This window comes from Macrobrachium rosenbergii, chromosome 1 (assembly GCF_040412425.1).
Source record: "Macrobrachium rosenbergii isolate ZJJX-2024 chromosome 1, ASM4041242v1, whole genome shotgun sequence".
Taxonomy (NCBI): Eukaryota; Metazoa; Arthropoda; class Malacostraca; order Decapoda; family Palaemonidae; genus Macrobrachium; species Macrobrachium rosenbergii.
This window is the reverse complement of record NC_089741.1, coordinates 58,761,764-59,050,121: the sequence shown is the minus strand read 5'-3', so window position 1 is coordinate 59,050,121 and position 288,358 is coordinate 58,761,764. Positions and strand designations below refer to the sequence as shown.

General features: G+C 42.0%; 4 protein-coding genes across 9 annotated transcripts in view; 3 read left to right on the top strand and 1 right to left on the bottom strand.

The window, feature by feature from the left end:
* Positions 1-19,348, top strand: part of LOC136838813 (EF-hand calcium-binding domain-containing protein 4B-like) — a 101,070-nt gene extending 81,722 nt beyond the window's left edge. For all 5 annotated transcript variants that reach the window (XM_067104466.1, XM_067104429.1, XM_067104456.1 and 2 more), the window contains exons 9-19: positions 249-376; positions 8,261-8,413; positions 10,518-10,578; positions 12,115-12,253; positions 13,255-13,705; positions 14,120-14,436; positions 14,755-15,055; positions 15,666-15,818; positions 16,774-16,858; positions 17,485-17,586; positions 19,108-19,348. In XM_067104466.1, the coding sequence (XP_066960567.1) occupies positions 249-376; positions 8,261-8,413; positions 10,518-10,578; positions 12,115-12,253; positions 13,255-13,705; positions 14,120-14,436; positions 14,755-15,055; positions 15,666-15,818; positions 16,774-16,858; positions 17,485-17,586; positions 19,108-19,284 (2,067 nt within the window). In that variant the 3' untranslated portion in view covers positions 19,285-19,348. The remainder of the gene's footprint in view (positions 1-248; positions 377-8,260; positions 8,414-10,517; positions 10,579-12,114; positions 12,254-13,254; positions 13,706-14,119; positions 14,437-14,754; positions 15,056-15,665; positions 15,819-16,773; positions 16,859-17,484; positions 17,587-19,107) is intronic.
* Positions 19,349-79,515: 60,167 nt separating this feature from the next.
* LOC136840497 (tigger transposable element-derived protein 1-like) lies at positions 79,516-80,076 on the top strand. Its single transcript, XM_067107161.1, has one exon. The coding sequence runs from the start codon at positions 79,516-79,518 to the stop codon at positions 80,074-80,076; it is 561 nt and encodes a 186-aa protein (XP_066963262.1).
* Positions 80,077-147,144: 67,068 nt separating this feature from the next.
* Positions 147,145-265,156, bottom strand: sfl (N-deacetylase and N-sulfotransferase sfl). Its single transcript, XM_067104418.1, is given in 18 exon segments — positions 147,145-147,382; positions 148,841-148,961; positions 149,089-149,417; positions 158,892-159,007; positions 204,307-204,544; positions 204,931-205,113; positions 214,914-215,042; positions 216,944-217,104; positions 218,787-218,920; positions 222,632-222,636; positions 231,937-232,016; positions 232,019-232,039; positions 235,446-235,460; positions 239,462-239,669; positions 259,533-259,718; positions 262,908-263,160; positions 263,344-263,559; positions 264,749-265,156. Coding segments are annotated over 18 exon segments (2,754 nt in total). The 5' UTR covers positions 265,015-265,156; the 3' UTR covers positions 147,145-147,289.
* Positions 265,157-278,324: 13,168 nt separating this feature from the next.
* Nf-YB (nuclear factor Y-box B) overlaps positions 278,325-288,358 on the top strand; it is a 41,973-nt gene continuing 31,939 nt past the window's right edge. For both annotated transcript variants that reach the window (XM_067104370.1, XM_067104303.1), the window contains exon 1: positions 278,325-278,459. The gene's annotated coding sequence lies outside the window, so the exon portion shown is untranslated. The remainder of the gene's footprint in view (positions 278,460-288,358) is intronic.

Genomic DNA, 288,358 nt, shown 5'->3' with positions numbered 1-288,358 from the left:
GTCGAAATGAAACGACCTATTTCTTGGATGTCAGGTGACTGATGTAAGTGACCCGTTATCGAGAAAGCTCATTTTTTTTTATCTTACGAATATGATAAACAGAAAACTGCATATTTCCCCCGTTCCAGATGATCCCAAAAAATTAAAGTATAATCTCAAACCTCAAAAATTAAAAGTCCCACGTTTTACATCACATTTTTTCTTCCTTTTGGAAATCGTCAACTAATCTGAATTGTATCTTTGACAAGGTCAGCGAAGGCATCGCCCTGGAAAGGGAGAGTCTGGTGACCCAACTTGACCTCCTCAGGACCATAAACACTGAGCTAAGAGATGAACATGACCAATCTGGGTCATCCACAACAAATGAACAAAGCAAGTACGTGTACTGGGGTCATCGTTCTTTTCATTCTTGATACTATATGTATATATGTTGCAGTAAGATTGTGGAACCAGGGGTTTTACGAAATCCCTGTAATTTTCAGGGAATTCGTGAAATCACCGATTCAGTTTGGTACATTTGATCCCCGAGGGGCTAGTGCTAAACACGGCTAAACAGTAATTCATCTACAATGTTTCGCCGTGTTTAGTACTAGCCCCTCAGTGATCAAATGTGATCAGATGCACTTAGGGACATTTGATCCCCGAGAGGCTAGTACTAAACACGGCAAAACAGTATGGATGAATCACTGTTTCGCCATTTTAGTACTAGCCCCTCGGGATCAAATGTCCCCAAGTGAATTGGTGATTTCACGAATTCCCCGAAAATTTCTGAAATCCCTGGTTTCACAGTCTTACTGTAACATATACAATATATATATATATATATATATATATATATATATACACACACACATATATATATATATATATATATATATATATATATATATATATATATATATATATATATATATATATATATATATATACATATACAGATATATATGTGTGTGTGACTGTGAAATATTTTCTGTTAAAACAGAATTCCATCTAATTAAAGAAGCCCATAAAAATGCCAAAAGGAAAAAAGTCAGTGCTATATATTTCGGAGAACAACTGTCTCCCTCTACAGACAGGTAATGAATGAAGCAAGAGTTACAGAAAAGCGGCATTTATACCCAGAGATCCAGAGGTCAGCCGTTACGTCACTCCAGTTGACATTTTCTCCTTAATCTTCTTAATCGCTGGTCGGAGGAAGATTTTATCTATAATATCTGAGTCCCAAGCTCCTTTTCAGAGGTTTATCGTATTTCTTTGTTTAATCAATGCTGATTTTACCATCTGGCTTTTGAACCGACAATTGCTGCTATAAATTATACGTGACAAATTCCAGTTTATTCTGTGATTATGGTTATTTATGTGGTTAAAAATAGCTAGGCTCTGTTGGCCATACCTTACTGAACGCTTCTTTTGATTTAATCTGTGGGGGAGTGATTTACCTGTAAAACCGATGTAGGATTGGTTACAGTCGAGGCAAGGGATTTCTTATACGCTTGTGTCTTTGGGGACTGGCTTTTGTTGGACATTAAGGTGAGATTTGGCTGAGGTATTTGGGTAGGTAAAACCAAAAGGGTTAAAATTTCCAAATGTCTGTGTCAATGTCTTAATCCTGTCCAGGTATGGGATTTTGATTTTATTGTTGGCGTCTCTCTAGTCTTGCTTTGAAGGGGACAGTAGAAGATTATGGTGGCTTTATGGATTGCCTTCTCAGTTATATGGTCAGGGTACTTTAAAGATTTCCTGGAAAAGGAAACTGAACTAATCCGTAAGCAGCTGTCATCTTTAAAGTACCCTGACCATATAACTGAGAAAGCGATCCATAAAGCTAACATAATCTTCTACCGTCCCCCTCAAAACAAGACTAGAGAGACCCCCAGTACTAAAATCAAATCCCACACCTGGATAGGATTAAGACGTTGACACAGACACTTGGAAACTCTAACTCTTTTGCTTTTACCTACCTAAATACCTTAGCCAAATTCCTGCTTAATGTCCAACAAAAGCCAGTCCCCAAAGACGCAGGAGTATATGAAAACCCTTGCCTCGACTGTGACCAATCCTGCATCGGTTTTCAGGTAAATCACTCCCCCAGAGATTAATACAACATAAACATTCAGTAAGTGTTACGACTCCATGAATCGTTGCAGAGTCTTTCAAACTCTAAACAATAAGGATTCAACACCAGCAACTGAAATATGGGAATAAATATAAAAAGAATCTCTCACAACACTACAACACATTTATTCACAAACCTATTTAGGAAGAAAACGGAATGTTACTACCCCTTTTGCTTTCATTCAATGTGACACTACAAAATAAATCAAAGCAGTTATAGATAGAGGGAACAGGTTGGAAGGCGGAGCAATTATATAATACTTAAATGGCGAGTTATCCTTTGTGGCTGGGGGTTCAGCTGAAGAGACGATGCTGGCGCGGTGGCTTTAGGCTTGAAGACGTCACAGAAGGACGACTGGAGCTTCAGCTGAAGAGATGAAGCAGGCACGGTGACCACAACACCAAAGACGTCACAAAAGGGAGGTCTTCAGGATGGGGCAGCAAATGTTGTTTCTCCAAGAATCCGGAGATTGTGCAATTGGAGGGCAGGCAGGGTTGGCGACTCCTCCTCGCTACAGGCAGGAAGGGCTTGGTGACTTCTCCTTCGCACAGGCAGGAAGTGCTGACTACTTCTCCTTGTCACAGACAGGAAGGGCTGACTACTCTTCGTCACTGGTATGTAGGGCTCGTTGCTTCACCTTGTCTCAGACATGGAAGGCATAGAGGCTTCTCATCACAAGCAGGAAGGGCTGCCTGCTTCTCTTTGTTTCTGGTAAGTAGGGTTTGCAACTTCACCTTGTTCCAGGCAGGGAGGGCTGGCTGCTTCTCTTTGTCTCGGGCAAGACAAGATTTTTATGGAGATAAGAATAAAAGTCATCTGAGGGGGATACTCCCGTCGGAACCTTGCTGTGTCAGACCTCTGATTGCCCTCTCTGTCTCTGTCTGCCTCTATCTGTCTTGGGCAGTCTCTTCTGGAAGCTTATATACCACTGTATGGGCGGAGCTAATGACGACAGACAATCGTCATTCCCATATAAGGAGCTTTTTATTTTCTGCATACTGATTGGTTCCTTAATAACGCCCATTTCGATCAAGCTATAGAAGTTTCTAGGACAAATTTTCTGATGCAATGTGGACTGAATATTGCACCATGCTACAAAGGCATGGAACCATGTGATTTCGTTTCCACAGGAAGGAGTTATCATTGAATCGCTAATTGTCCATGAAGCATTGACAACAGTAACTGATAGGTGATGACATCTTCGAGCAAACAGGAAGCAGTCATGTCTTGGAAAAGAGCTCAGCTATTTTTAACCACATAAATAACCATAACCACAGAGTAAACTGGAATTTGTCACATTTTCTTTATAGCAGCAATTGTTGGTTCAAAAGTCAGATGGTAGAATCAGCACTGATTAAACAAAGAAACACGATGAACCTCTCAAAAGGAGCTTGGGACTTAGATATTATGGATAAAATCTTCCTCTAACCAGCGATTAAGAAGACTGAGGGGAAATTGTCAACTAGAGTGACGTAATGGCTGACCTCTGGATCTCTGGATATAAATACTGCTTTTCTGTAACTCTTATTTCATTCATTACCTGCCTGTAGAGGGAGACAGCTGCTCTCTGAAATATACAGCATTAACTTTCTGCCTTTTGGCATTTTTATGGGATCCTTTTCATTATATATATATATATATATATATATATATATATATATATATATATATATATATATATATATATATATATATGGCAGCATGGAGGAACATGTGCTTGAGAATATCACGTTGGAAGGTGAGTGAAAACCGGGACTTTGAACAAGTACTTTCGTAGTTTATTGTACATCTTCAAGTTCACACTGAATACAAAAGAAGCTGACAGATTTACATACAAAAACAGAAGGTGGGGGCTGGGTTACTGTTTGTTTAATCTGGGCAGCATGTTCTTTAAACAAAAAAGACAGGGACAAAGAATCAAGGGATAATCCAGGGTGGAGATTAACATCCCTGGTGGAAGTAGCTTCAATGAACACAGTCTCTAGCAGATTTCTTTTCCGATGGTCGTTGACCTTGTAGATAATCGTTGCCTTATTCCAGTTCTTCGTATGGCCTCTCTTAAGCCAATGATCCACAATGCCATTATTTGATCTTAGAATTTGTAGTCCTGAATTTTTGGAAGAGGAGTTTAAGATTATTGATAAAATAGGATATTCATTATGCTACCCCCCCCAATATTTTTTAGAACTTTGTAAAAATAAGGCAAAAAAGACATATTAAAACCCAACCAGTGTTAACAAAGAACTTAAGAATGATCTCTGTTTACCATTTCATCCTGATTTAATTCCTGCAGTGCCCATTTTAAAAACTATTGATATTAACTTAGTATTTGAATATATAATAATATTTTGAGAAATAAACTAGTTAAGAATAGCCTACCCAATTCAAACAACATTGTATATAGTATTCCTTGCAAAGAATGTAATAAGATTTATATTGGTCAAACATCAAAAGGACTAAAAGTAAGAAGCTCCCAACACAAATGTGCCATTTCAAGAGGCTTATCAAATAATGGCATTGTGGATCATTGGTTTAAGACAGGCCATACGATGAACTGGGATAAGTCAACGGTTATCTGCAAGGTTAACAACCATCAGAAAAGAAATCTGCTAGAGACTGTGTTCATTGAAGCTACTTCCACCAGGAATGTTAATCTCCACCCTGGATTATCCCTTGATCCTTTGTCCCTGTCTTTCTTGTTTAAAGAACATGCTGCCCAGACTAACAAACTGTAACCCAGCCCCCACCTTCTGTTTTTGTATGTAAATCTGTCAACTTCTTTTGTATTCAGTGTGAACTTGAAAATGTAGAAAGTAATTGTTCAAAGTACCGGTTTTCACTCACCTTCCGACGTGGACTTAGTGATATATATATATATATGTGCGTGTGTGTGTGTATGTATACATATATATATATATATATATATATATATATATATATATATATATATATATATATATATATATATATATATATATAATGTGTGTATCTGGAAGGCTCTATACAAATATTTCAAACCGGCAGACGTTGTGCCAAGATGCTGGGGATGGGTCTAAGCATCTTTAGTTCAATACTTCTCTAAATATTTCTGGGATAATGTTAATGTAAGGGTTCTTTCCTTATCTGCGATCGTCTGCTTGACTGGTTTTCGTGATATATCACACAACATTCCGCTTAAATCTGACAGGAATGATTTCTTTGCGTCCAGATGGAGAACACAACTGACCCTTTTACTCCTGTTGCAGAGGCCATTAACACCCCGTACCATAAAGAGAGATAAGTCCAGCTTAGCTTATGCGTACACGTATCTGTCGAACTATGATGCTAGAAACATAAAGAGAATTAATGAGCTCTAACTCTAATTGCTATGTATAATATTTTCAGTATAAAGGTCGTGTTATAGCAGAAATTCCCACTGCATAATCAAGCAGAGGCCACAAAGAAAGGGAAAAAGTGTGGCTCCTTTTAAGATGAAAAACGTCAAGTAATTCGGGTTGGCGGGGAAACGAATGTAGTGATAGTATACCAAACCTTCGCAAAAATGGAAGAAATAGTCGCTGAACTTGGCAGTTCGAGGATTCCTTGTTCAACAAAGAGTTCGAGGACTCTTAATCTCTACGAAGAGGTGTGAGAGTTGCCACTCTGCCTCGAGCAGACGTAGATAGGACGTTCTGAGTGGACGTATAACGATTATTTTGAACACATGTATGGTTGGCTCATTCCCTTTCAATTCTCCTTTTAAAAACTGAAGCAAAAGAAATAGCAATATAGGAGTATCTGATAATATATATAGCCCAAATATTGCTCGGCCACTGAAAGAAACAAGAAGAAAAAGAATAAGAGTGACAAAGATGTTGAAGTATTTCAGTGAACACCCTTCTTGGTGCAGGACAAGAGCAGGGAAAATACAGAAAAGGAGAGGGATATGAAAATGTTTGAGGAGAAGGTGAGGAAGAACTCATCAGACTGATTTTTTTAAGCACAGAAGACGAAGAACTGGTGGAAATAAGGAGAAAAAAAAAGAATGAAGTCAAGCAAAAATAAAACTTGTTAAAAAATATTGCTTTTAGTATCCCCACATCAGATTCAATCCTGAAAAGCTTGCAATATACTCCAGAAGTCTTGTGTGAACAGCTATGGGGCACAACGAGGCCTGAGAAGCGGGCGGAGTGAGATTCTTCCACTCATGGAAGCCTCTGGCATCCATCCTTTTAGTGTCCTAAACTCTATGTCAGTCACAAGAAGATCCTTGTCAGAAAGAGAGACAACCTTTATATTTATTTAAATTCCTGTTTCATTTTTCTTTATAAGCAAAGGTCGATGGTAGCTTCTAAACAAGGACTTATGCACCATGGCAAAGAGAGAGAGGGGGAGGGGAGAAAGTATTTCTGTCAAGAACATATTAGCAATATTCCACATACGAAACTGGAAGAGTGATGAAAGTAGCCTTTCCTCATCGATATTCCCAGGCTGAAGGAAACTGGATTGCCCTTTATAACCCCAGAATCAAAGTACCGGTGGTTTCTCGCCAGAATAAACGGGAATTTCCTGGAAGAAATTTCCTTACCTAATCCACAAGTCTATTTTTTAAGGTCTGGTTAAACAAATCATTTATAACTAACTAACTTTCTTGCTGTGTTCTGTTTTTCTCGTCTTTCTGTCCACTTTCTTTTTATAACTGAGTAAAAAGGTCGTTTGAATAACAATGCATAATGCTACATTTCACATTGATTTTTTAGATTTTTTTTTTTTTTTTTGAAGAGTTAATTTTTATAAAAGAAAAAGGGGATGATGAAAAGAGAGTCCTTATAGATATTCCAAGATTGCTTAGTAATCCTGAGAACTAAAGCGTCAGTTGTTTTGTTGGTTTAGACAGAGCGTCTTTACGCCAGCTCGATCTCTTGCAAAATAGCGACTCGTAAGTGATGGTAAGATCTTGAAGTAACCTAAAGTCCTTGTGTGGACCTTTGGGTCATCCAACCAACTGAGACGAAAGATGGTTGGATGGTTTTTCGGATTAGATTTAGCCTGCCTTCAGTCACTACGGGGTCTACCCAAAACATAGGCTGTAAGTGTGCTAAGGTGATCAAGGTAATTAGAGGTCTGGAGTGGACCTTTGTGCCGGGCTAACCACCCGAGATAAAGTTAAGTATACCTTAGTTTAATCAGACCACTGAGCTGATTAACAGCTCTCCTAGGGCTAGCCCGAAGGATTAGACTTATTTTACATGGCTAAGAACCAATTGGTTACCTAGCAACGGGCCCTACAGCTTATTGTGGAATCCGAACCACATTATACCGAGAAATGAATTTCTATCACCAGAAATAAATTCCTCTCATTCTTCATTGGCCGGTCGGAGACTCGAACTCGGGCCTAGCAGAGCGCTAGCCGAGAACTCTACCAACTCGTCCAACGAGGAAAGTCGCATCCTAGATGATAGACCTGTCATCTATTCTAGGAAAGGTGCAAAAGAAAGCCAGGAGATGAGCCTTACTTGCGTGAAAATAACCGTTGGCACAAGTACGACTACGCACGCATTCATTTTCCGGATTTTTCTTTCTATTTATGATATAAATAACCATACGGCATCACAACAGTGTTTCCAAACAACGTGTCGCCTTTGACATTTTGCTTATTTTCCGAAGAATCACGGGAATGACATTGTCGTCCTGTTTAGGTGTAGAAAGTGTTCCGTTTCCTGTTTGCTGTAACTCTCGTTGTTTTCCTAGTCGTAACTTTCCCAAAGATTGACAAAAAAAAAAAAAAAACTGGCAAGACGTTGGAAATGGTTTACCTGTGGAAATGCAGTCCAGCTCTCTGTTACTTAATCCCTCATACTGACAGGTGCTTTATTCCTCTACGTTGACTTTTCATCATAATTGGTACAATGAATGTGTGTACGTGTTAGAGAGAGATGGAGGAAAAAGCTAGAATAGAGGACTCATCCTCTCCGTCTCAATCGCGTTTTCTCCTCTTTAGCAAAGCAAAGGATAGATAGGTAGAGTGATACATACATACATACAGACATACATACATACATACATACATACATACATACATACAAAGAAGGCTTAAAGGTGGATAAGGTTTACTGCTACGAAGTAAAACTCCGAACCTCAGAGACATTTTCTGCATGCTTTCAGATCGAAGTCCCTTTACCAGGAGCAGCTTACAGCCAGCGCCCCAATCCTCCCCAAAAGAAATACAGTAACCTTTGAATCCACGGCTGACATTGCAACGGAGAAACCAATCCCTCCGAAAACTCTTCCGTTGCCTGTTTACGAGGGAAAAGAAAGGTAAGGTATATACGAAACTTCAGCAATTCCCCACATCTCCTGATTCATAGTCTGTCGTGGAAATATTTTGCTTAATCATACGATAACATTCATTAACACAATCTAAGCTAAGATCAGTTACGGATAATATTTGTTTTATAACAGAAGCAATACCAATGAGCATTTAAAACTGTGAAGTATTTGTTGAGATTTTAAAAGTTATTAACCGCAATATACCTCTGATAATCTATTGTTTTTCAAAGGCATAAGAACTCAAGTGTGTAATCGTCTTTGACATTTCATATTTTGATATCGTGGGAGTTTTCAAATACACTTCAAGAAAAACTGTAAAAAAAAAAAAGCCTGATAGCTTGGCCCAGAATTTACCTTTATGAAAAGAAAAATACATAATTATTGGACTACACATTACCATAACCTTTATTAAGTAGACATTTCATCGTATGAAACCGGCTCATAATAGTGGATTTCTAATTTTTTACACAAGTTATGGCTTTGCATATCTAGCTTTTCTACCCATCTCCTTGCCTCCACACAAGAAGGATAACCGCCCATGTCTTTCTTGGTACCTTCCTTTACAATATGATAACGGCAAACTCGAGGACACAATTGTGGCTTGGACTGCCAAGGTCACAAAAATGCCCATGGGTTAGAATTATCTTAATTTTTTGCCACATTCCATAGGAAGAAGGGTCATGTTTTGTACTTATTATTATTATTATTATTATTATTATTATTATTATTATTATTATTATTATTATTATTTCATTGAACGTATTGAACAGAATGGCCACCTGAATGCCGTTGAGTTTGCCTTGTAGTTTCTCAGTCTCTCAAATCAATGAAGTTTGTTTGAGAGAGAGCCTTCTTCCGAGATATTATTATTATTATTATTATTATTATTATTATTATTATTATTATTTATTATTTCCTTTCTTTTCCTTCTCATCACCTAGTGGAAAAGCAGTGACCCCTGACTAACACCATTTAACACCCGTACAAGAGAAACTGAGTTGCTTTTCAAGGTCAAACACCTTTTTCTGCCAACAAGCAGTACCTATATCCTAACATCAAAAGAAAAACCTTCTGTAATTAGGATTTTGCCTTATTTATTCATAAAAATTAAACATCAATGTTAAAATGGGTTGTTAAAATTTACTTATCTTTTGCAGCAAAAGATAAGTAATTTTAACAGCCCATTTTAATACTAGTGTTGAATTTTCAAGAATAAATGAGGTAAACTCCTAATTATAGAAGAATTTCTATTGTGTCATGGGCAAAAAATTGTGTGTGTATTTTATAAAACAAACTACTACCCACAAGGCTCAAGCAAGTTAATTACCATTCTGTAGTAATTGGGTCAGATTTGCAAGTAATGATTTGGAGAGATCTCGGTCTTCGATTTCTACACTTTAACTAATGTTTTTTTGTTAAGTAATTTAGATATATTTTTCGCTTTAAATATCTGACTTGAGGCTGTGAAATGATACGGGAAACTAATCAAAGAAATAGGCAAAGAATAAATAGAAAGTTTACCTGTAATCTGGTTTAAGGATTTACTTAATATACATTATGTGTTGTTAGAAAGATCTTAAGAAAATTAGTTATAATAACAATCATGGATATTTTATCTTGCAGTTAAACTGGAGTGTATTTTATAACATCAATGTCCTTTTCCAAAAACAAGATTACGGTAATATGCACAGTTTTCGTTTCAAATAATGACTCACTGCATTTCAAAATGGATGGTACTCTTCCAAACTGTGTGTGACGTTCTTTGATTTCAGACCCCGAGACTTGAGATTTGATAGGGTTTCCAAGGTTCAGTGTATATTCAGATATTGCATGCAGCTACTGAAAGTGATTAAAATATCGGTTTTAGCATAGATAGAACTTATTTTACGCTAATCCCAAGTTTGACCTATATATAACATCAGGTCATTACTGAATACCTTAACGATTAATGACCGAAGTTGCTTTACATAATTACCCGAGTTCTGTGTATTATTATTATTATTATTATTATTATTATTATTATTATTATTATTATTATTATTATTATTATTATTATTATTATTTTATGTTCATTTATTTTTTATTTTTCCAGGACACTCCCGGACGAGCCTCAGTCCCCGACTGACTTCGAGTATGATGAAACTTATTTTGAGGTAAATAATTCGTTTCTTTTTCATTCCGAGTTTACTGGATGCGTAAATAGTCCATTCCTGGAAATAAACGAGGGAGATGAAGCGACAGACCTTTGACTTCATATAGGACGCGGATCTAATTTGAGAAATGAAACATTTTTACTAGAAAAAGGGCGGAAATTATACTACTGCTAAGATTATTTGTAGCGAGAGCAATAGTAATTGTCGATAGATTAGTTACAGAAGTAAAAACAAAAGCAGTAGTGATTAATTATATTCTGTAAAGAGACAAGGAAACCAACCTACGAAGACATTTCTCTTATCCTTCTAGATGTGAAGCGTGTATGTTGAATACGATTGAAGGAAAAGTTTGAAGAAATTCAGATGAAATGTTTGTGTAGCTGAAGTGAATTAAGAATATTTGAAAGAGTAAGAAATGCGTAGATACGTAGTATTTCAGTATACCTTAGTTTAACCAGACAACTGAGCTGATTAACAGCTCTCCTAGGGCTGGCCCAAAGGATTAGACTTATTTTACGTGGCTAAGAATCAATTGGTTACCTAGCAAAGGGACCTACAGCTTATTATGGAGTCCGAACCACACTATACGGAGAAATGAATTTCTATCACCAGAAATAAATTCCTCTCATTCTTCATTGGCCGGCCGGAGAATCGAACTCGGGCCTAGCACAATGCTAGCCGAGAACTCTACCGACTCGTCCAACGAAGAACTAGATACGCAGTAGTGAAAATGTTTGTGTTATAGCACAGATGAGAAGATGAATCAGTGTTTCGAGATTTTGCGATCCTATTGAAAGAGTGAATCGGAAGGATTAGGAGAGAGGGGGGGCTTCTTAGATGGCGGGAAAAGACTTACTGGAAAGGAAAGGTCATACTATCCAGGAAGCGCCAGAGTGCGCACCAGGGAAAGGCGTGGGAGTGGTGTCATGTGCATGAGAGTTCGATGCGCTGCTGATGAGTTTTCTGTAACAGTCGTGGAGGTTTTAAGCCTAAAGACGCTCATATATATATATATATATATATATATATATATATATATATATATATATATATATATATATATATATATATATTTATGTATGTATAATTTGTATATATCATATATATGTATATATACAGTATATATATACACACACACACACACGCACACACACACACACACAATCAATGGCTTTCATAGTCGTTTAGGAGCCAACAATCCATTAGGGGAACCATTAGTTCCTCATTGGATTGGTCGATATCGTACTCGGCTAGTACTCTCCTAGGCCCGCGTTCGATTCTCAGATCGGACAGTGAAAAATTAGAGGAATTTATTTCTGGTGATAGAAATTCATTTCTCGGTATAATGTGGTTCGGATTCCACAATAAGCTGTAGGTCCTGTTGCTAAGTAACTAATTGGTTCTTAGCCACGTAAAATAAGTCTAATCCTTTGGGCCAGCCCTAGGAGAGCTGTTAATCAGCTCAGTGGTCTGGTTAAACTAAGGTATGCTTAACTTTAGAGCAACCAGTCAGACGTATACTTTATTTTCCATCAGAATTCGCCCGTGACCGCAAAGGACAGTCATCTGTTCCCTTTGATGACACCTCCTCCTACAGAACCTAGTATCCTGCAGGAACTGCTGCAACATCCTTGCCTGTGCATGTCCTCAGAAAAGAACGACTGCGATTCTTCAGGTGAGAACCAACCTATCGATTATTATTATTATTATTATTATTATTATTATTATTATTATTATTATTATTATTATTATTATTATTATTATTATATAAACAGTGTATGTGTACAGATGGAGATTACTATTGACAACTATAAGAAGGCATTATTATTATCATTATATCAACAGTGTATGTGTACAGATGGAGATTACTATTTACAACTATGGAAAGGCATTATTATTATTATTATTATTATTATTATTATTATTATTATTATTATTATTATTATTATATCAACAGTGTATGTGTACCGATGGAGACAACTTAGGACAACTATTGGAGGGCATTATTATTATTATTATTATTATTATTATTATTATTATTATTATTATTATTATTATTATTATTATTATTATTATCCTCCAACACCGCATGACTCAAAAAAAAAAAAACTATGAAATTCTGCCATTCATGTCTTTCACGTGTTTTACCTTTTTGAAATTCCCACTCCTCCCCCAGCCTCCCTTCACATAATTCTCATTCAAATAGGTAGGGGTCTTCCAACTCTTCTGGTGGCCGCAGGAGCCCAGTTGACACTCTCACCTGGTATTCTCCCGGGGAATGAGCATGTGATGCACATGTCCAAACCATCGCTATCGCCCTTATATCATTAGCTCATCTTATGGATCTTTTGTAGTTTCCCCTGTATAACAGTTTCTAACTCTCCAAGCTTTTGTCATCTCCCTTTTAATATTAGCTCTTCTATGTATGGATCTTCCGTAATTTCCCTTATCGTTTGATTTTTGTCTCTACCCTGCTCTCCGACTCACTTTCTTCTTAAAGTTTTGGTCTCAAATCAACAAACTCTTTTAGATGTTTCACTGTCATTCCATGATTCATGTCTGTATAGCAATACAGTTGCACCAGAGTTGGTATAACTTTTCTTTCGTATATAACTTCGGTCTAATTAATTATTATCAATATTACATTCGGAAATTATACAAGCTGTATATTCACAGAGAGTGGCAACAATGCAGAACCAAGGGTGCCACTTCGAAGGACAGACTCCATCACACAAACTTCACCGACGCTTTCCCTCACTAAAGAGCAGCAGTTGGATGAATTCTCCTGCAAAGCAAGCATGGACGCCTCTCGCTCAAATGGCTCTCCTGGCATTATCATGCCAGCTGAAGAATCAGATGAGATTAGCTTGCAACAGCAAGACTATTCCTCGACAAAACACAATGACCACCTTACGGACGAACGTAACGATCAACCAGCAAATGAGGATTCTACCATTCCCACGAGGGAAACCAGGGAACGTCCTTCAAAGGGCAACAACGAGGAACCTGGGGAACATCCAAGAGAGGCCAACAACGACTATTTGACAAAGGGACAAAATGGCAAGCCTAAAAGCTGCCTCAAAAAACCTAAGACACCCGACATCATGAGGGTTTGCAACTGCCAGAGGTAAATTATGTTATACTGTAGCTGTTGCAAATTGCGCTTAAAAATGAATAACATGTGTGACAATATCAGATGCCTAAAGAAATGTACGTTTTCCTATTCTTATAGAATTGCTAAATTAGGATTACTATGAGGTAAGTAAGTCTTGTTTCCGGACAAATGTGATTTTTGCATGTAGGCTATTTACCTTTTTAGATAGTTTCTAAGTGGGACGACTCGCTTCTTTTTTATACTGTCATGTGTATTTAACTTAAGATTCATGAATTTGGTTTTTAAATCTAACAACTTGTGGTGCCCAAACTTAATTAACCAGACAAAATTTCGTTGGGTTCTGTAAACAGACAAGTGTCAGTCTTCTGTTTATAAAGACACAGAAGAGAAAAAGTATTTATATTAATTTGTTCTGATATGTTTCAGGGAACAGCCTCTGCACCCTTCCAACTTTCTCCATTCTACTACCATAATTCATCATCCAGAATTGTCAGTTCTGCAACCTGATCTGCTTCCTCAAACATACATCAATCAAGCGTTTGTCTTTTCGCAACATACATATCATTCGCACGCTTATTTACCAGTAATACAAATGCATTCACAGTCCACAGCCACAAGTTCTGAAGATTTCCCAATTGAAGTTTCTGAACAAGCCATCGATGAATGCTACCAAGCGGAGAAACTTGTAAACGCAAACTCTGGCAATAATGAGAGTAAGAATGAAGAGATCAAACCTTTGGCAAGTATTTTTATAAGCATATTATCTGTCTATTTAACTCTCTTACACCATATTCTTTTGTAAATATTCTTATTATGTCAAGTCCTTTATCATTTTTCTAACAGGATTTTAACTTTGATTCACAGGTTAACATGAAATCAGGAGATGCTGATGTTTGTATAAAATCCCAAGACCTATCAGAAGATTGTTAATTAATGGCATTTTAGCTTTGCTTATTTATTTGGCCAATGAAACTTTCATTTTTTCGTTCTATTTGTATGTGATAAGATATAAATGTGCTATATTAAAGAAAGGAAAATATTACACTCCGAAATTTAGGCAGAGGAAAAGGATGTGAAGAACGCCTCCGACGATGCTGGCCAAAGTGACTCTGGCAGTCACGTAGCCAAGATGAACAACAAAAACCGAAAGCTTCGCCAAACTAGTGGCTCCTCTCGAATTGGGAAGGCTGACACAGGCAACATGGAAGACACCAAGGATGACCTTGACACCCGAGCAAACTACGAGCCTCCGGAATCATCAGGAGTTCGAATCATCCCGCTCTCTGCAGTGACCACGACGAGGATGTTCAAGATCGTATTTATAGGAGATTCAGCTGTGGGCAAGACTACGTTCATTCACAGGTGTTTCAGTGTTTAGAGCCGTTTCGAAGGCGTGTTCCTTCTGCTCTTATTTCTTGTGCATTTTCCATCTTATTTTGTTATTATATATGTATAACAGATACGCTTTTGCGTGTATTGTATATTGACATCCTAGTATTTAGTGCATGTATTTTAGTCTTGTAAGTTATATGAAAAGTAGAATTTTTGTCTACATATATTCATACAGGAATGTATTTTCATGGACGAGAACATACTTTGCACTGAATTATTCTTTAATGGAAATGTCGTATTTGCTATTTTTTCTGTATTTTTATCACCATCTAAAATATCCTTAGGGCTTAAAGTTTTAGGTGTAAATGATATGTGTATGACTTATCCTTATATAAGATTGTTTTCACTTCATTGCAAACCGTTTACTTCTAATCCATTTTTATGTATTATGTTTTCTTGAATTTATGTTTCACATTTGTAGTTTTCCTCTTTTTTTACACAAAGTTTTTTTTTTTTTTTTACGGTAACTTGCATAGGTACTAAATTATCCTTTTGGGATTTTCCGTATGAGTGCATGAACATATTGAATTTTCATAATGAAAGTAGTAGTGACACCAAGTTTTGTCCATTTTCCTTTCAGGGCGGCCGTGGGAGAATTTCGCAATTTCTCGACTACTGTCGGCGTCGATTATCGTTTGATGCACATATGCGTTGGAGGAACAAATGCTTTATTGCAACTGTGGGACACTGCCGGCCAGGAAAGATACAGGGCAATAACTAGGCAGTATTACAGGTAAGTGAAAAGCAGCAGCCAGGTTGTGTTTGGCAACAAGAAAACTCCTCTTCTGTCAGGCGGCATCTGGCAACTACAGGAACTGCCAATGTCAGGAATTGTTTTGCAATAATATGGTTACTATCTCCCTCCATGAGGCTACGCCTTGCAATTACAGGAAATGTCTACGTTAGATTGTGTTTGGTAACTACAGGAAATGTTGCCTACCTTCAGAGTGCATCTGGCTGTGAACAATTTTATGTTATGTTTGTCAACTGTGGGAATTGTCAAAAGGCGGAGTTTGGCAAATGCAAGGAATGGCCTTCTCTATTAGGCTGCATCTGACAGACAAGAAAATTATAATCATCTGGATGCGCTTTGGCAGTAGGTTTTTTCAATTAGAACGATTTGGCAAATGAGGGGAATTTCTCCCTCCATCAGTTGCGTCTTGTAGCTAGAAAAAATGTCAGCATCATGTGTTTTGCAATCTTGGTTAATGTCAACTTCCATCAGACTCCATCTGGCAATTACAGGAAATGTTTCCGTAAGGTTGTGTTTGATAATAACAGAAAATGTCTCCCTCGATAAGGTTGCCTCTGATAACCGTGGGTCAGAATGTCTTTGTCTGGCTACTTTCTGACAAATGATGGAAATGTCTACTTCTGGTTGCACATGGGAAATGAAGGAAATGTCTCCCTGATCAGGCTGTGTTGGACAACCGCAGGATATGTCAAACCCAAGTAGTGTTTGGCAATTGAGAGAAATGTCTTCATATTTTTACCATTAATGGTGTTTTGGAACATTTCTGAACTGATATATTTGTATGTATTTGTTACTAACATACAGTACTTACTTCAATTAATTGCTAGTTTCAACATTTATATATATATATATATATATATATATATATATATATATATATATATATATATATATATATATATTTCCATATAATTTTACACTGTTTCTTCTACAGAAAAGCTGACTGTGTGGTTGTGATGTACGATATCACTTGTGAAAGATCCTTCCTCCACGTCACAGACTGGATCTCCTCTGTCCGGGTAAGATTCTGACCATTATGATAAAAAGTAAAATGAAAATATCTTCATCGTGCTCCAGGTAAGCACGTTAACGGATATCAGCTTTGATAATTGAAACAAGGCGGTGAATAGTCTACGCCACATGATCAGGCATTCACCGGAGCCATTAATTTGTTTTTGGACCGCATTGTGGCCCATTGCCTCACCCACCAGGCTCCTAAAATCTGTTTCAATTATAGCTACCACGCCATTCAGTTCGCACAAAACTGTTAGAGTTCGACCCGATTCTTGACATCAGCTTGCGGACTCATTCGGCGCTTGTTCGTGATATTTTTACGTATTAAATATTTCACAAGGGCAAAGATAGATCTAAATTTCTGCATGATTAACTTTCGTCGAAAACAGAGACCAGGTCGTAATAAAACTTATTTTAGCAGAGAGATTGAGACGAATGAAATGAAATAAAGTTAATAATAAAAAATAAAGTTAATAATAAAAAACATCCACATCATTAACGATAGACAAAATGGCCTGGAATTTGCACGAAGACTGATTAGAATAATAGTCAAAATGTAACATGATAGCATTACAACAATCATTCATTATAGATCATTAACCCGCGTGCATTTTTTGTCTCGCCTCTTCAGGAATATGGTGACCCAAACCTTGTTCTTGCAATTATTGGCAATAAGAAAGACCTGCAGAAATCCAGGAGAGTCACCGTAGATAATGCTTACACCTTAGCAAAGGTAAGGCACATTCCAAACCAACCTTCGAACCAATGTATTTTCGAATTCCACCTGGAAGGAGATTTACTTTATTCATTTCCTCTCGGATTTTGAGGTATTCACTGGAGGCGCTTCCAAAATATTAGGAAACAGAGGAGTTGAGAGGTCACTGTGCCTCCCACAATCCACTGAACTGGTGAATGTAACTAGCATGCTCACTATACGTCAGTACATTAATGCAATCGCCGTTTCTCCCAGAAGTGAATGCCGTACGTCGTTTTGAGGCGTGGGGTTGCAACCCTCCCGCACCTGCACCATTACCTTTCCATTTCATGATGATTAATATCCATTTGAGCATTCCCAATTATTTATGTGAATCTAATTACGTAGGAGGCACAGTTTAGGGTGTGCTTCCCTTGGATCACTGTAGACAGTGCTAGAGGTTCCGAGGTGTATTGTTTTCAGCCTTTAACTTTTTGTCCGACCCCTTGAGATTCCTTCAAACTAGCTATCCAACTTCTTTTACTTTACCTTGCTACAGTTTTAGGCACTTTAGGGGATTGATGCCCAGGTTAAGACAGACAAGGTCCTGGGGATCCGAGGTAACATACGTTGTTGCCATCTTGAGGACGTTGTACGGAATGTCCTTTCACTTTATAAGAAAAAAATCCAGAAATCAATTCACAATACAAGTCTTTGATGGCTTTTATAATATTCTCTCTAATAACTAAAATCTGTAAGTATCAAAACGTCTGCAGAGTTATTAGGAAGTAAAACTTCGTGAATCCTTATATCTTTTGCCGTCAAAATTTCTTAAGAAAGCCAAAATGGCTTCTAAATTTCAGAGAGACAACATTGATCATACAGATAGGATAGCTTTTGAACTCCGCCTTATCTTTTTCTTAATTTCCACATGATAATAACAACTTCGAGGTAAAATTTACTGTGTAACAGTCATCACTTACGCCTTTTTCAATGTTTAGTAGTAATGATGCCATTCAAAACATATTTTTGTTTACAGCAACCCTGCAAATACTTAAGTATTTTCACACAGACTTCATCCTTAAGTACTGTAATTTTCACTCGGAATTATGTCCTTTAAATTCAGAGGACTGGGATCACTGTGCAACATGAAATCGTTGCAGGACCCCATCCACAAGTTTGGTATTAGGAAATCGGTAAAGAGCGTTTTATGGCTTAAAATTATCAGATTGATTTGTCGTTTTCCATTTTACTTGTAGATTAGCTTTCATCGTTATTTTGGTTAAAAGCACCTCAAACGTGTCTCTAGAAGTTATAAGCATTGTGTTGCTGTAATCTCTAGAAGTTACCTCTGGACTGTCACTGTGCATCTGTTATCCAACTTCTTTGTACTATGTTATTGCGCATCTGTTGTTATAAGTTATTTCTGCCCGACATCACTGTGCATCTCTTATCGCTTTAGAAATCGTCTGCAATCGTGCATTCACTATTTGTATTTACGTTAGAAGTTATAAACCTTAACAATGTCCTCGTGCATCAGTTATCTTATTATTCCTCCAGGCAAACGACGCACTGCTATACGAAGTCAGCGCAGCCAAGGGCTTTGGGATCATGGAAGTGATGAAGCACCTGGCGGGTATTCTCACGACTGACCAGGAGCACAGCATCGACACCAGTTCTACACTGACTCTTCACCAAACTCCTAATCTTAGACTGAATGGCAAATGTTGTCAATGACTTTGTCTTCCAGACTAACATCAATTAAATGTTATTTTTTTGTGAATAAATATTATCTTACGTTTTGGTTTCTTCATTGCTGACTTTAAAAAAGTTTAAGAATCACCTTGGATAGGTTACATATTGCAATACACTTGGAAATTTTTCTGCAAAAATAAAATTAGTTTTAGAGAAAGGTCTGGAATTCTCTGCTTGTTCGGGTTTTTTTATGCTTGCTGTTTCGGTTATTTAATCATCTAGATTTTACTGTTGATTTCATCACAACATTGCACCCACTTTTCTTAGATGAGAGTCTTCAATAGTGTGATGATAGAATTCAAGTAGCCTACCATTAACCAAGCAGAGTCAGTGGTATAATAATTTGTGAGTTAATGTCGTCGTCAGAAACAATGCCATTACATTTTTCTACCGTAGTTTCACAATCTAAAAGGAATGAATCGGCTTCACTTTCAGTGAGCTGGGTCACGACACCATTATTTATTCCTTGGTCGTGGCCCCACAGTTTGGCAGACGAAAGAAGTCTCACCTCCAAAATCATCGTACTCCCGTAGTCGGGGCAGACCAATTAGTGCAACTGAAGTGGTACTCCGTAGGGATCGCTTAGGGTGTTGGCAGCGTCCCTCCGTCCCCTAGCTGCATCCACTTTCTAGCCTCTTAGAGGGCCCATAGACATCAGTGCACCTCACGCGGTACAGTGTGGGCATTGCTTAAGGGTCTTTGCAGCGTCCCTTCGGCCCCTAGCTGCAACTGCTTTCATTTCTTTTTCTGTATCTCCTTTCATATTCTTTCTCCCACCTTACTGTCCACCCTCTCCTAACAATTGATTCATAGTGCAACTGCGAGGTTTTCCTCCTGTTACACCTTTCAAACTTTTACTGTCAATTTCCGTTTCAGCGCTGAATGGCCTTAGTTGCCTCAGTGCTCGGCAAGTATGCCAAAATTCTATAGCAAACAACCATAGACGTTACGGCCGGCGGATCAGGTTCCGTTCTAACTCCAGTATCCGCGTTGCCCATAGACATTCCGATTCACTTCAGTTTGCCGAAACCTGGTAGGATGAAGACATGTCAGCTCCGCTCAGTGATGACGCTATAGACTGTGCTCTTGCAGCAGAAACTAAAAAAAAAAAAACAGCGAAAAGGGAGAACCTGTATTAAACTATGGTTGCAGAAAAGACATGAATTATCTCATGATTGTTTATTAATGAATTGAAACTTTACTCTGGTGACTGGTTTAATTATCCGAGAATGGACGATCAGACCGACATGGAATTATTATATATGGTCTCCCCTCTTCTAGAAATAAAAAGCACACTTGTACGAGACAACCAATATCACTGTGAGAGAGGTTGCTGGCCGCACTTTGCTTCCGCGCCACTAGTCGTTCCTTGGGGCATATAATCCCAGAGACATGTCAAGCAGTTATTCAAGTTATGCAACACGAGTTTGTCAAGTCCCCACTCAACGTGTTCTCTGTGGAGAACATCCCGTTTTCTGTGGTGCCTTTCCACGACCTAAGGTCGAGCGGAATATATATTTATCATCATAACTGTAAACTGTGTATATGATGTCTTTCTAAGCAAACAGGTATTATGTACATGTAATAAGTTATCTATTTCATATGTCAGACATTGTTTATCACTATGTTCTCTGTATGAACATGTCCTGTTTTTTAAGGAACTAGTTTGGCCTCAGGTCACCTGTAAATCTTTGCACCAGCGGTCTCTGTGAACTATGCAGACGTCCCCATCCCGCTTTATAAGCAGCTAGCTTTCATCAATGAATCAGCAGTACTTGTCTTCCTGCTCATTATTTCGCACCTCTCTCACAGTGGTGACCCCGGAGTGGTTCCCGGAAGCCATTAACAAACCCAAACGGCGACTAAGTCTTGGCCCAATGAACTTAATCCATGCCCCTAACGGACTAACTACAGTGCTCTAACAAGGAGTTCAGGCATTAACCGACCCTCGTCGGCAGGTTGCCAGCGTCATTAGCATACCCACATGGCACGCTCCCCCAGCATGTATTGGTGTGACTGTTCCCACACACTCTAAGTGAGAGCGCAAAGAAAGCATGGACGGAGACATTCCCAACCACGTACAAATTACCGCGAACCTCTCATAGGCAGACACCTCTCTCTCGCAACCCCCTGCCACGCACACCTCCACACCAGTACTGCCGCCCCACGCGTTGGCCCCCCTGGCGGACCAACCAAAGATGGCCCTTGATGTAAGGCTGCTGCCATTCACCATGGAGAACGCAGCGTCTTGGTTCTACAGGGTTGAGGGGCAATTCAGAGTAGCAGGCCTGACTGACGAGGTGTTGAAGGCGGACATCGCTATTAACGCCCTCCTGGAGGAGATTTATAAGAAGATCGCCCCTTGGTTGATGACGACGTCGGTCCCCGCCACCTTCCAAGAACTGAGATCCACTCTCGTCAAGACCTGCTCCCTGCCAGTCTCCGAGAGAGCTGCCCGTGCCCTCGACCTTGCCCTCAACCCCCGGCAAGAGGGAAACCTCTTGGAAGTGTGGCACACCCTCTAGGACCTCCTCCTCCTCCCTGAGACTGACAGACGCAAGGAAATCAGTCTGTCGAGGGAGATCTTCCTACGGCAGCTACTGCCAGAGGTCTGCGGCCAGATCACGGACACGTACACCCTGCCGGTTGAGGACCTAATCAGGTTGGCGGAGCAGCTGACGGACTCCACAAAGGCAGACAAGAGGGCGACCACACCTGCACACTCCACCAACTGCCTCCTGCCAGAGGACCCCGCCACAGAGCCCATCAACTCCATTGAGCAGAAAAGGTCGTCCCACCAGCAGAAGAGGAATGGGCCGGGGCTATGCTACTTCCACTGGGGGTTTGGGAGAGCCGCCTGGAGGTGCGAAGCCCCCTGCCCTTTCTTCCCTTCAAAAAAACGGAGGAGGCGGCGGCCAACCCCACGGGCTGCTGTGGCAGCAACAACAAAAATACCAAGGGGCCCCTTACCAGTACGGTTCTACATTCGCGATGCGATCTCCGGCAGAATGATGTTGGTCGACACTGGAGCCATGCTTTCAATGTTTCCATCTTCAGGAAAGGACCACAGACAACCGCCAGACTGGACTACCCGCCTGACTGCCACAAACGGGTCCCCCATCCTCTCCTATGGCACCAAGCTCCTGTCGTTCTCCATCCTCGGCTGGAGGTACAGCTGGGAGTTGATCTTCGTGGACGTCTGGACTCCACTCCTGGGGGCGGATTTCCTTGCCCACTTCAGTCTGGCAGTCGACGTCGGCCGCAAACGCCTGCTGGACACCCAGTCCTGCCACTCCCTACCCTTGTCGGCAGGCCCCAGGGAGCCCGCCATCTATTCCATCGCTCCCCACCAGTATGGTTCCCTCCTGAAGGAGTTCCCAGAAGTCTGCCAACCGAGCTCCATCAGATGCCCGGGACTCTTGCCAAACACGGGATATACCACCATATCAAGACGAAGGGGCCCCCGACGCACGCAAAGTTCCGCTGGCTTCCCCCGCAGCGCCTTCAGGAGGCCAAAAAGGCCTTCGCAGAGATGGAAAGGATGGGCATATGCAAAAAGGCTCCCAGCCTGTGGGCTTCCCCTCTTCACATGGTGCAGAAAGAAGACAGCACCTGGAGGCCCTGCGGCGACTACAGGCGGCTGAACCTGGCAACAGAACCGGACCACTACCCCCTGCCCAACATGCAGGACCTGATGGCCTCTTTCCATGGAGCCAGGATATTCTCCAAAATGGACCTACTAAAATCTTATTTTCGGGCCCCAGTAGCTCCAGAGGACATCCCCAAAACCACCATCATCACGCCCTTCGGGTCCTATGTCTTCGCCTCCTCCACCTTTGGCCTGAGGAACGTAGGCGCGACCTTCCAGAGGTTGATGGACAGCATCTTGGGGGAGCTGGACTTCTGCGTTTGCTACGTCGACAATATCCTAATCTTTTCCAGATCACGGGAGGAACACCTGCGACACATCAGTCATCGACTGCTCCACCAAGTGGCCTGAAGCTATGCCCATGGAAGAAGCCACCTCCAGTGCATGCGCGGAAGCCCTCCTCTCCAGCTGGATCAGCCGGTTTGGTGTCTCAGATGACATAACAACAGACAGCGGACCTGCTTTCCTGTCAGAGCTGTGGACCCCCCTGGCAAGTCTAATGGAGACCACACACAACAGCACCACCACCTACAACCCTGCAGCCAACGGAATGATGGAAAGGTTCCACAGGTCTCTGAAGGCGTCCCTCATGGCTCGTTGCTCCTCTAAAAACTGGAAGTACCAGCTGCCCTGGGGCCTCCTCAGGTTGAAGACCTCCCCCAGAGCCAGTGGCGACCCCTCCTCAGCAGAAAAAGTCTACAGGGAGACTCTGGTAGTCCCAGGGGAACTTGTCGCAGAGAACAGGGACGACATAATAATGCAGAGGCTCTGAGACAGAGTTGGAAAGTTGGCCCCCTGCCAAAAGACATTCACCGACGGGATGTCCCCCTTCATACCCCCCGGGCTGTCCTCCTCCACCCACGTCTTCGTCAGGGATGACGCCGTATGCCCACCCTTGACTAGGCCCTACAGGGGACCTTTCCTTGTACTGGAAAGGAACAAGAAGGCATTCCGTATATCCATCCATGGGCGGGAAGACTGGGTGTCAATAGATTGTCCCAAACCAACATTCCAGGAAGGAGGCAATGAAGGCGGACCCCAAGATCTCCTGCAGGATACGGCAGCCCCTCAAACAACCCCAGTCTCAGGAAGAAGGCGAAGGCATCCCTGGAAAACCCAGAAACCTGACGGAAAGGCCCCCAACAAACCACTGTAGAGGACATCGGGGAAGGCGACCACCCTCTCCAGTTGACATCAAGAAAGAGAGGGCCCCTTCGTCACCCCAGCAGATACCTGGTTTAATCAGATGTTACCTCCGTCTTGGGGGCAGGGGGAGGGAGTATTGTAAAGTCCCTGCTCAATGCGTTCTCTGTGGAGAACATCCCATTTTCTACGGTGCCTTTCCACGACCTAAGGTCGATCAGAATATATATTTATCACCATAATTGTAAACTGTGTATATGTTGTCTTTCTGAGCAATCAGGTATTATGTACAAGTAACAAGTTATTTATTTCGTATGTCATACATTGTTTATCACTATGTTCTCTGTATGAACCTGTCCTGTTTTTTAAGGAACTAGTTTGACCTCAGGTCACCTGTAAATCTTTGTATCAGCGGTCTCTGCGAACTACGCAGACGTCCGCATCCCGCTTTATAAGCAGCTAGTTTTCATCAATGAATCAGCAGTACTTGTCTTCCTGCTCATTATTTTGCACCTCTCTCACAAGTTTACAAAGGTAAAAAGTAACTACGTTGCGTACACAGCATCCCGCATAGTCTAGTGGTAAATAGTCCAGTATACAGTAGGTCTATGATCCGTTAGAGCAGAATAGGCCCTTGAACCTACGTTTCTGTAGCCAAGTAAGAGTAAAATTTTCAACTTTTTTGTCCAAGAAATCTTTAATTTATACAATGAAAATTGAAATATTATTGAAAATATTATCATGAACATTTATTTTATGTACGGAAAATAACAATGTAATTTAAACAATAGCATTATTGCACACACACACACACACACACACACATATATATATATATATATATATATATATATATATATATATATATATATATATATATGTGTGTGTGTGTGTGTGTGTGTGTGTGATATATATATATATATATATATATATATATATATATATATATATATATATATATATATATATATATATATATATATATATATATATATATATATATATATATATATGTGTGTGTGTGTGTGTGTGTGTGTGTATGTATGCATGTATGTATGTATTAGTACTATTGTTTAAATAACGTTGTTATTTTCCGTACATAAAATAAAAATTTATGACAATAATATTTTCAATAATATTTCAATTTTCCTTGCATAAATTAAAAATTTTTTGTACAAAAAAGTTGAAGATTTTACCCTCACTTGGCTACAGAAACGAAGGTTAGGGCCTATTCGGCTTTAACGGATCATAGACCTACTGTATACTAGACTATATACCGCTAGACTATGCAGGATGCTGTGCATGCAACATAGTTACTTTTTATCTTTTAAACTCGGGTTGCATATCTTGAATAATTGCAGTCTTTTGTACAGTGATATTGGTTATTCCGTACAAGTGTGTGCATTTTATTTCTAGAAGAGGGGAGACCATATATAATAATTCCATGTCGGTCTGCTCGTCCATTCTCGGATAATTAAACCAGTCACCAGAGTAAAGTTTCAATTCATTAAATAAATAAGCGTGAGATCATTCATTTCTCTTCTCCAATCATACATACACACACACTGACACATACACACACACACATAGCTTTGTATATATACCCTTGTAACATTTCGTCTGTCCATATTTTACCAGTGAACAGGGGCACAGAAGGAAGTGCCTGAAATATATGGTTGCAAATGTTCAAATAGTGTTTTATGGGCCTTTTTATCTTCATATTATACTGTAGTATTACAGTAAAGATATTATATATATATATATATATATATATATATATATATATATATATATATATATATATATATATATATATATATATAAATTGCATCCTCCTGTAGTTTTCAAATGTAATTCATCGTAAGCCTATTTCGCGTTCTTACGACTTTCAATAAACTCATCCAGAACTCATCTGCCGGCGTAGCTGCCGTGTTACCCATTCACTTCAGCGTCTAGTTGAAACTGAAGTAAATCTAGAGTTTGAGATCACTCCATAGACATGAAGGCTTCCGGCCACCTGAACTAAAACAGAAGCCACGAACCTGGCAACGGCAGGTTACGAGCTGGTCGGAGAGGCCGACGGACTCCGCCCACTTTTGGTCGGAGGAGAACAATGACTATACCTTCAGTATATAGTCTTTGGAGGAGAACACCGTACACCATTGAGTTAGGCTTACTTCCGGTTCAGACGACCTGATCCGGCGATCGTAACGAGTATGGGCCCTTTATACTTTAGCTCCCACAGTCCTACCCAAGTCCCAAACACCCGGTGGACCCGGCTCCGGCAAAATAGCCTCCTATAGGGCTATTTTGCCGGCTCCGGCAAAATAGCGATTCATATGGCATTTAGCTATTTTGCCGGTTCTAACTACGATTTTTCATTATTTTGGTTTAGTTCATAAACTAGATAAATAATTATAGAATTTATTAGAAATACATACAGATAAAACATAAAAGCTACTAAAAATCATGGTCAGTTATTAAAATAACTTTTAAGACTGAAAAACATTAAAGCGTACTTGTCATGAAATTATTAATATTATCAAAATAAAATTACCATTAAAAGTGATTTAAAGAAACAAAACAAACAAGTTCAACCCAATTTACAAGTGTTACAAACCAGTACTTTTGCTTTTTTTGGTGAAGTTTTTAAGTCAGCACACGATAGATGCAACCACTGCAGACACGAACTGCACATAATGCTCTGTGATTGATTGCCATCTTCATCACTATTAGAGATGTCTGCATCACCGTTACAAATAAAGCACCCGGACTGTCGGCAAAAATCGAATGAACTTGTTCTAATGGACCTTTTGTACTATCTTTGTCTTTTCTCTTTATCTCTGATCCTATGTTGTGCAAATCTTTTAATAGAACTTTCTTTCCTGTTTTCTGCATAACATAGTTTTGCAACATTTTTTTGTTAGCATTTACTTTCAGCATGTTTTCTACATCTCGCTATTCTTCTAAAGACAAGTGTCTCTGTTTTGGTAGGTAGTTAAAAATTTTTTCGTTTATTTCATGATTATGTTCATTGTTTATCTTTGATATAAAAAGTTGTTGGCCATCAGGAGTTGTGCATAGTTGAATTGAAAAAGGACAGTTCTGCTTGAATGTTGCCTGGTTAGGACGTTGGCCTGCAAAAGAAAAGCCAGTGCTAGACATGCGTTTGAAGCCTACAATAAGGAGCTATTAGCGTTATTTGCGTGTTTGTAAAGGATAAGTGTTTTTGAGTCATGGAAAATCAGATACAAGTATGTTCAACATATGGATCAATGGAGCAGCTTGACTTACCAGTGGATGAAGACTTGATATCTTTGCCACCATGGACACAACAGAACTTAATTGCACCATACATTAGATTTTCGTTGAAGTTTTTGTTTGGCGCTCTTGTTTTCATACATTTTATAGTCCTTGAGTCTCGTTTCCACAATTGCACAAAGTGTTCCTTTTGAAACTGTTCTACAGCCTGTTACAACTCTTTATATGAGTTGAACTTCGCGTTTAATTCAAGTTTGTTTGTTGTGAAACTTTGTTCCTCCATTTTTGGAACAATGTTCATCCAGGTTCGTAGGTTCCCGGTGTAAGTTTAACTGCGACGACCAACCATGGCCAAAGGCAAAGATTACATAGGTACGTGTATAAAGGTTCAGTCGAAGTTTCAGCTTGTACAAATCAGTAAACAATTGTTTTGAACCCCTTGTTAAAAATTGCTTGAAATTTAACTATATTAATATATTCATCTGTATAAGTATTTTTTATTACATGTATATCATTTATCTAGTTACACCCAAATTATGAAAACTCGTAATTAGAACCGGCAAAATAGCTAAATGCCATATGAATCGCTATTTTGCCGGAGCCGGCAAATAGTTTAGGAGGCTATTTTGCCGAGCCGGCAAAATAGCCCTTAGAGGCTATTTTGCCGGAGCCGGCAAAATAGCCACGTCCTTTCAAGTAAGTTCTCTCCAGAATGCGCTGAGCCGCTATGTTGACGTATTGTTGGGAGCAGTTCGGTACTCAGGTTATTCTCAAACAATTGCCTTTCAGTGAGTCGTTTATCTGCAACTATTTCTCATCTATAAAGAGTTATTTCAGCTGTCCTGTCTTCACCATAGTTTATGTTTCTAATAAACTGGCGAATTGTGTACTTATAAGGTATTTCTGTCGCCATGTCGTCTGTTGTTGTAGCTACGAAGACTTACCTTTAACCTGTCATCACCATCCTTGTTAGTTTGTGGCCTAGAACTTCCGTTTTGGGCTTCTATTGGCCCATCTGAATGCCTTCATTCGTTAGTCGTAACACTTGATAATTTTATTTAATAACTTGGTCTTCTGTACTGTTGTTTTTAATTAGATATGTTTGGAGTAATCCTATGATATTTAATAATTCCAAGCAACACCATTTAGGCTAGAGTTTTGGCAATGGTCAAACGATGGTCTTATTGTTGTTTGATAAATTTTTACTTTTAGTCATAATTGTACTCTGGAATTCAAGCTATTTTTTATCATGTTACCACGTGTGTAGAACTATAGTACAACTCCGCAGGGGGTATTAGCCTACCTTGGAAATTGACTTTTCCTACAGTATTTTGTTGCTTATCAAGAATGTTCCGTTATTTTTTGTCGTCGGCTGTAATTAACCTGGGAACTGGTATTTTTTTATGCTGGCTATCCTGAAATGCTATAACACATGCGCAGTGTTATAGGGGAACTTTTGGTAAAAAGCGGAGTTTCCTTCACAGGGGGGTCCATGGGGCTCTGCTCCCTACTAAGTAACATGGCCTACTAAGTTAGGTTAGGTTAGTTTAGTTCCTTTTACAAGAGGTTTCCTTAGCCAATCCCTTCTTGAACATATGGCTCCCTAATGGCTTGCTCATGTGCGGAAACATTCCGTAACAACAAAAAGTCTGGTCTTTCTCCCATAGTTTCTTTCCCCCGCCCAAAACCCTGTGTTCCCAAAGGGTTCCCAGCCATGTTTGGTAGAGATATGAGGTTAATAATATTGACTGACAACACCACATCCATCAATAATGCTAAAAGTATAGGAAAAATTAATTTCCAAGGTAATAGTCCATGCAGAGTAGTTCTATAGTTTTACTACCATGTGTGCTGTGAAATTTTTTGACATGGTAGCATGTAAGTAGTTTCAGAGATACTGGACTCCTTCCACCCCCCCCTCATCCCACAATTACGGGGGCCATAGTGAGAAAACAGGGTTTAGGGGTGGAAGAAACACTAAACAAAAATAGTACAAGGATTTATTTAACTTACCAAACTTAAGACGGTCTCTTACCTGGCCAGGGGGCTTGGTTTTGCCCCCTTGTACCACCACCTAACCTGACCTAACCTAGGGTACTGTAAATTAAAACCTAACCTAGGGAACTGCAAATTAAAGTAATATGGGTTGCAACCTAACCCAACCATACCTTACCTAGGACACAGGGACCTTACCTGACTGGGAATGAATCCTCTAACATACCAAGGTCACCCAGTTGATACTTAGTATGTGATGTCACATTAAAAACATTCAATAAACTTTACCTTAAACAGAATTAACAGGGGTATCATGAGGGTCTTAGTCTCTTGGAATACATTCTTGTATTTTCCCCCACCCTAAAAACCCTCGTTTCTCATTGTGATCCAGTATGATTGTGGGAAATAAGTGGGCCCAGTACAGTATCTTTAAAACTATTAGTTTGCTGCCAAAGTGAATGTGAAATGTTCGAAACACAAAAAATATCAACTCAGCCAAAATACTCCAAGTAATAAGAGTTGCATGTCTACACCAAATAAACCATGACTAATGACTGAAGTCTGTTTGATGAAGCAGTGCATGAATTCCTAAATTCCTCTTAACTTGTGTAACTTAAAATGAAAAACCAGTTAGGTATCAGCATTGACCATGTACTCACATTTCCAAATGAAGATAACAAAAGATGTTCTAAAAACACTAGCAAACACTAGCCATCCTAACTTCCGATGAACTGGGATAGAAAACAAACCAATCAGGATCCCCTTTCATGTACAGTAAATGTCAGAATATAAAGAATCTAGAAAAACTCTTGTTGGGTACCAACAATCATAGGTCACTATCTTGGTATGGGTAAATTTGTGATAGATTTTAGTGTGAATTTCTCCTTCATCATAGTCAGGAGAGTTAGGAACAAAACAAAAAGACTCTAGTATTGAGAACTGATATTGAAATAAAAAAAATACAAAGTGTTTTTGGCCTAGGGAGTATAGGGGTCAAGTGAATGAAAGTTGTCTACAAAACAGCCTCAGACCATAATGCCAAATTTCATACATTAAAAGTCTTTCATAAAAATTTTACTTAAAGTCAGTTCTGTCCTAACTGAATGGGACAAGAGGAGATGTGTTCCACCTAGCCAGGTACAGGCAGTCCCCAGTTATCGGCGGACTTTGTTATCAGCGATCCAGTTTTATGGCAGTTTTCAAAAATATTCATAAGAAATATGGTTTTTTTTATGGCACGACGTCCGGTTATCAGCACTGAAAGATTCCACACTGGTGCTTATGGTGCCAATAACCGGTTATTGGCACCATAAGAGACAACCCCGGCAGTAGACAGGAACTCGTTTCTGAGTATACTGTAACTGCATTTGACCAGAGAACGACCAGCCCGTTTCCTGGGTCAGTCGCGCTTGTGCATAGCGGGGGAATACAAAACAACCCGCAGCCTCAGAAAGCATGTTTTCATCAGTTTGTGTGTGCCTTTCATTGAGATAGGTAGTGCTGCTGCTATTGTCGCCATAACAAATTTTGTGATTTCATCATGGGTCCCAAGACCATAGTAAAGGATTAGGCAAATGAAATTCAACATGTTTATATATGACACTTACCAGGTAATTACTGTACATAGCTATAGTTTCTACTTTAAACGGTAGCTTAAGAATTGAAAATTCGCAGTAGTGCTCTTTTGTTTTGGTGCAAGTAAGTGCCCCACCCCCTTTCGGGAAAGAATAGGTACAACGTAGCTATAGAGCTCAGTTCATTTCTGCCGTTGATGACCGAGCATTGGTTGTTCAGCAGCTGTGTTTTTTTAATTCAGAAGTAGTTTCACCAGATGGTCTGGTTGTCTATCGAAGGATTTGGTGAAGTATTCTTTCATTTGGTAGTCATCGAGCTATATTTTCATAGCTCAGCTTAGCTTAGCTTAGCTTGGCCTTTTTTAAGATTTTTTGGACTATTATGTCAGACACGAGTATGACCAGTAACTGGTATTGCAGCAAAGGCTGTAATACTAGGTTGACTTCATTTGAATATGACGAACAATCTCTTTTTTGTTCCGACACAATATACAAACCCTTGGTCCTGTACATTAGGGATTACTTTCAGGCGTAGGCTGGAAATGGATGTTGAACTTCAAACAAGGTGGTTAGGCAGTTAACTACTGTCCGGGAGGCAGGAGTACCGCCTGCCCAGATTTAAACATTCCAATTTGCTTTCGGCCATCGTAGCGCTCGGACGTTGTTCTTTGCCGCTCTCTGCCTGACAGCTATATTTCTACTTTTTGGTGGGAAATTCTCTCTTTTTTGTATTTTGTAATGGAGAAATCATCTAAACCCTCCTATCCCCAGCGTGTGTGTCCTGGGGTAGGGGGTAAAAAGTGCAACTCTTTTAGATCTAGAGTCGACGTGGACCCACACGCCCTCTGTACATCTTGCAGGGGGCATGTGTGTTCACGCGACGACCCCTGTAGTGAGTGTTGTTCGTGGTCCTCCGAGCAATGGGGTAAGTTCGAGGGGAGGAGACGTTACCATCGTAAGCCTACCAAGGAGTCGTCCGAGGGAAATACGCCCCCGACGACTCCAGTGGTGGCGAATGTGTCGGGCTCGTTTCTCCCTCCCAGCGAACTTCCCCTGCTTGCTCCCTCTCCCTCGGGTGAGGACTCCCCCTCCCCTTCCTCTTACGTTTCATCGTTTGTGGAAGGGCGCGGGGGAAAGTTGGACCGAGACATCCTCTCTGAAGTCTCTTCCCGTTCCGGAGGGGAGTTTTTTCCTCCGGAGCGAGTAGAGGCTTCTTGTACTGACCCGACTTTCACTTCAGGTCTCGGGCTGGATAGCCAGACACTGATCCCAAGTTCATCCTGGCTACACCTGGGCCTACCTGGCATGTCACTGGAGGGATTGGCTCCTCTGCCCCCCGCTCCAGTCACGACTCACTTGGCGACGACAGTCAGTACTACAACCATCACCATGTCGAGGTTTGCCCAGCTCCCGGTGTCAGTTGCATCGCATCTAGACACCCAAGTGTCGGCGTCAACTGCGATGCAACATGCTGTTCCGCTGCCTCCTGGCTTCCTGGCTCCTTTCACACGTGCTGGCCCCGCATACATGGTGACGTCATCATACCCATATGTGGCTATCGCTGCCCCCGTTGCTGACCTTGGCCTGTCCACGACTTCTGTTCCTCGTCTGACTTTCCAGCCCGGCCCTTCGTCTGTTCCAGTCCCCATCCCATCGACCCTGGCGCGGCCCGACTTGAATATCCACGCGGGAGGGGCGGCGCCTGCATTCCCGGCCCCGCCCACTTTTGTGCCTAGCCGACGCGCGGCTCTCTCTACCCAGGCAAATGCTGGCTCGAGCTCCATGGTCTCTGCCCAGGATGTGCCTTCTGCTGCAGCCCCTCCTGCTGTTCCTGAGTCTGCGGCCTCACTTTCCTGAAGCAGATGTGAAGAAGAAGAAGAAGAGGTCTAGGAAGGTGTCGTCGTCTTCATCTTCATCTTCGTCATCATCGTCGTCTTCGTCTGCTGCTTCTTCCGCTTCTCCTTACGAGGCTTTGCAGCCGAAGAAGAAGAAGTCTGCCTCCCCCCCCCCCCCCAAGAAGCCTCGCACCGAGGCTTCTAAGGGTCTGCCTCCTTCCACAGGGAAGGCAGTGGGATCTCTCGTTGGCTCTTCCTGATCCTCGATCAGGGAACCGCTGCCCTGGCCTCCAGGCCAGTGGCAGGGGAACAAGGGCGTGCAGACCAGGTCTGCACTCCCCGCTGCGCCTAAGAAACTTCCTGCATCTAAGGCCAGCGAAGTTGCATCGGACTCGCTCTCGCGAAGTTGCTGGAGTACCAGGGTCCCCAAGAGACCCGGGTTTCCAGTCTGGATATGGAGAAACTTCTCGCCGTGAGACCAGGGCGTGGGGTGAGAGAAAGAGCCGGGCATGCAGGTGTCATCGCTCTCTCCTGCTGGCACTCTTCAGGTGCCAAGTCAGGTTCCGGGATAGTGCTTCAGCCCCACGGGCCGAATGCAAGGATAGGTAGGAAGAAGTCCCCACCAGTCTTCCTGAGAGGCCCGACCTCGAAGAAGACTGGGGCGCCCAGAGGACAGCGCAAGCTCACGCGCCAGCCAGCCGTGCGCCGACTCCTCCCAGTCCCCTGCCACGCCCCACAGCGGCCAGCCTGGCTGGGGGAGGCGCTGCTCGGCTAGCGAGCCGCTCCGCCTCCTCGGGAGATTGCTTCGCTGGGCTAAAACAGTCTCTCGACCCGGGGCTCGTCATCACCGCTGGTTGGTGACCACTCGGCCCACTGCCTCTGCTGGTTCTGCCAGTAAAGCCAGTGGGAGTGCCCGATCTTCCTCGCCTGTCCCCTCCGCCCCTTCAGTTTCTTCCAGGGGGCGCGAGTCGGAGAGGAGGAACTCTGGGGAGTGTTCTCTTCAGAGTTCTACTGCGTGGGGTACGTACCTGGCTCGGTTCTCGGCTCGACCAGGTCCTACGCCCTCGTAGTTCAGGAGGGTCCACAGGGGTCTGTCGAGGTTCTCCCTCCTGCGGGGAGAGTAGTTCGGGAGGACCGCACTCTGGAGGGACTCGAGGGTCCTCTGCCCCAGGATGCAGACACCCCCGAAATACAGAGGACTTTTGTGGAGGTTATCGCACTGATTTGTCAGCACAATGACCTCGGGGAAGGGACCACGGCCTCGTCTGTGGATCGTCCATTGCGCCTCGAATCCTTCTGGGGACCCAAGAAGGAACCCAAGGCTTCGGTGGGGCTGCCGTGGTCCACGCTTGCCGAGGGAGTACTCGACCAGGTGAACGGTCTTGTGTCTGGGCAAGACAGTTCCCTTCGTTCCAGCCGCTCGGACAAGCTTCTTCCTCCTCCTCTGCCTCGACAGAAGCACTTCTACACACCAGTGGAAGGGGCATTGCTGACTAAGCAGGTTGACCCGGACCTGACTCGTTTGGATCCGGGTCTGTCGTTGCAGCAATTGACTGCAGAGAGTATCTCCCTCTCTCAGCAAGAAGCTGCAACCCTGGAAGCCATCGCCATGGCGGCCTTCCAGGCAGTCTCCTGGCTCGATCTGTGGTCCTTCACAGTATCGGGCGTAGCTGCCTCGGCGCTTATTGTACCTGGGGAGGACTCCGCCTTTGGGAGACTGTGCCAGTCTGGGGTAGGGCTATTCTCCTACCTCGCCCACCAGACTGCAAACCTGTGGCGAACCTTGTGCTAAAGCGGAGGGATGCCGTTCTCTCTCGCTTTGCCAGGTCTTTAGGTCCCGAGTCAGCTATTGCCCTGCGGAATGGACTGTTGCTGGGTTCCTCCTCTCTCTTCCCCAGAGAGCTGGTGGACGCCGCGGTGGACAAGCGCCGTGCCGATGACAGCGACTGGCTTGTCCACCAGGCAGTGGCCAAGACCTCCGGATCTTCGCATCCCACTGTGGCCAGGTCTTCGGGCCAAGCTGGCACTTCCTCGGCCCCTAAGAAGTCCCAGTCTTCGAAGGGGTCCCGAGGAAACACCCAGCCTTCTTCTTCCTCGAGAAGGGGGGTCACTCCCGCCCTTTTCAGCCCACTTTCCAAGCTGGTAAAGGGGGCAAGGGTAAGGAGAAGAAGGGGAAACGCTAGGGGCGGCATTCCCCCCCCAAAAGCTGCCGAAGGTGGTGGGGTGCCTGTCGAGCCATTGGGCAACTTGGCAGTGACATGGAGCCGAGACCTGGATAGTGGATGTTCTTCGGGAGGGATATCTACTACCCTTCGAGTCTCGGCCTCCCCTCACCTACTCTCCGGTCCATTTCCAGACATATGTTACAGGTTTGTCGAAGGACACCGCACTACAGCAAGAAGTGCAAGCCATGCTGAGCAAGGGTGCTGTAGAAGTTGTGTCGACCAGTCTCCAGGCTTTACAGCGCGGTCTTTCTCGTGAGAAAGCTTCAGGATGGAGACCGGTCATAGACCTCTCCTTGAACCGTTTCGTTCGCCAGACTCGGTTGACGATGGAAACAGCGCAACTGTGCTGGCCTCCAACAGGAGAACGACTTCGTGCTTACAGTGGACCTGAAGGATGCGTATTTCAAATACCCATCCATCCGTCCTCTTACAAGTACCTCCGCTTTGTCCTCGGGAGTCGGTCTTCCAATTCAAGGCACTTTGCTTCAGGCTCGACCGCCCCAGGTGTTCACGAGTATTCTCCCTTGTGTCAGCTTGGGCCCACTTTGCACGGGATACGCCTTCTGAGGTATCTCGACGACTGGCTAGTCCTGGTAAGCTCGCCGCAGTTGCTACAGGACAGGGATTGGTTCCTCGAGTTTTGCCGAGATCTAAGGATCATGGTAAATCTAGAGAAGTCAGATCTCACCCCCAAGCAGAGGATAAAGTACCTGGGCATGCTGATAGATACGGTGGCAGCGGAAGTCTTTCCCTCGGACTCTCATATCAGCAAGTTCAGGCAGGCACCACAGCTGTTCCTGTCATGGCAAGAGCAGCCAGCTCGGCAATGGCAAGTCGTCATCGGTCACCTGTCGTCTTTGGAGAAGCTAGTACCTCACGGGCATCTTCACCTGCAGTCTCTTCAGTGGAGACTGAAGGAGTATTGGTCCCAGTCCCAAGACCCCCAGTCCTTCCTCATCCCTCTTTCCGTGGAGGTGAGAAAGGACCTTCGCTGGTGGTTAGACGACAGGAACCTCTTGATACGAGTATCCCTGCATACTCCCCCTCCGGACATGCTACTGTTTTCGGACGCATCGACCGAGGGATGGGGCACACACCTGGAGGAGTTGCTAACTTCGGGAGTGTGGCACTGAGACGACGAGCACCTTCACATCAACATCCTAGAACTCATGGCGGCCTTCCTGGCCCTCCAAGAGTTCCGGGATCGAGTGATGGGACACTCCGTGGTACTGATGAGCGACAAAACCACGGTAGTGGCATACGTCAACAAGCAGGGGGGACTGGTGTCCCACCAGCTTCATCAGTTGACGATGTAGGTGCATGAGTGGGCTGTGGCTCACTCGGTAGAGCTGTCAGCCAGGTATATTCCAGGCAAGAGGAATGTCGTGGCAGACAAGCTCAGCCACCAGAACCAGGTGGTAGGGACCGAATGGTCCCTCTCCATCAGGAAGTAGCGGAAAGGTTGTTCGACCTGTGGGGGCGTCCAGCCATCGATCTGTTCGCCACCCGCACAACAGAAAGCTCCAGGTCTTCTGTTCTGTCGCCGACCCATGGGCCGCTGCGGAGGACACGTTCCAACACCCATGGGACAGTCTTGACGCATACGCCTTTCCCCCGTTCTGTCTGATTCGCCGAGTGATCAGCCGAGTGATGATCACCCCAAATCTCAGAATGACTTGGTGGCACCCAAATGGCCCCAGGCCATTTGGTACCCAGACCTGCCTCTCCTCCGAGGCGCCGAGAGATTCCCCCTGGCCCAACCTCCTGCGTCAACCCCACGCAGAGTGGTTCCACCTGGCAGTGCATTCCCTGTGTCTTCACGGCTGGAGGTTATCCACCATCTCTTGCGAGCGAGAGGCTTTTCGCGCCACGTAGCAACAGAGATGGCAGGATACCTCAGAAGATCCTCCGCAGCGGTATACCAGGGAAAGTGGTGAACTCCAGTCGGTTCATGGAGACTTTATCAGATTCCTCCCTCCAATCAGTGAGTCTCCTAATGTAAAGGACCGAGGGTTTGTATATTGTGTCAGAACAAATAACAATTTTTAAAGTAAATTGTATTTTTCCTAACTATACAAACCTGAGGTCCTTTACACTTTATGCCCACCTCATGCCACCCCTCAATCTGATACCTGGGCCGAAAGGCAAATTGGAATGTTTACATCCGGGCAGGCGGTACTCCCGCCTCCCGGACAGTAGTTAACTGCCTAACCACCTTGTTTGAAGTTCGTCGGCCATTTCCAGCCTACGCCTGAAAGTAATCCTAATGTAAAGGACCTCGGGTTTGTATAGTTAGGAAAAATACAATTTACTTTAAAAATTGTTATTTTAACACATACAACTTACCTGTTAGTTACATATAGCTTTAGTCTTTGACGTCACGGCAAAATTTCAAAACGCGGCAGCGCCAGTCCTAATCGGGTGATCGCCTACTACCTGCCCTCTGTCGGGGTACTAGGAACTATTCCAACATGCTTCAGAATAATTTTGCCGTCACGCCGCGACATTGTTGTCGGTACTGAGCGAAATTTCATTGTATCTGCCTACATCGAGCTGTTTTCACTTGGTGAAGTACTCTCTTGTTGGTTTGCGGCTTTGCCAGTTATTTTGTCACCTATTTAGTCAGGTTTTCTGATAATTATGTCAGATTCTGGGTCTTATACCTTTAGGGTATGCAGCAAAGGCTGTAAGACGAGGTTGGTCAAGGCTAGTCTTGATCCTCATTCTATTTGTGTGGCTTGTAGAGGTCAGGAATGTTCATATGAGAGGAAGTGTGATGAATGTGTCAGTATGACTGAAAAGATTGAAGGCTCTATCTAAGTATGTAAAGAAGCTTGAGAAAGATAGAGCCAGGAAAGCTTTTTAGCTAGAAGTTCTTCTTCTCTCTCTCAGAAACCGAATCTCCTTTAGCTATGCAGGAAACTTCTATTAATATCCCTGTGGCTACTAATATTCCTATTCTGACTCTGATATCCCTGAACCCGTTATCGTGTCTGAGTATCAAGTCCAGATGGACGCCAGATTTAACTTATTGTGGGCGCCATGGAGGATATTGGCGTAACGTGAAATCCCTTCATGAGCGTATGGATTCTTTCCAAAATATTGTGAATAATTTAAGTGCAGTGCAAAGTGTTAGTGTGGTGGAGGAGGTGGTTGCTCGGCCTACTCGTTCTCCCAGACCTAAGCCTCTGTCAAGCTCCCTGCTCCTGGGAGAAGACATGCTGAAAGTCCAAGGGAGGCGAGTGGGTCTGCTCACGAGCAGCCGCCTCGGAACAGTCCTGTTGTTTCCCAGGCTGTTTCAGAGCGCCGTTGGAAAGGCGACTCAAGGAAGTGTCTTTCTTCAAGCTCCAGTGATTCACACAGAGGCTGGAGATTTCCTGACTCGAGTCTAGACCATTGAAGAGGTCCAGGAATCTTTTCGCCTTCAGCGGTTCAGAAGAAGAAGCCATTTCGCTTATCACAGCCTTCCTGTAGTTTTTGGGAGAGTCCGAGAGATTTTCGTCGTCTGAAGAATCTTCCCCAGGCGCAAGGCTCATGTGCGCAAGAGGTATAAGACTTCCCATTCGGTATTGCCCAGCGTTCCCGGTGTTTCTCCTTTGGTTTCACGTAAGCCTATTGTGGCTTCTGCGCCTCTTCCTCATCACGATCCTGGCTCTACTGATCATCGTTCCCCAGTTGATCCTCGTCTACTCATGACTTTCTTCGAGCGATGCACAAGAAAATTGGAAGCATTCTTGGCGGGCTCGAAGGCCTGGTTCTTCTCCAGCAAAGCCTTCCTGAAGTGTATTTGATGCCTCCTCCTTCGCCTCGAGCTCGGAGCGCCCAGTACAAAGCTCCTCCTCGATCTGTGTCTCTTGATCCTCCTTGGTTCAGGCTCAGGATCAGGCTCTTACGCCTAGTCAGGCTCAGGCGCCCTCAAGATTTAGCGCTCTCAGGCTCAAGCGCCTCAGGTAGCGCCTGATGAGGCGCCATCCCAGGCTCCTTTTGTGGCGCCAGTTCAGGCTCCTCTTGTGGCGCAGGCTCCTCTTGTGGCGCCAGTTCAGGCTCCTCTTGTGGCGCCTACCAGGCTCAGGCTCCTCGCCAAGCTCTTATTCAGGCTCCTACCTTCCCTTCACAAGATGTGTGTTGTGCAAGCGGAAGGTTTTTCTCCTATTTCGTCTGAGGAAGAAGTTGTGAAGAGTTTCCTGTAGACGAACCAGACTCCTCTCGCTCGGATTACAAGAAGCTTCTTCGCTTCTTTATTGATAATTTTCCTGAGGATTTTGCACCTGCGGCTCCGGCTTCCCCTCTCTCTCAGTACGCAAGAGACTCGAAACCTCCTACCTCTTCCTTTATGAAGTTAGTGCTTTCTATTTCAGCTAAGAAGGCATTAAAGAAAATGAACTCCTGGTTGGAAGACAAGCGTGATCAGGGGAAAACCACTTTCTGCTTCCCTCCTTCCAAGCTTTCTACTAAGACGAAGGCTTGCTACGACACTGGGGAAGTTTTCTCTGGGAGCTTCTGCCTCCTCTCAGGGAGACTTCTCCAGTCTCGCTGATTCTACCCGTCTGTTCTGCGGATGAACTCGCTCGGATTTTCTTCTCTCTTCAGAGTTGGACCACCTTTTGAAGAACGTTTTCCGAGTTTTGGAAGTCATCAGTTTTATGGACTGACTATTGGCGCTTTGGGTAGAAGGTAAAGTCTTTTGGTCTTTCCGAAGCGCATTTCGATGATTTCTCTTCTGTTATGTCCTGCTTAGATAAAGGGATTCGTGACGGTGCGTCTGAGTTAGCCTCCATCTTCACGTTAGAGTTCTAAGAAGCGATAACTTTGGTGCTCTTTTTGTCGCCATGAGTTTCTAGGACTCAAAGATCGGCTCTTCTTTTCGCACCTCTGGATAAGAAGTACCTTTTCCCTCAAGAACTTGTGGCCAAGTGTCGAAATCCCTTACTCAGAAGTCCACACAGGACCTTTTTGGCGCAATCCTCTCGTAACCAAAAGCTCCTCAACCTTCTCTGCCAGCGCAAACTCGCCCTCTAGTTAATCAAAAATAGGCCCTTTCGTGGCAGGCCCCTCACCCGTACAGGATCTAGTTTCCGCAAAGCAAGATTTGTCTCCAGGGCTATCAAACCTCAATTAAAAAGTGATCTGCATGTCCTCCATGCACTAGTAGGGAGCCAGACTTCAGCAGTTCTGCAAACTTGGGAGGAGATCGGAGCGACCAGTGACCACGTCCGTGCTAAAGGAAGGATATTCTATCCCCTTCCTCAAGAGGCCCCCTCTGCAACAGAACCTTTAGCTTTGACAGCATATTCCAGCAACTTAGAGAAATGCTCGGTTCTGAGTGCGGAAGTAGACTCCATGCTTTTAAAAGGAGCGATAGAGATCGTGGAAGAAGTCAACTCTCAGGCTTTTACAACCGTCTTTTCTTGTTCCAAAGGCCTCAGGCGGCTGGAGACCAGTCCTGGACGTAAGTTCTCTCAACCTTTTCGTGGAGAAACCAGTTTCTCGATGGAGACGACGCAATCCGTCCTCAATTCTCTTCGTCCGGGGGATTGGATGGTCTCAATAGATCTGCAGGACGCTTACTTTCACATTCCGATCCATCCCGCGGGTCCAGGAAGTTTCTTCGCTTCGTTTTCCAGGAGAAGACTTATCAGTTCAGGACTCTGTGCTTTTGGTCTGTCCACAGCCCCTCAAGTATTCACAAGAGTTATGTCCACTGTTGCCAAAGCTCTTCATCTCAGAGGAATAAAGATCTTCTCTCTATCTAGACGATTGGCCCTTCGTTCCCAGTCTCAGTCTCAGTGCTTGGAGGATTTGAAAGTAAATTTCTCGACTTGACTCAGAAGCTAGGACTTCTAATCAATTGAAGAAGTCTCACCTGTCTCCCTCAATCCAGGATCTATTTAGGAGGAGACTGAAACAGTTCCTTTCTGGCTTTTCCGTCAGATCAAAGAATCTCGGACTGTCTCAAAGTCCAGAACTTTCTGGATATGGATACCTGTTCCAAAGGCTTGATGAGCCTCCCTGGGAACTCTGGCGTCAATAGAAAAAGTTTGTCTCCTGGGGAGACTTCACATGAGGCCCTTCAATTCTACCTCAGGGAGCAATGGAACAGGAAAACGCTTTCAGACTCCTTCTCCTTTCCAATCTCGACCGTATCAAGGAGGATCTAAGGTGGTGGTTAGATCGAAGAAAATTAGAGAAAGGTCTCTCTCTTTTCCGCGAACCCGAACCACGAACTGTTTGCAGACTGCGTCAGAAGTAGGATGGGGAGCGACGTTGGGGGTAAAAGAAATTTCAGGTTTGTGGAATGCGACAGAAAAAGAATGGCACATCAACAAGAAGGAGTTGAAAGCAATCCACCTGAGTCTCTGCACACTTCCTACCTTTCGTACAGGGACAAACAGTTCTGGTTCATTCAGACAGCACCACAGCGTTGTCTTATATAAAGAAACAGGGGGCTTCATTCTACTCCTCAGCGAGGTAGCAAGAGACCTCCTTTTGTGGGCAGAAAAGCACAAGATTCTGCTCCTAACGAGATTCATTCAGGAGCCCTCAACGTGAGAGCGGACTCTTGAGCAGGAAGCAATTCAGGTTCTGGTCCACAGAGTGGATTTTGCACGAAGAAGTGTGTGCCGCCAGGAGACTTTGGGGTCAATCCCTGTAGACCTGTTCATGATGAACAAGCCGAACAGGCTCCCAATCTTTCTGCCTCCTGTCCCGACCAAGCAGCCTTCCAGACGACGCAATGCTACTTGAATTGGTCGGGTCTGACCTTACGCCTTCCCGCCGCTCAAGATGTTAGGTATGTTGAGGAAATTTCAGCACCACTCAACAATTGCGATGACGTTGATAGCCCCCTTCTGGCCTTCCAGGGATTGGTTCCGTTCTCATGGATTCTGATCGACTTCCCGTGAGGAGCCTTCCAAACAGAGATTTATCAGACAGCCCTACTTCAGGAGATTTCACGAAATTGTCAAGTCTGCGGCCAATCATGCTCAGACTATCGAACGTCTTTCAGAAGCAGTGATTTTCGAAGAAAGCGTGCTCAATCCATCGCTAGAGCCAGAAGACCATCTTCGATCAAGGTCTATGAGTCCAAGTGGAATATGTTTCTGTTATGGTGCAAAGACATGACATTTCCTCTTCCAGAACTCCTCGGTGACGCAGATTGCGATTTTTCTTTGTTCCTTCGGGGAATAAGAACTCTTTCTGTATCCACACTTAAAGGTTATCGTGAGCATGCTGGCTACTGTTTTTCGTCACAGAGGTTTGGATATCTCTAATAACCAAGATATAACGGACCTTATTAAATCCTTCTTGGTACCTCTAAGAGGTCAGATACTAAAGTTGTTTCGTGGAATCTTGATGTAGTCCTGAAGTGGCTTATGTCTGAGAAATTTGAACCTATGGATTCTGCTTTTTTAAGAGATCTTACGAGGAAAACCTCTTTAGTTTTGTTATTACAGCTAAGAGAATCAGTGAGATCCACGCCTTGGATAAGAGAGTAGATCTCTGCTTCAAAAGCAATTTGTTCTTTTCAAACTGTTTTTTGCCAAGAACGAGACCTCGACCCGTGGCTCGTTTTGAGATTCCGAGTCTGTCGGAATTGGTAGGTAAGGAGCAGGAGAGGTTCCTCTGCCAGTCAGAGCCTTGAAATATTATTTAAGTAAGGACTAAAGATATTAGGGTCCTTCAGATTCCTTTATGGTGTTCGGTCAGGAACCCTTAGACCAATGTCCAAGAATGCTATGTCCTTTTTATTAGAGATCTGATTTCAAGCTCACTCCAATATTTCCGAGAATGATTTGAAATGTAGGAAGGCCTGGCGAAGTGAGGGCTATCTCTACTTCTCTCGCTTATAAAAGGAACCTCTCCTTCAAGATATTGCAGCAAGCAACCTACTGAGTGTGGGGTCTGTATTTGCTTTGCATTATCTCTCGCAAGTGCAGACAGTGTTTGACGAGTGCAGTAATGCCAGGCCCTTGTTGTATCTGCACGGTAATGGTAAAGGGGGTAAAGAGGATTAACTCACCTTACTTACTTGTTTTTGGAGGAAGGTTTTATGGTTGTCTGTGAGGGTAAGTGTTGGTTAGTTTTACTCACAGTTGGTTTTAGTTTTTAGTGGTTATACTTTTCTTTGGTGTTGGGTGACCCTTTGTAATTATGATGTTTGTGCTGTGCCCTGAGCAGGGGGCATATTTGTGGTATTGTCACGGCCATGTCCTAGTGACTGATACCCAGCTTAAGCAATCTGAACTCAGGTCATTATACCCCGCGGTTGCTCTGAGGATAGCAGGCTACTGAGGCAGTAATGTGGAATCAGCTACCTTAGCAGGTGAGGAACTAAGAAATTTTCTACATTAATAACCTTAATGTTTCCTAACAACTCTTTTTAGCTGTCATTGCCCCACCCCAAAGGTGTCAATCAGCCATATGTAACTAACAGGTAAGTTGTATGTGTAAGAAATGATATTTTATTCTCTGAAAATAATGTTTAACACATACTTTACCCTGTTAGTTTACATATACGAAAGCCCACCCTCCCCCCACGGGGACAGGTAGGCAAATTATTCTGGAAGCATGTTGAATAGTTCCTAGCACTCTGACAGAGGGCAGGTAAGGGCGATCACCTGATATTCGACTGAGGCATTGCCGCTGCTTTTGAAATTTTTGCCGTGACGCCAAAGACTAAAGCTATATGTAACAAACAGGTAAGTATGTGTTAAACATTATTTTAGAATAAAAATGTTACTTCACTATGTGGACAAGTATGTTCCTCAACTTGGCTTGCGAGGAATGTAAGGGTTGGGATGTAAGTAAATGGAAAGTGTTGACCAATCATTTTGATAAATTAGAGAGTTAGGCTTAGGAAAGTTATGGCTGCTAGAGCCAAGGCCAGAGCTCCTGTGTCCTCTACCCCTAAACCAGCTTTTTTTACACCTTTGACTTCTCATTCCTTGATTCCTACTTCTCTCGCTCTCCCTACAACTGCGTTACCTGGCTCCCTTCCCTCTGAACCTATTTCCATTGCCAGTCTCGAAGCTCAGATGGATAAGAAATTCGACACTTTAGTTAGTACTGTTGCTCAGATAGGAACTTCCATAAGAAGTCTTTTGGACAAAGCAAATGAGGGTCATAGTGCAAGTGCTAGTGCCTGCACCTAGGTTAGTGTTGTAAAGTGGGGGTATACTCACCCCACCGACGCTCCTAGATGTAGGTCCCTGCCAAACTCCCCTGCACCTGGGAGGAGGCAAACCATAAGTCCAAAGGAGGTTGGCAGGGTTTGCCCATGAGTAGTTGCATCCTCAGCTAAACCTGGTGCTATTTCCCAGGTTTCAGCAACCAAACACTGGAAAGGTGTCCAATTGGATCACACCCTATCTTCCAGTGATTCGGACTCGGAACCCAAAGGACACAGTTGATGCTTTCAGGAGTCTTCTAGGCCTTTGAAGTGGCACGTTGGGATGCACATCCGGTGGTACCTTGCAAGCACCATAAGGATCAAGAGCCCTCTGGCAGCTATTGGGATGACAGAGAGCTCCCATTAGCTTGTAAGCCGCCATTGGCCTTCAAGCGCCCAATTGGCTCCCCACGCCAATTGGCTCATAAGCACGCTTTGGGATCTCCCTCCCATTGGATCCAAGCCCCAGTGGCCTGGTAAGCCTGCTGCAGGTTCAGTTCATGCTGTAACTCCAGACATCCCATTGGCTCTGGAAGCCTCCAGCATTGGAATATGAGTCTGAGGCTTTAGACTCAGATGTCCCTATTGCTGCAGGTCAACCTATTTTAGCGCCTTCTGTATAACAGATCCCCAAGGCCACATCCTCTTCACCTGGAGCTGATTGCGCGAAATCTGCAAATACTTGAGCATCCCAAGACTCTTCTTTGCTTCCCATTCACCAACGTTTAGACAACACCCACCCTGCAACATTTGAAGAAAACTCTTTGTTCAAAACCAGAAGAACTGCAGCAGGATTTGGCGTTTGCTGTATCTCAGCAGAGGAGGAAACTTGAAACCAGAAACAATCCCTTTATCAGCCTCTACATTTCATTAGTGAACTATTTTATGTTCTAATTCCTGACGATTTCTCTCCGCACCTCCTTCTTCCCCAGGATCATCATTCTTGTTATGTCAGTCCTCGAGTACCACCAGACTCCTCAAGATGGTCCTCTCTATCTCCTCCAAGGAAGCATTGTCAGGGATCAACTCTTGGCCATCTGAGAAGAGGGAGTTGGCAAAGTTGTACCTTGTTCTCCTCCTTCAGCTCTAAAAGGAGGTATATATTCATGCAACTGGGGAAGCTCCTTCCTTGGAGTTTCTGCTTCCTCTCAGGGGATTCCTCTGTCTGATTGACCCGTTCTGTTCGGCCTTCAGTAGCTTAAAATTATGTTTGCTCCGGACAATATACAAACCTTTGGTCCTTTACATTAGATTACTTTCAGGCGGTGTTGGAAATGGTCGATCTTTCAAACAAGGTAGTTAGTAGTTAATCACTGTCCGGGAGGCGGGTACAGCCTGCCCGGATGTAAACATTCCACTTGTTGGCCGTCATAACATGCGGATGTTGTCTTCTATCGTGCTTCGCCTGACTGCTTTTTTTCGTCACTTTGGTGGGAAATCTTTGTCTTTTCTTATTAATTCCATTATGGACAATTATCTAGTTTCTCTCCTACCCCAGCGTAGTATCTCCGGGTGGAAGGGAAGAAATGTAATTTTGCCCATAGTGTCGACGCGGACTCACATGCCTCTGCCCATCTTGTAGGTATGTGTTCACACACTTCCTTGTAGTGAATGCTGCCTTGGTCACCCGAGCAATGGAGGCAAGTTCAAGGGGTGGAGACATTACCGTGCAGAAAAGCCTGCCAAGGAGTCCGAGGGCAATATGCCGCGACGCACTCCAGTGGTGGCAATGTGTCAGGTTCCGTTTCTCCCTCCTGGCAAGCTTCCCTACTTGCCCCTCCTCCCTCAGGTGAGGACTCCTCCCTTCCCTCTTTGTTTCATCGCTTGTGGAAGGGCGTGGGAGGCTGGACTAGATTATCCCTTCGGGGGGGTCTCTTCCCTGTTCTGAGGGGAGTTTTTTCCTCCAGAGCAGGTAGAGTGTTCCCAAACTAACGCGATTTTCGCTCAGGTCTGGCCGATAGCCAGGCCACGGACTCATCAACAACCTGGCTACACTCGGGCCTGCCTGGCACGTCACTGGAGGGACTGGTCTCTCATCTTCCACCACCCAGTGACCACCACTCGGCAACGACAGCCACTACAACATCAGTCACCATGTCTAGGTTCGCCCAGCTCCCGGCAATGGTAGCCCGCACCTGGATAGCCCAGGTCCGGCTTCCCCGCTGCCGCAACATGCGGTACCACTGCCTCTGGGTTCCTGGCCCTGTTCACGCCGACGGGCCCCGCCTCATGGTGACGTCATCCTTCCTTTGCAACTTGTCTTGACTACAGTTCCTGCTTTGATCCAGCCCAGCTCTTCGTCTGTTCCTCTCCCATTCCTTCGACTTGCGCGTCTGCCTGGCTACCTCACACCATTCTGTTCGGCATTCCCGTCCCCGCCACTTTCATTCCTGGCTGATTGCCACGGTTGCTCCCGCCCAGGTAAGCTACCAAGCACCGCGGTCTCTACCCGGGATGTGCCTTCTGCTGCAGCCCCTCCTACTGTTATTGAGTCTTCGGCTGCGCTCGCCTGGTTTGGGATCTGACAGCGATACTGAAGCAGATGGTGAAGAAGAAGAAGAGGTCTAGAAAGGTGTCATCATCTTCATTCTCGTCTGCTGCCTCTTCTGCTTTTTCCTGAGGCTTCGCAGCCAAAGAAGAAGTAGTGCCTTCTCCCTGCAAGAAGTCTCTGCACTGAGACTTCAAGGGTCTGCTTTCTTTCCACAGGGAAAAGCAGTGGTGTAGGGGCTTTATAGTACAATTGTAAGGTATGATGGGAACAGTTTTGAAGGTTATTAAATTAAACTCTGATTTTCCTTAACCTAATTTATTTCCTTAACATTACACTTACTTCCTACTTACTTAATATTTACAAAACAATCTTCCTATACTTAAACTTAGCTAACTTAGTACCAGAGATCACCAAAACCTTTAAACCTAACCCTAACTTCATCAATCTTAATACTACCAAAAGAAACTTACTGTACTTAAATTAATTATAATTTCAAATTTAGGGATTCCACCTATTACTCAAACTTCACGTAAAGTTCAGACAGACCTTCTTAGTGGTGTCTCTGTATTTAACTTTTATACTGTGTCAACTGTCAGTGAATAATACACAACTGATTTTGGTGCCACCTGTCTCCTTTTCCTTGAACTTACACTTAACCAACATCTCCAGTCTTAACTATGGGAATCACTATCACCACATTATATATTTATTGCAGAGGGAAACTAATCATTGGCAGCAACTCTTAAGAATTCTCCTCAACATTAAACCCTCAGGATGCACTGCTAAAGCACACAAAGTTTGTCCAAAAAAAAACACTCCTTGTCTTAGATATCACCAGCTTGATGATGTTGCACAGGCCCCAATTCCAATCTTCCTAACCATTAGAAGTCCCTAGAGATGGCACTTGTCAGCATCCTCATCTTCATCATATGATGCCAAATAGAAACCCATTCTACAGGTGAAAGGGAGCTCCACTATCAATCAACCTGACTGCACATAAAAGACAAATAAACAAACACTCAGACGAATAAATTACATTCATACACAAAACATACACACAACAACACAATGGCAGAAAACACATCACAAATAAAATAAACATGAACAAAAGTAAATCTTCATACAAACTCAACTTCCAAACACTACCACAGTGGGATCTCTCATCGGCCTTCCGGTCCTCGGATCAGGGAGCCACACCTGGCCTCTGGTTCAGTCGCATCTGGAGCCAAGGGCGGCAGACCAAGGTCTGCAACCCCTGCTGTGCCTGAGAAAATTCCCTGCTTCTAAGGCCAGCGAGTCCACGGCCGGACACTTGTATGCGAAAGTTGCTGCTAGTACTGGTCCCAAGGAGACCCGGTACCACCCCAGGCTGATATGGGAGAAACTTCGCAGACCAGGGCGTGGCATGAGAGAAAGAACCCAGGAGCAGGTGCCCTGCTCTCCTGCTGGCACTCCTGTGAGCAAGTCAGGTTCTCGGGGAGGGGCCGAACGCCAGAGAGGTGGAGAAGAGGTCCTGCACAGTCTTCACGAGGGCCTGAAGAGATCAGCGCTCCAGAGGACAGCGCAGTCATGCCACAGCCAGACACGCCGCTTGACTCCTCCCAGTCCCCGGCCACATCTGCACGCCCGCTTCCTCGGAGACTGCTTCGCCAGGCTAAAGCAGTCTCCTTGACCCAGGCAGCCGTCACCACCACTGGTTGGTGACCGCTCCCGGCCCGCTGCTTCTGTTTGTTCTGCCAGCAAAGCCAGTGGGAACGCCTGATCTCCCTCGCCTGTCCCCTCCACCCCTTCAGCTTCTTCCAAGGGGCGCGAGTCCGATAGGAAGAGCTCTGGTGAGTTTTCTCCCCAGAGTTCATCTCGTGGGCATACGAACCTGGCTCGGTCCTTGGCTCGACCAGGTCTTACGCCCGCGTGGTCCAGGAAGGATCACGGGGGTCTGCCGAGGTTCATCCTCCTGCAAGGAGAGTAGATTGGAGAGCGACTGAAGGACTCGAGGTCCTGCCCCAGGATGCGATGGACACCCCTGAGATACCGAGACTTTGAAAAGGTTATCGCGCCTGGATTCGTCAGCACACGACCTCGGGAAGGGACCACGCCCTTCTGTGGATCGTCCGCTGCCTTGAATCCCTTTAGGACCCAAGAAGGAACCCAAGGCTTCGGTGGCTGCCATGAATCCACTTGCCGAGGAGTCCCTCGACCAGGTGAACAGTCTTGTGTCTGGGCAAGACAGCCCACTTCCGCCGAGCCACTGGTTTCAAGCTCTTCTCCCACCCCTCGCCAGAAGTGCTTTTACACTCCAGGCTGGAGGGGCGTTGCTGATTGGCTTATAGTTGACCCAGACCTGACTCATCTGATCCGGGGTCTGACGTTGCAGCAACTTTACTGGAGAGAGTATCTCCTCTCCCCTGCAAGAAGCTGCAACCGAGGAAGCCACCGCCATGGCGGCCTTCCCAGTCTCTGGCACTGATCTGTGGTCCTTCACAGCATCGAAGGCAGCTGCTTCTCGGCGCTATCCACCGGGAGGACCTGCCTTGGGAGACTAGTGCCAGTCTGGGAGTAGGGCTATTTCCTCCCTCGCCCACCAGACTGGCAAACTTGTGGGCAACCTGGTTCTGAAGCAGAGATGCCGTTTCTCTCGCTCCAGGTCTGTAGGTCCCGAGTCAGCAGTCGTCCTTAGGAATGGACTGTTGCTGCCCTCCTCTCCCTAGAGAGTTGTGGATGCCATAGTAGACAACGCCGGGCCGAGACAGCGACTGCTGTCCACCAGGCAGGCCAAGCACCTCCGGTCTTTGCTTTCCACTGCGCCAGGTTCGGGCCAGGCTGACACCCCTCGGCCCCAAGAAGTCCCAGTCTTCGAAGGGGTCCTAAAGAAAACACCCCAGCCTCTTCTCGAGAAGGGGGATCCTCCTGCCCTTTTTTCAGCCCACTCTCCAAGCCAAAAGGGCAAAGGGAAGAAGAAGCAAAGGGGAAACGCTAGCGGCATTCCCCAAAAGCTGCCGTCAAGGTTGTGGGGTGCCTGTCGAGCCATTGGGCAACATGGCAGCGACACGGAGCCAAGACCTGATAGTGGATGTCCTCTCGGGAGTGGATATCTACTACCCTTCAAGTCTCGGCCTCCTCACCTACTCTCCGGTCCATCTCCAAACTTATGTTCCAGGATCTTTGAAGGACACTGCACTACAGCAAGAAGTGCAAGCTATGCTGAGCAAGGGTGCTGTAGAAGTCGACCTGACCAGTCTCCAGTCTTTTACAGTCGTGTCTTCTCAGAGAGAAAGCTCAGGGGATGGAGACTGGTCATAGACCCCTCTCCCCTGAACCGTTTCTTTGCCAGACTCGGTTCATGATGGAACAGCTAATCTGTGCTGGCCTCCATCAGGGAGAACGACTTCATGCTTAATACGTGTGGACCTGAAGGATGCATATTTTCAAACACCATTCATCCGCCCCCTCGCAGTACCTCTCCGCTTTGTCCTCGAGGAGACAGTCTTCCAGTTCAGGCACTTTGTTTCGCCCTCGACACTGCCTCCCCAGGTGTTCACGAGAGTCTTCTCCGTGTCAGCTTGGGGCCCACTCTGCATGGGATACGTCTACTGAGGTATCTCGATGACTGGCTAGTCCTGGCGGCTCGCTTGCAGTTGCCAGCAGGACAGGATCAGCCTGGAGTTTTGCTGATCTAGGGATATGGTAAATCTCGAGAAGTCAGATCTCACCCCAAGCAGAGGATAAAGTACCTGGGCATGCTGATAGACACGGCAGCGAAAGTCTCTCCTCAAACTCGTATCAGCAAGTTTTAGCAGGCAGCACAACTGTTCCTTTCATGACAGCAGCCAGCCCGGGTAATAGCAAGTCGTCATGGGTCACCTGTCGCCTTTAGAGAAGCTTAGTACTATGCGGGCATCTTTCACCTCGCAGTCTCTTCCAGTGGAGACTGAAGGAGTATTGTCCCAGTCCTGAGACCCCAGTCCTTCCTCATCACTCTTCCGCAGGAGGTGAGGGAGGACCTTCATGTGGACAGACGACAGGAACCTCTTGATATGAGTATCCCTGCATAACCCCTCCCGACATGCTTCTGTTCTCAGATGCGCCGGGATCAAGGGATGGGGGCGACACCTGAGGAGTTGCTTGATTTCTGGGAGTGTGGCACCGGAAATGACAAGCGCCTTTCACATCAACATCCTGGAACCTGCTACCTTTCTGGGTCATTCTCTAAGAGTTCCAGGGTCGAGTGGGATGGGACACCGTGGTACTGATGAGCGACAATACCATGGTAGTGGCATACATCAACAAGCAGGGGAGCCTGGTGTCCTGCCAGCTTCATCAGTTGACGATGCAGGTGCACGAGTGGGCCACAATCACCGGTAGAGCTGTCAGCCAGGTACATTCCAGGCAAGAGGAATGTCGTGGAGACAAGCTCAGCTGCCAGAACCAGGTGGGTAGGGACCGGCCGGTCCCTCCACCAGGAGATAGCGGAAAGGTTGTTTGACCTGTGGGGGCGTCCAGCCATCGATCTGTTTGCCACCCGTCACAACAGAGCTCCAGGTCTTCTGTTCTGTCGCGCCGACCCGCGGGCCGCCGGAGGACGCGTTCCAGCATCCGTGGACAACCTCGACATACGCCTTCTCCGTTCTGTCTGATCTGCCGTGGGAGTGGATCAGCCAAGTGATGATCACCAATCTCAGGATGATTCTGGTGGCACCTAAAATGGCTGGGGCCATTTGCATCCGGACTCAGCTCTCTCTCCGAGACGCCGAAAGAGATTCCCCGGCCCAATCCTTCGCGCCAACCTTCACATAGAGCGGTTCCATCTGGCAGCATTCCTGTGTATTCATGGCTGGAGGTTATCCACCATCTCTTGCGAGCAAGAGGTTTCGCCGTCGCGCAGCAACAGGAGATGGCAGGATACTTGACGATCTCCGCAGCGATATACCAGCGGTTCGTCTTCTGTGGTTGGTGTCTGTCGAAGGTATTCTCCGGTCGGAGCCATTGTTCAGCAGGTCGCGGACTTCTCGTCTCCTCGCCGAGAAGCTTTCTCCGTTTCAGCCGTGAAAGGTCATCGCGCCGCACTCCCGCCCAGTCTTATGGCTGAAAGGAGTCGACATCTCCTGCTCTTCGAGATATCTCTACTAATGAGAAGCTTCAAGGTCTTGCCCACCCAGGGATCTCAGGCCCCCTGTGTGGATGTGGACTCGCCCTAAGGAGCCTGGCGCTCGTGCACACGACGATTTGTCTTTATTTAGAGTCGTCAGACAGGGATCTGACCCTCAAGACCGTCTTCCTGCTAGCCCTGGCATCGGCGAAGAGAGTTGGCGAGTTTCACAGACTCCTTGTTTGTTAAACACTCCGAGGGGATGGGGATCAGTTACTCGATTTTGTCCTGATTTTCAGAATAAGACTCCAGAATCGCTCGGTCCCTGACGCACGATTCGAGTCCTTCATGATCCCTTCCTAGAGGACTTTGTAGGTAATGAACCAGACGAGATGCTACTGTGTCCTAGTAGAGTGCTGGGTGGCGCTATTTGAAGAGGACCGACACCTCCGGCCTGAGAGGTCGCGATTTCGTTAGTACTGGCTCGACTAAAAAGAAGTGTCCAAGAACACCATTTCTTTCGGTCGTGAGACGACAAGGAGAGCGTACTCTGCTCCAGGAGAAGACGACACCGTACACTTCGTCCGAGCTCACGAGGTCCGAGCCTTGGTCCGTCCTCGCATTCCGGGAAGAATATGTTGGTGTCACAGGTGCTGAAGGCGAGTGTGTGGTCCCAGCAGACTACCTTCACCTCCTTCTACCTCCTGGAATGTTGCACACAAGTCCTTGGACACTTTTCCTTGGGTCCTGTGGTGGCTGCTCAACAAGATTGTGTAGCTTACTGGCTCTGGTTCTAACAGAATAGGTTGCATCTCACCTAAGTTGTACGGTTGTGATTGGGAGAATGGTGCGGAGTGACTGGCCTCTCTTCTTTCTCCCCATCCTGGCTCTCTTCCCACGGGCAGGAGCGGACGTACATTACAAGCTGGATCTGGCGGATGCAGGTAAGCACACAACGGGAGCCTTGCTGTTCTATTTTTCCGTTCAGGTTGATAGAAGCAACCCCACTCCTTTCCTCTTGCAAGGGAGGAAGGGGAGACCATGACTTTAAGACAAACCCAATGCTTGTATTTGCCTTTATGTCATCCGACGTCAAGTTCTTCCTAGCATACTTGTACCTGAACCGACGTCTTCCTCTTTCATGCAAAGGGGACCCAGAAGTCTCGACAACTGGATCCTCATGTTTCTTACAACCCGATCTTTTGTGAGAGGAGTTTTCCCCTTCCCTCGCCTCACGACCAGGAAGGGAAGACAAGGTGGTGAACTCCAGTCAGTTCATGGAGACATCAGATTCTCCCTCCAATCAGTAAGTCTCCTAATGTAAAGGAAAAGTAAATTTTATTTTTTCCTAACTATACAAACCCAAGGTCTCACTTTATGTGCCCACCTCATGCCACCCCTCAATCTGATACCTGGGCCGAAAGGTAAATTGGAATGTTACATCCGGGCAGGCGGTTCTCCGCCTCCCGGACAGTAGTTAACTGCCTAACCACCTTGTTTGAAGTTCAACGGCTGTTCCCAGCCTATGCCTGAAAGTAATCCTAATGTAAAGGACCTCAGGTTTGTATAGTTAGAAAATACAATTACTTTAAAAATTATTATTTTCGTCTTCTGAGCTTGACCTTCAGTTTCCTTGATTTAAGATGTATGACAACCAAGAATTTAGGTGTTCCCTCCCTCCAAGAGAACTTTGTAGCTGACTGGCTCGGAATCCTGTCATGTGCAGACAAGGCAGTTCAAGATGGGAAGCTCAAGTTAGCTGCCCCCTTTTTTCATTGTGTATATGCTGAAGAAAGGGGCATGTGGTGTTCTTTACCACAGAGTTGGTTGTCGGTGCAAAAAAGGCCACTCATGACTTTAATTGCAGTCATTTAAAGCAAACGAAGGAATCTAACAACACCTGTGGTTTCATTTTAACTGGCCTTTCTTCCTCTCCAGCCATGGCCCTTCAAGGTAATAGGGAAGAAGCTTCCCTCGCACCCACGCTCTAATCCCAGATCAGTCCACCCTATCAGCAAGAAGTCCTCATCTAGACCAGTCTCTAGGAAGCGAGACTTCAGTCCTCCGTTGACGATGGAGACAGTGGAAACCAGGTGGTAGAACCATGGGTACTACGGGTTCTCAAGGAAGGATATGCAATGGCTTCAAGGAGACCCCACCTTGTTGTGCCATCGCCTCAAAAGGCGTACTCAATGCAGGCTCCGAGGTTTTCAGCCCTCTCAAAGGAAGTCACAGCTCTTCTCCACAAGAGAGCTATAGAGGAGATAGGCTTGTCATGGGCGTTTACAACCGCTCTCTTTGAAGTCCCCAAAACCTCCGTGGTGGTTGGAGGCCAGTCTGGATGTGTGTTGGTGAACATCTTCGTCCAGACCACAAAGTTCAGGATACAGACGACAACTCAGGTCTGCTAATTTCTCAAGAAGATTGGATGGTCTCAATAGACATGAGTAGAGTTTAACACTCATATCCCCAGTAACACCGGGATTCCAGGAAATTTTGAGGGTCGTCTTTCAGGGACAAAAGTTTTCCAATTCTAGGTTTCTATGTTTTCCAGTTGTCAACAGCCCCTTGAGTCTTTACCAGGGTTCTCACTCCTCTCAATGGCTTCATCTAATGGGTGTGACGACTGCCTCCTACGGTTACATCCCAGAAGTGCACATATTAATCAACCAGGGAAAGCCCCAACTAGTCCCTTCTCAGACGATAGTCTATTTGGGGATGAAGATAGACTCTCGGGCTTTTTGGGCTTTCCCGTCAGAGAAGAGAATACTGTCATGCGCCCAAAAAGTCTGTCATTTTCTGAGTCGTCAAACCTGCTCAGCCAACGACTGGATGAGCCTGCTAGGGACTCTCTCCTCCATAAAGATGTTAGTTCCTTTGGGAGACTGCATGCGAGCCTTTGCAGTTCTTTCTGAAGGCCAGTTGAACAGAAGATTCTTCTAGATTCCTTCATTATTCCCCATCACATAGAAAAATAAAGATCTTCAGTGGTAGCTTGTGGTGGGAGGAGGTTCCACTTAAAGTCCATCTCATCCTAAACCCAAGCCTCTCATTGTTCTCGATGCACGGTTCGGTTGGAAGTGATACTGGGGCGATTAGAGTGTCAGGAAGTGGTCCCTTCAAGAGAGAAACTGCACATAGATCGAATTTGTTGAAGGCATTTCACCTGGCTCTTCAACATTTTGCCGCACTAACTCGAAACTCGGTGATTCACGGTTCTACTACGACAACCACGATGGCTCTGCTTATATTCGACAACCAAGAAGGTACTCCTCTCTGTCACTGTACAGTTAGTCAGGTCCTTCTTTATTTAACAACAATACACAGATTCTACCCTAGGTTCAGCAAAAGTTAAATGTATTGGCGGACAAATTGAGCTGCTGCAAGCAGGTTCCAATTTATGGAATGGTCGGTGATCCACAGTGTGCACCGGGTCCTGTGAAACAGTGGGGAACACCATGGATAGACTTGTTTGTGTCCAGAACCATCGCCTCCCCTGTATTGCTCTCCGTGCCAGACCCTCAGGCATGGGCAATGGATCGAGCTTCCAGGATTGGTCACACTTGCAAATGTATACCTTCCATCCGTTCAGTCTAGCAAGAGACGTGATCAACAAATTCAAGACTTCTTATCACACATCAATGATCCTAGTAGCTCCTTTTTGGCCTCAAAAGGAGTGGTTTCCAGACCTAGAACTTCCGTCGGACTTTCCGCAGCTCCTCCCACATAGGAAAGATCTTCTCAAACAACTTCACTTCAACAGATATCAAGGTTTGTCCACTGTCACTCTGATAGGCTTCAAGCTGACAGGAAGCTTGTCAGAGCAAAAGGATTTTCTAGAGAAGTTGCAAATGCTATTGTAAAATGTAGACACAAGTCTTCTTCACGGCTCTACCAGGCAAAGTGGGCAGTTTTTCAGAGATGGTGTAAAGAGTGTAACATCTCTTCTACCTCTGTAGTCCAACTAACCAAATGTTTACCTAAGATCTTCAAGAGGCCTTTTGACGTCTGGCAAGGTTACAGGTCCATACTGAACTCAGTGTTCAAGCATAGAGTGTGGAGCAATACTCAGACCTGGACATTTCAGACTTAGTCAAGTCTTCTGACACAGAAATGAGAAAGTCTCAACGCCAGTGTGTCTTGGAACCTAGGCAGTCCTGCATTGGTTGTCAGGCCCTCCTTTGAACCTATGCTGGCGTCCTCCTTCAGGGATTTTCTAGAAGACACTTTTCTTAGTAACATACAGCAAAAAGTCAATGCGAAGTTGCAAACCCTGGACAAACAAGTTGGTTTTTCACAAGAGACAGCTATTTGCTCATATATTTTAGACTTCTTAGCCAAAAATGAGAACCCATCTGACCCTTGGCCTCATTCTTTTTCCGTCCAGAGTCTTGCAGAACTGGTGGGACCTTCGGAACAAGAGAGAGTATTGTGTCCAGTGAGAGCATTAAGATTCTACATCGAGAGAACCAAGACTATCAGAGGGGATTCTCGTAACATCTGGTGTTTTGTTAAGAACCCTTTACGTCCTCTCTCCAAGAATGCTATCTCTTTCTTTTTGAGAGATATTATTGTAGAGTCTCACTTGGGAATTCAGGAGAATAGTTTACTGTTGTTAAAGGTAAGAGCAAATGAGGTGCTGGCAGTAGCCACTTCGTTGACTTCTAAACGCAACCTCCCTCTAGCTACCATATTCTAATCGACTTGGAGGTGTCGCTCAGTCTTCACCAACTATTATTTATGGGACATCGAAACTGTGTTCGAGGACTACAGTATGCTGGGTCCATTCCCTGCAGCTGGCATGGCACTAGGGAATGAGGGGTAGGAGTGATCCTCCTATTTCTCTATCTCCTAGCCTTGATTATGATTGTTGAGTTTTTGGGAACACCTGAAGTACCCTCCGATCTTTATTTTTAATGGATGGGTAATACTGAATATGTTTTTTAAATGGTGTACAGGTAACATAGTTTTATGGTTGTGTGTTAGTCAATTTCTGTATGTCGCCTGGGCAAGGACAATTGTTTTGTTTAAACTTTGGCGAGTCATAGAACTACTCCCTGACCACAAAGCTCCCACTGAAGTAGGGGCAATCCTAACACTACCGGTCATGTCCCTATGGGTCGAGTTGAGCAATGACCAAGAGACAGTATCTTCCTGCTCTTGGGGGACAACAAGTATTACCACAATGCTAGCCTTTTTCTATTTCAGATGCATTCCTTTATAATGTTTTTTGTATAGTACATGTCCATTCTTCCACCCTTCTATCAATGTGGGATTCAGCTATGTAATTACTTGGCAAGTGTCATATAGAAAAATAACATTTTTATATAAAATAAGGTTTTATATACTGTACACTGTACAGTACTTACCAAGTAATTACATGAACAGAGCCTGTCCCTCCTCCCCACACATGGACATAGAGCATAAACGAACTGAGCTCCTTAGCTACGTTGTACCTATTCTTCCCCGAAAGTGGGCGGGCCACTTACCTGCACCGAAACAAAAGAGCGCTACCGCAAATTTTCAGTTCTTAAGCTGCTGTTTAAAGTAGAAACTATAGCTATGTAATTACTTGGTAAGTATATATAAAACCCCACTTTATTATAAAAATGTATTATGTAATTAGGGTAAAATATCTAGCCGTGATGCGGTAGCATGTCCGCCGATGGCGCGTGACCCGCTACCAAAAAATGTATTTACAAAGACTTCACATGGTTCTATATTACTGTATTAATTTGTCAGTTAATTATAAGACATTTTGTTAATAAAACTTCAATTAAAGTTTCATTTTCTTGTGGTTTGACCAATTAAATATCAAATGAAAATGTGCTAATTTAGGTAGCGATCGGTGTGTCCTGGGCAGTATTGTACCCTACCATAATTTATAAATTTTCATGCTTTTGTGTGTAAAATTTATATGAAAAATGTATTATAGTGTACTGCATTTCTATTTTTGTACATAAATATGATACAAAGGCAATACATATGCCCATTCACGATCAAGAAAAATAGAGGTTGTTCAGTTGCGCTGGTTTTAATGAATACGTATCGCAGTCCCTGCTCACGTGATCAAGAGATGAGGTTATTCAGTCACGCTGGTTTGGTAAAATTATGGAGGAATGAGGTTATTGCATTTGACGACGTCTTGTGAGAGAGAAAACAACGAACAACGACGTCTTGTGTGAGAGAGAGAGAGAGAGAGAGAGAGAGAGAGAGAGAGAGAGAGAAGAAAGAACAGCGGCGTACGTAGTTGGTGAATGATATCGTTAGAAGTGTAGTTTTTCTTTTGTTTACGTTTGGATTGTCCGTGAGGTGTCGTGTTTTGTTGTCTTGGGAGTGCTTAACTGTGATCGTGATCGTGGCGGGAGTCTGGACAGAGATATTGTGCTAAAAGGACGGTTTTTTCCAGTAGTTGATAAGAGTTTGGTTGCGTTTTTTTTGTTCAGTTTGTGTGATTTGGTGTTTGGAGGCTTTGTGGTTGGAGTGTTTGTACTTTTTGGTTTTAGTGCTGTTTTGGTTGCGTGATCGGTGTCGTGAATAGCCTGGTTGTTTTTTTTTTCAGCTGTGTTCTAGTGAGGTGAGTTTGAGTCTTCGTGGTTGAGTCTTTTTGAGTCTTGTTTTTGGGTCGTGTTTGTGTACTGGTTGGTTTGTTGTTTTCTTGGTTGTGGACTGTTGTTGTTGGTGGTGAGCGTTGGCATCATCGGCGGTTGTGGTGACTCCATGACCTCCTCCTGCTTGGGCAAAAGTTCCATCCGGAATTCGTAGGCCTAGCCTAGTACGAGGTGAGTGTATGTGCTGTTTTTGTTAGGGTGAGTGTGTGGTTGTGAAAATCCCGCCACATTATTTGGCGCCCAACGTGGGGCTGTTGTGTATTTACTGTTAGGATTGTTTTGTGGTGGGTAGTAGAGTGAGAGTAAGAGGTCAGGATGAGTGAGATAGAGAACTGGAGAGAGGAACTCCAGGTGGCTAGGGAACTCCAGGGTAGGCTGGAGGAGGAGAATGGGAGACTGAGGAGTGAGAATGAGGAGTTGAGGAGTCAGTTGGAGGAGATGGGGAATGCTAAGGAGTGCAAAAGAAAGAAGCCAGAAAGAGAGATGAAAGAGGGGGTGCAAGAATACAAGAAAGAATGGATAAAAATTGGGAATCACAGTAAGTAGGATGCAAATGATAGAGGAATGCTTAGGAGTTCTTTGGAGAAGAGAAAGGAGCTGTGGAGAGGAGGTTCCTAGGTCTTGGGTTCAGGCCAAGAAGGGGTTGCAGAGGTAGAGAGGTAGGGTGAGAGTGATGGAAGTGATTTAGGTGCAGTAAAGAAGGAAAGAAAGAGAGAGAGATGTGACTAAAGGTAAACGGAGGACAAAGGGTAAGAAAGGTGAGGAAGAAGAAAAAGGAAAGGAGACTTAGGAAGGATGAGAAGAAAGTTGATATTGGGAAATGGGGAAAAGGGTAAGGAACAAGAAGAAAGTGAGTTGGATAGGCGGAGATTGGATAAGGAGTAATTGAGAAGAAGAGATTAAGAAAAGCGCAGTTGGGAGGATGGAGTGAGTTGGATAGTGGAGGTGGATAAGGGTAATTGAGAAGAAAGGAGTAAGAAAAGCGCAGTTGGGAGGATGGATGTTAGTGTGGAGTGGATTCGCTGTATTCGGAAGAGTGTAAAAGGTCAGAGAGTGAAACTAGTGACAACAACTGGTGGAAGTGAGAAGAAATCGGGAAGGCTATGTATGTAAGAGAAGTGCCCACGGTGTGAGAGTATGAAGAGTATGGAAGTAGGGATATAAAGGGATTTTTTTCAGAAGTATGAAGGTTATTACGGCTAAATATGGAGAGAATAAAAACAGACACGAGTTGAGGGTTTTCTTAACTGGGGTTTTTTGAAGTATGTATGGGGTGTGTGATGGTGTGAGTCATGTGTCTATGAAAGTATTAAAGTAGGATTATAGAACAGGCAAGATGGACAAAAAAAATAGTGTTAAGTATAAGAGGAAACATGATTTCGATGAAGGCAAGAATGAATGATGGTGAATCTTTGGATATGTACATCTGTCGGTTGGAAACATAGCTTCCGAAGGAAATTTGGTGATGAGCAAATAAATCCAGGTGCAAAGAGTTAGTCTGAAAGTTGTTGGCGACAGTTGCAGGGTGTGTGAGTTCATAAATAGGAGCGCAAGGGAAAAGATGAAGTGGACCGAATGAAGGTTGAGTGGAATGAAATTTTGGATCTGGTTGAAGACCATGAGGTTGACGAATCTGTGAAGAGGTCGGATGTTAGCGTTGGGCCAGAGAGTACCAGAATTTAGAAGCTATAGGAAGCAGTTTTAAACATCTGACTTACCGGTAGTTATATATATAGCTTAAGTCCCCTGACAGCGGCAGAATTTCAAGGCTTCGCGGCAATCGCGATGGGTAGTCAGGTGTACCACTAGTCGCCCTCACCCAGGTACAGACCATTCCAACTGTTCTCAGATCTTCCCGCCGCCATGCCGGTTGCATCGTTAAGAATTTTGCTCGTTTGGCCCGTGATTTTCTGAAGTTTTGGTGAAGTACACTTTGGCTTTGGCTTTACGCTCGTTTTTGGATTTGAGTTGGATTTTCTGGATTTGTTAGATATTGTTGATTTTGACCTTTTGCTGTTTGGATTTTCTTACGATTTTCACTTTCCAAGATGTCTGGCTCTGCTTCGGAAGTGTGAATGTGTGTGAGGGTGTAAAACCGGCTTGCTAAAACGCGTTGGATACTCTATTTATTAATAAAATGCAGAGGGGAAAAATTGCGAGTTAAAGGATAGATGTGATGAATGTTTTGGTTTATCAGAAGAGAGTGGATGGATTCACGTGTGTTTCTAAAGCTTGAAGGGATAGGATCAGAAGAGCCGGAGTAGTAAATCTAAGCTCTTCTAGAGATAGTCAGGGTGAAGATTCTCCTCATATCAATCTATTATTCATTCCCCAGTAGTGGTAGTCCCAGAACCCCCCCACTGATGCTGATAAGGAACCAGCCTTCAGGACATGATGTGAGCCATTCAAACCCTTGGATAAAGGTAGAATCCTCGCAAGAAGACAGAGAAGTTATGGTCGAATGTCAGAGATCTGAAACATTCAAGTGCTAATGAAAAATAATAAAGTGCAAGTGTTGTGGAGGGTGCAGGTTGCTCGGTCTGTCGTGCTCCTAGTCCAGACCTCTTGAGAAGCTCACCAACCCTGTGAGAAGGAATGCGACAGGCGAAGGAGGCTAAGGCTTTAGCTACCCGGCAGTCGTCCTCAGCGTACCTAGCGCGCTTCCCGGGCGCTCACCCTCGCCATAGGAAGCGAGGTTAAAGGTGTTTCATCCTCGTCAGACCTGTTACTAGAGGACTGGCGTCATACGACCTTATCAGACCCCTCAAAAACTCGCCGGTGGAAGCGGCGTGGTTGACACTTCCTACTCGGAATGTAGTCACTGGAGCAGCCCAGAGCGTTCCCTCTTAGTTCCGGACGATTGCTCTCAGTGAAAAGCAGGCGTATGTTGGCATACGGGCGCGCCGTCTGCTTCGCTGATGACGAAATAAGACCGGGCGTCGCGAAACTTCATTTCCAACATCGCATCGATGAAAATGAATTAGTAGTTGATATTCGGCTCCCCATGGCCGATCCCAGCAACAGGTAGCTCCGATCAGTCTAATTCAGGACATGCAGCTCTCTATGCCCCTGATGCAGTCTTTCGGCCTGCAGATAAGGCGGATGCAGACGTTTGTCCACCCGATGGTATCGTCGCCTGAAAACTTTTGACCCGATGTCGCACAGAGGCAGCCAGCTCTCCAAGTGACTTCAGTGCGGCGGGACGAGCGTGAAAAATGTTTCGCCTATTCAAGAAACCTCAATCATTTACGTCAGCCTGAGGAAAGCTTTTGACAGATGTCGCACGGGGCGCCAGTTCTCAGCGACCTTGAGTTGGACGGAACAATGATTGTCAATCTGGACGCCAGGACGCCCGAGGTAGCTCAGAGGATGGACGCCAGGGCGTAGGCGTCAAGATCTTGGTATGCAGGGCGCTGAGCGTCAGAATCTGGGCCCAGGGCGCCAGGTGTCACGGGCACCGGGCGTGCGAGACTGGACACCAGGACGCCAGGCGTCAAGGTGATACTTTGAAAGAAGTCGCTTCTTTGGTTTTGTCAATCAGAAAAGTTGATGATATCCTCAGTCTCCTGTGGATCTGATCGAACAAGTTTCGGAAAGAAGAAGATAGTAAAGGCCTTCAACTTTCGTCGACTTCAAAAAACATGAAAAACTTTGCGGAGGTTTCCCTGAAAACTTTATTCCGACAGCTCCTCGTTCCCACCTTCAATTTACTCTTGGGAAGCGCCTAAGGAGTCAGCTTTTATGAAGATGGTTTTGTCCGCTCGTCCAGAGCTCTCAAAATGATGAATGAATGGATGCTTTCAAAAGAAAAGAACAAGGAAAAGACAGCCTTTGCTTTTCCTCCAGCAAACTAAGCTTCAAGATCGACGTTTTGGTATCAAACAGGAGAAATGGTTGCCTGGGAATACCTGCCTCTTCCGAGGAGACTTCTCAGATCTTGTTGATTCATCTCGCCGAGAGGTAGCCATGGGGGAAACGAAGTTTTGTTGGTCAACATCAGAGTTGGACCACCCTCCTCAAAAGGAATTTTAGGGCCTTGAGGTCTTTAACTTTCTGGACTGGACCCTGGGAGCGTTAGGAAGAAAGATGGGATTGTTCAGCTGACCGACAGAAGAATTTGTACATCTTATGTGTGTATGGATAAAGAATCAGAGCGGTGCCAGCCAGTGTAAATGGCTTTTCTCAGCAGGAATCTTGAAGAAAAGGACCCATCTTTGCTCTTTCTAGCTAATGGGGTCACATCAGTCAAAAAGCGGGAATTAATTTCGCCTTTTCCTCACCTCTTCCCTCAAGGCTTGGTTAAAAGATTTCTACCTCCTTAGCTCAGAAAACCCACACAAGATCTTATATCAGGAGCACATGAGAAAAGTCTTACCAACGACTTTCATGACTAAAGTAAGGCTGAGGCTTTGTGCTTCAGGATCTCAACCCTTTAAATAGTCGGCCCTCAGGTAGAGGTTCCTCGGCGGAGTAGAGATCTGCAGCAAGGAGTGCCTCTAGACAGGAAGAAACAGGACTTGACGTTCCCCCTTCAGGCGGCAGTAGGTACCAGGGCTGTTAAAACTTCACAGCAGGTATGGGGAGAAAAGGAGCGGATCCTTGGTCCATTCAACTACTCAAGGATGGATACAAAATCCCTTTTCTAAGAAAGCCCCGTTGTCAGACAAACCAATAAATCTGTCTCCAGATACAGAGGGGCGAGTCCGAGCACAGAAGCGATTCGACAGCAAGTTTCGTTGTGTGTGTGCAAAACAAGAAAATACAAAATCTGGTTCGCAGGATTCTACAACCGCCTTTTCCTAGTTCCCAAGGCTCGGGGTTGGAATGTACTGGATGTGAAGTGCCTCAACGCCTTTGTACAAAAGACGAGAAGTTTTCCATGAAGCAAAATCAGTGTTAGCGGCCAGTCAGACAACCACGACTGGATGGTTTCACTTGGACCTTCAGGACTGCATATCTCCACATTCCCTATCCACCGGGCTTCCAAGAAATACCTGAGATTCGTCTTCCAGGAACAGAGTATTCCAGTTTCAGGCTCTTTGCTTCACTAAACCACGGGCGCAAATATTCACCAGACTGATGTCGAATGTAGCGGGGAATGCTGCACAGAGAGGCATCAGGGCCTCTCTATCTGGACGACTGGCTTCTCAGGCTCCCTTCCTTCAATCGCTGTCTGGAGGATCTTCAAACGACAGTCTGTTTATCAGAGGAACTAGGACTTCTCGTGAAGCAGGCAGAAGTCACATCTGACCCCATCTCAAGAGATCCTGTATCTAGGGATGAGGATTCAGTCTCAGGATTTTCAGGTTTTCGTCACCATCAAGAGATGGAACAGACCTTAGTAAAATTAAAGGACTTTCTGGGGAAGCGGATGTGCTCGAATGAGGAATGGATGAGCCCTGAGACCCTTTCTACCGCTAGAACAGTTCGTTTCCTTAGGAGCCAAACCTTAAGCCCACTCCAATTCCACCTCCAATCGGTGTGGCAGCAGAGGAAACGGGCTAGAGAAAGAGTGTATCCCATTTCAGAGGCGATGAAGCAGTGCCTTCAGTGGTGGAACGGCCAGTCAAGCTTCAGGAGGGCCTTTCATTAAAACAGAGAAGGGCAGACCTGAGTGTTGTTCTCCGCGGCGTCGGACTAGGGGTGAGGAGCAGCATTGGGAAAAGTTGGAGAGTACTGTATCAGATTTGGACGAAGAGCAGAAGCTCATAAATCAAAGGAGCTGACTGCAATATTTTTAGCCCTCAAGAGTTACAACACTCAGTCCAAGACAAGGTCGTACAGGTCAACTCCGACACCAGTTGGCGTTAGCATCAGCAACAAACGGAGGAACCCACTCCAGGTCACTGAAGCGTCCGAGACAACTCCTTATCCGGGCCAAGGAGAAAAATGTGGCATTGTTGACACGTTTCATTCAGGGAAAGAAATGTGAGGGCAGACAGTCTGAGCAGGAAGGTCAAGTCCTGGCAACAGAATGGACTCTTGCAAGATGTCTGCAGAGGGTGTGGCGGATTTGGGGTCGTCCATGCATAGACCTCTTAGCCACAGCTCAAGCGAAAGAGGATGGAGACGTACTGCTCTCCTGTACCCAGACCCGAGGCACATAGATGCGTTCCTTTTAAAGTGGTCAACCTGGAGGTTTCGCCCTTTCCCCCTTCAAGATCATAAACAGAGTCATTCAAAGTTAGTGTCCACGAGCGCCAGAGATGACTCTAGTAGTCCCAACACGGCCAACAAAGAAGATGGTTCACAGAAGTGGGAATGGATGGTGGACATGAGAAGTCTGCCCTAAGGCCAGATCTACTCAAGCAACCCACTTGGAAAAGGTATCACCAAAACCTCCAAGGTCTACAGCTAACTGCCTTCCAGACTATCGAAAAACTCTTAAGAGCTAGAGGATTTTAGAGGCAGCTGGAAGACGATCATAAAGCTAGGAGGTCATCTACCATGTCAAATTATACCAATCCAAGTGGGATATTTTTAGAAGGTTGGTGTAAACAACTCCGTGTCCTCGTCCAGTACCTCTGTGACCCAGATAGCGGATTTTCTTCTTTACCTTAGAGGAGACAGTAACTTTTCAGTCTCTACTATTAAGGGGATACAGGCATGTTGGCAGCGGTCTTCAGACACAGAAACTTGGACTTGTCTGCCAATAAGGATCTCAAGACCTTATCAGAATCATTCGAGACGACCAAAGAAAAGTCAGATCTCGCAGCGTGGAACTAGACATGGTTCAAGTTCCCTCATGTCCGATAGAGTTCAACCTTTGCAAGAGATTTCATTAAAAGATCTCACAATGAAGACTCTATTTTGGTTGCTTGGCGACAGCTAAAAGAGTCAGTGAAGTACATGCCTTCCAATAAGGCAAGTCCCGGTTTTTAGGGCAGCAAAGCTATCTGCTCTCTACAATTGGGGTTTTTAGCTAGAATAGAGCAGCCTTCACAACCATGGCCCAAGTCCTTGAGATTATGGATCTGGCAGAGAATGTGGTGAGGAGTTAGAAAGTCCTCTGTCGGTAAAGAGCTCTGAGGCGTACCTGCAAGGACCCAAGAATTTAGAGAGGCAGGTCAGAGGCGCTTTGGTGTTCAGTTAAGCCCTCTCTACCAATGTCAAAGAATGCGTTATCCTTTTTCATTAGACAGTTGATAAGGGAAGCGCATTCAGAATGTAAGAACGGACCTTAAGCTACAAAGGTTAAAACCCAGCAGGGTCAGAGCGGTTGCGCCTCTGTAGCCTTTAGACAGAATAGGTCCCTATAAAGTATCATGGACTCTACCTTCTGGAGAAACAAGGTCAGTGTTTGCCTCACACTACTTGGAAGCAGGGTACAAAGCTTTATGACGACTGCTATACACTGGGTTCGTTTTATAGCAGCTAACTCAATGATGGGAGAGGACTACCCCTGCAATCCCATAATTCGATGCCCTTGATTCTTGCCTTGGAATGGTGTAATCTTATGGTTGTTTGTGGAGATTGGACACAATCTTCCCGCAATCTCATTGATTTTAATCCAGGTAATCAGTTTGTTCCAGCAGCGCCCGGAACAAAGGTATTATAGGTTGTCTGTCACATAGGAGGTTGAGTATACCGGTTGGCAGCTCTAAGTCTTCAGCCCCTGGTGGATCGCTGGACCTAACAAGAAAGCAGACATAATGAGGGAGTTCATTGAAGTCAGCTTCCCTTAATTAAGTAGAACAAGTTGGTTTTATTAACCCATAGCAAAATTCCAAAGATGTTGGCTGTCTCTGACCCTCCAACAAAGGTGTCAATCAACTATATATATAACTTCCCAGGTAGTCAGATGTTTAAAAATGATATTTTCATAATAAAATAAATTTTGACATACTTACCTAGTAGTTATATGTTAATTACCCTCTCCTCTAGAGACTAGGGGGCATGGAAGATCTGAGGAGCAGTTGGAATGGTTCAGGTGCCTGGGTAGAGGCGCACTAGTGGTACCTGACTACCCATCGGCGATTACGCGAGTTTGAAATTCTGCGCGTCGGGGATTAGAAGCTATATAACTAACCAGGTAAAATATGTTCCAAAAATTTATTTTATTATGAAATATCATTTTTGGCAGGATAAAGGTGGAGTGCAGGCAAGTAGTTGATAGAAGTGTAAGCGTAAATAATGCAAATATCAAGGGCCACAGAGAGATAGAAGTAACAGTAGTATTGGAAGGTAGGGTTAGTTAGTTATGATCTAGAGGCAGAAATGTTATAGGTGTGGGAAAGTGGGGCATAAGAAAAATGAATGTCGGTGGGCATTGGGAGCTTGTTTTGGGTGTGGAGAAGCCCAGCAGGGCATTTGGTGAGTGAATGTAAAGAAGGTTAGGGGTATCCAAGTGTGTTATAGGTGTGGGCAGATAGGACATATAGCCAGTGGCTGTCAGGAGTGCCCATGGGGGCATAATTTATGGTAACTGTGGGCCAAAATGGGCATTATGCCAGGATGTGTATGAGGAAGGGAGAGCAAAGTGTACCTGGATGTAGGGTGGAAGGTCATGTGGTGAGTGTGTAGGCGAATGAGAGTGGGCAGAGTACCAGTTCAGGAAACTAATTGGTAGCCAGGGGGTTCCAGTTGGGTGGATCTCCAGAATGCAGGCGGTGAGGAGTGGTGCATGTGCGTGAAGGAGTTGATGCATGGAGAGAAAGGGTTTGGGGGTAAAAACACGGTGTGAGTGTACAGTGATTTTAAGGGTGTGTGTTTGGTTGCTCTGATTGATACTGGGTGTAGATGTAAATGTGTTGTTTAAAAATGGAATGCGATAAGTTACGGGGTGAGTGTGAGATAAGGAATTGTAAGGGTGAGGTCCGTGGGATAGGAAATTTAGGGTACCTATAGTAGGGATGATGTGTGAAAAGATGAAATTGGTAGGAGTAGTGATGGACGAGAGTGATTTTTGTGATTGAGGGGCTAATGATAAATCACGATATGTTGTTAGGATATAGATTTTTGAAGGGGTGTGGGATGGTAGTCCGTCCGAGTAGAGTGTTATAGTTGCACATGCATGAAGAGGGTGTACGTGGGGGTTTTGTTGGGTGAGGATGGAAAGGTAGGCACAAGTTTGTGGAAGGAGTACCACTGGTGCAGAGAAGAGGTGAAGGTACGGGGAGGTGGGTGAGGTTGTGAGTGTAAGGTTGCATGGCTTTAGATGGGTCTTAGGATAATAACAGTGATGAGTGTGAATATGGTTGGGGTGGATGTGGAAGTAAGTTAGTGAGGGCAAATGTGTGTGTATGATGGGGTTTTGGATGGAGAATCCCCGGGTGTTCATGACTTCGTTGCCCGGCGTGAAAAAAAACAAGTCTGTGGGTATACGTGGGAAGTGCGTAGAGTTATATACCTCGGTGAATGCCATGAATGACAGAGATACGTTGAGCTACGACAGGTAATGACAGTTGTATGAAAGAGGGTAGGGAGTTGCAGTATGAGAGTTGAAAGAAGAGTGCAGTGACTGAAAATGTTGGCGATGCGAAAGGGACTGGTTGGTGCAAATGTTGTAGGATAAGCGAGGGCCGTTGTAGTCGTAGTGACCAGGATTTTGGGAGTCAAAGCTTCCAGAATTCAAAATAATTTTGGGAAGACTACACTATATATCAGCGTCCCCGACACTTCTCCCCATACTATCCTGGAAGGTGAGGCAGTGTGAGGAGCTTGAGAGGGTGGGGGTGATTGAGAAGAGTGAGAGTGCCTGGTGGCCCCATAGTCCCTGTAGGAAAGCCCGGATGGAAGTTTGAGGAGAATGTGTGTGGACTACAGGAAGGTGAATGAGATGACTGTGACTAATTTCGATGAATGTGGTGTCCGATTGTGTGTATAAGATGTGTGGATGAAAGTATTTACCAAATTGGATCTGAGTGGGGGGCTGTTACCAGATGCCAGTTACTGCTTTTCCAGGCGGTTGCCTTTTTTCCAGTTAGAAGGTTGAGCTTTGGATTGGCTAATGCACCTGCTGCTTCAAAGGAGCAATGAATGTGAGTCTTCTTGAGTTTTGATCAGAAGAAGGTGACTGTGTTTATAGATGACATTTTGATTCGGAAGTGAGACTGTTGCAGAGAGATATGGGAGTTGCTTGAAAGAGGTGTTGGAGCGGTTGTTGGAGGAGGTGGGGTGAAGAGTGAAACTTGAGAAGTGTACATGGTTGGCTGGGAGGTGGAATTCCTTGGGGCATGTGGTGGTCGGCGGCATAAGGAAAAGTGAAAGGTTTGTGCAAAGGTAAAAGGAATTCCCGTCCCAGACAGTCACCTTGAGTTAAAGGCTTTTTGGGCTTGATCGAGTTTGGAGGAAATTTGTCAGGGACTGTTCAGAATAGGCAAACCATTAACTGAATGGACAGGAAAGAGGAATTGCACTAGGTTAAAGTAAATTTGTGAGCAGATGGTAGAGGCATTTGAGAGAGATTGAAAAAGAGGAGGGCTGCTAGAGATGTCACTTTGGCTTTCCCAGACTATAGTGGTGTGGAAGTACAGCCGATTTGTTACTAGTATGAAGTAAGTTTTAGTATGAAGTGTGTTTGGTGCAAATGCAGAGGTAAATGGAAGGATCAGTTGAGGGTATTGCATATGTAAGTAGGCTTTTAATAAGGCAGAACAGAGTATTCTGTTGTTGAAAAGAACTAGCACAATAAGGTTTGTGTTAGCTTTGGAGTGTGTTTTTGTATGGGGTGAAGTTTATTGTGAGGCGGACCCGCCCAGTGATGTATATGATTAAGAAGGAAGTGAATGCTAGAGTTGCAAGGACAATTGAGGATTTGAGTGAGTTTGATTTGAGATAGAGTATATACGGGGGCTGAGAATGTGATTGCAGATGCAATGTCGAGAATGTATGGTGAGGGGAGTTAATACTGTGGAAAGTGACTGGGACCTGAACAAGGTTTCTGAGGTTATTGTAAAGGAAAGGTTTGTGCAGGGGTGATCGGGTTTGGCAATACTTATTCTGAGGTTAAGCTTTTGGAAAAATAGGGGTTTGGTTAAAGGGTACCTGAGAACGTGGATGAGTTACAGGCAAGGTTAGGGGTGTGCATGGGGAGGAAGGGAGTAACAACGAGAGGGAATGTTGGTACAATTGTTTTTGGCGGTACTTGAATTTGTTTGGAATCAAGTGGTTTTGCACACTATGGTGGAGCAGACCAGTTGAGTATAAGGGGTTAAATGTGGGTAGTGAGCATAGGGTTTGGATATTCAGTGTCAGGAGAGATGGCTGTGGTGGTTGGTGGAGGAGGGGGTGCGGAAAGCATGAGGCTTTGGTGTGTGTGAAAGTAGGGGTTGGCCGAGGGTGAATGTAGTGGGCTGGCCGAGGTGATATGTAGTGAAGATGATTGTGGAGCAGGTGGCCAAATGGGTGTGGCAGTGAGAGTGTGCATGCATGACCACGAAAAGGAAAATGCCCCAACATTTGTGGGGAGGTAAATGATGGTAGTATTGTGGCCTTGGTTGATGCAGGGGCACAGGTTTCTTTGAGTGAGTGATTTGGTGGTGAGTGAACTTGTGGGAATTCAATGATTGGAGGAGAAAAAGCAGTCTGCAGGTGTGAGGATACATGGGTTGAGGGCAAGGAAGTGTTATGGTTTGCGAAGAAATACAATTAAAAGATCAAGTTAGGGGTTTAGAAATGGTTCATTATTTCATAATGTAGCAAAGGATGATATGCCAACTTGTTTTTTGTTGGGAGTGAGATTTTCTGAGAGTGCATGATGTGATGTAGATGTAGGGAAGGAAGGGGTTCTTAGGGAGGGCAGAGGAAATAATTAGGATGCAGGGCCCAGTGTGGCGTGGTTTGGCGAATTTCGTCGGAATGATTGATATTGCTGGGGTGAGAATGATTTGTTGAGTGAGAGAGAGTTGAGCAAATGCAGGATCAGAGTGTAGGAGGTCAGTATGTTCTGGCGGTGTGTGTATTGTTGTTAGGGTGAGAGTGGAGGATTGGCTGAGTTGAATGCGTACAGGAGGTTGCTGGGCGGTTTTGTGGTGTGTAAATGATGGTGTACTTTTTGCATCAGGAGGGTTGTGTAATGAAGGGGTGTATATACCGGTGTTTTCCTTCGTGCAGCCGTGAGTATGTCTGTTGGTACATGATCGTTTGGGCATTTTAGGAAAGAATAAGTTGTGGGGTGTTGTATGAGGAGAGAAGAGATTGTATGTGCCTGGGTTGAGCAAGATTTGTGCGGATGTGGCTGTCACGTGTGAAGATTGTCAGAAATATCAAGTGTGCAAGCAAATCCATGATCTTACGACTGCAGATGAAAGAATTGTTGAGATGGTTGTGATTGACTGCGTGTCGTTACCACGGACTGCAAGAAGGGCATGTAAGGAATGATTGTGATAGTGGATCACATGAGTAAGCGTTTGTATATCACGGTCCCCATCAAGGATAAAGAAAGTAGTGAAACTGTTCTTGAATGGTAGGGCAAGTAATATTGCCCGATGTGTGTATGTAGGCCTATGAGAATGTTGGTGACAATGGGCGTACAGGTTTTAGAGTTAGCAGTTTGAAATGTTGAGGCAGTGGGGTATTGTGCATGTGTATGCCACTCCGTATATGCAGTCGAATGGTTTTGGCTGAAGAACTGAAACGATAGCGGAGAATTTCACGAATGATGAGTAAATGTGATTGTGATTAGGATTTACATGTTGGACGTGCAGTGTGGTGTATAACTCCACGTTGCATAAGAGCTTAGGTATGTCTCCTTCAGAAATATGTGTTAAATTTTGAGAGGGTGGATTAGACCCAAGGTTGGGGGTTGGAGACCGTAGGTTATGGGAAGAATAGAGTGAAAGATTTGAAGGATTTGGGGTTGGAGATAAGTATTGAGAGAGGAGAATGAATGTAAAGTAGATGAGAGAGAGAATTTGATGGGCCATATAAGATTTTGGAGGTGGGGCCAAGTGGATTGGAGTTCACGTTTTAGGAAAACTACAATTGGATGGAAGTGGCAGATGAGGTCGAGCACATCATAGCCAGTTCGTAGATGGAGAGATGCATAATATGTTGGAGAATGCAAGAGTGATTGGTTGAGACGATAAATGCGGCCGAGTTCCCAGTGAGCAAATGAGTCTGGAGGACGCCAGTTGGTGTTGGTTGAGTATGGAAGCGCGGAGGAGGTTGGAGGAAGTAAGTGAACGGAAGCGTAAAGTTGTGTGATAAGAGGTGTGCTTGCGGGGTGAGAATGATGGATAGGGCATGCAATACTGAGGATAGCATGAATGATCGTACAGTGTGTGTGGGTTTGAGTTAGCTGGGGGTGAGTGAAATTTCGGTGGGAAAGGAACCAACTAGTAGGCAGGTGATTGGTAGTATGGATGATCTTTGCGAGCTGGAACTATGAATGAGTCTTTGCGAGCTGGACAGAACTATGAATGAGTTAGGTGGGTTAGTGGCAGAATTTGGAGAGATATTTGGGGCAGGGTGGAGGGTGTGGATGAAGTGGTGGGTGAGATAGTAGGATAGTGATGAGGGGGTAGTGTGCGTCTGGAATGGGGTGGACTGGAGGGTTGAGTGAAAATGGTGCTGAGAAGGGAGTAGAGACAGAGAATGCATGAGGCCCTCAGACAAGATCAGGGCCTGTTCAGGGGCATCCGTGGGTCCTGCCTAAGGCTATAAAAATCTGGGTAGTGTGTGTGAGAAGACGTGCAATCAAATGTAGTGGGAAGTAATATGGAGGAATGAGGTTGTGCATTTAGCCCAGCGTCTTGTGAAAGAGAGAGAGAGAAAACAACAAACAACGACGTCTTGTGTGTGTGTGAGAGAAAGAGAGAGAGAGAGAGAGAACAGCGTGCGTGGTTGGTGAATGATATCGTTAGAAATTGTAGTTTGTTCGCGAGACTTACCTGCCGGAGAGATATATGGCTGTATTCTCCGAGTCCGACAGAATTTCAAATTTAGCGGCACACGCGTGCTGATCAGGTGGTTAGTACACATTCCGCTTGCGAAGCGCGGGCATCAGGGAGCTCCATTCCCATTTCTATTCGATTTTCTCTATTCGCGGACTATGTACCTGTTGTCAATTCCTCCGCCTTTTGGATTTCAATATTTTGTCACTTAGTATTTACGGATTATTTTGGTTTCGACTTGGATCTGTGACTTGGCATGCGCTTTTCTGGACCGTTTTTTGGATTTTTGCCTTTGACTTTTCTATATATGTCTTTTAGCTATCGTATCTGTAGCTTGGGTGGTTGTAAGGTGAGGCTTATCGGTTTCGTAGACCCCACACTTTATGTATGAAATGTAGGGGTATGGAATGTTCTGTGGACAATCGCTGCAATGAATGAGGATTATCTGAGGGAGAATGGAAGAAGTACGAATCCTACATGCGTAAATTGGGCGTGATAGGTTGAGGAGGTCTTCCTCCAGGAGTGCTTCTGTGGACAGTCGGTCAGATTTCTCATGTTAAGTAACCCTGTAGCTTGTAGTCCTAACCCTTTAGTGTTGCCTTCCGGCCCTGGTTGTTGCAGAAAGTAATGCTCTGACTCTAAGTTCTTGAGTCTATTTGCGCTCTTGAAAATAAAGTGAATGCCCTGCAAGCGCAAAGTGCGTAGTGTGTGTTAATCCCCTAGTGTTGTGGAGGGGGCGTCAGATCGACCCTATATCGTTTAGGCCTGGACCTCTGCCGAACTCCCAAGACCCGGGAGAGGGCATGTCCCGAAAGCCGCATGGAAGGTTACGGACTCCTCCGATCACGCCCTTCTCGCAGGTCCTGTTGACTCACCCAGGCTGCCAGGGGATGGGTCGGCACGCATCCATAAGGAATGCTTCTCGCCCTCCGACACGCCCTCCCTTGTCGGGTTGGGCGCTTCGGTTGACTCGACCCTCAAGAGAAACCTGAGAGGAGGACGCAAATGTCCTCTTCCTTCTAGACGTTTTACGCTCGTCCCCTGAAAGTTTTCGAGGAAGTCCTCAAAAGAAGAAGTTTCGTTCTCCAGATGTTGACGCTGCTCGCGCTAAGGCGGAGCTCTTTCCACGCTGGGGAAAGAAGAAGACTTCTTTAACTTTTTGACTGGTGTCTGGGAGTTCTGCACACTAAGGCTAATAGCCCTAGTTCAATTAGTCTGGGAGCTGTCCAGTGTACTGCGGTGCATGGACAAGGCCGTCAGAGATGGCTCTGAAGATCTGGCCATAGTTTTCGTCAGCTCTTTTAAAGAAGAGAGCATTGTTCTGCCTCCTTTTTTGGCTAAGTCTGTGTCTCCATCTCAGAAGGAGAGCTTCAGTTAACCTTTCTCTAGCCATCTTCCCCAGACTTTGGTTGAGGATATCGCTTCCAGCCTTCAGGAGAAGGCCATCAGACCTCCTTTCCAGGTCCTCTAAGCGTCCTCAGCGCCTTCTTGGAAGTCTTCTTCTTTGCCTCAGCAAGCTAAAAAGACAGCCCTTTCGTGGGAGGGTCTTCCACGGGGAAGTTTTCCAAACCCGCACTCCGAGGCAGGGTTTCAGAGGCAAGATCGTCCCCAAGAGGGGCGGCAAGTGACTCTTTTCTCCTCCAGATACCAGTAGGAGCCAGGCTTCTTCATTTTGCTCAAGCCTGGAGAGAGAGTGGGCAGACTCTTGGTCCCCTCCAAGTAGTAGAGAGAGGCTACCTAATTCCTTCCTGACTCTTCCGCCTTTGTCTTGACCCCAGAGATTTATCTCAGGTACCATCCTGCCAAGCAGAAGATTGTTCGACCTTCTCCAACAAATGCTCGAGAAGAGAGCAGTGAGCAAGTTCAGACACAAAATCCCGGGATTTTACAACAGACTGTTTCTGGTTCCGAAACATCCAGAAGGTTGAGACCTGTCTTGACGTCAGCAGGCTGAACGACTTTGTCCAGAAGGACAAGTTCAAGATGGAAACGTCTCAGTCAATTTTAGGAGCTCTTTTCGTCCGGGGGATTGGATGGTGTCTTTAGACCTCCAGATGCGTACTTCCACGTCCGATTCATCCACGCCGATGAAGTATCTCCGCTTTGTCTTGGGGGCAAGACTTACCAGTTCAGGGCTCTCTGCTTTGGACTCAGCACAGCCCCGAGGGTGCTTACTCTTTCTCATGAAGAATATAGCGATGTGGTTGCACCTCTCGGGGAGTCAGACAGGATCTCTTACCTAGACGATTGCTGATCCGTGCTTCTTCGGCACAAAGGTGTCTGGAGGACCTTCACTTTACTTGATCTCGTGAAGTCCCTGGGACTTCTGATCAATGTGAAAATCGCACCGATCCCCTCCCAGTCCATCGTTTATCTGGGGATTCAGATGAATTCAGCGGGTTTTTCTAGCGTCTCCGTCGCTAGAAAGGCAGGTTCATTGTTGCGAAAAAGTCGCGGTCTTCTTGGAGAAGGAAACATGCTCGGTGAGGAATGGATGAGTCTGCTGGGGACCATTTCCTCGCTGGAGAAGCTTGTTTCTCTAGGAAGGCTACATCTCTGACCTCTTCAGTTCTTTCTGCTGGAGAACTGAAGAACAAAGGAAGACTTGGAAGAAGAATTAAGGATCCTTCCTTCCATAAAAGACTCCTCAAGTGGTGGTTCGATCCTGTGAAGTTGGGAAAAGGGATCTCTCCTCAAGCTTCTGAGCCCGGACCTAGTGTTGTTTCTCCGACATCATTGGCGGGTTGGGGAGCAACACTGGGGGAAAAGTGTCAGGAACCTGAAAGGGCAACAGGTATCCTGGCACATCAACATCAAAGAGCAGCAATCTTCCTAGCCCTCCAATTCTTCGAGTCTCAAGTTGCCAATCACGTTGTTCAAGTGAACTGGACAACACTACGGCATTGGCGTACCTCAAAAACAGGGCGGAACACACTCGTTCCCTGTTCGCCTTGCGAGAGAAATTCTCCTCTGGGCTCAAGCTCGCAACATTTCAATCCTCACAAGATTTGCTGCAGGGGTAGAGAATGTTCGAGCGACCTGCTCAGTCGGCGCCACCAACTTCTACCGACGGAGTGGACTCTTCATCAGGAGGTTTGCCGAGACCTTTGGAATCTTTGGGGTCGCCTTCTGGATCTCTTGCGACCTCAAGAACGCGCGAGGCTTCCTCTACTGCTCCCCTGTTCTCGACCCAGGCGCAGTGGCGATAGATACTCTTCTCTGGGATTGGACGGGTCTGGATGTTTTATGCCTTTCACTCCGTTCAAAATTCTGGGAGAAGTGCTTCGCAAGTTCTCGGTCTCCTCAGGAACAAGGATGACGCTCATCGCCTCTGTTTTGGCCTCTTCAGAACCAGTGGTTCTTGGAGATTCTCTTCTGGTTAGTGGACGTTCCCAGATCACTACCTATGAGAGCAGATCTGCTCAGACAACCCCACTTCCTTGAGATACCATCAAAACCTCCGCTCTGAACCTGACTGCATTCAGACTATCGAGAAATTGGTCAGAGCGAGGTTTTTCTGGTCGAGTGGCAGGGGCCATCGCCAGAGCCAGAAGAGCTTCCTCTATCAAAGTGTATCAAGCAGAAGTGGCAACCTTCAGAGGTTGGTGCAGAAAGAAGGAGTTTCTCTTCCTCACCTCTGAGCCAAATAGCTGATTTCCTTCTCTTTGAGAGAAAAGCTCAGAGTTGGCAGTTCCAACTATCAAAAGGATATCGGTGCATGCTTTCCTCTGTTTTCCGACACAGAGGACTGGATTTGTCTAATAATAGGACCTCCACGATCTCTTGAGATCTTTCGAACGCCAAGGTTCGGCCTATGCTCTCCTACTTGGAATTTGGATGTTGTCTCAAGTTTTAATGACCAGTCCTTTTGAGCCTCTTCATTCAGCATCTCTAAGGGATGTTACTAGAAAGACGGTCTTCCTCATTGCTCTGGCGAGCTTAAGAGAGTGAGCGGTTCAGGCTTTCAGCCGTCATGTGGGCTTCAAGGGGCACAATGCTGTCTGCCTCGTTGTCCCTACATTCTTGGCCTAAGAATGAAAGGCCTTCAACCCTTGGCCTAAATCTTTTTGAAATTAAAGGTTTGACTGGAGCCTTGCTGGACAGAATCCTGAGAGAGTTCTTTGTCCTGTTAGAGCTCTAAGGTATTACCTTAGAAGGACTCCAGAACCTCATGCGGTCCCTCGACAATTTATGGTGTTCGGTGAGACATCCTGTTATCCCATGTCGAAGAATGCAGCATTCTTCATTAGGAATGTCATTAAGGAGGCACATTTTCTTGCGATGACTCAACTTTAAGTTGTTGAGAGTCAACGCCCATGAGGACAGGCAGTCGCTACCTCCATGGCGTTTCCAGAGAAATATATGGCGCCTCAGTGATATTCTCAGTGCCACTTTTTGGCGAAGTGAATCGGTGTTTGCCTCACACTATTTAAGATGTCAAGGTAGCATACGAAAATTGCTTTCTCTGGGACCATACATTGCTGCTGCTACAACCTTGGGGTCGGGGTAGCTCTGCTCCTATCCTTTAATCCTGTTTAGGAGGGTTTTTTATTGTGTTTTGTTGTGTTTTTATGGTTGTTGGGTCGATTGATGGAGTCAGTCTTCCCAATCTTTTCTGACTAATGTCTTAGTGCTGGTTAGGTGATTGGTATACTGCTTGTCCTTGTGGTATGATCTATGGTCTAGTCACATTGTGGTCACGCCCCGTTGACAGATCATCTAGCAGTCAGCCAGCTTTATAGGTCACTACCTTGCTGGGGTCTCTAGGGAAAGCAGACAGGCTAGGTGACAGTAACCACTCAATCAGCTATGCTATCAGGTAAGGAACCAAAATATTTTACCTCTAAAACTTGTTTTCCTTTATTCTTAGCTGTCTACCTCCAAAGGTGGTATTCATATATATATCTGGCAGGTAAGTCTCATGAACAAAAATGATATTTTTATAGCCAAAATAAAAGTTTGTTCATACTTACCTGGCAGATATATATATATTCATATTGCCCTCCCTCCTCCCCACAGGAGACAGTGGCATTAGAAATCTGAATAGAAATGGGAATGGTTCTGATGCCCATTTCAGCGAGCGGCGAATGTGTACTAACCACCTGATCAGCACTGCGTGTGCCACATGAAATTTGAAATTTGTCGGACCTTCGGAGAATACAGCTATATATATCTGCCAGGTAAGTATGAACAAACTTTATTTTATTATAAAAATATCATTTTTCTTTTGTTTACGTTTTGATTGTCCGTGAGGTGTCGTGTTTCGTTGTTTTGGGAGTGCGTGGAACTGTGATCGTGATCGTGGCGGGAGTCTGGACAGAGATATTGTGCTAAAAAGGACGGTTTTCCCAGTAGTTGATTAGAGTTTGGTTGCGTTTTTTATGTTCAGTTTGTGTGATTTGGTGTTTTAGGCTTTGTGGTTGGAGTGTTTGTATTTTTGGGTGTGTTTTTGGGTTTTGGGCTGTTTTGGGTTGCGTGATCAGTGTCGTGTAACAGCCTGGTTGTTTCAGCTGTGTTCTAGTGAGGTGAGTTTTGAATCTTCGTGGTTGAGTCTTTGAGACTTGTTTTGGGTCGTGTTTGTGTACTGGTTGGTTTGTTGTTTTCTTGGTTGTGGACTGTTGTTGTTGGTGGTGAGCGTTGGCATCGTTGGCGGTTGTGGTGACTCGTGACCTCCTGCTTTGGCAAAGTTCCCGTCCGGAATTGTAGGGGGCCTAGCCTAGTCACGAGGTGAGTGTATGTGCTGTTTTTTGTTAGGGTGAGTGTGTGGTTGTGAAATCCCGCCACAAAATGAATTCGTTAACATACTAAAACATATCAGAATAATTCGTTAACATACTAAAACATATCAGAGTTGTATTAGGGTCATTTTGTGAAAATTACTTTGTTAACGACATGCTAGCATGTCTGCCGCTGCCTGGCACTCTTCCAAAAAATGCATTTACAAAGAATTCACATGGTTATATACTATTAATTTGGCAGTTAATTATAACACATTTTGTTAATAAAACTTCAGTCTTTTGCAAGGTTTCTTAAAGTTTCATTTTCTTGTGGTTTGACCAGTTAAACATCAAATGAAAATGTGCAAATTTAGGTAGCGATTGGTGTGTCCTGGGCAGTAGTTTGCCCTACCGTATTTTATAGGTTTTCATGCTTGTGTGTAAAATTTATATGAAAAATGCATTACAGGTATTTTTATTTGTGTATATAAATTTGATACAAAGGCAATAGCCTATGTACAGTATGTCCATTTGCGTGATCAAGAAAAATAGAGGTTGTTCAGTTGCTCTGGTTTTATGAATACATATGGCAGTCATGCTAGTATGTCTGCCGCTGCCTGACATTCTTCCAAAAAATGCATTTACAAAGACTTCACATGGTTATATCTTATTAATTGGCAGTTAATTAAAATACATTTTGTTAATAAAACTTCAGTTTTTTGCAAGGGTTCTTAAAGTTTCATTTTCTTGTGGTTTGACCAAATAAGTATTGAATGAAAATGTGCATGACACATCCAAAAAATGCATTTACAGTACAGTACTGTACAAAGACTTCATATGCTTACTACATTTTATTTCAGTTGGCAGTTACAGTAACACTTTTTTAATGGAACTTCAGTCGTTTGAAAGGTGCCTTAAATATTCATTTTCTTGTTGTTTGACCAATTAAATATTGAGTGAAAAGGTGCTTATTTAGCAGTCGATGTGTCATGGGCAACATTTTACTCTATTAAAGATTATATTTACATCACGGTCTTTTGAATGTACAGTGTACTACTACAGTACAGTACTGTATGTACTGGATGCAGATTAGGGGGACAGCATGTAGTCTCATGTAGTCTAATCTCTTATAACAGATGCCCAGCCTCAGTTTAGCTAATGCTTTTCTTTTAGGTGAGACGGACCCTGAAATCGGCGGTGCTCATGGACTTTGCAGAACTACTGTTCATTCGATAATCAAGGATAAGGAACGTGTTTTACAACACATGAAAGGTGGTGCTTCAATGATGGCTGTTACTACTCATGGTGCTGCTACTAGACTAGGCAAGCAACATAACCCCAACCTCGTGGAGATGGTCTGGCTCAAAGACCAAAAACAATGAAATGTTTCATTGAGCCTTGGTATTACAGTATTTAGGGGAAGGCTAGGCAGTTGTATGAGGCAGTAGTGCAGAAGAAAGGGGATGGTAGTGGAAGTGAACCATTTGTAGCCAGCAGAGGCTGGTTTAATCATTTTAAGGTTCATGCAAGTTTTCACAACCTTATGTTGCAGGGTGAGGCTGCTAGTGCAGACAAGGAAGCAGCACAAAGATTTCCTAGTTGTCTTGCTGAAATAATTAGGGATGGAGGCTATACTGATGACCAAGTTTTCAGTATGGACATGTATGCCTAGTCGTACTTACATATCCAAGGAGAAGACACCACCAGGCCATAAAGTCGGTAAGGAGAGACTGACTTTACTTCTTGGGATTAATGCCAGTGGTGACTTCAAGCTGAAGCCCTTGTTAGTGTATTTGGCTGAAAATCCAAGGGCATGTAAGGGAATTTTCAAGCCTCAGATCCCTGTTATTTGGAAGGCTAACAAGAAAGCTTGGGTCACTGTTGCTATCTTCGAGGAATGGTTTAATGATCACTTTATGCCAACAGTTAAGAAGTATTTGGAGGAGAAGGGTCTGGGATTTAAGGTCCTGCTGGTGTTGGACAATGCTCCTGATCACCCTACTAATTTGGGTGAGATTTATCCCAAAGTGACGGTGATCTACCTTCCACCAAACACTACATTGCTTATACAGTCAATGGACCAGGGAGTCACTGCTAGCATCAAGCCTTACTGCACCAGAAGGACATTTCGTCATGTCCTCAGGGTCACCGAAAATAGCAGTGACGAGTTGGATGTCAAGTGAGTCTGGAAGGGCTACAGTATTTTAGATGCCGTAAAAAGCATTGAGTCTTCTTGGAACGAGGTCAAGAAATCCAATTTGAATGGGGCCTGGAAGAAGCTGTGTCCAAATTTGTGATGAACATTATGGGCTTTGAGAAGAGAGTGAGTCTTGATGCTGTGAGAAGGAACATTGTTCACTGTAGCAAGAAGCTTAACTTGGAGGTGGAAGGTGAGGATGTGAACGAGCTGCTGGAGTCCCATGGAGAGGAGTTGTCAGCAGAGGACCTCATTGAGCTGGAGAAGCAGATGATTGAGGAGGAGGAAGAGGCACCAGCCCCAAAACCTAGGGCATTAAGTGTTACGGGCTTGTCACAAGCTTTGCCCCACTTTGATCAAGGGCTGGTGATGATCGAGGCACAGGACCCTAATGTGGAAAGGTTCATGAAGTATCAAAGAGTAATTCAGGATGCTCTACCCTTTTACAAGGAGACTGTAAGGGAGAAGCAGATAAAAAGAAGCATCCAGTCTAAACTACTGTAGAGATTTTCAGCTTCAAGAGAAAGTCTCCAGCGTCACCTGCAACTCTTAACCGAGGTAAGGAATTCTTCACTTTTTTTTTTACCACTGTACAGTATGTACATATAGTATTGTATATAAAGTGTTTTATAAATTGTAACAAATTTTATACAGTAAAACTGTTATAATACATAGTAGTGTAGTACACTGTACAGTACTATTGTAATTTAAACTACAGTACTGTATGTAGTACATTACGAATCACCCCATCATTTTTATCATTGCAGAAGACTTTTCTGATTCCACTGCACCTGACGTAGTAGAATTATCTCCACCAACCTCTCCTGGTAGTAGAATTATCTCCACCAACCTCTCCTGGCAAGGAATTATTGTTTTTATTCGTTTTACTCTACAGTACAGTACATATGTAAATTATTTTATACACTAAAGTGCTGTAAAAATATCTTCTTACTTTAACGTGCTTTTATACCCATTTTTATATGGGGTGGCGCGGTGCCTTCTTTGAAGGACTTTGATTTGGCGGGTGGGTAGGCGAACCTCGACCGGCTGCCTGCCGACATCGCTTAGACCCCGTAACGAATGTACATGCTATTACCGAAACCCCGCCCTTTCTCCCAGCAGCACGAGGAGAACTGGGTAGTCCGGTCCAGTTCGAGACGTGAGGTGTCTGTTATGTTTTTGAAGATGTTGAGTGGTTTTGTTTATGTGTGGCTAGTTCGTAACATCCATTTGCTTTTCAGCAACCTATCCGTTGATTACATACGTAATCATAAGTAATCCCGGATGTCTACACGGATAGCAAAGTTTCCGCCTCTGACTGGTCGGCTAAGCGATTGAACCGCCACAGGCTATGAAGTCTGTGGTTGCCACTCTACCAACCAAGCCATCGAGGCTCTTGCTGTAAAATATATATATACTGTACTATTTTATATTTATGTAGTACTGTTGCATTACCTAATTTTTTTTCATTTACATTCCAGGATTGAGCCACAACCTTCCAAGTACAAGTGATGACCCTCCATGAGTAGTACAGTAGACCCACCAGCCTCTCCAGCTCTATCTGGTAAGGAAGTCTTCTTTTTTTCATTTGTTTTACTGTAGTACATATGTAAATTGTTTTATACTGTAAAGTATTGTACTGATGTATATTTATGTACGATACCCTGTACTGTACAATACTGCTGCATAACCTAATTTTTTTGTACATGCAACTTACCCATCAGATATATACTTAGCTATAGTCTCCGACGTTCCCGACAGAATTTCAAATCTTGCGGCACACGTGGTAGGTAGGTCAGGTGATCTACCTTACCCGCCGCTGGGTGGCGGGAATAGGAACCATTCCCGTTTTCTAATCAGATTTTCTTTGTCGCTGGTTCCGCAACATCTGTTGTTGGTTCCTCCCTGCTTTGATTTTCTTTTCGCTTGCTGAGGATCTTTTTGGACGGATTTGGTGACGTATTGGATCTTTTGGCTTGGCATATGCTATTGTGGACTGTTTTTGGATTTGCTTTTTGGATTTTTCTGTCAGGATGTCTGATATTATGTTGCACCTGTGTTTCGTGTGTGTGTTAGGCAAGAGTGTAAGGTGAGGTTGCCGAAAGTTTGGTGCAGACCTCACAGTTTGCATGAGGTGTAGGGAATGATTGCTCTTTTGACAATAGGTGTAAGGAATGCGAGAATCTGTCTGAGAAGGAATGGAAGGCTTTGACTTCTTATGTAAAGAAACTGGAGAAGGATAGAGCTAGGAAGGCTTCCTCTAGAAGCTCTAGTAGGTCTCGCTCTAATGAGCTTGAAGTAGTAAATATTAACACTGTAGACCTCCTAATACTTGTTTCAGCCCTTCTCCTTCACTGACCTGGGGATTCATCTTCTGAAATGGCTGCAATGAAGGTGGAGATCCTTAGGATGAAATCACAACAGCGTGCGATGAAAGAAGGTAAGAGTGACAGTGATGTGTGCAGTGGAGGGGGCGTCTGATCGGCTCCGCATTGCTCCTAGGCCTCGACCTCTTCCAAACTGCCAGGACCAGTGGAGGAGGGAATGTCGAAAGCCGCAAGGGAGGATGTAGAGCATCTCCAACGTCAGGCGCCCTTCGGGCAGACCCTGTTGTTGCGTCTCAGGCTGCCTTGGATCGCCATAGGAAAGGCATCCTGGAGGAAGTGTTTTTCTGCGTCTGACCTGCTTCTTCGAGGCGCCGGTTGGAGTTCGGTTGAGGAGTCACGCCTCTGAAGAGGTCCTGAATATTCCAGAGGGGAAGCCTTAGGATTTGAGCCCTGAGCGCCCCCAGAGGATTCTCCTATTATCAAGACGAGCCCGAAGATCCCCTCGCCCCTCTCCAGTAGGAGTCAAGGAGCCCGACTGCAGATTTTGGTCGGTCTCCTGCCGCAGCTGTCAGCCTCTGTGGGTTCTCTTGCCAAGGATTCTTCTCGTAGGAAGGATGATTTCCTTCCTATCAAGAGCTCTAGTAAGCGCTCCTTCTTCAAGCCGACGCCTCTCCCGTCTGCGCCCTTCCAGCAGCAAACTTTTTCTTTCAAGGAGGCGCTTTTCTCCAAGCAGGCGCTCACAGCAGGCTGCTTACCAGGCGCTCTTCTTGAGGAAGCCTCTCCTTCCAGGCTTCTTTCCTCTCACAGACGCCTCTTCTCCTTGACAGGCACTCTTCTTCTGCCAAGCCGCCTCTGCGTGATAAGCTCCCCTTCCAGCAAGCACCATTCTCCCACAGGCGTTCTTCTGGTTATAGGCTCTTCTCCTAGCAGGGCGCCTCGGTGACAAGAGCCCCTCTCCTGTCAGGCGCCAGTTCACAGCAGGGCTCTACCTCTGGCAGGCGCCGCCGGATGGACAGGAGGCCCGCCCAGAATTACTCCTCCGATAGGGCGCTCCCTTCCTTCCTGCCTTCTTTTCTCCGGCTGCTCCTTTGAGGAAGTTTCAGAGGATGAGTCCCCAAAGACGCTGTATATCAGACTATAAGAGGCTGGCTGTTTACTGGTTCAGGAGTTTGAGACTCTCTTAGTCATGCTGCCCTCCTTCTCCTGGGTCCTATGGGCGAGCACCAAGTCATCAAAAACCCTCCTCTTCGTGAAGATGCGCCCTACGATTTCTATGAAGAAGGCTTTTAAGGGCTTTGGGGAGTGGATGCAGTCGAAGAAGGAAGCAGGCAAGACTGTTTTCTCTTTTCCTCCTTCTAGACTTTCGGGAAAGTCTGGGATTTGGTACGAGACCAAGGAACCGATGGGGTTGGGTCTCCCCTCATCGGCGGATGCGGATTTCTCTTCTCTGGTGGACTCCTCCAGAAGGCTCTTTCTCTCCTTGCAGCGAAGGCAACTTGGGGAATGTGTGAGCTGGACCATCTCCTCAAGGGCCTTTTTCGGGTTATGGAGGTTTTCAATTTTATGGATTGGTCTCTTGGGGCTTTGGCCAGGAGGATGCAGGACCCCGAATTCCTCAGCATGGATGAATTCGTCAGCGTGTTGTCTTGTTTGGACAAAGCAGTGAGGGACGGATCTTCTGAAGTCGCTGCCTTGTTTGGAGCCGGAATCCTTAAGAAAAGATCGGTGTTCAGCTCCTTCCTCACTAAATCTGTCTCCTCCAGAGGTCCTCTCTTTGTTTGCTCCCTGTTGTCCCATTTTTTCCCCAAGAAACTGTTAAGGAGATTTGCGCTCCTTATCGGAGAAGGCTGACCAGGATCTTCTGGCTCAGTCTTCAAGAGGATGAGGCCTGCTGTTCCGTTCACCAAGAAGGAGAAGGTACCCTTCAGGAGCCCTTTCGAGGGGCCAGGTCAAGAGCCACGTTCAGAGTCGAAGACCAGAGAGAAGAGGAAGGTCTTCCTCACGTCCTACTAAAAGACCAAATGAGATTCAAGTACTCCAGACAACAGTGGTGCCAGACTGCTGAGATTTGCGAAAGTCTGGGCACAGAGAGGGGCGGGACGACTGGTCCCTCTCTATTCTAAGGAAAGGTTATCTCATCCCTTTCAGGGGGAGAGACCTCCCTTGACAACAACTCCAAGGGAGTTTGTTCATACTTACCTGGCAGATATATATAATCATAGCACCCACCCTCCTCCCTCAGGAGACAGTAGCTCTAGAAAATCTGAATAGAAAATGGGAATGGTTCCTGATACTGACACACCGCCTCCCAGTAGCTGGGAATGGGTACTAACCACCTGGCCCCACGTTCTGTGCCGTATGTTTTGAATTCTGTCGGTCCTTCGGAGAATAACAGCTATATATATATCTGCCAGGTAAGTATGAACAAACTTTATTTCATCATAAAATATCATTTTTGCTGTGCACAGATTTACAAGAAGCACACACCTTTTCACATCATCTGTTGAGAAAGGGAGGTTTTAGATCGCACAAAATGCAAAAGCCGAAAGCTACCCCAGGGTGACAAAGATTCTCATGAATGTCTGTAAGCTTCAACATTGGGAAAACAGAACAGCAGTATGCACGAGACAAGGCATCCGGCACAACATTCTGTTTCCCAGGACAATATTGTATCGTATAACTGAATGATGCCAGCTCAAGCCTCCACTCTTGTATCTTGTTATTCTTTATCTTGGTTCTTTTTCTGTTATCTAACATGAACATCACAGAGCGCTGATCAGTAATCAGAGTAAAAGGTCTTCTGGCTAAGAAATGACTCACTTGTGAACGCTTCAATAATAGCTGTAGCCTCCTTTTCTACAGCAGGATAATGCAACTCACTTCCTGAAGCATTCTTGACATGAAGGCTACTGGCCTGCCACCTAATACTGCTGAGATAGCGACCTCTGAAGCATCACACTCCACAACAAAAGGCTCTCATCCACAGACCTTAGAGAGCACCCAAGCTGCTTTTTCAAAGTTAAGGCAGCTAGTGCTGATTCACTCAATGGAAAAGTTTTTGTGTTTATCAAGGTTGATTTTAGATGAGAAGCTAGAATCCATTTAGCATAATATGCAAAACAACCCTTGAACTTTGCAAAGACCCTATATTTGGTGGAGGTGGTATTCCTGGAGAGGACGTAACTGGTCAGGTCAGGCCTTACATGATTATTACCAACACAATACCTAAGAACATTGATTGTAGGCACAGACATAACTGATTTTAGATTCATTGAGGGTGTTTCCGTTTGAATAACTCAAAAATTTCTTAACATTGCTCTCATGTTCCTCCTGAATTGATCCACAGTAATATTATCTAGATATGGGAAAGTGTCTTAAGACCCATCTTCAACTAACTTATCCATAGCTTCTCTGAAATATGGTTACTCCATTAGTGACACCAAATGGAACTCTGCAAAACTGATATAATTTCCTGCACCAAAAAAGCAGTGTACTTTCTCTCACTCTTTAATGCTAATTTGGTGGTATGCACTCAAGCTAAAATGTGGAAAACACCTGTACTTTGCAAGACTGTGCACCTGTCCTCTATCCTTGGAAGGATATGCATCTAGTTCTGTGTACTGCTTGATGGTTTGAGAATAATCAATACAAAGTCTTTTGTGCTTGTCAGTGGATCTTTTACAACTCCATGACCAGCCCTCCATGGGGATATGCTTGGTTTAATGATACCTTCAGATAACAAGCGTGATAACTGGTCACTTATACAGTAAACAACTGATCATCTTCACTATAGCGTCTGGATTTAACTGCAATTGGTTTACACTGTTGGGGCAAGTTCCGGAAACAGTGAAGGCTCCTCAATATCAGCTGCTGCCACAGCGGCACAGCTACTAGTTACCCTTAAACTTGGTTTATTTCCATACTGAAAAGTTACACTCTTGTGCTGCTTTTGAAAATCATGACCCAAGATCACATCACAACATAAACCTTTTAAAACCCCTAGCTGAACTCATGGATAATTCTGATTGACATGACCCAAGTCTCACAATGAACATACCCAGGGAGCTAGTATTCAAAGATGCTGATGCCATTGAAATCTCCTTGCTTGCAGGAACTACTATCAGCTTTAGTTTCTGTGCCACTTTCTCACTTATGAAACTATCCGAACTGTAAGAGTCAATTAATGTTTTCAGTGAATGACCATTGACAGTGATGTCTGTAGCTGCATGTGAGGTTCTTTGGAAAGGGGCAGCAAGTGTGAGCAGAGTGGGTTATACAGTGTAGCAGTAGTGCTGTCAGAAGTCTTAGCCTTGGATCTACAGACTTTGGCAAAATGACCTGTCTTACCACAGTTGTGCATGTAACAGCACGTGCAGGACAACTACCCTACCTGTAATGTGGAATGTATTACTACAAAATAGCATTTCTTCTTTGTGAATGTGCAGCAGCGACAGTCGAGTCCACAGGTGATCTTCTTTCCGCCTCTTCTTTCGTTGACTGCGGTTGTTGGTCATCACAAGGCTGTCCTTGCTGTCCTGGAACTAAAGCAGCTGCATGAGGAACAGGCAAGTAAGACGTGGGAATCAGCATTACGCTGGGCAAGATCCAACGACGTGGCTCTGACTGTACCCCGCTCCAGATCCAAGGACTTGTTTTCAGCAGGCGCTGACGAATAAATGCTGAGGCAATACCGTTAAACGCATCACGCACCATCTCCTCCCGGTATTGTTCAGCTGTGACTGCCTTAAAGTTAAAATTCTTGCTTAGTTTATGTAACTCTCATCAGAAATTCATCAAGGGATTCACCTGACTGCTGTCGTCGTCCGGGTTGCCAAACATGCCTTGCAAAAATCTCGTTCGGTAACTTGAGCGTAAACACTCTCTAGTTTTGCAACGGCACCTTCATACGTAACACAGTCTTCACAGGAGTTCGTACACACTGGGGATACACAGTTCACTAGAGCCTCAGCTTGTTGGGTGCTGCGCCTCCACTCTCCTCTATGAAGTTTTGAAAGGTTCGGTGCCAGGGTTTCCACTCCTTGGCCGCCATAGGAGAGCTGGGATCTGTGTCCAGTCGACATGGTTTAAGCAGCTTAGCCATGACGAGTATTTTGTTGAATAAATTGTTATAAGACTGAAACACTTGGTAGCAAACTACAAGCTTTATTCAACAAAATACCGGCTCTCAGATCCATAACATAAACAGACAAAATATCTAGCGTTAGTCATACAACACATACAAACATAAACAATTTATGACAAAACATAACAGAACAAAATAAACACACGAAACTTACACATCAACAGAGGAACTGCAAGAGGGGAACTACACTCGCCTGTGGTGCGACTGTAACTAACGGTACACAGTGATACCAAGCATGAAAACAGTTACGCTAGTGTCGCCAGTGTACAATAATTACCACAACTGTAAAGTACTGTACAAATATATATTTTTGTAGTACTGTACAGTATTGTTGCATAACCTAATTTTTTCATTATCATTCCAGAATTAAGTTACCACCTTCCAAGTACAAGTGATGACCCTCCACCAGCAGTAGACTCAGCAGCCTCTCCAGGTCGATGTGGTAAGGAAGTCTTTTTTTATTTTTATTTTTTATTTATTTTTTTTTTTACTATATGGTACATACATACGTAAATTGTTTTACTGTAGTACAGTTACACTGTGGTATATACCGTACTGTTTTGTAATGATAACTAAGATTTCTGAATATTCTAAGTGTTAATCAAAATAACGAAAGGGAGAGAGAGAGAGAGAGAGAGAAACCTTCCATTGTTAGACATTGATAATTAGTGAGAAAGGGAGAGACAGATTTAAAAGAAATGAACAGAGAGAGAGAAAGAGAGAATTTCAAAACATCTCTGTGTTTTGGCTATACCTTTATGACAAGTCCAGAACTCGAGAACAAAGAGATGTGTAAACTCGCGCTAGAAAAGCAAAACCTGTGTTATGATTATAAAAGCCAAACTCAGATACATGTTATGATTATGTCGTGGTTACAAAGCTATTATGACTGTACTTAATCAAGTTGAAAATCACGAGGAATTTGCAACAAAATGTACGGTGGCCTCAATTGGAGAAAAAGCCACCGTAACTGACAGTTTCCGGTGACGTCAAAGCACCTCCTTTTGAAGGTGGTACATTTCCAAAATCCACCCCCAAAAAAATGGGATGTCTTTAGATAACTTCAACCAATTACCCCTTAAATGCTGAGCCTCTATTTACAAAAGCGTCTCCCGTATGCCGGCGCGGTTTGAGAGCTAGCGCCGAAGCGGAAAGAAAGTTTAAAAAAAAAAAAAGCACGCTTAGTTTTTAAGATTAAGAGTTCATTTTTGGCTCCTTTTTTTGTCATTGCCTGAAGTTTAGTATGCAACCATCAGAAATGAAAAAAATATTATATATAAATATTGGAATATATGACAGCATGAACAAAAATTTCATATATAATTGTATACAAATCGTGCTGTGAGCAAAACGGTTAAAGCTAAGGAGTTATTTTTTTTTTCGTTGTATTGTACACTAAATTGCGATGATTTTGGTATATAGCCAATTGTAAAATGATCAAAGCAACACAGAGAAAATATTATCCGAAAATGATGCATGAATTCGTAATGCGCGGACGTAAAAAATAGTTTTTTTCAAAAATTCACCATAAATGAAAATATTGTACTAGAGACTTCCAATTTGTTGCAAAATGAAGGTAAATGATTGAATATTACTAGAATGTAAGATTTTTAGCTTACAATTGCGTTTTTCGATCATTTCGGTCGAGTCAAAGTTGACCGAAGGTTGAAAATTTGGCACTTATCGTGATTTATATGAAAATATTTCAAAACTGATAAAAGCTACAACCATGAGTTATTTTTTGTTGTATTCTACATGAAATTGCGCACATTTTCATATATAAAACTGTAACGGCTAATATAAAACGGCGCAAACATTACGACAAAGTGACGAAAGAATTTCTGAGATTTTCGGCCGAGTTAGTGCGTGGACGTAAGGAAAAAGTTTTTTCAAAAATTCACCATAAATCGAAATATTGTGCTAGAGACTTCCAATTTGTTGCAAAATTAAGGTAAATGATTGAATATTAATAGAATGTAAGAGTTTTAGCTTACAATTGCGTTTTTCGACCATTTCGGTCGAGTCAAAGTTGACCGAAGGTTGAAATTTTGGCACTTATCGTGATTTATATGAAAATATTTCAAAACTGATAAAAGCTACAACCATGGGTTATTTTTTGTTGTATTCTACATGAAATTGCACACATTTTCATATATAAAACTTTATGTAACGGCTAGTATAAAATGGTGCAAACATTATGACAAAGTGACCAAAGAATTTCTGAGATTTTCAGCCGAGTTAGCGCGCGGACGTAAGGAAAAAGTTTTTTCAGAAATTGACCATGAATTGAAATATTGTGCTAGAGACTTCCAATTTGTTGCAAAATGAAGGTAAATGATTGAATATTACTAGAATGTAAGAGTTTTAGCTTACAATTGCGTTTTTCGACCATTTCAGTCGAGTCAAAGTTGACCGAAGGTTGAAATTTTGGCACTTATCGTGATTTATATGAAAATATTGTGATTTATATGAAAATATTTCAAAACTAGTAAAAGCTACAACCATGAGTTATTTTTTGTTGTATTCTACATGAAATTGCGAACATTTTCATATATAAAACTTTATGTAACAGCTAATATAAAACGGTGCAAAAATTACGACAAAGTGACAACAGAATTTCTGAGATTTTCGGCCGAGTTAGCGTCATGCAGACGTATGAAAAGTTTTTTTTCTTCAAAATTCACCATAAATCGAAATATTGTGCTAGAGACTTCCAATTTGTTGCAGAATGAAGGTAAATGATTGAATATTATTAGAATGTAAGAGTTTTAGCTTACAATTGTGTTTTTCGACCATTTCGGTCTAGTCAAAATTGACCGAAGGTTGAAATTTTTGGCACTTATTGTGGATTTATATGAAAAATATTGTGATTTATATGAAAATATTTCAAACTGATAAAAGCAAACCATGGGTTTTTTTTGTTGTATTTACATGAAATTGGCACATTTTCATATATAAAACTTTATATAACGGCTAATATAAAATGGTGCAAAAATTACGACAAAGTGACAAATAGAATTTCTGAGATTTTCGCCGAAAGTGTGCGAGTGGACGTAAGGAAAAAGCTTTTTCAAGAATTCACCATAAATCGAAATATTGTGCTAGAGACTTCCAATTTGTTGCAAAATGAAGGTAAATGATTGAATATTACTAGAATGTAAAGAGTTTTAGCTTACAATTGTGTTTTTCTACCATTTCTGTCTAGTCAAAGTTGACCAAAGGTTGAAATTTTGGCACTTATCGTGATTTATATGAAAATATTTCAAAACTTATAAAAGATACAACCATAGGTTGTTTTTTGTTGTATTCTACATGAAATTGCACACATTTTCATTTATAAAACTTTATGTAACGGTTAATATAAAACGGTGCAAAAATTACGACAAAGTGACGAAAGAATTTCTGAGATGCGTTGCTGATGCTTTCTAGTGGGAGAAAAAAGAAATTCGCACATGTGCAGCTGGATCACGCTTGTAAACAAAACAACAGTGTGATCCATGAACTCCCAGCATCCCTCAAGGCGCGTGATTTAAAATTTTTCGCAAACTAGGCCTACAAGTATTTTTCCGCGAATATTTAAAAAAACTTTGTAGTCAACGTATTTTACGTCCACTTGGCACCCGACAGGCAATTTTCGTCGACGTAAAATACATCCAGTCGGCGTTGAAGGGTTAAACATCTACCAAGGCGGGACAAAAGCAAAGTTTCTGCCTTCAGTGGGTGGGACAATCAACTTCCAGAAATCCTTAAGAAGTCCAATTCTGAGGGGGAGCAGCAGATAACTTTTACCTGGGATGCACTCAACTACAAAATCAGAATCACTCAAATCCTCCACCATTCGTGCATTCCTAGCATCCACTCCTTTCGCCCTCTGCAGATACACTAGAGGCTGATGGTCAGTACGTACCACAAACCTCACACTATACAGGAACGGTCGTAACAATTTCACACACAACCGCAGGGCAGCCAACTCTCTCTCAACAGTCGAATACTTTCGCTCTGCCAAATTAAACGTCTTACATATGCTATCACTCTATCCCTTTCATCTCCATTCACCACTTGCTTCTGCATCAAACATCCACCCATAGACACTCCACTTGCGTCCGTATACACTTGTAGCTTACTGGCATCTGCATTATAGTCAGGGTAAGCCAACTCCACATCCTTCACTGTTTCCTCTTTCAATTTCTCAAACACTTTCACCATCCTTTCATCCCACCTCACAACTGTACTCTTCTTACAGCCTGTCCATTCTGACAATGGCTTTGCAGTTCCTGAACAATCTTTCACAAACTTCCTTCTAAACTCAATCAATCCCAAAAATCCATGCAACTCTCACACAGTCCTGGGTCGAGGGAAACTTCTGTTCCCATCATCCTGCCCTACGTTGGGTGCCAAATTATTATGTAGGGGCTTTTTTATTTGGCACAATTGGTGCAGGATGATGGGAACAGATCTGAAGGTTACTAAATGAAATTCTGACTTTCCTTAACCTAATTTGTTACCTTAATATTACAGTGGCCTGAAGACCCTCAAACAGAACCTTATCCTAATTTTATTTACATTTGCCACAGTTTAGCAGTTATCATCTCTCAGTACTTAATCTAACTTATTTCCTACTTAGCACTAAAGTTTACCAAAACAGTCCTCCTATATTTAACTTAGCCTAACTTAATACTATCAATAGTCAAAACATTATCAACAAATAATCCAACTCGTGGCATATATCTGATTCAAGTTCCTTATCTTTCTCTGCACTTCACCTCAGAATAATCCAAGATAACCACGAAAGTCAACACACAATTTTGGGGATCACTATAGAGTTTATTTCAGCTATGCCATCCAAGCTGAGGGCAGAAATTACTTTGGAATTTCTTCTTTCTACAAAAAAGCCTTCTCTCCTTCCAAACGAGAATCTGAGATCTCATTCACAATAAAATCAGCGAACAGATATTAAAGCACTTTCTCTAACCCCGATCCCATTTAGGACAGTCACTGTCTTAAGTAACTGACATAATAACTTTCACTCTGTGGAACTTGAAAATGGTTCGGTCTCACCAACTGTTCGAGTGCTTTGGTAGTTGCCAGTGTCCATTTCTTATCCCAGGCAAGGCTTCTTCCGGTTCAGGTGAAGGGAAGCCAATTACTCTACCCTGTCACACTCAAGCAAACTGCAAATAAAAAAGAAAAAACATAACATTCATCAGACATTCATAACAAAAACCCAAAATAAACATAAAAAAATCACAACAAAAACGAAACAGTTAGTTCACACAAATCATCTTTCATCATACAAACCCAAACTTAGCCTACCACAACCAAAAAACACCGCAAGGGTATTCTCACTTCGCATGCCCACTGGCTTCTCAAACCCCTCAAAATCAAACAACCCATCTTGGGTACTCTCCTCAAACAACACAGTAACTGTACCCTTACTCTTTCTACACCTCTTTTTAGGCTTTCTCTTATGTTCCACTAACAATAGCTGTTTATCTCCCCAGTTTATATTTTCTTCTATTTCTTCACTTTCCTTTTCCTTGTCTCCCTTAGTGGCATCCTAATGGGATGCTCTATTATGTATTTAGGTGGTCTCCCCATCTTCTCAGCTGATTATAATGCACTTGTATTACCCTTACATTTCCTTCTTCATTCCCATCTTCTAGCACATAGCTTAATCCATTAAACCAAACTGTTTTCACTACATACTTTTCTACATACTTCTCACACATCTTACTCGCTGTCAATCTTCCCTTCTCAACAACTTTCTTTAACACCCTATCACCCACTCTGAAACTCTCAAACCTTTCATTTGCCTGCCTCCACACATTCCGTTCTTCTTCGTTCAGATCCAACATTGCTCTCACATACCTCTCATAATTCATTACATACTAACTCGGAGGTATGCCAGTGCTTTTATGCACTGACCCATTATACATTGCTACCACTCTTCCGAACAACAAATCCCATTCATTCTCTCTATCAGCCAACATTCATAACATCTCACTCAGAGTCCTTATGGTTCGTTCCGCCAACCCATTTGCACTCGGCATGTATGGAGTTGTTACTACATGCGCGATACCCCATTCTTTCAACATTTGCTCAAACGGTCTACTTTACCAACAAACTCTGGCCCATTATCACTCAACATTCTTAGCGGCTTTCTCACACACGCAGGCAACAAGACTATACTGACCACTCTTGCAACATTCTCACTAGCTTTATTCTTATAGCTGCACAACTTACAAACTTACTCTTATGATCTACCATAACAATCACTCCTACGTTTCCTCTCGCAGTTACCGGCAAAGCCACACAATCAATCGCCACTAACTCAAACGGTTCTTTCATACTCAACTTCAAAACAGGCGGGCTAGCATACACTCTCTGATACTTTCCCTTCTGACATTCTTCGCATGTGACTGCCACAATCTGTAAGAATCTGTACAAATACAGGGAAAACATCCGCTCTTTTACACACTCGATCAACTTAAACTTCCCCATATGTCCATATTTCTCGTGGACTAACATGCACATCCCTACTGCTCCACTCATTGAGAACACTGGAACATGCATCAACTCTCCTATCTTCTCTCTCAAAAAATACACCACTCCTTCACACAGCACAAATCTCTCAGCAAACCACATCCATGTACTCAACAACAAAGGCCATCTTCTTCCAGGTACACCCTCTCTAATACATCTCCTCAACTTACTCACCACGAAACACTTCTGCTGCATCTCCTCAGTGTCCTCCACTGTCAACAATTCATTCTCACTCTTGTCCAATTCCACTACATCCTCCTCCTCACTCAGACTCCTATCTATCATTCCCACAAACCTGTCCATATTCACCGCCTCACTCTGAATCTTCCCTATTACGACCTCGTCTTTCAACAGAACTCCTATCCCAACATCCACTACCAATCCATTCTTCCTCAAGAAACCTATCCCAAACAGGAAACAACATGGCATCTGCCTATCTCTCAGTACTACAAAACAAGCTTCCACCTCAAACTCTCCCAACCTTACCTTCACCTTCACTACCTCCCATCCAACCGATCTTACTGCTATACCTCTTATTGACACATTCACCACTTTCCTTTTAATATTCCAATTCACTCTTTCAGCATCCCTAATCACACGTGCGTTCACCAACGATATTTGCGCTCCAGTGTCAACCAAACCACAGTACTGTCCTCCTCTGACATCTACTCCCACAATCATTGCATTTGCTCTCCTGTGTACACACATACATCTGTCTCTTCCACTAACCAAACATCCTTCATTTACTTCCTTACTGTCATCTTCCACTTCCAACAACTCTGGTGTTCTCTCTTCAACATTTTCCTCTTTCTCATACTTCCTTGCATAGCTCTTTTTCTCTACAACCCAGTTATAGTGCACCCCACTCAAACACTGCAGATGCAACTCATGCTCACTCTCTTTCACTCCCTCATGTCGATACACTATAGGTTCCTCACCACCAGTGTGTATGTACACAATTGACTTATACTTCTTACTGCTACCAAAACCTCCTGAAATGGGGCTACTCCAGGGCACATCGTAGCCCTCAGACTCTTCTGATACCATTCAACATTCGACACTCCCAAACATCCAGGTCTCTTGCAAACTTCTTCAATCACCTCTGCCCCCAGTTCATTCACACTTCCAGGTACCCCACCTTCAAACCTTCATCTACGAAATCATTCAATCCATACCACAAACTTTCAAACATCGAGTCACCAGCCCCCTTACCCTCACGTGCTACCACCAATCCTCACGGCAGATACTCTGGTCTTCTGTCTTTTATTTTCTCTTCTTTCCCTTCCCCAGGTAGTCTAGACATCATGTCTGCAACAATATTTCTTTTACCTGGGATGCACTCGACTTCAAAATCAAAATCACTCAAATCCTCCACCGTTCGTGCAGTCTTAGCATTACTCCTTTCATTCTCTGCGAATACACTAGAGGTTGATGGTCAGTACATACCACAAACCTCACACCATACAGGAACAGTTGTAATGCTTACACGCAAAACCCCAGGGCAGCCAACTGTCAACAGTCGAATACTTTCACTCTGCTGAACTAAACGCCTTACTTACATGTGCTATCACTCTATCCCTTTCAACTCCATTCACCACTTGCTTCTGCATCAAACATCCACTCATCGACACTCCACTTGCATCCATATACACTTGTAGCTTACTGGCATCTGCACTATAGTCAGGGTAAGCCAACTCCACATCCGTCACCATTTCCTCTTTCAGTTTCTTGAACACTTTCACTATCCTTTCATCCCACCTCACAACTGTACTCTTCCTACAGCCTGTCCATTCTGACAATAGCTTTGCAATTCCCAAACAATCTTCCACAAACTTCCTTCCAAACTCAATCAGTCTCAAAAATCCACGCAACTCTCGCACAGTCCTGGATCAAGGGAAATTTCTCACTTTTTCTACAAACATGTCTGCTTTTCGCACTTCAGACTCACTCACCTTATGGCCCAAAAACTCCACCTCTTCCATGAACCACTCACACTTAGTTTGGCTTTCACCCCCACTTCTTCTAACTTCTTCAACACTGCTCACACCAACCTCTAGTGCTCTTCTACCGTCTTATTCATCACCAAAATGTTGTCAAGAACACCAACACATTCTCGCAGGGAAAACCACTCAGCACAACAGTCATTGCTCTCAGAAAGGCAGCTGGGGCATTTGCCAATCCAAAACTGAGATTGCAGAACTGATACTGTTTTTTCGTAGTCGAGAAGGCGGTTATCGGTTCACAATCCTCCGCCCAGTGGCATCTGATAATACCCTCTACCAGATCCATCTTGCTAAACACTTTCATCCCATGCATACTGTACACACAGTCAGGCACCACACACATAGGGAATCATCCTTTCACTGTTACCTCATTTACTCTCCAATAATCAATGCACATTCGCAGACTCCCATCAGGCTCTCTTACCGGCACAGTAGGACTATTCCAAGCACTCAGTCAACTTATCATACTTCTCATTCACTCTGTCCACAACGTAAAAATCATCCTCCTCCACTCTTATTCCTGCAAGCGCAACTGACTCAACAAACCTCGCACACACCCTTACTTCCAATCCTCCAATCCCTGTCACATATCCAGCACATTCCTGCTTCTGTGCCACGCTTTCTTTTATTTTCTCGTATGCCTCTCTGAAAACCACATTTCCACTACAACCAATATCAATCAATGCTTTCATTAACACTCCACCACATTCTACCCTAACACACAAACAACGATCTACTCGTTCCCCAAAACAGATGTTCCAACTCACAAACCCTTCTCTCACATGCAATACATCTATCCCTTCCATACCAGAGGGCTCACCACGGTAGACCCCGAGGTTGGGATTTGGTACGGCAGACTTCTTTCACATGACCCTCCATTCCACATCCTTCACACTTACCCCAAGGGTTCTTACATGTTCTGGCAAAATGCCCATTCATTCCACAGTTTCCACAACGACTTCCATTTACTCTTACCCTCCTTCCACTCTGGCAGTCTCTCACTCGATGCCCTATCTTTCCACAGCCGAAACACTTCCACTCTTTCGCTTGTGGGCAATCCCCCAACACATGCCCTCTCTTTCCACATCCGAAACACGTCCACTCTTTCGCTTGTGGGCAATCCCCCAACACATGCCCTCTCTTTCCACAGCCGAAACACTCGCCATTGGCCCATCTGCAATCCGCTTTCACATGACAGCCCTGCCACACGTGAAACACCCCTTACTACTATTACTCACTCCCATCTGCCTCTCCCTCATATTTCCATTTGCTCTACCCACACTTCCACTCCTAAACCTCTCTTGGCTTCTGCTTGAGCTCCTTTTCCTGTTACTCCCCACATTCACTTGCACATTCTTTCTTCCTCTTTCTATTCGGTCTTTCCTAAATTCTTCCAACAAGGCTCGCATCAGTCTTAGCTCCTCACTCACCAAAGCGTCCTTATATGTTCTTCCATTCACCACCTCAGACCCAGTGTACATTTCCTTTGGTTCATCCGCATCTACTCTCATATTTTCTAGGATCTCCAAAACATCCTCCCAATCTAAGCGCTCTCCCAACCACCGCTTCCGATGATTTTCCTTCTCATTTAAACTTACCCTAATCTTCTCAGAGATAGTGGCCAAGAGCTTCTGCATGAGGTGTTTGTTTTCCGCAATTCCTTCCTCTCCATACTTTCTTCTGGCCAATGCTTCCAGCCTATGAGCATACAAGCCCACTTCCTCTCCAGCCTTCATCTTGGCCTCCTCAAACCTATCATCCCTCTTGTACACAATGCTCCCTTTCATTCTCTTCACCTGCTTAATCACTCTAGCCTTCACAGACTCATACCCTGGCTCACCCTCACACATACTCCTATAGCACATCTTCAGCCATCCATCCAAGAACTCTCCCAGCCGCTTCATCCACACACTTTCATTCTTTCCCTATTTTTGCATGCAATACTTCTCATACTCATCGAAAAACTCATATGCTATACATCTCTTCCCTTCCCGATGTTAAACTTATCAATTCGGGGAACCTCCCTCGGGAACACCGTTTTGGCCTCTTTCTCTTCTGCCTCACTCAAGTCTTCAGTACTACTACTACTGCTGCTAATACCACTTTCATTCTTCTTCTGCTCCTCAACTTTGAGCCCGTACTATACCTCAAAATATGGGAACTCAATCCTCTTTCCTCATGCCTCTCCCCTTTCATGTTTTCTTCTTCCTTCCCTCTTTTTTCTTACTACTTTCTTCCCTATCACTTTCATCCACCTCACTCACACTGCCCTCATCAAAGGCAAATCCTCCCTTACTCTTACTTAACAACTCCTTCTCTTTCTTAGGGATTTTCTCCTTTGTACCTTTTGCCTCAGCACCTTCACTTCCCTTCCCAACACCGGGCTCAGTCCTAGCCATTTCAGTCTTCTTCTTCTCCATCACCTCCATTCTAGCAACCAAATTACTTTCCCTTACCTGGGCTTCCTCTAACTTATCCTGTATGCTGACCATCATGCACATCAGCCTATCCAACCTCTGCGTCAAACCCTGTCCCTTCACCTGACCCAACACCTTCTAAACCTGCTCTCTCTGCCATCTCCAATTATGTACCCCACTCTTACTTTAATATCAAAGAGGCCCACGTTGGGCACCAGATTATTACATAGGGGCTTTTTATTTGACATAATCGGTGCAGGACGATGGAAACAGATCCGAAGGTTATTAAGTGAAACTCTGACTTTCCTTAACCTAATTTATTACCTTAATATTACAGTGGCCTGAAGACCTTCAAACAGAACCTTATCCTAATTATCCTAATTTTATTTACATTTGCCACAGTTTATCAACTATTATCTTTCAGTACTTAACCTATTTCCTACTTACCACTAAACTTTACCAAAACAATCCTCCTATACTTAACTCAGCCTAACTTAATACTATCAATAGTCAAAACATTATCAACAAATAATCCAACTCTGGCGTATATCTGATTCAAGTTCCTTATCTTTCTCAGCACTTCATCTCAGAATAATCCAAGATAACCACGAAAGTCAACACAATTTTGGGGATTACTATGGAGTTTATTTCAGCTATGACATCCAAGCTGAGGGCAGAAATTACTTTGGAATTTCTTCATGCAGTCTTTTTCTACACAAAAGCCTTCTCTCCTTCCAAACAAGAATCTGAGAACTCATTCACAATAAAATCGGCCTACAGATATTTAAGCACCTTCTCTAACCCCAATCCCATTTAGGACAGTCACTGTCTTAAGTAACAGACATAATAACGTTCACTCTGTGGAACTTGAAAATGGTTCGGTCTCACCAACTGTTCGAGTGATTTGGTAGTTGCCAATGTCCACTTCCTATCCCAGGTAAAGTGTCTTCTGGTCCAGGTGAAGGGAAGCCAATTACTCTACCCTATCACACTCAAGCAAACTGCAAAAAAAAAAAAACATGAAAACATACATCAGACATTCATAACAAAAACACAAAATAAACATAAATGAAAACCTCACAACAACAAAAAACAAAACAATTCACACAAATCATCTTTCATCATACAAACCCAAACTTAGCCTACCACAGAGTTGGCACTAACCCCTTACTCATCACACTTATGGTCCCTGGATCATGCACAGGACGATCACTCCTGTACTGTGGTACCCAGGAATACTGTAACATACTACATTTGAAAGATCTTGGAGAACCTGGGCTGGTGTCTGGTCCTTCCAGAGCCCCCAATGTGTGCACACAAGGTAGCATACATGTTTGCTCACCTGTAGCCTTTATATTAGTTCAGCTTTGACCATTCACTGGGAGTCCTACAGGAGGGGTGATTCTAGTACAGAGCAAAGTTCCGTTCAAGAGTCATCCTATGCACATGGTTTGATAGAGGTGCCTTCATTCTTCAAGAGATTTTGATAGAACCAGACAGTCCATTGCCATCGGAACCCCAAGAGGATGAGATGGAGTGTCAGTTTCATAAGATGATTGAGCTTATTCTTGAGTGGAATGACCTGGGGAATTCAATCTTGGAGCCACATCTAAACCCAGTCTCATTAATTGAGCTCAACCTCAGTTGTGCTCCTGAAGTGAGACAATAGTTTAGAATTGCCATGGTTACAACTTTATTGTGATGTTTTGGAACTGATGATTAGTCTGATCTCTAGATCAGGTTTCCTGCTGTCCAGCAGATGAACAAACTCTTCCCTCAGCCTGTAACACACCAAAGTTTTATGTGCTGGAGAACAAGGAGACTCCTTTCCTAGAAATGGACTCCTCAGTCTGTAGGCTAATGAATGTAAACATACTAACTTAGCCATCACAAGTGTTTCATCTTAGGATGAGAAGATGAAGTTCCAGAAGTTGTTGGTGTCGGGAGGAACATCTCTTACTTTTCTCTCACATCAGGGTGCCAACTTTTGCGTTGAAATATGAAACTGTCCATGTTCTTCTCCAGGCAAGTTTCATCTGAGAGTAGTCTCTTTGCACAGTGGACTGGTTCTAGGAACCACCTTACTCTTCCTGAAGAGTAAGGTTGAAGTAACAATGGAGAAAAGTTGTAGTGACAGCTGAGACACCTTGAGCTACCATGCAGTGTCCTTCTGGGCAGAGCGAAGGGAACTGTGGCTAAGCCATAGGGGGCTGCCATGCCTTTAGTGTTCAGTGTTTGGAACCCAAGTTTCTTCCTTGAGAAAGGTCCAGAAGTCTTCTCATCCCTTTCAACCACACCCTCCAGCTCCATCTAGAAAGAGAGGCAAAGGGAAGGAGGGAGGGGGACTCTGAAGTAGATAGTTTCCCTCTCCAGCTGCCACAAGTAAGGGGATTCCTGTCAAGCCATCCGGCAATGTGACAGAGACAAGGGCAGAGCCCTAGGTAGTCTCTGTCCTTCGGAATAGCTACAGGCTATCTTTTAGAGACAAATACCCTCCTCTCTCATTTACCATACCATTCCTGACATACTTTTCAGGACCTCCCAAAGTTCTGGTCCTGTCAGCAGAGGAGAGGGTGATGTTGGAAAATAACTTGCTGGAAGTAATAGACGACCACTCCCCAGGCTTTTACAGTTACCTCTTCCTGATCGAGAAGGTGACTGGCAGCTGCGGAATTGTTATCAATCTTTCTTTTGAATGAGTTTGTGTTGCAGATTTGGTTTTGTGTTAGAGTTTGTATTGGTGATTTATGTTTTCAGTGAATCTGATGGACTTGTACTTTCAAGTACCTGTCAATCAGTCCTCCAGGAAGTACTTTCACTTTGTCTGCAACAAGACACTCAACAAGTTCCAACCTCTGTGCTTCTGACTGGCAGTAATGCCTGTGGTTTCCATGAGTATTCACCCTCATGTCAGTTTGGGTATACCTGGACAGTTGGCTAATTCTGGCAACATCAGAGGTGCAGTTGCTCTAGAAGAGAGACCAACACCCTACATTTTGTTGTGAATTAAGGAACAAGATAAGCTGGGAGAAGTCAGATCTCATGCCCCAGCAATGGGGATAGTACCTGGGCACGCTGACTGATACAGCTGCAGCAAGTCTTCTCGTCAACTCTCGCATCAGAAAGAGCTGGAAGGCGTCATTGCAGTTCCTGTCACAACAGTAACAACCAGCTTTGCTTTGGCAGGTAGTCCTTGGTCACCTATAGTCCATGGAGAAGCTTATTCCACATGGGCACATCCACCAAAGCTTACACTACAGTGGCAACTGAAACATCGTTGGGTGACCTCAAGTAACCTTCCCTACAGGGAGGTTCCTGTCATTTAATCACCAGAGGAGATCCTTTCTTACTTCCCTGCTCAATGGCATGAGATGTGCAAGGTTGCTTGAGGTCGCCCAATGATGTTTCAGTTGCCACTGTATTGTGAGCTTGGGTGGATGTGTCCATGTGGAATGAGCTTCTCCATGAACTATGTGAGTTCCCCTGAAACCCCCACCTCCCTAGATGCTTCTGTTCTTGGACACTTCAAAGGAGGGGTGGGGCACACACCTGGGAGGTCAGTGTACCTTAGGTATGTGGACAGAGGACGATCCTCATCTACAAATATAACAATTTTTAAAAGTAAATTGTATTTTCCCCTAACTATATGAAGCCTGAGGTCCTTTATGAGGGATTACTTTCCAGGAGTAGGCTGGAAACGGCCGTTGAACTTCAAACAAGGTGGTTAGGCAGTTAACTCATTGTCCGGGAGGCAGTGAGTACCGCCTGCCCGGATGTAAACATTCCAATTTGCCTTTCGGCCCAGGTACAGATTGAGGGTGGCATGAGGTGGGGCAAAGTGTAAAGGACCTTGGGTTTGTATAGTTAGGAAAATACAATTTACTTTTTAAAAATTGTTATTTGTTCCGACACAATATGGGCAAAACCTCGGTCCTTTACATTAGAGACTCACTGATTGGAGTGAAGGAATCTGATAGATCTCCTCTGAACTGACTGAGTTCACTACCTTGGCTTCCTTCTTGGTCGTGGAGAGCGAGGAAGGGAAAACTGCCTCTGACAAAAGATTGGGTTGTAAGAAATGCAGGATCAGTTGTCAGACTTCTGGGTCCTTTTGCATGAAAGAGGAAACGTCAGTTCATGCAAAGTAGGAAATGAAGAATTTGACGTCGGATGACAAAGGCCAAGAAATACAAGCATTGGGTTTGTCTCATAGTCATGGTCTCCTTTCCTCCCTGCAAGAGGAAGGAGTGGGCTGTTTATTAACTCCTGAACGGAAATAGAACGGAGCTCCTGTTATGTGCTTACACCTGCCTACGATGGCCCAGTCCAGCTTGTAACGGCACGTCCGCTCCCTGCCCATGGGAAGAGCCAGGATGGGGAGAAAGAAGAGAGGCTAGTCACTCAACATTCCATCTCCCAATCACAACTGTACAACATAGGCAAGATGCAACCTGTCCTGTTAGAGGAGCTGGATAAGCTACACAACTTGTTGAGCAGCGACCACAGAACCTAAGGAAAGTGTCCAGGACATCTGTGTGCAACATCCCGGAGGTAGAAGGAGGTGAAGGTAGTCTGTTGGGACCACACACCTGCCTTCAGCACCTGTGATACTGACATATTCTTCCGAATGCGAGGATGGACCACTGCTGCGGACCTGTCGAGCTCTCAGGCGAAGCGCATCGGTGTCGCTCTTCTCCTGCAGCAGAGTACGCCTCCCATCGCCTCCACGAAGCCAGAAAGAGATGGTGTTCTTGGACACTTCTTTCTTTAGTCGAGCCAGTGCTAACGAAGAGTCGACGATCAGGCTGGAGATTATCGAGTCCTCTTCAGATAGCGCTGCAGCACCTGACAGGACACAGTAGCATCGTCGTCTGGTTCATTACCTACAAAGTCCTCTAGGGAGGATCGTGAAGGACTCGAACCGTCGCCAGGGACCGAAGGGTTCCTGAGTCTTCGCTATGAAATCCAGGATGAAATCGAAAATCTGATCCCCATCCCTCAGGTGTTTAACATCAAGGAAAGTCTGTGAAGCTCGCCAACTCTCTTTGCCAATGCCAGGGCAAGTAAGAAGACGGTCTGAGGGTCGATCCTGTCTGATGACTACGTAGCTGGGCTTGGTAATGCTGCATTCCATTCAGGTCCTTAAGACAAGAGTCACATCCCACGCAGGGGCCCTGAGATCCCTGCGGGCAAGACCATTCGGGAAGCTTCTCGCGAGTGAGAAATCTCTCGAATTAGGAGGAGATGTTCACTCTTTCAAGGGAAGATTCAGGCCGCGCGGCGCGCCGGTAGCCTTTACAGCTGAAACAGAGAGTCAAGGAAGACGAGGAAGTCCGCGACTGCTGGAACAGTAGTTTTCGACTGAGAGATACCCTTCAACGACACTAACCAAGGCAAAGAAGACAGACCACTTTCTGCATACGCTGCGGAGGATCTTCTGAGGTATCCTGCCATCTCTGTTGCTGTGCGGTGTGAAAAGCCTCTCGCTCGCAAGAGATGGTGATAACCTCCAGCCGTGAAGACACAGGGAATGCACTGCCAGGTGGAACCGCTCTGCGAGGTTGACGCAGAAGGTTGGGCCAGGGGGGGGATCTCTCTCAGGGCCTCAGAGAGGAGAGCTAGCAGGTCTGGGTACCAAACGGCCTAGGGCCATTTGGGTGCCACCAGAGTCATTCTGAGATTCGGGGTGATCATCACTCGGCTGATCACTCGGCGAATCAGACAGAATGGGGGAAAGGCGTAAGTGTCGAGATTGTCCCACGGGTGTTGGAACGCGTCCTCCACAGCGGCCCATGGATCTGGCACGACAGAACAGAAGACCTGGAGCTTTCTGTTGTGCTGGGTGGCGAACAGATCGATGGCTGGACGCCCCCACAGGTCGAACAGCCTTTCCGCTACTTCCTGATGGAGGGACCATTCGGTCCCTACCACCTGGCTCTGGCGGCTGAGCTTGTCTGCCACAACATTCCTCTTGCCTGGAATGTACCTGGCTGACAGCTCTACTGAGTGAGCGACGGCCCACTCGTGCATCTGCATCGTCAACTGGTGAAGCTGGTGGGACACCAGTCCCCCCTGCTTGTTGACGTATGCCACTACTGTGGTATTGTCGCTCATCAGTACCACGGAGTGTCCCATCACTCGATCCCAGAACTCTTGGAGGGCCAGGAAGGCCGCCTTGAGTTCTAGGATGTTGATGTGAAGGTGCTCGTCGTCTCGGTGCCACACTCCCGAAGTCAGCAACTCCTCCAGGTGTGCGCCCCATCCCTCGGTCGATGCGTCCGAGAACAGAAGCATGTCCGGAGGGGGAGTATGCAAGGATACTCCTATCAAGAGGTTCCTGTTGTCTAACCACCAGTGAAGGTCCTTTCTCACTTCCTTGGAAAGAGGGATGAGGAAGGACTGAGGGTCTTGGGACTGGGACCAATACTCCTTTAGTCTCCACCGGAGAGACCGCAGGTGAAGACGCCCGTGAGGTACTAGTTTCTCCAAAGACGACAGGTGACCGATGACGACTTGCCATTGCCGAGCTGGTTGCTCCTGCCGTGACAGGAACAGCTGTGCTGCCTGCCTGAACTTGCTGATATGAGAGTCCGAGGGAAAGACTTTCGCTGCCACCATATCTATCAGCATGCCCAGGTACTTTGTCCTCTGCTTGGGGGTGAGATCTGACTTCTCCAGATTTACCATGATCCCTAGATCCTGGCAAAACTCGAGGAGACGATCCCTGTCCTGTAGCAACTGCGAGCGAGAGCTCGCCAGGACTAGCCAGTCGTCGAGATACCTCAGAAGACGATCCGTGCGGGTGGGCCCAAGCTGACACGAGAGAGAATACTCGTGAACACCTGGGGAGCGGTCGAGAGCCCGAAGCAAAGTGCCCTGAATTGGAAGACCGACTCCCCGAGGACAAAGCGGAGGTACTTGCGAGAGGACGGATGAATGGGTATCTGGAAATACGCATCCTTCAAGTCCACCGTAAGCATGAAGTCGTTCTCCCTGATGGAGGCCAGCACAGTTTGCGCTGTTTCCATCGTGAACCGAGTCTGGCGAACGAAACGGTTCAAGGGAGAGAGGTCTATGACCAGTCTCCATCCCCCTGAGGCTTTCTCTACGAAAGACACGTCTGTAAAAGCCTGGAGACTGGTCCGACACGACTTCTATAGCACCCGTGCTTGCTCAGCATGGCTTGCACTTCTTGCTGTAGTGCGATGTCCTTTGACGAACCTGGAAGATATGTTTGGAGATGGACCGGAGAGTAGGTGAGGGAAGGCCGAGACTCGAAGGGTAGTAGATATCCCTCCTGAAGGACATCCACTATCCAGGTCTCGGCCCGTGTTGCCGCTAAGTTGCCCAATGGCTCGACAGGCACCCCCACCTTCTGCAGCTTTTGGGGGAACGCCGCCCTAGTGTTTCCCCTTCTTCTTCTTACCCTTGCCCCCTTTACCAGCTTGGAGAGTGGGCTGAAAAGGGCGGGAGGGACCCCCCCTTCTTGGGGCAGAAGAAGGCTGGGTGTTTGGGACCCCTTCAAGACTGGGACTTCTTAGGGGCCGAGGAAGTGCCAGCCTGGCCCGAAGACCTGGCCGCAGTGGGGTGCGAAGATCCGGAGGTCTTGGCCACTGCCTGGTGAACAAGCTGGTCGCTGTCATCGGCACGGCGCTTGTCCACCAACTCTCTAGGGAAGAGAGAGGAGGAACCCAGCAACGGTCCATTCCGAAGGGCAATAGCTGACTCGGGACCTACAGACCTGTCAAAGCGAAAGAGAACGGCATCCCTCCGCTTTAGCACAAGGTTCGCCCACAGGTTTGCAGTCTGGTGGGCGAGGTAGGAAATAGCCCTACCCCCAGACTGGCACAGTCTCCCAAAGGCGGAGTCCTCCTCAGGTACAATAGCGCCTGAGGAAGCAGCTACCTTCGATACTGTGAATGACCACAGATCGAGGCAGGAGACTGCTTGGAAGGCCGCCATGGCGGTGGCTTCCAGGATTGCAGCTTCTTGCTGAGAGATATGCTCTCTGCAGTCAGTTACTGCAACGACAGACCCGGATCCAAACGAGTCAGGTCCGGGTCAACCTGTTTGGTCAGCAACGCCCCTTCCACTGGAGCGTAGAAATGCTTCTGACGAGGTAGAGGAGGAGGAAGAAGCTTGTCCAAGCGGCTCTAATGAAGCGAACTGTCTTGCCCAGACACAAGACTGTTCACCTGGTCGAGTACCCCCTCGGCAAGCGCGGACCACGGCAGCCCCACCGAAGCCTTGGGTTCCTTCTTGGGTCCCCAGAAGGATTCGAGGCGTGACGGACGATCCACAGACAAGGCCGTGGTCCCTTCCCCGAGGTCATTGTGCTGACGAATCAGCGCAATAACCTCCGCAAAAGTCCTCTGTATTTCGGGGGTGTCCGCATCCTGGGGCAGAGGACCCTCGAGTCCCTCCAGAGTGTGATCCTCCCGAACTACTCTCCCTGCAGGAGGGAGAACCTCGGCAGACCCCCGTGGATCTCCCTGAACTACACAGGCGTAGGACCTGGTCGAGCCAACAACCGAGCCAGGTGCGTACCCCCACGCAGTAGAACTCTGAGGAGAACACTCCCCAGAGCTCCTCCTCTCTGACTCGCGCCCCCTGGAAGAAACCGAAGGGGCAGAGGGGACAGGCGAGGAAGATCGGGCTCTCCCACTGGCTTTACTGGCAGAACCAGCAGAGGCAGTGGGCCGAGAGTGGTCACCAACCCGCGGTGATGACGAGCCCCCAGGTCGAGGAGACTGCTTCAGCCCAGGTGAAGCGATCTCCCGAGGAGAGCGGAGCGGCTTGCGAGAGCCGAGCCGTGCACTCGCCTCCCCCGAGCCAGGCTGGCAACGTGGATATGGCCGGGGACTGGGAGGAGTCGAACGTGCGACTGACTGGCGCAAGCTTGCGCTGTCCTCTGGACGCGCCCCAGCCTTCTTCGAGGCAGGAGCCTCTCGGGAAGACTGAGTAGGGGACTTCTTCCCTACCTCTCCTTTGCGTGCACTTTGCTGGGCTGGAAGCACTATCCCGGGAACCTGACTTGGCACCTGAAGGAGTGCCAGCAAGAAGAGACGGAGCACCTGCATGCCCCGGCTCTTTCTCTCGCCCCACGCCCTGGTCTGTACGGCGAGAAGTTTCTCCCGTATCAGACTGGGGTACCCGGGTCTCCTTGGGGACCCTAGTACTCGGAGCAACTCGTGAACGAGCGTCCGATGCGGACTCGCTGGCCTTAGATGCAGGAAGTTTCTTAGGCGCAGCGGGGGTAGTGCCAACCTTGGTCTGCATGTCCTTGGCTCCCGGTGCCCCTGGCCCGGAGGCCGGGGCAGCGGCTCCCTGATCCGAGGATCGGGAAGGGCCGGCAAGAGATCCCACTGCCTTCCCTGTGGAAGGAGGCAAACCCTTAGAAGTCTCGGTGCAAGATTTCTTTTTGGGGGGGAGAGGCAGACTTCTTCTTCGGCTGCGAAGCCTCGGAAGGAGAAGCGGAAGAAGCAGCAGACGAAGACGATGATGATGATGAAGATGAAGACGACGACACCTTCCTAGACCTCTTCTTCTTCTTCTTATTCACCATCTGCTTCAGGAAAGCCGTCAAGTCCCCAAGCCAGGAAAATGAGGCTGCAGACTCAGGAACAGCAGGAGGGGCTGCAGCAGAAGGCACATCCCGGGCAACGACTGCGGAGCTCGAGCCAGCATTTGCCTGGGTAGAGAGAGCCGCGCGTCGGCCAGGAACAAAAGTGGGCGGGGCTGGGAATGCAGGCGCTGCCCCTCCCTCGTGAAGATTCAAGTCGGGCCGTGCCAGGGTCGATGGAATGGGGACGGAAGCAGACGAAGGGCCGAGCTGGAAAGTCAGACGAGGAACAGCATTCGAAGACAGGCCAGGGTCAGCAGCAGGCGCAGCAACAGTCACATAAGGGTATGATGACGTCACCATGTAGGCAGGGCCAGCACGCATGAATGGAGCCAGGAAGCCGGGAGGCAGCGGAACAGCGTGCTGCACCGCAGGTGACGCCGGCACTTGGGTGTCCAGATGCGATGCAACTGACACCGGCATCTGGGCAAACCTAGAAAAGGTGACGGATGTAGTGGTGACTGTCGTTGCCGAGTGGGTCGTGACTGGAGCAGGGGCCAGGGGAGCCAATCCCTCCAGTGACGAGCCAGGTAGGCCCAGGTGTAGCCAGGATGAGCTTGGAATCGGTGTCTGGCTATCCAGTCCGGGACCTGAAGCAAAAGTCGGGTCAGTACACGAAGCCTCTACTCGCTCCGGAGGAAAAAACTCCCCTCCGGAACGGGAAGAGACTTCAGAGAGACGCGGTCCAACTCCCCCGCCCTTCCACAAACGATGAAACGTAAGAGGAAGGGGAGGGGGAGTCCTCACCCGAGGGAGAGGGAGCAAGCAGGGGAAGTTCGTTGGGAGGGAGAAACGAGCCCGACACATATGCCACCAATGGAGTCGTCGGGGGCGTATTTCCCTCGAACGACTCCTTGGTAGGCTTACGACGGTAACGTCTCCTCCCTTCGAACTTGCCCCATTGCTTGGAGGACCACGAACAACACTCACTACAGGGATCATCGCGTGAACACACATGTCCCCTGCAAGATGTACAGAGGGCGTGTGGGTCCACGTCGACTCGAGATCTAAATGAATTGCATTTCTTACCCCCTACCTCGGGACACACATGCTGGGGATAGGAGGGTTTAGCTGATTTCTCCATAATAATGAAAAGCAAAGAAAGAATTTCCCACCAAAAAAGAAGAAGTATAGCTGTCAGGCAGAGAGCGACGAAGAACAACGTCCGAGCGCTACGACGGCCGAAAGCAAATTGGAATGTTTACATCCGGGCAGGCGGTACTCCCGCCTCCCGGACAGTAGTTAACTGCCTAACCACCTTGTTTGAAGTTCAACGGCCGTTTCCAGCCTACGCCTGAAAGTAATCCCTAATGTAAAGGACCGAGGGTTTGTATATTGTGTCGGAACAATAAGATCTTGGAAATGCAAGCAGTGCTATTAGGCCTGCAGGCATTCAGAGATCATGTGTTCATTCAATCAGTAGTGTTGTTAGCAGCAACTTAACTGTAGTGGCTTACATTAAGTATAGTGGAATGGTTTCCTTTGATCTTTGTCAGTGGTGAAACAGATGCTTACACCTTTCTTCTGCTTGATGTGATCAGCTGAGTATTAGTCACTCCAAGTCTCAAAATGACCCTGGTAGCTTCTCTTTGACCCCATGCCAAGTGGTTTTCTGATCTGCTGGCTGTCTTGATCGAGGCATCCAGCAAGATTACCCTGTAGCCCACTCTCTGTCACATGCACATTCTGAGGTACCACCAGTTGGTACATAGCCCCAACATTCATAGTTACAAGTCATCCTGCAGTCCCTGCAATAGAGAGGCTTTTCTTGCAGGACTGCAGAGGAAATGTCTTGGTACCTCCAAAGATCCTCTACTAACATGTACCAGGGAAAGTTGGCCATCTGTGAGTGGTGTCATAGAAGCAGTCTCTCTGCAGTTAGAGCAGCTATTCAACAGATGGCAGCCTTACTCATCTACCTTTCAGACAGGTTCCTCTCAGTTCCTGCGATAAAAGACTGTTACTCCACCCTAATCCAAGTCTTCAAACCAAAAGGCATAGACCTCTCCCTCATTGGAGGTTCCTCGCTGGGTGAGCGGGTTCCGTTCTCAACTACCACTCTGTTGGTCGTGAGTTCGAATCTCCGACCGGCCAGTTAAGAACAAGAGGAATTTGTTTCTGGTGATAGAAATTCATTTCGCTATAATGTGTCTGGATTCCACAATAAGCTGTAGGTCCTATTGCTAGGCAACCAATTGGTTCTTAGCCACGTAAAAATAAATCTAATCCTTCGGGCCAGCCCTAGGAGAGCTGTTAATCAGCTCAGTGGTCTGGTTAAACTAAGATATACATAACTTTTCCCTCATTGGAGTTACCTATGCTCCTGAGGATCTTTTAACCATCTTACCTACCACAGGAGATTAGGCCTCCGGACTGGAACAACTTGTTCTCCACAGCCCAACTCAGGTGCCGCACATGCCTTGTGGGGAGGCCTCAGACTGCGATTTAGCACTTTAGAATGTCTTTTTGCTAGCAATAGCCACAGCAAAGCACGTTGATAAGGGACATAGCCTTTCCTATCTCTTCTCGCGCCCAAGGCCTGAGGTTTGGCAAAAGCTCAGAACCATCAGTATCTGATGAGAGATTCAAGAGCTTTTCTGTTCCCTCCATGGGGGACTACATTGATATTGCTCCAGACAAGATGCTTATGTGCCTGGTGCCAGCTGTGCGGTACTAATCAAGATAGACCTGACCTCTAAGCCCAATGTTGGTGCTTCTATATTAGAACTGGCAAGCACAAGGAGGCATCCTGGAACACCCTCTCAATCAAGTTTCTTGATGCAATCAAATGGGCTGGTGACTTGTCCAGAGAAGAGTGCAACTGTACAGTTCATGGGAGAGCTCATGAAGTCAGGGGCATTGGACAGTTCTTGGCATTTTGGGGTTACTTTTTGGTATCACAGGTAAGGAGGCCAGGTGTGTGGAGACATCAGACCACCTAAACTGCCAGAGAAAATTAACCCACAAATCTCTGAATACTATCTGTGTAGGACCTTGGTAGCCACTTAACTGGTTGTATAGTCACCTGAGCTCCTTTCAGACAAAATGCATCCCACCTAAGTACTCGGAGGGCTTACAGCTGTAGGTTGAGTGACAAGTTCTCTCTCATCCTTCCTTTGCCAGGCTGAGTATATGCTGGACCAGGCCCATATGCAAGGTATATAACTGAGAATCCCTTTTTTTCATATTAGTAACTTACCAAGTAATTACATAGCCATAGTTTCAACTCGTGCAGTAGCACTTTGATAGTTTAGTGTAGGTGATGAGCCCCACCCACTAACAGGAGTACTGGAAAAGACAACAGAAAACCTCATTCTGTTTCTGCCACCTCTTGAGTGACATTGGGGGATTTGCTGCTGTTTTTGTGTACTGATTTTCGGTTGTATGGCTGGATTTCGGTGAAGTATTATCTCTTATTTTGATAGCCTTCAAGCTTTGATAGCTTTCAGGATAAGTTTTCCAGTTTTTGTTGTTATTTTGTCTGATTCAAGTTCATAAGAGAGTTTGACAATTTTACCTCCAGGCCAGCTGGGACAGGGAAACACCCGTGCACCTACACGTTTCCCATAAACCCGGAGATCAAGTCCGACTGGCAGTAGTGGCAGTCCAAACATAGACTTTTGGATGGAAAACCCTTCATCCTGTGAGCCCAGACCTAGACTTCTACAGTTGACCCTCATTAAGCCTGACCTCAATAACCCGGACATCAGATAAGACGGACACCGAAGAGGGTCAGCCGATTTAAAATATGTAATGTTTGACCACGATTTAAGATAGTTACTGTTCCTCTGCTTGTCGTGCACCATTTTCCTTTTTATTTACCAAAGGTAAATAAAAAACTTTTCATTTATATTTTTATTTTATGTATACTGCTCTGTATTTATACTGTACAGAAATGATTTTAACTTGTAACCAATTCAACTTGCGCACGGTATGTACCATCATTAAGAAACGCTATTGTCTGGAATGGTAGGAAGTATCGTAGCCAGTCACTGAGCATTAACAGTTTTACCTATATGCTGCCCCACTGGTAGCTACAGTATGATGCTTTGTATGTTTTTTAGGAAAGAAGAGACATGACAAAGGTAAACTTTACAAAGACAAAAGCCGAGTTACTGAACAATACTTGTGTTTATGTGGCAAATGACATAGAGAGAGAGAGAGAGAGAGAGAGAGAGAGAGAGAGAGAGAGAGAGAGAGAGAGAGAGAGAGAGAGAGAATTGCCAGTTCCCTCTATGCAGCATAATTCTAGCTGTGTTTAATGGCAAACTACATAGAGAGAAAGAGAGAGAGAGAGAGAATTGCCAGTTCCCTCTATGCAGCGTAATTCTATCCTCGAGGGATTAAAGAGAAGAATTTTGTTTTAAAAGTATGTTAACGCAGCTTTCATAAATATCCTCTGAGGCAAAAAAAATTTATATATTTTGTTCCTGAAGAATCTCTGAACCAACAGTTTTGCACTCAAAGTAATAAGAAGGAATTCATTCTATTCTTCATGTAACCAGTAAAATACATACACTATTAAAAACTACGTTTTGTATTCAAAACACACACACTTATGTTATCTTTAGCTTCTCCGAGCAAAAGTTCTTTCTCAGACAGAATACAGCTAAAACCTGATTGGCTGGCTGGTTGCCATGGTCATCTGCTAGCCAATGACAGCCCTCTACTTCTGTTCTATTTATAGAACATATGTCGTGATGGCACTAAGTTTGAACGTTGCCATGATCGTGATTATTTGACTGCTGATGGCAAAAAAGGGATTTTGACAAAGGAAAAATCTATTTCTGGAGAGGGGACCGTGTCACCCGGTGAAAGAGTCCATTCAGCACTTATTTCTAGGTAATTCCGTTGCTAGATACCAGAGAAAGCTAAATGAAATGCTGGAGTTACTACCCCCAGAGCGAGCTCCATTAGATGGAGTCGTGTATGGAAAAGGGTGAACTATAAAAACACGGAACCTTATCCTATAGAGATCCCAAAGTCAAAAGTCCCACAGAGAGGTGCTGTTACAAACCCATGCACCACTCATGGACAGTACACAAATCACCGCTAGCCGCATTCCATGAAAGCAACACCCCACCAGAATGATGTTTACTATGGGGGGAGACGACACATGCAGGGTGGGTCACCGGGTGACACGGTCCCTCTCCAGAAATAGATTTTTCCTTTGTCAAAATCCCTTTTCTGGATCGGGTCCCGTGTCAGCCGGTGAAAAATTAACAGAGAAATAAATATCATTCTTAAACTGTAAGAGATAAGGAAAATGTAAGGGGGAACAGAAGACCAAAGGTCCACCCAAAAATTTTAATTGCTAGCAATAATAACATATAATGTACAAATGTAACTGATGGGGAGCTTAAAATTAACATGACAATATAAAAAATATACTTAAACAAAATAACTATAAAAATTGAAAACATTATAACATAAATGTGTCAATTAGACAAATATACAGATAACACGGTCAGGTGATAAAGTCAAGGCACGCCTGACTGAAATGACTGTAAGGAGATAACTGAGGCAGTGGAGGAAGAATTGACTAGGAATCAGAAAGGGTACCAGAGGGAGGGACAGTGTTCCCTGCCGCGACTGCTGAGAATTTAAGAGCTTCTAAGGATTTCAAATAGTGACGTTTGAAAACCAAGGGTGACTTCCAACCAGTGTATTTGGTAAGATCCATTGAAATTCATGTAATGGAAGTAGTTAATGGAGGTGGCCACAGCTCTAATATCATGAACTCTAGGGACTGAGTCAGGATTAGCCTGTTTGATGAAGTAAAAGGATTTGCTGTCTAATAGCAGACATAGAGATATTACCGCCCCTTCCCTGATAAAGAGAGGCCCAGATGAGATGTGAGAGGACCTGTCTAAATAAGCCCTCAATGTATGAACTGGACACAGGGACAGGTCTTGAGGAAGGGGAGAATTTTCCAAGCGACCACCTATTCTATGGATCTTCATTTTTGGCTAGGAATTTAGGTGAGGAATCAGCAAACCTCCCCTGATGGAAGGAAGTCGACATGGTTGGGTTCCTAGAGAGTGCAGACAGCTCTGAAATTCTAGCACCGACTAGGCTAACTAAGAACAACGTTTTCCTCAATAAGGAAAGGTAGGACAAGACTGATTATCGATATCTGAGGCTAACTTCAACACGTCATTCAAAAACCAGGAAACCCGTATGTGGACCATTACTGGTCTCAGTCGAGCACAGGCCTTAGGGATGGAAGAAAGTAAGGATCTGTGAGGTCAATTTTGAAACCGTACAAAAATACTTTTCGTAAAGCCGACTTGACTGTAGTAACAGTACTGGAGGCTAAACCCTTCTCGAACAGTGACCTAAAAAAGGAGATTGCCAAATTTATGGTCATTACTGTAGCCTCAGATTCTTTCAAAAAGAGTGCTAGCTTCTTAACTGCTGAGTTGTACTGCCGAAGAGTGGAGACCCGCTTATCTGATTCCAAGAACATGGTATTGACAGGATCAACACTAGCATCCCTTTGAGCCGCAAATTTCATAAAGTCCAGAAAGCCAGGGCATTTTGAATTTTTGAGGAAGCTGACACAGTCTGAGTTTGTACTACTTGGGTTAGTTTCGGACTGGGGGGATTTGGATGTGGCAAAGTTTCAGTTCCAGCAGAAGTGGAAACCAGCTGCTCTTTGGCCAGTAGGGAGCCACTAGAGCTACTTTGACCCTTGAATGTCCTGAGTTTGTGAAGGACCTTTAACAACAAGTTTACTGGAGGGGAACAGATAAAATCTTCTTCCACCTGTTCCAATCCAATGACATTATGTCCGTGAAAAGAGCTTGAGGGTCCAGGTTGGGAGCTACATAATGAGGAAGCTTGTTGTTGAGCTTGGTTGCGAACAAATCTACCTCCAGGCCGGAACTTGGTTGCAGATCCAATTGAACGAGACCCTGTCTAGGGACCACTCCGACTCGAGGGGAGTTGTCCTTGATAGAGAATCTGCCACGACGTTCCGGACCCCTGCAAAATGAGTGGCAGACAGGTGCCACTTGTTCTTGCACGCCAAGGAGAAAAGTTACAATCATTACCTGGTTGATCCGGCTGGATTTTGAACCTCCCCTGTTTATGCAGTGGACTATCGCGTGGCGCTGTCCAGAACCAGCCTTATATGAATCTTCTTGGGGGAAGAAGCTGCTTTAAAGGTAAGGAAGACCGCCATGGCCTCCAGAACGTTTATATGGGAACTGGCGGAACATGGGGACCAAGTCCCTGCACTTCTTGGTGTTGAGAATATCCTCCCACCCGCCAGGGAGGCATCTGTGTGGATAACCAACGCCGGAGGAGGAAATTGCAGGGGACTGACTTGGACAGGCTCTTGACAGTCGACCAAGGCCGGAGTCTCTTTTTCAAGATGGGAGGAATCAGAGACACCTTGTCTCTGAGGCTGATATTTGCTCCTCGACTCTGCCACACTCTGTTGATATCTTTCAGTTTTACCTTCAGCAACAGATCTGTCACTGAAGCGAACTGAAGGGAGCTCATGACTCTTTCTTGGGCCCGTCCCGAGAGGCTCGTTTGGACTTGAGAAACTGTCTGTTGCTCTGGCTATCTCTTTCCTCTTGGGAGGAGGAAGAGAGAGCTTGTGAGAATTCAGATCCCACTGATTCCTAGCCATTGAAAAACAACTGCTCAGAACCAGGGCGGACTTCTCCCCTGTTTACACGAAAGCCCAAAGATTCTAGAAAAGTTGACCACCAGGATGTAACCCTCGGCATTCCCTCGGACGCTGGATGCCCAGATGATCCAGTCGTCCTGAATACGCGACCAGCGAATCCCTTGAGACCGAGTTGTTGTACGACCGTGTCTGTCAACTTGGTGAAAATCGCTTGGGGCTATGTTGAGGCCGAAAGGCATCACCTTGAAGGAATATGCCTGCCTTCCGAGCCTGAACCGCAGAAAGGGGAGAACCTTCTCGCAACCGGGACGTGATAATAGGCGTCGGAAAGATCTAAAGAGGTGGTTACGGCCCACGGGCAGTAGGTCCGAACTTGGGGAGACTGTAAGCATCCGAAACTTGTCGCAACGAATGTAGAATTCAGATGGGACAAGTCCAGAATTACTCTCCGCTTGTCGGAACCCTTCTTGGAACACTGAAGAGCCTGCCTTGAACTTCAGTGTCCTCACTCCTTATAGCCTGTTTCTGCAACAGATCTTCCACAAAGTCCTCGAGATCCTTGGTCGGGTGATAAAACTTGACTGGTGGAGGGGACCGCCGATCCAACTCCAACCTAGGCCCTTGGAAACTATACTCTGAGCCCAGGGACAGAAGGTCCACCAGGCCCAAAAATGGCACAGCCTCCCTGCCCACTGGATGTCATGATGGTCCTGTTTTGCTTCCTCCCTCTGGAGCCTCTGCCTCCTCTGTTCCTGGGAGAGCGGGGGCTCCTCTTCCCCTGTATAGCCACGGGCCTGTTGCCTCTGGTTGACTGCCCAGATGCAAAATTTCCCCTGGCTTTCATTATGCCAGCATTGAAAGCCGGGGAGGGAGACATAGGAGGGGTGCAGCAAGAAACTGATGGGACAGGGTCACCAGGACATACTGAGGCGGAGGTTGGGAGGAAGAGGTTGAGAGCTGATCTTGTAAGGAACCTGGGCGAAGGACTGAGCCGGGAGGCGTTTGAAATGTTTAAATTTCTTGCTGGACTTTGGGAAGGCCGGCAAGATCAGACTGCTTCGTTTATAGGGCAGACCCCAACGAGAACGGAGACTCTGATTGACCCCAGCTGCCTCAGATAAGACTGCACAACTTCTTCTTGTGGGAAAAGATTAGCTCCCAGATAGAACTCTTCAGAAGCTTATTTGGTTCATGTGCGAACTGTGGCTGCCGAAAAGATATGCTTCCGGCAGGCCAGTCGGGCAGTCATAAAGTCAAACAGGTCTTGTTGGCTTCGCCAAGAGATTTCGTCAAGACCTGGAACAAAGAATCTTCCTATAGACCAAAGAAGTTGCTTCTGCTAAAGTCAAAGAGTCCAAAGACCTGGCGAGCCTACCCTCACTATCAGCCTCTGCTTTCCAGGAGTGACTCCGGGATCTTAGGAGCTGCTCACTGAACAGATCAGAAGCGCAGTCTGGGTCAAGCCGAGTCACCGTAAACGTGTTAGGGCTCCCTTCCAGAACTCGGTGCCCCCGGGAAAGATGAGAGATGTTGGGTCCGTCTCCGGAGATGAGGGAGGGTTTACCTTCCAACAAGCCTGACTAGTCAGAGAGGCCACTTTCGAAGTACAAGGAGGAAGGAGAACATCACTTAGGAGTGAACATAGTGAACACTCCCTGACTGGTGTAAACTTGGTGTTCTCCAGCTTGCCACTCCGTAAGTGTCCTCATCAAAGACGACTGGGCTTGGTCCCAGGATAGATAACGGTCTCCTTAGGGACTTTATCAGACCTGTTCCAAACCTCCCCCTTCAGCCTGGCAAAACCTGTGTGGGGATGTAAGGTCCGGAGGATAGAATTCCAACTCTTCCACCCTCCTTGTGCCCAAACCTCTATGGTGAGAGTACCTTCGGTACTCAGGAGCATAAAGGGCCAGATGCCAGGATTAGATCGAAGGAGGGAGAGTGGAAGGGTCAGGAACAGAATGAGACCTAGAACGAGATCCGCTTGTCGGCCAGTCCTTGGATGAATTCCTGTTGTGACTCCACCTTTTCCGAAAGAGATTGAAAAGAATTGGCAAGACCAGAAAGCTTGCTGTCTACCCTCGCGTCGATTCTCTCAACTCTTGCGTCGATTCTCTCAAGGAGAAGTTCGAAGAAAGAGTCCGTATCAAAAGCAGGAGGAGGGGGAACCACTTGCCGTGACTGAGACTCTGCTTGTATCCCGGAGGGGGAGGCTGTACTCGTCGACGGAAAGGGGCTCGCCGCCCGTGCCGCCGCTGGAGGGACCTCAGATCGACCTGCTGGAGTAGGTAAGGTTTTCTTCCTCACAGACTTTACCTTCGGGACAATAGATCCAGACACGCCCGTAAGGTATGAGGATTTAGAGAAAACCTTTAAAGAGGAAACGTTGGAAGAAGGAGGCTAAACAGTGAAGAACCCCGCCTCACCCCCTTACCTGCTTGATGCTCCGGGACAATGTTCGGAGATTCAAGGCCAAGGTCAAGATCCGCGCGTCTTCAGAAAACGCCACCGCTCAAAGGCCAAATCGTCTGGAGAGGGCTGGGTCGCTCCCTGAATCCCGGCAATCAGCGAACGCAACATCGTCGGTGACTGAAGCTGTGATCCAAGCGCCGGAAAAGGACGTACCAAATGTCCTTCAGTATATAGAGATTGCCAGCTCCTACGTTGCGTCGAAGCAACCCAGACTTTAAGGGCCTGGGCGAAGCATCACGAGACTTGCGGTCAGCCTGCCGGAAGAAAAACATTATGCAGTTTACGAAGGGGGAAAATCAGTAGTTCGTATAAAATACAGTTTGGCTAAAGAAAGATGCGGCGACAACCTACCAATCATCGATAGCTTGCTTTCGTAAGAGCGTAAAACATCACATCCGTCAGGGTGCCAAACAATGAGATCCCCTACGTGGACCGCACACCGGAGTGGGACCGACAAAACTTAAGCCGCTGGCCTGGTGGAGGCTGCGGAGCACCCTGTTCTTGCACCTTGCACCACCCAAAAGTATGAGATTATGAGTACACCGTGTAAGGTGCCGGAGTAGATGTGCCAAAAATACATTGGTATATATAATAAAACGTGAAACCTGCGGAATGATCCGGAAGGCAACGATTAAACAAAATCTCATACAAAATAAACATAATAAATATACCGGAACGCCGGAGTAACATGCCTTAAAGTGTATGTGACGGATACAAAATAAATGGGAAGGTTAAAACTGTCGAATGGCGCATTCCGGCAACTGAGAATGAAATTCTGAAACTAGCGATAACGGAAGACCAGTAAACACTAGAACCGCCGAGCCGGGAAGCAAGGAATGCGCCCGAATAACAGAAAAAGCAGACAGTGGTTAGCTAAAGGAAGGAACGTCAAAGGTCGGACACGCGAAGACAGTCAGGGTGGAAAAACACTAACTGGCCACAAGAATAGGACTAAACCGGAGTGTCGCTCTACTAAACGACACGCCGGAGATAGCGCTGGGAGGAGGGATGAATAGACCAGGAGGAAGAACCGTAAAGCGACCAGAGAGGGAATGCATAATCCGGCCCTCCGGTCCCTCCGCCCACTCGCTGACTGGAGACAGCTACCCAGCAAGCCTTGAGAAAGCAGGAGAGGAGAGGAACAACCTCCATGGTCAGAAGGGGGGGGGAGAGGAGGCAAAGAAGGCCAAAGATGGTGGACGGGAGAGGGGCTCCCGGCCACCAGCAGTCCCTGGAGGGGGTTATAGGCTGGTAAAGTCAGAGACCGTACCAAGGGCAGGCCAAACAATGCAGAGAAGGGACACAGGCTATAGGCTAAAAGGATAGGAATATCCCAAGCCTTGATAAGTTAACAAGACTGAAACGAATCAAGGGGAGAGAGAGCACTCGGGAGGAGGGGGGTAAGGGTGTGTTGACATAACCCAGCCAACTGGAAACTAACCTTAAGAAATGACAAAACTAGGGTAGGCTACGTGATGTCCCTCGCTATCCCAGCTTAACCAAGAGGTTTATTAGCCTAAGCGAAAAGCCGAAACAGGGAGAGGGAAGCTACACGACATCCCTCGCTATTTCAGCTTAAACAAGAGGCTTATTAGCCTACGCGAAAAGCCAAAACAGGAGAAGGGAAAACATAAGATGAAAAGACCCCAGCCAAAACTTAAGGAGAGCGCCACATTGGAAAACGTACACAAAACACAATGATGGACATGTGAACGAAAACGAATGTTCGATACCCCCTTTTTTCATGGAAAAAGGGGGACAATAGCCTAACGCCCCAGAAAAAAGGTAATACTAAAGCTAACAACCAACCCATGATAAATGGATAAAACTAACAAACGAATATAAGAGGAGGACCATACCCAACCCGATGTGGACGTGAAGGAAATGGCGCCACTAACAAAAGAAATATCCATAATAATCAACAAATATCAAATGCATCCGAACACAAGGGCAAAAGATTAAACAAATAATCTTAACGGTACCAACGAAAATAAAATTCCCAGAAGCTAAGAGAAGTGAAGGGCAAAAAATAAGGCATGTTAAGGAAATGATAAGAGGCGAATAGGCCTGAGGTAGCCCCAGCCTAAACGACAGCCCTCACTCGAAGCAAGGGACACAAAAGTTAATCAATCAAAATCACTAATTAGACTTCACGAATAGGAAAAATACCCTAAACATGAAGAGGAACAGCGAAAAAGACCGAAAAACAAGGCGACCCAAGTTCGCGAACCTTGCATGGAGGTCACGTGAGGCCGCGAGAGGAGATCGAGACGGGCGTTATAAATCCCCTTAATTACTAGACTAAAGGGAAATATGGAGCCTCAATCGCCTCAAATAAAAAACTTAACACTGGTACTCAACTTTGATGAAGAAAGACCTTGCGAGGATGCCATAATGATGCAAATAAGCACAAAATAAAAAGCACAACGAAAACACGTGTGACCGTAGGTGCTTGCTGAAATGGAATGCGGCTAGCGGTGATTTGTGTACTGTCCGTGAGTGGTGCATGGGTTTGTAACGGCACCTCTCTGTGGGACTTTTGACTTTGGGATCTCCATAGGATAAGGTTCCGTGTTTTTATAGTTCACCCTTTTCCATACACGACTCCATCTAATGGAGCTCGCTCTGGGGGTAGTAACTCCAGCATTTCATTTAGCTTTCTCTGGTATCTAGCAACGGAATTACCTAGAAATAAGCGCTGAATGGACTCTTTCACCGGCTGACACGGGACCCGATCCAGAAATTACTCAGTAATTTGCTTTATATAATTATTCCTCATGAAAACACGAATTCAACAATAATTTTAGCTTTAATAACTATATAAAAACTCCCACAACAGTCTGTTGTGGTGATGCTTCATCGCTTGTGAATCCTATTCCCGGACCGTCCTCAGTTTTACGACTGCAAACTGACGACGTCAGTAACAATAAAAAAACAACCCTCTCCAAGATTGATATGATGAAATATATTTTATAGTCTTACTTATCATTAAAATTCACAAGTTGAATTACAGTCATTTTGATCATGTATATTTTTGTGTTTTACAGAATGTTTTTGTTGGAAACAAAATGTGTTGTGAACTTATGGTCTTAATTGTCCCACTATTTTATTACTGATGATCTTAATCATCTCACATTTATTTAACAGTATATTAATACAGTATAGGTAATAATAAACTATAATGAATAAATAACTAAAATAAAAAACATGAAAAAAGAAAAAAAATCATACTCTTCATTTTGGAGACTACACTTCATTTTACTTAACAATTACAGGCAGTCCCCGGTTAACGGCAGGCTTGGTTAACGGTGATCCAGTTTTATGGGCCTTGTCTAGTAATGAAAATTAGCAATTTTCAGCGCCAAAAATCGTCGGTTTCTGCTTATTGGCGCCGTTAACTGAAAATCGGCGCTTTTTGACGCTGATAAGCCCCAAAAATCGCTGAAAATCGCTGATTTTCGGTTATCATCACACTCTCAGAACTGGAACCCCGCCAACGGGAACTGCCTGTATGTGTTTATGCCTCTGCCTAGGCATCTACTTATGCGGCTGAATTCTATCATTTTTATTATGTTTTATTCTTCATTTTTCATCTTTTACCTTGAGCTTTAATTCAAACATTTCTACATTGGTTTATTATCCATACTCTTTATAAAAATAATGAAATACAGTATATTTATAGATATTTATAGGTATATATATAGATATCGCCAGTTAAACTGGACTATCGGCTAAGATGGACACCCTGGCCCCCCCTATTAGTCTGTCTTAATGAGGGTTGACTGTATTCAGACTCTCGGATCTAGGTTGAGGAAGTTTCCAGGACATGGTCTCCAGAAGAACAGAACCTTCACATCAACATCAGAGAGAGCTGAAAGTAATTCACTTGGCTTCAGTGCTTCTCAACCCTAGTTCACAACAAGACTGGTAGTCCATTCAGACAACACCACAGCCCTAACGTACATACAGAAGTGAGGCAGCACTCACTTATTTTCTCTCTTCCAGACAGCTAGAGACCTTCTACTGTGGACAGATCAAAATCGAGTGAGTCTAGTTACTCGATATATTCAGGGCAAACTAAATATTCTGGCGAACAAGCTGGGCTTTGGAAAGCAGGTCCTTCCCACTGAGTGGACCTTGGATCTCCTGGTCCATCGGAATCTGAGAAACGATAGTGCAGGACGACATTGGACCTGTTTGCCACCTCTAGGAACCATCGCCTTCCTCTCTTGTTCTCCGGCCCTGAACCCTCGAGTATGGGCAACAGACACCGTCCTGCTAGATTGGTCCTACTTGGACCTCTACGCCTTTCCACCCTTCAACATGGTCAGGGAAGTGCTGAACAAGTCTTAGGCTCATCGCAAATTTACGATGACTTTCATAGTCTCGTTATGGCCCATGAAAGAATGGTTCCAGGACCTGCTATGGTTGTGGGTGGACTTTCCGAGTCTCCTTCCCCAAAAACCGTGTCTACTCAGACAACCTCACTTTAAGAGATAACAAAGGGTTGTCTGCTCTTGCCCTGACAGGCTTCAGACTGTCTGGAAGCTTGTCAAAGCGTTAGGGTTTTCAAGATGTGCTGCAGAGGCTATTGCAAGATGCAGGCATCGATTTCCTAGCCACATCTTCCAGGCTAAGGGGCGATTTTCCGAAGCTGGTGTCTCAGACTCAACATTTCTGCTGAGATGTCTGTTGACCCAAATTGTGGATTTCTTTCTTTATCCAAAGAGATCTAGGAATCACTCGTCCTCCACCATAGTGTTGAAGTGGCTGACCGGTCCCTCTTTTGAACCCCTTAGTTCCTCTTCTCGGAGAAACCTTACTCAGAAGACTCTTCCTCGTGGCCTTGGCTACTGCTAACATATTAGCAAGTTCCAAGCCATCAATAAAGGGTAGGTTTTCTCACAAGGAAATGCGGTTTGCTTCTTTACCCTTTGATTTTTAGCGAAGAATGAGGACCCTTCCAAGCCCTGGCCCCATTCTTTCTCCATTAAGACATTAACAGATACCTTGGCTCTAAAGAAGAGGAGAGAGTTCTTTGTCCTGCTAGCTTTTAAGTTATTACCTGATCATGACCAAGAAGATCAAAGGACCATCCAGTAACCTCTGGTGCTCTGTCAAGAACCCATTGCGCCCTCTGACTAAGAATGCATTGTCCTTCTTAGTCAAAGACTTAATTTCTGAGGTGCACTCTCAGATTCAGGAGGACATTTTTCCTACCTTTAAAATGAAAACTCATGACATCAGGGCAGTCTGTACCTTATTAGCTTTCAGGCATGTATGTCCCTCTCTTCCATTCTGCAGTCAGCCTATTGGAAGTGAGAACCAATCTTCATGTCTCACTATTTGAAAGAAGTTGAAAGTGTTTGAAAATTGCAGTACCTTGGGGCCATTTTCAGTGGCTGGCATGGTATTTGGGGAGGAAGCATAGGAATCTCTTTTTCTCCTACTATCTCTTAGCCTTGAAGCAGGGTGTCGAGTTTTCGGGAGCCAGGGGGTACAGTGTACATGGAGTTCTCACCAGTCTCAGTGGATGGGTTGTGGTGTGTTCAGTGTATGTGAAAGCGTTATATGGTTAATTTTTATGTCAGTACTGCACCCAAGGCACTTACACAGTATATGCTTTGCTAGCCATCAGTCCTATCCTTCGCTGCAAAGCTCCAGCTTAACCCTTAAGGGATGGATTGATCCTCAGTGTGAAGTAAAACAGGTTTGGGGAGGTGGACGGATTGATCTTCAGTGTGAAGCAGAATTACGCACCACTGTTATAGTAATAATGATTCGAAACAAAGGTGCCAATACTTCTATATGCTATAAATTCACTAATGGCAACTTCTATACAGACGTGAGAGTTAGGCCAGTATCAGTAATGCTTGTGACTTCAAGGGTAAAGTACTGCATCTCTCTCACATGAGTCTTTTTGTAAATTTGTTTGTAAATATATGAAGGGGTTGCTGTTGTTTTTGTTTTTTGTCTTTATGATAGTATGTCGGTTGTAAATGTAATTTTACAAAGAAAATTGTAAAAGAAATACTAGAAAAAGTATGTAAAAGTAAAAAAAAAGTTACTGAATCTTCCTTCTCGTAAATTTACGTGAATATTTTACAACAAATATGCCAAAAATTTGTACTGCGTTTATTTCTTAACTGTTTTGATATTGTGTGAGCAGTAATAATAATTTTACAAATTACAATAAATTTATTTATTAGAAAAAACATATATAAGTTGGTAAAATTTACCATTGTCTTATAAATGAGGCCCCACAAGGGGTTGTAAATAGTCATTTCAACTTCTCGTGGAAGGCAGGGAAAATTTTTTAGAATTTTTTTTTTATAGTGTGAATGTACGTGTCATTCTCTTTCCATTGATGTGATTTTTTTTTTTTTTTTTTTTGCCGACCTCAAAGTTTCCCCGGTCTGGGGTGCTGCACATTGATAAAAAGGATTTTGACAAAGGAAAAATCTATTTCTGGAGAGGGGCCCGTGTCACCCGGTGAAAAAGTCCATTCAGCACTTATTTCTAGGTGATTCCGTTGCTAGATACCAGAGAAAGCTAAATGAAATGCTGGAGTTACTACCCCAGAGCGAGCTCCACTAGATGGAGTCATGTATGGAAAGGGTGAACTACAAAAACACGGAACCTTATCCTATAGAGATTCCCAATGTCAAAAGTCCCAACGAGAGAGGTGCCGATACAAGCCCATGCACTACTCGCGGACTGTATACAAGGCAACACTAGCTGCATTCCATGTTAGCACCCACCCCACTAGAATGATGTTTACCATGGGGAGGAGAGAATGAAAAAGCGGGTGGGTCACCGGGTGACATCTTGTCCCTCTCCAGAAATAGATTTTCCTTTGTCAAAATCCTTTTTCTGGATCGGGTCCGTGTCAGCCGATGAAAATAATAACAGAGAAATAAACATCATTCTTATGCTATTAAAGACTTAAATAGAGACGTTGAAAACTAGGAGAATTCTACCCTGAACATTAGTAAGGTCCTCTAAATTCATGTAATGAAAATAATGTAAGTGGTCACCGTCTAAGATCATGAGCTTAGAATAGAACCTGAATAGGCTTGTATTAAGAAAATACTTCCTGCCTAATAGCAGACCCAATGACAGTACCCCCCCCTTTTTTTTAAAAGAGAGGATCTGACAAAATTGTGAGGTCCTGTCTAAAAAATCCTGTAAGGAGAAAACTGGGCACAGAAACAGACCTTGTAAAAGGGGAGTACTTTCCAAGGTGACCACCGAAAATGAGGACCTTCAATTGTAGATAGAAAGTTAGGTGAGGAATTCGCAATACTACCCCTGATGAGGGAAACCAAAATGATTGGTTCCGCCAGACAGGGCAGACAGTACAGGAAAACTAACACTAGAAGCTAAGCTGATTAAAAATTTTTGGGTCTTCCCCAACAAGGAAAGGTAAGAACAAGATGATTGTTGGTTACGAAGCTAACCTGATACATTACTCAAAGACCAGGAAACCGAATGTGGACGGAGTACTGTTCTTAGACGAACACAGACCTTAGGGATGAAAGTTAAGAGCCTGTGAGTCTGGTTCCAACAAAACACTTTCCTCGAGGCCAATGTGGCCGCATCATTGCTGTAGCTTCGAAAACTATGTGAAGAGTGCTAGTTACTTAACTGCAGAACCATACTGCAGTAGAGTAGGATCCCTTAACTGATTTCAGGAAAACAGTAATAACAGAACCAATATCAGTTTCCTCCTAAACTGTAAGATTCACAAAGACCACAAAGCCAGGACATCAGAGCTTGAGGGGGCTGACGCAGGCTGAATTTATACCAGACGTGACAGCTTGATAGTTTGTGGCTGAATTGGGTTGCAAACAGACCTACTTCCAGGTCCAGGAAAAGGTCACAAGACTACCTGAATGACGCTCCGTCTAAGGACTATTCGACACCAGGGGGAGGCCCTGGGTAGGGAAAAAAGTAGTGACCCTGGACCCCTACGAGAAGGGTGGTAGACAGAGGCACTTGTGTCTGTTGGTTGGGGGAGAAGAATGAACCATAACCTGAATGAAGCAACCTCGAGTCCAAAACCACTTGTTTACGTAGCTGCACTATTGCTGTTTTGTTCAGAACCAGCCTAAAATGAAACCTCTTGGGGAAGAAGTTTTCCAAGGACAGGAAGACTGTCACCGCCCTCCAAAGCGTTGATATGGAACTGCCGGAACGTGACCGACTAAGTTCCATGTACTTCATTGGGCCAAAAATATCCACCTCACCCGCCCAGAGGTGACGGTGTGGGAATACTGAGGCCGGAGGGAAAGCTGGAGGAAATGGACTTGGTAAGCACTTGATATTTGTGCAGGCCGGAGGCCACTATTCAAACAGGAGGAATCAGGAGACACGTCCCTGACTCCGCCATACCCTGTCATAAACTCAGCTTTGACTTCAGAAGGAGAACCGTCACTGAAGCAAACTGGAGAGAACCCAAGACCTTTTCTTGGGCACGTGAGAGGTATGCTTGAGTTGATGAAATGATAGGTCGCCCTTGCTATCTCTTTTCCGCTTCACTGGATTCACAACTGCAAGGCTACCCTCCAGAATCAGGTGGATTCCTTCCTGTTTACTTAGAAGCCCAAAGACTCTAGAAAACCGATTATAATGACCGGCACCCTCAGGCAATTCCCGGCGCTGGGTGCCCAAATGAGCCAGGCAACTAGATATGCGGCTAGCATAGCCTTCTAATACCGGGAGCTGTTGAACTACGGTATTGTTCAAACTGGCAGAGACTCTGGAGCTGCATTGAGGAGGGCACGAACCTGAAGGGTACGCCTGCTCCTGAGTCTGAATCCCAAGAAGGGATAGGACCTTTCTGCAACCAAGATGTGAAAGGAAGCGTCAGAAAGGTCTATAGAGGCGATTCTGACTCCACGGAGCAGTAGGATCCGAACCCACAAGACTGTAAGCAACCGAGACTTGCCGCATTGAATAAGGAAAATAAACGACACGCCGGAAAAATTTCAGTGGAAGGGAACTTCCTTGGCAGACTGAAAAAGCCTGACAGGCCATTCACAAAGACCCCAGAACTCTGGCCGGAGGCTGATTGAACCTGATTGGGGAGGGGGACAAATAGTCCAGCCCACCCGGGTCTTGATAACTATACTCTGGGCCCAGGGACTGAAGTTCCAGTGGCCCCGAAAATGGTACAGCTTCCCACCACATGAGAAATACTACAGGGAGGAGGCTTGATTGCCTCCCTGAAGTGTATGCCTTCCCACCTCGAGAGGAGAGTAGGATGCCCTGCTCCTATGATAACCCCGAGGGTCAGAGCCTCTGGCCAAATGTCTAGTGAAAATTCTTCCCTTAGGTTTTCGTATGAAGCAAAGAAATCTCCGGCGGAGCACGTGGGAGCAGAGAGACACTGGGATGTTACAAGGGGCTGATGTGTTGGCTGAACCCGCACATCGAGGTGGAGGCTGGAAGTGAGAGGCTGACAGCTGTCTAGAGCAGAAACCTGAAGAGCCTGCACCACACGCCTGAGCAGGGGCTCTTGAACTACATGGAACTTCTTGCCGGACTTGGGACAGGGCCCGGCAAGATCAGACCATTTCTGCTCGTAAGGTGAGACACCCACAAAAAAACGGAGGCTCTGAGTAACATTAGTAGCCCCAGACGGTGCGAACAACGCCCACCTGGGGAAAAGATTAATTCTCCAGGTGAAACTGTTCATAAGATTTTTCGGCTCAAGGCGGAACGGGCAAGCCTGACTTACACCTGTTTCAGCTTCGAAATTGACTCCGAGCTTAGGGAGCTGTACGCTGAATAAATTAGCGTAATCCGGGGTTAGAAGATTCACTGTGAACGATCTGTGAAATCTGTCTCCCGGAAATGCCTCAACAATACATTTTCAAAACAAGCCTGTTGATAAGAGGGCTACAGTCGGAGCACAAGGCTAGAAACATAAATGAGGGCTCACTTATGGATCCTGCCAGACAGATGCCATGCTCGTTCTGACAGTCTGGCAAAACCCGGATAAGGGGATACCAGACCAGAAGGGAAGAAATGCCCTTCCACCAACCACCGTGTGCCCACACCCCGACAGGAGGGTGCCTTCATGCTGGGAAGCATAAAGGAAGGCACCAAAGGTTCCCCAGACTGGAGGGGAAAAGAGGTGGAGGTGTCCGAACGATAGAATTCGAACGGAGCAGGATTGAACAGGTGATCCAATGACAATGAGTCTTGAGATTAATCTCTTGGGATTTAAGCTCCTGGGAAAGGGAAGGGGCACACGGACCATGAGGTAGATAGATAGTTTAATAGGTTGACAATGACCCTCAAAATCGAGCTCCTTATATGAGACCCGTGAAAGAGTTTTCAACAAAGGAAGGAGGGGGTAACCGCCTTGCTTTGCTTGGGCCGTGTCCCTTTCCAGAAGACGAGGCCAAACTTGTAGACGACACTGGATTAGAGATCTGAGACGTCCTCGAGGGGGCCCTGAGCAGGTCTTCTGGTTTAAAAAGTTTTTCTTCTTTAACTGATTTCACCTTAGGGACGGTAGACCAGGAACTGTTGAAAAGGGATGAGAAGCTAACGAATCCCTAAAGGAAAAGTTTGCCTCACCTAACTCCGAGCTAAGCGGAAAAGGTTTCCCTCAATTATTCCCGCACCTACTTATCGCTCCAAGACGATGTTCACAGGTTCGAGAACGAGACAGAAGGCCGCAACGTCTTCAGAAAACTCTCCGTAAACAGTTAACTTGAAGCGAGGAGTTATGAGACTTGCAGCTGGCCTCCAGGAGGGGGAAAAAATAGGACCCCAGACAACGGAGGAACAACTATTAATAAGTCATATGAGACGGAGTTTACGAAGGAAAACCGATAGGTGTATATGAAACCTACCAATTTATCGAGAATCTCGCCCGAAACGGAGTTTGGCGGAGGAAATCGATAGGCGTATATGAAAACCTACCGATCCACCAAAGAATCTCTCCCAGAGAGAAAGCCCAAACACCGAAAAGAGTAACTATTAATAAGCCACATGAGGCGGAGAACCGATAGGTTTTATATGAAACCTACGAATTAACGAAAATCGCCGGAGACGGAGTTTGGCGGAAGAAATCGATAGGCGTATATCAGAAAAACCCACCGATTTATCGCGAAAGAGCGACTATTAATAAGCCACATGAGGCGGAACTTGACGGAGGTAAAACCGACAGGTGTATATGAAACTCTACGGTTCATCAGGTAGCCTGCTCGGGGAGAGCATAGCGCACAACGCAATCTGCCGGGTGCCAAACGACTAATAATAAGCCAAATGAGGCGGCGTTTGGCGGAGATAAACCGACTGGTGTAAATAAACCCACGGATTCATCAAGTAGCCTGCTCGGAGAGAGCATAGCGATTTTACAACCTTCTGAGCCAAGAATAAGTCACATGAGGCGGAGTTTGGCGGAGACAGAAAACCGACAGGTATATATAAAACCTACGGGTTCATCAAGAAGTCTGCTTGGGGAGAGCATAGCGTACTTCATAACCTTCCGTGCCAAACTATAAAATCTCCAAAACAGACTGCGCGACCGAATGGGGAACTATAGACTCCGTGATCGCTGGTTTGTTGCAGGATAGCGGAGCATTCCTGCACTTGGACAAAACCAGCTGAAAACGTATGAGAAAAGGGGCATGGAATGGATGCTGGAGCAGAGTACTGTAGTAGCGATACAGCCTAGTCAGACTAGAAAACTCCTGGAGAAACCGAGAGAAAACCGGCTAACAAGACAAAACTCATAGACATAAAAACAGAGTCAACGGAACATTCAAGCGATCATGTTTGAACAATATGTAGGAAGTTGTTATGAACTGTTCGAAGTGGGCGCACTCCGAGCCAAGAGAGGAAAACTCCGGAGGAGGATATATCCTGGAACTGGCGATAGCGGTGGGGAATAAACGCCGGACCGCTAAAACACGCGGAGCAGTAAGGCGAGAGCGCCCAACAAGATAACAACAAACACCGTAACAGGTCGAGTAGCAAAAGGAGGGGGAAACGCTGAAAGTAAATAAAAACAGAAGACAGTTAGGTGGAAAACGCTTAACTGGCCCTCGTATGAGATCCCAACAGTGAGGTGCGAACATAGGAAGCACCACGGCGGGAAACAGTCGACGAAAAGGAAGGGGGAAGATAGGTCAGGGAGGTTGGTAACCCAGCAGCGACCAGGGGGGACAGCACCCCGGGCGCCCAGAGATTCTCATAGATCCCCTCACATGTAAGCCAAGCTGCACGCACAAGAGCGAGAGAAAAGGAGAGGAAGGCAAAAACCTCTACTGCCAGGAGAGCAAAGAAACATAAAAGAGGTGAACAAGAGTGGGAGAGCACTCCTGGTCACCTCCAGGTCCAGGTGGAGTGCCAACTCCAGACACACCGAGGACAATCAATCAATGCAGAGGGAGGGGATGTAGGCTACAACATAAAAATAAGGATAATTGTTTCAAGCCTTGAAAAGTTAACAAACCTTGAAAACAAACCAAGGAGAGAGAGCAAAGGATAAAAGGAGAGAAGGGGACTCTCGATACCACAAAAATAATATATATATAGTCGGTAAAAGAAGTGGAACAGGAGTGGGTGAGAGCACTCGGTCACCATTGCAAGTTAAACTCAAAGAAAGATTGAACTAGATAGGCTACGCAGGTGTAAACCCTCGCTATTCCAGCTTAACTTACTAGAACATGGTAGCTCAAGTGAAAAGTCAAAAACAGGGAGAGGTGACGTAGGCAATATATCCAAGTCAAAACCAAACAAAGGGAAGCACTAGACATAAACACACATGTACAGAACGAGATCACAGACATGAAACTCATATGTACGCGACGAGACCGGCCCTCCTTAACCCATTTTCCCTAAGGAAAGTGAAATAGCAGCCAACCCCTAGGGCTAACCTAACTGAGGCGATGTAAAGGAAGGAAGCCTAGGGGTAAAGGCAACTAATAACTCCAAATAATTCATAATAAAACAAAATTTTCTATAAGGTACATGTAGGAGGATAGGCAGGCCCAACACGACATGAACGTGAAGGAACATGGACCGACTCCAGTTAATGAAAGTACCTCAAATTAACAAAACTAAAAGCATCCAAGCACAAGGTCAAAAATTAAATGTACTAGTGAAAATCATGTTCCCATAAGCTTAGAGAAGTGAGTCTAAAACAAGGCAAAAATAAAGCCAAAATATAGTTTAATAGGCCCGTGGGGAACCACGAGCCTCCAAAACAGCAAGACAGCACTTTGACCAGGAAGGGAACACAAAAATCACAAAATAAAACAAAAATTATAAAAACAAAGTAAAACCATAACAGCACCAATGAAAATAAGATCCCAAAGGCTAAGAGAAGTGAGGGACAAAAAGTGTGCATAATGAGGCCATGATAATGTTTAATGGCCTGAGGGGAAGCTCAGAGCCTAAACGTCATCACCAGCACTTCTCGCACGAAGCCACGATAAAAGCAAATGGCCCGAGGGGCCAGCCTAAACGCTAAAACATCACTCTCGTAATGAAGCCATGATAAAGAATGGCCTCGAGGGGTAGTGGGAGTCAAACATTAAATATCACTGTGGTCGAAGCCATGATAAAAGCAATTGGCCTTGAGGGGGCAGTCGAGCCCAAACGCTAAAACAGCACTTCTCGTAGTAAAGGGGTACAGAACAAACATAAAATTAATCAAACCGACTAGTTAGGACTTTAATTGGTAAAATATCCCAACAAAAAAGGATACTAATAAATAACACAACAACATGGCGACCCAAGACCAAGGGAGGCCTGAGACGCCAGAGAGGAGATCGAGACGGTTATAAACTTTAATTATTAAACTAAAGGAAAATATTTCCATCGCCTAAAAAAACAATAAAACACTGGTACCAAGTTTTTGAAGAAGAACCTTGTGGGGATGCCATAAAAAAATCCAAAATAGAGCACAAAATAAGGATCACAACGAAATTGACGTGTGAGCGAAAAACGCGCATAAAATGGAATGCGCTAGTGTTGCCTTGTATACAGTCCGCGAGTAGTGCATGGGTTTGTATCGGCACCCCTCGTTGGGACTTTTGACATTGGGAATCTCATAGGATAAGGTTCTGTGTTTTTGTAGTTCACCTTTTCCATACACGACTCCATCTAGTGGAGCTCGCTCTGGGGTAGTAACCCAGCATTTCATTTAGCTTTCTGGTATCTAGCAACAGAATTACCTAGAAATAAGTGCTGAATGGACTTTTTCACCGGCTGACACGGGACCCCGATCCAGAAATTATGCCGTCCCTTAAGGGTTAAGTAGAGGCGCCCCATGGCTTTACCCTCACGCCACTGCAGGTTAAGATGAGCACCAACCAGAGGCAGTATTCACCTGCAGTAGCTGTCTTACCACGTAAGGAAACGACAAGCATTGTTTCAATGCTAGCAAACTTTTCTGTTTCAAATTCATTACTATTACTTGGTGTTTTGGAGTAGAATATGTCCATGTCACCTCCTGTCAATGTGGGATTCAGCTATGTAATTACTTGGTAAGTTACTTATATGAAAATGTTGTATTGCAATACACTCCCTGAACACCTGAATTAGCCCCTAACCCTTAAATGCCGAGCCACTATTTACAAAAGTGTCTCTGTGATGCTGGGGGGTTTGGGAGTTAGCGCTGTCGAAAAAAAGTTTTTTAAAAAAATCACACACGCTTAGTTTTAAGATTAAGAGTTCATTTTTGGCCCTTTTTTCATTGCTCTAAAGTTTAGTATGTAACCATCAGAAATGATAAAATATCAATATCGTATATAAATATTGGAATAGTATGACAGCGAGAAAAAATTCATATATAATTGTGCAGTATACAACCACGCTGTGAGCAAAAACGGTTAAAGCTAATGAGTTTTTTTTTCGTTGTATTGTACATTAAATTGCGATGATTTTGGTATATAAAAATTGTAAAACGATCAAAGCAAACACAGAGAAAATATTATCACAAAATGATGCATGAATCTCAGAATGCGCGCGGACGTAAAAAGTTTTTCTAAAAATTCACCATAAATCGAAATATTGTGCTACAGACTTCTGTTTCGGTTGCAAAATGAAGGTAAATGATTGAATATTACTAGAATTTCTAAGTGTTTTAGCTTAATTGTGCTTTCGACCATTTCTGGTCGAGTTAAAGTTGACCAAAGGTTTGAATTTTTCTATTTATCATGATTTATATGAAAAATATTTCAAAAACTGGATAAAAGCTACAAATCATGAGTTATTTTTTTGTTGTATTTCTTATATGAAATTGCACACATTTTCATGTATAACACTTTATGTAATGCCTAATAGAAAACGGTGCGAAAATTATGACAAGGTGACTAAAGAAATTCTGAGATTTTCAGCAGAGTTAGCGCACGCGGAGGTAAGGAAAAAGTTTTTTTCAAAAATTCATCATAAATCGAAATATTGTGCTAGAGACTTCTCGTTTGTTGCAAAATGAAGGTAAATGATTGAATATCACTAGAATGTTCTGATTTTATATATATATATATATATATGTATATATATATATATGTATATGTATATATATATATATATATATATATATATATATATATATATATATATATATATATATATATATAGTGTATATATATATATATATATATGAAGAAAGAGATATATATATATATATATATATATATATATATATATATATATATATATATATATATATATATATATATATATATATATATATATATATATATATATATATATATATATATATATATTATATATATATATATATATATATATATATATATATATATATATATATTTTTTTTTTTTTTTTTTTTTTTTTTTTTTTTTTTGGTACAAATACATAACTAAAAGGAATGCAGAAAAAACTTTTTTGTTTTGCATAAACAAAATAATATACAAAACACCAATAAATACAGTGATATATAAAAACTTGTAATAAATATAAAATTAAATATTAAAATCAATGCAGAATACTCACTCGTAATCCTGACTCTTCGCTCTATTCTTGTTTTCTCCTCTTCCATTGAAGAGTCTTGCATTTTTTTTCTCCTCACATGACGAGGTACAGGTGGAGGAGGGAAACACGCGCCTAACTGCAGATGGCCGCTCTTCGCGGTCCACAGCTCCTCCGGTGTCCTGGTAGGCGCAAAGACTCCAATATATGACCGAGTGTGGTATTTATGTCACACTCCCCGATCCTGCAAAAGCTACTCTGGCAGGTGCGACAGACGAACTGGTGTCTCTTCTTCTCGTTATTTATATGGCACACCCGCACTGCTTTTCTCTGCTATGCCCTTCTAGGCTCCAGGTGTGATCCCTGCCTGCAGCCGACACACAGGGTCCACTACCTGGACGGGACATTGGATTGTGAGGAGGGCGGCAGCAGGACAGGGACAGTAGGGCAGCAGCATCAGCAGGGGCGCATCATCAAGGGCAGCAGCAGGGCTGGGTACGGCAGGGGAGCAGGACGACCGAGGTTGGCCCTCCTCTAGCGACATCTGCCCTATCCTCTCAGGGTAGATCTGAGCTTGGGGAAATAAAAAGGGAAGCTGGCCACCTCAGGATTAAAGTTTATGAGGGCATTCCCGCCACCGAGAAACTGATGTGGGACAACCTCCGGTGTCGGAATTGCACCCACAGTAGAGGATGTAGCATTCTGAGGGCCAACTGAAGGAGGTATTTGAGGAGCTTCTGTGTCCACCTCTTGGTTCTCCTGGCAAAGGGATAATACTGGATGAGTTGATCAAAGAGATCAACTCCACACACGGCCCATTGTAGTGCCCAACGACGGTAGGTCGCGTTGGACACAAAACTTCATATCGCAACTCGCCCCGCCGACGCGTGTCTTCTTCCGCTGAATCCACTCTTGGATGGGCTCATGACTGGTCGTAATCATGGGCACGAGTCGGACCCTTCTAACAGATGACTAAGACATCTCCTTCCGCCGCCACTCTGTCTCTCTGCTGTGATGTTGTGGCTGGCTAGCGAACCTCTTGAGGACATTCTGGGCACCACGCACCAACCGAAGGGGGTACCACTGATGTGCACACCTGCTTCACACAGTTCCTGGGCCAGGCTACTGAGTTATAATAATTATCCATAAACAGGTGGTTATCCCTGGTTACGGAAACGATCCACAAGACCGAAGACAGTGTCACACGCAGCGTGAGAAGACCCCGAATACACAGAGAAGTCCACAACGTATCCAGTGTGGGATCCGTAATAAAAATAACTTCACACCATATTTGGCTTCTTGGGTTGTACACTTTTTATTATCGCCTTTGTATGGCATCATCTCCTCATCCAAAGAAAGGTTCTGAAGGAACCACGAGCAACTGGCACCGTTCACGAATGTAGTCCAACATGGGCGGTCTAAGATGAGGCGATCTCGGTTATTCCGGTATGGCTCTTTCGTTGAAGGCGTTGAAACGCCTGTCCAACTTTCAGAAACTATCACGGTGCATAATGCCAGGCACATTGGGCTTACTTAAAAAAATTCCGCTCTCCAATATTGCCTGACATCGGCAGCAGGCATCATTCCAAAGAAAAATGTGGAGCCCCAAAATGCGCCATGTCTGTGGAGGTTGCAGCCCCAACCAGCGATACGACAATGTCGCCTGCAGTTCCTCACGGCAGTACCGAGCGTAATCCGCCTCTGGCAACGAGGTATTCCAGCAAATGCCCGTGTAAGGAAAAAAGCTGAACAAACCTCAGTGCAGTGAGAGGCACAGGGACGCCAGTCCAGGTGCTGCCGTGAATGGGTGCATGTTAGTGGTGGGGTGGGGTCCTCCAACCAATTTCATCACTTCAGGCTTAACGGCCTTCACCTAAGCTGCCGCCAGGGACAAGCTATGCACTTCACGGCACGACTGCACTCCCACCCTCCCCCACTGGCCCATCTCCTCACTTCTCACCATCACTTTCGTCTCGCCCCCACCAGCCACAATCGCTCCTCTCCTCCTCCTCCTCAGACTCCCTCCTCATAAGCACTGAAAACCACTGAACTTAGTTCACTTCATGCTCTGGCTGGCACGTGACATTGGGGCAAATACTGGCCATCACTGACATCGGGCGTGATGTCCTCGCCACCAGATGACCAACTGCCATCAAAATGAGGACTTCCACCCGCCTCAATCGAGCTCCAACAAGTACTCATCAATGTCCTTTGTTGAGACCTCCCACATGCTTACAGAATGCCCCTCAGACACCCCGATGCTTCCTAAGGGTCGTAAAGGCACGGGATGGTCCTTGGTCCTCGGCCACACGTGGCACACACAACACGGTGCTGAAGAGCTGGGCCACCTTTGGGTGCTTGGTCCTCTCCAGCATCCAAATCTAAAATCCCTCGACGCCACTACCGACAGGCAATACGCGCTTCACGGTCCTGACGACGTTGGGACATCTCCCAAACGTCCTATTGCGTCACAAATACGCTTAACACTCGCACATGTTCTGCAAAAACACGAATGCCTCAAGAAATCACTCCTCCGACGATGTCGCTGATGCTTTGTAGAGCGAGAAGAAAGAAATTGGCGCATGTGCAGCTGCAGGTCACGCTTGTAAACAAAACAACAGCGGTGATCCGGTGAACTCCCAGCATCCTCAAGGCCATGGATTTAAAATCTTTCTACAAACCAGGCCTATAACTACGCGCCCATGAATATTTAAAAACTTTTTAGTAGTCAACGTATTTACAGTCCACTTGGCACCCGGACAGACAATTTTTGTCATGTGAAAATACGCCCAGCACAAGCATGGGTTAATTTGTAATAAAGATTCAATTTGTATTAAACATATAGATATTCTGCTGTGTTTACATTAATATCAATATTTTAAAATTAGTAAATCATTGTTATAAGCATTTTAGGGGCCGTATATACGTAAGAGTAACAGTTGTAAAAGGGTACTAATCCAAGATGACTTAGGGTGTTTTGGGATGATGGTCTGGGGTGTATTTATGTTTGAATTGATATTAAATTGTTTTAGTATGATAATTTAAAGTATATTTTTGCTTGAACTACTAAATTAGGCAGTGAACTTTTAAAATAGAGTTATAAGCATTTTAGTTTAAGGGGTACAGAGTATTTGGCAGTTATAAGCAGTTGTAAACATTTTTAGAGGGGACTGTATTTCCACGGTGCATTCTGGAACCTATCCCTACGAGAAAGTGGGGGAGCACTGTAATACGTATGGGGATTTTCATCCAGTCTTTTCTTAACAACCAAACCTTCCTTGTATGCATAAACTCTTCCATTTCTTTACCCTTCACTCAATATGAAGGGGTCCCCCAAGGCTGCGTTCTTAGCACTACCCTATTTCTTACAGCAATTAATGTTATTACTGTATAGCATTCCTGCCGGCAGTAAGTAGATCTTTCCTTTATGTTGATGATCTTGCAATTTATGCTGCAGATTCCTCAATCCCTAAGCTCCACTCACTTATACAGTGCTATTCTAGCTGTCTCTTCATGGGCTTCTAGACATGGATTCCTCTTTCCCACCAATAAAACTTTTTCTATTCTTTTCTCTTGGTCCCAAACAATATCTCCATTGCCACTTTCCCTCTATAATACACCCATACATACAGTACCATACTAGTGGTAAATTCCTTGGTTTAATTTTTTATTCCTTCCTTACCTGGAAGGAACACATCCTATCAATTAAAAAAATTGCTCTCCAATGTCTTTGCCTCCTTGAGACTTTATCCCACATTACCTGGGGTGCTGACCGTAAAACATTTCTGCATCTACTGTACATGAAGTCCTCATTCTGTCTGTCCTGGATTACAGATGCCATGTGTACTCTTCAGCTTCCCCTTATCTTCTCAGCCCTCTAGACCCTGTGCACCACTTACAACTAAGATTGGCCCCTGGGGCCTTCCATTCATCACCAGTAGAAAGCCTCTATGCTGAATCAGGACTAACATCGCTCACCTGCTGAAGCCCTCCTCTCTCTCAGATACTAGCCAGATTCCACCAATTCTCCACTCTGAAGCCAACTATACCTGAACCCCTCCTTGCCAAATTTATTAGCAATCCCAACCGACCCCACCCTTTCTTTACCCATATGAAAACCCTTCTCTCTCATTCTTCATTACCACAATTGGAAATCCTCCCTTTCTACACCTCCACTCCCTCAGTCTGTCCGTCTTATACTACAAAATGTATCAAAGTTAATACTCCCTCTCTTATTCTACGTTCTCATTTCTTAGAGCACATTTTGACATAAGACGCTTGCACCCCGATTCACACAGATGGTTCCAAGTCACCATAAGGAACTGGGGCTGCTGTCCTCTTCCCCACCAAACATTTCCAATTACTATTACCACCTGTGGCAAGCATATTCACAGCAGAACTGTTTGCCATTTTGTTTGCACTAAAACAACTTCTAATCTACCCCTCATCATCCTTTGTTGTTTTCAGACTCTGCTACAGGCAGTCCCTGGTTTACGGCGTTCTGACTTCACAGCACCATAAACCTGATTTTACAGCGCCATTTATTCCCATTATTATTATGATGCTCTAGTTTATGGTGTTTTTCGGGTTATAGCTCGCCGTCGGAAATGGAACCCCGCCATAAACCAAGGACTGCCTGTAATTTTTTTATCCCTCATCCAATCTATTGACTGCATCCATCCTGTAGTCCTTGAAATTTTAAGATTGGCTCTTTCATATTTCAGTCCGTTATAAACTAGTCTGCTTCTGCTGGACCCCAAGCCATGTGGTCACCATAGGCAATGAGCAAGTTGACTCTTAGGCCCACTCCGTGGCTTTGTCGGGGTGCCCACATTTCAAAACCATCCCATATTCAGATTACTTCCTATTCTTTCGTAACTGCTTACTAAATTGCTGGCAGTCCTTCTGGTCCAGTATCTCAAATAAGCTCCACACAGTTAAACCTACCATACTACCATGGTTGAACCCATATCACAAGAACAGACAAGGGGAAACTCTTGCCCGACTAGAATTGGCCATTCAAAACCTCACTTCCACCTGAAGAACAGATCCCCCCCCAACCTCGTGTCCAACTTGTCATATCCCTCTTTCCATATCCCATATTATCCTTTCCTTCCCCCAGTACAGTACACAGTCACACACAACAGAGCCTTTACCAGCCTAACCTCTCTTCCCCGTCCACCTCGCCTTCATGATATTCTCACTGAAACAGAACACTTCTCCTTAGAACGTGTAATCTGCTTCCTTCAAAAAATAATTATTTATCTAATATAACCTACCAACCAATAATTCTCACCATACTGTATCTATAATCAGCATAGCATAGCACTATATGCTTTGCTCTTCGAGGCATGGTGCTTGATTGATATTAATTCAGTTCAATTCAATAAGACTATAATATATTCTCTTAACAGGTACCATATAATATATTCTCTTAACAAGTACCACATTTCTAAACACTTGGGAACACAAGAAATGAAGTTGATCAGTTTGCCTGCTAGTGTTATATAAATTAAATTTGTGTAGTTAAACCAAGGACTCCAATATACTACAAGGAAAAACTTTTTTTTATAACCTTTATTACCAAAAACAGTATCCGACACATGTAGACATCAAATATATTACTGGCAAGAGAATTTCATCACTGTGATTTAATGTAAGACAATGCGTAAGGATTACAAAGATACCAAAAAAAAAAAAGTGAAGAAATTTAACTTTTTGAGGAAGGCACATAGTAACTAAGCATTACCAAATAATGAGACCAAAAACATAAGAACAGTGTACAAAAAGATGCATTACATGAGAAAGATTAAACAATAGTGATTGAGACCACCTCAAAACAGTTTTCTCTGAGACTGAGGAAGTAACTAGACTTGGGAGGTAGATTATGAATTATACAAAGTAACTGGAAGTCCACAAATTATCCATACTCTAACTTCGTCATCCTTTACATCTGCTTGGCAACAGCTGTAGAGCTTTTGAATGCATCTCAAAACTTTTCAAGACACCAAGAAAACTAATTTCTTTACACCAAAAGGTCTTGATAAAAAATACAGAAAAAAAAAAAAAATCAGTACGGCAGTAAGTGCCATTAAACTGTACTATGGCAAAAGGACCTTCAAGAGATATGGCACTTAACACAAGAGATTCCATTTTTCAAATGAAATTTTCTATTCATATCAAAACTCCTTAAATAAATTGTAACTTAACATTACAAAACCATAATATTGAAGACCTAACCCATCACCTTGCTTGCAAAATTTCATTTTCTATTTAGAACAAAATCGGTTCAACATCATCATCTCTTTAGCTGTGCTGCACTTAATATTGCTATACCATTATGAATCATGTACCGGATTAACAACAGATTTCATTACCAATGAACAAGTGCTAAAATTATGTAATAATTCTAAAATGATCCTGAGAAGACATCAAAGCATCAATCAGTTGTTAGTTTGTCAATGACAGGAATTCACTTTCTCAGTAATTTTTCTCGATAAGATGTCACTGCTACTTAGTTTTATTTTGCAAACAACAGTTTCTGGGTGGTCATTGTTAAATGCATTACATTTCATGACTGTCAGAAGAAATTTGTATATGTCTCCTAACAGAAAAAAAGTTTTTACCTGGATTATTCATACTCTATGAAAAATACTTCTGGTGGAGAATAAAAAAAAAAGTTCAATCTACTTTCATATTAAATAACTTCACCATCTAAAGAGTTCTTGCCCCTAAACTTTTTTGTGAAGAAAATATTTTATTTCTATTTTACATTTTAATTTACATTATATTTAATTTATACATGTACAGTATTATTACATTATATTTAAATTCATATATATATAGTTATATACTGTATATTTAAAAAAACACACAATATGGTAGACATGCACACATTATACATTTATTTATAATATATATATCTCTATATAAATTTTTAATCTGTTAGTCAACATACATTACTAGAAAATCATACAGTAACAGCTTGCAAGTAACCTTTGTAACATTAAAGATACTGACGTTACTAAAAAGAATAAATAAATTTAAAAACCTAGACTTGAAAGTATTGGTTCATCACTGAAAGGATGGTTCAAACAATAAAATACCATATAAAAACTTCAGTAAGAAGTAACATCAGCTCATTAATGCTTACTTATTGTAAATTTACTTCAGAAAAAAAAAAAGACTGCAATTATCTGTGCAAGTTGTCAAATATTGACAGGCTAAAGAGCACTGACCAGGTTATACATGGGCTGCATATATTTACACCTTGTAAGAAATGAAAGGTAAGAAAATGGAGATTCACTTGATAAGCCATAGGCTCCAAGTTGTACGGGGAATGAAACTAGACTTACTAGCCCAGCTGAGCAAGAAAATGCATGCCAAAGAACTAGCTTTGAAAAAATAAAAATGCTTTAAATCATGAAAGCCACAAAGAACCTACGAAGGGGCATTTTTAAATCATGAAAGCCACAAAGAACCTACTGGGGGCAATATTCAGCAAAATAACTCTGTTTCTGACCAGCACTAACAGAGACTTAATAACAGCATCTATACTATACATTAGTTAGCCCAAACTGGTTAAAACTCCTTATACCTGTGTGTTTGCATTAAACAAAAAAAATGAAATTATAAAATGAATGAAACAAAAGTTATCATAGGCAGATGTCATAATTCTAGAAATTCTGAAATGTTTTTTAATGTAAAATGTCCACAGTAAAACAAATTTAAAATTTTTATACATTATTCATTCTGTCCTATATGCAGAATTTTAAAAAATGTCAATATTTTTGAATTTAGAAAAAATATATTTTAGTCAACTTTTTGTATGGACATAAAAATTGGGTGTGTATTGAAGCACAGAGCATCAAACATTACTATTTTTCAGTTTAACCAGACCACTGAATTAAGATTTTCAACTCTTGCAAGGCTAGCCCAGTGTTTTGTACTGTGGAAAACATTTTTTATTTCTGGAAAAAATGTATTGGATTTTTTCATTAAAAAAATGAAAACAATGACACACAGTTTCCTCAAGAGATTTGTTTCCAAGAATTGACATCAGCTCTTGGTAGAGAATTGGACAATTCCGTAAAACATGATTGATTTGTTAGTGTTGACCTGCATTCTGGGATGTGATAATAAAGTTAATATGTGGCACTTTCTTACAACAACAGAACCAAGATTCAGTATTAGAATTGTTTTAATGATGTGTCATTTTACAAATAAAAAGGAATTTCCAATTTTTATTGCATGCCACTGACTGAAAAACTAACAAGTAATACAAGTACACAAATAACATCAATGAAATAAGTGACTATGTAAACCACCAATACTGTAGTCTCAACAAAAGTGTACTTGTTAAAATTTTGTCAGTGAAAGTAGATGATACATCTCAAAAGAAAATATGTACAGTAAAGTAAAAAATTTGTGTCTTGACCCTGAATAATCTAGGCAAAGCAATTACCATATTTTTTTTAGCATAAATAATTTCATTAAATTCCTTACTGTATGAATTTCTTGTAACTGTATTTAGTGTGGTGTAATTACATTTGTAAAAATAAACCCAACTGCTAGCCTATTATAAATAATTATTAAATTAATTTATTTACAGTAGCAGATAGGTCAAAAGATCAATTACACCAAAAGCAGCTATCTTAATTGGCAGTTTATAAAAGATACATGTGATTCAATTGTATCCACTTGAATTATCAAGCAATAAATAATCAATGAGCTGACAGAAAAGGATCAGTGTGGTATCTGTTACACACTCCTACACTTGAGCCACAAGTTAAAAATAACCAAAACCCTCCCTCTTTTACAGATCTGCTTGGAGAAGTTCTCAGGAATGTCTGGAGACTCACTTTCCTTAAAATATTGTGTGTTTCTCAACATACACCTTCAATCAACATGAATCCAGACATAATACCAATTACAATTTCATATACTTTTGGAATAAAATTTTACAAGGATGAAAAAACATAGTAGATAATCCATAACTATATTAGTTGCAACACCAATCCATTCTCCACAACAACCAATAAACACTGATATGCTAAACAATTGACATAAAATCCCAAATTTCAAAGTAGCATCCTTAAATTAATAATCTGATACAAGTAAAATTCTCATTCTCACTGCTAATGGCCAACATACACATGAAGATGAAAATGTACATTTTGGGCTGCAAAGCTTATAACACAGTATTACCTTATTTTCCCATGAGACTTCACAATACAAAAAAATTACATAGAAAGTGAATACCCATAAATTTATCAAATATGCTAATATGTACCATTACATACTCAAGTACTGTGTGAAGTTCCAAATTTTGAGGTCTTATTTAAAAATGATAGTATCTAATGCAAGGTACAGGTATAAAAACATTGTTGTATTCCTTTGTGTTACTTTAGTCTTGCCTTGTCAGCAATTATGCATGTCAACTAATAAATTTCCTAAACTTTTACAAATCATAAATACAAATATTTTTAATGAGCTTTTTTTTCCACTCAAATACAAATGCAAATATTTTAATTAACCTTTGCCAACCATAAACAGAAGCATAAGTAGAATTCTGAATATTTAATATTTATATATCAGTACTATTTCAAGTTCTGTACACAAGTTTCATCTTGCTTTTTTCTTACCAGACAGAAGAGAAGCAAGAAAAAGCAATTAGGTGAGTATGAAATAATTGTCTAAATATTTTATCTTAAATTTAGGGATAAAATTTTTTGTAGTAATAATATTTAAATAATAAAAATTTTTGCAACTTTCTTTAAGTGTCATCGAAATTATCAAAATGCTTTTGTACACTAACATACAAAATAAAAAGTTTATTAAGAATGAATGAACTCTTGATTAAAACATGCATTATATATAATAAAATTGATCTACTAAACACACAATAGGTACATTTAGCTTCACTAAAAATCAGAGATCTGAATACCAGAAAAATTTTTAAAATCCAATGTACCTTTATTAGAATACAAAATAATATCAAACACCCAACTTACAAATCTATGCATTATGACAAGGAAGTATCAACTTTTTTAACATGAAACGATGAATTACACTTACAAGGCCACACAATGGTCGAGTATATATGGTAAATAAGAAGTTTCCTTATTAATCAAATTCTCAAATCAACAGAACCACCCCTTAGCTAACTGAAGATACTGACCATTAGCAAAACGACAACTTACTCATTCCTTCTTTACATGAACTAATCCTAAAATACAGCTTGGTTTTACATTCACACTGTACTATAATCCTTTTACCCCATTCTTAAAGTTTGAAATCAGTAAAACATTACCTTAACATCTGTAAATTACTGTATACATTATTTATCAAGTAGCTAACTAATGGATGGCACTATATGACAAAATATCAAATTCAATAAAAAGTCTCACACAATAACAAATGTAGATTTGATTCATGCAGCTATTGGCTGTGCTGAAATATGCAAGACCTGTGATTTCTTCACATACTGAAATGGCACCTCTTCTCAGCTGCTTGGGTATATCCAAGCTAGCATTTAACCTTACGTGCAAATAAAAAATTACCTACCCCCATTTACCAAATGATTAGCCTTTCATGAATGCTTTAAAGAATAGGAAATTATAGTGCATCTTTTGACATACTAAGTGTACCATACAGGGCAATGTTTTGTCAATGACTAATTATGGTAATGTATTATAATATTAATATATATGTAACTGATTCTTTTAACAACTTTTTATTACAAAACAATGTATTGAAATATTTTATCGTTTGCATTACCAGAAATATGTACCCCAAAATATCTTATACTGTATGTGCAACATTGTAATTTATTGCATTTAATTAACACTACTGATGTATATAAGCATAAGAATGCATGTAGGTCTCTTACAACTTTTTTTCTTATATTTATGTAGCTTAATGTCTTTGTTTTCTTACATAAATGTACCATACATGTACCAATAGTCCCCCTTTTTTCCTGCTTATAAGTAACTAATTGTTATGTCTAACTTTATAAAAGCCCTTCAGTATAAATTTTCTCTGAAAAGCATGTATGACTATTAAAATCAATTTTTCTAAAGTGATAACTTTCAAAATCTTTAGAGCATTAAAAAATGTTTCAATTATTTTTCATACAGTATTTGAGTGTCCCACAATGGCTTCATATCTGGCATTTGCCTCGAGAGAACACACTCCAAAGCATATGTGTGCCTCAGAGCAAGACTCCACGCTTGAAGTTGAACACACATTCATTTCTACTTATTCTTATGCTACCTACACTTCATTTCTATGACAGGGCCTTTCAAAACAACCATATCATATTGGCATGTTATAAAAACTCACACAGTAACTTCAGAGATTCAAAAATTCTTGAAAAAAAAATTACTATAAAAGTTAATTCAGGAAAATAAAATTATTTTGTTTGCAATCTAATAATACATTAATCTCAAACCTAAGAAAATGTTTGAAGGAACTTGATACACCAATAATATTTAAGACTAATAACTACAAAAGGATACACTTATTTCATTCTGAGTCTTGTGCTTTGAAGCAACAAAATAATGTAGAACTTGAAAATTTACATATTGATGCAGCATAAAAATACTGTACAAACATTTTCATTGTCAACAGATCTTCAGTGCCTGAGCAGAGGAGATCTTCAGTATTTTGTGTCATTACCCTGAAGTCAACAAATTTATTCCAAGAACTACATTTTCATATAAAATTTTGCGCATGGACATATAATGGTTCCAAAGGACTTGTTACAGCATATCCTAGTTTTTGCTGATTTCAAACCACTGTATTCCAATTACTGCTTTAAATCGGACAAAATTTTAAACCACATGGTCTCATAATTTTTAAAATTTAAAAAACTATACAAAAGTAGATAACCACCCCAGTCAGTATCCATTGCATACTTAATTCTTTGAATTTGAGTCAAATTCATAGGCAAAAAACAAAAGGCATACACTATTAAATCCCCAATACAAAATTGAAGAAATATATGGACTTATAAAAATCAGCTATACATTAAAGCAATATCAATTATAAATTAGTTATTGACAAAATCTGCAATACACAATTGCAGAAATATATACTTAGTACTGTATAAAATTGGCTTTATATAACAGCAACAACAGTTAATAGAATATTTTTACGACACCTTTTTGCTGATTTTTCTTATTATGAATGGTGACAAAGTATCATAATATCTGTCTATGAAACAAAAATAATCACGCTGCATTTTACCGTTTGTAATGAATGCCACACATATTTCATAGTTATATGTAATAAAAAAATACTGACCTCTCCTGGAATAGTACTCATTTCAAGAAGCTAATACTGTTTTTTCCTATTCTGTATTTGCACTACTGTATTCTGTGATTTCAAAAAAATGACCAACTACTTCAAGTAATGCAAGTCTCCATATCAATTGCACAATTAGTATTTGCACTGCACTCTAGTCTGTGAATTCAAAATATCTCGCTACCTTAAAATTAAATATCTTTATATCAGCTGCATAATATTCAGCCACCTTACCTATAACCTCTTTCTTTATTCTTTTTATTAAATGGTTCAACCAGACCAGGAAGTAGTAAAAAATAACAAAGCTTTAACAACAGTGTATTGCACTGCAGAGCTATTTAAATTCCATATATACTGAATTAACTTGCATAAAGTAAGAAATTTTCAGCCTTTAAATTTACTCACTGAAAAGTAACTGACTAATTATTACACAATGGATACCTGAAAGAAATGGTAGTAATCCCTCCATATGTGAAATCAGCAATCTATTGATCTTTTCTCCTGTAACATCCTTCGGCACACATCAGTGGCTCAAAGTCCTTGTTAATTTCAAGATACCAATTATCTATTCACACAATTATTCACAAAATAAGAAAAGCAAGTGAGTGAATGTCACTCACATTAATGTACAAGACATAACTATCCATGTATATACTGTAATTACAACGGCAGAATTTTGAGTGAATATCACTCATAAGTTCAATATATCAAACTCCATGGAGCTTACCCAGATCGTCAAGGTAGATCTCGACAAGCTTCACTATTGCAGGTCATCTTCAAGCCAAGTAGGTACGGAGTATTCTAATCTCGTGATCAGTTTCTCCAAGGCAACATTGTAGCTCTGATAAAAATCCTGTAATAAAAAATATTTTATATTTGTAATACTGAAAATATTTTAATTTACTCTAAAATATTTGTATTCTTTACAAAATAACAATGGCATCCATTACTGCTCCCATTTTTAATTTGCATTTTTTATATTAAGCTTTAATTTGCCTTTTTTATATTAAGCTAAATGATAGTTTATGAAGGTTGACTAGCCACCATGTCATCCTAAACTTGTGTCTAACACCACCATTCTTTCCTGATACTATTATGATTACTGAATTTTCCTTGCTCAAGCTTTTTCCTTTCCCTCCATATAATTTCATGCTTTGTTGGAACTCACACGTCTACTTTGACGTATGTATACTGTATACTATACACTATATTCTAAAATTGTATGTATACTGTATACTATACACTATATTCTAAAATTGTGTAGGCAAGCTCACTGAAGGCCTTATATCACAACCTGATCCTAAGGTCTGGTCCTCATGTATTTCCGGCATATTTGCAGACTTCATCCATTCTAACTGTTCATATTTACTTGAAGTTCTGTAACTTTTAATAAATTACACATACTGTATAACAGAACTGCTCTCTTCTAGGTTTGCTAATCTTCCTTCTGCCTTTGTGATTTTGTTTTGAATTTCTGCTTTGTTTTCCTATATCATCTTGCTTTGAAGTTTTGATAATAAATTTGACATTATTAATCTTAAAAAGGTGTGACAATTCCATGATGAGATACATGGCTGGGATGTGTTGGGAAGATCTTATTACAAATAGGTTAGCAGCAGAGATGGAGTTTCCAACTTCTAAAACAGAAGTTTTTAAAATCTGAAATGGTCTGGACATGTGATCAGAAGAGAAGAGCAATTAGTTAGCCAAGAGGTATACAATACATAGGTATGACAGGTTGCTGACAAGGAGGGGGTTACAGAATATCATTGAGTAAGGGCATTGAATTAGTAACTTCAATAATTGTTGTGTTAATTTTTCATGATACTGTTCAGCATTCCTTTATACTGGGCTGTATATACTACTATATATACTACAGTATATGTAAAATACCAATTCATTTTAATTATGCAATAATATTACAAAGGCACAAGAAAACTATTTTATCAAAAGTTTTAAGAGGACACCAGAGATCTATGGCACTTTTAGGACAAGACTATAGGTACAGCTTATTGGTGTATCTAATGTATTCATAAAAATTAATTTAACTTGTCGAGTATGCAAATAATAAAAAAAAATACTCTATCTCCTACCATTATTCTTAAGAAAAAAGTGTCAATATTGCTGGTTTTCTATGAATGACGCACGATTTTATATCACAGAAAGGAGTAAAAAATGAGAACTGGAAACTAACTCCTGTATTATGTGCTGAAAAAATCCTATTGTAAATGATGTTTTGAAGTCATGGCAGCCTAAGCTGTTGCGTACAACCCACAGATTCAAAACTGCTTGGATTAAAGTCAAATCTCACCTTAAGCACTTTTGCCTCAGATTCATTCATTGGTGGATATATTCGTCCTTTGCCACGACCAAGACATTTTGTCTTGTCCTCCTCAATGACCTGGCAGAAAAAGCCTTTCCTCTTATCATACCTGGAAAAAGATACACTGATGTATAACTCTGGGATGAACATAGTAATAAAAACAATAATCACTTCATTATGTGTAGTCACCACCATTACGTATAGGCAAACGAAGACAAATTATTTTCAAGTAGTACCTTAAATGCTCTGTGTAATTATAGAATGGCTCAATATTCAGAAATCTCTGGAGATCATTCATGATTGAGACAGGATCATTTCTGAGTTCTTCCCCATCAATTATTGTCAGCTGTGATGCAGGAAAGTAATCCAACCACCTTTCTATGTGTTTGGCATACATGCCAGGATTTAAGCACTTGTTTCGCAGGTCCCTAAGTAGCCTTGGAGCTTTGTCTGTAGCTGTTACAACTTCATAAAAGGTGTACTGAAGAGCAGTCATGTCGTGGTGGGCACGCATGTGATGGTACCATGAATAAGCTCTCCTTCCAGGTGGGATGATGATGGCCACCTAAAAACATAATTCATATGTTAATAAAGAAAAATAAATTAAAGTATCCATCTGAACAGATTACAAGACCCTGACTTTGTGGGGGTACCATCCAAGCCTACAGATGGTACTAAAGGTTTTTTTTAAGCATCCCTATTAACTCCAGCTGCATTGCCTTCATCATTTTACTTTTCATCCTTCTCCCCTGATGTCTTCCTAAATTAGCTGACTAACTTCTTTAACTTTGCCTTCCGCCAAGTTTCACCTTTTAAGACCAAATCTATTGGGTAAGCCCTATGTGAGCCTAAAACTGACACAGTGGTCTTGTTAAAAATAATTATAACAAAAATAAGACCATAGCATTTTGCAGGCAACCAGATAGTACCCTCATTCTCATCACAAAAAAGTATCATATCAAAAACCATCCATCAAGAAAAAATATTTCCAGTTCTTCACAACTTGCATAATTATTTTTCCATATTCAAGCAAAATGCATAACCCCTCTTAATACGAGTTAAACCAGACCACTGCTTCCAAATTTTCAATTCTCATAAGGCTGATTCCCACTGATACTACATAATTAATACAATTAATATTCTATAAATACATCAATCAGTTTGATGAAGCTTTCAAAGAATTGCTCATAAAGATGGGGTTCGACTAAAATTAAAATTTATTCATTGCTATACACATTCTACTTCTGTATAAAGCAAATAAAGAAATCCAACTAAATAATCAACCTGTTTTAAGAAATCCATTCTCCAATTTCTTAAATACAAAACAATATAGTTATACCTACTCTATCAGTGCTGCACTATGAACTGTCTACCATAAATGACAGAATTTAACTATGAATTTTATAGATATTAAATTTACTCCAAACTTTGTGCTGCAATTACATGGTATAACAATTATAATAAACTTTGTCCTATGATAACATAAGGTAAACCCCCCGTATTCGCGATCTCGCGATTTGCGGACTCGCGTATTCATGGATTTCTCTGTGGAACGTATCTACCCATTATTCGCGGAAAATTCGCCCATTCGCAGTATTTTTCACTGAGAAATATTCACTAATTACTGTATTTTCATCTCATTTTCATGACTAAATGCACTTTTTGTGATAAATCTATTAAAATACTCGGGTAATGCTCGAGTTATGATAATTAACCTTACAATAATTCGATTTTGCAATGGGGTAAGCAATTAATACTGATAGACAATATTATTTATAAAATATTTTTAAATTTCATGAGGGCGCAGGCAGCAGCATAATCAGGCAGTGAGAGAGACCGAACTACAATAGACAACTTTTCCTCCATCTTTTTATCCCATCTTCTAGTTAAAAAAGTTAAACAGAATGATAAAAGTACTGTTAGTAACGTTATACTCTTGCGTAAATGCGTACAGCCATAAACAACCAATTGAGAAACTGTTGTTTTGCTTGTAGCCAAATCGGATAACAACAGCTATTTACCTGGTATTTCAACCATTGCATGGTAATAAACAATTACCGTAGCTTATAGCACAAGTAACGTTAAGTAGAATAGGACTGATATATTTTTACATTATACCCTTATTTGGGATGGATTAACCCTTAAGGGACGGCATAATTTATCAATGTGCAGCCCCCCAGACCGGGGAAACTTTGAGGTCGGCAAATAAAAAAAAAAAAAAATCACATCAATGGAAAGAGAATGACAAGTACATTCACACTGTATAAATAAAAAAATTCTAAAAAATTTTCCCTACCTTCCACGAGAAGTTGAAAATGACTATTTACAACCCCTTGTGGGGCCTCATTTACAAGACAATCGTAAATTTTACCAACTTATGTTTTTTCTAATAAATAAGCTTTTAGGATTTTGTAAAATCATTATTACTGCTCACACAATATCAAAACAGATAAGAAATAAAAGCAGTAACAAATTTTTTGCACATTTGGTGTAAAATATTAATATTCACGTAAGTTTACGAGAAGGAAGATTCAGTAACTTTTTTTTTTTACTTTTACATGCTTTTTCTAATATTTCTTTGCAATTTTCTTTATTAAAATTACATTTACAATTGACATACTATCGTAAAAGACATAAACAAAAAACAACAGCAACCCCTTTGTATATTTACAAGCAGATTTAAAAGACTCGTGAGAGATGGCAGTACCTTCCCCTTGAAGTCACAAGCATTACTGATACTGGCCTAAACTCACATCTGTATAAAAGTTGCCATTAGTGAATTTATAGCATGTAGAAGTATTGGCACCTTTCTTTCGAATCATTATTACCATAACATTGGTGCGTAATTCTGCTTCAAACTGGAGCGCAATCCATCCACCTCCACAAACTTGTTTTACTTAACACTCAAGCTCAATCCGTCCACTAAGGGTTAAAGATCGTTAAGGAAATATACTGCCAAATTTAAGCTGCAAGTTGTAGCTGAAGCTGTGAAAACAATGTTCAAGCTTCTAATGACTATACTGTAAATTATCGTACATCGGCAAAATGGATGAAACTCTATCGTAATTAAAACTGGAGAGAAAGTATTTTAATCAAAACTACTGGGCATGAAAGAACACATTACTGTTATTTTTACGCCGATAAACGAAAAGTACATAAAGCTCGTATTACAGTAATACCTCGAACTTGCGAGATTCAAGTTGCACAAATTCACAGACACGAATTTTTCATTGGAGCCTAACTAATGGTCATACACGAGTTTTCACAGGCACGCGAACATTTGCAAACCCTGAGAAACCCAGCAAAAGTGTTTGTTTAATTTTTTATGTAATTTATAAGTTTTCAAGCTTTTATGTGTAAATTAAATAACGTTAAATATTATTAAAATTAATAATCTCTCTCTCTCTCTCTCTCTCTCTCTCTCTCTCTCTCTCTCTCTCTCTCTCTCTCTCTCTCTCTCTCTCTCTCTCTCTCTCAGTGAGATGAATTTTCATGGTACATGTATACAGGTATGTTTATACTAATTTTCAAATAATAAGATTAATAAAATTAAATAATAATAATAATAATAATAATAATAATAATAATAATAAAAAACTGTAATTACAAAATTCATATTATTTTGAACAAACAAATTCTTCCCTCGTCTTTTGTAAGAAGGAGGTGGAAGGCAAAAGCTGTCTTGACATGTCATTTAACATGACAAGAAGGGGAGTGTTGCTAATCAGTGGTCAAATTTTTCTTGTAATTCTCTCCCTCTCTCTCTGTGTCCGTAATAATTCATAAAAAAATTTCACTCTCTTAAGTAAGGACAACTGTTATCTCTCTCTCTCTCTCTCGTTCGAAGTTAGCCAGCCTATGTATTACAGCACTGTTTCTCTGTATGTCTTTAACTATACAGTAGATAATTTTGAATTGATCTAATTTTACCTGTACCGTTTACAAACTGTAAATGCGCTGTTCTAAAACAGAGACATAGAGCATTTCAGAACATAAAGCAATTCAGAACAAAGAGAAAGTGACAGAATAAAGTTTTTAAAAATGAGGTTGAGAAGACTTCTAAAAATAGATCGGTGGAATGGGGGAGAGTGTCACACCATTTATTTCTTTTTTTCAGGGTAATGTATTAAGCTAACTTTTAAATGAAAATACAGTAGCTTTTATTTCATTTAATCGTTAGTTTAATACTGAATTTCCATCTTTTGATATCTAACGTTAGAATAACTTTCTCTCTCTCTCTCTCTCTCCCCATAATAATAATAATTCATAAATAATATAACTTGATATATCAAGTAAGGACAAGATCTCTCTCTCTCTCTCTCTCGTTATTCTCTCAGTCTTCGTAATAACTGATACTCTTAGTTAGCGCTCACACATTTTTACAATAGTTTAAATTGATCTAATTTGACCTGTATCATCTACGAAGTGTAAATGCGCTAGTGTTGCAAATACATTCTAAAACATAGAGACATAATAACTAAGAGTTGTATTAGTCAAAATATAAAACTCTGTTTGTTCATGAAAAAGCATTTCAGAACAAAGAGAAAGAGACGCAGAACAAAGTTGTTAAAAAGAGGTTGACACGATTCTAAAAATAGATCAGTTGGAAGGGTAGAGAGAGAGAGAGAGAAATTTTCTTCCAAATCTCAGTTTTATGTCAACCATTTATTTCTCTCTTTTAAGGGTAATGTATTAAGCTAACTAAGCATTTATTGGCATTTTTAGAGACCATGCCAAACTTAGGTGAAAATTCACCCTGCACAAGGGGTTCTGGAACCTAACCTCGCGTAAGTTCGGAGTATGACTGTATGATGAAATCAAGTGAATAGTGAACGGAATCTTGAATTTGTTTTTACACAAAACAAACATCCCCAAACAGCCATCGTCCTCTATTAACAAAAAAATAGATAAACTAATTTCACAATGAGACATATTTTAGTTATATTTCAGCTTAAAAACACTTTGTATAACGAAAAATAACCTTGCCCCATATAAATAAAGTATCTAGAGAGTCATTTACGCTAACTAGATGCAAGAAAAGCCCTCTGAACTGAATTAAATACGGCGAAATAAACACCATGTAAATGATTTCCAAACCAAAACATTGATCGCGACGCTATGACCGCAATTTATAATACAAAAGCAATATAAGAATATATACAATATTATTGGATACAGTGAATTAAGGCATAACATTATAAAAGGTGCATATTCGTTATGTTGACATTTGTATAATACGATACGTGAATACAGAGTATAGTATAATGTAGGCTACACTACCGTATATGTATACAATGTACTATAGTGTAGGCTAAGCTAATTCTTGTTATTCAATTTCTCTGCGCTGAATTATCATAAGTCACTTTGCAAGAACCTCCAGAATTAGCTAATATTAATAATTACTATACCATGTACCATATGTATAGAGTATACTTTATAGTGTAGGCTAGGCTACCATATATGTATACATGGTACCGAATACCCTAGTGTAGGCTAGGCTATGTTCGAGATACGTTTTGGTATTGCTTACGTTTTTTTTCCAACAAACGATGCTTTTTTTTTTGGAACCTAACCCCATCATAAGTAGGATAATACCTGTATAAGCATTTTTAGTTTGTTTTGTGTGTGTTTGGACTATCAAAATAGGCAGTTCTAAGTGTTTTTAGAATGGTTCTAAGTATTTGAGGGTTTTAGCTATTCGCGGGGGGTGCGGCATGCATCCCCCACAAATATGGGGGGTTTACTCTATTACTGTAGAGTAACCTGCAAGTTACTATACAATAATTGTCATGATTATATTACAATTGAAACTGCCCAGTTGCTTTACCTTTCAAGTTATACACAAAGAATATGTAAAGCTTCCATAATTCTGCACAACTATTATTTTCCTAGTTTTCCACACCATAAAAAGTCCCACTTACAATATCCCCTGTGTGGTACACTAGTAAAAGTTCGTTGTAAGGTCTCTTTGGGCTTCCTACTGCAGTGCTTTCTGCTCTGTACTTTTCATCCGTTCCCTTTATGTTCCTCCTTTTTTACTTAAATTCTAACTTTAGCTTGCTTCAATTTTCACTTTACATGTAAAAACATATCTTTTCATTTTCTTACAGAAACAAAACCTTCAAGCAGAGTGAAAAATGAGGCATGGTTGTTTTGTTAAATTAACCCTACTACACGTACTCTACATAAAATACAATGTTTATCCAGTAATGATTTTTTCCTCTGAGTAACTTTCACCATTTCCGTCACCTTAAGGAATAGACAATGGTCAAAGAATAATCTACCAAACTGCCAGCCTCTCTCAGTGCTGGCCCCTGTGAAGTAAGAAACATCCAAAAGGTCAGGATTGTAGTCTATAGTCTATGCATCATCTTGCTTGTGGCAGTCTATTTTGCCCTTGGCTCCTTTAAGATACAGAGAACGAAGAAGACTTTCATCTGCCAATTCTAAATATCACAGATTTTAAAACTAATTTGCATTATTCTTAACTATACAAACCCGAGGTCCTTTACATTAGGAATTACTTTCAGTAAAGCTGGAAATGGCCGTTAAACTTTCATACAAGGTGCCTAGGCAGTTAACTACCGTCTGGTAAGTGGGGGTCCCGCCCGCCCAGATGTAAACATTCCAATTTGCCTTTTGGCCCAGGTATCAGATTGAGAGGTGGCATGAGGTGGGCATGAAATGTAATGTAAAGGACCTCAGGTTTGTATAGCTAGGAAAAATACAAATTACTTAAAAAATTTGTGAAATGTTTCACAAATTTTGGTCCTTTACATTAGGAAGACTCACTTGTAGGAGGAAGGAATCTGAGTGTCTATGAACTGGATTTCGCTACACCTGGGTTTCTCTTCCTAGTTGATAGAAAGAGGAAGAGTACCATGCCTCTGACATACTGATCTGAGTACAGGAACTACATGATCAGTTGTCAGACTTCTGGGCCTTTTCGAATGAGTGAGGGAAACGTAACCCCACACAAAAATAGGCTAGGATGAATCCAAAAGTCGGTGGAAGTAAGGCAAATATGAGTACAGTATTGGGTTTGTCTTACTGCCAGGGTCTCCTTCCTCCCCTTGCTCAAGGAAGGAGTGGGTTTGCTTCTATAAATTTAATGATAGAAAAATAGTAGAAAAATATGACAGATGCTTGAAGTGTAGACTTACCTACATCGGCTGCCAGTTCCAGGACGTGTCTGCTCAAATCCCACTCTCTGCCCGAAGGAAGAGAATGAAGGATGGTGAGGAAGGAGGAGGAGGAGAGGCCAGTCACTCATGCAATCACTCTCACTTCCAAACCAAACACCTTAAGCGAGATGCTACCTGTCCCATTAGAGTAGCCAGATAAGCTACACAACTTGTTGAGCAGCCACCACCTGTCATTATCATGACAGGTCCGGGTTCTGGTTCCCCAGAGGCACTCCTGACTGAAGGAGATTTCTTTTGGTCTGCCAACAAAGAGTGTTTTTCATTTCTTGATTCACCCCCACTAAGGCCGAGTCTGGGTGAGTCTTGCATAAACAGTTTTTCTTGGGGTGAACTGCAAAGTCTCATCTTCAGTCTCACTAAAATACAAATTTTTCTGTTAAGGCCATGTGTCCCAACAGGCTCATCCACTTCTAGGCAGGAAGAGACCTTCAGGAATGAAATTCTGTCACAGTTGAAAGAAGATTGTTGACCCATTTCTGAGTTGGCCCTGAAAAAGAATTATCTCCATCCCCAGGTTATGAACTGAAAGAGCTGGAATCAGTCTGGACAAGGGAAGGTTGATTATTATGACAAACCTTCCAGTCAACTGTAGGACTAATTCTTTTGCTCTCAGAATCCCTTCCAAAGGATTTTCTAGAATAAGCCAACTACCAAAATGCAAGAGAATTCCAACATTTTCTAGGTGCAGCCATCTCGAAACTGAGGCAAAAGCTCTCTTAAACACTGAAGGAACCATGCGCAGTCCAAGACAGGGGACTCAATACTAATACACTACTCTGTTGAATATAAATTTGAAATACTTCTTGGATTCCACAGATAGAAATGTGGAATTAGTCATCCTTCTTTAGATCTATTATAATCATCCAATAGTCCTGGATGGCCTCAAGAACCATCTTGGACAACTCCATGGAGAATCTTATAAGCTTTGCAAACTGCTTCAGGTTTGAGACATCCAGTACCGGTTTCTGACCACCTGTCATCTTTGACACTAGAAACAGGTGATTCTAAAATCCTGATGACAGATTCTATGGCTTTTTTTCTAGTAGTGCTTAAACTTTCTCTTGCAAGGTTCAGAATTTTCCACAGCTGTGCTGGTAAGCATGAAAGGCTATCAGGACTAGAGAAAGAGGTACTCTTCTTGTGAATGGGATCACATAAGCTTCCTTGAGTACCTGCACAACCCACAGATCAGCGGCTAACTTTGTTAAAAAACAAATTATCTAACCTGGCACCTACTTGGAACAAAAGGTTTAATTCTTCACTTTTTGCTATATTCTTTTCTCTTTGTGACAGAAGCACTTTTATGCTGACAAGGTTCTCTCTTCTGGGAAGACGCAAAAAAGGGTGGTGTCAAAATTCCTTTTATGGACCTAGAAACTAGAGGAGAAAATTACTTCTCTTGTAGCAATACACTTAAAAGCTTGAATAATCAGGTCCTTAGTGTCCATTTTGGAAAACTCCACTGAAATGTCTTAAGATCCAAATCAACCATTTCATATGTTCTAACTTGTCAAATAAATAAGGCTGCCATCATTATGAGCTTGTCTATATGCTTAGGAAAACCAAGAGTTCCTTGTCCTAAATGTTCAAATTCCGGCAGTAAGTGTGATTCCATTGCCTTATACTATGAGCTACAGTGCCTAAGGACCAGTCTTGAAAATGAAATGGTCCACTTCAGCTGACGACCACCAAGACTTGACCAACTGAATAGACTTCCTCCTGATAGGGTCTACCAAACTGGCAATTCAAGAGCCAACTGACGCAATCAGAAATTACTTTGGCAGCTCCCCTGTTTGATAATACTTGGCCTTATTTGACTTCAAAAGAGGATGAAAAAACAAGACAAAGGGTTTGGTGCTACTAGCTTTGGCTTTCAAAGATGCATTGATTGATTTAAAACCAACTTGGCTATCAGAAGACTGTTGCTTTAGAGACAGCTCCACAAAACCTAATGGGAAGGCTAATGTGTCGTATTCTTCAGCAAATTCTAAATTTTGTGGTGGGTGAAATCCATTAAAGCACTTTTGAGTTGTTCACACCTAGACATGAAGTTTATCATCATTATTTTCAGATTCAGAATTACTGTCTGGTTCAGGAATAACAGTGTCTGCTGTTTCAAAGCTGACTGAGGTCCATCAATCTTTGAAGAAAATATAGATGAAGTACCTTCCAACTCCTCACCCAATGTCTCTGTTGAACAAGAAAAACCTGAAAGTCCATGCAGAGAAAGCCTTCATTTTCTCCATATCCCAACCTTTACACTTCTTACTTCTATTTTCTAAATCACATATCTGGCCTAAATAACCCTCACAATAAGAGTGGCCATCATACTTTAATTTAGGCAATCTATTCAAGGAATTCTTTCCTTCACAAATCCTGATGGAACCCTCAAATGATGACACTGTCCTAAGAATACCAATTCAACAACAGACCATCAATAATCAGAGTGAATTTCCTTCAAAATTGCCAACAATCTGAGATGTAAACCTCTCAAAATGGCAAGCTGGAACTAGCTAGAGTTAACTGCAAGTGAGAAGGCAGAAAATGGACAGCCTACCATCCAACCAGGTATAACTATGAAATCCTTCTGCCATGTTGGTTGAGTTATAGGTAGACGAATACTGGGTAAGATTTACTAAAATAATATTTCTAATAGTGTACCTTGCATGGCACTGTTTTCATCCATCCACTAACCACTCTCTCTCTTTCTCCAATTTTCTTACCCTGAGACTCCTATGATGGTACATAAATGACTTAGCACTGGTATAAATTTTCTTTACCTTTTTTATGATGCCAGATATGTTACACCTAAATACAACAGAAAAAATCCTTACCAACTTTGCATTGGGGAGAAGGGCCTTCACTCTCTTTGGAACCACCTCACCTTCAAAGTATGTGGCACTTTTCTCAAACAGGAACTTACTGGATGAATTCTTTGGAACAGGAAAAACTTCATATACCTAAAATGAGAATAATTACATTAATGGCAAAATACTCCAATAAAATAATTACTATTATTGTTATTCTCCAAGTTTAATGGAACAGGTCAAAATTCCATGAACTTGCACTGCAAGCTTCCACAAATTAAAAGGTCATTAATGAAAGATACACAAATGATAATATGCTATGTGAAAGTCTACAATCAGTATGGCAAATATAGGAAAGATGACAAAGAGTGAGGGAAGTAGTAGAGACACAGGCATAAAGTGGGATGAACATATGTTTGTTGTATACTGATGGCTAGATATAAATATGCAACAAAATCAACTAACAAATAAAAATCTTAGTGAAGTGGAATTGAAATGAGTTGGTATACTTAGTGAAAGGTGAAATGGTGTATGCTACAAGCAGTAAGCATAAATGAAAGTATAATGAACAATAAAGTAATTCAATGAAAAAAGCTTTTGCGAATAATTTCAGTATGTGGCATGACATCTGATAATGTGAATACTAAGAAAAAGACATGGTGGTGGAATAGATTTAATTATCTTCGGTAAACTTGTTACTGAAGATATTCAAGACTAACTTCTGACAGAGGGAAGACACGGAAGAGGATATTCAGGTATACTTTACAGGAAGAAGAGGGAGGCAAGTGGCAGGGGAAAATATGGAAGAAATGGATGGTGACCAGAGGGAAAAAATGACATTTTTATAATAAAATAAAGTTTTATATATACTGTACTTACCAAGTAATTACATAGCTATAGTTTCACTGTAACAGTAGCTTAGATTCAAAATTTCGCAGGTAGCGCTTCAATATAGTTTGTGGAGGTGATCAGCCCGTCCCACTAACAGAATATTGGAACGACCTAGCAAACAATTCTCATTCATTTTATGCCTTAAGTCCATCAGAGGGGAGGAGGGTGGGCTCCGATTCTGTAAATACTTGGTAAGTATATGTAAAACTTTAGTTTATAATAAAAATGTCATTTTTATATAAGTAACTTACCAAGTAATTACATAGCTGAATCCCACATTGACAGGAGGTGTGATACATGGACATAGTATTCTGCTCCAGAAACATTAAGTCGTGTAATGAATTTGAAACAGAAAAGTTGCTAGCATTGAATACAATGCTTGTTGTTCCTTATTAGTTAAGAGAGCCTGCAGTATAAAACTGCAACTGGTTGTTGCTCAACTCAACCTGTAGTGGTGTGGCAGTAGAGCCAAGAGTCACCTCTATTTAAGTGGGAGCTTTATAGCGAAGGAGTACTCCGATGGCTACCAAAGCATCAGTGGAGTTAAGGAGTTACCCAACAGCTAGCAAAACTTTAATAGGTGCCCTTGCCCTGGGCTCAGTACCAACGTAAAAAACAACCAGATACACTGTCACCTACACTGAAATAACACCACAACCCATCCACTGAAAGTGGTGGGTGCTCCAGGTACTTTGTACTTCCTGGCTCCTAAAAAACTCTATACCTCACCAGAAGGTGACGAGATAGGAGAAAATCTTATACTTCCTCCTGCCATACCATGCCAGTCACTATCCTGTGGTACTGCAGATTTTACAAACTACTTAGCTGGCACCAGGCAAGCTGTGGAAGCTTGTGGATTGGTATAAATATCACTGGTGCCAGACTGTAGCTGGCGCCAAGTGAGCTGGGCGCCAGCCAAGCTGCTGGGAGATCATGGATGCCTTGAGCTCTAAAGTTGGCACCAGACTGTAGCTGGTGCCAGGCAAGCTGAGCACCAGGGGACCCCAAAGCTCTGGGGGGCTTTATAGCTGGGGCCTGACTTGTAGCTGGTGCCAGGTGAGCTGGATGCTAGGCGAGCTAGCAGCTCGAAGCTCTGGAAGCTCTAAAGTCGGCAACAGACTGTAGCTGGCGCCCGAAGAGCTGGGTGCCAGCAGAGCTAGAAGTTCAGGTTTCACTTCTTAAGATAGTGAGATGCGAAGGACGATTATACTTCCAGTAGACTGATGCAGAATGGAAGTAACAGCCGAATGTGCCTGTGAAACGTGAAGGAAGATATACTTCCAGTAGGTCGATGCTAAATGGAAGAGAGGGACATATGTGCCTGAAAGATAAAGAAATAGAGGCTGCTCTGATGACTTTAGCTTTCACTAGAAGATGGCAAAGTTGTTGTTCTGAATCTGAGAGTTTCAGAAATTTTCTTTAGGATGAAGGACAATGCAATCTTAATCCATGGGCGAGGGGTTCTTGACCAAACATCAAAGGATAAGAAGGCCCTCTAGATTATCAAGTCCTGTTCAGGTAAATACCTAAAACTCCAATTGGACAGAGTTGACTCTTTTTCCCTCACAGTTGGTGAGCACTTCTGAGTGCTTGGAGCATGATGCACTGGCACCAGGTTGTAACTGGTGTCAGGTGAGCTGGACACCAGGCGAGTTAGGAATTCAGGAGCTGGATGGAGCTCCTGGAAGCCAAGGATGTCCGCTAAGCTTTAAGGGAGAAAGAAAGGATCCAGGTCTTGGATGGATCCTCATTCTTGGCAAAAATCAAAGGAAAAAACGAGGATAACACATTTCTTGCTTCCTAGCTGGGTGTGAAAAAGGCTTGAGAGGTCTTTGAGAAGAAGATGAAAGATCCAGGTCTCTGTGCTTAACCAGAGATAAGCATAAATCAGTACCTCTTCAAGGAAAGTGAGAGAACCTAGATCTTCTCAGAACAAAGAGGTAATCTGCAACAGGGTCTGAGGTGTCTAAAAAGAGACTATAGAGGGATGAATAAATTTGTTTTTATTTAGCATTTCCCAACAGAGAGAGAGAGAGAGAGAGAGAGAGAGAGAGAGAGAGAGAGAGAGAGAGAGAGAGAGAGAGAGTGCAAGTGTGTGTGTGTGTGTGTGTGTGTGTGTGTGTGTGTGTGTGTGTGTGTGTGTGTGTGTGTGTGTGTAATTGTCGCTAGTGAGTGTGTTGGAAGAGGGATGAGGTCGTTAGTTTGTTTGCGCTGTCTGTCTGTGGAATATATGTGAGGATTTTTCGATTTGTGAAGGCAGTCTTGAGTCAGAGCTAGTGCTGGTCTGTCGTTTGTTTTGGACAATTTTTTGTTCTTTTTGAGAGTTGTTGGTTTTTCCTTGATGGTGCTGTTCTTGTTGCTGTATGTTCGTGAGTCGGTGGAGGTTTTTCTGTTTTGTTGGGTTTGTGTTTTTTTGTGCTGTGTTGGCGGCCGTGGAGCCTTTTCTCCATCTTCCAGCAACCGAGGACCAGGGTGAGTGCTGTACTGTTTTTGTGTTTGGCAAATCCCGCCACATAATATTTGGCGCCAACGTGGGGCAGCTATAATTGAGATTAGTGGCTGGTAGTGTGACTGGAGGGAATGGAAGAGGAACTGTGGAGGTTGAGAGAGGAGTTGCGGCTGGCAAGAGAGGAGAATGAGAGGCTGAGGGGTGAGAATGAGGAGTTGAGGAGTCAGTTGGAGGAGATGGGGGAATGCTAAGGAGTGCAAAGAAGAAATGAAAGGGGAGATGAAAAGAGTCAGAATGGAAGAGGATGGATAAAAAAGTTGGAGGGAATGATGAAAGGTGTGGAAGAGATGGTGAAAGGTATGTTCAAGGGTGTTTTTGGAGAAGGGGGCTGTTGGAGGCAGGTTCTCTGGAACGTGTGAAGGGGCAAGAGAGAAAGAAAAGGAGGAAGAAGTGAATGGAAGCGTGAGTGATGAAAGTGATATGGGAATAGGAAGTAAGAAACGAGGGAATGAGAGGCAGGGTAAGGAAAAGGGGAATGAAAAGCAAGGGAAGGAACAGAGGGAAAGTAAGGATAAGTCAGGGGAAAGGAAAGGGAAAAAGGAAACTGGTAAGAAGGGTAAGGAAGTGGGAAGGCAGGAAAAGGAGGAGAGGGTGAAGGCAGTAGTGATAGTGAGGTGGATGGAGGTGAGTGGATAAAAGTGGATAAAAAGAGAGGGGAAGAAGAGTGTAATGAGTATAAGATGAAGTGTGGAAGTGAAGAAAGTGAAGGAAAGAGCGAAGTTGACTCTTTGTATTCGGTACCCGTGAAAAGATGGAAGTAGGGGTGCATGAAAGGACAGAGTGAAAGTAGAGAGTATGGGAAAGTAGGAGAATATTTGACTGGGTTTTACTTGATATGTATAGGGTTATTAGAGTGTGGAGATGTTGAGTATGACAAGGTGAAAGCTAGACTAGTTGAGCAAGCGAGGCGCATGGCGAGTGTTAAGTATAAGAGGAAGAATGAATTTGATGAGGCAGAATGAAAGCTGGGAAACCTTGTCACTGTATGCTTGTAGGCTGAGACGTTGGCAAGGAAGAAGTTTGGGGATGATGGGATAGATGAATGTAAGGAGTTAGTACGGAAGTTGTTAGGACAGTGCCAGATGGAGTTAGAGAATTTGTGAACTTGAAGCGGAAGGAGAAGAAAAGATGGACGAAACGAAAGGTTGACTTGGGGAGAAATTTTTGGAAATTGTAAAGACTATGAGCTTGACAGGGTTATAAAAGAGAGCAGAAGTGTAAGTGTAAGGGCTGGGGTAGATGAGAGTACCAGAGTTTGGAAGCTTTAGGGATGCAGTGTTGAGGGGCCCAATGAGAATGGCAGATAGTGTAATAGATAGAGTGTAAGAGCAAGTAATGTGGAGGTGCCAAGTGAGGATGAATGGTGGGTTTGTAAGGGAACAACAGGTTGGATGGGTTAGGGATAGTAGTGTACAAAGGGGGAAGGTCGATGAGTGGAAGTCGGTGAAGTGTTTTAGATGTGGAAAGGAAGGACATACAAAGAATGAGTGTAGGTGGGCTTTAGGAGCGTGTTTGGTGTGTGGGCAATCGGGACATTTGGTAAGGGAGGTGTACGAAAGATAGGGGGTTAAATGCTACAGGTGCGGATAGGTGGGTCATTGCTAATGGTTGTAGGGTACCCGAGTGAATGTAATATGTGGCAACTGTGGTAAGAATGGGCATTATCGAGAATGTGTTCAGAACTGAGAGCGGTGTGACAAATGTGGAATGGAAGGGCATGTATCAAGTGTATGTAGACGAAAGAGGGTGACTGTGACAGGAATTCGGGAAACTGAGTGTGAAGGGGGTTCAAATGGGTGGATCCTCCAGATGCAAGCGGTCGTGTGCAGATGCATGCGTGAGGGTTGTTGCATGAGGGAGGTTTTGCTGGAAAGACTGACGAGTGCATGAGTGTGCAAGTGTGTTGTGAGGGAGTAAGATTGATTGCCTTAGTAGAAAGGGTGAACGTATGAATGTCATATTTAAGAATGGATGTGAGAAATTGAGAAACGTGTGAGATTAGGAACTGTCAGGGGAAGTAAGAGGGATTGAAATTTAGGGGTAGCATGGTTGGAAGAGGAATGCGGTTAGAAATTGGGGTGTAGTGATGGATGAAAGTGATTTTGTGTGATTGAGAGTGAATGATAAATATGATATTTTATTGGGATGTGAGTTTTTTGAAAAATGCGGATGGTGGTCCGTCCTAGTATGAATGTAATTGAATTACGATGAAAGGGGATGTGCTTGAAGGATTTGTATTTGGGGAAGGATGGTAGGGTTGATAAAAATTGTGGAAGAGAGTGCCTGTAATAGTGACAGAGAGGGTAAAAGTGTGCCATGAGATTGGAGAAGTTGTGAGTGTGAAAGTGGCATGGAAGGATAGCAGTCGGATAGAAAAATGATAGGTGTGAGTATGGATTGAGGGAATAGACATAAATAAATTAGTCAGGGCAAATGTGTGTATATGATGGGGGTTTTGCTAAACAGGGGGAGATCCGAGGGTATATATAACGCCATTGCCGGTGTCAGGAAGAAGAGAGTCCGAGGAATATGTGAGGGAGATTGAGAGGGAATATTACGTGAGGGTTGGTGAATGTGGATGATGAGAGGTGGTGAAGGTGCCCGGTGATGACAGGTGATTTGAAAGGGTTAATGATTGGACGATGAGGAGGTGAAGGGAAGAGTAAAGGTAGATGAAAATGTAAGTGATAATGGTAAGAGAACGATTGAGGAGAGTGTTGTGGGATGGAGGCGGGGGCTTCAGTTTCGGAGACGAGTGATTTTGGGGGATCTTAATCTCCAGCAATTTAAAATAGTTCTGAAGTGACATTTATATATCAGCCCCGACATTTTTCTCCGAGTATCAATCGGGAGATAGAGGAGCAGTGTGAGGAGCTTGAGAGGGTGGGAGTGATTGAAAGGAATCGGCGCCTGCCAGCCCCATTGGAGAAGATATAAGCCAGATGGAAGTTTTGCGAATGTGTGTGGATTATGAAGGTGAATGAACTACCTGTGAAAGAGCGATACCAACCTGATGAATGTGGTGTCTGATTTGTGTGTACAAGATGAATGGAATGAAAGTGTTTATAAATTAGATCTGGTGAAGGGTTATTACCAGATGCCTCTGGAGGGGAGCAGGCACACGGCCTTTTCTAGTGGTTCCTGCGTGAACTACCAGTTCCAAGATTGAGTTTCGGACTGTTTTACAGCGCCCTGCTGCCTTCCAAAGGGCAATGAATGTGGTTCTGGCTGGGTTTGATCGCAAGAAGGTAACTGTTTTTATAGATGACATTTTGCCCCGAGTGAGACTGTAGAAGAGAATATGGAACTGCTTGAACAGTGTTAGAAGGTTGGAAGAAGTAGATCCAAAAGTAAAACTTGGAAAAGTGTGCTTGGTTGTTTGGGATTTTTGTGGAATTCCTAGGGCATATGGTGAGTGGAAGAGGTAAGGAAGAGTGATAAGTTCGTGAATAAAGGTAAAGGAACCCAGCCCTCGGACCGGGACCCGTGAGTCAGGCGGACTTTTTTTGGGTTTAATTGAGTTTGGAAGGAAGTTTAAAAAGATTGTTCAGGGATCGGAAACCACTTACTGAATGGTGCCCGGGAAAGAGAAATTGTGTAAGATTGAAATGGATGAGACCGAATGATCGCAAGCGTTCGAGAGATTGAAAGAGGAGGCTGCAAGAGACGTGCTGGCTGACCCCGGAATAGTGAGAATGTGAATAAACTAGAACTGTAAACGGATGCAAGTAAATATAGTGTGGGAGGATGCTTGGTACAAATGCAGAAGGCGAATGGGGAGAACAATTGAGAGTAATTGCGTATGAGCAAGGCGTTTGGAAGGCAGAGTTGAAATATTCGGTGATTGAAAAGGAATTGGCTGCAATAAGGTTTTGTGTGAAAGCGTTGAAAGTATTTTTGTATCGGAGTCTTTTTGGGATACGGATGGACCATCTTGAACCTTTAGTATATATGGTTAAAAAGGAGAGTGTGAATGCTAGAATTGCGAGAACGATAGAGGATTTGAATGAGTTTAGTTTGGAATGTCTGTTTGGGGGGGTTGAGTAATTTGAAACAAATGGTTGATTGACGGAGTACCTGCAAGCACAATGCTGTGTTGCCCAAGTGAAAAGGTGATGAATGAGATGCCGGAATACAGGAGACCGAGAACCGAAGGGAATTAGATGGAGGAGGAAAAGTTAGTGAAAGTGTTGTTGGTAGTGGTGAAAATGGGTTTAAAATTACAGGACGATTGTTCTTTGGATGGAATAGGCCGGTGGAGTATAAAGGAAGGGTGAATGAAAATGGTACGAATGTGATTTTTAAAGGGTTCACTGTGGAAAGGATACTTGTAGCTGGCTGGTTAAGAAAGGTGATTGTGGGGAAAATGAGGGAATAAAGCCTGATGGTTGAGGATATCTCCTGAAGATGAATCCTCCGATGAGGATGGTTGTGGAGGAAGCTAAGCAGGTGAATGTAGCCATGAGAGCGCAGTGGCTGCATGAAGCGAAGGTAAATTAGTAACGAATGTAGTGGTGGATCAGAATAAATATTGTAGTTTGGTAGACACGGAGCACAAGTGTCGTGGGTGAGTAGTACAGTAGTTAGTGAATTGGAAATTCCATTGGGATATAAAAAGAAAATCAACGACTGGTAAGGATACATGGTTTGGGACAAGGAGTGTGTTAGTATGGGAGGAGGCAGTATTAAAAATTCAGTTAGGGGATTTGAAATAATACATAATTTGTAGTCATGGATGAAAATGATATGCCAACATGTTTTTTATTAGAATTGATTTTATGAGAATGCGGATGATATAAGGTGTGGATGTCGGGAGGGGAATTTTAGGAAAGGGCGGCAGGGAAATAACGAAGGTTAAAGCAGGGGATGTCTAAAACTAGTTTTGTAGGTATGGTAGATATTGCAAGGAGTGAAATGATTTGTTGAGTGAAGAGTGAAATTAACAGATGCAAAATCAGTGCATGAAAATAAATATGTTAAGAGAGTGTGTGTTAGGGTGTAAGAGTAGGAAGTTGAGCCGTCTGGAGTTAGAAGTGTACGATGAAGTGCTAGAGAGATTTGTTGACCGAATGTAAAGGTATAGTTTATTTTTGCATCAGGAAGGAATAGGGATGGGAAGTATGTGCCAGTATTTTCGGAAGATGCAGCCGTGGGTATGTGTTTATTGGTGCATAATAGGTTTGGGCATCTGGGGAAAAATAAATTATGGGAATGTATGAGAGAGGGAGAATGTATGGTGCCTGGATTGGGTAAAATTTGTGCCAGGATGTTAGCATGACTGTGCCAACTGTCAGAAGGGTAAGTATCAAAGGTCCATGCGAATCCACCTGCTGATTTGCAAAGGCCTTGCAGATGAAAGCATTTGAGATGGTTGTGATTGGTTGTGCAGCCCTTTACTGTGACTGCCGAGGAATGGGAATGGTTGTCGAGGCTACAGGTCATTTGAAAGTTTGCTCGACGGGGAAGGGCGAACAAAAAGAGTGAGACTGTAGCAAGAATGGTGGAGTCAAGTGATGTTGCCAATGTGTGTGTGCAGAAGCTCTATCACCCAAGTTGAGTGACAATGGGCCTGAATTTGTTGGATGGGAGCAGGGGAGCAAATGAGGGGGCCTTGGGGCAACAACATCACTTACTCTCTAAATTTATATGCCAATTGGTCCTGCTCTGGATTGGCGGTTCCAGCAGTTAAGATCCGTTGACAGATCCTCCGAGACCAGTGAATGTATATCCACTTGGGGCTGGGTGTGATAATGATTTGCTGGATGTATACGTTGGGGCGTTCTGGGTATTCAGGCACTGCACCGCCATAAGAGCGCTGGGGTCAGAGCAAGTATTAAATTTTAGATAGAGGACGAGGGGTATATCTGACGAACATGAGTATGGAAAACCCAGCCACCCAGGCCCCGGAGGGATTCCAAGGCAGGCTTGGAAAGTGTTGTAAGAAAACCAACAATTAGCTAAGAATGTAAATAGTCCGTGAACCTCATAAAAATTTATCAATATGAGGTTGGCATAAGTCGGAAGAAAAGACTGTCAGATTATCGACTCATCCCGACGGTTGTGCAGAGAGTAGTAAACCCTCAGAAAATCAGGTGCCAAACAATAATTAAGTCGGATGGACAACCAGTATGGTCCCGGAATATGTGACGAAGAATCAGAGGGTATAAATGGTTGGGAAGGCGGTACAGTGAACTCAAGTATGCAACAGTCTTGTATGGAGGATCAGCAATTTGTTTTGATAGACGGTAAGGTAAAAAACTACAACCGGAAGATCCGCGAGAAGAACTGAATACCATAAACTGGGCCAATAAGCTCTAAGTATACAGAGTGGAAATAAGTGATAGACTTTATAATACGGATGAATGGGAAGGAAAGAGATAAACGTAAGCAACCAAGGGTTTGCCAGTAAAAATAACGGAGCCCCGGTTAGGACCGACTCAACGTATAATAGGGGAGTGTACGGTTGGAGATAAAACAGACTTTATCTAAATATCAGACAACAAAATAATAACAATACACAAGTGATTGTAAAGCATCCGAGACTGGAGGGATCCGGTGCAAAAAATTGGAAAAGGTCAATGCCGGAGAAACAAGACGGGCAAAATGCTCGATGTTCAAACATTGGGAGGTATTTGGGAGCAGGTTCACGAGGTATAGATGAGATTGTGGATGAAATGGATAGTGGTAACACGTGAAAAGAACCACCAACCCCAATACAGAATGGAGGACGAAGATGGAGGGAATGTTGCTACCAACAGGAGGAGTGAATCCCGGAGAAAACGATTGCGTCACCCGCGCCAAATCTAGAGGAAGGCTGAGAGGGGCATCAAGGGGAGGAGAAGTACCAGGAAGAAACAGGAGACAGGGAGAAAACATATCACCTGGGCCAACTGCATCCATGTTGGTTAAAAATGAAACTTGGGAGGGAGAAATACTGAAGGACGCACTAAATTTGTTTTTATTTGGCTTCAATTGGACCTAACCTAGTATATAGGCTAGGAAAAAGGAGAGAGAGAAGGGAGGGGGAAGCAACAGGGAGAGAAATTTTGTTGGAACCAAGGGATCGAAGGGCGGGCAAGTTTAGGCGCTGTCTGGAGTGGAATATATCCAAAGATTTTTCGGTTCCAAATGGAGGAAGTCTTAGTCAGGAGCCTGATGCTGGTCTAAAACCATTTTAGGAAAACAGCAACCAAAATTTTTACCTGATGCTCCCACCCAGGGCAAGGTTAGTTTTCCTTGTTACAAAATAACCATTGCTATAAAGAACGAACCAAAATGTGTTTTTCTAGCTTTTGAGTTGGGTTTGTATTTGTTTTGAGGCTGTGCCACTACACAGAGGTAACCACAAAAATAAATTAAATAAAATCTTAAAGCAAAATAAACCAAAAAGAGAGCACTGTTTCCATGTTTTAAAATCCCATACAAGACCAAAAGTCCAAACACCAGTTTTGGAAGGGGACCACAAAGTCTGAGGGCCGGAAAGGAAGAGGGGGAGCCTCCTAAATCACCAGGAAGGGAACCAGGGTGACATGTATCTATAAGACTCTTTGGAGACAATCCTGAAAAAGAACTGATCCCGGTGCCTGTCTTGGCGTGGGGACCCCTGGTAGTATCTCTCAGCTAGGTTGTCTGAAATAGACATAGTTTTGGGGAAAATCTTTTAGTCTAACAAAACTTCAAGAACTGGAACTTAGCCTGAGATGTTAAGCGCTTCGATGATCATGAGAGCAAGGTTCCTTGAAGAGAGCACACAAAGAAAAGTTGCAGTCACTTGTTTACTAATAAAAAATGAGAGTAGGTAACAACTCAGGATCGAAAGGCCTGGGGGTGTTGAGACCAAGCTGTAATGGTCACAGTCTGTTCCTGGATTTGATAGGGAGAAATCAAATGACTTGGAAGACTTAGTTAAATCTTCAATACCAGAGGAAGAACTCTGCTGTTTGTCAAGAGGAACGCTGGATCCAGTAACCCAGCTTTAACCCTTCTGGCCACCGGACGTTATACACATGTCGTCTTTTTGGAATACACCAATAAACACGGGACTGACTCAGAAAATTTACACTATCGTCAGCTTAATCCCCCTCCTCGGTGCCAGACACTTTGTTTTCTCAGCTTGGATGGGTTTCCAAGGTGAGGGTGTCGAGAGGAAATATCAAACTCCACCACTAAGGCATTCTAGATTATGAAGTCCTGTTCAGGTAAGTGACATCATATTCATACAGGATATTATACTCTTATCCCCCAGCAGCACATGTCAGTGCGCCTCAAGCTGTTTTGAACATTATCACGATCCAGAGTAAACCATTTGGATTCAGGTGAGCTAAACTTTTTCTCCTTTTTGATTGCAGTTATTTTTACAGGATTTTTTTTATTTTCAGTAGAAAGAACAGATCCAGGTCTTGATGAATTTCCAGATCCTGGGTAGGAATAAATGCAGATAACACATCCAGATGATTATAGTGATAGTTGTTATAGTTCTTGAGAGATGACAGCGATAGATTTAGATTTTAGAAGACAAGTGAACCCATTGGCTCATGAACAAAGAGGTAATTGGCAGTTCATAACAGATCCATTTTGTGACAAGCGTCTGAGACCCAGCTTTGGAAGATTCCACTAAGGAGGGAGACAGAGGAAGAGGGTGACTCTGTGCAACACATACTTCACCTGAAGACTAGATGCATTTTTGTTTCTTTTTGTGTCTGGGAATGGGGACAGACTCTTGAATGGAGAATCCTGGGCAGAGTAAGTATTTGAAACTCAGCAGGAAAGTGTTCTAGCACTTTTTTGAAAACTTTTTCATTTTTACACTAACAGGTCCAAGGTTTTTATTATCATTATTTTCTACAAGTTGAATTGCCATGATGGGAAGTATTACTGCTGAATTTTTATTATTATTGTTATTAGTTATGATTATGAAATGACTAGAAAATTATTGATCTGTCATAAACATTCATTGGATTGTATACTAAAATGGTTTCTAAGAAAACTAGTAAAAACATGCTATTACTTTTGGTACTATTTATGTTTTTTACTACTTTTCTATTGGTTTATTTTTATTTTACTATTATTTTTATTTTCTTTAGTAGCTTTTTTCCACTAAATATTTTTTTTAGATTTTTTTTTGGTATATAACATATATATTTAATATATACATTCATATCATATATATATATATTTGTGTTACAAAACCAGATATATAAGAAGTAACTGTATATATATATATATAGTGGTATATATCAGATATATATTAAAAGAAATTATACAATTTGATTTTTTAATGCTAAATATATATATACATATATATAGAAATAAAAATATATATGAATACAAATAAACAAAAATTTACAAAAATAAATACATTTGGTGACTATATCAGTTACTCTGTGTTATTTATTTACATATATTATATATATTTAGATATAATATATAAAATATATTATACAGAAAGTCAGAATATATTCATATAATAGAAATATAAAATCCTATATAAATGGTAAGTCGGTAACTTATATATTTTGCTTAACTAGATCCAAACTTGTAAGTCAGTCAGACATATCATACATATATACATCCATAAGAAAAGATATTTGTCTTTGCCAATGTCTCTCCAATTGGTCTTTAAACATAGCAGTTATCCGTGTTTCATGTCTTTAGATTTTCCTTGTCTGTTTAATTTTACGAGATATGGAGATAAATCTCCTTGAAACTTAAATTTTTTTTAATACTTACGTTTAGATAATGCGTTATGTCAGTCACATATAACCACAGATTTGTGTGAATATCATCTAAATATGGAAGTTTCTTATACTGAGTAGAAAAATAATTTAATTAAATGAATTTAAAGTTATATTCCATCAGTTTGAAGTGTTAATTTAATTTTTGGTTTCTTTTAAAAACCATTGGTTTTTCAAGTAGAGGAAATTTGTATCATTTTCAGAGAGCTCACGCTGTCCAGCTCATGCTTAGTGGATGTGTTAGGACTGAGTTCTAATTTGCAGAAGACTTCATAACAGAGCTTCACCATACGAGTACAGTTAGAGCTGTAAAAGAAACACTTTGGATCATGATAAGTGAGAATTTTCTTCTTGAGGACCAAGTTTATCACCTTCAGGCTCACTTGGAATTTATTTAGATCTGAGGCACCCTTGAAAATACTGCTATACAAGCCATGATTAGAAAAAGGAATTCTGTGTCTTCAGCTTAATGCCCAGACAGCCACCACTATTACTTAGGTACCATGGGTAAGTTTAAATAGGATATTGTCCTGATTATGTAATTACTATTTTAATTATAATTACAAAATATTGAAATAGTTTTTTTTCATCCTGATATTGAGAGCCTATTCCCCATTTTGAAGTGTGCCTAGACAAAAAGGGCCAGATATATATTACAGGAATTTTTCTCTGATATCAGGTTTGGAAAACAAGTTAGGTTTTGATGCAGATTAGTAATTTTGAAAGTGTGATCAGTTGGAAGATATTTTTAGACTTCCTATCCTAATGACTGAGAATGAAAGTATTTATTGGGATATATTCCAGTGTGACAGTTATCTCTGTTCATTAGAGAGAGAAATGAAGAATAGTGAGTTTTCACATCATGTCAGGAAATTTCCAAATTCATAGCTGATCAAAGTATGAACTGTAGTTGATTGTTTTGATGCTGTTTGTAATTTTTCTTTTTGCTCAATGAGTGAGAATGTAAGGTTAACTGTTTTGATGTTGAAGTATGGATCGTTTGGTGAAATGTCTGGTCCAAGTTTAGATGACAGGGCATGGAACATTTCATTACTTACGCCGGATGCCTGAAAGAATTGGAAAATTGACTGAGGAGTAATTTTCAATTGTTCTTCCATTAAAATTTAAAAACATGGACAGTTAGAAATTTTGGGAGAATAAGGGAAGAAGTTGGGAGGTTTTTCTGGGGAAGCACTCATTAATTTCATTGAAAACTGGGAGCATGAAGTTGCTGGGTGATGAGGAGAGGGCTACTAAAAGAGAACAAGATAAAATCAAGCTGAAACGGAACTGGGCAATACAAGCTAAAAGAGAGGGAGAAAGAGAGAGCTCATGAATTAAGAGTTTTAGAACTCCTGATCCAGATTCTGAGTGGTAATCCTGAAATTAGAGTAATACCAGCTGAAAACTATCAAACCACCTTATTTTAAAGAAAAAACGCCATCTTGTTGTTATCTTGATAGATTTTACACGTATTGCTACATTGTATAAGTGGGATAAGGAAAGTTTGAGCCTCTTGTCCAAACTGGGTAGTTTATTACAGGGTAGAGCTTTGGAGATTTTTATTCCATTGACATGGATGTGTCTGCAAATTTTGATTTACTCAAGGCTGCTTTACTCAGAGGTTTTAAAAAGACCAGTGACTCTTAGGGGAAAGATTCCGCAGTGCTAGAATAGATTCTGGTCTACCTATGGAGCAATTCATGAATTCATTGTCAAAGTTATTCACTTATTGGTATAGAATCTTGGAGGACTTTATGAAACTCTCCACGAGAATCTTAGAGATCTAGTTGTGATGGATCAGTTCATGAGTACTGTTAGTAAGGAGTTACAGGTTTTTGGAAAAGAAAGAAAACAAAATCTCATGAAGAGATGGTTTGTCTTGCAGACAGTTTATGCCTCTACAGGAATTATCCTAAAGATTTCAATAAAACTAGAGTTGGCAATCCAGTTCCAAATCTTGAGGGAAACAAGTTTAGTGTAAACTGAGTGATGGCCAAACCTAAAGGAACCAAACAAAACAAGGTGTTTTTAAAATTAAATGCTATTCTTGTGGTCTAGGACACATTGCAGTAACTGTCCCAAAAACCAAAAACCTCATGAAACAAAATTGAAAGGGGTAATGTTTTGATGACAAAACCACAAAAGGTCCCATGACAACTGGTGAGAAAATGGCACTTGGGTATCCACAATTCTTCGTGAAACTGGTTGTTCTGGATTAATAATTTCAGATATTTTGGTTCCTCAAACTAAAGGAAAAAAGTCAAAAATGATTAAACTTACTGATTACTTGAGCCGTGTTGATGAATTCCTGTTGAAAGTTTATCTTAGATGTCCATGGTTACCTGGTTGCATAACTAATTCTGTTAGAGCACCCATTAAGTATTGTCTGTCTTATTAGGCAACATACCTGGAGTTGCAAACCTAGCTCAAATTGAATCTGCTGATGTTAATAGTCATGAAATTTGACCGGTCATCAGTAACAATGAAGAGAAAGTAGGGTCAACCTCTTGCCTCACATAAGCATCCTAAATTTTGTGTTGATGTAGCAGAATCTTAAACATTTCACAGGTCACTCTGATTTCAAGACTGAGACATGCAGCAATGTAACTCTCTTTGTAACATTTGTAACAAGAGTAAGAATGAAAGTCTTTACCAAAAAAATTTTACAGTACAAATATCTGGAAGTTGATGGTTTGATTTATCGTCAAGATTCTGCATATAACAAGAAGACTTAACAAAGATGTCTGAGAAGGACTAAAGAAATTTGTTAATCTTGTATTACAGCTTCATTGATATTCCATAGCTGGTCATTTCTCGCATAGAAAGACTTTTATCAAAATTAATGAACTATTTCTGTGAGGAATGACTAAAGATATATATGGTTTATTGTACAAGTAAGTTGTGGACAGGTGCCAGAAACAACTATTGGTTCTAGCTCCATTAGTTAAATTGCCAGTCATCTCAACACCATTTTACAAAGTTGCAGTTAATTGATATCATTGGTCCTATTAAACCAATGTCTTTTGGAAGGCCATCAGTATATATTGACCTTATTGATTATGCTTCAGGATTTCCAGATGCTGTTCCTCTGAAATCCATTACATCGGCAGACAAGCTGGAAACCATTAGTAACTATCTTAACTAGGGTTGGTATTCCAAGAGAGACTCTCCTGACATTGGGGTCCTCAGTTCAAATCTGAACTAATGGATCAATGCATGCTCTTCTGGGAGTTCGCCACATTGTTTACTGCGCCATATCATCCTGTTTTACAATGTTGTAAGATTGAAAGGCAACATTCTGTCTTAAAAATCAATTTGAAGAAATTGTGCCAACTTAAGCTAAAAAATTCTATGGAAACATACAGTTCATCCTGAATGCATTATAAAACTCTATGATAAGAGATCCTAGTGACAGTTCAGGTTTTCACCTTTTGATATTTCTTTTATGGGAGGCAAGTTAACTAGACAGGTCCTTGCCCAGTATTTTGTTGATGTATGGTCAACAAGAATTTGGATGTGAAGAGACTAATCTTTACAGGTTTTGTACAGTGAATTAAAGGAACGGTTAGCAGAGATACCTGAGTACCTAGTTAGTATTAATATGAATATATCTGGTCTAAATATAAGTCCTATTTTGATTAAAAACTAGCAAGAGAAAGTTAAATCCCAGGTGATGAAGTATTGAGTCAAAAACATTTCCAGACAGTTTCAACATTTCAAATAGCTTGGACAGGACCACATAAAGTTGTAAGGAGAGCAGGTCCAGTTGATTACCTTATCAATGTCAATGAAAGAGAAATTGTATCATATTAATTTTTTTAAGAAATATTTCCGGAGAAGTGATATTGCATGTAATTTTGTTATGACTTGTCCTGAATAAAACCATCCACTTTATACAAATTTGAAGCATTATGTTAATAAAGTTTCACTAATTACAGATGAAGATGATGAACTTTTAAATGTGCCTAAAGGAGGAATAATCACTTTGGACTCTTTTGCAGGAAAACAGCATGAACATTGACTTGTTATGCATAAATTCAAACAAGTTGAAGATGTCAACACTTTGCTGAAGAGTTTGATGCAGTACCTTTCTGATATTAACCTGGAAAGACAAAGACTAAAGAACCTTCATATAAGTGTGGTTACTTAGAGCCATTTAAAACAAAAAGTTATCCTATTCCTGTACATCTTAAAGCTGCTTTTGAGAATGAAGTCAGATCTCTATTGAATCATAATATAATAGAACTTTTCTAATTTCTGTCTTGTGTATCATCTCATCATTATTACTTAAGAAAGCAGACAGTCACATAGATTGGCCTACTGAGATTTTAGAAATCATCTCAATATCAGAATTTGATTTCCTGAGCCAATGCCATCTTTTTAGGAAGAATTGCATAAATTTTCTAATTATACCTATATTTCAGAGATTGACATCTGTAAAGCTTTACCATCAAATTCCTCACAGAAGCAAGTAAAAGTACACTGCATTCCAAACAACAAATTAGGTTTAATGCAGTATAAAAAATGATGCCATTTGTCTCCATTCTGTCAGTTACTCGTACATAAAACTAATGTAAGAAAATTGCTAAATGGTTTGGATTTTTGTTGACCAATTTGATAATATTTTTGTAATTTTAAATCTTGGGAAGTACACTTTGGAACATTTAAGTAAATTTTGGCGTCTTAAAGAATTTGGTTTAACTGCCAAGAATCAATAAAATGTTTTATTGATATACAAAATCACTTTTTGGGTCATAAAAGTAACCCAGATGGAATTTTTCCTTTAGATGATAAAGTTAAAGGCATCTTGATAGTGATGTTCAGATACTAAAAGAAACTAGTAGAAGCATTTTTTGGGGAACTATTAACTTTTACAGCAGGCATCAATTCCTAATAGTTCAAGTAACAGTGTACATCTGACATCCTATCTCAAGAAAGGCATTTCAGAACCATTGATTTTAAGTGTAGAATGCTGTAGAGGAGTTCAATCAGAACATAAATCTTGTCTAGCAGATTCTCAATTCTTAAAATTCCTGTGTTAATAAACCATTTTGCCTTCAACTGAAACAAGCTTCATCTTATGGATTAGGTGCTATTTCTATTCCAGAAACTAAGATGACATTCCTCAACCAATAAAACACAAACAGTGAACTCTTACTCCAGACAAATGAACTACTCATGCATTGAGAGAGAATGTTTAGCCATGGCTATAGGCTATTCAGAAATTCTCATTCCAATTTGCTGGAAACCATTTTTCCTAGAGACTAGGATCACAAACCTTTGACATATTACACCACTTTAAAGGTTCAAAGACCTATTACGGTGTCTTCAGCTTTTGCAACCATACACAATGGAATGAGGTTGTACATATAGCTAGTGATAGGAATCATATTGAGGCATAATTTTTAAAGTATTAATGATTTTTTTTTTTGAGAAATGGTAATTTTGGTTTGGGTATTTATTTTTCTTCCTTTTCCCATTGAAAGGTGATAACTGCTTATCTTATTAGGAAACTGTGGAATTCAAGAGATATTTGTAATTTATTTTACAATGTCTGCCAATTGGTCTTTAAAACCAGACATCAAGATTATCATTTTTCATCAGACTTTAGCCCCTTGGGGTTACAGGTTTTCGCTTTGTTTCCAATCTCTTAACTGTCCTTGAATTTTTTTCACCGCTTCATCTGGCAAATGTCAGGAGTTTCTGTTAACTTCCAATGGTCTTCAAAGGAATTTCGAAGTTTTTGTAGTGAAAATTTCTCTAATTTCGTGAATTTAAAGTTATATTCTAATCACAGGTCCAAATATTGGTAGTTCTGATCATGAGATTGCAAAGGGCTATCATTTTCAGAAGGGCTGTCAGCCTGTTTATGCATGTGAACTTCATCGCTTGAATTACTGTGCTACCACGGTGCAGAAGATTTTAATTTTTCTTCACTCTTTGTGATTTTACCCAGTGTCTTAAGATCCCTAATTTATCATCGCATTTTGAATTTTTTTCAGCACGCTTTGGAACTTATCTGTTTAGCACCCATTGGAATTTATTTACCCAGCACCCTTAAAATACTCAAACCCAGGTTCCCATTATGAAAAACATTCCACTTCTGTGTAGCCAGCTTAAAAATTTACGTAATTATTACTTATAAAATGAAAGTAGTTTAAATAGGATAAAACCACTTAAAACATACAATAAGCTTTTAATTAAAATTGATAAAATTTGAAAAATTTTATTTTAATCCATTATATTTTTGAGCCTTTCCCCCACAATATCATTTTATTAAATTTAATCTATGCTATATCTATACTATTTTGACATTTGTTTCTTTTTGTGACATTTTAGGTAATACTATAGAATAATATATACAGCCTTTTACCTTGAAAATTGAGTTTTCCTATACTTTGAGTGTTGCAGATATGAGGCGGTGTATGTTTATTGGCAGTCAATTAATATTATATACATATATATCCAACAAGGTTAATGGGGACCCTTAGGAAAAAAATATTCATTGGTGGGTAAAACACATAAGAGCAGAAATGAAAAATATGAATGAGAAGTTTGGAGCAAATGTGCCTGATATGCGCAAGGCTCTGGGAGCCATATGTTCCAGAAGGGGCTGATCAGGAAGGGAGGGGCTTGGGAAGGAAACTTCATTATAATGGGATTTTGACAAAGGTCTATTTCTTGAGGAAGGCTACCATAGAGCTAGGGTCGAAATTCCATTGTAGCACAGTCATAAGAGAAAATGCCAGCTCTCTCCAAAGAAAAGTGAAGGTTCCGTTTTTCTTGGGACTGAGTCCCCACATCTTCCCGCCTTTAAATGGGACTTGACCTAGATCTGACGGCGCTGAGAAGAGGATCAGAACTAAGCTCAGCTGAAGAAGGAATTCCATCACAAGTCAAACCCCAGAAGACAGCCACCACTGAAAATTCTGACTGCACAAAACCCGCCAGCTAAGAAACAACACAGAGGCTCATTCTAACTTTTCCGCCCCAGTTAGGGTTACTGTCATGCCTTTGGATATTTTTTCTTTGAATCATGTCATCGAAGCAGTCGACCATGTAAAGACTGGGAAGTAATGCCATGACAATTGTGGGGTTTTGTCAAATGCAGGAAGAGTTTAGAATCATGAGAGGTTATTATGCACAGACTCGCCCTCCGAAGCCCTGTCCCGGAATCATGAACTAAGAAAACTATCTGAGTTTGGATGGGGATCTTGGAAGATTGCCCCTGGTTCATATCCCGGCGGGTATCCAATTGCCCTGGATAATGGGTGAAAGAATTACATATTCATGGCCCTTGACCTCATCTACTGTCTAAGAGAGAAATGGGAACTGTATTACTTAGCCCATCATCAGGAGCCTACCAGAAAAATAGTCAAGTGCTTTGAAGTTTATTCATTGAAGGCCTCTTGGGGAGCGCAGCCTCAGATCTGCATCTATGTGAATCTGACAGCAGAAGAGATTCCATGTTTGTGGGATTTCCTTCTAGAGAATACAAAACAAGAGCAGTTTCCCTTGCTTCTAAAATCACAGTTTTTGAAAATAATCAAACTGTATTTTTCCTATTCTATACAAAACCTAGGTCCTTACATTAGAAATTACTTTCAGGTGTAGGCTGACACGGCTTTTAAACCTTGAGCAAGGTGGTTAGGCAGTAACTACTGGCCAGGTGGTGGGGATACTCACTGCCTGGATGTAAACATTCCAGTTTGTCTTTCGGTCCAGGCTCAGATTGAGGGGTGGCATGAGGTGGGCATAGTGTGGAAGGACCTCGGGTTTGTATAGTTAGGAAAAATACAATTTACTTTAAAAATTGTTATTTGTTCTGACACAATATACAAAATATTGGTCCTTTACATTGAAGACTCACTGGTTAGAGGAATCTGAGTGAGTCTCCGAACTGACTGGAGTTCTGCATTACCTGGCTACTTCCTCCTGGTTGAAAGAGCGAGCAGGGAGGATGCTGTACTTGACATATTGATCGGAGTGTAGGAACTGCAAGATCAAAATGTCAGATACTGACCTTTCGCATGAGTGAGGAAACGAACTCATAGGCTGAAGGATCTTAGAGTTGAGGCAGTAAAGAAAAAGCCAAGATAGGGTTCCTTATTGCCAGCCCTCCTTCCTCCCTTGCAGAAAGGAGCGGAATTGCTCCTATGATTCTATAAGAAAAAATAGAACGTGGAGCTCGATGTGTAGTCTTACTGCATCAGTGCCAGTTCCAGCAGCTATTGTTCGAGTCCTATTCTCATCGCTAAGGAGGAGAAGCTGGAGAACGGGAAGGAGGAGGAAGAGAGGGCAGTCACCTTGGAATCCTTCTCTCACTTCCAGAACTAACACCTTGTGCGAGATGCTACTAGTCCTCTGGGAGGAGAGCTAAGAAAACACAACTTGTTGATAAGCCACCACAGGCCAAGGGAAAGAGTTTCCAAGGGGGCCTGTGGGCAAGACCGACAGGAAGAAGATGGAAACCACATCCAAGAGACCACAGCCTTGCTTCCAGACCGACAGAAGCTTCCGAATGTGAGGGATGGACCAAGCCATTGATTCGTGAGCTCGTAGAGGAAGGTACCGGCATTGTCAGCTGCCAAAACCTCCTTCCATTCATTAAAGTCAGGAGGAAGATGTGTCCCCAGACACTTCTTCCTTGGGGAAAACAGTATCAGTAAAAACGGCCGACACATCCAGTTAGGAATGTCGAACCTTCAGAAAGTACCACAGTCCCTAATAGGACAAAGTAACGAATGATCTGGATCAATGATACAAAGTCCAAGGAGGAGGGGAAACAAGAGGGGCTCGAACCCAACAGTTGATCCTAATGGATTCGAGTCCACCTACGACATCCGAGAAGGAGTTGAGGTATTGATCCCTTCATCCTGTTTTCCATCCCACCAGGTTGTGTAAGAAGGAGAGATGGTCCTAAGAGGGCATATCTCTATCCGACACTCTCGAGGGCGCATAATTGGACAGGAAACCTAAACAAGAGTCACATGCCACCCAGGAAACAGTTCCTGGGAGAGCAAGACTGAAGAAGCTTCTCATCCTTAGCTAAATCTCGACTGAAGAGAAGAGGCTACTTCAGATAGAAGACTAGGCCGCAAGGGCCTAAGTTCTTCACAAATGAAAGGAGGAAGCAACCTCAGCGGAGAAGACGAGAAATCCAGACTTGAAAACAACTCTTGACCTGAGAAGAAGTTCCGACGACACTCACCAGTGAAGATGATCCAGTCCCGGGACAGTGTTGCAGAGGACTTAAAGAGATATCCAGCTATATACGCTGCTACCGGGCGAGAAAGTCTGTGCTTGTAAGGAAAGCTGGAAGGTCTTCCAGTCCTGAACACACAGGGATGTACTGCCTCAAGAACCGCTTCTGTGTAGCTGCTGCAGGAGGTTGGGTCAAGCGGAACTCTTCTCGATGCCTCAGAAGAGGAGCAATCAGGTCGGCAAAAGGCAAGTCTTCAGCATTTGTCTGTAACTCTGGGGTGAGCAATGTTTGTGAAGTCCCTAGCTAAACAGACAAACACGGAGGGAAAACGTCAGATATCGAGTTTTCACAAAAGACAGCATGCCACCGTGATGGTAGGCCCCTGGTCTGGTATGAAAGAGTGAGAAAAACTACTGCCTTTGTTATGCAGGAGGCAAAAGAAAGACAGCAGGGATTTCTAGTCCAGCAGTCTCTTCATGAATCTTCGTGAAGAAAGAGTGAGCAGCATGTTCCATCCCGACCACCAAACCCAGGCCAGCTTGCCTACCAATACATCCCCACCAGGAATGCATCTGGCTAATTGAGCTGTCGAGTGCGCAACAGAACACTCGAAAGTACTGTAAATGTCAGCAGATGAAACAGGAGAAAACGATTGCTCTTGTTTGTCGACAATGTTACTACTGTGGTTTTGTTGTTCAACAAAAACCAGTGAGTGTCGCAAAACCCATCCTGAATTCCTCGGAAGGCCAAAAAGGCTGCCCTGAGCCCAGGATGTTGATGAGAAGGTATTGACCATCCGGTCACACAAATTCAAGACAAGGCCCTCTTAGGTGTGTACCATTCCTCAACAGAATCCCTAAGTAGACACAAGATGTGAGGTGAATATGCAAGCATATTGAAGGTTCCTTCAATCAAGACATTAGCCTAACTCTTTCCTCATATTTCGAAGAGGAAAAGGATGGAAGAATGAAAGCAGACTTCCATTCTCCAACAAGGGGAAGCTCCTGCAAGATGAGAGTACCGAAAAATTAGCTCTAGCTGGCTGGTATTTCCTGGAATCGGGGAGCACAGGAGATGGAAGCAGGATGGAAAGAATTTGAGACCTGAGGAATAGATACTTCTCCTGAAGGAACTATTCCCCAGGTCTCGGCAATGTCGCTGCCAGTTCCAGAGACTTGATAAGTATCATTTCATCCAGGCATCTGCAGTAGGAGAACTTCTTTCTCTCTTCCCTTCCACCCTTCTCCTGTGTCGAATTTCGACTCAGAAACTAGTCTGATGGTCTGTGATGTCGATGACGTCACGTGAAAGTGCTCTAGTGTTTAGTTTGTTTCTTTGGTTACTAATGTGTTTGTAGGTTCAAGTGTTTATGTGTATTTTGGTTTGAGGTTATTTCCTTGGTGCCATATCCAAAGTGAGGCTAATTCCTATGTTTAAGTTTATTCATTTGTTGTGAGAGAGTTTTTCATTTGGTTATGTGTTCGGAGTTCGGATACAACTTAGGTTTAAGAGTTTGTGATTGTTGTTTGTCAAAATTGATTGTTAACTGTCATTTTGTCATTTGTAGTATTGGATTAAATTCCTTTTTTCCATTTAGAAGTGTCCTCCTGCTTGCCATCTCACAACCGATTATTTATGTCATGGTTATTGTTTGTTGCACTAAACTAACATTGTGCTTTCCTACGGGATTTGGCCAAGCTGCCGGGCATTCAATCATTCTCACTTTCCAGAGTCGGACATTTTTAAGACTCGTGCGAGAGATACGCCGAGGCACAAAGTTGCCGGGTTTAGCGTGTTGAGTAGTGATATTTAGCAATAATAACAAGGTAGTGGTGAGTATATTGTTGATGGCCCTATCACGATACCGTCATCTATTACAAGTTATATTGCATTCATAGGCAGGATAGTTTATTCCATCCTGTTGTTGTATTGTATAGGACTTGTTAGTCCAGCATCGACATTCTACTAGTAGTCTAGCCTATCGTTGAGTTAGGACTAGCCTAGACTACGTTATAACATATTATTAGCCAAGCCTTGATTCACTTATCAAGTCTGGCCTATCATTTATTAGTTGGTTTATCTATTGGCCAGTAGGCCTAGGTACCATAACAGGTAACACGCTGCCCAGTCTGCCATCAAGTTAAGATAGCCGACAACGTGGCAGTTTATATTTATATGAAGTTCAGGATCTGTTGATCCAGTTAGCATATGTCTCAGTGTAAGCTAGAACTTGGGGCTAGTTTAGTTTGTGATTATCATTAGGCTTGTTAGTCTTTTCTTGCTAAGACCATGCAACTAAACCGGTCCCTGGGGGACCACGGCAAGCTCTTATTATTATTAGCTATTTGCTGACCTATTACAGTTCCTAACTGGCCTAGGCCTAAATATTCTTTTTCACTTTCATAGGATAAAGTAACCTATGTTTTTTATTTTACCCTAGACTAACCTACATTTGTTTTGGCATTCTTAGGTTAGCTATGGTTGGTTGTCTTGTTTCATTTAGAACTGTAATGGGTGGGATATATTAATATATATTGAAATACTGATTATGATTATGAGATCACAACCATTTGATAATCATGGTGTCCAGTTGTATGCACACGATACTTTGTGGTCAGTTTCATCTTTCAGGAATGGTTGCTGATCTAGTCTATAGCCACACCTGAAGGTTATTTAGATGTAAATTTTGTGATATTTACTGATGCCATTATGCTGTCCAGCACGTGTGAGGTATGTGAGAGTAACAATTTGTTGATCTACTCCAGGTCCTTCACTAGTTACAACTGGAAGCGAATACTGACACTGTTATCCAGGAAATAGTTTATTACTTTATTTTACTGTGGAGTTTTGATTTTGCCAACTTTCCTCCACAGTTTATATAAGTTTGGTCCTTGAACCGATACTAGATTCATAGATATTTCTTCCAATCCTTTGAATCATCAGCAGTCAACATTCTTACTTTCACATAGCCTCAAGTGTTGGTTTGGTTTATTGTATATTGCTGTTAGCTTACCAGTTTAACATTCAGGCATGTTGTTTTTTTTGTACAATTAATTTTGAAACCATTGTTGACCTAGGTAGAGTCAAATAAGCTTATATACATATATTTGATATGAGTACCTTACAGGAGTTATAAATGCCCTATGAAACAGTAATGGAGGCTGAGTACAGGTCATTAACCAGCTTATATGTGTTATATCACGCGAGGCATTAAATATATCATAGATGCCCTGGATAGTAATGCAGGAACACATTATATAGAAACTCAAAATGCCAATTTAGAGAAAAGGTGGAACAATTATGAGTCTCAATTGGGGGACAACTTTGTAGATGATTATATTGAGGAAGATGGACATGACGATAGGGAAGGTAAACATGTTGCCCTTCAAGACAGGTATCATGAGATGCAACTTAAGGTGTCATTGTATTTGCAGCAAAATTCCTTTACCACTCCTAGTAATCCACCTCAGTACTGGTTCTATGATTATGTAAAATTACCTGAAATTAAGTTGAAAGAATTCACAGGAGACCCTCTTTAGATTGGACTCAGATTTTGGGAACCAATTTAGTACGTCTGTACATTAAAAGAAAGATATTGATGATGTCACTAATACATATATCCTACCTAGTGGCTAAAGGCAGTGCTCAGAAGGTGCTTGCAGGATTTAGGTGAAGCTTCTCTGATTATGGTGATGCCATTAAGGCACTCTCAAGAGATGTATGGTAATCCGTAGAAGATAATGGAGAACTCCACTAGAACTTTGATTAATTTAGGGAAGCCCAACATGTCATGAAGGAGATTTTTAATTTTAAGGTTGAATTGAAGAATTTTATTGGTGCAACTAGATCATGATTCTGAAATTGACGTGTCCTCAAATGAGATGATATTAAGGAGCTGGATTGTACTGAAACTGCCCAAAGAGGTGGAAGATTTCATGTTTAGCCTTTTATAAAACCACATGTACTTTAGTGTAAATCAGGATAAAGGAAGGTCTCCAACATTTGTTGAATTTTATGGATCATGAGGATAAAGGTAGCCATCAAAAAGGTCTACCAGGGCCACTCAAGCACATTCCCAATCACAAGCTACAGTTTCCACTTTCATTAGGGGTTCAAATACAGTAGGTACTTATAACATTTGGTGATTGGCAGTTGTATATATTGTAAGGGAAAACATAGGCCTTTTGAGTGTTCCAATTATAGTTCTGAATGCTAGGGGAGGATTGAGAGTATTGAACTGATGCATTAAATGTGTATAAAGTCTCACTGGGTCTACTGACTGTACTACTGTGCCTACTATGTGTCCTCATTGTAAAAAGGGGAAAACATCATTCATTTCCTTTGTATTAGTTCTCAAAGTAGTTTTCAGATGCAGGTGTACTTCAAATACTGTAATCTACAGTCACAAGAAAGGACATTAACAGTAATAAAGTAAAGGGTGATCCTGCAACGACAAAATCAAGTAATGTCTATAATGGATGGTAGGGTTCTTGTATTAAAAGTGTAGCTCTTCCCTACCGCAACAGTAATAGGTGAATCAGAAAATGGTCAGCACATGCAAGCTTTAGATGTTTTGATAGTGAGCCAGCGCTCTTTCATTCATAGGGATTTGGCCAACAAGTTAGGTCTCAGAACAGTTGCTACTGTAGATTTGATTTTGAATAGTTTTGATACGATGGGTAATTCAAAGGATTATGAGATTGTTAATCCTTTGGTTTCATTGGGAAATAGGAAAAGAAAGTAAATATGTTAGTTGTGAAGGATATGCCTGAACCAATAGTAACACCTGGACTCTGTGACACTATGAGAGATCTTGATAGGAGAGTTATCGTCTTGCAGATAAAGATATAATGTCAGATAAAGATTGACAACATACAAATACTCATAGGTTCAGATTTCTTAGGAAGATTTGTATCAGGTATGAGGTGTTAATAATATTGATTTACTTGAATCCCCAGGTGGATATTTGATTTACTGCCCCATTCCACATAAAGGTACTAAAAACATATTCATTGTAATAGTGCGCTTGTTACAGAGTGAGTGTTGAGTCAGGAGAAAGTGCTCCATTGTTGACTGAACCTCGCGCGATTGTAAATTCTATTGTTATTGATGATACTCTTCCTGTGCATAAATTATGGGACCTTAATTTAGTCGGGATAATTCCCTCACAAGTTTCAGCCAAGTGATGTCGGAAACTATTTCAAGTATGAATCTACAGTTATACATATAGTGATGGAAGATACTGGGTGAATTACCCGTTCAAGCATAATCATCCTTTTCTCCCAACTAATTATAATGTAGCATTAGCACAAATGTATAATCAAGTTAAAAGATTTCAGCATCAACAGAACTTTTGAAATGTTATGATGGCATAATCAAAGAGCAATTAAAGTCAGATTTTATTGAAGAAGTTGAGAATCTATTGTAAGTCCCAACACCCACTATCTTCCACATCATGCAGTAAGTAAGGACTCATCCACTTACACCACTTTAGAGTGGTTTATAATTGTAGTGCTAGAGCGAGTAAGTCGTCTGCATCATTGAATGACTGTCTCATGACTGGTCCTTCATTAAAAGAGAAATTGTTTGACTTATTAATTAGATTTAGAATGAATAAATTTGCCTGTATAGCAGATATTGGGAAGGCTTTTCTTCAGATTGGATTGCAACAGCACCACAGAGATTTTACTAGATTTTTATGGTTAGAAGACCCATTTGATCAGGGTAGTTACAGTAAAGACATATAGATTTAAGTCAGTCCTCTTTGGTACTACTTGCAGCCCCTTTTTTGTTACAGATGACCTTACAATATCATTTTCAGAGGTCTCATTCACCATATTCAGATGTTCTATTATCTAGTTTCTATGTAGATAACCTTCAGCACAATACTGATGATGAACAAGAGTTAATTAAAGTATATGATGCTGCTAATGTTGAGTTGAATAAGGCAGGAAATGAATCTGAGACAATGGAACAGTAATTCAGAATTGTTTAAGGATTATATAAGCCAGGGTACAGATGAATCATTGAATTTCCATTAGTAGATAAAATTTTGGGTTTAAATTGGGACATTTCAACTGATTCTTTATTTATTAATAAGTGTCAATTTGAACCATTGCAGTATGTCACAAAAAGACAATTACTGTCTCTTGTATCCTCTTGTTTTGATCCTTTGGGTATGTGCATACAATCATGATTAAGGGAAAGATATTAATTCAGGAAGCATGGAAAGAAAAAGTTGGTTGGGATGTACCTTTACCACCTTCATATCTTAACAGTTGGAATACTTTGGCTCGAGAGATAATTGATCTCCCAACATTCAAATTTCCCAGATGTATCTGTCGTTATGGGAGACTCCTATAGAATTCATGTTTTGTAGATGCCAGTACTACTGCTTATGGAGCAGTATGTTATCTCAGTAATAATGATTGGTCTAATTTTGTAGCTAGAAGGCCAGAGTAACTCCACTGAAAACTCGATTGTACATTTGCAGTTAGAACTTACAGCATTGCAGTTAGGTACTCAGTTAGCATGCACTATCCGAGACCTTTGCAGCAGTTCATTATTGAAGAAGTCATAATTTGGTCAGATTCAGAAGTTGCTCTTCAGTGGCTTAAGAATGAAAAATGTAAAATTACCTATGTACAGAATAGGGTAGCTCAGATAAAGGAATTAGGATCCTCTTTCAGGTTTTTATATGTATCTAGTAAAGAGAACCCAGCTGACCTCTTGACAAGGGGTATCAGTATTGCTCAGTTTCATAAATCTAATTTATGGATCCACGGGCCATCATGGTTATCATATCCTGAATAGTGGCCTGAACAGAAATTTTTCTGTTATGGTTTGTGAAATTGTCTCAGAGGGATTGTTCCAGTGGTTCCTATCCCGGAGGCTGTTTTTTGATTATAGTAACTATTCATCTTTAAGAAAGCTGCTGAAGGTTACAAGACTTGTATATAATTTCATTATGCATCTTAAACCTGGTATTAGGTTAATTAACCCTCTTGTGTATTGGATAAGATATGTTCAAGATACTCATTATCCCAGAATTTGTGCCTTCCTTAGGAAGGAGTTGAACAGTCTTGAGCAGGATAAACTGCAATTTATTAAAGAGATAGGTCTCTATTATGATGAGTCTACTGGTCTTGTCCATAGCCGTGGTAGACTACACCATTCTGCTTTGAATCAGAGTGCCAAATTTCCTATCTTGATACCTTCAAAGAGTCATTTAGCTAATTTATTGATTGACTATGCTCATGAGAAATGTTTGCATGGCGGAGTTAAAGACACTTTGTCCTATCTGTGCCGGGCAGTATTGGGTACCAAAGGTAATATCAACATTACAGTTCTTAAGACATTGTATAGTTTGTAAGAGAGTTGAAGGTAGGAGATTTGATTACCCTGGTCCTCCTCCACCAGCTGTAAGGGGTTCAATTTATACGACCGTTTTCACGTACTGGCATTGATTATTCAGGACCTATTACCATAACAAAAAATGAAGATGGGAAAACCTCATAAATATTATGTCGTTCTCTTTACATGTACTTCATCAAGACTAGTTCATTTTAGAGTTAGCATCTAACATGAGTGCATTAACATTCATTAATATTTTTAGACGATTCTGTGCTGTTTATTCCACCCCTTTAACTGTGATCTCTGACAATGGTAGTAACTTTTTGGTCAGTGCTAAATTTTTATGAGTTGTTGACTCAGAAGGATGTAAAGGAATATATGTCAGTTAATGGAATCCAGTGAAGTTCATCGCACTCGCGCCCCATGGCAAGGAGGATTTTATGAGCGCCTCATTGACTAACCAAGTCTTGTATGAAGAAAGTGTTGTTCAAGAAGAGAGTTAATAGGGATGAGTTAGAAACAGTATTGAAAGAAATTCAGTGTAAATTAAACAATCGTCCTTTGGGACGATATAGATGCTGAATCTCCCATCGAACCTCTTGCCCCAATTCATTTGTGGTGTGGTAGAATCATAAACCCAATGCCTCAGTAGTGTTAGATGACCAGCAAGATCCAAATTTCTTAGATCATAGTGATATTAATCAGTGTTATACCTAAGTGTCAACTATTCTTAACCATTTTGAAAGGGTGTGGAGAAATGAGTATTTAACTGCACTACGGAAAAAAACATTATGGTGGCTCTGCAAGCAGTCAGACAAGATACCATGTGTAGGGGATGTAATTATTGTTGAACGGCCTGGCCTCAACATGAATGGCCTTTTAGGTCGTATAGTCAAGGTGTATCGTGATAGTGAGAATGTGATTAGAGTAGCAGATGTTTACTGCAATGGAGCTATAAGTAAACGCATCTATAGATAAATTGGTTCCATTGGAGATTCATCACTTCATAGACTCCACAGTGGTACATGGTGAAGAATCACTAACTGTTAGTGATGAAAACCTAACATTTCAAAGGAGATACTGCAAGTGAACCGCATCCTTTAAGGAAGGCCGCTGTAAAGGCTGCCAAGCTCCGACAATACCTTATTGAAAATGATCAGATCTAAGATTTGATCTCTTTGCTTGTTGGGAGTGTGTCGAATTTCGACTCAGAAACTAGTCTGATGGTCTGTGATGTCGATGACGTCACGTGAAAGTGCTCTAGTGTTTAGTTTGTTTCTTTGGTTACTAATGTGTTTGTAGGTTCAAGTGTTATGTGTATTTTGGATTTGAGGTTATTTCCCTTGGTGCCATATCCAAAGTGAGGCTAATTCCTATGTTTAAGTTTATTCATTTGTTGTGAGAGAGTTTTTCATTTGGTTATGTGTTCGGAGTTCGGATACAACTTAGGTTTAAGAGTTTGTGATTGTTGTTTGTCAAAATTGATTGTTAACTGTCATTTTGTCATTTGTAGTATTGGATTAAATTCCTTTTTTCCATTTAGAAGTGTCCTCCCTGCTTGCCATCTCACAACCGATTATTTATGTCATGTATATTGTTTGTTGCACTAAACGAACATTGTGCTTTCCTACGGGATTTCGCGGCCAAGCCGGCGAGCATTCAATCATTCTCACTTTCCAGAGTCGGACATTTTTAAGACTCGTGCCGAGATACGTCGAGGCACAAAGTTGCCGGGTTTAGCGTGTTGAGTAGTGATATTTAGCAATAATAACAAGGTAGGGGTGAGTATATTGTTGATGGGCCTATCACGATACGATCATCTATTACAAGTTATATTGCATTCATAGGATAGTTTATTCCATCCTGTTGTTGCATTGTATAGGACTTGTTAGTCCAGCATCGACATTCTACTAGTAGTCTAGCCTATCGCTGAGTTAGGACTAGCCTAGACTACGTTATAACAGATATTAGCCAAGCCTTGATTCACTTATCAAGTCTGGCCTATCATTTATTAGTTGGTTTTATCTATTGGCCAGTAGGCCTAGGTACCAACAGGTAACACGTTGCCCAGTCTGCCATCAAGTTAAGATAGCCGACAACGTGGCAGCTTATATTTATATGAAGTTCAGGATCTGTTGATCCATAGCATATGTCTCAGTGTAGCTAGAACTTAGGCCAGTTTAGTTTGTGATTATCATTAGGCTTGTTAGTCTTTTCTTGCCAAGACCCGTGCAACTAAACCGGTCCCTGGGGGACCACGCAAGCTCTTATTATTATTAGTTATTTGCTGACCTATTACAGTTCCCAATCTAGCCTAGGCCTAAATATTCTTTTTCACTTTCACAGGATAAAGTAACCTATGTTTTTTATTTTACCCTAGACTAACCTACATTTGTTTTGCATTCTTAGGTTAGCCTCATGGTTGGTTGTCTTGTTTCATTTGTGAACTGTAATGGGTGGGATATATTAATATATATTGAAATACTGATTATGATTATGAGATCACAACCATTTGATAATCATGGTGTCCAGTTGTATGCAGCACGATACTTTGTGGCTCAGTTTCATCATTTCAGGAATGGTTGCTGATCTAGCCTATAACCATACCCTGAAGGTTATTTAGATGTAAATTCTTGTGATATTTACTGATGCCATTAGGCTGTCCAGCACGGTGAGGTATGAGAGTAACAATTTGTTGATCTGCTCCAGGTCCTTCACTAGTTACCTTGGAAGCGTTGACACTGTTATCCCGGAAATAGTTTATTACTTTATTTTACTGTGGAGTTTTCAAATTTGCCAACTTTCCTCCACATCTCCTTTATGCAAAAGAGGGTGGAAAGAGACACAGTTAATGCGCACTTTCCCAGAAGGGAAGAAGAGGGCTATGTGTTCCGCGATCTTCTTCCGAAGCCTGGGGCTTCTTAGGAGTTGAGGGTGGCTGGCTTGAACTCAAGGTCGAGCCAAGATGACTAAGACCCTAAGAACAAGGCAGTGCCCTGGTACGAACCTTGATTACTGTGGTATCTGGTAAATCTCCGAAAGAGAAAGGCAGAACCAAGTAAAGGTTCGTTCCTAAGGGTCGAGCCAACAAAACTGGAGATCCGAATTGGGACAAAGTCCTTCTTAGCACCAGAATTGCCCACAGATTGCCGTCTGGTATAGGAAAACCCATCCCCGGACAGGACCAGTCTCCAGACTGCAGGGTTCTTTCCAGGAAAGGTTATATCTGAGGAGAGAAAGCCTAAAATTGAAGGATCGTGGATCCATCAGGGGACTACTTGGAGGAAACCAGCTGGTGCCCTCCAAGATCACCTCTCGTTGTGGAAGAGAATACCCTTCATGGCAGTCCGGGTAAAGCAGTGTTTGAGCAACCTGCAGTCGGCAAGACCCTCCAAGGCAAGAAGAATTCGTACTCTGTCGAGGCAGGGAGAATCTTGGTGTCTCGACCTGAATGAACTCCTTGTCCGAAGAAAAGTATTCATCTGGTCGAGAACACTCACAAGCAAGGACCGCGGCGGCCCCCAAAACTCTCGGCCCCTCTGGAACTGCAATGGTTGCGAGTGATGAAGATTATTTATTGGGGGTTGGGGGAGGCGCAGTCCTATCCCTGGGATCCTCACGCTGACGAATCGGCATGAAGTTCTCTGAAAAAACCAGGGAGATCACAAATTGAAGTGGAAGACCCTTGCTGCTTCCAAAGCTTGAAATTCCTGTACCTCTCCCCTTGGAGGGAGACCTTGACAGATCTCAAGAAACCCTCCTCAGCTACCTGGTTGCACTACAAAACAATCGGGGGACTGATACCCAAAGCACGCCAGGCAGTCTAACTCCGAAGACAAATTCGTCGGAGCTCTCTCTGCCTTGGCGCCTCTAAAAGCAACCAAGAAGAAAGAGGAACAGGTGAGGAGAAAGAGGCCTCTACTTGTCCTGCCAGTAAGACCAGCAGGGAGGCAGACCGTGAGCTTATAATCAACCAAAGGAGATTACAGCACGGGGAAGAAGTGCCGTTATGGCAAAGCGCTTTCTGGGAAGAGCAGAAAGTCACGAAAGAGCCAAAATCTGATTCCAAAACCGAGCCGAAAGCCGCACCGGAATCGCCGATCACACGATCTAGACTGTGGTATATGGGTGGATTGGGAGACAGGCGGGCGAGCCAAGCCAGTCTCACAAACAAGACCAGGGGCTGTGGGGCGAGTGCTGCCATCAAGCAAACAGTCGGAACTGACAGGCGAACTCGCCTGCCATGAACTACTCAATTAGTTTCCCGAACTCTAAATCCCTACGCAGGCTGGAAGCCTCAAGAAGAAGGTTTAAAGGGGAATTTGTGTCTGATATCCTGCATGCTCGAACCCTGTTCTAGGACACAAGGATGAAAGCAACCGGAATGTTTCTAAACTGCAGGCGGCATCACCACCTGACAGTAGTTACTGCCTAACCACCTTGTTCGGAACTCAGGAGCTCGGAACTTGGGCGCTCAGAACTCAGAACCTGGGAGCTCATTAGTTGGGAGCTCGGAACTCAGGACTCGGTACTTGGGTGCTCTCTGACTCTGTCCAAATTCAGAGAGCAATGACGACAACTACTGACGCACCAAAACTGGGAGATATATCTTTACAATGGCTGAGATAAATCCGAAAATAAGCCACTGGCTTCACTAGTCTACACTGTGATCCAAAACTAACCACACTGGGATCCCAAAAGTGTCAATGGAGCCTCTTGTCCACACTGGGATCCTTATCTTGTTCACACTGGGATCCGTAAACCGAAAAATTGCCATTGGCGCCTACTGCTGCCAAGGCAAATGCTTCGTTCTATGGCTGTCTGTCAAGACCTGGCGGACAACAGGCTCAACTGAGAGGCGAATTCATTCAAAGAAACCTCAGACTCCCATGGACTGACACAGTATGCCTCCCAGGTTTAGGGGTCTGACAGGGACTGGGCTTTATAAGAGCCGAGAAGGTGATAGCAGATAGCCACCTCTCCACTACACATCTGGGGAAAGATGCCTCTTCCAGTGGCTGTCTGTCACACCTGGGACCACAACACAGGCTTGACTGAGGGGTAACTACTCTGTGGAACTCCTGGCCTCCCTTGGACTTCCCCAGCTTTGCCTCCTCCCAGGAATTGTGGGTTTGACAGGGACCTCCTGCCTAGGAGCATCGGGGAAAGATTAGTCACCTCCTCCACTGCACTACACTTCATTATACTCCATACTACTTTCAGCCTAACATTCAGTTCTGCAAAGGAAGTTGTGACGGTTATGTCAAAAATTTATTTACTGGAGGCTTCCAGGAAGCATAGGTCCGGTAAATAAATTATAATTGCAAATGTTACAGGCCTAATGAAATGCAAAATACCCAAGAACTACTTTCAAGGCAATTATCGGTGGCTTGTGCAAAGCATATGGCTGATAAAAAAAATAATAAACTTCCAAAATTATGGCCTAATGAAACATAATAATGCAATGTCGTAACATCTGAAAAATACTTTAAAGCAAAACCATTGTCAGCATCTCACCAGTAGCCTATGGTTGGTAAACAATTCATGAATTGCAAAAGCTAATGCCTAATGAAAAGGCATAACATACACCAATTACTTTATAACGGAATGTCGTAACAACAGAGAATTACTTTTAAGGCAAAACTATTATCTACGGCTCACTAGTATAGAAAGGCCGTAAAACAATTAATAAATTGCAAAGGTTATGGCCTACTGAAAAGCCTAACATAAACCAATAATTTGATAATAGTGTCTAGACCAATTACAGTATTTTATAATGGAGTGTTGTAACACTCAAGAATTACTTTTAAAAACAAAACTATTATTGGCGGCTTGCTAGTAGTTTATAGGCGAAAAACAATTCATAAATTGCCAAAGTTATGGTCTAATGAAAATGCCTAACATACAATTTACTTTTATAATAGAATGTTGTAACATCTGAGAATTACTTTTAAAGCAAAACTATTATCAGCGCCGCCAGAAGCCTACCTGGTAAACAAATAAAAAAACGAGCTACAATATACGTATTCCGATAGTTCATTTAAAAATCCTCCATCGAAATCCAGTAAAATAACCAGAAAATAATGAAAAAATCTACCATCAGACCAGGTACTGTTACCACGGACGGCAGGAAACGAATGAGAATTGTTTGCTAGGTCGTTCCAATATTCTGTTAGTGGGACGGGCTGATCACCTACACAAACTACATTTGAAGCGCTACCTGCAAAATTCTGCCGTTCAAGTGAAACTATAACGTATGTAATTACTTGGTAAGTTACTTACATAAAACTATAAAATCATATAGAAAGGATACAGATGAAGATTGGGACCAGAAAAGAATTCAGTCAGAAAATGAACAAGACAGAGGATAATGAAAAAACCTCTTAAAAGAATAACCCAATGTAAAAATAATGATTATGATAAATGATTTCTCAGGTGTAAACAAAATTTATGATACATGAGTTCTCCAAGAAATGTAGAACATTTTCAATCTAAATAAATAAGGGATTTTGACAAAGGAAAAATCTATTTCTGGGGGAAGACCTGTGTCACCCAGTGAAATAATCCATTACCACTGATTTCTAGGTATAGGTATTGCTAAGTATACCAGAGAAAAAGCTAACCATAATGCCAGGTTACAAACCCTGGATCGAACGCCATTAGATGGTGTCATTATATACAAGGGGTGAGTGGTTACCACTACCACAGGTCTCATTCCTGTCCCACAGATCTCTCCATCTCAAAATCCGAAAAGTGAGGGGCCGTTCTAAACCTCATCCTCCGCGCAGCCAACCACCACCTCACAAGCCGCCATCTTATAAACATCCCAAATTAGCACCTCCTAAGCTTGGTATGCTACTCGGGAGGGAAAAAGGAAGTACAGGGATGGGTCACTTGGTGACACAGGTCTTCCCCAGAAATAGATTTTTCCTTTGTCAAACCTTTCTGGGCTCGACCTGTGTCACCCAGTAAAATCGCACAGAGAATCAGCCATACAAAAGCTTGGTGGAGTCCTCTAAGAATACCTTAATGGAGCTAAATAAAACTATGAGAAAATTACTGTGTTTTAATAACCCAAAACATTTATAATTAACATAATTAACATTATAGGGCACACAGTCTAAATCATAAAATAATTAACACCAAGACACTTAAGGCTAACAAAAGATTACAACAGGAAATCCATGAAACGGCCAGGAGTCAGGCTGTGAAGCAGGCCTGACCTAAAGGTTAGAGGGCAAGGCAAGTAAATGAGGCAGGTAGGCGAGAGAGAAATAAACAACAGGATAAACTAAGGTTACATAAACTAGTCTAGGGCTGGGGGAACAATACTTCCTGCAGCCACTGTGGAGTATTTATGGCCTCTAAGAGACTAAAGATAGTACGCTTGAACACTGTTCGGTGATTTCCAGCCCGTGTACTTTTAAGGTCATCAAAATTCAGATTATGAAAATAATTAGCTATAGGCTAACACACCGAATATCATGCACTTGTACTGAACTGGCTTGTTTGTTAATGAAATACAGTATTTGTTGCTGATGGCTCTTTAAGGAAATGGTTCCTCCATTTCCTAACAAAAGAGGCCAGACATTCTATTAGAAGTTCTATTTAAATAAGTTTTCAAAGTGTTAACTGGACATATGACAGATCCTGTGAAGGGAATAACCTTCCAAGGAGACCATCTATTTTGTGGATCCTCATTCTTTGCTAGAAACTTGATTCGGAGACAACAGAACTTCTCCTGACGGGAGAAATCAACATGGTTGGTTCTCTAGAGAGCAGACAGTTTAGAAATTCTAGCCCCTGAGGCCAGACTTACTAAAAATAATGCGTTTTCCTTAACAGACCTGAAATCACGAACATAATTCATTATCGGTGTCTGATGCTATTTAAGTATGTCATTTAAGAACCAGGAAACAGATGTGGACGGGTTGCTGGTCTAAGAGCGGCATGCTTTAGGAATTGACAAAAATACAGTCTGTAGGTTACTATTGAAGCCATGTAAAAATATTTTTCTTAAAGCAGATTTTGCTGTAGTAATAGTACTAAGAGGCCAATCCTTTCTCAAATAATGATCTGAAGAAAGAGAGATTGCTAGGTTGTGGTCATTTCCTGAGCTTCAGATTCCCTCCAAAAATAATGCTAACTTTTTTAACTGCTGAGCTCATATTGTCTGAGAGTAGATTCCCTCTTGTCTGATTCTATGAACAGTGTATTAATAGGATCAATATTACCGTCTTTCTGAGCTGCCAAACTTCATGAAGTCCATAAAGCTAGGGCATTCAGAATTCTTGAGGAAGCTGACACAGTCCGAGTTTTGTACTACTTGTGTCAATCTTGGACTCAGATTTGTTTGCGCCCGGAGTTTTCCAACTCTAGAAGAAGAGGAAACCAATTGCTCTTCAGCCAGTTGGGTGCTACAAGTGCTACTTGACCTTGAATGATCTGAGTTTTGTGCAGAACTTTCATTAATAGGTTTATTGGTGAAACAGATGGATCCTTTGCCACCTGTTCCAGCTCATTGACACGCATCTGTGGAGTGAGCTAGAGGGTCTATTGGGAGCAACGAAACGAAGCTTGTGGTTTGCTCTCTGTGGCAAGCAGGTCCACCTGGAGACCGGTACCTGGAACACAAACCATCGAATGGTGCTTTGTCCACGACCATTCCTGACTCCAGCCGGAGTTGTCCTGGATAGTGAATCTGCACTGTGTGCATTCGAACACCTGCCAGATGGGTGGCTGACAGGTGCCAAAGATGTTTCGCAGAGAGAAAATTGCAATCATTACCTGATTGATATGGCTCACTTGGAGCCCCCTCTATTTATACAATGCACAACTACTGCACTGTCCAGTACCAGTCTGATATGAATCTGTCTGGATTTGGGCGTAACTTCTTCAGTGCTAGAAATACTGCCATTGCTTCTAAATGTTGAGGCGGAACTGACGAATACAGTTGACCACGTTCCTTGAACTTTCTTGTGTTGGGGTATCCTCCCACCCGGCTCAGGGAAGCATCCGTATGGATCACTAATGATGATGGGGAAATTGAAGAGGCACTGACCTTGACAAACTCTTGACTGTTGACCACGGTCGAACCTCTTCCTCAACACCGATGAATTAGAGACATTTGTCTCTGTTCCTGCTGTTGCCTTCGTCTCCCCATACTCTGTTCATATCCTTCAGTTTGGCTTTCAGCAGCAAATCTGTCACTGACCTTAACTGGAAAGAGAACCAGGACTCTTTCCTGGGCAATGCACGAGAGGCTCTTTTGTTTTTTTGAGGAACTGCTTGCAGCTTTGGCTATTTCCTCCTTTGGCTGGTGGAAGTGACAGTTTGTGTTGTTTAGATCCCATTGATTCCTAACCACTGAAACTGAGCCTCCGAATTAGACGGATTCTTCCTGTTTATTTGAAAACCCAAGGATTCCAGGAAGCTGATCACTGCGAATATTGCTTCTGCGACATTCCTTGGTTGGATGCCCAAACCATCCAATCGCCCAGGTATCACAATATAACTCTCTTGGGCCTGTAGCTGTTGGACTACTGTCTCTGCCAGTTTGGTAAAAATCCTGGGCGCTATGTTGAGCCGAATGGCTTGACTCTGAACGAGTATGCTTGTTTCTAGTCTGAATTTCGTGGGAGAAGTTTCTTGCAATCGGGACGTGATAATATCGTCTGAAAGATCTATAGAGGTGGTGGCACCCCACGGGAAGTAGGGTTAGCACCTCCAGATTGTAAGCACGCGAAACTTGTCGATTGAATGTATAAGTTGAGACGAGACATGTCTAGAATTATATCTTTGCTGGATTGAGTCTTTCTTGGACACTGAACAGACTGACCCCTGAAATTTCAGGTGTCTGACTTTCTTTATTGCCTTCTTTTTGAAGAAGGTCTTTGACAAAGTCAGTAAGTCTTTGGATGGAGGTTGATGGAATCTGACTGGTGGAGGAGGCCCTCTGCTCCAGCTCCATCCCCAAACCTTTTGAAACTATGCTGTGAGCCCACGGACTGAAGGTCCAATGGTCCCGAAGAGATATAACCTCCAGCCTACCTGAGGAGACTCATTGGATGGAAGAGGATACTTCCTCTGCCTCCTCGGCCTCTCTTCCACAGGAGGAGAGGTCAGGTTGAAGCCCTACCTCTGTAGACAGCTCTGGCTCTGCTCCCCTCGCATGCCTGTTGTAGCCTCGAAATGCCCCTTGGCTTTCAAACAGCGTTGAAGGCTGGGGACGCTACGAAGGCTTACGGAGCAGGGGTTTTGCTGAGCCGACATCAGCAAACTGCTGCTGAGGGGGCTGAGCTTTGGAGTGGAAGGCTGTCCGATCTGAGAGACCGGTACAGCCTGAAGCATAGTTTGAGCCTGGGTTTCTATATCTCCTGAACCTCTTCTTTTCCCTGGATTGAGGTCCGGAGGTCTCGCAGAATTTCCTTTTAAAAGGGAGACTTGAAGGAGCGAACTTTGATTTGCTCTGGTTGCCTCCGCTAGAACATTATTGACCTCATCCTCAGTAAAGATGTTAGGTCCCCAGACAGAACCCCTTTCATGAGTCTATTGGGCTCATGTCTGATAGTGGCGTCTGCGGTTATCTTCCTGCAGTTTTGTCTCACACTACAAGGTCACAGGTCGATTGAAATGACGCTAGCAGTGATTTCATCAGACCTGGAACAGAGGTTAGGCCAGTGGTTAACGTTTGTATCTCTCTGTAATGGTGATGGAATGCAGGAGTGACTCAACCTGCACTTAGCCTCAAACTCCGCCTCTTCAGAAGGGCCTCCGAGTCCTGGGAAGCTGTTCACTGAACAGGGTGGAGGCACACTGGGTCGAGTTACCCACCGTGAACGTGCCAGAGCTCCACCAAAATTCTGAACCCCAGGGAAAAGAAGGGAGGTGGGATCTGTCTCGGAGTTGAGGCAGCGGTTTTGCCCTCTATTCCCGCCTGACCAGTCAACACTGCGACCTTGGTTGTGCAGGGGGTAGGGATGGAGTCACCTACCGCAAACATCGTAAAGTCCTTTAAAGGGAGTAAGCTTTGTATTCTCGCACTCCCAGTCAGTGAAGCTGGCATCAGGGTGGATTGGGCTTGGTCCTGGGAAAGATAACTGTTTCCTTCGGGACCTTGTCTGATCTAATCCAGGCTTCCTCTGTTAGCCTGGCATAGCCTGCAGGGAGGCACCAGGTCGGGTGGAAAGAACTCCAGTTCTTCCAGACGACGAGTGTAAGCCTCACATGGTAAAGGCCCAATAAAGTATGGGGGGCATGAGCCAGCCGCCACGGGTTCCCCTTGTCAAAGGGGGCGGTCTGGAGGCATCCGAACAACGTGAGAGTGCTGTACTACTCCCGGATTGATAAACCCGGAGGAGCAAGCTTTCTGGCCTGCATCCTTGTGCCAATGATAGCACTGACTGACCAGAGGTCTCAAGCTTGAAGCAAGCTGAAGAAAGGTCTTGAATCAGCTTCAACCCAGAGTCCAACTTCTGCATCAGAAGTTCGGCAAAGGCCTCGGGTCAGAGTTAGCTGTGAGGATGGCCTTGACACTCCTGGATCTCGAGCCCTTGGACGGGGAGTACCTTACCTAGTGGAAGCCACTGGTTTAAGAGTGATGGCGACCCGAGGGAGTTGGCGGATTAGTGCTTTAGGTCTAGAGGACTTTGCAAGTCCTTCTTTTCCAGAGGACTTCACCTGGGGGACAACAGGACCTAGATCTGTCCTCAGGATAGCTGGTTTAGGAAACCTTGAAAGGGGAAGAAGAAGAAGAAGGAGAACCAAAGGGACTACCAAAACTCTCTCCCCTGCCTCACTTACCACCTTACCTTCTACCTGGTGGTCCAAGTCCACGCTCATCGGTTGAGGTGGATGTTGATAGCCCGCCACCTCTTCCAATACCTCCGCACAGGTTGTCTTCTTGGGAGGGTTGCATCTCTTCCCGGATCCCTCTCCGATGATAGGGCGGCCAATTCGCGGTACTCGCAGCAGAGGATCCAGGCTCGGGGCAGAGGATTGCATATCTCTCTGACAAGACGTGGGGTTGCCAGGCGCTAACGTTCACTCCCAAATCCTACGACCCAGACTTCGTGGGTCGATAGCGAAGAGTCACGGATGATCCGGTCAGACTGTAAGAAAGGGCAGGATTTACTGAGAATATTCTCCACCAGTCCGTATATATATATAAGTCGTTAAAGTCAAAAAGAGACTAAAGGTTACGGTCTCTTAAAACTTACCGACTCATACACCACTAGCTCGCCTGAGCGTACTTGACTTCACAGCCATCTGGGTGTTAGACGATCAGGCCTTTAACGTGGACCGAGCAATGGTCGACCCGGCACACCTCATGTCCACAGGGTTGTTGGAGAACCGCTGTGCACCCCTGGCTCCTGACAGCGCATCATCTGTAAGTGGAATGTACATATGGTAACGTCAAGGCGAAACCGCGGGTAGGTCCGCGTGTAATTTCTTTAACGAGATTATGAGTGATGAAACATGCGTGTCATCGGGCAAAACTCGCCGGAATTGAACTCCGCAGTACAAGATCTAATACACAGATTTATGGGTGATGAACATGCGTGTCATCAGGTAAAAAACCAGCTGAATTGAATCCGCAGGTAGAATAATACACAGATTTATGGGTGATGAAACATGCGTGTCATCAGGTAAAACCTGCCGGAATTGAATCTGGCAGTACAGAATAATAAACATAGGTTATGCTACAGAATGGCCGACTACTAATCATGTAAACAAAAGTACTCTAAGATAGTCTGGTGCTATGGTACTCCGCCGTGATTTGCCACGGAAATCTTGTTATGTCACATATTATGGAAACATCGTCAGGTGGCAGAAAGGAGTGTTCGCATATGCTAACTCTCAATCGCTTCAGGGCGGGAACCACATAGTGAAGAGCCAACTAACCGAAAAACCATACCCACCGGAGTGGTAACATGGACGATAACAACGAAGATCCGACTAACCTGGCGGAGACTGAACATAGCGAACTCATGATTATATCCCTGGGACAGTGTCCGACGCTCCAGCTATAACTGTGGGAAAGCGAGCAAACGAAACACCGCCGAGCAAGGGAAAGGTAGCAGAGTGGCGAAACCCGCGACCAGACGGGTGGGTAGCACCCTCTGGAAGCCGAATGAAAAAATCCCCACGGGTGCCCGAAGCATAGCGCATCGGTTTCCCTCTGCTAGGAAAGCCTAGGTCACTGCCAAAAGCTAACTGATCAGGTAAAGAAGGACTAGGCTACATACACGAAAAAACCTGTGCAACCTTCGATCCCAGCGTGCCCTCCAAAACCAAAACTTCTTGGCTTGTCCAGGAAGGCCAGGATGAGTGCTACAGGTGAGGGGGGGGGGAAAAGAGGAACCTCGCATAACCTGGCCACACCCTCCAAAACCGACAGCCTGGTCAGGCGGAAGACTATGAATTGAGGAGACCCTTCACTATTCTAACCTCACCCTCCAAGACCTCACGGCCTGGTCAGATGGGCTAAGGGGAAGAGTAACTCCCTCACTAGCCTAACCTCACCGTCCAAAACCTAACAGCCTGGTCAGGTGGGCCAGAGAGAGAACGACGAACTCCTCACAAACCTAACAACTCCCTCAAAACCTCAAACGGCCTGGTCAGGTGAGCTGGTAGCATGAGCATCGTGAAAGCGCCCTATCCTGTCCCAGCCTAACTCTCAAACCGACACAGTGCGATTCAGAGTGAGGCTAGGCTAAACCTAATCGAATAAACTACCTGACGTCAAGAGTACTAACATAAAGGGGACCATTCGATGTGAAATTTAAAATTATATATACTTAAAAATATATACTTATGAATACAAAAATGACTCAGCGCAGAGAGGGCCAAACAACAATCGTTATGCGGGAACAGGGGGATACCCAAGATGGCTGCCTCTGACACCAAATCACATATAAACTAATCCAAGAATAGACATGTCATCCATCCTCATACACATCAGTTATGATCATGAGCATAACAATACCACCATCTAGAAGGTACCAATTCGCTGGTGGAGGAAGGAAACCAGGGGAAAAGGGAGAAATTTATGATCAGAAAAAGGGGAGAATACCTCCATCCTAGCCTAGATCAGTCAATACTGGCCCTAGCCCCTATCAGCGAAATGGTAATTTCTACAAATAAGGCTCCAATGGAATGAAGCATGGACAAAAACTAGCAGAACTTCCTGCTAATAACATGCGAAGACTGAGGGTCAAGCATGGCAGAGGCAGACACAGCCCACGCCCGGCTGCGTAACATTATTTAACTTGATAAACAATATATGAACAGTCAAATAATATGCCTCTGTAATGAAAAACCAAAAGGAAATGGTACTCAACTTAGATGGTGGAAATTCTGGGTGGGAAGACATGCCGAAACAGTAAAAAATCCAAAAACACAACACCAAGAAAAAACACGGTGTGATATGAAAGCGTGCTAAATTGGAATGTTTATAAGATGGCGGCCGGGGTGGTGGTTGGCTGGGTGCAGAGGATGAGGTTTAGAACGGCTCCTCACGCGCCGGGGTTTGAGATCGGAGAGATCTATAGGACAGAGACCTGTGGTAGTGGCAACCACTCACCCCTTGTGTATAACGACACCATCTAATGGCGTTCGATCCAGGGGTCGTAACCCTGGCATTATGGTTAGCTTTTCTCTGGTATACTTAGCAATATCTATACCTAGACATCAGTGCTAATGGATTATTTCACTGGGTGACACAGGTCGAGCCCAGAAAAATGAATTACAACTAAAAATACAAAAATAGCAACATACAAATACTGTAAAGGCAATCCTTGGGTTACGACGGAGATACATTCCTAGCGACGCGTTGTAACCTACTTTCAACGTAAGTCAGAGCACACCTAAATAAGCACCTATGTCACCCACCCTGCTAACACAATAGTAAAGACAATCTAGGACATCAAAACTCAATATTTCTCTGACATATATGGACTAAGAAAAACACACGAAGGTCATACATGTAAAAACAGTACAGTACATTCACCAACCTACTTCCGAACATTCAGAGATATGAATAGACAAGGTCACAAGTTCAAACTGTGTTCCTGATTTAACTCGTTCTTTGATGAATTCCCATTTTCTATGTTTCTTTTCCCCATAAAAAATGTTTAGTATGTATTTTTGTCAATAAATGGCAATGTCCATTGTTTACTTTGTGAACTTCCAATATCAGACACTGCTCCTACCCAATTCTCTCCAAGTTCATAACTTTTATAGCATGGAAAAAATACTAAATTTTGAATGTTGCATGAACCTAAATTTTATTTTCTTCTTTTTGCCTTTCTAACAACCAAAGTAGTTCTTTATAATACTGCATGATTTAAAAATACAGTGATAATAGTATAATCTATGACTCCCAAGTTAACTTAGGAATGTAAACATCAACAAAAATTATGCACTAGCCTACATATTAAAAACAAACTTCACACCAATTCAAGATGCAAATGGCCATCCAAGACGTAACTCGTTAGTAAGTTAGGTAGTGACTGTACTGTGAAATATTGTAAATAATAAAAATGAAACTAAAAAAAAAAGAGAGCAAGAATTATTTAATCATTTATGGGGACTCCGTCGAAAACACAAAACATCGTAGGTTGAGACCATCGTAACCCGAGCATTGCCTGTACACTGTAACAATTACAGCATCATCACTTAAAACTTACAAATATATAGCAAATTCACACACTAAAACCAATGCTCAAGTAACATTATATATATAACACTGCAATAGCACTCACCAGTCAATGCCTTTGAAATAGTTCTTCCCATTAAAGAATTGTACTTCTTCAAAAGTTTCAGGAGACGGATAATTGGCAACAATGGCAGGATGCATGGCTAGAAAGGTATAAAGTGCAGTTGTTCCTGTTTTCTGTGGACCAATAACTAGGAACTTTGGAAGCTGCTCACAGCTCTTATTTCTAGCCCAAATTTCAATGTGCCTGTGATCAGCGCATGGATTCTGGAAAGAGCACATATGTGATACCACACAACATTAATTACCCCTGTATAATTAGCACTAAAGTCTAATCACTTTAAGCACACTGAAAAATAATTGGAATATTCCTCTTTTGTCAACATCAGTAACACCTAGACTTTTGTAATGGATATGGCATTGGTGCAATTCTTTGCATGAAAGAAAACTCCACTTAGGGTACTATCTAGAGTATCTACCGAGGTGGTATACGAATTCAATATTTTCTATTTTTTGTGTTAATTTATAAAGTAAATTGTACAGACATCAGCGGAATGTATTTCAATTTATTTTTTGTAAAAAATTTAGAAACTTCTATAGATTAACTTAAACCTTCTGACTGTCATAAAAGGAAAACATGTTAACTGACATACCCCCCATATAGGGTCAGCTTCCTCAGGATACATATGGAAGTACTTCTCGCCCAGCTGCAGAGGTGGTATAGTTCGCAAAACTAAGTTGGTCCAGCATTTGACAAATTTGATCACTGACTCAAAAGTATACAAAGCCAAGCGGTCATTCCCATAATTACTCAGATGTGTCATGAAGATGCTTATCTGTAAAAATCATGTCCATTATTAATGAATACATTCATAACCGTTAACTTGAATGATAATAACAAAAATTTGAAACTGCAAGCTTATATTGTAATACCAAAAAGATTCTTATCGAGCATAAATAACTTGGCAATGATAAACATTTTATTCAAAAATGAAACATGGACAAAAAGTTAGGCATAGAATGAAACTTAACTAACACCAGCAATAGTGAACAACACTAAGCTGGGAAAATATAATCTTGTAAAATATGTTTACGGTAATCAAAATCTTCTCTCTAAAAAATATGAAATTTTTATAATAAAATTGAGTTTTATATATACAGTACTTACCAAGTAATTATTTAGCTGATGATTATGCTCACATAAAAAATATGAAATTTTTATAATAAAATTAAGTTTTATATATACAGTACTTACCAAGTAATTATTTAGCTAATGATTAAGCTCGCACAGCATCCTAAATTCAAAATTCGCAGTAATGCATCAGTTGCAAAGCCGGGAGGTGACAGGCCCCACCCACTGCAATAGGAGCGACTTACCGCCAACAGCATTATTCTGTTTTACTGCTGCAAAGTCCATAAAAAAAGGGGAGGAGAGTGGGCTCTGATTCAGTAATTACTTGGTAAGTATATATAACATTTAATTTTATTATAAAAATGTCATTTTTATATAAGTAACTTACCAAGTAATTACTTAGCTGAATCCCATATTGCAAGGGGGGGCAGGATGAATGGACTATTCTATTTCAAAAACATTAAGGGTGATAATGACTTGAACTAGAGAAGAATTGCTAGCATTGAAACAATGCTTGTCACTTCCTTACCTGGTAAGAGAGCAACTGCAGGAGAATACTGCCTCTGGTTGGTGCTCATCTTAACCTGTAGTGGCATGGCAGTGAGCCAAGAGTTGCCTCTACATCAGTGTAAGTCTTGCATCGGAGGATGTGCCCGATCGCTGACAAGACATATGCAGGAAAAAAGTTGCCTTTGCCCCGGGCACAGTACCACAAACCAACAACCAAAAATCACTGTCACGACAAACCCATCCAAAGAACTAGTAGGCACTCCAGGTACAAAGTACCCACAGGCTCCCAAAAAAACTCAATACCTTACATCAAAGCGAAGAGACAGGATCTCTCCTGTGCTTCTTCCCCCAATACCATGCCAGCCACTGCTAAAGGTGCAAGGGTACTGCAATTTTCAAATTCTGTTCCCACTTCTTTCAAATAATGAGATGCGAAGATCGATTTACACCTCTAAAAGGTCGACTGAAGAATTGACAAGAGGGATAAATTGTGCTTGAAGGCGAGATAGGTAGCCACTGCTCTGACTTCATGAGCTTTAACCCTGATCAAAGAAAAAGTCTTCCTGAATCCGGGAATGTGCTTCAGAGATCAGACCTCTAATAAAGAACGAAAGAGCATTCTTTGAAAGGGGACGAGAAGGATTCTTGACAGAACACCAGAGGTTGCTGGCAGGTCCTCTAATCATCTCGGTCCTATGCAGATAGTACCTCAGGACTCTGATTGGGCAAAGAATACTCTCCTCTTCATCGGGGTCCAGGATATCTATCAAATTCTTAATATGGAAGGAGTGAGCCCAAGGTTTAGAAGGAGCCCCATTCTTGGCTAAAAAGCCTAAGGTGAAAGAGCACACAGCATCCCCTTGGGAGAAGCCCACCCTCTTGTCAATCACATGCAGCTCACTAACACGTTTGGCCATAGCCAAGGCTACTAGGAAGAGGGTATTCCGCGTAAGGTTCTTGAGGGAAGCAGAACTGAGTGGCTCCAAAGGGGGACTTGTAAGCCACTTAAGGACTACATCCAAGTTCCAGCACACTAAATCAGATTTCTTCCACGTGGAAGTATCGAATGACTTAATGAGGTCATTAAGATCCTGGTTAGATGAAAGATCTACACCTCTGTGTTTAAACACAGAGGTAAGCATCACTCGGTATCCTTTAATGGTGAACGAGGACAGACTTCTAGAGTTCCTCAAGCAAAGGAGAAAATCTGCAATCAGGCCTCAAGATGTCTCAGAAGATGAGATGTGATGTCTAGTGCACCACAGACGGAACACTGTCCACTTTGACTGACAGACATTGCTAGTACAGTAAACACCCCTGTATTCGTGGGGGATGCATACCACAACTCCCCCCCACCATATAGCTAAAATCCGCGAATACTTAAAACCCTTCTAAAAACACTTAGAACTGCCTATTTTGATAGTTCAAACACAAAAAACTCTAAAAATGCTTATACAGGTCTTATCCTACTTACAATGGGGTTAGGTTCCAAAAAAACCATCGTTTGTTTGAAAAAACGTATCTCAAATATAGCCTAGCCTACACTAAGGTATTCAGTGCCATGTATACATATATGATAGCCTAGCCTACACTATAAAGTATACTCTATACATACACAGTATAGTAATTATTAATATCAGCTAATTCTGGAGCTTCATGCAGAGTGACTTATGACAATTCAATACAAAGAGATATTGAATAGCACACAAGAATTAACTTAACCTACACTATGGTATATCATATATATATACAGTAGCCTAGCCTACATTACTGTATACTGTACTCTATATTCACATATTTATATCATATTATACAAACATCAACATAACGAATATGAATATTTTCCATAGATCTTTTAAAATGTTATGCTTTAATTCACTGTATCCAATAATATTGTATATATTCTTATATTGATTTTACATTATGAATTGCGATCATAGCGATCAATGTTTTGCGCTGTTCTTGCTTCTAGTTAGTGTAAATGAATCTCTAGATACAGGCAGTCCCTGGTTATCGGCGGGGTTCCATTCCCGACAGTGACGATAACCGAAAATCGCCGACAACCGAAAATCGGCGATACTAGCGCCGATCCTCGGTTATCAGCACGGATAACTGGGGATCAGCGCCGCCAATAACCAAGGATCAGCGCTGATAACCGGAGATCAGTGTCGAAAATCTGGTTATCGTCGTCGCTAGACAAGCACCGTAAAACCGGATCGCCGATAACCAGGGACTTTATTTCTATGGGGCAAAGTTATTTGTCGTTATATGAAGTGTTTTTAAGTTGAAATATAACTTAAATATGTCTCGTTGTGAAATTAATTTAGCTATTTTTCGTTAATAGATGGTGTTGGCTGTTTGGGGGCATGTTTGTTTTGTGTGAAAAAAAATCAAGATTCCATTCAGTTTTCACTTGATTTCATCATAATACGAGCTTTACATAATTATCATTTATCAGCGTAAAAACAACAGTAATGTGTTCTTTCATGCCCAATAGTTTTGATTAAAATACTTTCTCTCCAATCTTAATTACAGTAGAGTTTCATCTATGTTGTCAATGCACGATAATTTATAGTCATTAACAGCTTGAACACTGTTTTCTCAGCTTCAGCTACAACTTGCAGCTTAAATTTAGCAGTATATTTCCTTGCCGATCTTTTACCCATAGCGAATAAGGGTATAATGTAAAAATATATCAGTCCTATTCTACTTAACGTTATTTGTAACATAACCATGGTAATTGTTTACTACCATACGATGGTTGAAATACAAGCAAAACAGCTGTTGCTATCCGATTCGGTTACAGTATAAGCAAAACAACAGTTTCTCGTTCGATTGTTTATGGCCGTATGCATTTACGCAAGAGTATCACGTTATTAACATCACTTTCATCATTCTCTTTTACTTTTTTTTATCTACAAGACATGATAAAGAGATGGAGGAAAAGAAGTTGGTCTATTGTAATTTGGTCTCTCTCACTGCCTGATTGTACGTTGCTGCCTGTGCCTGCACGAAATTTAAAAAAATGTTATAAATACAGTATTGTCGTATTGGTATTAATTGCTTACCCAATCGCAAAATCAAATTATCGCAAGGCGAATTATCGTAACTCGAGTTCCACCTGGGTACCTGAGTATTTTAATAGTTTTATCTCAAAAACTGCATTTATTCATGAAAATTATATGAAAATACAGTAATTAGTGAATATTTCTCAGTGAAAAATACCGCAAATGGGCAAATTTTCCGTAAATAATGTGTATATGTTCCATAGAGAAATTCGCGAATAGAGTCCGCGAATTGTGAGAATGCGAATGGGGGGGTTTACTGTACATTGTCATCTGCACTTCACAATAGCTTCCGCAGCTGCTCTTGAAAAACCTTTCGCTCTGACAAGCTTCCTGACAGTCTGAAGCCTGTCAGAGTGAGAGTGAACAACCCTTGGTGGCATCTCTTGAAGTGAGGTTGTTTGAGTAGCCCAGTCTTTGGGGACACAGCCTCGGGAAGTCTACCAGAAGACGTAGAATGTCAGGGAACCACTCCTTCATGGGCCAGAATGGCACAACAAGTGTCACTGAAGCGTTGTGGTGTGACACGAACTTGTTCAGGACTTTCCTCATCAAGCTGAAGAGCGGGAAGGCATAAAGGTCCAGGTTTGACCAGTCTACAAGCATGGCATCTGTCGCCCATGCCAGGGGATCCGGGGCTGGAGAGCAGAAGAGAGGATGGAGATTGTTTCTTAAGGTGGCAAACAAGTCTAGGGATGGTTTGCCCCATAATCTCCAGAGGTCGACACATATCCTGTGGTCCAGGGTCCACTCGGTGGGAAGGACCTGCTTCCGATAGCTCAACTCGTCCGCCAGGACATTTAATTTCCCGAATGAAACAAGTGACTAACGTCACTTGATTTTGGTGTGCCCAAAGTAGAAGGTCCTTTGCAGTCTGGCAGAGGGAAAAGGAATGACTGCCCCATTGTTTCCCAATATATGACAGAGCAGTGGTGTTGTCCGCATCACAACTACAGTCTTGTTGCGAGATGAAGTTGAGAAATGGTCAAGACCTAGATAAGTGGCCTTCAGTTCTTTTACTTTTATATGAAGACTGATTTCCTCTGGGGACCACGTCCCAGAAACTTCTTGACTCTCTAGAAGAGCTCCCCAGCCTAGATCCGAAGCGTCGGAGTAGAAGTCTAGGTCAGGGCTCGGAGGGTGAAGAGATTTGCCGTGCAAAAGTCTTCAGCCACCATTGGAGGTCCAATTTTATCTCCTGGGTGATGCGAAAGACGACAGAGTCTGGGTGAGTCTTCCTGTCCCAGTTGACTTTGAGGTAGAATTGGAGAACTCTTGTGTGCAGTCCCAGTTGACTTTGAGGTAGAATTGGAGAATTCTCGTGTGCAATCTACCCAACTTGACGAAGGTCTCAGTAGACAACAGAGTTCCTAGAAGACTCATCCACTGATGGGCCGAACACGATGAAAGGGCAAGGAAATTGTGAATCGTCTGGAGGCAGTTTGCAATTCTCTTGGGGGACGGAAAACCTGAAAAGTCCGAGAGTTGAGAATCATCCCCAAATAAAGAATCTCCTATGTGGGGGCTAACTGGGATTTCTGGAGATTTAAAAGAATTCCTAGATCTTGAGAAAGTTGTAGAGTTGTCTGAAGGTCCTTCATGCACTTCTCCTTCAAAGGGGAATGAAGAAGCCAGTCATCCAGGTACAGTAACGGCTGATGTTTATGCCGACTAGATGGAGCCATTTGGCGAGAAGGGAGAGGACCCGGAAGAAAATTTGAGGAACCGTGGAGAGGCCGAAGCTGAGGGACCGAAACTGGAAGATGAACCTGAGATACTTCCTGGAAATTGGAAGGATGGGGATATGAAAGTATGCATCCTGCATATCCAGAGTGATCATCTAATCGCCCAGGTGGATGGAGATTGAGGGCACTTTTGTCCAGGGCCGGTCTCCAACCTCCTGACACTTTGTGGACTACAAAAAGACGATTGTAGAAGCCCTGCGATTGAAAGTCCTCAACTTCTTCTATGGCTCTTTTTAGGAGAAACGATACCTCCTTCGAAAGGGCTAAACGTTTTCCTGAGCCTCTTGAGTAGGCCGTCAGTCAAGGTGATGGGAGAGGACACTAAAGGGGGGTTCTCTGAGAAAAAGATGCCGTTGATTATATGTTAGTTTTAGAAGTAGAATCATTATTATTTTATTTTTATTTTCTGCATTAGTGAAATGGTATGGGCATCACAAAATGTATAAAGAGCATGTTTAATTTTATAAGATGTTTTTAAAAGCATGTTTAATTTTATAAGATTTTTTTATAACCAATCATTCTTTACGTTTAAAAGTATCTGTTCGTGTCGTGACATCATAAGGACGACAAATGGCAGAAGGGAGCAAAATGTAAACAAAAGAGGCTGGAGTGATGAAAAGACTGTGAGGCTGGAGTGATGAAAAGACTGTGGTGGGATAGAGAGAGCTCTCTGATGGTTAGGTTGTGAATTTTGGGTTGTAAGCCTGTTTTGTGGTTTTTTGTAGTCATAAGCTAGATTATAAAAGAACTGGATTATAAAAGAAGAACAATGTGAACAGGTGAGTGGATTGCATAATTGTAGCATTTTTAGACGGATTAGGTTAGGAAAACTTTCAGCAGTAGCCCTCCTTTAACACCTTGACACTCCATTGGTCTGCTCCCCTGTGCTCCCACTTCTCCCAGAAAAAGAGAAGTCTGGCTCCTTCTGGGGCACGAAGGACTTCTGATTCACTTCTTGGAGGGCAGCTTGGAGGAGGAGTTCTTCTTAAGAGATCTTGATTGGAACCGGAAACTGGAGCGAGGTTAACTTGCAATTTGGGCTTATTCCCACAAAAGGGATGCTGTTGCAGCGGAGATATCATCTTGGGGATGAACGACAAAGACAAAGATTTCTTGGGGCATTTAGAAGACTGTGCAAGCAGGTCGAGTGGATTTCTTCTGAAGATGCGAAGCGATCTCTTCCACGATCAACTGGGGGAAGAGGTGAGAAGAATCCAACAGGGAAAATATCAAAGCGGATCTCTGCGAAGATGTGGCTCCTCTTGTGGTGAAGGAGCACCAAAGTTCTCTCTTTTCAAGAACTCCAAAAGCGTAAAGAGCCGCAAGTTCTAAAGAGCCATCCCTGATGGCTTTGTCAGTGCAAGAAAGAACACTGAACAGGTCTGCTGCAAAGAGTTCGTCCAAGCCCTCAAAGTCCTTTATCTTCTTTGCAAGGGCTCCTACTGTCCAGTCTAGAAAACTAAGAAATTCAAAAACCTTGAAGAGGTTCTTAACGAGATGGTCTAGTTCTGAGGAAGAGAAGAAAACTTTGGCTGAAGCGAAGGCTGACCGACGAGAAGAGTCGATAAGGCCAGAGAAGTCCCCTTGGGAGGAGGCAGCGACTCCCAGATAGGGAGCTTCCCCGGTGACATACGGCTGATATTTCCTCTTGATCAGATGAGAGACAGGCTGGGTAAAAGTCGCTTTGCCATGCTCTCTCTTCATTGAGAGCCAATCTTCAATCTCTCTCATAGCTTTCTTAGAGGAAGAAGAAAGCACCATCTTGGGAAGCTGAGTGTTTTTCAGAAAGGCTTCGAAGGAAGAAGCAGGAGATGACGGAGCAGCTAGGGTGAAAAAGGATGGAAAACTCGCAAGGAGGAACTGAAGAAGAGACGCATAAGCTGTGGGAGGAGAAGAATCTTGTTCAAGCCCCTCTTCGTCTTCCAAAGAGACCGGAGACAGGAACAAATCTTGAGAAGGTTTCGAAGAGGGCACTTTCCTAATGAAGCTCAAGATTTCCGACAGCTGTTCCTTGATGGGTGCCAACGAGGAGTCGTCTGGCTCCAAGACAGAAACTTGGCGGTCAACAGAAGACAGTTGATGGTGAGTAGGAACCAGGTGTCTGTGGTGCCAGGAGCTTGGAGTCCACAGCTGGACACATAGGAGCAGGTGCTGGGTGCATGGGAGCAAATGCTGAGTGTGTGGGAGCAAGAGCTGGGCACACGGGAGCAGGTGCTAGGAGCACGGGAGCCGGAACTGGGCTCTCAGGAGCAGGCACTTCGAGGCGAGATAGGGTCTTGGGCGACAGACACTTAGACCAATGTTTTGGGCATTTGGAATTCTTGGGAGAGAACACAACAGGAGAATCCCATGAGTGTGCTGGAAGCTGAACCAAGGCAAAAGCTGAAGAATCCACACCATAGCTGCAAGATGGAAGCGGGTTGTCGAAGGTGTCCCTGTGACACCTGACCAGCAATGGGGAAGCAAGAGCTGAGTTGACACCATAGCTGCAAGATGGAAGCGGGTTGTCGAAGGTGTCCCTGTGACACCTGACCAGCAATGGGGAAGCAAGAGCTGAGTTGACACCATAGCTGCAAGATGGAAGCGGGTTGTTGAAGGTGTCCCTGTGACACCTGACCAGCAATGGGGAAGCAAGAGCTGAGTTGTCTATGTGCCTTTTCAGTGGCCCGGATGAATCAAGGAAGTGTCTACGACGACCACAGTCAGAATCTGAGTCTGAGCTAGAAGACAAGCGCCGCACATCCAGCGACATGCCTTTCCAGCGGCAGTCGGTCGAAGCCTGAGATGGCAGCAACGCGTGGGCAAACCCTGCCAGCCTCCCTTGGACTTCCAGTATGTCTTTCCCCAGGTACAAGGGAGCAGGACAGTGACCTTCTTCTAGGAGCACCGATGGGACGGGAAACCACCTCCTCCACTGACACTTCACTCAACATTTTATCACAGAAAACTTTTCCCATGAGGACACATAGGGATGCCCCTATCTCCAACATTGAACTAACCACTAGACTAATTTTCTTGTCGAATTTGGACACTAATTTTCTTGTCGAATTTGGGCTCAATTCTGGACTCAAGACTGGCTATGGCATAGGGGTCAGAGGCACATCAATATGTGGAGGAATAGAGGGAGGACTGAGAATTGGAGAGAATGTGTGTCCAGGAGTAGAAGGAAGAGCTAGGCTAGAGTCAGTCTTAGGCTTAGGTGAAGAATGTCTACTAACAGAGGCCCTAATTTGGGCTTGAGCGGCCACCTTCCTGAGCCTATTCTCAAGTATATTAAGATAAGATTCAAGCACTTTTCATTTACATTTATCCCAGTCCTTGCATTCTGAACATGTATTCTCTGTTGAACACACCTGGCCCCTACACTTAGTGCACATGGAATGTGCGTCATAACAAAGCTTAGTTAGTCTAGTCTTACAGCCTTCGCTACAATAACGACGACTGGAAGCACTAGAATCCGACACAGATACAAAAGAAAGAATCTAAATGCAAGACGAAATCAAAAAAGACAACAGCTAGTCAAACAAAAGTGAATACTCCATTGACTTCGGCAAGCATGCAGGAACTGTCGAATCAGGCAGGACTGCAAAGCGCGGTATAAGAGAATGACGCCGCTGGCAGTAAGTCGCTCCTACGCTCCCATTGCAGTGGGCAGGGCCTGTCACCCCCTCTTTGCAACTGACATGTTACCATGAATTTTGAATTTAGGATGCCGTACAAGCATAATCATTAGCTAAGTAATTACTTGGTAAGTTACTTATATAAAAATTTCTTTTCCAAGATCATCTTTTTCGGACTTAAGCTGCTGCAACCAAATCTATTGAGCAGGTAGCCCTATAAGAGTCCTGACCTGTGCCATTAGCATGCAGAGCATGCTTCCACAGAACAAGAAACCCATTTGCAAAAGAAAGAAATGGAAGGAAGAATACATAAAGCCAAGGCTTCTCCATATTTACTAAAGCAAAGAAATGAAATATTAAAAGAACTTAGTTAAAATTACCACAACAACCCATCAAAGCTAATTTTGTACGAAATCATACAGTATACAAGACAACTGTACTATACATACTCACTAAGCACAATGATAAAAACTAATATGCATCCTACACTGATAAGAGCTCTACCATAAAAAATAAATATACAAAAACTGTCAAAGAGACAGACTCTAAACACTTTAAACTTACCGGATTGAAGACAATTGTCTGAAACAATTCTCCACCATGGATACTCGAGTCTAACACCTGACGCCCTCCTGGGTATTTATCTATGAATATTGTATGGGTGAAAAGACCACAAGTCTGCCTTGGCAATACCTGTTTGACAACAGAATAAAAATACAGTCAAAACAACATGTTTTCTAAAGCTAAGGAACTTTCTACACAGGAAACTGATTGTAATCATTGCCAGAGCAACTAGTATAAACAAGGTAAGCATGATACTACAGATATGAAAAAGAATTAATAGAAAAACTATAACTCCCAGTCCTCTGTCAGTACGGGGATATTCCAAACTTTACTGGTAATGGAAAAATAATTCGACAGGAGGACTACCATTTATGGCATGCCATATGCAACACACTGCCAAAAGTACAGTACAGTACCAGAAGTTCCTGGCAATGATCCTTCAGCTTCTAGGTTTTTTGGTTTCTGGCTATTACTTTTATCCGTTCCCTTTGTTTCTTCCCAAATTGCTGCCTAACTTCTTCAAATTTACCTTAATACAATTTCCAAACTCTCATACCTATACTAGAAAAAATCCTCTAAAGCCCTATGAGAATCCCAAAACTATATAATTCATGGTAAATAAGCTATAATCGACAATAATTAAAATGGCTGCTCAGTAGTTGGAGCCAAGAAATTTGCAGTTAGTCATATATTTTAAATATTCATATAAGCCTGCAATGATTTATTATGCAGAAAGGTTACAGTGAGTAAATACACTTGACTAAACAAATACAAGTACAGTACAGTAATAAAATTTGAAATGAAAATCCGTGGAAAGTGTGAAAATTAACAGTACTGTCTGCAGTGTGCCTTGAGCACTACGGTCTATAGAACTAAGCCTACAGCTTCACTGCCTTCCAATTTTTACTTTACATGCATTTCCCTTGCTCTCTTCCAATATAGCTGTTAAACCTCTTGAACTATGACTTTTCTCCAGTTTTTGTCCACCAATTAAAAAAGAAATCCTTTAGGCCCACTGAGTCTAGAAATGCCACTCAGTAGAGTGATTGAACTACTTACAGTACATTACAATTACCCTTAACTTCTCCCATACCTAATCCCTATTAGCTTTCCTTCAAGATTCCTTTGATTCTTGGTACATTCCACAGTAATTGCACTTGCATAAAATTATTTCTAGTTTTAAACAAGAATTTTTATTAAAAACTCTTTAAATTTCTAAATCCAGTATTTCGATCTATATAGCTATAAGAACTGCATGTTTTCTACAGAGAACCAGGATCCTAAGTTTAATCCTCAGCAAGTCAATACCCACATACAGTAGTACTTCGAACTTAATTCGTTGCAGAAGGCTGGTCGAAATGTGATTTGTTCGAAATATGAAACAAATTTCCCCATAAAAAATAAAGCGACAGGATAATTCATTCCAGTCCACCCAGAAAGTCCCCTTTTAAAATTATTTCTATTATATTAATGTGTTCAAAAGGTAAATTAAGAGTTTAAGTAATAAAAGAGTATGTTATAAGAAGTACAATTTCTAAAAGTTCTAACTTGGTAAAATTAGCATATTTTTATGAGTGTCTTGTAAAAGAGGCCCACCACAGGGTTGTAAGTAGTCACTTTCAACTTCCCGTGGAAGGTAGGGAAAAATTTTTAGAATTTTTTTTTTTCTTAAACCATGTGCATTTGCAAATCTTCCTCTTTCCAATGATGTGTTTTTTTGCCCGGTCTGGGGATGTGTTTGATATAAATTTAGCCCATCCCTTAAGGTTAAAGCAACATCTTCATCATCACTGCTTGTATATTATTATTATGCTTGCACCCAACTAAGTTTTCTTAGTTCCTTCTGGAGTTACATGATCAGTCATGATGCACTCAAAAATACCCTTAGCAGGACTGTTTCTCCCCCTACTTACATTATCTAGGGTTTAAATTAATTTGATTTTAACACAATTTAAATTTTATAAACTATTTCACTTGCACTGCCAAACAGAAAAATATAACAACCTGGAGACTGTTATAGTGTCTTATACCATAATGTTACGATGAATGAATCCTCTTCTAAGTCTTGCTGGATACAGGTGAGGATATTCTTCTGAAGACGTTACTCTCACATTCCATACTTTCTTCCAAGCATCATACAGAGGTTCATGAACTGGATAAACACCAGAATGATGAGGTGCAACACTGTAACCTACAAGAAAAAGCAACTTCCTCAGACTTCACTGTACAGTATATGGCTCAGCTCAAGTTAAATTCCTCATATGTAATTATAATTGGACAATACAGTCTCAATAAACTATATAGGTAAAGTAGGCACTGCAAAAAAATTAATACAATTACACATCACAACTACAGCACAGGCTTCTAGAGTTCTTTAACATTCAATGTGTAGAAGTTTTTAACCTTTACTAAAAAAAAGATGAAGAAATTAATAATACTGAGGACTGGTAACTATGCATAAAAATACGTACTAACCCTATGAAAGTTGAGTTTTCCAGCTCAATGGTCTGGCTGAATTATTCAATAATAATAATAATAATAATAATATAATAATAATAATAATAATAATAATATTATGCGAATTTATCTTATATGGTGTCTTTTCTATCCTCCTTATGATTTGCTTTTCAGGCTCAGCGATGTTAGTCAGTAACTGGCGATATTCATGTTGGAAAAGGACAGTGTGCGGAATATTGGAAGTCTTTTATTAAAATATCCAATCAGAAATCGTTCGTCTAGGTTCAGGTTCTATTAGCCGGGTACCGTCAACATGTTTCGACCAGCTCGTTGGTCATCCTCTGGATAATGGTTGCAGAAGGTCTGAAGAAAAGCGAGGTGCTGGGCAAATCAAAATTCGGCATCCGGATGAAATTCTTCTCTTCATCCTCAGCACTTCTAACGCCTTTGTACATAAGACAAAAACAGAACCCGACTTGGATGAGAAGGCTCCGCCCGAGGAACATGCCGGGCAGCCAATCATAATTCAGCACCGATCAAGACCCCTATAAATACCAACCCGAGCACCTCATTTCTTCCAGACCTTCTGCAACCCGTCCAGTGGATGACCAATGAGCTGAACCGAAAACATGTCGACGGTACCTACAATAGAACCTGAACCCAGGCGAACGATTTCTGGTGGATATTTTAATAAAAAGACTTCAATATTCCACTTTTGCTGTCCTTTTCCAACATGAATATCGGCCAGTTACTGTGCTAACATCGCTGAGCCTGAAAAGCGAATCATAAGGAGGATAGAAAAGACACTATATAAGATAAATTCGCATAATACAGCCATCCTTTTTAATAAGACCTGTTTAAAAGAGGGTCTACTCCCTTCAAATAATAATAATAATAATACATGCATTTTGCTGATTCATATATTCATAAATCATCTTTCAAATATATCTCCTGAGTTACTATTAAAATACCACCCAAGAAGCCTTAAAATCTATTTCTCACACTATTACCAAAAGGAAAAACTAAATGTCAGGCCAAGAATCACTCTAGCGAGGCAAAAGAAATGACCACTTAGCATTGGAGCCTTACATTTCAGGGAAGAGTGTTTACCATTAAAAGATACAAAAATTAGTGAAGTTTCACTGAAACTTTTAAACAGACTCAAATCATCATATCTAATAATCCAGATACCCATTTCTGTAATTAAGTTCACTCTCTCATGTATAATTACTATAAATAGAAAATAATTTTCTTTTACATTTAACCACTGGAATAGAGTAATTAAGTTCACTCTCTCATGTATATAATTACCACAAACAGAAAATATTTTCCTTTTGCATTTAACCACTGGAATAGAGTACATAAATCTCCAAAGAACTATCATCACCAAGTTTCGTAAATAGCCTTGCATCATACCTGAATCTGTAGGAATACCATGACTCACAGCAAACTGTTTATTCAGCTGCATCTGTATCTCAAGTTCCTTCTGAGTGAGTTTGTGTGGCTGAGTGTGACTCCACATGTGACCAAACCACCAAAATTTGTCAACGCTTTCTGTGAAGGATAAAGATAACAGTATTTATCATGGAGAAATTAAATACTTATACAAAGTTCTCTACATTTTCAAGGTTCAATAACTAATTCATTAATTATCACAATATTAGAACAAAGGCATATCTACAGTATAATGGTAACATGCCATAAATATGACATCCTAACCAACGTAGAAAAATCATTCACTGGGCTATAGCTACCACGTTTGGCATAATTAGATTTCACAAAATACAGTACAAAGCCTTTGACCAAAACAGCGAGGTACTATGATACAGTCCACTAACAACTGCAATTATTTTTCCCTTTGAATTGCAACTGCACCATTTCCACCTCCACCTAGCATTTAGTCACAACCTGACATTCTGAAAAATTTCACATAAGGTCTTATGAATGTTGTATCATTAATTTATTATGCAAACCACAGCTAACCATTCCAAAATTAATCTTAAAAATCCTTCATTAATCCTATAATTAAAAATTCAGCATTTCATTAATCCTAAATAAAATTAAGAAAAACAAATCTACCATATATTAATCCAGCACATGAGAATCTACATAAATAAAAAAAAATCATTACATCAAGACTGATATTTTTACTGCCTCTATTCACACTCCAAAGCACACAACATTCTCCCACATCACTGTTTACAAAACACTAATTATAAACACTCATGCTTAAATAATTATGCTGGTATCTCAACTTAAAGGACAATTCAGGGTCTGGCCTCCTGATAAATAACCAAATATGACACTTTTATGATAAAGTTTTATATATACTTACCCAGTAATTACTTAGCTAAGAGTTTCGACTCGAACGGCAGCTTAAATTTTGAATTCCACAGTAGCAATTCTTTTGTTTGTTTAGGTGACAAGACCTCGCCCATTTTCGGGGTAAGATAAAGGAACAACATAGCCAATAGCTCAATTTGTTTACGCTAAAATGTCTATGTGCAGGGAGGAGGGTGGGCTCTATCTGTAATTACTGGGTAAGTATATATAAACTTTATTCTATCATAAAAATGTAATTTTTATATAACTTACCCAGTAATTACTTAGCTGATTCCACATTGAAAGGCGGTGGGGAATCATGGACAACAATATAATACCCCAGCACATGATAAGTTAATGAACTTGAGGAAAAAATATACGCTAGCATTGAGACAATGCTTGTTGTTCCCTTACCTGGTGAAAGAGCTGCTGCAGGTAGATACTGCCTCTGGCTGGCACTCATCTCAACCTGTAGTGACATGGCGGTATAGCCAGGATCGCCTCTACTGAAGTGGGATACTCTCCAGCAAAGGGGTACTCCGAAGGTTACTGAAGGCCAACAAAACTCAGACATCTGCCCCCTGCCCAGGGCACAGTACAACTATAATTAAAAAACATGACCACTACCCAACACTAAAACTGGTGGGCACTCCAAGTATCTTGTACCCTCCAGGCTTCCTCAGGACTCAACACCACGTTCAAGGTGAGGCGCAGTAACATAGGAAGGGATACTTCCTACACTTCCTCACCCAACACAGGTCCCAAGATACTGCAGTTCACGTATATAGTTTCAATGTCCCACAGGTAATGCATCGCAAACACTGATTTGCTTCTCCAGTACGTTGCCTGTAGAATGGATGGGAGGGAAAGGTTGTGCTTGAAAGATACTGATGTAGTGCTGCCCTTACATCATGTGCCTTAACTTTCATGACCTTTAAGTCATTCCCTGCTACCTGGGAGTGTGATTCCTTAATGAAATCCCTCGAGAAGACAGAAATGGCATTCTTCGACAAGGTCTAGAGGGATTTTTAACTGAACACCAACAATTCGAAAACTGTCCTCTAATTTTCTCGGTTCGGTATAGGTAGTACCTGAGGGTTCTCAGAGAACAACACTCTTTCTCCTCTTCCATCCCTAAAATATCAGATAAGCTTTTAATGGTGAAAGAAGTGAGGCCAAGGTTTTGAAGGGTTCTCATTCTGTGCTAAAAAAACTTAAGGAGAGGAACAAACTGCTTCTTCCTGAGAAAAGCCAATCCTTTTGTCTTTGCAGTGGCCAAAGCCACAAGAAAAATAGTCTTCCTTGTCAAGTTCCTCAGAGAGGATGAATGCATGGGTTCGAAGCACAGACTAGACAACCATTTAAGCGCTACGTCTAGATTCCACGAGAAGTTCTCCTCCTTTCTACATTTGGAGATACTGAACAACAATGAAGTCCAAAGATCTTGATTAGAAGAAATGTCAGGGCCCCTGTGACCAGAAAACAGAGCTGAGCATTGCTCTATAACCCTTTACAGTGGAGGAAGACAGACCCTTTGAAGATCTCAAATACAGAATGAAGTCCGCTAGTTGGTGATAGATGTTTGAGAAGATGAAACATTGTTTCTTCTGCACCAACTTCTAAATACCGTCCACTTTGCCTGGTAGAGTTTGTTGGAAGAGTCAAGTCTACACTTGGCAATGGCCTCCACTGCCGATCTTGAAAATCCTTTTGCTCAGATGAGCCTACTGACAGTCGAGAAAGCCTGTCAGGGCCAAGTGGATAGATCTTAATAGAACTTCCTGCAGTGTGGTTGTCTGAGAAGACTTGGAGTAGCAGGGGAAAGCCTTGGAAAGTATGAGGAGATCTAGAAGGTCCGGAACCATTTCTTCTGTGGCCAAAGGGGGCCACAGAGTCATCCTTACATTTCTGTGTGAACAGAACTTCTTGAGAACTTCCTTATCCTGAATAGAGGGAAGGCGTAAAGGTCCAAACTGGACCAATCTTGGATCATCATCCATTGCCCATGTGAGAGGTCCGAATAGAGAGGAGCAGAACAGAGGCAGACAGTGATTTTGGGATGAAACAAACAAGTCTAGGGTTGGTTGTCCCCACAGACTCCACAGGCTGCAGCAATCCCGATGGTCCAGCATCCATTCTGTCAGAAGGACCTGCTTCTGCCAGCTCAATCGGTCCGCCAGAACATTGCATTTGCCATGAATGAACCATGTGACCAACTGAGGTCAGTTCTGATCCACCCAACACAACATGTTTTCGCTATCTCGCTTCCAGAGAGCGAGTGATTTCCCACTTGATGCTTTGTGCCAGGTCAAAGCCCGTGGTGTTATCTTCATGTAGCATAATCGTCTTGTTGCAGACTTCTGTTGCGGTGTCTTATTCCCAGGTAAGTGCTTTCAACTACCTTAAGTTGATGTGGAGCCCTTTCTCCTTTTGGGACCACCTTCCTGAGACTTCTTGGTCCCCGAGGAGAGCTCTCCAACCCAGATCCAACGCGTCAGCCTTTCTTCAGACCTCCACCAAAGCAGATCCTCCTTTATCTCTGTTGTAACTGGAAAAAGTGCAGGTCTTGATGCAACTTCCAATCCTAACAGGCTCTCAGGTAAAACTGTAGCTGCCTCATATGCAGCCTCCCCAGCCTGACAAACTGCTCCAGGGAGGCCAGAGTGCCGAGGAGACTCATCCAATGAGTGGGTGAGCAAGAGCAAGGGGAGAGGAACAGGTCGACTTTCCTTAGACAGTCCTCTACTCTCTTGGGGGACGGCAAAGCCCGAAAATTCCAAATCTATCTGAATCCCCACACAAAATTCTCTGAGTGGGAGTCAGTTGCAATTTCTGGTGGTTCAGCAATAATCCTAGTTCTTGAGTCATTAAAATCGTCTTCTGTGAGTCCTCCATGCCCTCCTGACGTAGGCGCCTACATCAGGAGGGCCCTCTCACACTGCTCCTCCTGGAACGACACACACGGAGAAATAGAACGTGTAGCCCAGACCCTGCAATGGGCAATGGACACCCAAACTGGAATATTGAAGAGTCTAGCAAAGCGAACATTGATAGATGGTACCGTCAGGAACCTGCTTTGATGCCCTGAGCATAGAGCTCTTCTATAAAGGACAATTTCACCATAATATAAAGAAGGCAGCAGCGCCCTCAAAAACATCATGAAAATAATGTCAGCCTGTTGACTCCAACAGAACATACATCTGGTAATTTATTACAAGAGCAAAGGCGAGCAGCCTGGTTGTGCGTAACTCAACCCAGCCCCCAGCAGGACCCCTTGAAAACCAACATGCTATACCGGTACTCATGCCCGTCGAGGATGCCTCAGTTCTTACATCGGTATGACCACCATGCGTTTCTCCAGAGGATTTCCTGCCACGCCCATGAGGGCTATCTTTAATCATGCCAGGACCGTCCATAACCAAGAATAACCAGAAAAAACATAATCACGAACATGAAATAATTGACCCGAACTACCGACCATCGCCGCCTACACCTCTTGGAAAGCATTGCATATTGGGAAGGAGAAACCAACCCTCAACATTACGCAGGGAAACCTTTCTCCTCCCCGGCAGCCAGGAGACATGCACCGGCGATCCCCATAGCGACGGCCGAATCAAATTCGGCATCTGGGGATCGAAATTCTTCCATTCATCCCCAGCACTACAACGCGCTCGCTTACGCAAGGCGAATCGAACATCGACCTGGGGAGAATAGGCTCCGCCGGTACATGCCCTGGGCAGCTAATCATAATTCAGCACCCGATCAAGACCCCCTATAAATACCAACCCGAGCACCTCGTTTCTTCAGACCTTCTGCAACCACGTCCAGAGGATGACCAATGAGCTGGTCGAAACATGTCGATGGTACCTAAAACAGAACCTAAACCCAGACGAACGATTTCTGATTGGATATTTTAATAAAAGACTTCCCATATTCTGCACACTATCCTTTTCCACTGAAAAGCGAATCATAAGGAAGATAGAAAAGACACTATATAAGATAAATTTGCATAATACAGCCATCCTTTTTAATAAGACCTGTTTAAAAGAGGGTCTACTCCCTTCAAATAATAATAATAATAATAATACGTAACTCATAGAGAAACTGGTTTTCTCCCCTCCATTCAGGACAGACCCGACCTCATACAACGAAGATAGATGCTCAGAATTGATACTATTGAAATATTAAAACTATATTAAAGTACTATTGAAATTATATTAAATGATATATAAGTGTTTCAGGATGATAGTATAAGCATTTTTTGAGGGGACATTTTATGATAAAATAATGATTTCCAGTATGTACTAATTTTCAAATATTAATATTAAGTTTAATAAGATTAACTAATAACATTAAATGTTAACTTTAAATAAAACTCTCTCTCTCTCTCTCTCTCTCTCTCAGGAAAAGATACCATTTGTGTGTGTGTGTGTGTGTGTGTGTTCATAGTTTTAAAAATGTGTAGTAAAGGTATTACATCTTTGAAACACAAAAACATACATATAAATTTTTGTTCTCTCTTTTGCCTCAACCAGCCTTGTTGAATGTAAGTCGAAGTGGTAACTCTCTTTCTCTCTCTTTGGCTGGAAGGCTTAGAAGTATATGTATATATTTTAAGGGTACTAGTGTTTAAGATGACTTTGAAATTATGTTAATAATATCATTTCAAAGTTAATACAATAATAGGATAATAATTTAGGTATGTAGACATTAGGATGATACTCTAAGTATCCATTTAGTATTTGAACTTTCAAGATAGGCAGTTATAAGCATTTTTAGAGGGGATAGCAAGTATTTTGGGGGGTCGGGGCATCCCCTGCGAATATGGGGTTGACTGTAGTCCTTCTTGCTTATTGGTGCGCCACTACTGTGTATTGTGGCTCATGAGTACCACAGAGTGCCCCATTACTCGATCCTGGAACTCCTGAAGGCGAAAGACTCCTTGATGTTGATGTGCAAGAGTTTGTCATTCTGATTCCACACACCTGAGATTAGTTACTCCTCCCTCAAGACGTCCGAAAACAGAAGCATCTCAGGAGGGGGAGTGTGCAGCTGGACTCCTATTACGAGGTTCATGTCATCTAGCTGCCAGGCTAGGTCCTGTCTCGCTTCTCTCGAGAGAGGGATGAGAAGGAACAATGGATCCTGCTTGAGACCAGAAGTCCTTCATTCTCCTTTGGAAGAAGCGGCAGTAAAGTTGCCCATGAAGGACCAGTTACTCCACAGACAACAGCGACCAGAACGACTTGCCTCATTCAAGCTAGTTGTTCCTGTTGGGACAGGAATAATTGTGCTGTCTCCTTGGACTTGCTGATGCGGGAGTCTGAGGGAAAGACTCTCACTGCTGCCATATCTATCAGCATGGCCAGGTGCTTTATCCTCTGCTTGGGTATCAGGTCTGACTTTTCAAGATTTATTGCAATGTCTAGGTTGCGACAAAATTCAAACAAGAGTTTGTCTGAGCTAGCCAATCATCGAGATATCTCAGAAGACATATCCCATGCGAATGGCCCAGAAGTCGAAACAAAGGGTGAACACTCTTGTGAATACCTGAAGTGCTTGATAATCTGAAACAAAGTGCCTTAAACTTAAACACCATCCTGTTGAGGATAAAGTGGAGGCACTTGGGAAGGACTGATGGATGGGTATCTGAAAATCACATCCTGCAGATCGTCGTCGGACTCCCTGATGGCCGCCAGCAATGACCCAGTCGTTCCCATTTGAATCGAGTCTGAAGAAACGCAGACCGGTTCAAGGCTGATAGGTCTATGACAGGTCACCATCCCCTGATACTTTCTCTACATGAAAGATGCTGTAAAAGCCTGGAGATTGGCCTGTCACATCTCTGCCATTAATCAGCATTGCCTTCACCTCGTTCTGTAGGCGAGGTCCTTCAGCTGGGAACTCATGTCTGTAAAAAGTTAGGTATACCTTAGTTTAACCAGACCACTGAGCTGATTAACAGCTCTCCAAGGGCTGGCCGAAAAATTAGATTTATTTTATGTGGCTAAGAACCAACTGGTTACCCTAGCAGCGTGACCTACAACTTATTGTGGAATCGAACCACATTGTAATGAGAAGGAATTTCTATCACCAGAAATAAATTTCTCTAATTCTTCATTGGCCGGTTGGAGACTCAAGCGGGCCCAGCAGAGTGCTAGCCGAAGCGATACCAACCCATCCAGTGAGGAACTCTCATGTCTGTAGAGCGGACCATAAGAATGATAAGGGGTGGGGGAGACTCGAAGGGAAGTAAATAGCCCACCCAAAGGACATTCACTACCCAGGACTCTGCTCCGTGTGGCTGCCATGCTGCCAAATAGCTTGACAGACAACCCCCAACTAGTGGCAGCAGGGGGAGGAACGTACCCCTAATCCTCCTCCCTCCTTCTTCCCCTACCTCTTCTCCCTGGGCAGGCCAGGGCGGAAAGGGCTGCTGCTTTGCACCCTTCCTGATGGGGCCAAAAGGCTGGGTATTCTTGCAAGGGGCCTTAGGATTTTGTACTTTCTAGGACCTGCAGAGAAAGGATCAGCCTGACCCCGAAGGTTGGGATGCAGTGGCATGCGAAGGTCCTGAGGTCTCTGCCACTGAGTGGGCCGCAGCAGTTATTGTGATCAGCCTTGACAATCCCACCCCGCGTCGCTTGCTCTCTGTAAATGTGAAGTGGAACCCAGCCAAGGTCCATTCCTCTACTTTTAAGACTGATTTGGGACTCTCAAACTTCAGAACTCGACAGAGAGTTGCGTTTCGTCTCTTAAGAATCAAGTTTGTCCATAGGTTGGCTGTCTGGTGGGCTAAGTAAGTAATGGCCTTACCTCCAAACAGAACAGTCTGATAAACTAGCCATTTCCTCATTGGGGAGTGATGAAGAGGGTGATAACTGCTTGCAGCACTCTGATGTGAAGATGTTTTCTGCCGGTGCTCTAGCAACAGACCTGGATCTGTGCAGTCGGATTGACCTCTCTGAGGTTGTAAAATTTCATCTGGTGAGGGAGGCGGTGGAGGCAGCTTAAACAAGCAGCTGGAGCAGTGAGTTCTCCTTTCAGAGCAGCGAGAGAACTCACCAGAACCAAGACTGATTCTGCAAGCTTCAACCATGTTATCTCTATCGAGGTAAAGATTCCCTAGGAGGTTACGGCCAGGGCTTGAGGCCAAAGGAACCACTTCATCAGCAACCAGGTCTTGTCCCAGAGATTGTTGTACTGGCAGAATCAGTTCAACAATCTCAATGTCAAAGGCATGCAGCTCAGGCTTATCCTGGAGTCCCCAGGAAGAGGGACGTTCAGGCCCTTCAAGTCATGGTCCTCCTGAGTTGCTCTCTCTGTAAGTGAGAAACCCTCATCAGCACTCACATAAGCCTCTCTGATACCTAAGCACCTGTATAGTCCCAGGAGGTTGAAGGAACAGGTAAGAGGGGACTAACACCCTTTGTTGATCTGCTGGAGGCGGCAGCCTCGGCAGGAAAGGAAGGCCCGTGGTGATTGTCCACCACAGTGGCGATTGATATACAGGTCTGGGAGAACTCTCTCACACTAAGGTGAACTGGGGGTCGTCCTGGGAGAGCACCTGCGCCCTCCTGAGCTATCCTGAGGAGAGTAGATTCGGCTCATACGAACATGAGCAGGAACTGGCCCAGGAGAACAGTCGCGCCATGTTGGTGAGGCATGGTCTGTCCCAATGATGTGCAGGACTTTTTCTGTCAGGCATCACGAACCCTAAGGTTGGTGTGGCTGACTTGAAGTTAACCCTCCAATCATCCAAGGTGCAGTTCATGGAAGCCACGCCCTGGGTCAGTACTCGAAAGTGGGAGCAGCATTTGTGCATTGCACATCCACAGTCTACCTGTAGGCCTCACATCTCGGTCCGGGGGACAGTGAATGGTCATTAACTTGTCGGGTCCGTTGGAGCCCAGGGTAAGAACCTTCAGGGCAAGGGTCGGGAGACCATGTGCAGCTCAACCAGGGCATGGGCATGTGCATGAGCGATGTTGCTACCGTGATGGGAATGAGCCTCAGGTGAATCTTGGAGCTCTTATACATAAGAAGATTCTTTACCAGGCATGCAAGATGTCTGGTATAGGTGCCCCAGGTGTCAACCCCGCATCACGGCTGTTCCCAGGACAAGTTGCTTCTGCGTCTCGGATGTCCAAGGACATCCAGGCCAGTGCATCCGATCTGGTACAGGAAAGGTGCAATCTGCACCTCGGGTGTCAGAGATACTCGAGACACAGATCCCCTGTCCTGGGACAGGGCAAGGACATTCCACGTCTCAGGTGTCCCAGGGACCCAAGATGTGGGTCCCCGTCCTGGGACAGGGGAGAGTTGTATTCCTTTGCCTTGAATCCCCAAGGCCCCGAGACACATGTCTGTCCTGGGACGGGGCCTCTGGTATTGGCTACCTGGGTGTAAGCCATCATCAAGGCTGCTCCCAGGGCAGTTGCTTTCATGTCACAGCTGCTCTCAGGGCAGTTGCTTCCCGCGTCTCAGATGTCCGAGGGCCCCAAGATCACGGTCCCCATCCTGGAACAGGAAAAGGCACATTCACACCAGTGCCCAGAGAGACCCCGAGACACGGGTCCCATCCTGGGACAGGGGGCTAGGCACCTTCCGCATGGGTGCCCAGAAAGACCTGAGGCGAGGTCCCATGTCCTGGGACAGGGAAGTCATATTCCCGGGCCTCGGATGTCCAGGGACACCCAGACACAGGTCCCCTGTCCTGGGGTGAGGAGAGACATTGAGAGATCTTCATGTTTCTTCGTATTGAAGAAGACACAATGTGAGAAGGCCAACCCCGGCCTCTCACCATCTAGAACTGCCGCCCTTCTCTTCTTGGATCTGTCGCCTAATGGGACCCTAAGAAGAAGGGGTCTTCTCACGGTCTAGAGCGCTGCTGCCTTCTTCTTTGGGTTTATCCATGAGCAGGATCCATGAGCGAAGGGGAAATAGAGTAGATGGAGAAGATGATACTCATGATGTGAGGGAATGGGTTCTCTTCCTGCGTCGTCCTCTCACGCTGTATCTCTTCATTAACTCATTGAAGATCCTTAGCATTAGGAGACACTGGAGGAACATCAATGTTAGGAGGCATTAAGGTATATAATCAAGCTCCTTTTGATGGTTCCCCTGGAAGACCCTAGTCTTCCCAGTCTCCCCCAAGACCTGAAAAAGATGGAGATATCACAGGCTGCCTCCTTTTGCCCAGGGGAAGAATGCTCCCTCCTGAGTGAAACGGAGAAGCCCTCAAGAAGATGAGACAGGTCCCTCCTCCATAAGCCCCCCCCATTGCTGAAGCACCAGGGAATGTATGGGAATAATTTCCCTCATTTGATGAAGAAACAGCAGAATGGAATCACAGGGGAGAGACAGGAGAATACCCCTCTGAGGACAGGTGAGAAGCCTTGGAATTCTCTTTCCAGCACCCCTCATCCATTGCTCGGGGACCAATTACACACTCGGAGCAAATATCAGTCACTGAACACACATTTGTGGCATTTGGTGCAAACAGTATGCAGGTCTACTTTGAATGATTCGTGGAGGTTTGCCACGATACCATGAATAACAACAATATATCATATATGCCTTAGCACAACAAAAGGAAAAAACACCAGAATGAATTGCAGGTAGAAACAGCCAGCAAACATTTGGGCAGAGAAAGCGATAACACGTCCAGCTCTGTCGAAGGCTATAAAGTTGATTCTTGGGTTTGCACCATACCCATGAATAACAACAATATATCATATATATACTTTAGCACAACAAAAGGAAAACACCAGAATGAATTGCAGCTAAAACAGCCAGCAAACATTCTGGCAGAGAGAAAAAGCGATAACCACGTCCGCTCTGTGTGAAGGCTATAAAGTAAGTGGATACCGGGCTCAGCGAAGGGAGGTGGTGAGGGTACTGGTGAAGTTAAGTATACCTTAGTTTTACCAGACCATTGAGCTGATTAACAGCTCTCCTAGGAGCTGGCCCGAAGGATTAGACATACTTTCACGTGGCAGAACCAATTGATTGGGTACCCCTCACCTTGCCCACCAGTAGTTCAACTACCGAACAACCTTGTTGTGGAGATAACCTGCTCTAGCTTGCTCTGTAGGCTTAATTCCTATATAGAGGCCGATGGTTTGTATTAGTGTAGGAACAACCAACATTCCAAAAACCAAGCTGCTTTGTCAGCACTATGTGTAGACATTACAAGCAACAAGAAACAAATTGGCTATTAGCTATATTGTTCCTTATCTTACCCGAAAGTGGCGGGAGTCTTGTTACCTATACAAACAAAAGAATCGCAACCATGGATTCAAAATTCAAGCTGCCATTCAGAGTAGAAACTCTTTCTAAGTAATTACTGGAGTAAGTTACTTATGTAAAACTGTTAATTAATGAGACTGGTACTTCAGGCTAAACAAACCCCAAGGCTGACGTAGCAATTGTGTGAAAGTCCATCTTAAGTCTTTCTTCCCTTTCTTTGTATATCATTACTTCATTATAAGTTTTGAGGCTCTTGCAAGCTGTTAAATACAATAATGAATGCATCAATACAGATAGAGTAGAGTAAAATAGATAAAAGTACCATTTCCCTTTACTTCCTCTTACTTCTTCCTAATAGAACACCATGTTCTTTGAGTCTTGAATTTCAAGTCAATGGACCCTGTGAGCTTGTTCTTATATTCATCTACCAGATAACAATAATAATAATTAATAATAATAATAATTAATAATAATAATAAATAATAATAATAAAATAATAGTAATAAATAATAATAATAGTAATAATAATAATAAACAGAACAAAGGAATGGCACAACAAACCAATACCGGAGAGTACATGAGACAGACTAAGGCTGGCTAAGCGATAAGAAACATGGCAATGGCTAAGAGGAAAACCAAGAAGGGAACAGAAGGAATGCTAACAGTGGCACAGATCAGGCCCTCAGAACCAGATATGTTTAAAGAACAATAGACAGAAGTAACATCTCACCCCATATGCAGGGCGTGCAATATGTGAGACCATAACACTACATAACAAGCGAATGTCCGGCACTTGCACAGAACCAATACAAAAAGAGGCATGGACTCAGTAGTAAAAAGCACTCCACTGGGCCTGTGCATGAAACACCAGCTAGCTTTGCAGTAATAAGTGGTACAAACACCAACCTGAGGGAATGACAGAAAAAATCAGGCATAGATCCTCTGGGACTATGGTATCAGAACAGATGCGGTGATATATGCCAACAGACCAGGCGTGATGTTGATCAACATAATCAAGAAGAAAGTGTCACTCATTGATGTGGCAATGCCATGGGACACCAGAGCAGATGAAGAAAGAGAAAAAACTGATAAAGTATCAAGACCTGAAAATCAAAATCAGAAGGATATGGGCTATGCCAGTGGAGAATTGTACTCAAAATCATAGGAACACTAGGCACGATCCCAAGATCCTGAAAAGATTCTGGAAAACTAGATGCCGAAGTAACTCCAGGACTCATGCAGAAGGTGTGCTAGTAGAAACAGCGCACATAGTGAGAAAAGTGATGGACTCTAAGGAGGCAAGATGCAACTCAGGAAGCCCACACTATAAAACCACCCAGTCGAATAGGATGACTGTGATAGACCAAAATAACAATAATAATATGCATTGCTTGTGAGCATGTCTGCTGATTTTAAATAGAACAAGCAGCTACACTATATACTATTTTATTTACCTCCACATTAAAAACCTAATAAACATATCAAAATTGTGTCTGTAAATGTAGAAAGTCTGAAGTTACCCTGGAATCAAAGAAACCACATTTTACTACTTTAGACAGCAAGTATCCATTGTTTTGTTTACATTTATCTATTTCTAACTCACTTACTGGATTAAATTTAAAGGAATGTTTTCAATTTTCTGAACTTAAACATATAAGAAAAGTAAATAAATCTAGTATGTTAAAGGTGCCAATAACGTCATAATTGTAACTTCAAGCTAATTATTTCACAACATGGAACAGACTTATATTGTGCCTTTCTAGTATTCTTAGGGTATATATTAATGTCCCTCTCAGATTAAACATTTACAACCTTCACCAAGTTTTACTCATAAAAATTCTATGATATTTCCTGAAAAGGCAGTCTGATTGAGTTATTCTTTCATATTGAAAACTCCACAAAAGGCATTGATAATGCTGTGCTCAAGTACTTGACATATAATTCTACAAGCAATTTTTAAATGAGTTACAGTAAATAAATAAACATTCCCTGCAATAACTTTCTCATCTCCTTTGCTTCTTCAGGGTGGCAGCTGGGTAGTATTTACCCTGAAACCCAAATTAAACTTCCATCAGGAACCATCTCCTGTAACGCTCCTGATTCAACAAAGCCTGAGAAAACAAAATGTAAGATAAATCTGGAGGATATGAAGTTTTCATAATAAAACTAATTTTGTAATACTTGCTGACACCTGAATTCCCCCTTAATCCCACTAGCCGAAAAGCTCTCAGTACCCAATCCCACTAGTGGGAAATTTTAACAGCCAGCATTCAACGCTGGTAAATCTAGTCATGAGCTACCATAACAAGCGGTTGGCAGCGCTGACACAGGTGTGTGCCGACACTCCTACCTTAAATCAATTGCTTTATTCACGTTCAAAATTGATGTGTAGGGAAGGAGGGGTGGGAATCATTCAGGTGCTCAGGTAAGTGTCTACAATATTAGTTTTATTATGAAAACTTCATGTTGCAATACACTCCCTGAACAGCTGAATTTGCCAATTAACAACATTTAAGAGGAGGAGGGCTCAATTCTGTACCAACGCCCCTTTTCATAACTGCAGAGAAGTGGCTCACCAATCTACTCTGTATAGGATATCTGATTAGTCATACACGCACCTTATCAAACCTTATCAATCACTGCTTCCAGTGAGGAGACATGCTGGAGAGTACTTTGATCATCAATCAGGTCAGCACTGTTTCAGTCCGTCGACCTCCTATGTGGCTCTTCAGAACCTCTCATGTATGAAGGAGTATGATGAGCCTCCCATGTGGCTATTCAGAACCTCTCATGTATGGAGAGGAAAGAAACAGAGTGCAGAGCCACTGTCCCTCCGGGTAACCCATCTGGGTTGCGGATAGGGACTGACGACCAACGAGCGACATAGTATCTAAGCGTGGATGAAAGAGCCTAACCTACCAGAGCTCCCCCTTGGACTCTAGTAGAGAGACTATCTAAGAATAATATACTATGGACTAAGAGAATAACCCTCCGACGAGGCAAACTGAACATCTCTCAAGTAAAAAGAAGTAAACACTGAGACAGACTTCCAAGTAGCCGTCTCCAGAATAGAAGACACTGAATAATTCCTTAGAAAGGAAGATGGAAGTGGCCATACTACAAATACTGTCTTCGGGGTAATACTGAGCTAGAAGACGATGAAGAAGAACTCAGAGAAGCCTGAAATCACCTCCCTCCAGTAACTGATCACATTCTTTGACAGCGGACAGAAAGGATTCTGCGGAGAGACAAAAAAGTGTACGGACGAGGCGGAGTTTCTTAACCTTTGACAAATAGACTTTTAATGCTACTTTTGGGCAAAGACATCTCCGGCTGGATCGCCAGCAATGAACTCTTGCAGAGAGAGAACCCTAAGCAGAAAGAGGCAGGGGGTTAACCTCCGACTCCGTCTTCGCCACAAATTCCGGAAGAGAAGACAAATACATATTTCCTGCATAGGAAACCATCCTAGAAACTGCCAGAAGCTCACCCACCCTTCTAGCTGTAGCTAAAGCCATAAGAAAAAGCACCTTCTTAGTCAGTTGTCTTAACATTACAGCTTCAATGGGTTCGAAAGCAGGGGAACGCAAAAATTGAAGTACTTCCGACAAATCCCACGGAGGAGCCCGAGTCAGCAAGACAGGACGTTCGATTTTAAAAGAACATAATAAACCATGGATGATCATTCTACAAGAAATTTCAGAAAGATGGAAACTAAATGTACTGCTAAGCATTGAGCGGTAGCCAGCAATAGCCGAATACAAGAGACCCTTGACTATCTTAGCTATAGAAGGTCTAGAGATGGAATGACCTTCCTTATGACACCAACTTCTATACTGTACATTGTCCATCTGACCACGAAGGGCGTTGGGGCCAGCAAGGAGCTATTAGTCATAGACGTCTTGACACTCTCCCGCAATTTCCTGATTATCTAATGAATGAGACCGAATGGAGGAAAAACATACACCTGCATGTGATTCCAATTTTGTAACATCGCATCAGTGCCTATCGACATGGGGTCCACCACTGGTGAGAAATAAACCAAAAGATGATGGTTTAATCTCATCGTGAATAAGTCCACAGTTGCTGGCCACTTCCGGAGAACCTGACATACTACTTCCTGAGCCAACATCCACTCTCCCCCCAATATCTGACAAGAGCAACTTAACGAATCGGCCAGTACACTGAGACTCCCCGATACAAATTGGGGAAGCAGAGACACTTTTTGTTCTTCGCACCATCTCAGGACTCTCTGTGCTATCGTACTGAGTTCTGTTGATCTTGTTCCCCAAGTTCTTCAGATACGCCATGGAAGTTACGTTGTCGCAAAACATAGCTATTACTCTGTTACTCTGTTGCGCACTAGGACTGAAAAACACCTGAGGGCTTCTTCTACAGCTGAGTTCCCACAGATTTATTGACTCCTCTCGTTCCCGATCCCTCTAGAGGCCCGAAGCCTGGGTTTCCTCCAGGGTTGCTCCCCAACCTTGATCTGAGGCATCTGTGTACAGATGAACATCGGGAAGAGGGAGTCGATAGACCTTCAGTTGTAGGATGCTTCTTCTGACCACCACAGAAGATCGACAAGCAAGCAATTGTTCCAGACTATAACTGCGGCTCTAGTTGCGGGTTCAGCGATTCCAGGCAGCACCTGAAGAGGCATCCAGAGGCAGAGACCCTGGAATTAGAGAGATAGAGAAGACATTCTCCTAAGGAGGCTTCTCAAGCTGATGCCGGCTGTTCCTGTTGGAAGAGAACACCTCTACCTGCTGAAGGACTGACTAAATCCTCTCCATGGTTGAGAAAACCCTCAAAGGAAGAGAGAGAATCCTCATCCCTAAATGGGTCATGGGTGTGTTGGAACTAGGCAACTCTTGGCCAGGTTTAGACAAATTCCTAGTATCTTGCATAGATTCAATAAGTAGTCCCTCACCCTTACTAGCTCCTCTAGAGAGGAGGCAAGGATCAGCCAGTCGTCTAGATACCTCAACATTCTGTACCCTCGACGATGCATAATTGCCGACACCAGAGATGTGACCCTCATAAACACCTGCGGCGATGTGGTCTTGAAGGTGTGAGACTTTGAACTGGAAGGTGCGGTGGAAGACAGAACCTGAGGTACCTCCGAGAATCTGATGAACAGGAATCTGGAAGTAGGCATCTTTTAGATCCACCAAGACCATTCAATCCCCCTCCTGACCGACCGCAGGACCGACTGCGAAGTCTCCATACGAAACTTCACTGAAACCACCCGAAGGCTGAGGCCCGAAAGGTCTATAAGGGGCCTCCACAAACTTCAGGCTTTCGATGTGACAAAGACTCTGCTGTAAAACCCCGGAGAGGGAGGGGCTGGTTCTAACGCACCCTTCTCCAGCAGGGCCTGAATCTCCATCACTAGAGCTACGCCCCCGATGGAAGACGGGGAATGACTCGGAAGGTTGACAGGGGAGGAGGAGAGAGGAGGAAGGGGATGAGAGGAATCCGATAACCCATCCTCAGAACCTCTACTATCCAATCCTCCACCCCCAAATCCTTTCAGACTCGCCAGAAAGGAGCGAGACAACCTCCCACTGGAATGGATGAGGGACATATCTCCTATTTGGCAAAATACCGAGACACAGAAGGCCTAGAAGAAGGCACTGACGCAGCTTTAGTCGCAAAACATACCCTTCTGAGTGTTCTGGGGAGCAGAAACTTTTTCTCTTAGAAGGAAGACTTACCAGGCTCCTTTTGGGGAATGGAACCCAGGCTGCTACCCTGATCACTGCCTGTTGTGATTCTACAGCTGAGTTAGAGGCAACAAAGTTCGTTATACTGGCCACATCATCATCCTTGAACAAAGAATTAGCTAAGGCTAAAGGTGCTCTAAGCAATACCCTCTTATGAACATCCGGATAATGAGGGGGGAAGATGACCAAGATAGAAATCTCGTCTTTTCTTGCTCACAAATGTTGTAGACAAGGCCAGAGCATTCGCCTGCTGTGCCAGACCCATTGAGACAGGAAGAACAGGAGTGATGAGCGCTAGCATCCACAGTCGTAGGGGCAGTCGAAGTCGAAACCGAAGGCGTGGTAGTATAAGGTTAAAGAGAAGACTTTTCCACAATGACCAATCAAGACCGGGAACCAGCGAGTCCAAATCCAAAAAACATTCCATGTTGAAGATATCCAGATACAAGCTCAGCAACCAAGCAGGAGTCATAAATCCAGGAGGAAGAAACTGGTATATACAATCCAGGTCTTCACCAGAAATCCACATAAAAAGAGAAGTCAGGCAATAGGATTAAACCTCGTACTGCAGAAGGAAACAACCTTCCAGCAGCGTGAACAAAAAGCAATTGACGAAGGTAGGAGTGTCGGCACACACCTGTGTCAGCGTTGCCAACCGTTTGTTATGGTAGCTCAAGTGACAAGATTTGACCTGCAGCGTTGGTAATGCTGGCTCTTAAAAACTCCCACTAGTAGGACTGGTAATTGTGAGCTGTTCAGGCTAGTGGGATTAAGGGCGAATTCAGGTGTTCAGGGAGTGTATTGCAATAATAAATTTATGATAGTAACAAAGATTCTAAACCTATTATCACTGCACCCCTTTGAGTAATATTATCACAACTGATGTAGGTGTTGTGGCACCACTTTTGGTAGCTACAGGTACACAATTCTTTATCTGAAATTCTAAAAACCGAGAAGCTCTAAAATTTGTAAACATTTTGTGGAGAGTAGAGCATCAATTCATAAGGTTGGTAGTTTGGAGAGCTAATGGCTGACCTGAGTCATTTGGGTGTGTGCTGCTACTCAAATTATTTTTCTTACTAAATCCCAAGAATTGACCTTGGAAAATCCCAAGATAATAAAATAATTTTACATCTCCAAAGCCTTAGAGAGTCTCTCTCTCTCTCTCTCTCTCTCTCTCTCTCTCTCTCTCTCTCTCTCTCTCTCTCTCTCAGGAAAAGATGCTAATTTGAGTCCCTTTAACCAATGGGTACAGTATTAGCACATATGCAGACACTGTTTGTGTGTGTGTGTGCGTGTGTGTTCTCATAATGTTTTAAAAATGTATAGTACAGGTAATACATTTTTGGAAGACAAAAAAAAAAAATTTGGTTGCTGTCTGTTGTGTGGAATATAAAGATGTGATCAGCAGGAAACCTCTCTCTCTCTCTCTCTCTCTCTCTCTCTCTCTCTCTCTCTCTCTCTCTCTCTCTCTCTCTCTCTCTCTCTCTCTCTCTCTCTCTCAGGAAAAGATACTGCTAATTTGAGTCTCTTTAACCAATAGGTATTAATACACAGAGTGTGTGTGCATGTTTAGGTTTTAAAAAATATGCGATACAGGTAATACATCTTTCGAAGACAAAAGAAAAACCAACAAACAAGCAAATTTTGTTGTCAGTTGCGTGGACTATAAAGAAAGTGACCGGCAGGTAAAAAGAAATGGATTAACATTCCTCGAGAGATTCAAGAGATGAGTTCTGTTTTGAAGGCACGTCAACGCAGCGTTCGTAAATACCTTCCAAAGCAAAAAAAAAAAAAAAAAAAATCCCTTTGTTGATGAAAACTCTGAACCAACAGTTTTGTACTCAAAGTAATGAAAAAAGGAATTCATTCTAGTTTTCATGCAATCAGTACAATACATACACTATTAAAACTACATACTGTATTCAAAACGCATACGTTCATCATCGTCATCTTCATGTAAGCAAATCGTTCTTTCTCAGACAGAATACAGCTAAAACCTGATTGGCTGGCTGGTTGCCATGGAGATCTGATAGCCAATGACACCACTCTATTTCTGTTCTATTTATAGACATATGTCATTACGGCACTAAGTTTGAACGTTGCCGTGATCATTATTATCTGACTGCTGATGGCAAAAATTACTCAATAATTTGGTTTATATAATTATTTCTTCACAAAAACAAGAATTTAACAATAATTTTAACTTTAATATAGTGGTACGAAAAATCCCACACTGAGTGTCGTAGTGATCAAATGTAAAACTGCAAACTGATGATGACATTAGCACAATAAAGGACAACTCTCTCTAAGATCGATATGATGAAATGTATTTTATAGTCTTACTTATCGGTGAAATTCACAAGATGAATTACAGTTGTTTTGACTATGTATATTTTGTGTTTTACTGAATTTTTCTGTTGAAAATATGTTAGTGAACATAGAGTCTTAATTATCCCCCTACTTTATTACTGATGATTGTATTATCTCTATTCATTTACCAGTATATTTAATTTAATATAAATAATGATAAACTATAATGAATAAATAACTATGATGAAAAACATGAAAAAAGAAAAAATGTTTTTGCTGCTGTAGTAATATTTAATTATATATGCTCCTGACCCCACAGTTCCAAAATCTGAAAAATTCCAAAACCCGAAATACATCTGGCGACGAGGATTTTGGATAAAGGATTGTGTACCTGTACAATCAATTAATCAATCAATCACAACTGATGCAAGAAACACTCAGATTCCAACAAACAAAGCTCATCACAGATCAGAGAGAGAGAGAGAGAGAGGAAGAGATACATTCAAAGAAGACTCTGGATACTAAAAGAACAAAGCCAACCTTTAGTGAAGTATCCCATGAATGCATCTGCAATACAGTTACCCCATAATTTATCATATACTTTGGGGGTCTGGCCGTCTGGTAGGTAACGTAATCTTACAAGTAACAAAGGCACTATAGTTTAACTTACACCTGAACATTCTTGATATACCACAACTAACAGAAGTGAATCATCATTTCTAGCCTAAGCTAATATAATACTTTTCATTTATCATTCCATTTAGAAGATATACAGTATCAACAAAATACATCATGTTTAAAAATACAGCCAAGCAAAAACTGCCATTGTAATTAAGCTGATAAGTCATAAAGTCTGATAATTTGAGGTCTGCTAAGTTAAGGGTATTGTCTAAAATAACTGCTCTCAGCTCATCAAATGATATGCTGGCAGGCTAGAGAGAGAGAGAGAGAGAGAGAGAGAGAGAGAGAGAGAGAGAGATGGCAGGAGAGAGAGAGAGAGAGAGAGAGAGAGAGAGAGAGAGAGAGCATTCAAGAATAAACTTTCTTGAAGTATGCCTATATACTATCTGCAACATAAAATAACTGCTCCCATCTCATAAAATTAAAAAACTGAGAGAGAGAGAGAGAGCGTTGAAATGAGACACACCGTAATCTAAGAACAGAGCCAACACTTGCTAAAGAAAGCCAAGATACTGCTTCAAATTCAAAATAATTTATCTCAAAGACTATAGGTGCAATAGCCAAGTTGTGGCAGGAGGGGGAGAGATATTATTATACAGTATATATTTAGCCTCATTACACATAATCACAAAAACCAGCTTATAATTTTTACTAATGATCTACCATACAAAAAAAATTAAATATGATTGATCGTAAAACTACAAAACTATTTTTCTATACGGGCATATTCTTTCAATAATGAAAAACTTGCAATTCACTATATTCTTTCAATAATAAAAAAAACTTGCAATTCACTAACCTCAACATCATCTGCAGTCATACGATTACCCTTTGGGGCCACAAATATATCATCTATGTCAACTAAAATGTGACGCTCCAGCGATATAGACAATCTGCCCATGCTCAGGTACGATATTCCATCCAAAAACAGTAATCTATGCAACCAAAAGTCCAGGTTACCTCCAAACAACAGACGCTGGATTCCATCAATATCACCTTTGTCCTGAAAAACAAGGGTGGTCAACATAGCGACAAAAGTATTAGGTCATATCGACCATGTTTATCATTAATGTACTTGAGATCTGAATGGGAGCTTCTATATGCCTAATTACTGCATACTGATATCCACACAAACATTCACTCCATATGTAAAAAAGTATAATGTGTAATAGTGTCGAAATGTCTAAGTTTTGTGTTAATACTTCCCAGAGAATTCATTACAGGTAACAATATAAGAATACAGCTTATGTAGTGGGGAAAGTACAGCATTTAAATTAATTTTATTAGCTATAAGAAGATGTACAAAAATAATAATTTTAAGTATCTTCCCGAATACGGAAAAGATTTATCTTTTAAAGTTAAACTTTTTCCCTTGGAAACTTTTGAGCTTCTCACAAGAAAGCGCTCATCAGATTCCTTGACAAGGACACTGGAAGGGTAAATATTGGATTATGAAAACCTTCATCCAGATTCCTTGCCAGGGCGCTAAAGGTAACTTCAAGATATGTGAAGTACCCTACTCTGGCAGTACAAGTACATACAAGCACAAGTACCAAGGCAAACAGTTGTTGGTATCACTTACGGATAGCAGCAAATATAGCTGCTTTGTGCTCCCTGCCCCCCATCTCTGGAGCATTTCTGCTTCAAGATAGTGTGGCATACGACTGTGGTGAACAAACTTTATGAACTCTCTTTTAAACATGCGATGCTGTGGATGATTTGTTTGAGGTATTCGTCAGAGATATAGAGCGTGAGTCAGATCCGCTAACTACCCACCCCTGATGAAGCTGGCAAAGGCCTCAAAGTTATAGTGCTCCATCAACTTCTTCAGTTTCATGGATTAACTTTCGTAAAGTGCCCGTCAGCCTCTGTTTGGGTGAGTAAAACAAAAGTTTCCAAGGTGCTTTGTTATACCAGTTGGGTAGTAGTCATTGCTTTTGCTTTGGCGATCATTGTCAAAGGCCCCATGAAAAATCTTTCCTTATTTAGCACTTCTTTAAACTCAATTGAGTTAAAAAGGTCGAAAGTGATTTTAATTTACTTGAACTGTGTTTAATTGATCACAAGTGAAGTTAACAATTTCTTAGAAGTAACTGAACTTTTTCCTTTGATTATAGGTAAACGTTACTTTCGCTGAATGTGAAGTGGGTCCTTGGAAGAGACAGAAACGCATTTGTCGAGCTGACAAAAAGTGCAGTGCCAATTTAATAAAAATAATTAAATAATTATTGGTCTGTCTTTCTTTCCCATTCACCCTATTCCACACCTGTTTATATTTGTATTGTATAGTAACTTTGGTGGAATATTGTTTATTCAGTGAATGGCGCCCAACGTGGGGCTCTTTTGACAGCTCGTAAATCGTTCCGTTCTTTGGCGTTAGTATTAATTTAATGGTTTTCTATAGTTCGTTCGCGTGTTCCATTTATTAGCCACAGAATTTTCCTTAAAATGTAGTTTATATCAAAAAATAACAGTTCCAAGAAAAATGGGATATATTTGCGGTTATGATTTCGTGATTTGCAGGTACTTGCCGCACAGTTAAAGGATTTTGTTTTGCTTTGTAATTTAACGTAATCGTGATGGAAAATTCTTTGTAGCTTTAAGGCACTGATGACGGGGTAGGTAAAATTTTGTTTTGATATGCATATTTGACTTTGTTAGCTCAGCATTTTCTGTATACGTTTTTTCGTATAATTGTAATCCATTCTTTCGAAAATGGATACGGCAATTAGGAAGAGAGGAGGTCATAAAGGATCTATTACCAAGTTGTTAAGAACTTACTTAGAGGTTTTAGCAAGAGAGGATAAGCTTGAAATAATGACCCTGAAGGATAATTTAAAGAGTAATTTAGATAAAATTGACAAATTGAATGAATCGATTTATGACCTGATTACTGATGAGGAAGAATTGACAAAGGAAATGGTTGCTAACGATTATAGTCTTAATGTTTGTAGAGTAATTCACGAATTGCAAGAAGAACTAGACAAAATGAAATTGTCTTCAGATGTAGGAAACGCTTAGGTGAAAGTAAACATCGGATTTCCTTGCCTGATATTGAACTACCGAAATTTGATGGGGATCCTGCTAATTAACATAAATTTCTGGTTTCGTTTGAGAGCTTAATATCGAAGTATAGTTTATCTAGTTTTGAAAAGTTTTCATATCTCTCGAAACAATTGACCGGACCAAAGGAAAACGCTAGTTGAATCTCTTTCGCTTAAAGACTTGAGTTATGAAGCGGCAGTTCAATTACTTAACGAGGCCTTTAGTGACACGCTTACTCAACAGTATTCTGTCATTTCATCTCTTAGTAAACTCACTCTAAAATGATGCTGTAGATGCATTTAAGTGGATAAGTCAAGCGCGAGTTATAAGAGATCAAGTTAGCACATTAAAAATAGACGCAAGTATATTTGTCCAATATTTTTTGGAATAGCTTGTGTGATACATTTAAGAAAGAGGTCACGGCTATTACAGGTAAAATCAAAACCTAGTCTCGATGAGATAATGGATAGCGTTTTTGAGGCTAATGATAGGTTTGTGCAAGTTCAATCTAAGAAGGTGAATACAGTAAAACTGAAGGTATTATCTTTGGCAACAAATGTAACTGACAAGCCTGATACTTCAAGATATAGTGTAATCTGTGTTTCTATGATAAGGAACCGAATGCTGGGGACCATAGACTTAGTTTCTGCCCGAAATATACCGATCCGAAGAGTAGAGCCGATAGGCTTGAGGCTATAAACTGTTGCATTAAATGTGGATCTTTAGAACATAATATTAAGAATTGTAGGACTAAATTAAATCCTTGCCGTAGGTGCAATAAATTTCATATGTCCTATTTATGCTATCAAGTCTTAAATCTGTGAAAAGTAAAAGAAAACCTAAGTTACAGATAGGCTCTCCGAACAAAGGTAAGAAAGTTGCTATAGGTAGCAAGAATACTTCTAACAATATGTTAACTGCTAATTATAATTCACAAATCCATAATGACGTAATACTTTCCACGGGGACAGTGTTAGTAAACAAGGATGGATGTAGAACTCCTTGGAGAGTCTTTAAAGATTTAGGATCGTAAACTACCTTTGTGAAGGGTTCACCTGATAATATTCTAACTGCAAGGTAATTGATAAAGTCAAACTGAACGTAAAGGAATAAACTCTGAGAAAAGCATGATTCCTTTTTAGTTGAGTTTCCCGTCGATATACCGGGTCAAGGTGAACAGGTGATTAGAGCAGTTTGTCTAAAGACCATTCGGACGGCTATAGACGTTCCTGGACTAAAGTCCGTCGTAAATCATTTCAACAGCAAAGGCTACAGGTTAGCAGATATCCATTTGGGATAATTTGGATAAGGTGACAAAATCATATTTTTCCACTCGTTCAGCATAATTTCTCTGAAATGGGTAAACCGCCTTCAACTTATTTTAATACACCTCTGGAATTATGTTGGCGGGTAGTGTGTCTCAGTATTTGAGTAATATTAATAGTTTGCGAAATTTAAGCACGATAAGCCCATATGACTAGAATGCAGTTCAATTAGTTCTTTGTTTAAAGGAAAAAGGATTTTGACTACTCAAAGATTCAACAGGCTACAGAAGATTGTTTGGACGATATGTTAAATTCTCTGCTTAATATTCATGATGATACCAGAAATACTAGTGTTACAGAAGAAGAAACTGATTTAGTTAATAATGTTTTGTCAAGCATAGAAGTTGATAAAGAGTCTGGACGGTTAATTATGCCTTGTCTTTGGAAAAAGAAATTGCACCTCTTTTATCTCCAAATTACAATTTAGCTAAGAGTATTTTAAATTCTCAGAGAAAGAAACTTTCCCCGAGAAATTGAAAGAGTATGATGAGGTTATCCATCAACAATTAATGGATGGGATCATAGAACGTATTGATAACATAGCCGCTATTCTAGAGATATAATGACGCATCATTTTGGCTCATAATGCAGTTTTTCGGGAGAACGTTGAATCCACAAGTGCAGAGTAGTCTTCTTATCCAATTTGGGTGAAAATACTGGTGCTAGGTCTCTGTCTCATAACCAATGTTCACAAGTAGGACCTAACTTAAATCATAAAATTCAAGTAGCGACATTACTTCTTCGTTTTGATAAGTTTTTAGTAACTTTTGACTTGAAGAAAGCATTTTTACAGCTATTACTTAGAAGGGAAGACACGATAAGTTATTGTTTCTTTTGGTTCAAAGATGTGTCCAAAGGTGATTTTTCTATCATTGGGTATAGATTTTGTAAGAGTACCATTTGGAATGCGATTTTCGCCGTTCTTGTTAATGCTTGGACTTTACTATATTTTGATTCTTAATGCAAGTGACGAAGATCCTGAGTTAACAGAGATTAGGAAGTCATTATATGATTTATCATATATGGATAATTTGTCCTATACTTCTAACAGTGAGGATGATCTTATCAAGGCTTTGAAATTAGCTACTGAAGTTTTTAATAAATATGGGTTGAATTGCAACAGTTCAATACAAATTCACGAACGTGTAAGCAAGCAGTATCAACTACAGAGTGAAAAAGGATTGTGAGAAATTGTTTGGTCTTTACTGGGATACGAAGAATGATACTATTAAAACACGTAAACTGTACTTGGATCCCACAGCCAACACTAAAAGGAAAGTCCTAAGCACTTTTCAATCTAATTTTGATCCCTTTGGTATAAACATTCCTATCTTGAATAGAGCAAGATTATTTTTGCATACACTTCAAATAGATAGTAAAATACGCTGGGATGATCAGTTGACTCCAGAGCAGCGTAAAGAATGGGGAAAAATCTCTAAGCAAATAAATAAGAGCAACGAAGTGGTTGTTAACCGCTCAATAGGGGACCGAGAGAGTGTGTATAATTTGGTTGTCTATGCAGATGCTAGTAAAGAACTTTTAGGTTGTGCAATTTATCTTCACGAAGTAATCACTTCTAATATGCATTTAGTTTTAGCGAAGAATTCCGTAATCTCTAAAAACCTAAGAACTAAGTCCATTCCCGTTTTGGAACTTATAGCTTTACATCTTGCTGTAAAAAGCTAGTCTGGATTTATACGACAATATTTCTTGTGCTGTTCGACCAATTAAGATAGATCAGATATATGCATTCACGGACTCGATGATTACCTTGAATTGGATAAAGTCAAAAGAGATAGATTTTGGCAAAATTGAGAAGAAGAATGTTTTAATAAATAATAGACTGAACGATATTTCTGGCTTGTGAGAAACATTCGGTAATTTTTGTCATATAGACGGCATTCGTAATCCTGCTGATGTTCTGACGAGGTGTGTATCAGAAAAAACTCTTCGTAATACATGTTTTCTGTCTGGGCCTAAATTTGTTGACAATATTGATTCCGAATTTAGAATTAGTGTTCCCTATCCAGACCAGAAACCTGTGCGTAGTTTTCCAGTTGAGGTTAATTTGTCTGAAGCCGAACCACTATTTCCGTTAACTAAGTTTTCAAGCTTTTCTAAAGCGGTGAAGGTTCTGAGTTACGTATTCAGGTTCGTGAATAATTTGAAGTTAAAGTGGAAATGTACACGTGGTGAGCCAGAGTCGTTGCAAATTCTGGAAATGAATATTTATCGAGTTTTAAATACTTAATTTTTGCAGGCACAGCTATCAACATTTAGAAATTCTTACGAATCATTGTTAAAGAGAGAATGTACAGACCAGTTAGTGGTTCAGCTTAACCTTTTTCTGGACGAAGACAATATAATAAGAGTACAAAGTAAACTGAAGAACTTAAGAGCTTCTTAAGGAGAAGTGTCCTATCCTATTAGCAAAGGATTGCCCTGTTGCAAAAAGCATTATTTGGGACATGCATGTTAGACTGGTCATTCTGGTATATATAAGACTTTGAGTCTGCTAAGGAAGCAATTTTGGATAACTAATGGGTTTGTAACTGTTAAAAAAGTATTGAATAATTGTCTGGTATGCAAGAGGTTGAATTCAGTAATATAAAAATTAATCAAAATGCATACAGAGATTTTAGGATAAACCCTGATTTTATTCCATTTAGGAATATTTGTGTTGATCATTGTGGACCTTTTATGGTCACAGATAGTGCAAAACAAAAGTCTAAGGTTTATGTACTCGTAATTTCATGTTTATGGTCCAGAGCTGTTAACTTGGTGTTATGTAGGTCAATGGAGAAGGCTTCTTTTCTCAGAGCTATACAGCTCCATATATTTGAGTATGGTATCCCTTCATTGATCGTTAGTGACAATGGTAGTCCAATTGTAGCTGGAGTTGAGCAAACTGTATCGTATTTAAACGGCGCAGAATGTATAGAGTTTTGAAAAAAAATATAATATTCGGGCTATGAAGTTTCACCCATATCCTGCTTATTCTCCTAAACTTGGTGGACTCTGTCGAGTCAATGGTTAAACAAGTAAAGAGGATAATAACCTCAGTATAAGAAATAACATTTTGGACTACTTTGATTTTGAATATTTAATTAGTGAGAGTAAAATGCTTATTAATAAGCGACCTATTGCCTTTAAGTCTGCTTTGACTAAACTAGAGACGAACCATTGTGTTCCTGTACCTCCTGACTCCAGAGATGGTTATAAAAGGTTATGATGTTCCTTGTGTTAGTATTATTCCTCAACAATTCTACTGAATTTGAAGAGTCGTGGGACTATACTGTGAAATACTTGGAGATAATCAAAAGCTTTTGCTTTCTAAGTATAATAAGCTTTAAGAAGGTTAGACATAATTTGGAGAAATTGTATAGAGAGGAATTTGTAGCCAATTTGTTACATCAGTCCATTGATCGGAAAGGTAGATATTCCAAGAAAGGACATACTCTATTGAAGGTTGGCGATTTGGTATGTATAAGAGTAATTTCTCCAAACCCTTTGATTACCCATTAGGAGTTGTAATCTTTAAAGGTAGAGTTAATGACCGAAAAATGAGGTTACTGCAATGCTTACGTGCGTCTGGTATAGGGAACTTCCTTTGAAATGAAATGTCATGTCGACAACCTCACCTTTTTTTATTTAACGGAGACCTTTGATGGTCCGAGCCTTGACTGAAATTTTCTGCGGTGTTTTGTTTTCCAGTCTAAAAGAATCAAGTTCTTCACTAGAATCAAGTGGTTCATAAGAGTTCCATGGGGCGTGAAGCGATCTCTGCTCGAGACCAACACACCATCCACCCCAGCGTCTCACTGCAAAGGGCAAGAAAAAAAGCTTGTGCTTCGGAGGCTTGAAGCTGAAAAATGATCATAATAAGTGAAGCAAGACTTGTGAATTACTTGGCCAAGAGTAAAAGAGGATTGCTTCAGACACTAATTTAAATGGGCAGGCAACTATGATCCTGTAAAGCTGAAGAGGAATGTCTTATCATAAATAATCAATTAATATTCTTATTTATAATCATTTCTTTAATTAATACCCAAAAATAAAAATTAAAACCATAAATTATTGTAACACAGGTCCCTTTTTACTTTTTTTAGAGCATAAGTTGTCTGTTCTCCATGGTAGAATTTTTAATATATTTGTTTGTTTCACAAAGATTTAAATCGGCTTTATATTGGCCATATGTGTTTTATACAGTTAAATCTCATCCAAAGGAAATAAAAATTTTGGCGAAAAGTATCTTCCCTAAAATAGGTCACTGGTCATTTTCCCCAAGTTCCACACAATATCCTTTAACAAACCCCTTATATCAACAAGTCTTAAAGATAAACTTTTCCCCTCTGAATGGCAGTTCAGGTTCATAAAGTTTTGGCCAGTTTTTATGATTAAATGTAAGTTTTGTTTTGATATTCACGGGATTCGACTTGTCTAGTGGATACAAAACATTATTTGTATATATTTGTTTGTTTCACAATATGTTAATTTGTTCACCGGGCGGCCAGTGTACAAAATAATAATTTTAAGTATCTTCCTGAATAAGGGAAAGATTTTTCTTTAAAGTTAAACTTTTTCCCTTTGAAACTTTTGAGCTTCTCACAAGAAAGCGCTCATCCAGATTCCTTGACAAGGACGCTGGAAGGGTAAATATTGGATTGTAGAAAACCTTCATCCAGATTCCTTGCCAGGGACGCTAAAAGGTAACTTCAAGATATGAAGTACCCTACTCTGGCAGTACAAGTACAAGCAAGCACAAGTACCAAGGCAAACAGTTGTTGGTATCACTTACGGATAGCAGCAAAAATATAGCTGCTTTGTGCTCCCTGCCCCCCATCTCTGGAGCATTTCTGCTTCAAGATAGTGCACGCGCCGACTGTGGTGAACAAACTTTATGAACTCTCTTTTAAACATATGTAATTAACATGGATGATTTGTTTGAGGTACTGCGTCAGAGATATAGAGCGTGAGTCCAGATCCCGCTAAATACCCGCCCTGATGAAGCTGGCAAGGCCTCAAAGTTATAGTGCTCCATCAACTTTTCTTCAGTTTCATGGATTAACTTTCGTAAAAGTGCTCTGTCAGCCTCTGTTTTGGGTGAGTAAAACAAAGTTTCCAAGGTGCTTTGTTATTTGGGTAACATTGCTTTACTTGGCCGATCATTGTCAAAAAGGCCCCCATGAAAAATCTTTCCTTATTTAGCATGCTTTAAACTCAATTGAGTTAAAAGGTCGGTGCTTTTAATTTGCTTTGAACTGTGTTTAATTGATCACAAGAGATTAACAATTTCTTAGAAGTAACTGAATTTTTCCTTTGATTATAGGCGTTACTTTTTCGAAGTGGGTCCTTGACAGAAACGCATTTGTCGAGCTGACAAAAAGTGCAGTGCCAATTTTAAAAAATAATTAAATAATTATTGGTCTGTCTTTCTTTCCCATTCACCCCCTATTCACACCTGTTTATATTTGTATTGTATAGTAACTTTGATGGAATATTGTTTTATTCAGTTTACTTATGTATCCTTAGAAATTCAAAATTGTCAATAAAAGTGATTCTATATCATGTTTTTCCTACATATCACCTAAAAGGGAAACCATGTTATAAGAGTGACAAGATAATGTACTATAACTATCATACAGATTATCCATGACTTATGACTGATTCAAACAGTTGATAAAATTGTGTTTTTAACAAAATGACCTACTAATGAATTTTAATGAAAATTAATATATTATCCTAAATGTTATTACTACCATAATTACACACCATAAGATAAAATTTCTGAAACTCATTCTAATTGCAAAAGATAAAGGCTAGCTTTGGTTATGTAAAGATGACACAAACATTAGTATCTTAGAAATTCAAAATAAATTAAATAAAAAGTGATTCTATATCATGTTTTTCACACAGATAAAAGCTTTTGATTTTCATTGAATCACAAGTAACCTTATTCCTCAAACTATGCCAATATAATTCACATATAAGTTGTAAAAATTGTTTTTCAAAATGATACTGAATGAATTTTTAGAAAATTAATATATTATCCTAAATGTTATTACCTGTCACAGCCATTGAAATTCCATTTGCTGTGACACAAACATAGCTTGATGTTAACATTTTTTTCAGGGGCTCACACAGATAAAAGCTGATTTCATTGATATGGAATTATTCTCAAATATGAATATACACATATAAAAAGAGCTTCAGGAAAGCCATTACAGGCAGATTTCTAGGTATAACCTTGCTAGATATACCAGAGAAGAGCTTTCAGAGCGTCTTCTTGGCGCGTCGGTATAAGAAGGGGTGAGTGAATTACCACTACCACGGAAACCTACTCAAAGATCGCTCATATCAAAATCCCGGAACAGAGCGGTGAGCCGTTACAGCCCCACCAAACACCCGCCAGGGCCCAGCGACACCAGCGCCACCTACCTCATTCCATTTTCTAGCACGTGAATCTTGGATTGTTTTGTGTGCTCTCCATTATTTGGATTTTCTACTGCTTCAACGATGGCATCGAGCAGCTACTATTTTCAAAGTTAAGTACCATCTTCTTGTGGGGTTTTGTTCTATTTTTGGCTGTTATAGTCTCGTATTTTCATAAATATCGAGATCTTATTGTCGCCCGGCGTCCCCAGCCAGCCATGTCGACCGCGAGGCGTCTCCTTCTGTTATTTTCAGTTGGAGTCGTCTCCTCGTCGTTATAGATTATTTCCCCCTTTGGTTCCCTTCCTGGTGGTTCCTTGCGGTGGCTCCCCCCCCCGCGTATGAATTACGATCATTGGCCTACTGGCCTTGGTGGGAGTGATGCCCCGTCCAGGTACCCCACCCCAGGCTGGGTTCCTTTTGTTTTGGTCTTACTAGGCTAATTAATTTTATTGAAGATGGTGCTCTCTTGTAGTTTTATTTTTATTTGTTTTGTTCAGTGGTTTACCTCGGTGTTGGCGGCAGCCTCAGATCTAACCGCTTCCCCGTGGTAGGCTACGCTCTCTGTTGAGCACATTTTAGTTTTTAGTTTTTTGTTTTTATGAGTGATTGGTTATGTTTTGGAGTAGGCTAGCTTCCTTCCCTTGGCCCTGGGTGAGTTCAGGTTGAGGAATTTTGTTGCTGTTTTCCTCCGGGATCGTTTTTCGGTGGGCAGAGTGAGCCTGGGTTCTCTTCCTCCAATTGGGGGAATCGAGCTCCTTGGATGTGTTTCCTCTGGCTAGTAAGCCTTGCCTGCCATTTTCGATCCCGGCTGGTTCTCGCTCAAATTTCTCTCCCAGTTTCTTCCTCGGTCCTTTTACTCTTCTCGTCCTAGCCTATACTTAGGTTAGGTCCATATTAGGCGTCGCCTAACTAGAGTCGGGCTGGGTTGGTTGCTTCCAGTCATTCGCGCCCCTCTAAGATTCATGGTCTGGGAGGTACGATGCAGTTGAGCGGTGAGCTTCTCCCCGTCTCCTGTTCCCCCTTCTGGTGGCCTCCTTACCTCCCCCCCCCTCTCCTCCTTTCCAGCCTTGTTTTGCTCGTGCGGGTGACGCTAGATGGCGTTTTCTCCGAGTTCCGGGACTTCTTTTGTTGGTTGAGGGATTCGCTCCCTCCCATATTGTCCCTAGCATCGCTGTATTGGAGTTGGTGGTTTGTTTACTCGAATGCGTTTCGAGTCACTGTTCACTCTCCGTCGGTTTACGTTGATACGGTATATATTAATTGCTTCACCCTATGTTATGAACATATGAGCAGTTACCCATCTCGTTCTCCGGCGGGGAGTAAGGGTGGAAGGTTTTTTCATTATAGGGGAACGGATCCCTCCGTCCTCTTGTGTTCTTACCATCACTTATTACTGTTTTTATTTATAATTTTTGGATAAGTCAGTTATCTACAGGAGTACTCTCCTTTATTCATTATATATAAATAGTGAGTCCGGCCTATACCAGGGGTCTCCGCCGTTATTTTACTGGCAACCCTTATGGTTAGTTCCTGGTCTCTCTCCCATTCATTCCCGGAGTACTCCGGGTCTGAAATCCCTACCGTCCTCTCTGAGTGATTTAGAGCTTATTGGCACAGTTTATGTTAGGGAGTTCTTCTCCGCCGAGTATTCCAGTTGCAGTTGAATTTCCGGCCTTGCCAGCTTTATTTTGCTTAGGGTGGGGAGGGTTCATGTACTTTTCTTCTTACAGACTGTTCGCTGTGAGGAGCCAGGTGCACCGCCTCTCCAACAACCCCTACGGTCACGTGGTTTGTCGGACCCACGCTGGTTGTGCGGTCCGCCTGATGACCTGATTGTGTGGCACCCTGATGGTTGTGAGATCTGTTTTGCTCTCTGTACAACTGTCCAGGACGAGTTGGTAAGTGACAGTCTCTACATCATTCTCATATTGTATATTATACATTGCTATGAGGCTCCCGGAATGGTTTCGTCCTTAGCTAATTGTTGGTTTTACAGGCGGACGAAAATTCCAAGAGAATCTGCCTTGGAATCCCTCCGGGCCTGGGTGGCTGGGTTTGGAAAACGTTCCATCGGGAAGCCCTACGCTCCTCGGCGCTAGGTTGAGGGACTTACTCTACCCGGGCGCGGGTGGCGGCGCGGTGCCTGAGGATCTGGCCACCCCCATCATCCAGCAGATCCGGGATGAGACCAGCCACCCCAAGCGGATGTACTCTACGCGAGGTTTCGGAGGGCGTCGCCGCTGTTAATCGACCTGGAACCGATGAATGTAGACCAGGTGGTAAGTGGTGAGGTAGGTGAGGTTGTTGGGGCGGGCCCCCATTGACTCCCTGCTTCATCTGTCTCTTCATTTTCAGGTTTTGTGAAGTCTTCCTCCTTGGGTGATAGAGCTCCATCTGCTATCCCCAAGTTGAAGTTGAAGACTTCATGGAAGGCGAAGGGCTTCAAGTCCTCGTCTTCCAAGAAGGCACTGCCCTTCCCCGTCGAAGGCTAAGGTCTCAGGACCTGTAGCCTCCGGAGCAAGTCTGGTTCCTCCAGCAAAGCGCGAGTAAGAGGGCTGCAAAACCCAGCCCTCCTCGCCAACCTGCTGGCGATGCAGAGGCCTTTGCCAACCAATTGTATAAACGTTTACGGAGGACCTGGACTCGAGATTTAGCAAAATCTCAGAGAAGCTTGCCAGTCATGATAATATACTGGCGGGAATGGCTCATCCACCCCAGCCAACCACAGTATGTTATCCCCGACACTGCGACCTCCGCCCGTTTGATGTCGGTAACCACTTGGCGCCTCGCTCTCGGCCATCCAACATGATGGCAAGCTAACTCTTGATGGTCTTGGCACGAGGACGGTTGGAGGAACTGGAGTTCTTCCCCCGATCTCCTGCCCCCTTATCCAGGCTTCGTGAGGCTCACGGAGGAAGCCTGATCCGGTCGGACAAGGTTCCTAGGGAGACTGTCATCGTCCCTAGGGACCAAGCTCAGCCGGCTCTCCTGCGCACTCTGACGGAGGGCAGGTGATAACACCTAAGTTGGACTCACTTCAAGGAACTTCACCATGTTCGCCCTGGGAGACAACCTTCCCACTCCCTTGCTTGGACAAAGTCGCTCTGGCTCGGACGGCGTGCTTGAGGGTATTCGGTACCTCAGCTGGGGAGACAGACCCTACTTCCTGGTATTCCGGGAAGTAATGAGTTCTGGACAGACGCCCGTCCACTTTCACGGTCGGAAGCTGGACCCCTCTCGCGCCTCCACGCAATTGGCGAGCAGCTCCCTAAGCTGGGAAACTCTTTGAAAGCGGAGTTTGATGCTCGAGGTTAGCCCGGTCGTTGAACTCCATGATGCCTCACTGAAGCCACGGGCCGTCTCCTGCCTCGGACAGGCCTTCTTTCCAGGTCTTGGCTAAGTCCTTGCTGGCAGGCTTCAGTCTGACTTATCTGAGTTTATTTTGGCCAGACTGGAATGTGGAAGTTCATCTTCGCCGATGCAACTATCCGTCACGAGCCCTAACAAGCTCGTGGAAAAGCTGATTTGGGGACTAACCTCTTCCCTGAAGAGGAGGTCACAAGTGTTATGGCTGAGGCTACACGGGCCAACCAAAGTCTTCGTTCTCGCTGGGGTATTTCAGCTTACAAACGTAAGACCCCAGAATCGGCCGCCCCAATCGAGAGGAGGTGGCGTTTCAGGAGGCATAAGAGGACTCACCACCAGGCGGTGGTCCAAGCCGTCCGGTCTCGCAGTGGCACAGCCTTCCACTTCTAAGGCCCACCTCAACAGTACGTGCTGGTCAACCAGCTGCACCCTCATATGTGGCCTCACCGGCATATAACCCCACATATGAAGGCCGTGTTTTTTCACGGCCTTATTAGGGGCAAGGAGGAAGAGGTGCCCCTCATAGAGGAAACCTACCCCCAAAGAGGAAGACCTGGACGTGGTAGGGGAATAAACCCGCCCCTCCCACTGAGAATACAGGCAGGCGGTCGCCTGTTTTGGTTCAGGGACCAATGGACCTTCAGCCCTTGGGCACAGCATTGTGTCCAAAGGCCTAGGATGGAGCTGGATCAAAACCCTCCTCCTCTAACCAGGTTTTACCAGCCACCCACTGCAGTCCTAAAGATTATGTGACAGAATTGCTCAACAAACGAGCAATAAAGAAAAAGTAAGGCACCTAAAGTTTCAAGGCAGGTTATTCACTGTTCCCTAAAAAGACTCCGATCAACAAAGTGATCCTGGATCTATCGCGTCTAAATCGCTACATAAAATACGACAAATTTACGCATGCTTTACGGTAGCTCAGGGTACGGACTCTACTTCCGCGTGGAGCCGTCACCACCTCTATCGATCTTTCAGACGCTTACTATCACGTCCGGTTTTGCGCGGAACTTCTCTCAGTTCCTCGGTTTCGGACTCCGGGAATCAGGCCTACTCCTTCAGGGTCATGCCCTTCGGTCTGAACACGCGCCCAGGATATTCGCTAAAGCTGGCGACACGGTAGTACAGCAACTCCGGGTCTCAAGGGATATCCCTAGCAGCATATTGGACGACTGGATTGGATTTGGGCACAACAGTTCGGAGTGTCAAAAGCCACGCCCATAGTCATCAGTTTCCTGGAGTCGCTGGGTTTCCAACTGAACAGAGAAGTCCCCCCTGACTGGACTTCCAGTTTCAGTGGTTGGGTCTCAACTGGGATCTGTCATCTCACACGCTGTCCCTTCCGCCCCCAAGAGGAAAGAGAGATAGCATCTCTCTCACCAGGAGATTTCTCAAAATCCATCAGCATCCCGCCAGTCCCAAGAAAGGGTCCTTGGCTCTCTTCAGTTTGCCTCAGTGACAAACCTGCTGTTAAAAGCGAAGTTAAAAGACATAAACAGAGTGTGGCGTCGAGCCAATGTCAAGCTCAGAGACAAGGTCTCCTCTATCCTCAAATCTTAAAGACAAGGTTGCGCCGTGGCCTCGGCCAAAGGCTTGTCCAACACAGTTCCGCTTCACTTTCCCCCTCCGGCACTAGTAGTTCACACAGACGCTCCTTGCGGCTGGGGATATTCTCCAAAACAAAAGTACAAGGAACGGTCACAATGTTTCAGCAGTTCCATATAAACACCCTGGAAGCTATGGCGGTATTTCAACTCTGAAGAAAATCCGCCCCCTCAACCGGATTCATATCAGGTTGGTATTGGACAGCGAGTGGTAGTTCATTGCATCAACAGGGGCGGCTCCAAATCAGGCCGAGTAAACCAAGTAATGGTTGCTATCTTCTCCCTAGCTTAACAAGCACGGCTGGCACCTGTCAGCCACCCACCTAGCGGGGCGTGAACGCGGCCGGATTCCCTGTCCCAGGAATGCTCCGTTGGAGACGGAGTGGTCTCTGGGCGTGGAATCTTTCAGGTGGATTTGCCGCTTGGTTCCGGGCCTCCAAGTGGATCTGTTCGCAACGGAGCAAACTTCAAGCTCCCCTGTTATGTGGCCCCTAACCTGGACCCTCAGGCGTTCGCCATAGACGCAATGACAGTAGATTGGAACAGTTGGGAGAAGATTTATCTTTTCCCCAATAAACTTACTGCTGAAAGTTTTACACAAACTCAGGACATTCAAAGGTCAATTAGCCTTAGTAGCTCCTATTGGTCAAGAGCAATTGGTTCCCTTCTTCAGGAACTGGGACTACGGAGTCTTCGATCCCCAAGCCCATTCTGACTCAGACAGTGCAAACCAAGACTGTGTCAGCTTCTCAAGAATTCAGAATGCCCTAGTTTTATGGACTTTGTAGTTCGCAGCTCAAAAAAGGGAGCGAACATTGACCCCACAACACTCTGTTTTTAGAATCAGATAAAAGAGATTCTACTATTAGACAGTATGACTCAGCAGTCAAAAATTAGCCTCCTTTCTAAAAGCATCTGAAGCCAAAATCATGACAGCTAATTTAGGAGTTTCTTCTTTAGATCATTGTTTGAGAAAGGCCTAGCTCCGGCCACTATTACCACAATCAAGTCAGCATTAAAGAAAGTATTTCTTTACGGCTTTAAAATCGACCTTACAGATTCCTACTTTCATCTATCCCCAGAGCATGCGCTGCCTGAGACCAGTATCACGCCCACAGTCGGTTACGTGGTTTCTCAATGACGCCCTTAAGTTAGCATCAGAGCTGGATAACTTTCATTGCCCTTATCAGGATCTGTTAAGGAAGACCTTATTTTTGATTAGCTTGGCTTCAGGTGCTAGAATCTCAGAGCTGTCTGCCTCACTAGAGGGTGATAATTATGTGAACTTCCTCCTGCCTGGAGAGGTCCTCCTTTCCCTGATCCAGATTTTTAGCTAAGAACGAAGACCCACAGGACAGGTGGTCCCCTTGGAAGGTGGTGCCCCCTTCCTCAAGACCAGTCTTTATGTCCAGTTTATACACTTAAATCTTTTACTCTTTCAAGAACTCCACAGAGTAAGTCAGGTCCTCTTTTATCAGGAGAAAGGTGGTACTCTTTCACTAAATGCTATAAGGCAACAAATTTTATATTTTATTAAACAGGCCAACCTGGATTCAGTCCCTAAGGTTCATGATATTCGAGCAGTTGCTACTTCCATTAATTACTTTCATAATATGGACTTTTCGGAGTTATCTAAATTTACGGGTTGGAAATCACTCTAGTGTTTAAACGCCACTATTTAAAAAAACGCTCAAGCCCTGAAATTTTCTACAATAGCTGTGGGAAGTGTCATCTCCCACCTTAATTAATCATATCCTTGTCCTTTCCTTTCCCCCCCCGCCTGCCTCATTTACTTTTCTGCTTATTCTCCTGGTTGATTATACCTCACTGCCTGGCTCCTCATATAGTTGTTTCTTGTACCTGTTAATGGAAAAAGCGTAATCTGATATGCCATTATTGCTCCTTTGGGGGTACTGACAGTTTTTATTTGGCTCCATGTACCCCAGATAATTGTATATATTAATGTTAATTGATTTTGTCTCTTACGTGTTTAGCCTAAGTTTACGTGTATAGTATTAAGGTTATATTTAGAGTTATTTTGTACACATTTCATGTTTCACCTTGCTTTAAGTAATTTTAAGGTTTTGGGGCTTTTTCTCGGCGTGCCGGGATCAGCCCTTGTTTCATAGTATTAAGTTTTTCAATGTGCCTTAGATTTAATATAACTTAGTTTTAGAGTTTTGCTACACTAAAGAGATTGCTTAATTAAAATTATTTTGCAAAACTTTGCCTTTTCTTCAGATTACCCTTTATTTCTTTTTCCTGGTTGTTGCAGCGCCTTGGCATGATTCTCTATCACGATTTTCACCGGCTGACACGGACTGGACTCAGAAAAGGGATTTTGACAGAGGAAAATCTATTTCTGAGGAAGGTCCCGCGGTCACCCGTGACCCTCCCTGTATCACCTAGTACTCTCCCCTCCCTCTTTGCACATGCCAAGTCTGGGGTTAGTGCTAGCATGGAATGAGGTAGGTGGCGCTGGTGTCGCCGTCCTGGCGGGTGTTTGGTGGGGGCTGCAACGGCTCACCGCTCTGTTCCGGGATTTTGATATGAGCGATCTTTCTCGAGTAGGTTTCGTGGTAGTGTAATTCACTCACCTTCTTATACCGACGCCTTCCAAGAAGACGCTGACTGGGGGTAGTAACCCCAGCTTTTCCTGAAAGCTCTTTTTCTCTGGTATATCTAGCAAGGTTATACCTAGAAATTCGTGCTGTAATGGAATTTCACCGGTGACACGGGACCTTCCTCAGAAATAGATTTTTCCTCTGTCAAAATCCCTTTATTACCTTTCTTATCAGTTTATTTTATAATGTGAACCTTTTCATGTATCTCGATGGTTATCGCACCAAGGCCAAGGCTAACCTACCAATAAACATAACTTAGAATTCAAAGCTTGATTTTTGGAATGATAGTATACGACAACCCCCCATTTTTAGGGGTTAATTTTAGGATTCAAAGGTCGTCTTGTATGCAGAAACATACGGTAGTCATTGATAAGCTGACCAGAATATAGTACAGTAAACCCCCCATATTCACGGTCTCACAATTCGCGGATTCACATATTCACGGATTTCTCTTTGGAACGTATCTACCCATTATTCGCAGAAAATTCGGCCATTCGCGGTACTTTTCACTGAGAAGTATCCACTAAATACTGTATTTTCATCTCATTTTCATGACTAAATGCACTTTTCGTGATAAAACTATTATAATACTCAGGTAATGAGATAATTCACCTAACAATAATTCGATTATGCAATGGGGTAAGCAATTAATATATACGACAATATTATTTATAAAATATTTTTAAATTTTATATATAGGCAGCAACATAATCAGGCAGTGAGAGACCAAATTACAATAGACAACTTTTACTCCATCTCTTTATCCCATCTTCTAGTTCAAAAGTAAAAGACAATGATAAAAGTATTATTAGTAACGTTATTATACTCTTTCTGAGAAATGCTGTAGCAATATAAACAACCGATAAGAAACTGTTGTTTTGCTTATAACCATCATACGGGTAACAATTGGCCATAGGGTATGGCACAAATGATTATAGAATAGGACTGATATATTTTACATTATACCCTTATTCGCTATGGATAAAAGATCTTCAAGGAGAATATACTGCTAAATTTAAACTGAAAGTTGTAGGTAAAGTTGAGAAAACAATGTTCACTGAATAACTGTAATGACTATACTGTAGATTATCGCATCGACAACATGGATGAAACAAAATCGTAATTAAAATGGGAGAAAAGTATTTTAATCAAAACTTCAGGCATGAAAGAATACATTACTGCTATTTTTACACTGATAAACGATAAATACGTTCAAAATTTATAATTATATGAAATCAAGTGAAAATAGCGAAACGGAATCTTAATTTTTTTTTACGCAAAACAAACGCCCCCAAACAAACCATGGTCATCTATTAACGAAAATAATAGAAAGAATTAATTCAACAACGAAACGAATTTTAATATATTTTGACTTAAAACACTTTGTATAACGAAAAATAACCTTTGCCCCTTTATAAATAAAGTATCTAGACTCTAGAGATTCATTTACGCTAACTAGAAGCAAGAAAAGCTCTCAGAACTGAGTTAAATGCATCGAAATAAACACCACGTAAACATTTCCAAACCAAAACACTGATTGCTATGATCAGAATTTATAATACAAAAGCAAACATAAGAATATACAATAATTGATAAATGAATTAAACATAACATTTTAAAGATCCATGGAAAGATGCATAATGGATGTTGGCTGTGTGAATACAATCCTAAATGTGAATGCAGAATAGCATATAAATGTAGGCTACGGTACCATGTATGTATACAAAATCACTATAGTGTAGACTAAGCTAATTCTTGTTTGTTATTCAATTTCCCTTTGTACCCCCGTATCATGTGTCACTCTGGTATGAACCTTCAGAATTAGCTAATATTAATAATTACTATACTGTGTATATAAAGAGTATATTTTATAGTGTAGGCTAGGCTACCATATATGTACACATGGTAACGAATACCCTAGTGTAGGCTAGGCTATGTTCGTGATACGTTTTGGTATTTCTTATGTTTTTTCCAACAAACGATGGTTTTTTTTAGAACCTAACCCTATCGTAAGTAGGATAATACCTGTATAAGCATTTTCAGTTTGTTTTGTGTGTGTCTGAACTATCAAAATAGGCAGTTCTAAGTGTTTTTAGAAGGGTTCTAAGCATTTGCTGGTTTTAGCTATTTGCGGAGGGGTGTGGTACGCATCCCCCGCGAATACAGGGGGTTTACTGTACAGTACTATATAATAAAGAAAGATATGTTAAGAATCAGAGGAGACCAAATAAAGAGTGAAGAGTACACTATCACCAATAACATAATAAGGTGATCTAATAAAGTGTAGAGAAATGAGATTGCTCAAACATGCTATGAAAATAATATAGAAAGTGCTTTAAGAAAGGCTACTAAAATTGTTAAAATCAACATCCTCTCTTCTGTAAACCACTCTATCATAACATTCTTTTCCAGAGCTATATGAAATAAGAGAATGCGAATAACAAACAAACAAAAATTTTAAACTTACCAAAATAACAGTACACAATTTTTCCTGCGCATAATGAGTTGTGCTTGGGTAAGCCCATTCCAAGGGTATGTAAGAATTGCTATCTGGTGTAAATACTGTCCAATCTGTCCCTGGTAAACCTCCTGTCACAATACCCCCAGCCCTTGTTAATCTCAACACAGGATTTTCCCCATTCAAGCTGGCATTCTGAAAGTCACAAATAAAACTTCTTTGAACACAATGTAAGTGATAATTTCAACAAAGTAATAGAACATCTTTTTTAACCTTCAACAATGTTATGAGTTACCTTGCATGATAATACCACAAAATTTTATGGGTTACCTTGCATAATACATACAGTAATAATGTACAACAAAATGTAAAGTGCTATATACTTTATGTAGAATTTCCTCCCTTTTTCATGTTCATGCAACTGGTTAATTTTTCCTCATGGGGCAAAATGCAAAAATGACATTCTTATAATAAAATAAAGTTTTATACATACTTACCAAGTAATTACAGTGCTATTATTTCCACTCGTGCAGCAGCTCAAAATTTAAAAGCCGCACCAGTGCTTCTATTGTTTTTGTGTTGGCGACAGCCCCACCCACTATCAGGGAACAATAGGGAACAACCAAGCAAAAGAGCTCAATTCATTTATGCCCATGTGTCCATGAGTGGGGAGGAGGGAAGGCTCCAATCATGTAATTACTTGGGAAGTATATATAAAAATATATTTTTTATTATAAAAACGTCATTTTTATATACAGTAAGTAACTTACCTAGTAATTACATTGCTGAATCCCACACTGACAGGAGGTGGGATACATGGACACATTCTATCCAAAACATTCATTAATGGTAATGAATTTGAAATAAAAAAATTCGCTAGTATCGATACAGTGCTTGTTGTTTCCTTACCTGGTTAGGGAGCTACTGCAGGTGATTACTGCCTCTGGTCGGTGCTCATCCTAACCCATAGTGGTGTGGTGTAAGAGGCATGGGGCGCCTCTACTTCAAGTGGGGCTTTGCAGTGAAGGGAAAGTCCAACGGCTTGCCAAGTTAAAAGACAGGTGCCCTTGCCCTGGGTGAAGTACCAAAAAACAATAACCAGACAACACTGTCACCTACACTAAAAAATAAAAACCACCACCCATCCACTAAAAACTGGCAGGCACTCAGGTACATAGTACCCCCAGACTCCCCAGTGACTCGACACCCACATCAAAGTGAAGAGGTCACGGATAGGAAGGAATGCTTCCTATGCTTCTTCCCCCAATACCATGCCAGCCACTGATAATGGTCCCAGGGTACTGCAGTTACCATACAGTTTCAATGTCACATAAAAAGTGCAAAGCAAAAATAGACTTACGCTTCCAGTAAGTCGCCTGCACAATTGAAGAGAGACACATATTGTGTTTGAAAGCATACGAGGTGGCGACTGCCCTGACGTCGTGTACTTTGACCTTAAAGGAAGGCAGAATGTCCTCTCAGATCCCAGCGCATTGTGCTCCGTAATGGATCTCAGCGAGGAAGAACGACAATGCACCTAGAGACAGGTGGAAGGATTTTGACTACATCAAGATTATTGGACAGTCCTTTGAGTTTGCAAGTCCTGTCCAAGTAATATCTCAAGGCCCAACTAAGCAGAGAACCCTATCTTCCTCTTCTGGTCCGAGGATATCCATACAATTCTAAAGTAAGAAAGAGCGAGGCCAGAGCTTAGAAGGATCCTCATTCCAGCCAGAAGCCACGCAAAGTGCAAATGCATCTCCTGGGCAAAATCCTACTGCTTGTCGGTGGGCCTGAAGTTCATTAAGAAGCTGGCCGTAGCCAAAGCAACAAGGAATAGGGTCTTTCTGGTAAGGTTCTAAAGAGAGGTGGAAAAGAGGCTCAAAGGAGGGGCCCATTAGCCATTTAAGAATAACATCAAGATTCCAAGATACAGCGTCTCTATTCAGTTACTTGGAAGTCTTGAAACTCTTAATGAGATCACAGAGTTCCTGATTAGAGGACAAATCTAACCCTCTATGCTTGAAGACAAAAATGAGCATAGCTCTGTATCTGCCAATAGTGGAAGGAATGAGTCCTTTGGAACTTCTTAGACAGAGAAGGAAGTCTGCTATATCTGTTACAGATATCTTAGAAGATGAGATGTTACGTCTGGCACACCATCTGTGAAAGACTGCCCACTTAGATTGGTAAAGTTTAGAGGAGGACTGATGTCTGCATTTATTAGGCTTCTGCAGCTGTTTTAGGGGTGCCCTTTTGCTCTAACAAGTCTCCAGACAATCTGAAGCCTGTTGAGCGTGAGCTAATAACCCTACCTTTCGAGACTCAATGGCACTGGGGGTCAGAAGATGGGGAGCCACATACAGGAGTAGGTACAAAAAAAGGTGGAAGACTGAGATAGGAGACAAGGCTGAAAAAGGGGGAAGGAGGGTTTGAAGGAACATTTCTCAGCACAAGGTTATTAGAGAATCACGCCACATATCCTAACTGATGCTCTAACTGCCGCCTCCTGCTTCCTATCCCTATCGAGTTTATCAAGATGGGACTGCAGTATCTTCCATATTCATCAGAGGTATTCTCTTTTGAACATGAATGTCCCCTACAACTAGCACAAATGGTGTGGAAGTCATAAGTAGATTTAATTAATCTGGTGTTACACCCCTCCGGACAGTAACTACAGTAATACTAGAGGAACTGGAATCAGATATAATGAAGTCACAATTAAGTCAAAACTAAGCTGGTTATAAAAACCTAAGCTATCATTAATAACAGAAGCTATGCAAATGTAAGAATACTTCACCAGATCCTGAGATAAAACCAAAAGACCAAGGAGAGAATTCAAAACCGAGCTGCTGCGAACCATCAACGTTATCTTGAGAGCCGGCAGAAATGAATTTAGCTCTTTCACCTGGTTGTTCCCTGTCGTTCCCCGATAGTGGGCAGGGCTGTCGCCAACACAAAAACAATAGAAGCGCTGGCACGGCTTTTAAATTTTGAGCTGCCTCACAAGTGGAAATAATAGCACTGTAATTACTTGGTAAGTTACTTATATAGAAATTATCATTGTAAACATTTTTGTATCTCAAATAATTTTCTTAGAAAATTTTTCACCAATGCTTAATGTACCTTAACAAGTCATTGCTCAAGTCCTCTTACTTTAAAAAGTAGTTATAAAATTCCCCAACAGAAGATAAAATCTCTACCTAAAACAGTTGGAAGCCCCTGACTAAAGTCACAAACTTGATGGAGTCCATTTCCCTAGCCCAAATATTGCCCATGTTTAGTTTATCAAGAGTCACCAAGAGCATCAACTATGCACTGCTATACTCTCACCAAAGGCATTTACAATACAATAAATTTTATATGCATGAGAACCTAACTTACCTCTAATGCCATGTTCGTATGGACATAGAGCGGGAAACCTCGCAACTTTGCCCCAACCTGAGTTTCTTCATGAGATGGCATGAAACCAAGTAGCCCAACACTGTAATGCCGCATGTATTTTTCTAATAAATCCTTGTTCCAGTCATCCAATTGCAAATATCTCTCAAAGTTTTCAAAGACGATAGTTCCATATTTACCCACAGACAGATTAGTCAGCAGAGGCAGAGATTTTCCTACCACCTCCATTTTGTACCTGCACAATTAGGAAAATAAAAAAAATAAATGTACTGTACTTTACTTGTCAAGCTTCAAAAGAAATGCAATAGGTTTATCTAGTTAAATATACAAAGTTACAACAGTTGTGTAACAATATGTCTAAGGTAAATTTTGAAAATTTATATCCATGTGCATGCACAAAAGCAGTGTGTATACTCACTTGATCCTATTGGCAACAAGAATCTCTGTGATGGACTTCCCCAACCTTGAGTGCTGGGTCTCAGTGAAGACAAGAACTTTTGGCCCATCTCGCAATCGATTCTCTGAGTTCTTTTGATTGATGGTGTGGTGGTGAATCGTGGAATTGTCGGCACCCGTGCACCTGAATACCGACTCCGGCGGCTGGCCTCGCACCAAGCTGGAACACAGGACAGAGCTGCTCCGTGTGAGTCATAACTATAAAGGGTATCAAATTACTTCAAACAAGTCACAGATATTAATTAGCTATTTGAAAATTACTACAGATGTCTACTCTATTGAGTGAGTTAGCAGAGAGCCAAGAAATACCAAAGAGAAACATGCACTACTGCCAACAAATCCCAAAGCCTGATAGGTTATTACAGGGAATCAAAACTGGTACTACTGTATAAATAGATCTTTAACTTTTACAAGTTTAAAATCAAGGGAGGCACCCACACAAATATATACTGTATGTATAATCAATTCACTAGCTACCAAACTACAGTGATTAGCCATCACACAAATTACTATTGCCATTATACATGGCATGAAAATATGAAATACCCAAATACCAAGTTATGCCACATAATGAATGAATCGGTTATTAAAGAACAAACAACTCATCTTGACACTAGGGAAAAACTTACTGGCAATTTCATAAAATTCTTCCATGAGAAGAAACAGTCCCCTCAATCACAAAACACCTGACAGCATGGCTAATGAATAACAAAATGCACAAACACTACCCTGTATACAAACATTCACAAGGAATATGCTAAAATGATAGATCTGAGATACTTAATTTACTGATTTGTACTTTTCATTCAGGTAACCTTGATTTTCTGCAAAATTGGTTGGTTTTGCCACAAAATTATCCATATATATCTTATTTTGGTATCTGAAACTGACTTGAAATACCAAGACTTTATCAGATTCGGTGAAATATTTTGATCTACTCAAATGTTTAAACTTTGATTTAATCAATTATGAAACATGGGATTTAAAATATTTAAAAATGAGGGATCTTCATTCAGTGGCCTCACAAAATGTAATTCAAATTTTTTTTCGAACACTTATAAAAGTTTGAAGAACTATTACGGGATGCACTGGTCAAATTTATTATAAATGCAATTCAAGCAAGAAATAATGTATGAGTTATTGTGCTATACAAATTACCATACGGTATCTGAATTTAGTAAAACCAGCAACTAAGAGTACTGTACTTTGCTTACAGGAGCCATAGGAGAACCATTTCATTACATGCTGTGTCAGAGATGTGACAGTGTTAGTTCCATACCAATGGAATATTAGACCAATGCATGTGATTAAAAAGAAAGTTAGTTCTGCTGTGACAAGCCCCAGTGACAGAAATCGAGCTTGCTTACCTCATAAAAGAGCGATGCGGAGAGTCAATGAAAGAGTATATCACCAACAAAATGACTAGAACCGAAGCCACACAGATCAGTTTCCTGTTGGTAGCTTTCCGCGAGCTTGTGAAGCAGAGGGAGATCTTCTGCCACATCCTTCGCGGCCGACATAAGCGTGAACTACTGAGTGAGGTAGAGTACATGGCATGGTCACTCCTACTTCTCTCTCTCCAGGAGTCTCTATCCACCTCACTGCGACCAAGAATGTACTCCTGGTCACCCATGATCTTTTATATCTAATTGATCACCAGTAACCTTCCAGGTCCACATTAAGTACTAATGTGTGGAACCAGTGGATGTCTCAGAGTTCATCTGTCTCTGGAAGAGTACAAATAAAGGCAGTTCCTTTCCCTTTCATAAACAGCACTTACGAACATTTTTTCTGCCATCATAACTTTGGAATAAAGTAATTAGTGCTGTGAGATCATTTTTCTTAAATCCACAATTACAATGAAGATATTGTAATTTCTACAGCCGAAACAGTTATCAGCAAGCAGCCATCTGAAAAGAAGAAATATGCATTAGTCACAGTTCCAGTTTAAAAGAGGAAATGTGCAAAAGTAACAGCTCAGGTTTATAAGTAGATATATGCATTAGTAACAGTTCAAATTTAAAAAATATAACAGTTCAAATTTAAAAAATAAAGTTCAAATTTTGAGTAGAAATGACTCATTCTTGCATGTGTTAAAAATGGAGGTAACTAAAAATCAAATCATCAAATAGCAATAATCACAGGGTTTCCTTTGCTAAACAGGTCACATCGTAAGTTCTGCTGTTTGTCTGTCTGTCTGCCTGCGTGTTAGCAGGACTGTGGAAAGTTATTCAAGGATTTTTACAAAAAGGGTGCCAAGTAAATAATGAGTGATTAGATTTTTGGCAAAGAATTCTTTTTCTTGGGGAGGGAGAGTGGTTTGTATTGCTCAGCTATGGCAGAGGTTTACAGTCTCCTAATACTCTTATTGTTCTTGTTATCAAGTATTATAGAGGACATATTCCAATAACGAACATGGGTGCAATTGACCTAGCTAAATGATCTGCAATAGAAAACAAGCCTAGAGTACAACCAGTCAATACAATTGCAAATTAATAAATCCTAATAACTAAAGAAATGCCTTGTCTGTTATGTCATACTCTAGAGCATGAGTTTCCGACCTTTTTATGAGGGTAAGCATCCAGCAGTTTTCTGAGTAATTATGACAGCACCACCACAATTTTAGAAACTGTAACCCAGTCTAGTTAGTAACAATTATTTTAAATCCCACAGAAACTATAGATTACCATACTTGCACAGAAGATCCAAAATGAAACTTTCACAAAGACATTCAACAGGTATTTATTAACATTTATCAAACTTGCATATTATTCATAAAGAAAAATAACAACATACACTGGCAGTATGTTTGCCTCTTTGGATAATGCATTATTGAATACGATGAATTTTTCTAAACACTGAATAATAAACTTGAGAAACTAATTATTTTACCAAAAAACTTTGTTTCAAAATCTTGCATGACCTAATAACACAAACTGTATAATATTGACAAGTAAATTGAGTTATATAGGAATCATTCACTTATCTATGTGAATTTTACTTTACTGCAAATTAATGATTCCATACGGCATAGAATACATCTGCACTTAGCATGTTTAGCTTACTGAATGTTATTTAGTACAAATAAAAAATAGCATAATAATACCAATATTATTGGAAAACATGTAATAGTAATGTTCTGTAAATGTTTACTGAAAAAAACTATTTTAACAAAGGCTTCATGTACAAAACTGATGAGGATATACAGTACTTGAATGTTTTCATTACAAGGCTCATAAAAAGCAGTGAAAACATAATGCTATTAAAATATTAAATTGCTCAGCAAATTAAACATGCTGTGATCAAACATGGAAAAAACAATAAAAAACACAGCCTTTGGGCAGTAAATGTAACTCCAGTAAAATTCAAAATAAAAGAAGAGCACAAAACTGATCGTAGTACTTAGCATCTCTCTCTCTCTCTCTCTCTCTCTCTCTCTCTCTCTTCTGTTCTGCCAGTGCTGCCAATTCTTGTCCAACTATTGGTTTACCACTGTTTACTGAAGGATGCACATTTGGTTGTATGTAGTGACCCCAAAGACTTCAGTTTTTTCATAAGGCACAAGCTTAGCTCTCTAGTTTTCTCTCTTCTTCTCTCTCTCTCATAATTAGTGTTAGTGGCACCGATGGGTAAGGTGATGGTAAAAACAGTACGCGGTACTGTAGTTCTACTTCTATTAGTGATGATGACTTACAAAAGTAGAAATAGATAAAATAGACGTAAAAGCAACAGCAATATTAAGTATACATAGTCAAGATGCATACTTGAAAATATTACAGTATCGAAAAAAGAAGGGGAGAGTTTTATCAAAATAATTAAAGTACTCCTTAAACTTGGGAGGCTGATCGTCCAGGATCTAGCTGATCCAGTACAAGTGAAGACTGCCAAGGGAATTTCATCAAGGTTACATTTCATGTAGCTTAAACAAGTTATACACTTTACACACATTATTCAACTGCATTTCAAAATTCTAAAAATAATTCAAAACAATGACTGAAAATAACAACAATGGAGCACTAGCATCAGTGTCTGATCATGCATTTACAATTAACTGTTCAATAAGCAATGAGATGTATTATACCCAGGTCACTGCCTCCCTGTCAGACATATGCATGCAAAGACCTGGTACACTAGCAAGCATGACTTTAACCATTGTGAAAGAGCACTAACAAACAATTGTATATGCTAAGTATACAACTATCAAGCAGTTTTGTTTAACAGGCAAATCTATCATGAAAAAAATCTGTAGTTCTTGTGCTTACAAATAAAAACTTGTGATGTCTCTTTTTAGAATTCAGCAATATAAAAAACCTCCAAAGTACGCATGAACAGTTTATAACCGGTTCAGGGTATAAAATGTTCATGCACTACAAACTTAAAACCTGCCAATCAAATTAAATCTTTAATCAGTTTTAAATTTATGCTAATAATGTTACCACAACATTTAAGCATTTTACAGCAAGTGGGGTCTTCTGGAAAAAATTTCAAACACCTCATGTACAGTTGCTAGCAGATTACCGTGTGTGTGTGTGTGTGTGAGAGAGAGAGAGAGAGAGAGAGAGAGAGAGAGAGAGAGAGAGAGAGAGAGAGAGAGAGAGAGAGAGAGAGAGAGAGAGAGAGAGAGAGAGAGAGAGAGGAGGGGGGATTGTTTACTGCCTCATCTTAAAAGCATTCTGAAAATGTCAGAACAATGCACCTGTCACATGAAGCAATCTTACAGTGTTCTGCTAGGATTAGCACAGACTACACACAATGAATAATAACTAAGTCTTTGAAGGTTTAGAAAACAACAGCATTTTATGGGTACCACTGAATATTTATGTCAGCACAACCTCTCATTAGGTAACCTATCCTGGCACAACCTCAAACTCAATATCTACCCAAGGGCTTTGCCCCACAGACACACATCTCCAGTTACAGCAGCACAGCATCCCTCTGAAGCTCAGGTTAACATCTTATAAAATCAGAGATAAAGTAATATTATACTACCACTGAGAGAGAGAGAGAGAGAGAGAGAGAGAGAGAGAGAGAGAGAGAGAGAGAGAGAGAGAGAAAAAGCACTTGCTCATTGCCTCTCTTTAACAGCATTCTGAGCATGTCAGGAAATGCACCTGCTATGTTAAGCAATCTCTTAAGTGTTCAGCTTGGATTAACGTAAGCTACACACATTGCATAACATAGTAAGCAAGTCAGTCTTTGAATGCTTAGAGAAAAACTGTATTTCAAGGATAGCATTGAGGATTCAAGTTAGCCCACTTTTCATGGCTAACCTATCCTAACATAACCAGCATCAACCTCCAATTACAGTAGCACAGCATCCCTCTGAGGTGCAGGTTAAGTATTTAAAAATCACAAATGTTATTGGGCAACCACTGAAAACCCAAATAAAATAAACACTAGTGGAGCTAGACTAGCCATACAGGTAGTCTTTGGTTATCTTGTGTAACAGCAGTCTGAACCTTCTATCTTTACAAGGTAATACAAATACAGGATAGCACTGCAACTTTTGCTGAAAACATTATATTATTGACTAATAACAACTTTAACACTTAAAATTACACTAACCCAGGCAGCCAAGCCAATGCCTGAATTGACCCTTGTCCAAGACTGTAAAAGGCATTTTACTAGTAAGCAAAAATTCATCTCTGAGAAAAATTAAAAATCAGAATAAAGACTTGATAATGCCAGCTTTGTACCTGAAAATGTTCTTCTTAGCATGTTTTTGGCACAATATATATGAAAGATATACAGTATGATAGCAAGAGGGTGATGAGCAGATCTGCTGTAGGTAACGATGACCCAAAACCTTTTACCTCCCCAACTTGTGGAAGCTAACAAATATCCTAAATATATGCAAGGTTTCAGGAAGGGCACACACGGATACCCCACTGTTAGCCAGGATCCTGAATGCTACATTATATTATGTACCACTACCACACTTTTCTGTCAAGGTTAGGTGCAAGTCCAAGGTTGACAAAATTCCTAATCAAGTAGGATACTGAGCCTTGCCCCTAGGTTAGGTTTGAGTATGAGGAGAGGATGTATCCAAACACAGTACTGTACTTACATGACCCAATTTTCCTGCTTTCTATCTGTTTGTCTGATAGATATTCTTGGGTAATTTAATTTTATAATTTAAAAAATAAGGGACAAAGTTGGAATTCACATTAAAAAGATGTAGGCAGAAGTGCATAATCTGTGAATCTGTGGGAAAGAAATTAAAAAACAAATAAAGCTTGCTGTAAGTGCAACCTCACAAAGAGTATGCATATTATAACTTCATGGAAACAAGTTGTTTCAGATTTACAAGTAAATGTTGCATATGATGTATTTTGTTATTGAAAGATTCTTTGTATATGTAAATATTAAAGTATCTTACTGAAGAAATATTTGATGCTTATCATAATAAGCCAGCAATATTGGAAATACTGATCATCAGCTAATCAGTTGCTACCCATGCAAACTGCCACATCTTCACCCGTGGGTGGATAGATGAAATGATAATACTGAAGACTACTACCGCAGCCTGATTCCCACCAGTCACTGAAAGGATTATTTAAAGCCTTTTATGTTTTTGTTAAAATCTGTCTTTTGTTTGTGATATTTACCTTCTTTTCCAGTCTGGTAGAACTAAGCAATAGCTCCACATGAGGTATTACTTTGGAAATTGATATTTCCAATAGTATTTGGGTTGCTTATCAAGAATTTACTGTTATTTTTTGTCAGTTGACTTTAATTAACCTGCAATAAACCTTAGGAGTTGTATGCTTGGCCATCCTGGAATGCTATCGCGCATGTGCTGTGTTATAGGGGAGAATTTGGTGAAAAGTGAAGTTTCCTTCACTGGGGGGTCTGGGGAACAAAGTTCCCCAGCTAAATAACACGGCCTGCTAGGTTAGGCCAGAGCTCCCCAGCTAAGTAACATTGCCTGCTAGGTTAGATTAGGGTACGTTAGGTTAATATAGTTCCTTTCATAATAGGTCTCCTTAGCCAATCACTTCTTGAACATATGGCTCTCAAATGACTTGCGCATGCGCGGAACCATTCCATTACAACAACATGACAGTCCGGTCTTTCTCGCATTCCCAAAGGGTCCCCAACCATGTTGGGTATCCTAGATATGAGGTTAATAATAACTGACTGGCAATGAAAACCACCACCTGCTTCATCAGCAAAACTAAAAGTACTGGAAAATCAATTTACAAGGTAACAGAGCTGATGTTTAGATTTACCTTCAGTCTTACCGGCTTAGCCTATCCTATGCTAACATTTGCCTAACACTGCCTAACCCAACAACAGTTAGACAGCCTATGGATGATGAAGCCCAAGTTACTGGCCCCCTGTTTCAATAACGGCTAGGCTGATGCATAAGATTCTGTTTCCAAATGAATGACACCTGACTCCCAAACTCAGCAAGAAAGCCTAAATGCACTTCTCTTTTCGGGAGTGCGGCGGATAAAGCCTGGCCGTGTCTAATTTGTATGGAAACAAACACGTCTGCGAGAAACTGACTGGTTATGATGGGTATTTCATCCATGAATTTTAGTATTTGGTGAATATAGATATCAGAAGAAACGTCTAACCTGACAATTAAAGCTCCGAACGTCAAGGATGTTCAATGTGGGCTCGGAACTCACACAGACAGATAAGGGCCTCTGTCACAACATCGTCCACTTACAGCTGCTGTACCAATAACAACAAACATGGCGTCAAAAACTATGCTAAAAGAGATCAGATCTACTCCGGCCAATATTTGCCGTACGAAAATGTACCTTTCTTTCAATAAATGGCTAATCAAAGAAAATAGCACTCATGATAGTGCGTAATATGACATTAAGCAATTTGTTTCAATTCTGATATCTGATGGTCACATTTTTTCAAACAATCTGCACACACTGTATGGACTGAGTGTTATCTAAGGTCTACGAAAAGCAAACTATAACACTTTATATAACACATCTCTATTCTTGTCCGTCTGTCAATTCAGCTAAAAAAGTTTTTTAAGCGTCTGGATAATCGTATTGAGATGTAAACAGAATGAGTCATAATACTGAAACACTTTTTTACTGTTAGTTTATTTGTTCGTCTATTTAAGGCTCTAATGTTTGCTTTACGACACCTGTTAGAATTGCTTTGAAACAAACATTACACTTGGATGAAGTCTTCTAAAACTGCAGAAAAATATACACTATAAACTGTCTATCGCAACTATAATATATATATATATATATATATATATATATATATATATATATATACATGTAGGTATATAGTATATACATATATATATATATATATACATATATATATATATATATGTGTGTGTGTGTGTGTGTGTTTGTGTGTGTGTTGTTTTTATGTTTAAGTTACTTTCTCCAAATAGGTGGTACAAAACAGAAATTAAACAATTATTGCCTCTTTTATACTTTAGCAGCCAATGAATGGCCGATGTAGAAAACTTCCAAAACTCTGGCCACCTCAATCACCCTTAGGAAATGCTTCATCAACGTAGATGCCCCAACCTACACAAATCACCTAATGGAAATTTCTAGTGTAAGCACTCATCCAAGCATCCTGATATTATACGGCACTTCTCTTTTGATTCTTCTTTTTCTCCACTTATGTATGCCTTCCTCGGTGTTCCCCTCCTCCTTCCTAACACTTCTAATTGTAGTCTCCACCAAATCATCATCCTTGATTTTCTTCACTTGACCAAACCTCTTCGAAACAGTCTGATCCACCCTGTCTCCAATGCTTAATCTTTTGTCACTTCTACGTATCTCCACATTTCTCACTCTTTCCATTCTTGCACCGCGTTTACAACGCCCAAGATCCATTTATATGGATCTTACCTTGGCCTAAAGGCAGTTCATTTCTGCAGCGTCTTCTCCGTTAATCAAGACCTATTACGCCGCTGCTGGCCTGAGCAGTGAGTTCCATATCTGGAGTTGGTCGACATCAGTGGGTTAGCAGCCATAAGACTTGCTATGAATCGGTTGATTACTCCTCAAGGTACCACTGACTTTCCAAGGAAAATTGAGCACATAAATATATAGATATATATATATATATAGATAAATATATATATAACTATATATATATATATATATATATATAATATATATATATATATATATAGATATAAATATATATATATACTCTCTCTCTCTGCCTAATAATATGTATATACATACATACATACATACATACATACATACATACATACATACATGCCTACATACAATATATATAATATGTGTATGTGTGCCCTGCGTGATAGGCAAATTTATATCGTAAAGTCAAAACTTTTTCTTCATTTACAAGATGGACTAAGTGCATTTTTGATGAAAAGGTATAAACTGGCTGATTGGTCATTAATTCAACCCATAAATATTTGTAATTTTTTAACTATCAGTGCTCTACCCTTTATCCTATACTAAGCCTACATGAAGAAATAGTTCATAATCTACTCATATCATAGACCTCTTTATATGAAATGTTAACCATTGTCATTTTTTTCCTTTATATTTTTCCTGTGGCATATTGTATATGCACCCCGCAATCATGTTGCTTGTTGTAATATGTTTCCTATAATCATATTGCTGGATTTTACTTTCTATGTTTCTGTAAGCATGCTAGACTGTCCTCTCCTCACATGTCATAATTACATTGTTCTTAATTGCCATTTGACGATCATATTCATGACTTTATTTTATTTTTCACATATTTCCCATAATTATGTTGTTGGTCTTTGCTTGTCCTGTATTCCCTACAATTTCGCTATTTCCCGACAGCACTACTACTTTCGGTGTGCCTCTCATCGTGTGATAAGCGAAGTTAAACAGCCTAAGGGCTGGCTGGCTCTTGGATAGGTGACGTCAGACACAGTCGTCACCTAGTCCCATGAAAATAATGCTTTTTATTTCGTTTCCTTGACTTGAAAACAGTCTTTGTAGTGATTTGTTCATGCCTATGTCATTCTGTGTTTACGCTCTAACCCGTTTTTACTGCTCTTACCGCTGCACCTCGAAAATGTGTTGAAATAACACGAAAGCGCTAAAAATTTGTTTCTTAGTCCATTTCTATGACCTCTGCGAAAAACTCATCGCATATTTCTTTGGGGAGTTCATCCGTTGTATAACACACTATAATTCTCATGTTGCAGTCTCGACGTTTAAATCTCGCAAGCAGTAATCGACCGCTCACTGCTTTTTCCCTCATAAACAGAAACATTACCTCGGTTCAGTCTCTCTTTTCCTATTCATTCACACAAAGATTCGAGTTTCCAGTTTCATTCAGATTCTAAAGAGGAAATTAGAATCTGAATCAAATTTATACCGCGTATATATTTATGAACCAGAAGATTTTTAGTAACTAAGCCACGTATTCCGGGATATGAGGCTGAATTCTTGTGGGATTCGTAGGCTAAATAAACTGAAGGAGAGCCACTTCCTTGTCGCGCACAGTTCCTAGATAACTAAGACCAGTGACAATATTGTCGTTGCCCATTGGTTTTTAACCAAGGTCATCCGCCAGGGATCAAGAGTTGAAGGGAAGGAGACAAAACAATTAGGCTATTTCCCATTATTTCTTTCGTGCAGAGGTTGACGGAACTGGCAACATAATGCGCATTCCTATTCCACGGTTGATAACGATAAAAAAAGGAGCGAGAACTACGCGGACACAATCCCAAAGGAAGTGATGATTTCGACTTTTGAAACAGTTAAAAAATAACTATTAACCTCTTGAACTATTTTACCCTAATGTAAATCGTAAGAAAAGTTATGAATATTGCTTGACGTTTTCACTTCATCATTCTTAGCGTTTCCCAAACAAAACAAGTAAAAAATGCGTCGCAGAAACTTCGGCGCAATCGAGTTTTTTGTACAGCGTATAATGCTGTATAAAACTATCAGCTATGACCCGGAGTCCGGACCTCGCAACGTTCTATTACTCCCCAGATGCGGTCGAGTGAGGGTGCGTTGCACGCCTCCTGAAAGCGCTGCCAGACGCGCGATCATAGCTAACCTTAACTCTAAATAAAATAGAAACTACTGAGGCTACAGGTTTGCAATTTAGTATGATTGGACGGTGGATGATCAACATACCAATTTGTAGCCCTCCAGTCTCAGTAATTTTTAAGATCTGAGGGCGGACTGATAGACAGAGCTGTCACGTTAGTTTTCTTTTACGTAAAACTATAAGCTCTGATTTCTTAACACAGGAAATCAGATACTTGATGTATTTATAACCTTTTCATGAAAATCATCATTTATATAAAAATGTATTATAAATGATACAGCTTATATCTGCACTTTTCATTATATATATATATATATATATATATATATATATATATATATATATATATAATATATATATATATACAGTATATATATTATATATATATATATATATATATATATATATATATATATATATATATATATATATATATATATAATGTGTGTGTGTGTGCGTGTGTGTGTACATTCTAGCAGCAGTGTTGTTCATGCTAAAAAGGAAAAGAAAAAATTCCTCAACCGTTAGATAAAACAGACAATAATTACCTAGCGTAGGTCCCTGGAAATCCAACTACAAGCTTGACTGGCTAGGTTTAAAGAAGCATTAAAATCATTCTTCATGACCTGTGTCAACAGTCCAACAGACTGACAGATCTACAGAACTATGGCTCCTGAGAGTTAGCAGATTCAAGGAAATCGCTCGTTAACCGCCATCGCTGACTCTAATAATCGCCGACAATATTCAAAGTAAAATGTCCTTTTCACATTATTCAAGCTCTGCTGCCTCCTGCATGTTCTGTCAGTGCCGCCTAATTCTCGTCCGACCGTTTGTTTGGCATCGTTTGCTGAAGGACGCACAACTGGTAGCAAATACCTATGGTTGTTTGTGGTGATCCAAATACTTCCGTTTTTTTTTCAATAAGCACAAGACCCAGTACTCTGTTCAAAGTACCTACACTCTCTCTCTCTCTCTCTCTCTCTCTCTCCTCTCTCTCTCTCTCTCTCTCTCTCTCTCTCTCTCTCACTGGTGAAGCTTGCATAGCTGCCTATGTATATGGAGGAAAATCTATTGAAATATACGGACGTTTTAAATAATTTTCTACAACTTAACGTAACATGTTGACATTATTTGAGGTATCTCTCTTTATAAAATAAAAAAAAATCTCGTAAGACAAAGGCCCTTTCAAATATTTATGGGAAGGTTATCCCATTAGCCTACACACACACAGAGAGAGAGAGAGAGAGAGAGAGAGAGAGAGAGAGAGAGAGAGAGAGAGAGAGAGAGAGAGAGGGGGAGGGTCTTGAAATCACCTGACTGTTTCTCACATTACGACAGATTGCAGGGACATGAATATCGATATCACTAGTGTATTCACACCGTTAAAAATAACAGAAATTCATAGGTCTGTGGTGTGGGAGGACGGCTCCAGGTTGGTATATTTTCAAGATTACTACTGTTATTTTCTTCTCATTAGAACTACTGCTATGAAGAAGTATACCTCAAAACTCAGTATCGTGATATCACTTAAATTAAGGCTCCTCAAAAAAGTGAGTAAAAATTCCCATTTCGTAGAGAAGCTAAGAATCCACACCTAACTAAAGAAAGAAAACCAAATTTGGTAAAGCGAAACGAAAGTATACTGGCCACCTCTCAAAACAAACAGAAACATATAACCGACAATTTGTGTTTCAGAGATTAAGATGACAGAATCTACCAATTTACTCTGTATTATTCAGGGTCATTGTTTGGTATGGATGAATAACACCTCGAACATGTAAGAAATTACTAATGAGAAAACCCGCTCTGCAGACATCCTTTATCAACAGACTTTCGGTTGCGTCATAGGCTCTCGTATTTCTCTAATTTTTAGAAATTTGTTTTTGGAACACTAAAAGTGAATTATGACGTCATAATCCTTCCACCTGATGCCCCTTGGTTTAGGCATGTTGTTAACATCTGGTCTATTTGTGATTTAAACAAAGAAAGTTTCCATATATATTTTTCAGCAAGTTAACCATTCTCTTTCAAATGTGAATAAGATTCTTTGGGGTGCATTAATCTTACGCGATACAGACAATATTTTACTAATTTTTATTGGAAACTTACACATAGTAATATGTATGTTCACTTTTCTCTTATCATGACGAGAAAATGAGGCTCTCTTCTTTCCTCATTCTTCCTACGGGTATACAAAACTTGCAATTCTGTTTTGATTGATAGGGAAATCTCTTTGCTGACTTCTTTATGAGACTGGTTACCCCTCTTGGTTCAATGTTTATCATCAAATCGCAGACACCTTTAGTTATTCCATATGTTAGGGATAACAAACACTTAGAAAAAACGGGGACAGTTGGGGGTCAAGGCAGTTTGTAATTATTCCCGCAGAGTAGGGAGTTTTCAGTTACGAGCTCTCCAAGAGTTTACTACATTTGGGGGGTTTATTGTGCTCCTTGTAATGATTGTTCTCGTGTTTAAACAGGGGAATCAAGTTGTTCAGTATATCACTGTCGGATTGAACACAAGAGTCAATTAGAAATGGCGATACAATTAATGTTCTATTTATCCATGTGTCCGAGAGTAACCACACTATAAACTGGAGTACATTTGAAATGTTGACATAGAAATCTCTTCAGAAGCGCATGTCCTGTAATGAAAGTAACCCTAACTATGAATTTGAATGATGATTGTTTTATACTTGACAGTCTCATTACTAAGGTTGCGAGGGCAGCCAACCTTGCAGATGTTATTAAAAAATCAAATGGCCTGTTTGGTGTGAATTAGACAATCGTTCTGTCGTTGTTACTCATTTTAATTTTTTTTCTCCCATTGACTTTGTTGGCTGCATTCCTGTATCTGCTTTCAACCGCAGAGGAGCCGAGTGTGGCTCGAAACTGCAGTGATTATTCTAGATTAAAGGCTGCCTTCAGAACTGGTTTTTTATTCATGATTTGGGTATTGCCGGGTTCTTCTAACTTCGTTTTCTTTATGTTTATTTATTTGCTTGTTTATGATCAACAATAAATTAAAATAAGTACCCAACCCATTTAATATACATGCATACATACACACGCGCACACGCATTATATATATATATATATATATATATATATATATATATATATGTGTGTGTGTGTGTGTGTGTGTGTGTGTGTGTGTATACACGCACTTGTGTATAAATGTCAATTATTAGTTCTTATGACGAGGTACGTATGAAATGCATAAACGTTGCAGCATGAAGTTTGGTCTCAGGGATTTAATTTTCTTTTTAGCAAAATTGATCGATTAAATTCTTCCATTAGTATTATTAAAACGTATCAGTTTAGCGATGTCGATGACCATTATTGCTGAGAGGCCAGTTTATGGTATTAATTTAATCTGTCAAGACGTACAGTGGATGAAAAAGTAAGCGTGTGAAATATTATCACAATTATTATTATAAGATGCCTCCTTCATGGTACATTAACAAATGGATTTGTATCTATCAGCGTGTCTTAACTGTTACAATTTGCTTATTTCTCACCAAAATTGATTGTCAGTTTTTTTGACGGAGTTTTCCAAATACCTTGTTGTGCAAATTACCAGACAAGACTATGTATTGTCTGATAGTTTCGTTACATTCTATATTTTTCTTATCGTATATTAATAATGAAATACGACTGCATTAAAAGTGGCTCCTTTCTCTATCAACAACTGGTTTTTTTTATTATTATTATTACAGTCCATAATTTGTTACAATGCAACACTGACTTTTAAAAAGCTGTAAAAAAACAAACTATCCCATATAAGAACATCCTACAACGATTACGAAACAACTTTTACTCTGCAGAGTTGGCTTACGTCACTTACGCCTGCCTATTTTTTTCAAGTTCACGGAGAGCACAAATAAGAAAACTGTTCTTTGTCACCTTACTTTGCAGAAGTCCGCAAGAGCTACTGACAGTTCTCCACATCCACTTCGTAAACAGCGAGGTTGCTACGGAGCTGACTGGGAGCTCAAGTGATCGCTCCCTTGTAGGCGTCGCGAATCCTTCGGCTCTTCGACACCAAATAAAGGTAAAAACTCGGCGACTGTGATTAAGTTCTTCCTCCGCAGCTGTCACTGACGTTCATCCTCCCCCCCGTCTTCTTCTTCTCTCATTTATCTATAGGAGCGTTCGGTTACGTGAAGAATTTCTGGGAGACAGATCTATGACTCACGTTGCATTCAGAGATGAGCGTTACACAATAGCTGCTCTCAGAACGTTACTCACTGTGAATATAGATTCCGCTGCAAACTCAAATTGTTTTAGTTCTAGAAACTGGCCCTTGAATTTCTTTACAGAATGCTATTATGAATTGTATAATCCGTACAGTATTTAACGTTTACGGTACTTCAAAAAAATAACTCCTTATTTCAGGTACATATCTTAAAATGGGTTCAAATTCAATATACGATGCAAACACAACAAATATAAAGTTTCGAATGTACGTATTAATTTCATGTGGTGCATAAGTAAAAGAATAAGAGATTCTTGAATGTCTTAACACATTAAAACCATAAAGATGAAAACAAGAGAGATGCTCGGAGTTTTATGATTAAAAAAAAAAGATGAATAATAAAAGCCTGATTACTATGAGGAGCTGGTAGCGCGCCAAAGGAACTTGACGTCACTCGATACTCTGCATTTTGAATACCTAAGTCTAACTACCCTTATGCAGCACTTTGTTTCAGCTTTAAAAATAAAGCGTACAGGTGCTATCACGAGGTTTTTAAGTCATAACCAATATTTTCCGGTTTGTGAAATATTCCTAGCTGATACACACAGACGAACTAAGAGAACCGTACCTAATCCAAGAACACCCGTAGTGGGGTAGTGCCGTCAGGGCAGCTCACGCTGCGCACTTTAGGCTTTACCTTAAGGTTCTTTCCCGCGTCCCTTCGGCACCTAGCTGCAGACCCTGTGGTCTAGTGGTTATCAGTGTCGCCTAATCAGTGAGCAAACCGAAATCAATCCAGCTTGGAGAAAAGAGTCAGGCATATTAAAACAAGCAAAAAATGCGCCGAAATTTTTTCGGCTCAATCGAGTTTTCTGTACAGCGCATAATCAAGGCCACCGGAAATAGATCTATCTTTCGGAGGTCTCGGTATAATGCTGTATGAGCCGCGGCCCATGAAACTTTACCCATGGCCTGGTGGTGGCCTGTCTTATAGCATTGCCAGACATACGATTAGGCTAATTTTGGAAAGAAGGGCATGGGCTAGCAACCTCATCGCGGAAGACTTGCAGAGAATTGGACCCACTTCATATGTAAGTTGATTATATTTAATATATATAATATATATCCATATATATGTATTTATGTATATATATATACATATATATATATATATATATATATATATATATATATATATATATGTGTGTGTGTGTGTGTGTGTGTGTGTGAGAATGTTTGTATATTTGTTTGTCCACTATAGATATCCGAATTGCTTGACATACCCAGACAAAATTTTGCACATGGCCTCTATGTCACTCCAGAAAGGTTTATAACTCAAAATCAAACCCCTACCCCGTGAGAGACATACACACACAGATAAAACAAATGAGATTTTCGTTTTACATCACCTTTTCCTTCAGTTTTCTGGGTTTATTTTCATTTTTCACCTGACACTTCACCTTTTCTTCTGGCTCTGCCAGAAGTATGATTAACCTACAACAATAATTCTCTTATAACATCGATTTTTTATCAGAATTTACATGAATTTTGATCATAATTAATGATAATAATTAACATAATTGTTTATTACCTCGGGAAAATCTACATTGAAAACCTAAATTGACAAGTTCTTTCCATAGTAAGAGAAGCTGAGTTCGCTCATGCCTGTAGTGGCTAAACATGAAACTTTTAGCCAGCAGAAACCACACCAAAACTCTCTCTCTCTCTCTCTCTCTCTCTCTCTCTCTCTCTCTCTCAAGCACTTTGGAGCCAAATCTATCACTGTCTATGAGGTTTATTTCTAAATTATTACTTAGAGAGAAGAACAACAATTTATGATGCAAAAAAGTGGAAGAGGTGGATGGTTGGAATTAATTATCATGAGAATTGGCAAAAAACTTCACTGCATATGGAAGATATGTTTCTTTTCACATTGCTTGCTACTCACTACCTGGAAGATAATGACTGAAAATTCTAAATTAAAACTTTACAGGAATGCAGATCATTAAATTTGGAAATCTTTTCCAAAAGGTACTTGAGGGTAAATGTTTTATATGGAAATAGGGATTAAAAAATGGCAACTATGCACTTCGAGTTACTCAAAGTGCTCACAGCTTACACAACACGTCAATTCATACCTTTTGCTGATATAATCTTACACAGCAAGGCATAGTATTCCCATCATTTAAGGAAATAAAATTATATTGTTTATGGTTATATATTAGAATGATATATATTCATTTCTATCTTTTATCAATGTGCAGTTACTCAAAACAATAAATAACTGATTGCCTAATATTCCTCCAAGAAGGGAAATATTTTGTTTGATTCATGATTATGTTATTGTACGAACTGACCAAGTTTATAGTTGCCATACATGTAACTTTATACACAATTCTACATTAAGGAATTTGATGTCGTAAAGAATATGAGTTGTAATTTATGTTATGTTTAAAAGTCTCTAAAACCAATATAAAAAATACGTATCACAAGTTGAAGTTAACTATATAAAAGGGAAAGAAGTAAAAAGGTGTAACAGAATATAGATTAAATATTTCTTATTAAAGAAAGACATCTATTCTCATATGATATTAATGAATGAGTTTAAATTAGAACTGAGGGGCTGGTTCAGTTTTTTATGAATTGGACAGTATAACACAAATATTTTAAACCATTCTCAAGACTATTATGCTTCGTGGGAGAGTGACCAAAATCTTACAACCTTCTATTTAAGGATGGGTTGAGAGAGAGAGAGAGAGAGAGAGAGAGAGAGAGAGAGAGAGAGAGAGAGAGAGAAGGGGAGGTGATCTTACTGACACCAGCTTCCTTTCCTGACTAATTTTGGTCCACCAACGTCTGTTACAACTACAAACCTGGGTTGACAGATAGTCATTCAAAGACGGCTACACTGGAAGAACCTTAGAATAAACTGACTTCCTTCTTCTCCACTAGAATAAACAGAATACAGAATTCCTTCTTCTACAGAATAAACAGAGTATTCTTGGACTTATTCTTTGGCCTGGAAAGGAAACATGTTTTGCTTTTTATCTAAATGATTGGTAGTTAACTTCCTGCTTGTACACTTGTGTAAACAGACACAGGCCTTTGGAACTGGTCACGGCTAAGACCTGTCAACCCTCATCAAAGATAACCTAAGTGCCTGCCCTCGCTTACCCATTTCCATGGACAGCCGAGCACAGCTGTGTAAACAGAATGTATTTATCTGATCTGGTCCCAAAAATAACTCTCTTTACAGGATCTGAAACTTCTAACTCCCAGAAAACAAGGCATATTAAGAACATAAAAGAATATATAACATTTATAAGCACTGCACAACAATACATACATTACAAAGTCACCTCATTACACTTCACAACACATGAGACATCTGGAAAAAAATTCACATCACTGAAAGAAAAGCATATAAAAAATACAGACAGCATAAAAAAAAAATACAGAACACATATTACTTTTACAGAACAGTCACACATTATAATATATATATATATATATATATATATATATATATATATATATATATATATATATATATATATATATATATATATATATATATATATATATATATACAACATATTAATTGCCACAGGGAAAACTGAAACACCTGATCCAGAAATCCTGACCAAATCAAGAGGACTGATGCATTGTTGCTAGGGTGACAGCCAAAATCTTGTTTTTTCTCATTCAAGTAGACACACGCCTTTGCTATTAAGATCAGACAACCCACGCCACTTAAAGGGTGTAAATTTAAAATTTTCTATCAAAATAAATGAGTTGGTTTTATACCATCCTAGAAAGATATGGTTGTGAAAGTTTTTTTTTCATAAAACCAATTTCAATTTCATTTCTTTTCTACTATTGTCAAGTTGATGCTATATTTCAGAGACCAACTGTCTCTCTCTTCAGGCAAATAATGAATGAGAAGATTTACAGAAAAGCGGTATTTATACCAAAAGGTCCATAGGTCAGCCGTTATGTCACTCTGGTTGACAATTTCTCTTTAATCTTTTTAATCGCTGGTTGGAGGAAGATTTTATCTAGAATATCTGAGTCCCAGGCTCCTTTTGAGAGGTTCATCATATTTCTTTGTTTAATCAAAACTGATTCCATCATCTGGATTTTGAACCGACAATTGCTGTTATGAATTATATGTGACAAATTCCGGTTTATTCTGTGATTATGGTTATTTATGTGGTTAAAAATAGCTGAGCTCTGTTGTCCGTACCTAACTGAAAGTTAAGCTGTATTAATCACTGAAGGAGTGATTTACTTGTAAAACCAATATAAGATTGGTCATAGTCGAGGCAAGGGATTTCGTAAACTCCTGTGTCTTTGGGGATTGGCTTTTGTTGGATGTTAATCAGGGATTTGGCTAAGGTATTTGGGTAGGCAAAAGCAAAAGGGTTAGATATTCCAAGTGTCTGTGTCAACGTCTTAATCCTCTCTAGGTGTGGGATTTTCATTTCATTGCTGGGTGTCTCTCTAGCCTTGATTTTAGGGGGATGGTAGAAGATTATGTTAGCTTTGTGGATCGCTTTCTCAGTTATATGGTCAGGGTACTTTAAAGATGACAGCTGCTTAGGGATTAGTTCAATTTTCTTTTCCAGGAAATCTAAGGAGCAAGTCTGTAAGGCTTTTAGGAATAAATTGCTGACTCTGCCAACTTGATAGAAATGTCATGATAGCGAAAATAGTGAATGTATGAAAGTGAAAATGATGGTTTTCTGTATATGGTAAATTTGTGTTCTGTCATGTCTCTAATTATTAAAACATCAAGAAAAGGAATTTCGTTGTCTGTTTCCCATTCAACTTTCAATTTAGTGCTAGGTACTAGGCTAATGCATTTAATTTTGAAAGAAATTCATTGAAATTGCCCCACCTATTATCCCAAAATGTTAGGATATCATCTACTGTACATACCTCGTCCACAGCATGTCTTTAGGTTTTATTGCATTTATTATAATAGTTTCAAAATATTCCATGTATAGATTGGCTAAAACAGGACTTGAAGGGCTGCCCAAACTGCACCCGAATTTTTGTTTATAGAATGACTCCCCGAATAAAAAGACTTTATTTGATACACATAATTCAACCAACTTTATTATTTTACCTAGGGGTAGTGGGAAATGATCTGAATAGGGGGGCTAATTTTTCTCTAAAAAACTGTAGAACGTCCTGTACTGGTACTTTTGTGAATAGGGAATATAGCCTACATCTAAGCTTAAAAGTTTTATGTTGTGAAGTGGTATATGTGCTTCTTTAAATTTGAGACAGAAATCTTCAGAATGTTTAATGTAACTGGGAGAAAATGTGCCTAAGAAAGGGGAAAGGAGGCCGGCTAACCACTTAGAAATTTTATAACTGAAACCTCCATCACATGAGATGGTAGATCTGAATGGAAGATTATCTTTACGAGTTTTGGGAAGGCCATAAAAGTAAGGTAGCTTTGGGTTAATGACTTTAAATTTCTCCAGTAGCTCAATGCTCTTTTTGTCTTTGGCAATTATTCTTACTTTTCTAAAACATTCTGTGGGACGTTTTGGAAGGGATTATTCGTTAATTTGTCCTTCCAATAAACTTTCCCATAAGTTAAATAACTTAATGAATAATAGCACTTGAAACAATCTTAAGCAACAAGATAAAGTTTTAAATTTATCAAACACCCTCCTTACCATAAACCAACGCTTGGTTTTAAACCTTGGTTTATCCTTTGCCTTCATGCCATACCGGAAAAATAATGTAGATTCTATAGTTGCTTTTGACAAAATCATATCTGATAAAAATTACAGCCGAGAAGAGATACGTTTAAAAGGCATTTTACTAAATGCAATAACTGACCTCAATAAGAAATACCTTGTCCCCCTTAGATTTATGAAAACCATCCGCTGTAATAAGTAGATCCGACAAATACGGCAAAATCGTGATCATGGACAAAGACCTTTACCTCGACAAAATCAACCAACTTCTTAGTGACACAAACACTTATGACATAGTTTTTTTAGAAAAGTAAGATTAATTGGCAAGACAAAAAGAGCATTAAACTACTGGGAAAATTTATATCATTAACCCAAAACTACCATTCAGACCTATTATCTCATGTGATGGAGGTTTCAATTATAAAATTTCTAAATGGTCAGTCGGCCTCCTTTCCCCTTTCTTAGGCACATTTTCTCCCGGTCACATTAAACATTCTGAAGATTTCTGTCTCCAATTTAAAGAAGCACATATACCACTTCACAACATAAAACTTTTAAGCTTAGATGTAGGCTATATTCCCTATTCACAAAAGTACCAGTACAGGACGTTCTACAGTTTTTGAGAGAAAAATTAGCCCCCTATTCAGATCATTTCCCACTACCCCTAGATAAAATAAAGTTAGCTGAATTATGTGCATCAAATAGGCCTAAAGTCTTTTTATTCGGGGAGTCATTTTATAAACAAAAATTCGGGTGCAGCGTGGGCAGCTCTTTAAGTCCTGTTTTAGCCAATCTATACATGGAATATTTTGAAACTTATTATGATAAATGCAATAAAACCTAAAGACATCCTGTGGACGAGATATGTACAGTAGATGATATCCTAACATTTTGGGATAATAGGTGGGGCAATTTCAACTAATTTCTTTCAAAATTAAATGCATTAGGCCTAGTACCTACCATCAAATTGAAAGTTGAATGGGAAACAGACAACGAGATTCCTTTTCCTGGTGTTTTAATAATTAGAGACACGACAGAACACAAATTTACCGTATACAGAAAACCAACATTTTCACTTTCATACATTCACTATTTTAGCTATCATGACATTTCTATCAAGATGGCAGAGTCAGCAATTTATTCCTAAGAGCCTTACAGACTTGCTCCTTAGATTTCCTGGAAAAGAAAATTGAACTAATCCATAAGTAGCTGTCATCTTTAAAGTACTCTGACCATATAACTGTCAAAGCGATCCACATAGCTAACATAATCTTCTACCATCCCACTAAAAACAAGATTAGAGAGATGCCCAGCAATAAAATAAAAATCCCACACCTAGACAGGATTAAGACGTTGACACAGACACTTGGAAACTCTAACCCTTTTGCTTTTACCTACCCAAGTACCTTAGCCAAATACTTTATAAACGTCCATCAAAAGCCAGTTCCCAAAGATACAGGAGTTTGCGAAATCCCTTGCCTCAACTGGGACCAATCTTATATCGGTTTTACAGGTAAATCACTCCCCCAGTGATTAATTCAGCATAAACTTTCAGTTAGGTGTGAACAACAGAGCTCAGCTACTTTTAACCATATAAATAACCATAATCACAGAATAAACTGGAATTTGTCATGTATAATTTATAATTTATAGCAGCAATTGTTGGTTCAAAATCCAGATGATGGAATCAGCTTTGATTAAACAAAGAAATATAATGAACCTCTCAAAAGGAGCCTGGGACTCAGATATTCTAGATAAAATCTTCTTCCAACCAGCAATTAAGAAGTTAAAGAGAAATTGTCAACTGGAGTGACCTATGGACCTTTTGGTATAAATACCGCTTTTCTGTAAATCTTCTCATTCATTGCTTGCCTGAAGAGAGGCAGTTGGTCTCTGAAATATAGCATTTACTTTCCACATTTTGGCATTTTTATGGACTCCTTACATTTGATAGAATTCTTCGCCAATATATATTTTATCACTGTATGTACATTATGTCTCTTGTTATTGTTATTTGATTGACTGTTAACAAACACAAATTGCTCTCACTCAGCGTGTGGGTCAGGGGTTCGGGCACCAAGTTTCCGTCCTCACGCTGCTTTGTATACCGTATGCCCAGGTAATAAATCAATCAGGACCCAGTTCTGTCTTCTTTGACCTCACAACTGTTGCCCCCGGAGTGACGGTAAACACAGCGGCTTTGGCTTCACCATTAACGGACTCGCTACAGCCGCTTTACCTTCAGAGAGCCTTTAACAGAACCATACGGCGACAAAGTCTAGACCTCTGAAACCTCCTTCCATGGAGAACACCCATGCCACTAACCGACTAATTACAGCATACCTTCTTCAAGTACATTCTGGCGTTCTCGAACGGTTTGGCCCTGCCATTTACGATTCACGTCGGCTGTATTCAGAAGTCATTAATGGGGCCACATGGTGTATAGTTTTGACTTCTGACGAGCCCCAAACACCATTATCGGACCTATGAAAGAAACTCATTGACATGTACTCCACGCCCATCCCAGAGAGAGCCCAACTCACCCTTGACCTGTTGAACCAGCCCCTGGGGGATGCATCACCCAGGGACACCTGGGATGAACTACGAGGTCTCCTGACGCTGCCGGGCTTTGACTCAGACAGATGGAGGAGGGAAATCAGCTTGTTGCGGGAAATATTCCTGCAGCGCCTTCCACAGGAAATGAGGGCACAAATCATGGAAGCAGACACGCTCTCGATGGACAAATTGGTGAGCCTCGCACTCCACGAGGCCACCAAGGCCTCCAAGCACGCCACAACACCTGCAGCCTGCAGCCTGGTAGCAAAAGAAACTGAAGAGGGGGACATGAACGCGGTATATGAGAAGCAGGCGCGCGCAGCAGAAAGGCAGGACAAATCCAGCCACAATTGTTACACTTCCCGGAGGAGGTTCAGAAAAAGTTTCCCTTACTAGGTGCCAATTTCCTTACACAACACAGACTGCTGGTAGATGTCGGCTGAAAACACCTGCTGGATACTGGAACCTGCCACTCCCAACTGCTCTCCGCCGGACCGGGAATGCCTGCCGTATGCTTCATCTCATCGAACAAATACAACACCCTCCTGCACGAATTCCAAGATGTCTTCAAGCCAGAACTGCATCAGGTGCCAGATACCCAGCCCAAGCACAGCATCCATCACCACATCACCACCACAGGCCCGCTGACACATGCCAAGTTCCGCCACCTGCCGCCCAAGAAACTCCAGGATGCTAAACAAGCATTTGCCGAGATGGAAAGGATGGGTATCTGCAAAAAGACATTGAGTCCATGGGCTTCCCTCCCTCCACATGGTGAAGAAACCAGACGGTTCCTGGAGGCCCTGTGGGGACTATCATCGGCTGAACCTAGTGACAACCCCAGACCACTATCCCCTGCTAAATATGCTGGACCTAACAGGAGCCCTGCACGGGGCCAAGATATTCACAAAAATGGATTTGCTCAAGGCCAACATCCCGACGACATTCTGAAGACAGCCATTGTCACGCCATTCAGGACACATACCTTCTCCTGCTCCACCTTCAGCCTCAGGAATGCTGGGGCCACATTCAGTGCCTGATGGACAAAGCATCTTGTAGGACCTACCTTTCGTCTGCTTTCATGGACGACATCCTGGTCTTCTCAAGTCCCGGAGGAGCACCTGGGTTGTAAGAGTGCAAAAAATGAGCAGGTAAGATTACTGCTGGTTTAATGCAGATTCAGGCAGTTTATATGGCGCCCGACTAGCCGAACGCGGGAAGACAATGACATTGAGCGTGACCTGAGTCAAAAACAATTTAACAATAATATCTGGCCCGAACAAGTACAATTTACAATACAAAACATACCAGAACTCCAATATGGATACATCTTGATGCCTGCAAATAAAGAAACATATGATTCACATAATTTGTGACAGTTGGACAAATACATATAAAGTTAAAATGGTAGAAAATGCGTGACCTGGCACGTTAAGTAACAATTGAGTCACGAAGAACATGGGAAGTCACCAAAGAAAACTT

Bases quoted from the DNA above. Each gene is read 5' to 3' on its own strand.
- LOC136840497 (XM_067107161.1), top strand. From the start codon at position 79,516: ATGGAGGCTATACTGATGACCAAGTTTTCAGTATGGACATGTATGCCT.